Genomic DNA, 288,358 nt, shown 5'->3' with positions numbered 1-288,358 from the left:
TGTCCACCGCTAGTGTCCAAGGACGCAGATCAGGCCATTGTTGCCCGCGTCCTACCGCCGCCACAGGCCCGCTCCACAGGCCCGCCTCCACATCTCGTCTTGGGCCCACTAGCAGGGGCAAACAGCGGTGGTCTCTGGTATGCTGCAGATCGCGGCGGCTCACTTCCAACACGGTCTCATCAAAGCACCATGCCACATCCGACAGTGCAGGGACAGATCAGCGGATCATCCCCGGCATCAGCACCACTCCACCTGAGGCCCCGGCAGCGACCGTTAAACATGATCTCTATTAAGAACCAAATACTAAAGCATAATTATGATATAGTTACATTAAAATTTTAACCACCTCTATTACCTTGTGTAACTAGAAACTAGTAGGAATCTGCTAACACCAAATACAATTGGTTGTGAGCTATCTGATTTTAATATTCTCGAGGCCTCTGGATATTTCCTGGTATTCAAGTTCTGGCAGAGCGGCTTGATCCATTTTCTTCTGGGAGTTACAGATGCTGGGCAGAATAATAAAATCTGTGCAATGTTTTCATTTGGTAAACATAGGGTGCACTTGGGGTCCCCTCCCTTGGTGTGCGAAGTAACCTACTTAGCTGTAAAGGTGTTTATCAGGAGTATCTAATATCTTCATTTCAAAGAAAGTGACTTTTCTAATTGTGGTTCAATCTCCTCCAAAAATTGTTCAAAACTCGGGCTCATTTTGATGGACAAGAATTGTGTAATAAGTCTCCCTGATGTGCATCTTAAAGTGACTCTGTGCAAGATAAAATTGCATTAAATATTCTTGATCTCACTCTTTGATTCTGACGTCAGTAGGCTTGGGTTTATCCAAAACCTACTCAGACCCAAATCCATTTTCTTACCAAGGCAAAACAGGGGAAGGTTAAGTGGACATAAAGTTCCAATAATTCACATAATGTCTACCTGTATATTTTTAGTTCCTCTGTAGTCCAGATTCTTATCCAATAAGACAAAGGTCTCCATATAGCTAAGTGTTCCAATCTTTTAATCCCAATATCGTATGTTAACGGAATCACTGGGGTGTTTTTGGTGAGTGACGTAAGCAATCTAATTATTTTATTTTCCCCAGCTATTAATGGCTGTAGGATTTCACCACCCCATTGCTCTGATCCATAGAGGGCAGCAGTTTGAGCCCTGAATTTAAAGACCTCCAAGCCGGGGTGACATCCTTTGATACAGTAGATTGTTGCTTCTTTACTACAGGGATGGAATTTTGTAAAACAATTGTCCTGGCATTATTTATTTGTGGTTTCAATGATAATTTTGAATCACGAGTAACTCCCAAATATGTGAAGTTAGAAACCCACTCCAGAGGCACTTGATTCAAAAATATTTTCCCTCTGAAGCTCTTGGAATGCTCATGAGATGTCTTTTATGAGACCTCTTGTCCCCATACAGGGGCCTAGAGGCCACCCGTTGCTTACCATTGATTGGCTTCATTGTTACTCCCTCTTGCTTTCGTCTTATTCATCAGCTTTCCAATTCTTCCTTCCTTTTTGTGTGTTTGCCATTCACCAGAGCAGGGACACATTACTTGTGTCCTTGTACTGCATTTTGTTTCTCTTTGTTTAAGAACTCTAGAAGAGTGCACTTTCTTGAGCTTTCTCCCTAGTGTGTTTCTTCTGTGTACTTTCCTTGTGGTTGTCCCCACATCTCCCACCTACTCTCCATTGTCCATGTGGTCCCTTCTGCTCCTCCCACGCATTCTCAATTGTCTGTGTTGTTGCCTGCAGCCTATTTCGCCAACACTTTAAAGTTCATCTTTTTCACCCTCGCCCATCCTTCATTGACAATCTTAATCAGTCAATCAAACAGGCCTTATAATGTGTAGCTAATCACCTGTGAGGATTTCCAGGCTCTGAGAACTCCGCTGCTTAGTTAAACAGACAGGTTTTGAGTCCTTCATGAATTTCAGGAGAGAGTATGACGTCTGGAGGGGAAGGGAGAGCTCATTTCAGGACTCAACAGCGAGGTAGGAGAAGGAACAGCCTCCTTTGTTGTTTTAGTGGATGCAGTGGCTGTGAGCGAAGGAGACAGCGGGGGAGAACAGGAGTCTGGAGAGTTGGTGGAAGTTCAGGCAGTGGTTGATGTTTGCTGGTCCTTGGTTGTCTAGGGCTATGAAGATGTGGATCAGCATCTTGAATTGCCATCTCTTCTAAAGGGGGAACCAGTGGAGCTTCTTGAGGTGGGGGTGATGTGGGTCTGCTTTGGGAGCTCGAGGATGAGTCTGGCTGCGGAATTCTGTATGGTCGGCAGTTTCTTCAGGAGGTGCAAGGAGATTCCTATGTAGAGGGCATTGCTGTAGGGCAGCGAGCTGGTGACTAGGGCTTGAGTCACGGTTCTTCTGGTGTTGACAGGGAGCCATTTGAAGATCTTAGGCAGCATGGAAGAGTGAGGAAGCAGGAAGAGGAGACTGTAGATCTGGCTTTTCCTAGTGAGCTTGATGTCTATGATGATGCCAAGGTTGGAGCCATAGTCTGTTAAAGTGGGTGAGGGTCCTAGTTTGGAAGGCCACCTGGAGTCGATCCACGAGGAGGTGTTGTTCTCGAAGATCAGCACTTCTGTTTTGTCTGTGTTAAGTTTTAGGAAGCTGTCTATCACCCAGTCGGGGACTGGATGAGCCTGCAGAAGTTGGCTATCATGGGACTGCGGAAGTTGGCTATTGTAGTGAAGGGGTCTTCAGATAGTGAGAAGATGTGCTAGGTGTCTTTGGCATATAATATGAAGTTTTCTCCATGAGTTCTGACGATGTTGGCCAAGGGAATCATGTAGGTGTTGAATAGTGTAGTGTTGATGGATGAGCCTTGAGCGTTGCTGCAGACGATTCTCTTAGGTTCTGAAGAGAAAGGTGGTAAGTGGATTCTCTGGGTTCTTCTCATGAGGAAGGAGCCTGTCTATTTGAGGACGTCTCCTTGAATTCCAACGTGACAAAGCCTCTTGATAGGGGTGTCGTGGTATACTGTATTAAATGTGGCTGAGATGGTGGAGAGGATCAGCCATCATTTCCACCGGTCAAAGAGGGATCTTATGTCAGGGGCAGCAATCAGGCTGTTTTAGATGCTGTGACTGGTGCGGAATCCGGATTGGGAGATGTCCAGAAGTTTGTTATTCTTCAGGTGTTCTGTCAGTTGGCGGTTGATGGCATTTCAAGGACCGTGGAGGAAAAGGGAAGCAGGGAGAAGGGACAGTAGTAGTTGAGTTCACTGGGATCGGTGGATGGTTTGACTTCTGTGTGTTTCCATTGTTCTGGGGAGGTGGGTGTACTGATGGATGCATTGAAGATGGAGGTGAGCTTTTTTCTAATTGTCTTGCTGGGGGGTCTGTGTGTGCTTCTGAGTGCACAGAGCTCATGATGGCTGTGGTGTTCAGTGCAATGAGCTGGTCCTAGGTGGTGAGCAGGTGGTCTTAGTCTGCATCTATGGGAGCGAGGAGGCTGAGGATGTCAGCAACTGTGGTTTGGGGTTTGAAGTTTTTGTAGATGGTGGAGAATTGTCATGGAAGAAGTTCAACAGGGTGTTGCAGAGATTCTGGGAAGGGGTGATGATGGTTTTTGTGGCTGAAGGGCTGGAGAACTCTCTGATGATATTGAAGAGTTTTTTGACATGGTTAGATTTGGCTTTGATTTGATTGACAAGGGCGCTCCTTTTCGTCACTTTTTAGGAGTTGGGGTATTGGTTGAGGGAATTCTTGAATGTGGCTTGGTCTGTGGGCCCCTTGCTGATGTGCCCTTTCCTTCCAAGTCCCTTGCAATTGCATTTTGTGATACTCTGTTCAATGCTGTACCAGCTGGCCTGTTTGGACGATTTCTTGACTTTGGTGGGCTTAAACAGGGGTGACTCTGTCGACTCATTGAGTGATCCAGGTGGAGAATTTCTTGAGAGACTGTTTCATGTTGGTTGTGGTGTCAGGGTGGGAGGTGTTGAGTGTGTTAGTCCACTGGCTCTCTGATGCTTTGTTCCAGCAGTGGTGTAGGGTGCTGGGCAGCTTGGGGTCAGTGACAGGGTATCCTTTGACGGTGAAAGGGATGATCCTGTGGTCTGTCCTGGTGAGTTTGGAAACATGGCTGGACTTGACTCTGTCGCTGACCATGAAAATTGGTTTGAAAGTGTGTCCTGCGATGTATGTGGTGTTGGTGACTAGTTGGGTGAGGTCGATGTTCATGCTTTAGAGGAGGTTGGCAGTGTTTGTGTCATTAAGGTTGTCTAGGTGAAAATTGAGGTTCGATAAGATGTGTGTTTGGAATCAATAGTGAGAGGGGTGATGAACCTGAGGACAGTTTTGCAGAAGCTTGGGCAAGGTCCTGGAGGTCTGTAGGCAAGTGTGGCTCTGATGGTGGTTTGGCTATAGATTTGGAGTTGGAAGTTGAGTTGGTCAATGATTGGGTGGTGTCGTCTGCGGTGGTGGTTCAGAGGATGGCTTCTTTGAGGAAGGTGGTAATTCCACCTTCGTGTTTGTTGATGCGGTCTCAGTGTGCTATTTTGTAGCTGCTGCTGCGTGTTACTGAGGCAAATCCTGCTGAAAATGTGGGGTTGAGCCAGATCTTGGTGGCATGCTTGCAGAGTGATTGTGCGTTTAGCAGGAGGCATTAGAGTTGTTCTGAAATGGTCGTAGTCATGTGGTGGTGGTCTTTGTGCATGTTGGTGCTTCAGTGTTGGAAGAAAAGAGGCAGTGCTAGCAGGAAAAAGGTTCTACAGTAGAACGTGGAGAGGTGTGGCAGTAGTTGTTATTGTAGAGTCTGCAGCCCAGGCCTCGGAACCCAGTGGCATTCTATCTGCAAGCAGCGGTAGTGCCAAAGTTCCTGGTGGTGGGAGCGATCCCTCCACTGATAGGTACTGATGGGCGTGCATTTGGCGCACCAGTGGTTCACCTGCTGGGCACGTCTGCTGCTTGGATGCACTGCTGCCTCCATTAAGTATTAACAACGACAGAGGCTGTCCAATACCCCTGAACCAGGGTAATTATAATGTTTTGCCCATATCCTGCTAAAACCCCAAAGGCTACTCACCTGCTTACTCTCCAGATTTTCCATTTGTTTAGGAATGTAATTGGTACAACTCCCTTACATGCCTGGAGCAGGATAAAGAGTATATAAGACGTGAAGTAAGACCATTCTGGCAGACTGCCTCATTCAGTTGCTAAGGCTTCTGTGTGCCGTAGTCTCACTCATTTGAGGTTAATAAAAACTGTACTTTTATATTCCATCTTCTGTGTCAAGTTCTTCTTTGTGAGTTTAAAAGGACTAAGTATCAGTGGAACCCCTGAGAAGTGGATTTTTTATTTCTACAAATGGCGTGGCCAACGCGGGCCTCATCAGAGAAGTGGCTATCTCAGGGAGTGATCTTCTCAGAAGACAGAAATCTACTGAGGAGGACAGGACTCTACTAAGGAGGTACTCTGTGCACGGAGGTTCCGGGGATTCTTTGTCTCTGCAGTCCAATATATATTTCTGATCTTCCTGATTTTGTTCCTCCACATGATGTCACTCCTGACTGAGAACCTTTTTGGCGTGAGTATTTTTAAAAAAAAGATCGTTAGGTCATTTAGAACTTGGCAGTTAGAATTTGGACAACCATTTGTTTGGTATAGCTTTGGAATTTTGGAATTTGTGTTGGCCAATTTTGGATTTGTATAGGTTTGTATATGTGAATTGCAATTTGTGTAGGCAGGTAATGAGGAGACTTTCTCTGCTTTGTATAAAATTTGAATGGTGCACGTACGAAGAGTACTTTAAGCACTACATGGGGTATAATATTGTAGATACTGCAATATTTTTGGCATGCCTGTTTCAAGCTCACATCAAAGAATGTGTTGTTTTTTGGAAGGTACCATAGTGAGATGTGAATTAAATTAGCCGGCTCCCTTAGAGGAAATACCTAAATAGGTTTAGGCATAAAAACATATTTCTTCCTTGGTGATTTTGTATCCCCAGGGAATTAAAATATGGACATAATACAAACAAGGATCCTTTGTTCTGTGCAATTTTATGAATGGAGATATGCAGGGCAATTTTTGGTGTTTTGCCGGCCAAAGCTAGTGAATTGAGTGTATTTTGGCTTCTTGGACATACAGCAGTCTTTTGGACTGTTTTTGCAGTCTTTCGGAACACTATTGAGAAGCGTTTCTTGTAAATATGACTTACAACTAGTATTTACAAATGGTTTGGTTTAAGTACAGTCTGTGTGCTGTCCTTTGTTTCTGTTCTGTGTGTTGATCTGTGGGTTAAATGTGTGTTTAAATGTTTATGTGATTTTCCCATTAGTGCAACTGTACGTGAATAGCGATGGCGCTATTTATGAAATGTTGTTGTTAAGTGTGCTATATTGTGCGTCCTGAGTGTTTTCACCTTTCTGTATATGTCTGATAATGTGCTCAATATGTGTTTGTGGTCTTTCTTGTTGTCTTTAGTCTGTTATGCAAAATGTTAGTTAATTATTATTATTTAGAAATTAAATAAAATTCAGAAATGAACCATATTATATGCTACAATAGCTATATGTTGTTATTTCATTTATAGAGTAGCAATTGCGCACATGTATGAAACTGTTCAATGCTTAAAAAAAAAAGTTAGAATTTACATTCACTAGGAAAGAAAGGCCTCAAAAGAGAAATTGTGTGTTTTGTAGCTGTTTTAAATAAGACTGCCACCGTGCCCACGTTTTCAACACTAAGAAACAGCTGTTGCTGCCGCTAAGTAAGCAACATGAAGCAATTACGAATAGACAGGAATGTTTACTCAGTAAGGACTTTCCCAGTTAAACACGGGTGAACCTTTGCATTTCAGAATGCTGTTTTGAAAAAGGTTACAAAAATAAGGTTCATTATTTTGTATCACAGGAAGACATTTCAAGTGCGGTTTTCTTCTCTTTAAACATTTTCTGTAAGCATATTCTCGGTTTTAATGTTAAAATAATTGTCCTTTTAAAAAAAAAGTTGCGCAAACATTTGCCATGTTTTAAGTTAGGCTTCTGTGCTTAGGCTTGTGAATGAATGCGTCTAAAAATGATAGGCAAGGGATGCAGCTTGCTTTTCATGTGGAATTATCAAAAATGATTGGTTTTATTGAAGAAGAAGAAATTATTATTAATGATGAAAAAAATATATATTTTTTAAAATAATAAGTGCTTCTAAAATCGTTTTTTAATATTCATGAAGCTTACTACTCATACTATGACCTCCTAGCATTAAAATTTAATTTAAGTTGTGTTGAACAGCAAAAATGAGAACATTTGCACATGTAATTTCACTTGGGGCAGGCGTAAAAAACTAATTTTTCTAAGGATTTACATGAGAGATGTCCAATGTCCAATCTCTGCAATGTGTAAAGAACATTCTGAGGATGATTAATATGTAACACAGTCATAGGATATTAATGTTTAAGTGCCCCAAATACCAAAGTCAAAAGTGGGTAAAATAGACTATTTAAACAGTATTCCTGCCATTTAGAGTAGCTTTTAAGGTGCCTTAAGCTTCAGTAAATGCATACATTTAGGTATAATACAAGTTTCCAGGTTGTTCTTATTTGGGGTTGCTTTTAAGGACTTAGTGAGCCAATGTGCCCGGTGCAGAGGTTTGAGTTTGATATCAGGGTTGAAGGTTCTAACTCTAGCTGGACCTACTGAGACGTTCATCCATTTAAGGTTGATGAAATGAGTACCATTGCATGGGGTGGTAACAAGCATTTGTTCTAAAGCTGGTATGTTGTGTTGTTGTGCTCTGCGAATTCTTCACAGTAAATGTTTTAATAATCTAAGAATAAATAAATGGTGGCCCCTAAAAGGAGTAATATATATAACATGTGTTTTTAAATAGGGTTGATTATTGCAGGTTGGAAAGAGTTAGGAAGGTTTTTTGTCTTTGTCAACTTTAGAGTGAGGAAGAGAGAGGGGGTTGAGGAGCGTGGAGCTCGCAAGGCAGATTTGGACCTTAAGGTCTGTACGGTGGGGGTTTAGGAGTAAGTGGAAACAGATGTTCTGCTGAGGTGTTATTATTTGCTCTTGAAGGACTGTGTGAGGCTTTCACGTCGACATCTGCATCCTATTAAATTAGGGCTTTGTCTCCGAGAAGTGCATTCCTGACCGGCCTTCCAAGAAGAAAAAAAAAAAGCAGGGCCTCAATGGGGGTTGGCGCAAGGGACACGCAGAGTGTCTGTGAATGAGCTTTACTTTTGGAAAGTTAAAATTAAGGTGGTTTAGCATGTTTCAAAAGATGGTTGGTTACAGTTGAGATTTTGTGTATTATGTGCAGTGTCAGCAGTATGTTGAAAACAGATGAGTTTTTATTATGACTTCTTTGAAAAGAAATGTTTGTGAGTTTCTCATGTTTTTGCATTTTATCCTTTATGAATAGTTCCTGCTGGTCCTGTGTGTCAGAAGCGACACAGTAAGTTGTATTTGACAGCCGATCTCCACTAACTGGTGATCTGCTGTCAAAAGGAGGGAAAGTAAAAGAAAGTGTAATTTTGGTGCAATTTTGATTTTAAGCCTGACAAATTAAGCAGGCCCGAATATTGGGTTTTGGGCTGCAGGTTCACAGTGCATGAAGTGCGTGCGTCACCGCTCATTTACATGTGCTATTGTAATTTGTCTATGCTTTTTGTGCTTGGTATACAGCACGTATATCTGATGGCTTGATATGTGTGTTTTTTATTTTATGCATGTTTTTGTTTTATGTTGCTGCTTTTGATACTATTACAAGTTCACCTGTGTTGTGAAGGGTTCTACATGACGATGTATATCTCTGCACAACAGTTGGGTGAATTTGCTCAGAGACTAAATTTCACAGATATGATATTTTCATGCTATAAACAAGACAGACAACACTTCACCAGTGTATGTCAAATTTGGCCATAATAGTATTGAAGTAAAATAAAAGAGATATACAGGATCAAAGTGTGTCACCTGCAGTTAGTCACGTTACTGCCCCCTTCCCTTAAGGAACAGGCAGCCCTAGATTTATGTTTCCTTGATTGGACCTAAGGATGAAATTATAGATTTGTGACTCTTGTACAAGGTGACCTAATTTCTATATTGCATTAGTTAATCATGTTCGGCTTCCTAAATACTGTATGGCTTTGTTCCTCAAAGGGAACCAAGCTTCATTTTTTCCCTGAAAAAGGAACTGGAACATTAGCTGAGATTACCGTATATGGTGTAGGGGCCAGCGGTAGAGGTAAAATTTGTGTACTATTTTGACTTTTGTGCAACACCTATACTCTTGGTATTATGTCACAAACTTGACTATCACCCGAGTAATGTCTTGTTCTTCCTATAGTTTTTTATTTTGCCGCTTCTCCCCTTGATCAATGTCGCATTGTGTCTAGTTATTGGGGATTTTAGCTGTGTCCTAGTCCCATTTCCCTTTTTCCATATTCCTTTTACTAGTCAGCCCATTTATTATTATTATTGGTGTATTGTTCAGGTTCATACTTCCAGACTGCAGTGATGTACCAGGGACCCCCATATTATGTATAATTCCCTTTTGTATGACCAGACTGGTTTTCAAGAATTTTCTTTAGGCCTACTTCGATGTTTTCCAGTCTGACTGTCAGGGTAGTGATAGACTGGTTAACTGACTCAATACTATAGTAAGACAAGTTTTCCACCTCAATAGGAGACACCTTACGTTTTTTTGTTTTTTAAATATGACAAATTAAATGCCTATTCTAATTTGGTTTTTAGTTTATTTTTTCTGCTGCTTTAATTTTTGGTGGATCAGATGTGTTATAATCATGGAAATACTAGGACTCTCTAGTTCTTGTCTTTTGTTTCCACATTTTTGATCATTAGCGTTTGTATTGCATAGTCCACCTGATGCACAATTATTTAAGGGAGGTATCTACATGTCCCTGATCATCTTTATTATGTGATTTCTCTTTTGAGGTGTTCTAGATAAGGAATTTAGGAACACCTATATGTAATCATTTAGAGAAAAAAATGTGTTTACCCCATTAGACGATGCCACTATGTGCGAGGACATCCATTCAGATAGAAATCCCATGTAGCTATCTACCCTTAGATGGTAGAGGATATGCTCTCACATGGTACCCCCAATTGAAGAGGCTAGAGGCACTGTTTTGCCGACTGCCTTTGTCTTTGTATTCTATGAGAATGACAGTGTATTTTAGATCACAATAGTCCCATGGCGTATAGCCATTCCTTTGAAGATTGCAAGCCACTTGCTTGCAGTCCCCTTGTTAAAACACTGAACTGTTTTTGTACTGAATTGAAGGAAACTAACAACTGTGTTACATTTCCTATGTCACTAGGTTCTGCGGGATCGAGTCATGACCTGCAGAGCGCTGATAAGCCTAATTCCCATCAGTGACAGCTGCAGATGAATGGCAGACGTCTTGGCCCTACAGTCCCAGCTCCCAGAAAGTAGCAAGGCTGGACAGCGATCGCCAGCGTGCCATCAGTGGTATCTTCAAAGTATTGTGCTTGTTTCATCAGAAGGCGTTGAACATCAGAAAAGAAGGAGGAGCTAGTTTTGCCACAGAACCAGAGTTTCAGTGCAAAAGAGCGAAAGAATTGAGGCTTGAGTCTTCTACCTGTCATGTGCTGGTAACCTCTGACAGTGTGCGGTCCCTTGAGCCCCTTGGCCTGAGTTTTTGGCTACCACCTCTTTTTCTTTGCTCCAACGGAAGGGCAGTGCACCCGAGGATCTACGGCACTACATTATGGTGTCCATGAAAGAGCAGCTTGAGCGTCCTCTGACACTGAATAATGAGTGTTGGAGCCTGAAAGTGCTGCTGAACTTGAAAGTCTGTTGCTCTTTTCAAATTAATAGTACTTGGGTCTGCACGAGATGATCTGTGCCCATGATCAATGAAGAGCACACTATCTGTAGTGCCTGCCGCAGAGGAGAGATATTGGTGCTCTGCCTTGAGACATTGAGACTTTCGAGTGAGCTGTGAGTGTTTGCCAGGAGGGCACTCTAACTAAACAGTACTATTTTCATAAAGAGGCCTGAATCGAGAGGCCCAATGCGGAAGAAGACAATGGTAGCAGATTTGATGGACGATAGAAGCCTGCCAGAGAGTCTTTGAACGGACTTTGGGCACAGTTGCACAAGCGATTCCAGTGCAATTGTATAAAGTAAATGTTAATTAAGTTCTCATTTGACTGAATTGCCATGGAAGAGGAAGTGGCTCCGCCTCTAGCATCCAAAAATGATCCACCAGAAGTGAGTCTTTGTGCTACTATGTGTGTTCGGAGACCTGTCCCGAGAGAAGTAGAGAATAATAGGATGATGCTACAGCAACACTTAGATGACCTAATGAAGATTGATAGGGACCTAGATTCAGATTAACATGAGTGTAGGTTAATGCCTACGTAATGGCAAAAGGAGGGTCTGAGGTTCTGTAATTCTCGAGTCTGACTCCATTTTGTTCTGTGCCACCATTTTGTGTTGCCCTCACGTAGGTCTGTGAAGATAGCCTGGCGAATAAAGTGGCCTGGCCTTCTTAGTTCATGTATACATTAACTAAGGTTTCTTTTTGACTCTGAAATGAACTGTAAGAAACTGACCTCGCAAAGCCAATTTCCCTGATCGATCTTTGTCTGAGATTGCCAATCAATGTTCAGGACATCGTTAACTTTTAGTTTCCTTGCACATGCCTTATCTTGTTCATCATCTGTTACTGTTTCTTTTTATGTTTCTTCATTACATGGGTTATGCTTTCAATTCTAGGTTTGTCCGGCTTTTGGAGGTTGAATTTGGGACATTCTTAATGATTAACTTTTGGGTTAGGATACTGTACATGCCCTGCCGTGCCATCTAAATCAGATTAACCTTTGTGAACTATGTAATTATAATGTTTGGCCCATATCCTGCTAAAACCCCAAAGGCTATTCACCTGCTGACTCTCCAGATTTTCCATTTGTTTAGGAATGTAATTGGTACAACTCCCTTACATGCCTGGGGCAGGATAAAGAGTATATAAGACGTGAAGTAAGACCATTCTGGCAGACTGCCTCATTCAGTTGCTAAGGCTTCTGTGTGACGTAGTCTCACTCATTTGAGGTTAATAAAAATGTACTTGTGTCAAGTTCTTATTTGTGAGTTTAAAAGGACTAAGTATCAGTGGAGAAGTTGATTTTTGATTTCTACACCATTTAAAAGTTATTCCATGTGTAAAATTAAAGAAAAAAGAGGATGTGTGAAATACATTTGCCTAGAATCACATACTTTGGACAAGCAGGGAAGCTGATATTGATTCCAGGTTATCTGGTTTCACGTTTTGAATTTAGGCCACCTGATGAGTATCTGTCTCTGCTCTCTCTCCCGTTTTACATCAAATGCCCCTGTTTTTTCTACTCAACACATATTGAAAAACAGACACAGACATAGCAGACCCGACTCAGGGTCCATGGAGCTAACTAATAAACCAAAAATCATCCTTTGGTGTTGTACCCCCAACAACCCCTTTGAAGCCACGTCCATTATTAAATGGCTGGCAATGCCAGGACAATTGTTCTGGCAATGCTTGTTTGTATATTGGTTTGATAATACACTACAGACTAGTGGGCAACATTAATATTATTAGATGGATTTGCTGCACTGGACAAATAATCCACAATATATTGCATATTTTCAGACGTCACTGCAACGTTTTTGCTATAAGGTCCAATGGAGCAAAAGTTAACCTTTCAGTTGATGTACTTCGGTTTTAAGATTGTATTAATGAATTCACATTCAGTGATGAAGATTCCTTCAATCAGCATTAGACGAGGGACCTAACACTAGGCTGTATGTCCCAAAAAGAGAACTACATTTTGGTGTGGCATGGGCAGATAGGTACACACGAAGGGTGCAGGAATCTCACAAGCACCTTGCACCCTCGGCAGTTACACTCTCATGGAAGACAGAAAGTACATCTGTTCTTTGTGCTTTTCCTCAAGCAGTGTGGTCTGGTTTTGAACAAGACTGTTTTCCGGTTATTGGAGCAGCAAAGAAAAGATCATTTAGAATCAGTTCCTGCACCTCTTCCTCCTCTGGCTCTACATGCTTTATTTGCTTTTCTTTCATCTCATTCTCAAGAGAGGTGGTAAGCCCTGGGCTATTGGCCTCCTTTACACAAAAAGCAGCTGACATTGTTTGCATATGTAAGAGACAGTGATTGGTGACGTGCAGGTAAAAGTAGGTGCAACAACATGTGGATGTTGAGCGGATGTGTAGTCATGACTGCTTTCACACTCGGTGGTTTGCCATGTCACATTCTACTAAGCAAATCCTACCCATGTGCGTGTGACCAACTGTTGCTCGTAGCATTATAGCACTTTGGCACACATGTGCACTTTCAAGTCACTGTTTCAACTCCCATGTGACGTTACCTGTTTAAACATATAGCATTGCAAAGGTGATTTCTTATACATAGTTAGAATTTTGAAATGAGTGTCTCTGTGAAAATCTATATGACTAATTCGCAACTTGTAACAAAGAGGACTGTAGGATAACATCAGAATTAGATCTCAGCATGGGTGAAGAAGCTATAAACTAAACAATGGATAGTTGCTAGTCATAATTGAGGAGCAGAAATTCAGCTAGAGCAAAAGGTACACATGAGGCGCCAATAGAACTATAGCCAACAGGGATATTTGGTGTGTATTATTTAGTTGCCTCTCAGCCGCAATATTTGCCACCACAAGGTGCATTTTTAATGTGCTCTTTATTGAAGTCCAGGCTGTCAGCAAGTGCACTGAAATAGCCTGCTGGGTGAAGGATCTAAGAAACGCTCAATGTTCTTCCAGAAGAATCTTGTCCGTAAGTAGCTGGGCCCTTAATACTATCTCGTCTGGACTATGCTAACAGCGTCATTCTGGACTATGCTAACAGCGTCATCCTATGCCATATAGCGTCTCAGTTGGAAAAGGTTCAGCGAATGAAATAAGTGAGACTAATCTTCGATATTCTCAAATTAGTCCACATTTAGTCACACCGCAGAGGGCCATATATTCATATTTGTATTTTTTTTTTTATTGTGTCAGCTAAAAAAAGCTTTACAATCAATTAAAAAATATTATAAAATACACCTTCACAACAATTACTACACAGATGCACAAATAGAATATCCATAAAATGCTCTGTAATTCAAAATAGCTAATATGATCACCTTATTCTTTAATCATGTATATGCTAATAAAATATTACAATTTTAAAAGTCAAAAATACAACACTAACTGCGGTTAGCAGACTTAGGAGGGACAAGGACATAAAATGACTTCTAAGGTGAGCAAGTATCACCTAAATTACAAGTACAGCTAAGTGCCAAAGTTCTGGGAGTGATGAGTAATGTGTTTATAATTTAACTCGGATTACCACGCACCATCCAGAGCGCCACTTTGTATAAAGTGCTAATAGTTGTAAAGTTCAATGTATAATAGACAATAGAACTAGTTTAAATTGCAGTGCAATCATCAATGATTGAACTTTATGGGCCCGATCCATAGAATGAACTTAAGATTAAATCCTAAACTTACTACTATTTGGTATTCACAGAATGCACTTACTACTTTCGGGATTCACAGAATAAACGTACTACTTTCGGTATTCACAGAATAGATTTAAGACTACTAACTCTAAGTCCGAACTCGGGCTGTAAATTCCAGCCCGGAGGCGGAGCTTCCGGCTTCGGGGCGGACTTTGCAGCCCGGAGGCGGAGCTTCTGGCCCGGAGGCGGAGCTTGCACCTTGGAGGCGGAGCTTCCAAACTCGGGCTGTAAATTTCAGCCCGGAGGCAGAGCTTCCGGCTTGGGGGCGGACTTTGCAGCCCGGAGGCGGAGCTTCTGGCCCGGAGGCGGAGCTTGCACCTTGGAGGCAGAGCTTCCGGCTCGGAGGTGGGGATTTTAGCCATGGCTGAAATCTCCACCTCTGGGCCGCAAGCTCCACCTCTGGGCCGCAAGCTCCGACTCCGGGCCGCAAGCTCCGACTCCGGGCCGCAAGCTCCGACTCCGGGCCGGAAGCTCCGCCTCCGGGCCACAAGCTCCGCCCCCAAGCCGGAAGCTCCACCTCCGGGCCGGAATTTATGGCCCGAGTTCGGACTTAGAGTTAGTAGTCTTAAATCTATTCTGTGAATACCGAAAGTAGTAAGTTTATTCTGTGAATCCCGAAAGTAGTAAGTTCACTCTGTGAATCCCGAAAGTAGTAAGTGCATTTTGTGAATACCAAATAGTAGTAAGTTTAGGATTTCGTCTTAAGTTCATTCTGTGAATCGGGCCCTATAAGTATTGTTTTTCATCCAATCAATTATAGAGTCTTATACAAGTGCGCAACTTAAGGTTTATTCTTTAACAAAGTGATCAACTTGATTTCCTAGTTACCTCAATAGATATTAGTGGCATAGGTGCCCCCTACTTTTTAATTTTTATTTATAAAGTTTTGAATAGCACGAACATGACCCTTGCGGGTATCAGAGCTCTTCACAATTTTGGGTAAGAGGGATACAATATTGGGAAGCAAACATTTGTTACATAAATATGCAAGGCACGTGCAAGACCCCTGTAGAGGTAGCAGAATGCTACACATAAGGGTAGGGCGGATACAGTAATGGGTGAGGAACATTCGAACACATGTATGTATAACGCATGCTAACAATGTTATTCCCAGGTACATAACCATGTAAGTCATTCAAGACAACCGAATAGAGGGCAGCAATGAATTCTAGGAGCGAAGGCCTATAAGGGGCAGAAACTTGAGCATTAGGATTTTTTTCACTTCCTTTTTGAAACAAAGCAATGGGGGAGATTATACAGACTTCCGGAGGTAGAGAGTTCCAAATCTTCGGGGCAGTGCCTGAGAAGGCTCTGCTGCTCAAACTCTTTTTGTGGAAAATCTGTGGTTTCAGGAGCATTCAACTTGCAATTCATGATACTCTGCAACCCTCTTATAATACTAGTTGTGAGCAAGATAAATGGGGGTCTTGAAATAAAGGGCTTTGTGAGCCATGCAGGCAATTTTTAAATGTATTCCTGCCTCGCATGGTTACCAATTTAGGGATTTTAAGGCTGTGGATATGTGATCTTCTCTTTGTGTTCCAGTAATCAGTCTAGCTGCTGCATTATTGGAAGCCCTAAGTGGGGCCTAGCTCTGTTTGGGGAGACCACAGAGAATGTAACTACTGTAGTCTAGACTTGGCAAAACGAGTTCTTGTACCGCTAATCTGAAGTCTTTCTGAGGAAGGAATGGTTTGAGATTCCTTAGTATATTCAAGGCTGATACATTATAGAAGATGTCCTCCCTGTCTACTCTAACGTAATGCACCTGCTTCTGTCAGACTGGTAACCCCTTATACCTTATTACAAGGATAGAGACACTTAGGGGTTTATTTACAAACCCCTATTGACACCACAACGTCATTTTCAGTGACCTTGTGCTGGCGAAAGGGGCCTCGCCCTATTTTCAAGGCAGCGTTAAGACACTCAATGTGGCTTAACGCTGTCTTATAAATAAAGCACCCTTTCACGCTGTATTTAGCGTGAAATGGGAGGGCAATGGGTGTTGCGGTGGGTGTTCTACCGCAACACCCATCGAATTTACTGCTGCCTCCTATTTACAAGGGCAGCATAAATAGGAGGCAATGCCAAATTTAAGACCAGCTAAAACCTAGTCTTAAAAGGAAGAAATGAGGAGAAATGCTTTATTTCTAATCGTTTTTGTGCAGGAAGGGGGACCTTACTGCACATAAACAAACTTTCCCCGAACACAGGCACCCTTGCACTTAGGTGCAAGGGTGCCTGGGCCCGATTCACAGAATGAACTTAAGACTCAATCCTAAACTTACCGCTGTTTTGGTATTCACAGAATGCACTTACTACTTTTGGCATTCACAGAATGCACTTACTATTTTTGGTATTCACAGAATGAACTTACTACTTTTGGTATTCACAGAAGTTAGGATTTTGTCTTAAGTTTGTCTTAAGACAAACTTAAGACAGACTTAAGACAGACTTAAGACAAACTTAAGACAGACTTAAGACAGACTTAAGACAAAATCCTAACTTCTGTGAATACCAAAAGTAGTAAGTTCATTCTGTGAATACCAAAAGTAGTAAGTGCATTCTGTGAATGCCAAAAGTAGTAAGTGCATTCTGTGAATACCAAAATAGTAGTAAGTTTAGGATTGAGTCTTAAGTTCATTCTGTGAATCGGGCCCCCTGTGTTTAGCGCCAGTGCAGGGAGAAACTCAGGGCTGCACCATATTTTTGTACATATGGTGCATCCCTGTGCTTCTGAAGTGGTGGAGTGTGGCGTTAAGCCAGGAAGGCTAACACCACACTCCATCATTTCATTGTAAATAGGCCCCTTAGAAGTTACCAAACTGCATTTAAAGATTGTTTATGTGCAGGAAAGGTGACCTTCCTGCACATAAACAATCTTCCTCTCAAGAGAGGCGCCCTTGCACTATGGTGCAAGGGTGCCTGCGTTGGCGCTAAGCAGCTTGATTTAGCGCGAGCGCAGAGGGAAAAGCAGGGCAGCACCATATTTTTGTAAATATGGTGTAGCACTGAGTTTCTGAAGTGGCAGAGTGCGCCGTTAAGCCAGGAAGGCGAACGCCATACTCTGTCACTCCACTGTAAATATGCCCCTTAGTTCACTAAGCGCTAACTTTTGTGCAAAACAGTAGCAGGTGAGTTATAGTGCCCCCCACCTGCCCCTACAGTGCTGCTACATCTATTCTGCTACTTATTTGCTCTGTTGTCGGTTCACTCATTTGCTGTTTGTGTTTGTTCTCATTTCCTGCTTGTAGCAAGTGTCTCAATAATTAGGTGAAAGAGACACACGGAATTGTTCCAAATGAAAGAACATTTATTCCTGGAAGAAAGAGACCCATCACAGGTCCAGTAAACATATAGACAAAGAATGAATCATCCACAGCTAGGATTCTAGATTGCAGAGCATAGTGACCTAATGCATTCTAATTCCCACATTCAATAAATACAACTTTTTTTAATGAACAGTGAATACACAGTACTAAAGAATACAAATGTACAACTCTCTACACACACCCTTTCTATAGCAAAGAAAACAAAACAAACAAAACAAAACAAAACAAAATAAACAATTAATAATACACAAAGACATCAGGAAAGGACTGACTCTAATACGAGAACTGCATCTCACTTGTTTACTGTCCCCAGATACTCTGAAATATCAGGACAAGCATTATCATCTACGCAGCAGGGAACAGTGCTAGTATCCTCTTCCCCTCTGTTCCCTACAAAATTGGAAGAAGGAGCTGTACCATTCGAATTACCATGCTCCTGAGTAAGATCACCCAGATCAAACCAATTGGAATCGGTCTGAGTTTTAAACTTTTTTACATATTATTATTGCTTGTTCTTCTGTTCGTTTTATTACAACATTACAATTCCACCATCCGCGATTCTGTAACATAACCACCATTTTGGATATTTTAACAATTCTAACAGGTTCGGAAAACCCAGATTGACCTTTGATAACTTTCATAGGTTTTTGTAATGAGAACCCAAACACCAGGAGACAAAGGAGTTACTTTAACATTTCTCTTGTCATAATTCTCCTTGTACCGTCTTTGTCTTTCTTTCACATGTTGTCTGATCTTATGTAAATCAACAGAGTGAGCATTTGTACTTCCAACTTTGTTCTTCAACCACGATCGACTAAAAAGAGAAATAGGTTTCCTCCCTCTCAATAAAACATAAGGGGACACATCAGTGGTTGAATGGGGAGTAGGATTATAATTCCAAACTTTTTGACTTACATACTTAAACACATCTAGATTGTTTGCCAACGCAGTTTGAACTCCTTCTTTCAACATCTTGTTTGCTCTCTCAACCAGGCCATTTGCAGCTGGACTGTATAAAGGAACTAAAATATGCTTAACAGAAACATCCTCCATAAAATTTTCAAATTCCTTTGATGTACAATGAGTGCCATTATCTGACAAAATTTCTGCAGGAAAACCTTCTATTAAAAATAGGCGTTGTAAAAATTAAATAACTGACTTATAATCTGAATTGTTCTCAAAAGAAAAATATAACCACTTTGAAAAGTAATGTTATGTTATGTTAATATTTTATTAAGCGCAAACAGCTGCCCCAGCAACGAGGCGTCCCGGCGCTGAACCATAAACAGAACCTGAAGGGAAGGGGAGGAGGGAGAGGAAGCACAGGAAGATTATTTTAGGGAGAACAGAAATGTTTTAATCGCCTTGCGAAAGGCCAACAAGTTTGATATAAAATATATTCCAGGTGGTAAAAAGTCCTATTAGAAAAATGCTATCATTCCCTAGTAGGTGAAAAGGACCAGAACAATCCAATCCTACCTTCAGCTAAGGACCTTTTGGCCATTCTATTGGACACAAAGGAGCGGTGGATGTGTGTCAATGTGTATCTGAGCATAAACATTCAGGACAATTGTTTACAAATGACTTAACTTGACCAATAATACCTGGCCACCAGTATACATCTTTGATCTTGCGAACTGTGCTAGAAATTACTAAATGTCCCACATGGGCAAGAGAAACAATTTTGCTTCTTAAACCTTCAGGATGTCCAAATTTGTCTTCCCTAACTAAAACACCGTTAACAATAGGTAATTCCGCAACAACTTGCTCGAAACATTTGTCTTGAATAGACATGCTTCTATCACTAAGCCAACCATGGACTAGAAACTTCTTTACTCTTTGAAGGCAAAGATCTTTTCCCTCACATTCAATTAATTCATTTTCAGATAACAAACTATTTTGAGTCATATCATTTATGGTGAGAACAAGATCACAATCATCATTCTTCATCGGAACTTCCATATCAGTGCATTCAAGAGGAATTTGTGATAGACAGTCTGCCCTCACATTTTTACCACCTGGAATATATTTTATATCAAAGTTAAATTCTTGTAACCTAGATAAAAGTCTGATCAATCTAGATGAAGCTCTGTTTGAACAACTGTGCCCAAGCATATACATTAAATGTTTGTGGTCAGTAAATAGCTGGAATCTTGAGCCCCAAATGTACTTTTTAAATTTTTCCACAGCCAAAGAGCAAGCCCCCAAAGCCTCCCTCTCAATAGTGCTATAATTAGACTCAGCACTGCTTAATGTAATGGAGGCAAATGCTACCATATACTATTGACCATCAATCATCTGACTTAAGATGGCACCTAAACCTTTAGAGCTGGCATCCACAGTCACGATGCTAGTTTGACCATGGGTAAAAGCTCTAATAGCTGGTGCCTCTAAAATTAACTTTTTTGACAGATTGGAACGACTGTTGAGGTTTTTCAGACCAGGTGTACTTAGCATTTTTTTTTATAAATCCCTAAGAGGTTGCACAATAATAGCATAGCTCTATATGAATCGAGGATAGTATTCGCTAAGTCCTAAGAATGCTCCTAATGCGTCTTTATCCTGTGGTCTGGGGGCATCCTTAATTGCATTCATTAAAGACAGCTTAGGTTTTATACCATTGACAGAAATATTATGCCCTAAATAATCAACGTTTTGTGTAATACATTTGCACTTGTTCCTATTAACAGTCATGCCCACTGCTTCAAGTTTATGTAATACTTTTTCCAATAGTGTATAGTGTGACTCTAATGTAGCTGTATGAATTCAGATATCATCCTGGAAAGTTTAGATTTCTTTAATTTGTGAGAACAATTGGCCCATTAACCGTTAAAAACACTTGCAGCGGATGCTAAGCCGAAAGGCATTCGGTTGTTCATGAAAACTCCAAAGGGAGTAACAAATGTGGTTAAAGCTTGAGAGTCTTTAGCAAGAGGAATCTGATGGTAAGCTGACCTCAGATCAATTGTGGTAAAATACTTGTTACCACATTGATTAGCTAGCATTTCTTGACTTCTGGGTAAGGGATGGCAGACCACAACAATATTGCGGTTAAATACTCTTAAATCTGCACATAAACGAATCTCACCAGAACTTTTCCGTGCGCCAACTGCAGCGGAAACCCACTCAGAAGATTCAACAGGTGTTATAATATCTTGCATACATCAATCATCAAGCATTTTTTTTTAAATCGTCTCTAGCAGACAAGGGAACAGGTCTACATTTTTGAATAACTGGGACAGTGTCTTTTTTAAGTTTGATGGAGTGTTTGAAACCTTTGACCAAACCTACTTTGTCAGCAAATATTTTTGAATATTTTGAGAATAAATCTTCTAAAACAGAATCCCCACCGGATTGGACAACAATTGCAGGATCCTGTACAACAGATAACACAGGAAGGTCTCCTAAGGTAACGGGTTCCGAATGACCAGGTCTTAAAATAATTCATAAACACGCTTGTTCTCGCCACCTCAAAATGTCGCGACCATTGAGGGCAACATAGAATTTTTTTAAACATTTCTCTACCTTTGAATTTGATGGAATCTGAAAAATATCCATACATGGTGATATCAAATTCGCAGAATGCCTTGGGATTGACATCAGTTGGTTTGAGAACAAATTTAGACCAACATTTTTTGAATGTCTTCTCATCTAAAATTGTGATTGGGGAACCTGGATCAGCCATGACATTGATATCAATAGGTCCAATCAATACACTACATAAAGGACCCTTACATCTTTTGTTGATACCCTGTAAAGTATTAATCTCTATTGTAGACCAAGCATTACTCTACTCAAAGCTTGACACAGATCATCTTCTTCAACATTGATATAATTAACTTTCCTCTTACATTTAGCTGATCGACAAACTGTAATAAAGTGGCCAATTCTTTTTACATATATTACATCTTTTACCTTGTGCAGGACAATTAACATTGTTTCCTAAATGGTACTTAGATCCATATCTGTAACAAGACATTTTCTTTTCCAGATTAATGCTAATTTTAGATTTTGCAGACTCAACATTAATTTCAGGTTCTTTAGAATTTACGTTAGAAGCCACCTGTATCACTTCTGAACTAAAAGAAGCTTTACTCCCAGAATCTTGTGTTAACATTTTTGAAGAAACAACAGAATGCTCTATGCTTCTAGCGATATCCATTACTTCCTATAGAGAAGAATTCTTGCATGTCAAGATACGTTCTTGTATTTTTTTGTTATATCAATTAAAAACTATTTGGTCACGCAAAGATGTATCTAAATAAGAGCCAAATTGACATTTAGCTGCTAACACATGCAAGACAGCTAAATAATCTTCAATGGATTCATCTTGTGTTTGTTTACGTTTAAAGAACATGTGACGCTCAACCATAACTGATGGTTCGTCTTCGTAATGTTTACCTAATCTTGCTAAAGCTTCGGAAAAAACATCCCATGTATCATCACCAGATGGGGCTGAAATAACAGGTAAATTACCAAAAACATCTTGACCTGCGCTGCCTAAATGGTAGAACAAAAGTGCTCTTTTCCTTGATGCAGAATATTTGGTCACATCAATTGCTTCTAAATAATTGTCAAAAATGCTGTGCCATTGTGCCAAGAAGTGAGAGGTTTACCAGGGTTTTGTAAAAAAGGTGGTGGTTGCATAACATTATTAGTTGATGAAGACATAATATAAGAAGTAGTAAAGTAATAAGTAAAAGTGATTGAGTGAGAAAATAACCACCAGTAAAGTTGAAAAGAAAAGAATGTGCAGTAAATTGTAAATTCAAAATGCAACCCAAAAGAAATAAATATAAATTGTCACCAAAATGAATCAACAACAACAGCTCTGTTTACATGTGCAAATCATGGAAGACCAGCACTCGATAACAATTCCAGTTACATGTGCTAATCATGGAAGACAGCCATGTGTAGACATCATAAATAGTAACTTCCAGTAGGTTTTTCTGTCAATGATGATTGCAACCAATGAGTAGTTCCTGGCACTGAACAGTGAAAAACAATTCAGGTTTGTGTTTGTTTATACGTGAAGAAACTCTGAGTAAAATGGCCGCCAACATGATAAATGTAATTACACAATTACATACATCTTTAGAGTGAAGGTTACGCAACGTTGCTGATGTCCGATGAAAAGTTGAAGTCCCAGGAGACAGAGTGGTGAATACGAGCCAATGAATGAAGGAACGCTTTCAAAGAAATACAGTTGAAGTGAAAATGCGCCGATGTGGAATGCGGGAACAATGGCCAAGTTGGTAGAAGCGTTGTAATGCCAGGTATGCTCAAAGAAAAACAATCGCAGCAACCGTACAAAGAGACAATTGAGTATGAAAAATGCTATTCAACTCTTTTGCACCCACAACTGAAAAGTGCAGCCAAACGTTACATGTAAAATGTTCACATGAAAATCAAATGGCAAACAGAACCTAAAATCTCTCTGACATAAATGTACCTTAACCTTGTTGCACACCGTTGGGGTTGAAGAGGGATTGCAGTCAGGATATGTGTCGATGAAATCAGCTGTCGATAACGCATTAATACAATCTGTACATTCAGTCTGTGATGCAACGGGCAGTATGAACTATCGATATCCACCATGTTAAAAAGGTGAAAGTAAGCAATCCAAATTTCGGCAATGGAACAAAATAAATGGTCGGTGGGTCCTCTGGAAGTACTCCAAATCGTCGCCAATAAATGTAGCAAGTGTCTCAATACTTAGGTGAAAGAGACACAAGGATTTGTTCCAAATGAAAGAACATTTATTCCAGGAAGAAAGAGACCCATCTACAGCTAGTATTCTAGATTACAGATCATAGTGACCTAATGCAATCTAATTCCCCACATTCAATATATACAACTTTATTAATGGACAGTGAATACACAGTACTAAAGAATACAAATGTACCACTCTCGACACTGCTTCTGAGGTTCCCAGTGCTAGGATGTCCTCTGGCGACAGTGGCGCTTTATCTATGTATAAAGCGTGTTGAAAGAATCCACGTTCTCCCATTAAACTACATTAGAGTGACATTCTCATTGCTTAGCCTTTAATGGTGGGGTGCTCAATGTCAGCTTTTGTAACTTAAACACACAGCTTTTCTCCTAGGTGGGAAAACATCCTAACACTCAGCGCACACCTCAGAACACTTCACTTGTCCCACGGAACTCAGATGATTTTTGAAGCGCCCAATGGGAAAATCAAACAGTTTTATTTATTGAATAAAACTCTTTGCTATCGGATTTACATTTTTTCATTTAACCTTGTTAATATTGTCTCAAGACCCCCACCACACCCCCGTTTAGATGCTATGGATTCACTTTGATAGTGGTGTTTCTGTGTGCATAGTGTCATTCTTGAGTGCTGAGCTTCTCATTCTTTCTAAGCCTCGAGTTGGCAGTGACATCATTGCTTACTCCTGATAATCCCTATGTTTCAGGTCACAACGATTTGCAGCATTCGCCGTATGAACATGTTATCCCGCATCTCTGTTTTGCTTACCATATATTACCTTGAATTTACTTCGCAGAATTTTAAAGGCGTAACTGCAGCCATCATTTTGGAAATAAAAATTAAGTAGAAGCGATTTAGTTCATGATGAGTTATCCCAGCTGATCCCCTTGCATACTCTGTGATTTCGATTTTAAAAAAGTAAGGAAAGTGCATGCAGAGAGATCTCTTTCTCCACTTTTAGTGATTCACAAACATTACCAGGATCACGTCTGGAAGCCGCAGCAGGTGTAGACTCTCAGACATAATCCTGGGAAGGTCATATGACCATTCCAGCGTTATCCTTTTCCTGCCCTGTAGATTTCTATGCAATAGCCCGTTTACTTACTGGTAATCTTCAATACTCTTTGGGGCATATTCTCAAGGAGCTATCGCCGGGTTATCAGCACTTTATCGTAGCCAAAGTCGCGATAAATTTATCTCCCCATTCACAAGCTGTTGCTCACAGCCCATATCACAAGTTTAACTGCAATAGCAGCCGCATACAACATCGCCACAGATGACCCCGGCAACTATCGCAAAGGAGATGCAGAGTAGGTGTTCCGTGCCAAAAGCCGTGACAACACCACTCCTCAACATTCTCAAAGACCAGCGAGATCAGTGATAAGAACCCAAAACAGGCGATAAGGCACGTTAGCAGCAGGAAACTAACACCTGCTCGGACATGGTGAAAAGTCGGACAACAGCCTGCACCAGAAAAGTGTGCCCAGCTCAGAGCCACACCTGAAGAACAACAGATGCCATGAAGCCATTGATCATGCTCCTTGGAGCCCCAATAGGGCTATAACACCCACCGCCACCACTCCCAGGACCCCCCGGGCACACCCCCCCCAGCAAACCCCCACCAGGCAAAGACATGCCACATCAACTACACAAAATCATGTACCAAAGAATCCGCCTCATGTAGCACAATCACCTTTGGTGACATGTATGTGTCATCACATAAATGAGCATCACACATTCACCTTCGAATTACCAAACAAAAATGTATTCAAATAAATACAGAACAGAAATGAAGACACATGGCGTCTCTCCTCAGGACAATCTGTAGGCCACAGCCTGCAACACAAAAATCCAGATAAGAAGGTGTATCTTGTGCTCATCAAAGGACAGAGAGAGAGCGAAGGAGAGAGAAAGATACAGAGAGAGAAAGAGAGGGAGAGAGAAAGATGGAAAGAGAGGGGGAGAGAGAGAAAGACGGAAAGAGAGGGAGAGAGAGAGAAAGACGGAAAGAGAGGGGGAGAGAGAGAGAAAGACTGAAAGAGCGGGGAGAGAGAGACAGATGGAAAGAGAGGGGGAGAGAGAGAAAGACAGAAAGAGAGGGGGAGAGAGAGAAAGACGGAAAGAGAAGAAGAGAGAGAGAAAGACGGAAAGAGAGGGGGCCGGGGCTCGCGAACATGGCACCCTCCACATCATGCAGCCCCACTCTGCGGGCCACCAGGTCTCACATTTGATTCTGGGTCTTGATTTTGCTCTGGCAGTGGACAGACCAGGGCACAGGGCATCATCGCAGGCTGCACACCTGCTCAGCCCTTCAGGTGCCACTAACTCTGTGACCCGTGAGGCCACGCCACATGGCGGTGGGCACGCACTGCCCGCTGGCTCAGGACTACACTGCGATCTAGTAGCAGGGCTCACATCGATCTTCACCAGTCCAGACCGTCAGGACGGGGCATCATTACAAGCTGCACACCCGCTCAGCATTTAAGGTACCCCTACCTCAGTGCACCAAAAGTCACCATCCCGTGGCGGTGTGCCTGTGCCAGCCGCAGTGAATCCGGTGCCATCAAGTCTGTGCCCAAAAGTCATGGGCCCTCTATGACTATCGTGGTGCGGATGACAGCATGTCACCTCCGGTCATGGGGAATGTGATGTTGCAGGACATGACACATATGTGTGATTATGTATGTTTAATGCACATTCATTGGAGTGTTGCAGCTGGAGCAGTACAGGGCCATGCAACCCCCACTTTATAATGTTGGCCCGTGGAGGGCCAGCCCGCACCCTTTAGGGAATGACAAGTCCAAAGGAAGAGGAAGAGTTCAGTCCGCAGTCTGATTGCTGTGTTATATTGGTAACCAAACAGAATATGGCAGTCCATGTCGAGGTCCAAGGTGAGTGTCGCAGAGTGTATCGGGGGACAGTGGAAGGTGATGATGCAGAGGGCAAAACCAAGCAGAAACAGGCTCTAAGGCGGAGATGCTACTGCGTCCTTCTTACCACAATGGCAGATTCATGCGCGTCTTCGTCCTCTGCAGTTTCATGTGCCTCACGTGTGGGTGGTGGTGTTCTGTCTCCAGCACTGTGTGGCAGTGGCACATCAGTGGCTGGAGGTTGAATATCTGATGCACTGTGTGGCACTGACACTTCAGGGGGCGGAGATGTGGATGTAGTGGTAGCAGCATGCATCAGCACCAGGCCTTGTGACAGCAATGCCATGAGGATGGTCTTGAGGTCTTTGAGGAACGCAGCTACCTCTCGCTGGTGTGCAGGCATGGCAGACGCTCTTTCTGCCTGCGTCTGCTCCATGGTCTCCATTGACCTCCGCATGTGTTCCAATACCTGTGTGACATCACTAGTGCCACTCTGACTGGACAGTTGTTCTAGTCTCTGAGTCAGGGATTCAGCAATGTCAGCCATGGTCCATTGGAGAGCATGGAGCGGACTGTGGGTGTCCGTTAGGGACTGTGCGTGGTTCCTGATTGGACTTAGACACCCACGTATGGCATCTAGTTGGCTGCCATGCGGTCGATGCCCACCTGCACCTGTTTAGCCAGATAGTCCTGGCACCCCAACAGACGGTGTTGGAAGGCCATGTGTTATTCGTGGGGGTCCTGGGAGGCAGCCGTGGTGGTGGGAGCTGCCTGCTGTATTGTCTGTGCAGGGGGTGGGTTCTCCTCATAGCAGCAGGGTTGCCCTGGTCCTGGAGGTAGGGTGCGGAGGCTCTCCACGAGCTGTTGGAGGGCATCAGATTCGAAGCTGTGGTGGTACTCTTCGTCATCGGAGAAGAGAGGTCCGGGCTGCTCTTCAGGATGTGTTGATTGTCCCTCTGCAATGTGAAGGGGAGATGCAGTTTAACAATGTGTTCACATGTATGTTGTTGCATTGTACATTTTTTTCATTCAGACTGCATGACTGTGTACATTGTAGCTGTTTGGGGGGAGCTGCGTATTTGATGGGGGACAGTGGACATTTCAACAACATGACTGATGTGTGTTTGTTCTTGTACATTCTCTACTCACATTTCCCTGCAATGCCAAATGTGATTGGCCAGTTTCTACACACAAGCGGCACCTGTTGTGTCCTGTGTTCTAATGTGGACGTGTTGCGGTTTGTACCAAATTGTTTTAAATTTTGATGTGTTCTGCATGTTATGTGTGTGTGTGTGTGCTACATTTCAGGGGAGTCGCCCCTGTAGCTCTAGATTTGTTTACCCTTATCCCTTTCATATGGTGTGCCTTTGACTTCTGTGCTTATACAGTGCTGAGATGTTGCATACATGGGTACATTGGTCTCTTGGTGGGAGTTAGGGGTCCGGGGCATGGTTTTTCTGCAGATGTGCTCTACTTAATTGTGCATGTGTTGCATTGTGCCCTTCTACCCCAGTCCCTGGTCATTACTCACCCTGGTGCTATTGTGTCCAGTCATGTTGAGCAGTGTCCGGTCCCCCAACTCCTGCCACCGTCTCCCCACTGATGATTGTGGACACCATTTCCTCCATCTCATCCAGGAACACCAGCTCCAGTCTGCATTGCTGCCTACCGGTTGTTGGCGAGTTTCAGCTTGGTTTTGCGCTTGACATCATTCCAGTGCCTCTTGACCTCTTCCATTGTCCTCTTTAGCACTCTGACTGCATTCACCTTGTCCACAATAGACTGCCATAGTCCATTTCTTTTGCTCATTACACAGTGGAGGTGATTAGCCGTTGTTGATGGTGTTCTACCACCTCCGTTATCAGGATACTGTTTTCCTGCAGACTGAACCGCTTCTTCCTATTCTTCTTCTCCTTGCCCTTACCTGACCCCGAGGTCCCAGGCTGGTCCTCCGGGGGGCTTGTAGGGTTCTGGTTATCCTCTGTACTTGCTCTGGCAACATCCATTGTGCTTCGCAGTTGTTTGGTATTTGTTTGTCTGTTTTTTCTTCTTGTATGGTGATTTTTCCCGCCTGACGTGTGAGTTGCAGTCCTGTCGCTAGTTTTTGCAGTTTTTTGTATGGCGATTGGCCTCATCGCAACTTTTTTGTGCTCGTGTTTTAAATTTTTGTGGTGTTGCGTTGACTTTATCACGGACATTTGACGAGTTGTCATGGGCCTATCGCATGGTACCTCCGTGTTGTCTAAATACTTAGTTAACACAGCATTATTTCCCCATGATGGACTGCGATATGAAGAGTTGTGTTAAGCTAATTTTGCGGTAATTATCACACGTTCTTGAGAATATCCCCCTCAGTGTGGTCCTATTCAACACAGTACTAACCATTGAAGCCATCCTCCACCGAAAGGGATTGCATAAACAAGCCAATGAAAAATGAAAGCCAGTGCCTCATACATGCCGAGTGTTGTGTGTATCTGTATTGCTGCAGCATGAGCCAAATGCCTAGCCCTACTCACAGCACGAGTTCAGCCAGGCCTGAACTCTACATCTGTGTCTGCCCTATCCATAACATAGGCTTACACTCACACGGCCACCCACCTGCAACGGCCAACATCAGTGTGTTGTTGTCAGGCTTGTGGACATGCGCAGAAAGCCATGACAATGGTGTGCCGTAGGAGTGCAAGTGATGCAACTGCGCATCGCACACAAGTAAATAGGCTCAGAGGGAGGGTGGAGCAGCTGTGAGGCAACATAACACAGTGATGTCGCACATTTGCCACATGCAAGAAATGTCAAACATGAATCCCAAAGTCATACACATCCCAAACCCCATCCCCAACAAGCCACAGTACATTTTCTGAATAGAAGCAGATGACAAACTAACATTAGGGATGTAAGCTACTTTGTTTGAACAATCTTAAACTTACTTAAAATCTTTATTTCGGTAAAAAAAACATAAAAGCACAGGTTTGAAAAACATACAACATTAGTATAGTTAAGCAGTTAACGTTGTTGAAACATAGCAATTAATTATTACAATCACAGCGGGAGCACATCTACCTTGGAATTGCATGTGCCCAGCACCCCCTGACAGATACCATAGTGGCTGATAACGACAGCCCGTCAAAAGAACTAGTTATATTCCCTGGAATGGCCTTCACACTTACTCTCACAACGCATTGATCTGAGCCGTGGCATTACATCCACAGAACTGGCACAGGTTAGAACAGTGCCGCTTCATCCAGAGCCACTGATGCAATGGCGGAACATCCCGGACACATGCCCAACCCCTGTCCCGTGGAACTGTACGGTGCACGTATGCTGCATTTACTGGGGGCACTGCCATTGGCAGTGCTGCGGATCAGTTACAGGCTAAGCTTCTGCCTTGCCAAAATCTCTTGCATTCAGCCTGTGTTGCATTGTCGATTGTGCATATTTGAGTGGTACATGGATGTCTGCCTATACAACGGGACGGTAGATGAACTGAATTTTGACGTGTGTGCGCCCTCTGTTGTCACACAACCAGGATTGTCACTGTGATACCCGTTTATGGGATGCCTTGCTACTTGGCATACATGCTAAAAGCTGGAGCTGGGAGATTGCATAAATCCTCATGTGCAGTGACCTCATTGAACCGCTCCCCTATTGGGCTGTAGTGCTAATTGGTGAAAGGGGGTGGACATCTGTCTGGAGCTGCTAATCGATGGACTCGCCATCCTGTTGGATGAAGTCGACAACAACCTCATGTTGGAAATGATGGCCTACGAAACTGCAATCGCTTTCATGGACGAGTAACTACGTACCTGCAGCCACAACTGATTTGAGCCCATTGCACATGTCCCAACACCTTGCTGCATCTTGGAGATCTGGTCACATATCCCACGACTTATTTAACTGTATCTGTGACAAACATCGACTTCTGTGCCAAAGACAGGTCACCTGATGAAGGCTTCCAAGCCGAAACGCGCGTAGTGTGTTATCCACCGCTTTGCCTGTGTGTTACCTACCGCATTGCCTCCATCAATTTTGTCTTTCGCTCATCTATGTGTGTTTTATGTAATTTTTAAAGATTTGTATGAGATAATCCATAGAAATATCAATTCACTATGAAATATATTGGAATGTACCCATAAAATGTATACTTAATCTCTAAAAAAAGCAACAACAAAAAATATATATTTGAATAATAAAAATTGAGGAAAAATACACACTTATGTAGTTGGTCACAAGTCTGTATGTAGTGGGTAATAAGATATAGATATATTTATCCATTTAGGTTCATTTACTAGTTATAGACCTTTTCTAACTATATACACATATCCCACGACAACAGTGGACAGGGATGCATTCGCCTGGACTCCGACAACATGAGCGGACAACAATACGGGTTAACACACACCTGTGAAAGATGAGGCACTCTCCTGGAGTGGACAGCGGTGCTTGGCAACGTTCCTCATTCTGACATACTGCTGCATTGGTCTGCATGTTGTGGCACTTATCTTGGCCATACTGACATGCATATGCTAATAAAGTCTATGCGTCGCACCTTCATTGTATTCAACTGTGATGAGTGTTGATTTGAATGACAATGTGTGTCTCACTGCCTATCTGGGTCATGGCCATACATGCGCATTGATAACATTACCCATGGCGTACCCTTTTTTTGAATCACTGTCCCTACATTCATCCTTACTTGCATACTTAATTGATCATACCCGTGACACATCTGCGTGAAGTAGAATGTTTTATTCACATTCAGTGGTGTGTTGGAGCTGGAGCAGTGTAGGGCCATAAAAACCCCACTTTACATTGTTGACCTGTGGCGAGCCAGCCAGAGTCCTTTAGGGATTGACAAGTTCATCAGAAGTGGAGGTCTTCCGTTCGCAGTTTGATTGCTGTGTCATTGGTGACCAGTCAAAATATGGCAGTCCATGTCGAGGTCCAAGGTGAGTGTCACTGAGTGTATCGGGGCACAGTGTAAGATGTTATTCGGGGATTGATGCAGAGGGCAGGACCAAGCGGAAACCAGCCATATGGTGGAGATGAATGCTACCACTTCATTCTGACCACAGAGCCGGATTCATCATCATCTTCATCCTCGGATGTGTCATGTGCCTCACATGTTGGTGGTGGTGTTCTGTCTGTATCACTGTGTGGCAGTGACACATCAGGAAGCAGAGGTGGAATGTCTGCCGCGCTGTGTGGCACTGTCACTTCAGGGAGCAAAGATGTGGATGGAGTGGTAGCAGCAGTATTCATCTGTGCAAGGCCTTGTGGTGGCAATGCCATGAAGAGGATATGCAGGCATGGAAGATCCCAACTACATTTGGCTGGTGTGCAGCCATGGCAAACATTCTTTCCACCTGCATCCACTCCCAGATCTCCATCATTCTCCTTATGTGTCCCAACTCCTGGGTGACATCGCTGGAGCCACTCTGAATAGACAGTTGTTCTTGGCTCAGAGTCATGAGTCCAGAGAGGTCAGCCATGGATTGTTGGAGAGCATGGAGGGGACAGTGGGTGTCCGTTAGAGACTGTGTGTGGTCCCTGATGGGACTTAGACACCCACGTATGGCATCTAGTTTGGCTGCCATAAGGTCGAACATCCTACACCATCAGGGATGTGAGGTTGTACTTGTACGTTGTCATGTCACAGATTCATGCTATGCCAAATGCGAATGCCAATTTTCTTCACACAAGCGGCAGCACTTGTGTCTAATGTTCTGTTGTGAAAGTGTTGCAGTTTGTACCACATTGTTGACAATGTTGAGGTGCTCAGAGGTGCATGTTCAGTAGCTCCATCACATGTTGGTCTTTAGATGTGGCTGTGAGTTGGGTCTAATTCACCACGCAGTAGATAGTCGACCTCCTTACACCAGTTAAAAGTTGATGTTAATTTGTTACTGGTAAGTTGCCTTATCATCTGCTTTTTGGACCGTATTGCTGATTTGACTGGTTGTTGAAAATATGGGGAAGTGGTGTTTTCATGGTTTTTTTGTTCACGGGAACGCCTACTTTGCATATGATTAGCGTTAGTTGTGGCTCTGGTTTGTGGGGGTTTTGCTGGTGAAGGTATCGATGGAAGAGTGGTGAGATTTGCAGTTTTCACCAGGCTGAGAATGGGATGATAATTAAAAAACACAGACAAAAAGATATGTTTAATGAACATTATAATTAGAAATTAGCATTTAAAAGCCTGTGAAATGCACTGAAAAACCATAGGTTTCAAGCACCTTATAGTTAGAAATTAGCATTTAAAAAACCTTTGAAATTCACTGAAAAAATATAGGTTTTACAGACATTGTAGTTAGGAATTAACATTTAAAAACCCTTAGAATATCACTGAAATCATAGGTTTTAGCGACATTATAGTTAATTGGACATTTTCATCAGTGATGTCATTTGAGATGTCATCAGTAATGTCATCAGTGATGTCACTGACCATGTCATGAATGATGTAATATGTGATGTCATCAGCAGTGCATTGCAAGGACGGGAGTTATAGTTAGCTCAACTAACTATAACAGCGGAGTTTCTATTGTTTTGTATGAGTAAAATGTCCAACTAACTATAATGTCCCTAAAACATATGTTTTTTTCTGTGAATTTCTAAGGTTTTGTAAATGCTAATTCCTAACTATAATATATATAAAACCTATGGTTTTTTCAGTAAATATATATATATCATGTGATCAAGGCTTGGTGAAGCCAAAACGCGTCATGGCGGACTGGTGCTGGGTCTTTGAATAAAGAAATTCTGCACTATCTATGGGTCTTGCTTCGTCTATCTATCCAGTTGCTGGTTATTTGGACGTCACATACCGAATATATATATATATATTCACTAAAAAAAACATAGGTTTCACAATTGTTATAGTTAGGAATTAGCATTTAAAAAACCTTTGAAATTCACTTGCAAAAACCATGGGTTCACACCAGTTATAGTTAGCTGAACATTTTACGCATACAAAACCATTGAAATTCCCACGTTATAGTTAGTTGAACTCACTATAACTTGCGCGCCCGCAATCCACTGCTGATGATGTCACATATTACATCATTCATGACATGGTCAGTGACATCACTGATGACATCACTGATGACATCTCAAATGACATCACTGACCCCACAAACCCCACCCTTTTCCTTCACTTCTTCTTTCACTTTGGTGAGAGCAAGACCTCTTTTTTTCTGTGCTAACAATTTGTGGATAGAATGGCTGCCAGACCATCCAGCAGCAGTGAGGATTCAGATGGTTTCATTGATGAAGAGCCTCCTCAGCCAAAGGTGAAAAAACATTTTATTTGGAAAAAAAATTCTATACCTGAGGGACATAAAAAAGTAAATGCACCAAAAGTTGAATGCAAAATCTGCAAAACTGTACTTTCCCGAGGAGACCCCACAAGGAAGTACAGTCTCGGAAATTCAACTATGATTCGCCATGTTCAACGCCGGCATCCCCAGAACTATGCCCGGGAGAGTGTCAGGGCTCTGGCACGAGAGGCTCCAAGGGATGGTGCTTCTACTTTAACTGGAGGAGCAACTGTATCGGTGAGGGGGCGACCAGAACTGCTGATCCCAAATATTCAGCCTGTTTTTAATGAAGCCACAATCAAATGCAAACATTGTGATCAACTACTTTGTTATGGGGAACAAAGTGTTATGAACATTGTTCAAGCAATAGAGAAACACCACTGCCGTCCCCAGCCCTGATTTTGATTTTTTTTGTTGCTCCTGTTGAGCAGTTTGCCATTCCCTGTTTTTGTTTTTGTTGAAAAAAACGAAAAAAAAGAAAAAAACTACCTCCAATTCTCAAAAAAGAGCTGTATTCTTAAAAAAATGAAAAAGAGTAACTGAAGTGGAGTGCAGTGAGAGAGGAGAGGAGAGTAAAATGAGTGAGAAAGCAAAGAAAGGGATGAGAGGGGAAGGGAAGTGAAGTAGGGGCACTGAAAGAAGGTGAGTGTGGGGAAGGAGAGTGAGGAGAAGGAGAGTGAACATGGAGAATGAGGATAAGTGAAGAAAATGTAAAGGAACGGGGTGTGGAAGGGTAAGAAAAGAGTAGTGATGTTTAGGAAAGAGTGGAGATACAGACTGGATAAAGACAATTGAGTGTGAGACAAAATGAGTAAGGGAGTGAAGAGACAGAGAAAGTGAAAGAAAAAGTGAGAGTAGAAGCCTGAAGGCCTCATTTATGAGGCCATGCGTCACTTTTACGCCGCTGGTGCGTCACTATTTGTGACGCACCAGTGCTGTAAAAAATGCACCTTGTTGAGTCATATTTACAAAGTGACGCATCTAGGTAGATGCGTCACTTTGTAAACCCCTGCGCCACGTTATACCTGCGCCAGGTGTAATGTATGCAAAGGGGGCGTATTGACGCAAGGAAGGGTCGTAGAAGTGACGCAGTGAAATCTATGAGATTTCACTGCGTCACTTTTAGGACACCATTGCATCAAAATCTTGCGCCTGCCTCACAGCAGGCGTAAGAGTGACGCAGGCCCTTTCACATGGGGCTGGCCCCATGTGAAAGGATACATTGCTGGAGTTGCGTCACTTTTGTGACACACTCCAGCAATGCATCACTTTTGCGCTTACAGATACGTCAGAAAAACTGACGTATCTGTAACTCCTTGCGACATAACGCGTCATACATTAAATATGACGCATCAGGAATGTCGCAAGGAGAGCGCACTGAGAAGTGATGCATCGCTGCTTTCACGCAGCGATGCGTCATTTCTCATAAATGAGGCCCTGAGTGAGAGAGGAAAGAAACATACGTGAGGGAGTGTGGCTGTGTTATAGGGAGTGAGTGTGATAGAAGAGGAGTGACAGACTAAGGGGTCAGAGAGAATGAGGCTAACAGAGAGAGAATGAGGTAAGAGGAGTGTAGAAGTAAGAGGACAGAGGGAGTAAGAGAAGGAATTAGTGAAGTGGAGTAACGACAGTAAGGGAAGGGAAAACAGTGAAAGAGCAAAGGATGGGAAGAGAGAGGAAGAAAAGTAAACGAGAAGGTCTGAAAGAAGGTCTGGGAGTATGGCTCAGTTATAGGGAGTGAGCGTGATAGAAAAGGAGTGAGAGACTGAGAGGACGGAGAGAATGTGGGTAACAGAGAAAGAGTGAGAAAAGGGGAGTGAGTAAATTAGAGGACAGAGGATTTGAGAGAAGGAGTTACTAAAGTGGAGTAAGAAGAGTAAGGGAAGGCAAAAGAATGAAGGAGCAAAGGATGGGAAGAGAGAGGAAGGGCAGTAATGGAGAAGGTTTCAAAAAAGGTGAGGGTGGGAGTATGGCTGAGATATAGGGAGTGAGCGTGACAGAAGAGGAGTGAGAGACTAAAGGGACGGAGAGAATGTGGGTAACAGAGAGAGAGTGAGAGAAGGGGAGTGAGTAAGTTAGAGGACAGAGGGAGAAACAGAAGGAACTATTTTTTACACTGTTTTTCCCTGTGGTGCGATCAGGGTGCGCGTACCGGAGCGCGCACCTGGGAACGCACCCAGCGCTTACCCCGCGAAAATTTCAACAAAAAAAAACGTTTTTTGCCCTTCAGGGTCCTTCTAGACCCCCCTCAGAAAAACTAGGGGGTCAGGGGGGGGTCTACTCTGCCCCCTTTTAATTATTTCCCCCTTGCTTTTTCACCTCTTGTGTCTTGATTCTACCGAGACACAAGATGGCGGACTCTCCGGACTGTTTAGAATGTTGACATACATATATATATATAAATATTACCTACTGGCGGTCGCCAGTAGGTATATATAGTTAGGATTTTTTCCCTATGGGATTTTTGAAAATTCTATGTCTAATAACTTTGGCGTTTGTGGACGGAATTGACTGAAATTTTCAGGAAAATGGCACATTTTGTTTCTGAGCAGCCCTTGAAAATTTGGGGGGGGTTCGTCAAGGGGGGGCCGAGAAAAAAGGGGGGTCCCAAAACGTGTTTTTAACATTGAGTTTTCCATAGGGCGGTTGGCCTCACTTTTAGCCCGAACGGCTGAATGGATTTGCACGAAACTTGGCAAAATTGTAGGGACTGGTAGCCCGATGTGCCTTTTGTAGGTCTCAATATATGTGCTTCAGTGGATTTTGAGAAATTAACGTTCAAAAAAAGATATATATCTGTAACAGCGGACCGGGCAGCGCTCCAGTTCGCGTACTTTTCGCGCAACGGAGCTTTGTGAAGCGAAGCTGATTGGTTCTCCGGCGTCTGTAAACATTCCAAACAGTCCGTAGCGGCCGCCATCTTGTCTCTCGGTAGGATCGAGAGACAAGAGGAGGCCAAAGCGAAGGGGCAAATGACCATAAGGGGGCATAGTAGATCCTCGCTGACCCCCTAGGTTTGATGTGGAGGTTTTAAAAGGGCCCCGCGGGGCAAAAAAAAAATAATAATAATAATAATCGAACGGCTGATTGGATTTGCACGAAACTTGGTAAAATATTAGGGACTGGTAGCCCGATGTGCCTTTGCTAGGTCTCAATATATGTGCTCCAGTGGATTTTGAGAAATTAACGTTCAAAAAAAGATATATATCTGTAACAGCGCTCCGCTTCGCGTAACGGAGGTTTGCGAAGCTGATTGGTCATTCTGTCACGGGGCTATAGTTGGGCTACATCTGGCTGGTATTTGGGCTACATTTGTTTTTTTTGTCTCTGGCGGCCATCTTTGGGCTACATTGGGCTACATTGGGCTTCATTGGGCTTCATTGGGCTACATTGGGCTACATTTGGGCTCCAACATATATATAGGCCAATGTAGCCCAATATATATTTTTCAAAGTTAATTTTCGTAAAAACCACTGGAGCATATATCTTGAGACATAGCAAAGGCACATCGGGCTACCAGTCCCTACAATTTTGCCAAGTTTCGTGGAAATCCATTCAGCCGTTCGAGCTAAAAGTGAGTCCAACCGCCCTATGGAAATGAAGGAAATGAATGGGTAATTTGTAATTAGCAAATAGCTCATCGCAAACTAGGAATGGTAAAGAATCGCTATTTATTCCTTAAAGTTCGCTATTTAGGAAATGCAAAAAACTTTGATGATACATATGGCGGTTCATCTCTAACAAGATAAGAAGCATAGGGATAGATTTATGATGACTGGCGCATCACCAGGGATGTGTTAGTCATTCTGTGCCGCTGTTCCGTCACCTATGGTGTGCTGCATTTACAATGCGGCGCATCATGGGGCAAAAACAGCACAGATGCGTGATGTATCTGTGCCGTAAAGGTGGCGCATTGCTGGAGTTGTATCGCAAGTGTGATGAAGCTCCAGCAAGGGTCGGGGGTGCCCCTGTCGCAGGGTTTCTGTTCTCACACAGAACTGTGGACAGAGGATTGGAACCTCGGCGAATTAGGGTGCCCCAAAACTCACCTTAGTAATCAAAAACCCCTTAGCAAGCTAGGTACAGTGTCACATTGGATATAACAAACTCTCAATGTTTAGACAATCCAGAATATGAACTTATAGTACCTCAGGATACGTGGAACTCATGAACAGTCGGTCGTTATATATTTCTTAGAAACCAGAACATGGAGTTAAGAAGAACACATGTGTATTTGAAATGTTTATTTACTAATGCCGTCTTCTCAGGCGTAGTATCTTAGATAATACAAGTACACATATTATCAGTAGCAAAATTACCAGCATAGTTACTAGTACATAAAAAGCGAATGGTGACAGTATGTTAACATGCTGTAAATGAATAAGAGTTAGCAACACTTATAAGCAGCCACGGGCCGTGGAGGGAGTTACGGTGGGGCAGGGAGGCGGGGAGGGGGAGGGGCAGGGTGGAGAGGGCTCCACCCTGCCCCTCCCCCCCCCCGCCTCCCTGCCCCACCGTAACTCCCTCCACGGCCCGCGGCTGCTTATATCTCACCCTCCCTAATACACATATTATATTATTTGCTAAGAAGGTCTGTTTGTGTTGGTTTAGGGCGTGCCCATACTTTAGTGTCTTAGATTTGAAGGAATCACATCAGCATACACCAGCTCTCTCTTCATGTGAACCGCATCAACTGTTGTGTATGTGTGTTCGGCAAAGCAATATAAAACCCGCCTCATGCCCAGAATTGGCAGAAGCTGCACTTATGTTATGAGTATGAAGTCGTGGAGATCAGACCTCATAACAATTCTGTATCGTTTTGTTCTTGAAACTTCAGCACTCGCTGTACAGATATAGTTTAACAAGCAAAGCAGATAGTAGAGCAATAACATATTATTCTCATGTAAACCACGATGAACTACTAGGTTGAAAGCTAAAGCAACAACTAAGTGTCGTGTGCAGAAGTTGCAAAAAAGGAAAAATGGCGTTCAAACCGGTAATGAGCCCATGCTAACTTAACACGGTGTAAAGATATCCAGGACCTAGATGACACCTCCCCATGATCCGGAAACAAACTGAATAAGATAATAGAAGTGCCATCTCATGAGAGCAGATTGCAACTTTATATGTGGACAGTCCGCAAGGTAAAACATTAAAAACTAGGAAAATTTAATGCTAAAGAAAAATAAAACAGCCAAGTACTTTATCGAGTCTTAAGCCAATAGGCAAGCTAAATAATAAAAACTTGACAAATAAGTAAATGAATTGTCAATGAAATGCTAGTACTCAGCATATCAAACATGAAAAAGGTCTATGACATAACTGTGTATGCAAAATAAGCTGCAACAGCCTCCAATAGGAAGTCACCGTCTTCATCCGAAAAGAGTTCAGCCATCCAATTTAAAAGCGGAAAAGAACATACGTGCTCTCCCAGCACCGGATCCTCTATCACCATCAGAGGACAGCTCGGTGGGTTTTCAAGAAAGCTCTGTTCCAAGAAAGACTGTGTTGCCGCCAGTAAATTCCAGGGACCAATTAGTCAATGCATCAATGCCACAGCCATAATCCTTTCGCCAGGACAAACCAACTCGTGAGTAATGATAGGAGTCATCAGCTGATTAAAGTCGACGTCAGGAGAAACCGGTCCGCAGAGACACAAATCAATGGCCCAATCGAAATCACAGGTCAGGCAGTGAAATACAGGCTGGACACAGGTGAAGTAGGAGAATCGAAAAGATAATCCATATGCCGTGCTTAATATCGCCAACGGCATTGTGGCATAATATTCTAGCATGCGATTGCGGAACAGTGTCAGCAGCTGCAGGGCGGGAGCTTGCACAGGAGGGACATCCATATTTAAAAATGTAAAAAAGCACAAGAGCGTCCGCTGGTAATGCAAGTAAAAATGGGAATCCACGAAGCACAGTGGAAAAAATAGAATGAAAGAAAGCAGGGATGACTCCAAAGATTTTCTCAAATGAAGTCACGAGACCACTGGTAACAACTTTAAAACAGTGCGCCAGGGCCTTTGTGGAGGACGCGTTAAAGATAGTCCGAACCATCTTGCTGAAATGGAAAGGCGAATCAGTATTGAAAAGGGTCTGCACCTCTGTACGGGTGTTCGCTATGTGAAGCACGAAAGTTTCACGGGCCGAACTCAAGGCCACCTCTCTCTGAGACAAAAGAGCTCTTATTCTTGCCATGCCGTTGAAATCTGCTCCCAAGGTTGGTATTTGTGGCCAGATTGAAAACTCCCTATGTTCATGTGTAGGAGGAAATAGAACATTTCTGCAGCAAATAACCCGTTCACTTACTGTTACGATAAAAGGAATACTTTTAATTAACCCAGAACAATCTTCATTATTGAGCATCAAATAACTACCATTTTCCAACAACTTGAACGTGGGGATGATAGCAGGAACTGGCGTGCCTTGCAACACGCAAGCCATATTTGGTCGGTGTTTGTTGCATGAACCGTGTAACTGTATGTGCCTACACATTAGTGAATGATCTGGCGTCTCAGTGCATTCCTCTCCATTCAGATAAACTTCTTGATCATCTTTGAAACATCTGTATGTGTATGGAAGCGACCAGACCTCATGAAGAAAAGCACTACCTAAAGGTTCATAACGACCTATTGGTATATATTTCATACAATTTGAAAACTTATATAAAGCAAAAGGTAGCGTTATTAAACCGTGGATAAGGCACGTTGCCAAAAAACCCGCAATCCTCTGCTGATGATGTCACTGAGCATGTCATGAATGATGTAATATGTGATATCATCAGCAGTGGATTACGGGTAATAGTATCTCTAGTTTACTCCCCTATAGCTGTCTTTCTTTTAACATAAGTGTCTGTTTCCTTCCCTTATACTTACTGTTCTTTTTTTTAAAAAAAATTTTTGGTTCACTTCCGGTTCGCGTACCGGCGAGCGAACTGGGAAGCGAACTACGAGAAATAGAGGTTGGCACAGTTCCAAATATTGTACCAATTTTTTAATAACGGGGAGGTAGTTCTGAAAAGAACTTATTTTTTTATTGTTTTTGTTGTTTTATATTTTTTTTATTATTTTTCTGAACATTTTTTTACTTTTTTTGAATTTTTCTGAACAGTTTTATATTTTTTTGGGTTTTTCTTGGAGGGGGCAATGAAAACGATTCATTGTAAAGGGCTCAACAGGAGCAACAAAACAAAAAAAAAGTATTTATTATTTGGGGCGTTTCGTACAAACTTGCATATGATAGTCAATAGCTCTGTTGATCAGAGTGATGCTTCTTTCTCCGTAGCAAATGAATCCACTGCAATATACGCAGACTTGTTTTACTTCATGAAATCTCGTTTGTATATTTGGCACCATCTCCCTGCCCTCTGGTCCCGTTACTTCCGGTACAACAGATCTTCTGGCCATAATAGGGAGATTATCTAGGTCGTTACGAAACTGTGCAGCACTGTAGTTGTTAGGATGCCACCTAGTCATATGGCGATGCATTGTGTAGTTTCCGAAACTGTATTTTTTGTCGGTCCCTCTGGACAGTCTATCTTGACATATAAGGCAAGTTACGTATCTTGCATTTACTTTTTTCTGACCTTTGGGAATTTAAAATAATTGCCAAATGAAGTTTTCTTTCCGGTGAGACGTCCTGGGCTCCTCAGGCAAAAAGTGCCTCTCTTCGTGCTCGTCGTCCTGTTCCTCTTCTTCCTCTTCTTGCTGAATTATAACTTGAGCAGGTGGTCCACTCTTCCTTGGATGTGGTGGAGGTGGTGGGGAAGCACCAGCTGAAGCTACTAAAGAAGCCATTGCTCACTGGTAACAAAGGGTCTTTCTCTCACAATGATGAAAGTCAGAGTGAGGAAAGAAGGAGGGATTTTCATCATTTGGGAAAAACAATAGTTCTCAACCAATGAAAAGTGTTCATTTTAGATTATATGACCTAGTCTTACATCATTAGGAAACCAAAAGTGAAATGAACCAATGAAAAGTGTTATTACCAAGTCACATGACCTGCTGTGTTTACGTTAAGCGCTTTGCAGGGCCTCCCGGTTTGCTTCCAGAAACCTGTGCTTTGCGACTCGGTAAGCGTACCAGTTCGCTAACGTAGCACGTCATATGACGTATCACGCGACAACGCGAAACGTCATGCGGACGGGAGGCGTCACGATGTTGTTTTCTAACGCGGCAGTTGCGGTAAAGAAACGTTTACCGGCTCGCGGTCTATTTTGCGGCATCAAGGTCAGCTAACGGGAAGCTTCCCGATTCGCGAAGCGGGAACGAAGAAAAAAAAATATTTTAATTTTTTTTTATTAATAAACATATAAAATATATTTTTGGATTTAAAGAAGAATACATTTTACAGCTACAGATATTAGCTGTTAAAAAACCAATGATATTCACTGAAAAAACCATAGGTTATAGACCATATATAGTTAGGAATTAGCATTTACAAAACCTTGAAAATTCACTGAAAAAACCATAGGTTATAGACCATATATAGTTAGGAATTAGCATTTAGAAAACCTTATTTTACTCACACAAAACCATTGAAATTCCATATATAGTTAGTTGCACTAACTATATATCGCGCACCCGCAATCCACTGCTGATGATGTCACATATTACATCATTCATGACATGGTCAGTGACATCACTGATGACATCACTGATGACATCTCAAATGACATCACTGATGACATCACTGATGACATCTCAAATGACATCACTGATGACATCATGACACACCAATACCAGTTACTACATACGCACTCACTGATTCCTACGTCTACACACACATTCACTCATTCACCCATACAATCACTCATACATACAGTCACTCATTATTACAACACTATCATATGCACTCATACACCTATGCAGACAGTCACACACTGCCACTCATCCATGGAGTTACTCACACACCAAGTCAGTCCTGTAAAGAATCAATCACACTTCCATTTCTTCATCTATACAGTTAAACACAGAACACCATACTTCAGTGACATCACTGATGACATCACTAATGACATCTGAAATGACATCACTGATGACATCTCACATGACATCACTGATGACATCATGACACACCAATACCAGTTACTACATACGCACTCACTGATTCGTACGTCTACACACACATTCACTCATTCACCCATACAATTACTCATACATACAGTCAGTTATTATTAGAACACTATCATATGCACTCATACACCTAGTCAGTCCTGTGAAGAATCAATCACACTTCGATTTCCTCATCTATAGTTAAACACAGAACACCATACTTTTCACACATATACTAACACATACTTACTCTCTTATACAATCACTGATACAAGTACACATTGATATGCACAGCGTCACACACCTCCCAGCCAGCCACACACACACTCAGTCTTCCATCCATCCAGTCATTCTTCAATATGTAAAACGTATTTAAACTTTACAAAAACACACAGACACTAGATGATGTCATCAGTGATGTCATTTGAGATGTCATCAGTGATGTCATCAGTGATGTCATTTGAGATGTCATCAGTGATGTCATCAGTGATGTCACTGACCATGTCATGAATGATGTAATATGTGACATCATCAGCAGTGGGTTGCGGGTGCGCGATATATAGTTAGTGCAACTAACTATATATGGAATTTCAATGGTTTTGTGTGAGTAAAATAAGGTTTTCTAAATGCTAATTCCTAACTATATATGGTCTATAACCTATGGTTTTTTCAGTGAATTTTCAAGGTTTTGTAAATGCTAATTCCTAACTATATATGGTCTATAACCTATGGTTTTTTCAGTGAATATATATATAGTTAGTTGTACTAACTATATTTCGTGCACCCGCAATCCACTGCTGATGATGTCACATATTACATCATTCATGACATGGTCAGTGACATCACTGATGACATCTCAAATGAGAAACTTGTGCCTAGAGAACCAGAAGAGGTGTTATCTGATGGAGTTTTAGGGAGACGTACTAAGGGTCCAGTGTACACTTGGAAGTGTAGTAGTATTTGTAGTGTGCGACAGGAATCAATTGATTTGTTTTGTAATTTCTTACGTACAAATAGTAAAAAAAGTATAAAGCAGAAAGTGAAGTTGTTGCAAGACTTAGATCCTTGCAGAGTGAGAGGAATCACAGGTTTGCAAGGCCATTCACTGGCTTGTCTTTCTAGAAAAGTCTGTCAGAGTGTTTTTCATCATTTTAGGATGTTAGCAGTGCATCATACCAAAATGAGGAAATTAGTGAGAATGTTGTATTATGCAAAAAGTCCAGCACTTAAGCTTAAACAATTAAACAGTTCTCTTTTGCATGGAACTGAATTAGATGTGAAGAAGATTTGTGAAGAAATTGAGATTTGTTATTTTCGTGAACAAGAGGACAGTGTAGAAATTGAGACAGCAATTCAAGGTAATGTGGAAGACAATGTACAGATTTTGAATACAGAAAAGTTTGAGCAGGAAATTACCAGGTTTAAGGTGAAATCAAGTGAAAGGCCGAATTTTACTTGTGTGTGTTGTCGACGAAGTCATTATAAGATTCAGACTAGGTTAGTTGATTTTATGCAAAAAGTGAAAAGATGGATAATTATGAGTCGAAAGATTTAGCAACTTATTTGTGTGTGGAGAATTCTTTTGATTTGAGTTCTGATCAGCGTATTTGTAAATATTGTTATGACAAATTAAATCAAAACAGAATGCCTGCTAGAGCTGTTCATAATAATCTGGAGTTGATAGACATTCGCCGTGAATTGATGGATTTAAATACATATGAGTCTATTTTGATTCAATGCGTCCATCCTTTTCAGGCAATTGTTCGCATGGAGCCTAAGATAGGGAAATTGCCTCCTACAGATTTGCAGAGAGGATTAAAGGGAAGAGTTGTTTATTTGCTCCTAGATTTGAAAAAAAATATTGATACAATTGGTATAGAAAAAGTAGAAAAGGAACCTTTAGTTATTCTAGTTAATGGGGTTCCAACAAAGAGTAAAAAAATCTGGCAAGATTTAGTGGATGTTAGGAAAGTCAAAAAGGCAACGTTGTATTTAGTCAAAAACAATGAGTACTACAAAGATGTATGTGTTGCAGCAGAGGAAACAGCTGCAGATGAAGACAGTGATTGTTCAGGCGGCCAAATTGAAAAAGTTGATGTGTCTAGAAGTGAAGAAATATATGAACATTATACTGTTCATCCTTTGCATTCCAAAGAAGTAATGGGGAATGCAATTGAATTGTTTCAAATGAAAACAGCAAAAGGAAGTCCCATTAGTGTATGGGAAGAAAGTTTGGAAGCTCATTGTTTTCCACAGCTATTTCCAACAGGTCGAGGTGGACGATATGACGATCGACCACTTCAAATTCCTGCATCTGAATATCGAACTGTAAGATTATATGCTGAAGATGCAAGGTTTCGTCAATGCATTCCCTATTTGTTTCATCTACTGTATGAAAGTGACTTGTCTGGGCTTTCTTATGCAGTAAACCATATTCTGAAAAGTGGAGCACATCTACCAAATGTTTCGCCGAGGGACTTTATGGAGAAAGTGAATCTGCAAGATAATATTTTAGAATCTCATCTAATCAATCTCATGGCATGTCAGCGTGGTACAAATGAGTATTGGTACCGTCGCCATGGGGAATTGAAATGTATGCTAAGAAACTTAGGAACTCCTACATGGTTCCTCACTCTTAGATGTGCCGAGTATGCATGGGAGGACTTACTTCAATTTCTACGAGAGGCCAATGCTAATATACAAAATATAGAATTCAAAACACCTGGAGAACTGTGTTCTTTGGATCCAGTGAATGTATGCAGATATTTCAATCATAGATTTGAAGCTATGATGTCTTTTATTACCAACAAAAAAAATCCTCCCCTTGGAGAGGTTTTGGATTTCTTTTGGAGAAAGGAGTATCAAGCGAGAGGTGCTCCTCACATACATATGTTGTTATGGATTAAAGATGCACCCAAATTTGGAACAGATTCAGATGAGACAGTCATGAGTTTCATTGAAGAGTATTCAACATGTGCTGTTCCGAAAACTACGGAAGAAAACAGTTTAAGGCAACAAGTGCCACACTTTCAATCCCAATGTTGTGGAAAGTACTGTCGTTGAAAATTCAGAAACAAGGACAAGTTCTACACAAAATGTCGTTTCGCTTTTCCACGACCAGTTATTTCTAAAGGAAGAGTAAATAATTGAATGTCTTCTCTGCGACATACTGTGACGAGGAAATCACCAAAAAATACATACAATTTAAAAAGAGACCAAGAGTCCAAGTACATCAACAACTACAATCCAGTGATTTTGTCCATGTGGAATGCTATCATGGATATTCAATTCGTTGCTGACAACTCTATTGCTGTAGCTCGATATGTGACGTCTTACATCACAAAAAAAGAAAAGACAGAACTGAAGGAAATGTGGGAGGACATTTCACATGAAAAGAGTCTAAGCAAGAAATTGTACAGTTACAGTCTGAAGATGTTGTCGCATCGAGAAATTGGAGCATATGAATGTTCTGATCGATTGTCGTCAGCAAGTCTCTATGCCAAATCTAGAACCATCATTTGGGTGAGTCTAGGTCTTGCTGCAACACGAAATCGAGTTTTGAAATCTGTACAAGAGATAGAGTATTTGGCGGAGAAAGAACCAGAAAGTACAGATATTTTGAAGACAAACATGTTGGATACATGCTATCCAAATAGAAGTCATCACCTTGAGAACGCTTGTCTCTATGAAGTTCTGCAAAGATATATTTATAAGAGGAACATCAGAGAAGATATCAATAATGGAATATATGGAGTCATTGGATGTGAAGGAGGTCTAGTGAAACAGAAAAAAGGTCATTTGATTAATCATCGCAAATTGAGTTGTGATAATCCAGATAAAAGAGAATTTTATTATTTGGCTCTTTTGCAACTGTTTAAACCATGGCGTGAAGAAGAGGAACTTTTTGGAGATTTTCTCTGTTATGAAGACTCCTTTAATGCAACGAAGGATACCATAGAATGTCCTGTTTTTCCTAATTATCTGCAAATGTTGAATGAAGAAATAGAGCAAGAAGCCACAATTGCTGCAGAGATTGCGAGAGACAGTTCTCAAGGTAGTCAGAGTTCTGCTTCATTGAGTCAGGATCCACTAGGAGGACCAATTATCCAAAATGAAGCTGCTACTGCCATGGATGAGGTGGAAAGAGCTTTGGAACAAGCTCAAGATGATGAAGTTAACTTAGAACATTTGGTGAAACAACTAAACCTTGAGCAGAAACAGATATATGACGAAGTCACAGAACAGATTGAACATGGATTCACTCATGAGAAAAAAGAGTGCTCATGTACATCATTTAAACCAGTCCAACTGTACGTAAGTGGAGAAGCGGGAACTGGAAAAAGTTTTCTGATTAAAGCAATTGCAACTTATCTGCAGAAAAGGACTGAATCACCGCTATCTTGTGTTGTTACCGCTCCAACTGGGCTGGCAGCACATAACATTAAAGGGATTACTTTACATCGTTTACTGATGCTGCCAGTGATGTCATCAGTGATGTCACTGACCATGTCATGAATGATGTAATATGTGACGTCATCAGCAGTGGATTGCGGGTGCGCGAAATATATAGTTAGTGCAACTAACTATATATGCGAATTTCAATGGTTTTGTGTGAGTAAAATAAGGTTTTATAAATGCTAATTCCTAACTATATATGGTCTATAACCTATGGTTTTTTCAGTGAATTTTCAAGGTTTTGTAAATGCTAATTCCTACCTTTTTTGCCCCATATTTAAAAATTGACGCATGTAGGTAGATGCGTCACTTTTTAAACCTCTGCGCCACATTATACTCACAAATGTAAAAACCATTTATTTTCTCCAAAATCGTTTTTGACATTACATTTAGGAAACACAGCACAGATCCTATTTACAATCATCTGCCTCACAGCAGGGATAAGACTGAGGCAAAATCTTGCACCTGCCTCACAACAGGAATAAGAGTGAGGCAAACGCTTTCTCATGGAGCTTCACAATTTTACAAAATACAATTCCTCTATGCAAACAAACTCAATATGCTTCCTACACTGTTTTAAAACACAGCTAACATCATTGTAAAGAGTCAAATTGACACCTATGTCTAAGAATGCAGACAGGGATATGCTTCATGAAGCCTAGTCCACTGCACACTTAGATACAATCCTCACCACCTAGGCTCCCCAGGAAAGCCCAAACATGTACCTTTTTTCCCATATTTAAAAAGTGACGCATGTATGCGTCATTTTTTAAACCTTTGCGCCACATTATACTCAAAAATGTAAAATCCATTTATTTTCCCCAAAATCGTTTTTGACATCACATTTAGGAAACACAGCACTGATCATATTTACAACCATCTGCCTCACAGCAGGGATAAGACTGAGGCAAAATCTTGCACATGAAGCTTCACAATTTTACCAAATACAATTCCTCTATGCAAACAAACTCAATATGCTTCCTACACTGAGTTAACACAGGTAACATCATTGTAAAGAGTCAAATGTATTTCTATTAAACATGCACTCATTCTTTATTCCTTTTAAAAAATGTAAAAACTATTTATTTTCCCCAAAATCGTTTTTACATCACATTTACAAAACACAGCACAGGTCCTATGTAGAAGCATTCCATGTCACGACTAAAAATTCACAATTCTACAAAATACAATTAACGCTTTCACATGAAGCTTCACAATTTTACAAAATAGAATTCCTCTATGCAAACAAACTCAATATGCTTCCTACACTGAGTTAACACAGGTAACATCATTGTAAAGAGTCAAATATATTTCTTTAAACATGCACACATTCTTTATTCCTTTTAAAAAATGTAAAATCCATTCATTTTTCACAAAATCGTTTTTGACTTCACATTTAAAAAACACAGCACAGGTCCCAAATAAAAGCATTCCATATCACTACTAAAACTTCACAATTTTACAAAATACAATTCCTCTATGCAGTAAAAACTTTTTACCAAGCATTATCAAAAAGCATGACACAAAGCAACATTAAAAAACCACAATTTGCTTCCAAATGTTCTCCATAGAGTATACAAGTCTCTATGAATATTAAATGAATCATAACTCACCTTTACAAATGCTTTAGGAGATTCAGAACAGTGTCAGATACACACACCAATATTTCTTTAGCAGAGCAAAAGGTATGTTCTCCAGGCACTGCAAACCATAAAGGCACACAAAACCTCCAATTCTACACACATATTGCTCATGGTAACCAATCAAAACTCTTCCCTCTGTATTTTCAAACCAACACCCTTCCCCCCCTCAGCCTTTTCTACCTGTTACCATAGCAACTCCCTCCTCACTGAGCTGCCAGGGTTAAAAGTTTATTCTACAATGTTGCAAATCACCTCTGCAAGGATGTTTGACCTGCAAATACACCAGCTTATCTGGTGCCATGTTTCTTTAAATGACTTTTTTTTAACCATTCAAATTACTTCTTACACAGAACACAACCATGCACCCTAACTTTCAGTTTCAACTATCTCATTCTACCAATCATTGCTTGTGATTCAAGAGCACTGAAACTCCACAGGTTTTTTTTTGTAACCTCCTATTGTTCCAACTGCCATTTCTTTTCCACACTTCATCTGACTGCATCAGAATCTCCTCTCACCATGTATTCTGTCTGGATTATTGGACATAGCTATATCCACTGGGCTCAAAGGTATGCTAGTACCAGAAATTTTCACAACCTTGATTTATCAAACGTTAACATCAAATGGATTGGCCACAGAGGATTAAAATGTCACCAATTGATTCCATTGGTGAAAACCTTTTTGCATTTGCCACACCCTGACCTGTTAATTGTGCACTGTGGAGGAAATGACTTGGGCACTTTGACTGGTGTAGGTCTGGAAATGCTTTTAACCCCTTCGACGCTCATGACGAGCTGGGCTCGTCATGTCGTAGCCTCCTCGCACGCTCCTGACGAGCCCAGCTCTTCACGTAAAGTGCGGTTTCGCAAAACCCAGCGTACGGGTGGAATTCCGCCCGCACGCATGCGGTTAAAGGACACCTTTGATCAATTGATGGCACTTTTTCCACAAACTGCCTTGGTATATTCCAATATATGCCAAAGGCAGAAATGGAAGTGGTCCAACCATTTTGTCCACAATTTGAAAAAGCACGGAAACATGTGAATAAATCTGTTTCTGCTTACATGAGAGACTATGGAATGGGTTCAATATACAACAACAACTTGCGTTACAACATGCAAGATATTTACAGAGAAGATGGTGTGCACTTCTCAGATGAAGGGAATAGAATATTCCTCCTGAATTTAAGACTGTGCATTGGTGCCTACTTGTAGGTACCTAAATCAGCCACAGAACCCAAAAGCCCTTTTCAGGGCTACCCTATCTCTGATCACTCCAAATGATTATCTTTTTCTAACTTTTTTCACTATTTTTCACTATAGTACAATCCCCGGTACGCTTCCCGGTGCGCGTACCGGACGCTCCCCCCGCGAAAAATAAAACCTTTTTTTTTCTTGTTTGCCTATTTCGGCCTCCTAAGACCCCCTCAGAAAACCTAGAGGGTCAAGGAGTGCCTACGATGCCCCCTTATACCCATTCCCAACGTTGTTTGTCCTCCATTTTCTCTCTCAAATCTACCGAAACACAAAATGGAGGACTCCCGTAGCGCTGCCGGTACGCGTACCAGGGCGCGCACCGGGAAGCGCTCCCAAAAATGTTAAAAGTTAATTTACATAAAAACCACTGGAGACACTTTCACCAAATATAGAATAGCTCATACTACATACCAATCCCTACCATTTTCCCAAATTCGATGGAATTCCATTGAGCCATTTAGCCTGTAGACCTCTCTAAATACCCTGAGGTAAATTACTTCACAAAAACGCATCTAAAGTGTTAGAATTGACAACCAATTAAAATGTTACTTTCATTTTCTACTTTTTTTACCTGACATTTGATTGGTTATGTACCTGAATATATATAAAGAAAGAGAGGGAAACACAGCCATTTTGACTACTACTTCCTGGTGTACATTTCAAAAGGATTTTCACTAATAACTTCAACTTCTTTTTAAAGGTAAGTTGTTATTTTAAAAACTGAAGTATATTGTGCTCTTTAAGTTAATATGGAAAACATTTTTCTGATAGTTATATACTATCCCTCTGTAATAGTTATAGATTTAGATAGACTTCTCTGTTATAGTTATGGATGGATTTAGGCTTGTCTTGTATAATTATGAATTTACTTAGGTTTAATCACATAGACTTTTTAATATTTCTACTTCCAGCCTGATACCATACACTGCCCAAAGATAACTTCACTGTTAAAAAATCAAAACTACCTGTCTGAACTTAAACCTAACAGTGCCCTATTTCTACTGATATATTTGTTTTTTATGCAATTTACAGCAACATAATGGAAGGAGATCAAAATAAATGTAATATTTCATTCGAACTTGATCTTCAGGACAACCCAGAGGAAGAGAATAACGATTCAGATTTTTTGGATCAGTCTCTTGATGAAGAGTTTCTGAAATATGTGGAAGAAATGGAATCATGTAATCCAAATGAGGACATTCCCGACGACATAATGTTGGAAGTCTTATTAAATTTTGAAAAATCAGAGCAATAAATTGATATTTAATAATTAAAAATTGTTCCAGACATTATTCTTTTTTATATGTAATCAATGAAATAGTACCAAAATGAATATAATATAATGTGAGACTAATAGTATACTGTGCAACTTTTTTGTTTTACATAGTAAATTTGCTCATAGATACTTCCTTTCTCCCACTATATTATCTCCAAAGTGTATTTGACATCTCTTTTTCATCTCCTGCCTCCATGTTCTTTATGTTTTCCTGACAGACTATGGTATGCATTCCATATACCACAATAACTTCTATAACAACATGCAAATTATCTACATAGTAAACGGTGTACATTGAATTTGAGACTCTGCATTGGTACCTACATGTTGGTACTTAAATCACCCACACAACACAACAACTCTAATCAGAGATACCCTACCTCTAAGCACTTTAAATTATTATGTTAGTGTTTCACTGAGTTTTCCCCATGTGTGGGGGTGGGGGAGGAGTGTGTGGGGGATGTGCGCGGTGTGTCTGTGAGGTGTGTATGTGTGTGTGTGTGTGTCTGGGGGGGATGAGGTGTATATCTGTGTGGGGTATGTGGGTGTGGGTGGGGATGTGGGTGTGTAAAGTGTGTGTGTGGGTGTGTGGGGTGTTTCGGTGTAGGTGGAAGTGTGGGTGTGTGAGGTGTGTTTGGGGTGTGTGTGGGTATGGGGAGTATGTGTATAGGATGTGTGTGTATGTGTGGGATGTGTGGATGTGTCTGTGAGGTGTGCGTGTGTGTGTGGGGGGAGGTGTGTGGGATGTGTGAGGTGTGTCTGTGAGGTATCTGTGTGTGCGTGTGTGTGTGTTGTGGGGGGTGAGGTGTGTGTGTGTATCTGGGTGTGTGGGATGTGTGGTTGTGGGTGTTGATGTATAAGGTGTCGGTGTAGGGCTGTGGGGTGTTTGGGTGTGTGGGTGGGGATGTGGGTGTGTAAAGTGTGTGTGTGGGTGTGGGTGTGTGGGTGTTTCGGTGTAGGTGGAAGTGTGGGTGTGTGAGGTGTGTTTGGGGTGTGTGTGGGTGTGGGGAGTATGTGTATAGGATGTGTGTGTATGTGTGGGATGTGTGGATGTGTCTGTGAGGTGTGCGTGTGTGTGTGGGGGGGAGGTGTGTGGGATGTGTGAGGTGTGTCTGTGAGGTATCTGTGTGTGCGTGTGTGTGTGTTGGGGGGGTGAGGTGTGTGTGTGTGTGTCTGGGTGTGTGGGATGTGTGGTTGTGAGTGTTGATGTATAAGGTGTCGGTGTAGGGCTGTGGGGTGTTTGGGTGTGGGTGGAGGTGTGCATGTGTAAGGTGTGTGTGGGGAGTGTGTGACTGTGGGGGTGTAGGGTTGTGTGCGTGTGGGTGTGTGTGGGACGTACTTGTAGGTACCTAAAACAGCCACACAACCCAAAAGCTCTTTTCAGAGCTACCCTACCTGTAATCACTCAAAATGATTATTTTACATTAATATTTTCACTATTTTTCACCAAAGTACGCTCCCTGGTACGCTCCCCGGTGCGCGTACCGGGCGTTCCCCCCCGCGAAAATCGAAAAAAAGTATTTTTTTTTTTTTTACCCGAGGAACCCTTTTATGGCCCCCACATCAAACCTAGGGGGTCAGGGGGGTCTACCCTGCCCCCTTTTCATTATTTTCCCTTTTGTTTTTACCACCTCTTGTGTCGCGATCCTACCGAGACACAAGATGGCGGCCACTGCGGATTGTTTCGAATGTTTACAGACACCCGAAAGCCAATCAGCTTCCCGTGCGCAGGTCGCGTGGCGCGCCCGGAGCGCTCCCCGGTACGCGCACCGGGGCGCGCTTACAGATATATAAATTTTTTTGAACCTAAATTACTCTAAATCCTCTGGAGCACATATCTTGAGACATAGCAAAGGCACATCGGGCTACCAGTCCCTACAATTTTGCCAAGTTTGGTGAAAATCCATTCAGCCGTTCGAGCTAAAAGTGCGACGGACCGCCCTATGAAAATTAACATGGGGAAAACACGTTTTGGGACCCACCCTTTTATCTCGACCCCCGCTTGACGAATCCCTCCCAAACTTTCACGGAAGGAGCGGAGCGCCGCGAGGCAAAGTTGCTGAAAAATTCAGGCTGATTCCTCAACGGGCGCCAAAGTTATTCCAAATAGAATGTTGCGATTTCCCCATGGAAATCGATCCTAACTATATATACCTACTGGCGACCGCCAGTAGGTAATAAATATATATCTATACTAATATAATAAAGAGAGAGCACAAACCTTTGAGGAGGGTAATCTCAGGAACTACAGCACCAATCACAACACCCAATACAGCGTTGGAAAGGGCAGTTGCAGCAGAAGGACATAGGCTATGCAGACGCCCACCATATACATTTATAAGGTAAAAGAACAATGCCAGCAAAGTAGTCCCTTGTGGGCGTGTCTGCGTTGTGCTGTGGGTGTGTGCTGGGGGCGTGACAAACGCGGGGAGCGTGTGGTACATTCCGCCCTTCATGCCATGTCTCATATCATGTGCTGTGGGCGTGTGCTGGGCACGGGATTACGGGAAAAAAAGCGAGCGTTGTGCCCAATATTTCATTGTTTTTTCTTCCCAAGTTCTGTACATTCCAGCTCCGGTTGTCCACCCTGCTCCCTTTAAATACCCCTGCACCCCATAATCATAACCCACCCTTACTCCTTAAAATACCCCAATACCCTTAAAAACTAACCCATCTTAACCCTATAAATATAACCTGTACCCCAAAACCCAAACCTATCCCTAAACCCTAAAAACACCCCTGTACCCCAAAACCCAAACCTAGCCCTGAACTCTATAAATACCCCTGTACCTCAAAAACCAAACCTACCCCTGAACCCTAAAAATACCCCTGTACCCCAAAACCTAAACCTAGCCCTGAACCCTAAAAATACCCCTGTATCCCAAAGCCCAACCCTACCCCTGAACCCTAAATATACCCCTATACCCCAAAACCCAAACCTAGCCCTGAACCCTAAAAATATCCCTGTACCCCAAAACCCATACCCATCCCTAAACCCTAAAACTACCCCTGTACCCCATAACCCAAAACTATATCTGAACCCTTAAAATACCCAAACACCCCAAGACATATACCTCAGTACCCCAAAACATATACCCCTATACCCATACTTACCTTATCTAAACATTAAAAAAAACATGCTTTTACCATTCATGCATTTACAACGAATTTCGTTGTAAATGTATGCATGATAAAAGCATATAAAATGAAATGCCATGCGTTATAATGGCATTGCGGAGTCATGGTACTTTCGTAAATAAAGTATGCAGAGTGATGGTATGCGGAAAGAAAGTTGCGGAATAATGGGTGTTTACCCTCCTCCGGTAAGTACATTGGTGGCACGGCGGCCCACATCTCCAGCAACATACTCATATTTTTTCACCACCAATTTGAAAAATGTACAGGTCTCTCTCATTGATGGCCAGCACCTACATACACTTTTAGACACACCTCCCGCCACAAGTTCTAGAATTGCGAACTTTAGAGCTGGGGAGCTACGTTCAAATATCGGCAATCAGCTTAACATTCTGTGATTCCAGGCAAATCGCTTTGTCTCCCCGTGCCTACCACAAATGAATGTGTTCTTCTGTAATGTAAATTGTGTTTATGCCATGTTGTTGAGTACGCTCTATATAGTATTGCAAGGAAAAATAAAGTAGGGAAATTCGAGTTCACACACTACTGAACGCGCACTCTTAAGTGCATCAGCAGTGCACTGTGAATCGGAGCGTTTCACAGGCCTGTCACAGATAAGAAATGCTATCAAAACGAAATCCTACAAAACAATATACTACTGGCCGGCAGCAATTCATACCCGGACAACGTCGGGACGGGCTGCTAGTATATATATATATATATATATATAGCCACAATCCTGAAATGTCCGAAAATCTCCAAACAAACAGGTACCGACCACAGCGTGTCTTTAGCAATAAAGTGCAGTATTTATTGCTTTATAGAGTTCTCGTTGTCCAGCAAGTGCCCAGCATGACGCGTTTCGACAGTGGAACACTGTCCTGCTCACATGACGTGCCAAGGGCGAATCAGCAATATATAGTGTCATAACATTAAAAAAACTGGTGTCCAATTGCCCGTCTTTTTCGTATTCATAGAAATAGAAAACATATTCTATCCTTCCAATTTAAACACACTTATACTGGGTGCTCCCTTGTGTTATGACAAAGCTATACATCTCTGAAGAGCTCTAATTAGAGCGCAACACTGCATCAGGGGTTGCTTTTACTAATTTTAGGTTGGCTTGAGTTGGTATTTTACTAATTCAAAGCTGTAATACTGTGCCTGGAGCGATAAATGACTTTTGTCATTTTACAGCTCTGCAAGGACAGCACTGTTCTAGTCCTATGCTTAAAGACTTTGCTGTAGAAATGGCAAAAGACTTTGTCCTTTTCTATCTCGGCGTGGATAGCACTTTGCTAATCCAATGCTTAAAGACTTTGATAGAAAAATAGACATTTGAGGTGAGCAGATCTAGAGTGTCGCTAGTGTTGAGAGTGCTCTGGCAGGAGCTGCTTTCCACCTAAACTTGAGAACTACCCAGAGTTCTCTCCCTTTATTTTGCATATATACATATATATATATATATATATATATATATATATATATATATATATATATATATATATATATATATATATATATATATCCATACTAATATTATAAAGAGAGAGCCCAAACCTTTGAGGCGGGTAATCTCAGTAACCACAGCACCAATCCCAACACCCAATACAGCGTTGGAAAGGGCAGTTGCAGCAGAAGGACATAGGCTATGCAGACGGCCACCATATTTTTTATTTTTATTTTGCAGAGTTTTATATAGCGCCAAGTTGACCCGATCTGAATCAGGTATCAGAGCGCTATACATAGCACCAGTTATGTTACATGAGGACACACATTCATTTTGTTAGGCACGGGGAGATTAAGTGATTTGACCAGAATCACAGGAAGTTTGGCGTTGTTACCAAGACTCGAACCCAGATCCCCAGGTCCGAGGTTGAGCGCCTTAGCCGTTAGGCCAATTCCTCTATACATTTAAAAGGTAAAAAAACGTGCCAGCAAAGTAGTCCCTTGTAGGCGTGTCTGCGTTGTGCTGTGGGCGTGGGCTGGGGGCGTGACTAATGCTGGGGGCATGTGGTACGGCCATCACATCGTGGGCTGTGGGCGTGTGCTGGGGACGTGACAAACGCTGGAGGCGTGACAAACCCTGGGGGTGTGTGTCCGCCCTTCATGCCATGTGAGTCATACATACAAGCGCCAATTATGTTGCTGCGCAGCATCAAGGGGCACGCTGAGGGCGTGACACGCTGGGGGCGTGAGAAACGCTGGGGGCTTGAGTCCGGCCTTCATGCCATGTGAACGCAATTGCGCCGCATCAAGGGGCACGCTGGGGGCATGAGAAACGCTGGGGGCGTGTGCTACGTTCCGCCCTTCATGCCATGTGGGTCGTACATTAATTAGAAGATCGTCTGCTGTGGCCGTGTGCTGGGGGCGTGACAAACACGTTCACCTGGAGGCCTGGTAAGTAACGTCACTGCAGCCTCTCGGGCTCGCTGTTACTGAACTCTTTCATTCAACGAAATTACACACGCCTGCTACCATCAACCAGGGCTCTAGCCAGGCGGCGGATCAGTACACTAATTACACGTGCCTGATAACATCAACCAGGGCTTCAGCTGGGCCTCAAGCAGGGGAACACGCGCCTGCTAACATCAAACAGGCCTGCATCTGGGCCTCAAGCGGGGGAACACGCAAATGAGCGTGTCTGCGGGGACAATTACTGCAGCCTCTCCTACTCGCTGTCACTCAACTCTCTCATTTACCCGCGGCTGATAACTCTTTCATTCAACGACATTAAACGCACCTGCTAACATCAACCAAGGCTGCAGCTGGGCCTTCTCCGTCCCTATTCTAATGAAACAAAAAATGTTGTCTACCGCGAGATTTTAAAATAAATTGCCCTTGCCAAATACACACATTCCATTTCATACCCTGACAAGGTCGGGATGGGCTGCTAGTATATATATATATATATATATATTCACTGAAAAAACCATAGGTTTCACACCAGTTATAGTTAGGAATTAGCATTTAAAAAACCTATTAAATTCACTGACGTCATCAGCAGTGCTTTGCACGCGCAAGTTATAGTGAGTCCAACTAACTATAACGTGGAAATCTCAATGGTTTTATGCGAGTAAAACTTCCAGCTAACTATAACTGGTGAGAAACCTATGTTTTTTTCAGTGAATTTAATAGTTTTTTTAAATGCTAATTCCTAACAATAACTGGTGTGAAACCTATGGTTTTTTCAGTGAATTTCAATGGTTTTTTAATAGCAAATCTCTATAGGTATAAAAACGAAAAAATTGTATAATGAATTTTATATTGTATAATTATGTAATATTTTTTTTTTACATTTTTTTGCTCTGGAGCGCTCCCGGGGCGCGTACCGGTGAACGCACGGGTAAGCGCAATGTTGCGGCGCGTACCAGTGAGCGTCCCATTAGCGGTATTCTCGCGAACGAAAACAACATCGTGACGTTTCGCGTAAACGCGTGATGCGTCATATGACGCACTGCGTAAGCGCACCCGGAAGCATGCGAGCTCATATGATCATGTAACGTCCTGACGCGCTTACGCAACGCACCCCCGGGTGCGCCCCGAGGCACGACTACGGGCGCGCCCCGGAGCGCGCCCCGGGGCACGTAGCGTAAGCGCGTCGGGTCATGTGACCTGAAAATAAAACTTTTTATTGGTTCATTTTACTTTCGGTTTCCTAATGATGGAATCATGTTCATCATTTTGTATAATACTAATATCACTTACTATGAGAACCACTTACAGTACCTATATAACAAGTCAATTTTTTATATTACCTGGATCACTTTTACTCAGAATATATTTTTAAACAGCAAAATAACCTTTATTAACTGCTCCCGTCTTCATAGGCCAATTACCTTTACTTAAATTTTGGTAGTAAAAACACTAGGTATGAATTTTTTAAGCCAAAAGGCAAACGTTGTTTGAAAGTCAAATGAGTGTCATTACAGTGGGTCTAACCTTTACAACTTTTTAAATAGCATGTGTAATGCCCTGATGTTGTAGAAGGACCGTCATGAAAAATAATAGCTACAGTTGCAAAGGTTCTTCCTGATATTGATAACTGAGAAGCCACGAAATTTTTAATAGAAGTTGTCAATTTAGTTCCATCAGGTCTACATCGTTGGAACATTAAAATGACATACTGACCATAATTTTGTAGAAATAATGTGGACAGCATTGCAGACTTACATTGAGTACACACCATATTGTGATCCGCTGCTTTAACTAGATTATTAAAAGGCACTGATTTGCAGTCTGGTAAAGTCAAATATATAAATCTTTCAGTGTCTATTCTAATAGTACTTGATAAAGTACAGTTGTCGCAGTCATGCTGCCATTGATAAGAAAGGCTAAAAAAAATTTTTATATCTACACCTTCATCTTCCAATACATCAAACATATACATTAAAAATTCCTGACAATCCTGCTGAATATTCTGTGAAAATTGGTTTTGACCAGAACATATGTCTAGAAGATTTCGAATTTCTGAAACACTTTCTATTTTTGCTCTATCACTGCTACATTTCTCAAACACGGAATTCAACAAACAACAGAATCTTTGATCCCGATTTTCAACAATCTGTTCTTGTATATTTTGAAGAAAAAAACCAACATTAACCACTACATTAGCATAGCAGTTGACACCAGAACTGTTTTCAAACTGAAATCCAACAATATCTTCAACAGAATCCTTTTTCTTTCTCCTTACAATTAGATATAGCATACTCTCTTCTTAACCTATTGTATTCTTTAACACAATCTAGATCTGCACAAATCTTTGTTTCATCACACTCAATCAAGTACAATCCTGATAAAGTTCTGACTCGTGATAATGCCACATATGCCATACCCTCTTTAAACACAGAACTTCCAATGTTCACCAAAGCGCTATCTACACTTAAACCTTGAGATTTATGAATTGTCACCGCATATGCCAAACAAATAGGAAACTGTTTTCGGCGAACATATAAGTCTTTCACAAGCAAAAATCTAGCTGAACAACGACAAATTAGTTCTATTTCATCAATGCCATCAAATTTAATTTTTAAAATTTCAATTCCATCTCTATTTTTGTAATTCACAAAACCAACAACATGACCCATTGCTCCATTTACCAGACCTCTTTCAACATTTAAATTCCTTCTCCAAATGATACGACAATTTAAACACACATTCAGAGTCTTTTCAAAACCAGCAGTTTTAGATATAGTCTTCTCTAATGAATCCAATTTTGATTTCAAATTTTCAGACAAAATAATTGTTGCTCCCATATGTTCAATTTTATCTATAGCTTCCAGTTTCACTATCTCTTCATTTTCTAACTTTAACATTTTGTTGTTGAACATGGAACATTCTTTCAGAGTTGGCATCAAACATATGCCAGAATTCTTCTCGTTAATTTTCCTAAAAATATTCTCTGGAAGAATGTTTTCATTTGGGTACAAATCTGAAATTAATCTTCCATGTAAAGCTTCTTTCCCTTGCTGACTTACTGTTCCGATTCTTACATCTTGTAGAATATTTTTATAATCTTCATCCTTTGCCTGCCGCATATTTTGAAGCAGTTCTGCATATTTGAAGTTTAACCATATATTAACGTTTCCAATGCTTCCTAGGCACTTCCTGGTATCTTCATGCGTGAGCATTTTTAACACAGGTTGTCCTTTCACTGGAGTCAACTGCAGTAGATCTCCAAAAACAATTATATGTTTTCCTCCAAATAAGACATCATAGTCTGTTCTAAGAATTTCCTGCATTCTCAAATGCACAAAAGCAAGCATTATATTTGACACCATGCTTACTTCATCAATGATAAGAAGTTTCATTTTCTTCAGGACTCTCGAAAGTTCGGAACACGCATCTCCAGATAGCTTGTGATATTGCAATTTGTTATCATGCTCCACTGGCAGCATCAGTAAACGATGTAAAGTAATCCCTTTAATATTATGTGCTGCCAGCCCAGTTGGAGCGGTAACAACACAAGATAGCGGTGATTCAGTCCTTTTCTGCAGATAAGTTGCAATTGCTTTAATCAGAAAACTTTTTCCAGTTCCCGCTTCTCCACTTACGTACAGTTGGACTGGTTTAAATGATGTACATGAGCACTCTTTTTTCTCATGAGTGAATCAATGTTCAATCTGTTCTGTGACTTCGTCATATATCTGTTTCTGCACAAGGTTTAGTTGTTTCACCAAATCTTCTAAGTTAACTACATCATCTTGAGCTTGTTCCATAGCTCTTTCCACCTCATCCATGGCAGTGGCAGCTTCATTTTGAATAATTGGTCCTCCAAGTGGATCCTGACTCAATGAAGCAGAACTCTGACTGTCTTGAGAACTGTCTCTAGCCATCTCTGCAGCAATTGTGGCTTCTTGCTCTATTTCTTCGTTTAACATTTGCAGATAATTTGGAAAAACAGGACATTCTATGGTATCCTTGGTTGCATTAAAAGAATCTTCGTAACAGAGAAAATCACCAAGTAGTTCCTCTTCTGTATGCCATGGCTTAAAGAGTTGCAAAAGAGTAAATAGTAAAATTCCCTTTTCTCTGGATTTTCGCAACTCAATTTTCGATGATTAATCAAATGGCCTTTTTTCTGTCTCACTAGACATCCTTCACACCCAATGTTAGCATATATTCCATTGTTGATCTCTTCTCTGATGGTTCTCTTATAAATATAGTTTTGCAGAACTTCATACAAACAACTGTTCTCAAGATGACTACTTCTATTTGGATAGTATGTATCCAACATGTTTGTCTTCAAAATATCTGTACTTTCTGGTTCTTTCTCCGCCAAATACTCTATTTCTTGTACAGATTTCAAAACTCGATTTCGTGTTGCAGCAAGACCTAGACTCACCCAAATGATGGTTCTAGATTTGGCATAGAGACTTGCTAATGACAATCGATCAGAACATTCATATGCTCCAATTTCTCGATGCAACAACATCTTCAGACTGTAACTGTATTATTTCTTGCTTAGACTCTTTTCATGTGAAATGTCCTCCCACATTTCCTTCAGTTCTGTCTTTTCTTTTTTGTGATGTAAGACGTCACATATCGAGCCACAGCAATAGAGTTGTCAGCAACGAATTGAATATCCATGTTAGCATTCCACATGGACAAAATCACTGGGTTGTAGTCGTTGATGTACTTGGACTCTTCGTTTCTTTTTAAATTGTATGTATTTTTTGGTGATTTCCTCGTCACAGTATGTCACAGAGAAGACATCAAATTATTTACTCTTCCTTTAGAAATCACTCGTCGTGGAAAGCCGAAACGACATTTTGTGTAGAACTTGTCCTTGTTTCAGAATTTTCGACGACAGTACTTTCCACAACGATGGGATTGAAAGCGTAAAACTTGTTGCAGTAAACTGTTTTCTTCGGTAGTTTTCGGAACAGCACATGTTGAATACTCTTCAATGAAGCTCATCACTGTCTCATCCGAATCTGTTCAAAATGTGGGTGCATCTTTAATCCACAACAACATATGTATATGAGGAGCACCTCTCGCTTGATACTCCTTTCTCCAAAAGAAATCCAAAACCTCTCCAAGGGGGGGATTTTTTTTGTTGGTAATAAAAGACATCATAGCTTCAAATCTATGATTGAAATATCTGCACACATTCACTGGATCCAAAGAACACAGTTCTCCAGCAGTTTTGAATTCTATATTTTGAATATTTGCATTTGCCTCTCGTAGAAATTGAAGTAAGTCGTCCCATGCATACTCAGCACAGCTAAGAGTGAGGAACCATGTAGGAGTTCCTAAGTTTCTTAGCATACATTTCAATTCCCCATGACGACGGAACCAATACTCATTTGTACCACGCTGACATGCCATGAGATTGATTAAATGAGATTCCAAAATATTATCTTGCAGATTCACTTTCTCCATAAAGTCCCTAGCCGAAACATTTTGCAAATGTGCTCCACTTTTCAGTATATGGTTTACTGCATAAGAAAGCCCAGACAAGTCACTTTCATACAGTAGATGAAACAAATAGGGAATGCATTGACGAAACCTTGGATCTTCGGCATATAAACTTACAGTTCGATATTCAGATGCAGGAATTTGAAGTGGTCGATCGTCATATCGTCCACCTCGACCTGTTGGAAATAGCTGTGGAAAACAACGAGCTTCCAAACTTCCTTCCCATACACTAATGGGACTTCCTTTTGCTGCTTTCATTTGAAACAATTCAATTGCATTCCCCATTACGTCTTTGGAATGCAAAGGATGAACAGTATAATGTTCATATATTTCTTCACTTCTAGACACATCAACTTTTTCAATTTGGCCGCCTGAACAATCACTGTCTTCATCTGCAGCTGTTTCCTCTGCTGCAACACATACATCTTTGTAATACTCATTGTTTTTGACTAAATACAGCGTTGCCTTTTTGACTTTTCTAACATCCACTAAATCTTGCCAGATTTTCTTACTCTTTGTCGGAACCCCATTAACTAGAATAACTAAAGGTTCCTCTTCTACTTTTTCTATACCAATTGTATCAATATTTTTTTTTAATTCTAGAGGCAAATAAACAACTCTTCCCTTTAATCCTCTCTGCAAATCTGTAGGAGGCAATTTCCCTATCTTAGGCTCCATGCGAACAATTGCCTGAAAAGGATGGACACATTGAATCAAAATAGACTCAGATGTATTTAAATCCATCAACTCACCGGGAATGTCTACCAACTCCAGATTATTATGAACAGCTCTAGCAGGCATTCTGTTTTGATTTAATTTATCATAACAATATTTACAAATACGCTGATCAGAACTCAAATCAAAACAATTCTCCACCCACAAATAAGTTGCAAAATCCTCCCACTCATAATTATTTATCTTTTCACTTTTTACGTATAAATCAACTAATCTAGTTTGATGCTTATAATGACTACGTCGACAACACACACAAGTAAAATTCGGCCTTTCACTTGATTTCACCTTAAACCTGGTAATTTCCTGCTCAAACTTTTCTGTACTTGAAATCTGTACATTGTCTTCCACATTACCTTGAATTGCTGTGTCAATTTCTACACTGTCCTCTTTTTCACCAAAATAACAAATCTCAATTTCTTCACAAATCTTCTTCACATCTAATTCAGTTCCATGCAAAACAGCACTGTTTAATTGTTTAAGCTTAAGTGCTGGACTTTTTGCATAATACAACATTCTCACTAATTTCCTCATTTTGGTATGATGCACTGCTAACATCCTAAAATGATGAAAAACACTCTGACAGACTTTTCTAGAAAGACAAGCCATTGAATGCCCTTGCAAACCTGTGTTTTCTCTCACTCTGCAAGGATCTAAGTCTTGCAACAACTTTACTTTCTGCTTTAGACTTTTTTTACTATATGTACGTAAGAAATTACAAAACAAATCAATTGATTCCTGTCGCACACTACAAATACGACTACACTTCCAAGTGTACACTGGACCCTTAGTACGTCTCCCTAAAACTTCATCAGTTAACAACTCTTCTGGTTCTCTAGGCACAAGTTTCTCTTTTTCAATCGGACAACCGGCTTTCACTTCATACGCTCGACCACTGGTGTCAACTGCATGCACTAAATCATTCTCCTGGCAGTAACTCTCTTCATTAAAAAATGGCTCACAACTTGAACTGTGCATCCATTCTCCTGAAAAAACTTTACAAAAATTAGTCAGATTAATTACTCTTTTCCATCTACTGTTTGATTTGAAAACATCAATTGTCTTGTTAAGTGTCCTAATTCTATTAATTATTGAAATAAATCATTTTTTCCTAACTTCAAAAGCCTGATCAACAATCTTCTCTACACTTTTCTTTTTCTTATAAAAAGCAGCTCTCTGTTTACCTTTCCTAATGTTGTTTAACAAATTTAAAACCACCCTATTGCGAAACATTCGTTTACGAATGTCTCTAAACTGATTCTGCCTTCTATTCTTATACATATTATTCTCTCCTGCTCCAGTTGTAGGATTCTTTGAGGGTCTCTCCTTCCTTTTCAAATTTACTCTCTCATTCTCTTTTTCTACATGCTGTTCAACATTTTTTTTGATCTACATAGGTTCCGTAAGAAAGACTTAGTTGTCTTACCAGGTGCTTTGTTCCTGTTTTTTGAAGTATTTGTTGTGGAAGAGTGCTGTAATTCCGTTGCTGTTTTTGTTTTTTTGCGGTTATCATGTTTTCTTTCCTTTGCCTTGAGGGCATCTTTTCTTACTCTTGAAATCTTGATTTCAATCTGTGTTAAAGAAAAAAATAGCACATTATAGACCACTATTACCAAACAACAAAGCAATGACAAAAAGCAAACGGTCTATTCAGGGTTACAGATCAGGTGAGGATTCTCGAGGGGTGCAGAAGAGGTGAGGCCTGTATTGAAGAGTGTAGTGGAAGACAGCTCTGTCCACAGGTACAATGAAGATGAGACCTGTGTCCAAGAGTGCAGTAGGGGATAGGCTTCATGAAGTCTAGTCCACTGCACTCTTACACACAGCCTTCACCACCTATGCTTCCCAGGAAAGGCCTCTCTCCCACTACAGTCTTGAACATAGACCTCACCTTCTCTGTCCCTCTGGACATGCCTCACCTCATCTGCACAATCTACTTCCTAATCTGAAGTAACACAGGTGACATTATTGTGAAAGGATGAAATATATGTATTTAATCATGCAGACATTATTTATTCCTTCTCAAAAATCTAAAACTCATTGATTTGCACCAAAATCGTTTGTTAAATAACATTTTAGACACACACTGCAGGTCCTATGTACAAGCATTCAGTGTCCATGAGTACAGTGGCCTGTCTAAGGATACAGATTAGTTGAAGTCTATTCAGGGTTGCAGATGAGGTGAGGATTGTCTAGGGGTGCAGGAGAGGTGAGGTCTGTATTGAAGAGTGTAGTAGAAGAGAGGTCTGTCCACGGGTACAAAGAAGGTGAGACCTGTGTTTAAGAGTGCAGTGTGGGATAGGCTTCATAAAGTCTAGTCCACTGCACTCTTAAAGACAGGCCTCACCACCTATACTCCCCAGGAAAGGCCTCTCTCCCACTACAGTCTTGAACAGAGACCTCACCTCCTCTGTCCCTCTGGACATGCCTCACCCCAACTGCACAATCTACTTCCTAATCTGAGGTAACACAGGTGACATTATTGTGAAAGGTTGAAATATATTTATTTAATCATGCAGACACTATTTATTCCTTCTCAAAAATCTAAAAGCCATTCATTTTCCCCAAAATCGTTTTTGACATCACATTTAAGAAACACAGCACATCACCTATGTACAAGCATTCCATGTCACTACTAAAAGTTCACAATTTTACAAAATACAATTCCTCTATGCAAAGAAACTCAATGTGCTTCCTACACTGACTTAACACAGGTAACATCATTGTGAAAAGGTCAAATTTACTTCTTTCAGCATGCAGACACTATTTATTCCTACTCAAAAATGTAAAAGCCATTCATTTTCCCCAAAATCGTTTTTGACATCACATTTAAGAAACACAGCACAGGTCCTATGTACAAGCATTCCATGTCACTACTGAAACTTCACAATTTTACAAAATACAATTCCTCTATGCAAAGAAACTCAATGTGCTTCCTACACTGAGTTAACACAGGTAACATCATTGTAAAGAGTCAAATTTATTTCTTTAAACATGCACACATTATTTATTCCTTCTAAAAAATGTAAAAGCCATTCATTTTTCCCAAAATCGTTTTTGACATCACATTTAAGAAACACAGCACAGGTCCTATGTACAAGCATTCCATGTCACTACTCAAACTTCACAATTTTACAAAATACAATTCCTCTATGCAGTAAAAACTTTTTACCTAGCATTATCAAAAAGCATGACACAAAGCAACATTAAAAAACCACAATTTGCTTCCAAATCTTCTCCATAGAGTATACAAGTCTCTATGTATATCAAATGAATCATTACTCACCTTTACAAATGCTTTAGGAGATTGAGAACAGTGTCAGACACACACACCAATATTTCTTTAGCAGAGCAAAAGGTATGTACTCCAGGCACTGCAACCATGAATGGCACAGAGAACCTCTAATTCTACACACATATTGCACATGATAACCAATCAAAACTCTTCCCTCTCTATTTTCAAACCAACACCCGTCCCCCCCTCAGCCTTTTCTACCTGTTACCATAGCAACTCCCTCCTCACTAAGCTCTCAGGGTTAAAAGTTTATTCTACAATGTTGCAAATGAACTAAGCAAGGATGTTTGATCTCTCAATATACCAGCTTATCCGCTGCAATCTTTCTTTAAATGACTTTTTCTTAACCATTCAAATTGCTTCTTTCACAGAACAGAACCATGCACACTAACTTCCAGTTTTCAACTATCTGAATCCACCAATCATTGCTTGTGATTGAAGAGCACTGAAACTCCACAGTTTTTTTTTCCAAACTCATACTGTTCCAACTGCCATTTCATTCCCACACTTCATCTGACTGCACCAGAACCTCCTCTTACCATGTATTCTGTATGGATTATTGGACATAGCTACATCCACTGGGCTCAAAGGTATGCAGCTACCAGAAATTTTCACAACCTTGACTTACCAAATGTAGACATAAAATGGATTGGCCAAAGAGAATTGAGATGTCATCAATTGATACCATTGGTGAAAACCTTTTTGCATCTGCCACACCCTAACCTCATAATTCTGCACTGTGGTGGAAATGACTTAGGCACTTTGACTGGGGTAGGTCTGGAAATGCTTTTAAAGGACACCTTTGAGCAATTGATGGCACTTTTTCCTCAAACTGCCTTGGTATATTCAAATATATGCCAAAGACAGAAATGGAAGTGGTCCAACCAATTTTGTCCATAATTTGAGAAAGCACGGAAACATGTGAATAAATCTGTTTCTGCTTACATGAGAGACTATGGAATGGGTTCAATATACAACAACAACTTGCGTTACAACATGCAAGATATCTACAGAGGAGATGGTGTGCACTTCTCAGATGAGGGGAATAGAATATTCCTCCTGAATATAAGACTGTGCATTGGAACCTACTTGTAGGTACCTAAATCAGCCACAGAACCCAAAAGCTCTTTTCAGAGCTACCCTACCTCTGATCACTCCAAATGATTATCTTTTTCTAACTTTTTTCACTGTTTTTCACTAAAGTACGCTCCCCGGTACGCTTCCCGGTGCGCGTACCGGGCGCTCCCCCGCGAAAATTAGAAAAAAAAATGGGTTTTTTGGGCCGATATGGGCCTCCTAAGCCCCCCTCAAAAAACCTAGGGGGTCAGGGAGTGTCTACCGTGCCCCCATTTACCCATTCCCAATGTTGTTTGTCCTCCATCTTGTGTCTCAATTCTTCCAAAACACAAGATGGAGGACTCCCGTAGCGCTGCCGGTACGCGCACCGGGGCGCGCACCGGGAAGCACTCCCAAAAAATTTTAAAAGTTAATTTACATAAAAACCACTGGAGACACTTTCACCAAATGTAGAATAGGCCCTACTACATACCAATCCCTACCATTTTCCCAAATTTGGTGGAATTCCATTGAGCCATTTGAGCTGTAGCATTGTCTAAATATCCTGAGGTAAATTACATGACAAAAACACATCTGAAGTGTTAGAATTTACAACCAATTAAAATGTTACTTTCATTTTCTACTTTTTTTTCCTGACATTTGATTGGTTATGTACATAAATATAAATGAAAAATGAGAGGGAAACACGGCTATTTTGACTACAACTACCTGAGGTACATCTTGAAAGGATTTTCGCATTTTGTCTTCTTCACCTCTCTGTAAAGTAAGTTGATAATTTGTAAGGGGCACGTTAAGGTAATTTGTAAAAACGTTTTCTGATAGTTATTTACTGTCCCTCTGCTATAGTTATACATAGAGATAGGCTCCTATGTTATATTTATGGATTGACTTAGGCTTCTCTGCTATAATTATGAATTTACTTACACTTCTTCACAGGCACTTTTTTATATTTCTACTTCCTGCCTGTTACCATACACTGCCCAAAGTTAACTTCACTGTTAAAAAATCAGAACTACCTGTCTGAACTTAAACCCAACAGTGCCCTAACTCTACTGATATAGTTATTTTTTATGAAATTTACAGCAAAAAATGGAAGGGGAGCAAGAAAACATCAATCTTTCCTTCGAGATTACATATGAGGAGATTCTTAATGAAGATTTTGTTGAAGAAGATTTTATGGATCAATCATTGGATCAACAATTTATTGAATGTTTACAAGATATAGAAACATGCATTTTTGAGGAGATTCCAGATGATCTAATGCTGGAAGTTTTATTGAACTATGAAAATTCTAACCAATACATTTTTATTTAATAAATAAAAATTGTTTGAGACATTATTCATTTTTATATCTAATTCATGAAGTACTACCAAAATGATTATGTTTATATTATAGTATAAAGTGAAAATTACAGTATACTGTGTAATTTTAAAACATCATAAGGGAGCAGGGTAGACTAGACTACCCATGATCCCCTAGGTCTTCTCAGGGAGTACTTAAAGGATTTATATTTATATTATAGTATAAAGTGAAACTTACAGTATACTGTGCAATTTTAAAACATCATAAGGGAGCAGGGTAGACTACCCATGAGCCCCTAGGTCTTCCCAGGGAGTACTTAAAGGATCTGTTTCTGCTTTCCTGACAGACTATGGTATGGATTCCATATACCACAATAACTTCTGTAACAACATGCTAGATATCTACAGAAAAATGGTGTACATTGAATTTAAGACTCTGCATTGGTACCTACATGTTGGTACTTAAATCACCCACACAACACAACAACTCTATTCAGAGCTACCCTACCTCTAAGCACTTTAAATTATTATTTTACTGTTTCACTGAGTTTTCCCATGTGTAGGGGGGAGGTGTGTGTGGGTGATGGTGGGGTGTGTCTGTGAGGTGTGTGTGTGTGTGTGTCTGGGGGTGAGGTGTATAGGTGTGTGTAGGTGTGTGGGGTATGTGGGTGTGGGTGGGGGTGTGGGGGTGTAAGGTGTGTGTGTGGGTGTGGGTGTGTGGGGTGTTTGAGTGTAGGTGGAGGTGTGGGTGTGTGAGGTGTCTGTGGGAGGTGTGTGGGTGTGGGGGGTATGTGTGTAGGATGTGTGTGTATGTGTGGGATGTGTGGGTGTGTCTGTGAGGTGTGTGTGTATGTGGGGGGAGGGAGGTGTGTGTGTGGGATGTGTGGGGTGTGTCTGTGAGGTATCTGTGTGTGCGTGTGTGTGTGTGTTTTGGGGGGGTGAGGTGTGAGTGTGGGTGTGTGTGGGTGTGGGTGTGGATGTGTAAGGTGTCGGTGTGGGGGTGTGGGGTGTTTGGGTGTGGGTGGAGGTGTGCGTGTGTAAGGTATGTGTGGGGAGTGTGTGGCTGTGGGGGTGTGGGGTTGTGTGCGTGTGGGTGTGTATGGGACGTACTTGTAGGTACCTAAATCAACCACAGAACCCAAAAGCTATTTTCAGAGCTACCCTACCTCTAATCACTCAAAATGATTTTTTTACACTACTATTTTCACTATTTTTCACCAAAGTACGCTCCCCGGTACACTCCCCGGTGCGCGTACCGGGCGCTACCCCCGTTAAAAATTGAAAAAAAATTAAAAAAATGTTTTCACCCGCGGGACCCTTTTATGGCCCCCACATCAAACCTAGGGGGTCAGGAGGGGTCTACCCTGCCCCCTTTTGGTTATTTCCCCCTTTGTTTTTGCCACCTCTTGTGTCTCGATCCTACCGAGACACAAGATGGTGGCCACTCCGGACTGTTTGGAATGTTTACAGACACCCGAGAGCCAATCAGCTTTCCGTGCGCAAGTCGCGTGGCGCGCCCGGAGCGCGTACCGGGGCGCGGCTATAAATATATATATATTTTTTTAACCTAAATTACTCAAAATCCTCTGGAGCACATATCTTGAGACATAGCAAAGGCACATCGGGCTACCAGTCCCTACAATTTTGCCAAGTTTGGTGAAAATCCATTCAGCCGTTCGAGCCAAAAGTGAGTCCGACCGCCCTATGGAAATTAATATGGGGAAAACACATTTTGGGACCCCCCTTTTATCTCGGCCCCCGCTTGACGAATGCCCCCCAAACTTTCAGGGAAGGAGCGGAGAGCCGCGAGGCAAATTTGAGGACAATTTCAGGCAGATTCCTCAACCGGCGCCAAAGTTATTCCCAATAGAATGTTGCGATTTCCCTATGGAAAACAATCCTAACTATAACTACCTACTGGCGACCGCCAGTAGGTAATATATATATATATATATATATATATATATATATATATATATATATATATATATATTACATAAAGACCACATTATCACACCAACCAAATACAGGCAAAAAAAGACAATTAAGAACAAGGAGAGGAAAAACATCTCAATAATATCCAAAACACAACATATAAATAGACTACAAAACACAATAAATGTTATGACCTGACCAAGAAATAAGTTTGAGTTATTTCGCAGCAGAGATGGCCTGCATTAATTCTGTGAGTGCTAAAAAGTATGGGATGACACTTCGAGGTGTTTTAGATGGTGTAGAGACCGTAGAAATTGACCTAACCTATGTGCTTGCTGAATGTTAAGTATAGGCCCCTCAGGTAAATCTAGATGCTGAGATAAGACATTTTGAAAAAGTAAATCGGATTTCACTCTCCCGTCTCTTCAGGGAGGGCACAAATTCTTAGATTATTCCACCTGTTGTGGTTTTGAAGGTCTTCCACCTGTTTCTGTGGTGAAGTGACCTGAGTTTGAAGGATAGAAACTCTAGAGCAGGTTGCATTAGAATTGATTATTTTCTGCTCCGCATTAGAAACGTGTTCCTCCATGAATGACCATCTGTCACTGAGATTCTGTAGCCTGATGATTGTCTCTAATATAAAGCCCGAATTTCATCTAACAAAAGGTCCAGAGAAACAGGAGGTACATCTTCGTAGGATATGTAGGGTCTTTTTTTTCAGCCTCTTGGTCATCGTATCACCAGCAGTAGGGTGCACAGAAATGCCTGCTGTGAGGAGTTTTCATTCATTGCCCTTTGAGATAAAAGCCCGGGCAGATGCTTGAAGGATTTACATGAAGAGAACTTGAGAGGTTTTTAGGAGGACACAATTTGCCCATAGAGATTCTGAATAAAGCGATACAATACACTTGTGGAAAAAGACTGCACAAGCAAGCACTAGGTTCCAAAAATACTAGCCTGAGATCAGAAAATTAGCAAGAAATAAAATTAACTGTAATTAGGTGAGTCTCATGCTGAAGAATAAAGAAACCATTAACACAACAAATCCTTTCTCTCCAAATATAAGTTGGCTAGAGGCCAGCATGAGACATTATAGCGAGCCCTTAAGCCATTTAAGAAGAAACAGGGCAGCAAACAATCTCCTCAAATTGCGCTCGATATTTAAAATGGCGGCCACTTCCAGACAATAAAGAAAACACCACTCCTGGAGCTTACCAAATGCTGCTTCAACAGCTCTAAAAAGGGTGTATGCAGTCATCACTACATCTCACCTGTGAGGGACCAGCCTTGGCATGCAAAGAGAAGCTGGAAAGCCGCTATTACACCGCCGCAGCCTGAGTCGTCCCCAGGATCCTCACAGAGACGTCGCCATCTTAGTCCTGTGCAAGCCTGTAGTGTAGTTCCTATCTTCCCAATAGGCTCTGCGCATTGGAATAATACCTACAGCAGTAAAGGCCTAGACCAGACGTTAACTAGGTCTACTACTGTCGATACTAGACTTAATTTTTGGGTTTGCCAGCTAAGCTCAGAGTTCGCTAGAAACTTTCTCGAATGTTCAGGAAAGAATTACCTCCCCTGATTAGACAAGAAGGGATTTAGTTTCTGACAACCATAGAACATGACAACTTTGCTCTCCCCTAATCAAGAGTCAATCTCGAGAGTCGTGTGAGCACAAGGCAATTATTTTACTCAGTCAGTACGTGCATTCTTAGTCTCATCAGAATGTAGAGAAAAGGAAGAGACGGGCGTGTTCAATAAAAAGGTGTTATTTATTGATCAGTCTCTTTTCTCATACATGAGAAATGGATCGATATTATTGCAATACTTATAGTTAAGTAAAGTGCATACATTAAAAGCAATAGTATAAAATAATACTGTAAAAACATTGATATGGTTTCTGAGCCATATGATGTTTAAAATGATTAAACTATATTTACATACACATATACATTTGACTAAACGTACTCAACTGGTGTTTCTAAATACGCCTACCCCGTGTACCTGACCTAAGTCTAATGCGTGGGCGGGAATAGAAAGTTACAGTTTAAGTTAAGTTTGTTTTTGCCAAGTGAATAACTAAAGAATTCTCTGTGAGGGGTTATTCAGTTCTGTACCTGGAATTTAGGATGGATGAGGAATAGTATCTCTTTCTCTGCTCTCGATATTCCAGGCTGCCTGCGAGGGCTGCCCAGAAACGCCGGTGCTGGGTCTCTCGGCTTGAGATAGCAGCGCGTCTCTCAGCGCGTCAGGAAGGCGGGGCTGCTGCCAGCGGGGTCTGCTTCTGCTCTCGGCTTCGGCAAGTATGGCTGCTGCGTCTTGTCACCACGCGTGTGTTTGCATAGGGCAAGGTCGGCAATATTTATACCTTAAAGGTGCCGAGATTGACGTAAGGATGGACATAGGTACGTCAATAAAGATGTCATACGACTTGCTCGTTAGCACATTCTTTACTAAAGTTCTCTGTGAAATCAAAACAATGGCCGCACGGATTATCCAGGTTGTCATAGGTTTGATTTGTTATGAGAACGTCGTATGCCTTATCAGGGGCTGGAGGAATGTCGCTTGTCTAATTAGATCTCAAGCGTTATGACCTAATCAGATAACACGTTCCTGTGCCGTAGTGTGACTGCGTCAGATAACGGTATCTGCATCATGGGGGTTTTCTTGCCTCATGGGCTGACTGTTAGTTAACTTGCTAGTTAGTTTAACCAGAATAGGGTCAGGAATAGGGGGACTGATTCAGAACCTATAGAAATACACGACACCCACTCCACGCGAACTATGGTCATATCTACTAATCTATGCATAGTATAACATAGTACAACATACTATAGAGTATAGTGTATACCTTACCACCCCAAAATACATAAATGCATTTCGAAATTTTCAAATATACTGAAAAATTGCAGTCATATATATTGTATGCACTTGAGCTATGAATTAAATGCAAAAGTAAACACGCATTTTTATGCATTATTGCTTATTGGTATATGAGAAATACACATGAAATGGCTCTTAATATGGCTATACAGAAAGGAAGTCCGAGACCATTTCATCACATAATAAAATATTTGTGAACATACCAGAAGGGCAGCTAAAGTCTATAAAGTCTATAAAGTATCTAAAAATAGAAATTTTAGTTCTCTAGGAATAGTTCCTTACTTTAAGCAGAAGATCAGTGTCCCGGAAAAAAAATATATAGAAAAATATTTTAAGGGGCTTGCTGAAAAATATTGCTGTCCGTGAGCTGGAGTGAATTTGTTCATGTGACTTTATTTTTAAAGTTGAAGGCCGAATTCAGGGAACGCCGTGTGCGAGTTTACTCAAAAGTCTCTATTTCTGTTCTGGAGAGAACATCATATCATTCAGGCTTTCGAAAAAACTGTCAACAGCTTCATGGGAAAGTTCCACTAAGTCGGAAATAGGGGTAACCATGCATTCGTGCGCATGATTGTCTCCATTGACATTCTGATTCGCATTGCTGACAGAAGGTCGTACCTGTTCGATGCTGCTTTCATCTTGAACTTCACTACTCTTCAATCGCAGTGGTGAAGATTCCAGGAATGCCGTCATCAGGATTGGCAGCCTTTGAGGGCAGCACAAAGCGTGAACCTTGGTAGGAACCAACAGTGTATCTGCATCCACTGGCGCATCCGATTGTAGCGTCAGACAGGTGTCTAACACGCATTCTTCTCCGCATAGCAGACACCTTAGTGCAGGTAAAACACACCTTTGCCACATTGGTCGAAATGATAGAAACCAAGTCATGTTTAGGTCTCTAAGCCGGGAGAGTCCCAGGATTTTTGATATCCGGTCCCGGTATCCAATGGCTAGGATCGTATCTTCCATTGTCGCGAGAGTTTGATCTGTGACATGGGTTGCCATAACGAAAAATAAGGACTAGGAATAGGATTCCTGCAATTAGTCCCAGGATCAGGGGAAGTCCGCCAAAAATCGAATGGACGAAATCTGGAAAAATACCCAGTATGGCTTTGAATGGTGTTAATGCCATCGAAAATACTGTCTTAAATACCTTTGAGACCCCAGTGGTATCAGAAATATTTAAGATTTCGCTCAGGATTTCCGCGAAATGTACGGGGGAATTAGTTGATAATAATGTATGTATCTCTGCAGTCGTCCTTGCGACTTGTAGATCATACGTTTCTTTTGATGACGTGAGCCTTGTAGGCGTCTGAAGAAGCACTGTTTTCATTCTGCTTAAAGTATCTATTCGAATAGAAGTAATTTTCAAACTGGGCCATGCCCTTGCCTCCCTGTCTGGAAAGGAGCTGGGGAATAAAGAACGTTCACAGCACTTGACCTTCGCCGTTGTAGTTACTAGATAAGGAGTCCCGGGCATAAGACTACAACATCTGCGGTCTACAATAAGAATGTAACTCCCATTATAGAGTCTTTGAAAGAATGGTTCTATTTCAGTTGCAGGTGCGCCTTGCTGGTGACATGAAAGGTTGTATGAATTCCCTTTACAGGCTCCATGCAAACTAATTCCGTTACACAGAAGCGTGCCGCTTAGTGACATAGCACAATTGTTGCCACTAAGAAACACTTTCTGTCCTTTATTACTGACACATGCATGTGAATAGGGCAGGTTCCAAGTTGTTTTAAGGTACCCTTTTCCCAATTTCTCGTACATGCCAGCCTGTATATATTTTTGGCAGTATTGAAACCTGAAGGTTGAGATCGGAATATTTATGATTCCGTGGATTATCCATTCACTGACAGGTCGTTCTGACATTGTCATTGGTAATCTTTCTAGTTTTTCAATGCTCAAGATTGTATAATCAGCACCCTTTTGCGCCATACCGATTTGTCTATCAGTAAGGTTAAAGATTTGGAATAGTGACGTTGTGTTGATTAAACGGCAAGGCACATAGCCTGAACGCAGATTTTGTAACGTCCAGCCAAGCTGTACAATGGAACGCAATTGTGACTGACCATGTTGTAATAACAGTAAGTCTTGCGATAATATATCGATTGCTGAAGACACAATGCTGTCCAATGAAAAAATTCTGGAGGACAGAGTCATTAACCCATTGTCCACTACAGATAGTGATTTTTCCAAATTAATACGGTCAATTTCCCGTATTCTTTCTGCTGTTTCAATTTGAGTAACCTTCCAGGCCTCATTGTATGCTGCATATACAGAGGCTGCTATGAAACGCTTTTGACGCTGTTTGCGTGGTCCCATTATGAAATCACGCAAGTCAGCACCATCAGTAAGTAAAGTTAGGTGTTGCTTAATTTCAGGCAGTGTGGAAGTCTGTAGCCATTGAAGGCATAATTTGCCCACACTGTAGGTTGTTATTATCCCTGGGTGATGTCTTTGTGGATATCTAGGGTCTGGCCTGGTCATTTTGAAACCCTGTGTTTTATTCAGGAATCTATCTTGACAGTTATTTGTATCTGTGGGCCAGATTAACCATTGTTTCCAATCAGGATGTGTTCTGTTTTGGTTTAGTATATGGTTTACGTCTATCCCTTCATCTGTATCAGAGCTATTGCTAAACATTGTTGGCTTTGGAATAGACGGTTTAATTAAATCTTTGATTTTGGCTAAGCCAAGACAGGTGGTTTGTTGAATAGTGTCATTTAAAAATATCATTTGTTCTGGGATCATGCAGGCTCTAAACAAAGCTTCTATACCCTGTACTTGCCATTCTTTTGTACCCCAAACACTTTTCAAATCAACATTTTTGTCCCAATAATCAAATCCAAATGTATTCATTTTTTCAAAGAATGAATCTGAATATATCAATTTTGTGTTGGTTATCATGGTTTTCATCCCTGTCTTGTTTGACAATTTAAAATAAAATGTTTCAGCATTACTTATGTTAAAACCTGAAAAATATGAATATTTGTCATATACGGTTCTAGAGCTTCCTTTTGGAGGTGTAGCACAATGTTCCCATTGATTATAACTTAAAACATTTCTAGGTTGTGCAGATTTATGCAAAAAATGGTTACCATAATGGTTATAGCAATACATACTATCATAATTTGTAGAACCTTGCAAATAGTCATGTTTTGTAAATTTAGCAGACATTACTAGATCAGACATCATGTTGTTAATACTTTCGAAGTCCCAATCATCAGCAAATGAGTTTGGTTTTGCAAAGTCACTCAAGGAGATCTTGATTTGGTGTGGATATTTCAGGATCTCGACCGGACCATAAATTTCATAGTCAGTGTTGTCCCAGGCTACCCCACCAGGTATCGGATTGGCTGTGAAGTTGGCTGAAGAAAGTTCTCTTTTCTCGACGTGTGAAGATGTGTGTGGTTTGAGGACCAAGTTGATGTTCTGACTTGCTGTGTCCATTTTAGCATATTTTCCCTCAATGAAGCGTCCCAAAGTAAATACCATGATAAGCCAAAGTATGAGGATAAATGCACCAAAACCCACCCAAAATTCAATCCATGGAGAAACCAGATATGTTTCTTTCAGATGTTTCAAAAGTTCCTTCGCTTTGTCTTTAAAGGATTTTGATGATGGCTGTGTCTTTGATTCACAGAAGCCTTCAGAGGAATTATCGAAGTTAATGAAGTAACCGGATGCAGTTCTGTCAATTGTTCCAATTGGTTCAGGATTTTTGTTTTTTGCATTTTCACTTGGTACTTCAGTATAGATTGGTGTGTCTCTGCTAAATGTCTTTATTTGGGTTTTCAGAGGTCTGAGTTCTATTGCATTGTTGCATAGTCCTTCTTGTTCTTCTGCAGGCGTTTCAAATGTGATGAGCCTCTTTGTTAGGACCTCTGTACTGGTAGCAAACCTTGGTGTTCTGCTACTTATTGGGAGTCCACTTGGCCTACTGTTTGTTATCGGCCACATGTTGTGGTTTTACCAGGTCGATGGATACAACTCGGTTCTCCTTTTTTCCAGCAAGTGGCGGTAGTACAACTGATCTTGTCCCGTTGACAGACAAGACAGGAACTGCTTTTCTGTAAGAAGGCCCAAATTCCTTCTTTACCGCGATCTTCTCCCTGACTAGATCCCCGACTTTTGGAATCCAGACAGGTCTTGCTGGGACAGGTGGTGATTCTTCAGTGGTCGTTGGCTGTTGTTTCAACTGTATGTTGCTCAGGTCTTTTCTTGTTTTGTTTAAGTCCTGCAAAATAGCCAAACGGTCTTTGACATCAAAGGTTTTTTCTATTACCACTGAAGTCTGACTATCAAGGTCAGAGATCAACATCCTAGTTCCGAATAATAATTCGTACGGACTGAATCCCTTCAGAGAATTTCTTGGCAAGTTATTTAGACTACGTTGGACACTTATTAGATGTTTGACCCACCCAGCTCCCGAACCTAATATCCTTTCCATTATAGATTGCTTTCTGCCTTGGTTTTTTCTTTACACCATCCCGTACCCTCAGGAAGGAAGTGAGAAGATTCCCGCTGGGCTGTGCTCATTTGGCCATGTTTCCCCCCCAGGCTGGATTGCCTGAGTGAAACCAATGGTCGAACGTAGCATGCTCTTAGCGTATATGCCATTTAGACTCGCAAATCTTGTATAATAGTCCGGACGTCAGCCGAGTGCTGGTGATCTACATTATAAGTGGAAACTAGCCTGTATATGTTAATCGCAAGCCATTCTTTTTGCTGGTAATATTATCTGCCTTGATACGACGAGGTATTAAACTGCTTCTCTCCCCACTGCGATCTCTGTTGCAGTTTGGGCAGTTTTTTACAAACATGGTGTAGTGCAGGCTCATGCCTGGCCACCAGTACCGTGATTGTAATTCTTCCAGAGAATCTTTTAATTTAAGGTGTCTGAGACCCTCGCCCATGTGTGCGTCTGCGATTAACAAGTTTCTCCTGTCCATGTTTGGAATCACTCTATCCCCCACTCCAGGGATTCGAGCAAAAGGGACGGAGTTTGCATCGATTATGTATGTATAATTGAGTGGATAGTTGATCGGTAGTGCTGAGCAGTCACCGTTTGATGACGTTTTCACCGCCAGCATTGTTTCACCGTCAATGTATTTTAATGTACGCTTTTTTCGATCTACGGGAGCCAGTTTAGTGGCTGCCGCTGCGGCTGCTTCAGCCAATGAATTCCCCACAACGTGAACGCCATCACGTTGATGACTCAGTGAGTGAGTCACGTGAGTCTCTGGTAGTTCTTTTTTCAAAAGAGCTACTTGTTCCCAGAGCAGTTTCTGCTTTATTGGTGCATCTGTGTCATCTTTGTAACCGTTCTGAATCCATGTCTGCAAATCCTTGTTATATGCTTTGACGCAGTAATATGAATCTGACACTATAAGTGTCGGGAATTCGCGATCCGCATTATCTAGCGCCATTTTCAAAGCTATTATTTCAGTTTGTAGTTCTGAATTAGTTTCTACTGAGTGTGATTTTGTTAATAGAGGTCTTAGTTTACCTCCACGCCACACTTCTTTTGTAATCTCACATGTGGGATTGTATGCATGTTCTCCCCAAACGGAGGGTTGAGCATGTCCGTCTGTATAGATTACACAGGCGTAATGTCGTAGAGGAAGAATGTCGATTGGCAGAGGATACGTCTTTTCATATTTTAGATTTTTTAATTCTTCTAGTTCTGGATCAAAGTAGTAGTATACTTTGTCCGTTGTGATTGAATTCACCCATTGTATCCATTCCGGATTCAATGTTGTTGTTGGTAAATTACAAGGTGTTGTTAGTGCCTCAAAGGCTGATTCTGCTGTTCTGACTGTGATATGTCTACCGTCAGCTATGTCTTTTTCTCTAGCTATTGCGGTTTGAACTGCACGAATGATTTTTTCTGTATTACTGAATTTCTGTTCAGCTTCTGTGTACATGTGTGATTTGAATGCAATTGGTACCATTTCTCCCTCATTAGAGGTCAGGTATGTGAATCCGCATCTCCCTGGGATGACTCGGATCACAAGGTTGCGTGTATTATCATGTGTTTCTAATTTTGTTTTAATTAGCATGTCTGTTTGTAAGGATCTCAAAATTTCTGTGTGTGTTTGAGTCCAACTGGATCTTTTAAAGTCTGGTTTAATTAGATCATAAAGGGGTTTGACCCTTTCTGCGTAATTTGCAATGTATGTTCTTCCGAAATTTAGGAAACCTAGAATTGACTGTAGGTTTTTTAGTGTTTTAGGGGCTTGGATTACGGCACATTTCTCTAGGAAATTGTCTGCCAGGCTTTTGCCTTCACTTGATAACTCGTATCCTAAGAATAGGACTGTCAGATGGGCAATTCTGGACTTTTTGAAGTTGAATTTGTAACCCTCTGCAGCGAACCCAAGTATTATGGTGTTCACCCTTTTCAAGTGAGTCTCCAAGTCATCATCTGTTAAGTAAATGTCATCGACATAAGATAATGCTTCATCATCATATAGTTGTAGTAATTCTGTTACTCTCGCTGAGAATACCCCCGGGCTGTTCTTGTACCCCTGGGCTAACCGACAGAATTGCTTTTGAGTGCCATTTACTGAGAATGCAGTGAAATATCTGCTCTCTGGTGCTATGTTTTGACAAAAGAATCCATTGGAGATGTCCAAGGTTGTTTTGTATTTTTTGCGCACTATGTTATTCATTAGTGCAGCACTGTGTGAGTTTTGCACTGCAAAGGTTTTGCAACATGTGTTAAGGTGTCGGTAATCCAAAACTAGACGATATGAATTGTCCGGTTTGGAGACCGGAAACAAAGGATTGTTCATTTGTGAGGTGCAAGTTTCAATCACCCCCTGGTATTCTAGCTGATCTAGTATTTCATTTACTTGTTTTTTAGCTTCTTGTTTAATTGGGTACTGCCTTTGTGCAGTAGGTTGTGATTTTAACTGGATTTTGTGAGGAGGAGAATCCTCATCCCATCCTACGTGATTTTTATATAAAGCAGGTGCTAAGGCCACTGCCCACTTTCTAGCAAGTGTGTATTTTTTATGAATCGGTATTTGATTCGAGAAGGCAGGCATAATTACTTCTTCGCCATGAGGGCACTCCCTGACAAACTCTGGTGGCCAGTCTTTTTCAGCTAGAAGCATGTCATAACCCTTTGAGAGGTTATCCCAAAATAGTCCCCTTATTTTCCTAGTCTTATCTCCCTCTATACGTAATGTTATCTCGTATATCTTGTGGGGCTTGCTAACTCTGGTGTCTGCAGTTTCCACTTGAAGATATTCATTCGTGTCCACTGTCTCCAGATGATTCATAAGGACTTTGCGAGCTATGCTCACCTCTGCTGCGCTGTCTAGCATTGTCTGAGCCCACTCTCCGTTTTTCAGTTGTGTCCTCAGTATTCTCGGCATTGTTAACTACCTTGATACTGGCTACCTTCTTTTTTGGAAATTGTAATTTCTTTTTTAGCTGAGCAGGTTCCTTGTCTTTGGACTTGGCGTGCTCTTCTGATCGTCCTCTTCTTTCCGATTTCTGCGAGGAAGTCTGAAAAGATTGAGAGGGACGTGTATCAATGTCTTGATATCTATCAGGTTTTTTAATATTATCCCTATTTCTAAGGTTATATCTATTCCCAGAGGGGTCACTCTGTGGTGACCTCTGTCTTTGGTTTGGAGATTTCTCTCTTCGCCTAGGAGACCTCCCTCGGGACTGGAATTTCTTTTCTTTAGGATTGGATTGTTTGTTTCCATCCCAGTTCTTTTTTGGTGAATTATTATTAAAAAATATTTTTTCTGGACTTGTAGTCAGTTGCGGTTTTACTGGTATTCCACCTAGACTATCTCTGCCTAGTTCTTCATAGGATTTTTCTATGATTCTGGCAATTTCAGCTGGTTGGTCTGCTATATCTGTCTCTTTTAACCTCTGGCGGATCGCCACGTTTGCTGCTTCACTTTTTATGTTGGCTAGTAATATAGCCGAGACCTGCTTGAAGTCTTTTAGTAATTTCATACCAAGAGTTAAAGCAGGTTCTGGACCGTATTCATCTTGAATTTGTTTTAGCACATCTGGTATTACCGAAATGGATGGAACACCGTGCGTTTTTGTGTAGATGGAAGCAAAGACTGTACCCCAAGTGTCACAGTCCTCAATGTGTGGTGCGATTCCCATCGGGAGACATATAGTCAGAATCCTGTGTTTTTCTAATGGGGTGGTGTCAGGAAACACCGCCTCTATTTGGGTGATTTTCTGTGCCAACCAGAATGGTATCTGTTCCCGTTTAGCTGGAACCTTACCTAGGCAGGATTGGATGTTCTGTGGTGTAATTTTATTTGTGTTCCCCTGGTGAGGGGTCAGCTGTGGAAGTTTAATCGCTGGCTGAATTGTTGAAGTCCGCATTACATACTGAACTAATTGTCTATGAATTTTTAGTAGTTGTTTTAGCTGTATTAACAGCTCTGCTGCAGGCATTCTTTCAATGTCTGGATGTGGTGTGTATCCGGCTAAGACCGGCCACGTTGCTCCTGGTCTTCCTAAAGGACCGAGCCTTGTAATGTGATTGTTATGTTTTAGGGCGCCATCAAATAAGAGCAAATGCTCTTGGAATTTGAGTGGTACTTCCACCTCCTCGAAAGGAGTGTACGTTTCAGGAGGTTCCTCTACTTTGTAATAGTGGAAGTACTTTGTTACAGCATTTGCTGCTGGAAAATGTATCCATGAATAGTATACCTCTGTCTGCCGATATTTGTGTGCCTCAATTACGAATATGACTGTGCCACCTCTAGGTGTCAGTCCATTTTCTATAAGTTTTAAGGTTATAGATCTCCTTTTAATGACCAGAATGAGTATTATATCCGCGTCTGCTGCTTGCATGGTAGCATCAGCATCTGCGAGTTCAGTAGCTAATCTAACTGCCTCTCTTTCTTCATCACTGTCTCCCATTTTACAGACAGGATGGTATTATGTCTATTTGCAGATCAGGTTTCTTTGTGGAAACAGAGATTAGATGCACAATATTTTGGAACTGTTTATCCTTCAACGTTGACTAGACCAAGAACCATACATAGGAGTTCCCTCCTGCGAGGTTTTGGAGGATATAACCTTTCACCCACTCCAGACGTCTTTGGAGTATTTGGGAAAAGGGGTCTGAGTGAGAAAGCACGACTGAGTTACTCTAAATGTCTTACGTTAGTTTTATCGCCCTTTCCAAACGCGTTGGGCGCCATGTAGTGTAGTTCCTATCTTCCCAATAGGCTCTGCGCATTGGAATAATACCTACAGCAGTAAAGGCCTAGACCAGACGTTAACTAGGTCTACTACTGTCGATACTAGACTTAATTTTTGGGTTTGCCAGCTAAGCTCAGAGTTCGCTAGAAACTTTCTCGAATGTTCAGGAAAGAATTACCTCCCCTGATTAGACAAGAAGGGATTTAGTTTCTGACAACCATAGAACATGACAACTTTGCTCTCCCCTAATCAAGAGTCAATCTCGAGAGTCGTGTGAGCACAAGGCAATTATTTTACTCAGTCAGTACGTGCATTCTTAGTCTCATCAGAATGTAGAGAAAAGGAAGAGACGGGCGTGTTCAATAAAAAGGTGTTATTTATTGATCAGTCTCTTTTCTCATACATGAGAAATGGATCGATATTATTGCAATACTTATAGTTAAGTAAAGTGCATACATTAAAAGCAATAGTATAAAATAATACTGTAAAAACATTGATATGGTTTCTGAGCCATATGATGTTTAAAATGATTAAAATATATTTACATACACATATACATTTGACTAAACGTACTCAACTGGTGTTTCTAAATACGCCTACCCCGTGTACCTGACCTAAGTCTAATGCGTGGGCGGGAATAGAAAGTTACAGTTTAAGTTAAGTTTGTTTTTGCCAAGTGAATAACTAAAGAATTCTCTGTGAGGGGTTATTCAGTTCTGTACCTGGAATTTAGGATGGATGAGGAATAGTATCTCTTTCTCTGCTCTCGATATTCCAGGCTGCCTGCGAGGGCTGCCCAGAAACGCCGGTGCTGGGTCTCTCGGCTTGAGATAGCAGCGCGTCTCTCAGCGCGTCAGGAAGGCGGGGCTGCTGCCAGCGGGGTCTGCTTCTGCTCTCGGCTTCGGCAAGTATGGCTGCTCCGTCTTGTCACCACGCGTGTGTTTGCATAGGGCAAGGTCGGCAATATTTATACCTTAAAGGTGCCGAGATTGACGTAAGGATGGACATAGGTACGTCAATAAAGATGTCATACGACTTGCTCGTTAGCACATTCTTTACTAAAGTTCTCTGTGAAATCAAAACAATGGCCGCACGGATTATCCAGGTTGTCATAGGTTTGATTTGTTATGAGAACGTCGTATGCCTTATCAGGGGCTGGAGGAATGTCGCTTGTCTAATTAGATCTCAAGCGTTATGACCTAATCAGATAACACGTTCCTGTGCCGTAGTGTGACTGCGTCAGATAACGGTATCTGCATCATGGGGGTTTTCTTGCCTCATGGGCTGACTGTTAGTTAACTTGATAGTTAGTTTAACCAGAATAGGGTCAGGAATAGGGGGACTGATTCAGAACCTATAGAAATACACGACAAGCCATGCGTCCGCCGCCCGGCTCCATTGTAAAACCAGTGATTAGGCCAGATCCTTATCTCATTTTTATTAGATCTTACCATTTATAAGGATCTTTGGTCCACTGGACCTTTTTATCTGCTGAGAAGTGTAAAGGGGAGAAAACCAATACAATCACCTTCAATATAACTCATCAATTTAGACTCTGAAATATCACTGACTCGAACTTACATTTAAGGGTTTTATTACTGAGCCAAATATAATTAAACATACAAGCACCTCATAACGAGGATGAAAAATACATAGGCACTAACACGAAGTTCATTCAATGGATTAACCTAATTCGGTGCAACGTGAAAAGGATAAGCAATTCTAAAAAGATTAAACAAGCAACAATTGATCCAATCTAAAAAATTAGTCTTCATCAGTTCACATTAAAGACAATTAATCAGTTAATTCTGTCCCTACTCTATCACTACGGTGACATCCCTACATAACATCCTTTCGGCAAAGTCGAGGAATAAAGTTGTCAGCTTGTGAAAACTTCCTAAGAAGCACATTCACTTCAGAATGAGTCAGAAACAATCCAAGTCTTCATCCTAGAGTCGATCCCTTCTCTTACCCTCCTAGTGGCTCTCCGCTCTCATCAGCCCTTTCTGCTTCGCCTGCCTCGGGGCACTGTCCCTAATACAAAACAATCAATTTAAAAACACGCCCCAAAACACCTCCTCTGGATGGACATCTTCACAAGGCGATTTTCCACAACTTGTGCTTCGTCCAAGAACAATTGAGTTGTCCTTCAGTACCAGGCTTCTCCATAGAGTCTCCAATTATAACATTCCTCCGCTACTTTGTAACAGATCTCTTCCATATCTAACTCCTAAAACAAAGAGCATCAGTCTAACTAACGAGGAAAATGTCCTTGCAGCTTCAACGGAAGGCATTTGAACAAAGCAACCTTATACGCACACATCTGCTGACTACATTCAACTGAGAGCCTCCCCAAGGAAAATACATTTCAGGCCTACTCGATTTTGCTAACATAAGAAACCACAAACAGGCCTTCCATAACAAAACGTGAATTTTCACTTCAGGCCTTTACACATCAAACCTACCATTTAAAATGTTGCAATTATAAGCAGCACCCTTCTGTACTTTAAGGCACAATTAATTATGTCTACACATGCAGACTTTATAGTACGCGTTTAAATCTAATGCATCACATTACACAATAATGATTCCAGAAACTCTTGCAATGAGCAGTAATGTTTAAATGTCAATTTACATTTTCCTACTAACACAAACTAATTTTCTAACATTATACACACATTATTCATTATTACAGCCACATTTTCTACTGATTCATACTTAGTTCAACCCAGGATTACATATGGGTGCGGACTAACGGTGATTATAATGCACCCCTACTATTTTCGGAATAACATGACGCTCTATCAGTTCTCCACTTTGATGACTAGTGTCCTCAGCAAATTCACAATTCCTTGGAGAAAGAACTGATCTAAACAGAACTTGTAGCCACTCTTCCCTGTCGAAACTTTGCTAGATTCTTAATATTCTTATAATGACTGTCATACAGTCTAGCCATTCTTTTCTCTAGCTCTCTAAGGGATCTTTCAACTTAATTCACCCTGTACCACTGGTAAGGTCTGGCAAATCCAATGATACCTTTCCCCAAATTTGCAAACCAGCTTCCCACCTTTCCAAACCCTTTTCCAACCTTTTCCCAAAAACCTTCCTCAGTCAGGTCCTTAATCTCATGATGGATCACAGGGATGTTACTTTTTTCTCTCCAGATCTTTACTGTTATCTGGTATATAAGTGCAGCACTCTTGAACCTTCAACATTTTACAGACTGCGCTCTCTTTTGCTAACAGGACATCTAAAGCAAGATGGTTCTGCATCACCATCGTCCTTATCGAAAATATCTCTCCATCCACAAGTATCATTGACTTAGCTGTATTTTTTCGATAATCCATCTACAACATTCGCCAACTTTCTTATTTTCACGTCATTCAAAATCACTCCCAATCCTGGTATCACCGCACCAAAGATATCTCCAATCATTGCTTCTGCACTTGCAACCCTCCTTACTCTCGAGTGTTTCTCACCGTCCAACAGTTCCAAATCATCCGCGTGGTAGATCTTAGGAAAAATCATACCCAAATAACATGTACCATACCAATTAGCAGGCAGTCGTACATACGCATTCCTTCAACACACATAATATACCGTTGGCACCACTTGCACTGAACCTTGCAAATAATTCTTTGCAGATGTCTCCATGTTGAACACATGATCACACGAACTCTGTCCTACATAGATCTTATCATAATAGGTCTGCACATGCTTCAGACACAATTCCCCTTCTGCGGCATATCCAATGCTATAGGACCATTGCCTCCCTTCACTCTATGAGCTCTTTCCTCATCTGTCCAATACAATGGACTATCTCCGTTGTGACGTGCCGGTGTTAATTGTCTATATCTATCTTCTATTTTATCTACAAACTTCTTTACTACATCTGTTAGTGGTTAATGTCTGGGTGCTGGACAGCGTAACCCTCCTCAGCTCGGCTTGGTGAACAGCTAGCTCCCTCAGCAACCCTCACAGCTTGGCTTGTCCTCTCTTGTGGCCCTGTCACCACAGCAGGATTTTCATTCGGGAAAGGAGCTGTTTCTTCCAAGGCGGCTGAAACTCTGCGGGTGTGAGAAGCGTGTATCCAGTTTGGCAATCCTCCACACTTCACTGCCGTGTTTGTTACCAGTATCACCTGGTAAGGTACTCACTAAGCATGAGCGGATTTGGCGTATTTTTTGCGTGTTCGCACGGGTTTCTGCAAGTTCGCGAGGGTTGTATTGTACAAAACGCTCGCGAACGTGCAGAAACCCGTGCGAACACAATGTGCCTACTCATGGCCAAACGGACGGGGCTTCCATGCGAGTGCACATGCCTCTTGTGTGTATAAAAGGTCAGAGGCCGATCAGAGCAGCAGATGAAGATACAGAGACTCCTGGTCACAGGAACAGCACAGGGATTGTGCTGCACATGCCTCTTGTGTGTATAAAAGGTCAGAGGCCGATCAGAGCAGCAGATGAAGATACAGAGACTCCAGGTCACAGGAACAGCACAGGGATTGTGCTCGTGAAAGTCAAGGATGCAAAGGCCTCTATCCAGCATCACAGCTGACTTTCGACGGTAGATGTGGTAAAGAAGGCACATTGCCCAGCCTCGACGACGCACTCGATTGTTTCTGGGCTGATGAATGAGTCACTGCATTTGAGCTTCAACTAGTTCCAGCGACCATGTGTGTGTTTACAATGGCGCCAGCAAGCTGCCAGCGCCGTTGTAAAATAGTTACAAAGTTAGCTTGCACAGGAAGCACTTAGATAAAATAAAGCAGCACCTGCTTCGTTTTATCTAGTGGTTCCTCTGCAAGCTAACTGTGTAAATATTTTACAACGGCGCTGGCAGCTTGCTGGCGCCATTACATGAGTGGGTGGGGGTTCAACTTTTGAACCCGTTACATCCGCGGATTTTTTCGGATTTTTTGGAAAATACGTAAAATACACGGATTGCGTATTCACCAAAAATCCGAAAAATCCGCGGACGTAACGGATTTGCCGCCCATGCTTAGTACTCGCCACCGAGCATCCTCACTTGCTTACGAACAAGCACCCAATCCCCTGGACACAGGTTGTGGCAAAGGTCGCTTGTAGCCGGAACAGCAGCAGCCTGCAGCTGCTGAGACACAGAATGGACCACATCAGCTAGTCCTTTGCAGCAATCAAGGATTAAGTCATCAGTGATGTTTATCAACACTGTGGCTGGCACCGATGGCAATTGCATCACCCTCCTCATTAAGATCTGATGTGGGTAAAGACCAGCCCTCCTATCTGGTACACTATGAACACTCATAAGCAGCAGCGGCAACCCATCAGGCCATTTCAGGGACGTAGACAAACACACTTTTGCCATACGTGCTTTCAAAGTTCCATTGATCTGCTCCACTATCCCAGAAGCCTCTGGTCGATAACTACAATGAAGTCTCTGATCAACGCTCAAGGCAGTGCAAAGCAACTTCATGATCTTGCTGTAGAAGTGTGTTCCTCTGTCCAACTCCAAAGAGGTTGGAAAATCGAACCTAGGAATCAGTTCTCTCAATAACAGTTTTACTACAGTGAGGGTGTCACATCTTCGTGTTGGGTAAGCCACCACCCACAGTGAAAACACACACACTACCACTAAAATGTACCTCAACCCATTGCACTTCGGCATCTCAATAAAATCCAACTGCATCCTATTAAAGGGTCCTCCAGGCCTCCCAATGTGACTTAAAGGGACTACAATCTTTTCCCCAGCATTCATTTGTTGACAGGTGACACACCTCTGACAAACAGCCTCAGCAACCGCACTAAATCATGGATTGTCCCATGTCTGTCGAAACACTTGTACCATTGCATCTCTCCCAAGGTGTACCGTACCATGAATATGCCTTGCCATCGGGCTCAAAAAATTCATCTGGTAACACTGCTCGTCCATCATTTGAGACCCAAATGTCAACATCCCCTTTCTCACATTCAGTTTTGATCCATACATTCCTTTCCTACTCTGAAACCTCGTCCTGCAAGCACCTGAGTTCGTCTCAAGTGTCTGCCATGGCTAACATCATGTTGAGTTTGGCTCTCTCCTGTGTATTCTCCAGTGAATATGCACCCTTGCTCGGCACAAAAGTGTACAATCTAATCAGCGTACTTATTACAGAGAAAAACAAAATCTGTTCCCCTCCCATGTGCCGTACACTTCAAAACAGCTATTTCCTTAGGACAATGCAAAGCCTCTAACAGTTGTCTAACATATTCTCTGTTCTTGATTGGAGAACCAAATTAGGTCCTATTGCCTCTCTGAAACCATAGCTGTCTGAAGTCATGAACCACGCCGGAACCCATACTGGCTGTCGGTGTAGATGGTGATTCGGATCTGATCATCTACCAAGCAGGTGCGAGTCAAGGCAATAATTTCAGCCACCTGTGCAGAGTGTACTCCTTCTAGGCAAGCAGCTTCAACCACTCCTGAAATGGTACATACAGCAAACGCTGCTCTCAACTGACCAACATTGTCCCTTAGGCATGAACCATCGACAAAGAAGACTTGATCGGTGTCAGGCAGAGGTTCATCGACAATGTCAGGTCTTGGTTTGGTGCAAAGTTCAGTCACATCGAGGCAGTCATGGACTTCAAAATCTTCATCATCAACACTTGGCAAAGGCATTAATGGAGCGGGGTTTAAGACAGAACATCTTCTCAGAGTCACGTTCTCCGCAGCAAATATGACCTGCTCGTAACGCGTGAGTTGGTTATTGGTCAGATGCTGTGTCTTAGTTCTCTTCATCAACAGTTCAACAGAATGCGGAACATTCACAATCAGCGGATGACCCATAACAATACTTTCACATCTCTCAATGCTGACACCTGTTGCAGCAACGGATTTGAGACATCCGGGCAACGCTGAAGCTGCTGAATCTAAAGTAGCTGAGAAATAGGCAACTGGTCTACGGACACCTCCATGATTTTGAGTCAGGACTGACCATGCGCAACCTTCCCTCTCACAACAGAACAATAAAAAAGACTTGTTGTAATCAGGCATTCCCAGAGCCGGAGCATGACACAAGCTCTCTCTCAAGTCTAAGAAAGCCCTCAAACACTCGTTGTCCCATGGTACTGGATTGCTCACTTCCTTGTATGTCAGCCTCTGCAAAGGATTCGCCTTCAGGGAGAAAGTAGGAATCCATTGGCGACAGTAGCAAACCATCCCTAGGAACATTCTTACCTCCTTCTGAGTGGTAGGCACAGCCATGCTCGTGATTGCCTCAATACGATCTGGTGACACCTTTCTCTTGCCTTTCTCAATTCGGTGACCCAAGTATTGTACCTCACTCAAACAGACTGCAATTTGTTCGGGGATACCTTGTGTCCATTTTCTGCTAAATAATTCAATAAGGCAATTGTTTCATTCCTGCAAACATCCTCCATCTCGGACGCAACCAAGAGGTCGTCAATGTATTGCACGAGAACAGAATTTTGTGGCAAAACGAGACTCTCAAGGCTCTTCTTCAAAATCTGGTTGAAAACCGATGGACTCTCTGTATATCCTTGAGGGATACAACACCATTTTAACACACGGTCTCCCAGCTGGAAAGCAAATAAAAATTGGCTCTCCTTATTCAGAGGTATCGAAAAGAATGCGTGACACAGATCAATTGCAGTAAACCAATCAGCTTCGCATGGAATCTGGAATAGTATCACTGACGGATTCAGTACCACTGGACAACATGGAACAACAATCGTGTTGACCTTTGGAAGGTTTTGCACGAACCTGAACTTCCCACTCGGTTTCTGCAATCCCATGATAGGCGAGTTGCATAGACTGCCCATTATCTCCTTTAAAATCCTTTGTCTGATCATGGACTCGATTCCTGGTTTAATCCCTGCATGTGTCTCTGGTGCCAAGTTATATTGGGGTGTTTTTGGGAACTAAGGGGCATATTATCAAGAACAGGCAATAAAATTATCGCCGCTTTATCGGCAGGAAACTGCCGCTAAAGCGGCGATAATGGGCTTGATAATAGGCCCTTGTGAATTCCCATAGCAGTCCAGGTTCTGGTGTTAACCTGGGCTGCTACGGGAATTCACAAGAACCTATTATCAAGCCCATTATCGCCGCTTTAGCGGCAGTGTCCTGCCGATAAAGCGGCAACAATTGTATCACCTGTTCCTGATAATATGCCCCTAAATATTTTGCTTAACCTGGATCTTAACTAACTCTACACCCTTGACAATCCAATCTCTTCTCTTGTAAAATCCCACACGTCCAGTGAGACAGAGTCTTTCAAGTCGATTGGAAACTCTTCCACTGTCAGTACAGGATACATCTCTATGCACAAGTGTTCGGTTGCAAGCTTAAAGCTGACATCATCATCATTGGTCTGCGATTCAACTCCCTTAGGGGTGCAATAGATGGTACAATTTAACTTTCACAAGAGGTCTCACCCTAGCAAACATACTGGACTTGAGTCGCACACCACAAACTGGTGTCAATCTCAAAAGGTCCATATCCTCACAGGGATCGGCTCAGTCAGTGGGTTAGTCATCTTCCTATTTGCCACTCCTACAACTAGGATTAATTGTCCCAAGAGGGGTAGGTTGGGAACTACTGCACATGTAACAGTAGAACAGGTAGCACCAGTATCGCCTCTACAAACGGTCCCCTCTGGTCTACCTCTAAGACTGCCCCAAGAGTGCAGTCTTCCTCCCCCCTCAGGCACCGGCATTGCAACGGAATTGAACTGTACTCATTAAGATCTTCAAACAGGGGCATCTGTCTGTACATTCTAGCTCCCTGTTGAATCCTCGGAGGTTGCGGAATTACACCTGTGGTGCCAGTGCACCCTCTTGCATGGACCTGGGTCTCATCACGGTATTCACAACCTCAGGTACATGTACCCCCTCCTCTTCTTCCTGTTGAACCTGATTTGCTGGATTCAATCTACACTTCTGCTTCCAATGCCCGATTTTGTGACAGAGATGACATGCAGTAGACGTTTTCAGTGTTGCCACATCCACTCCTGTCTTGGGGTCTAAAGGCTTTCCCTTTCCTAGGCCCTGGGCATTTTGAGTACCTCCCTGATTTTTCCCCTCTCTTCTTACTAGCGTTCCTCCATTTGGCTGTATCTGGAGTTCCCTGTCAGCTGTTTGCATTTGGACTAACATCAGCTTATCTTTAAGCTTTCTGTGCTTTGAGTCCACTTCGTCACTGCAATATCTGGCATAACGCAATATTTCATCCACAGACTTATTCTGTCAACAGATCAATGATGCTGAATCATGAAGCTAATTTTTGGTCTCAAACCTAAGAAGAACCTGGAAACAAACGGTCCCATGTCCTTTGGTCTAAGGTGTCTAGCCCACTGTACTGCTTAAAGGCTTTCAAGAGCATCTCATAATACTCATGTACTGTTTCCTTTGATTCCTGAATAGTTCGATCTATCTTAACCCAATCGATATCCTGTGGCGATATCTTGGATTTCAGCCATGTGATTACTTGCTCAAACCTTTTCATGACAGTAGGTGAAGGACAATTTATAATGGGATCCCTATCTGGTTCAGAGGTAGGCCAAACAACTGCAACCTTACAATCTGCTCACGAGTCGCCTAGTACTAAAATGTCAAACAATGTGTTCAAATCAATCCACAACACCTTTGAAATCTTAACAAACCAATCAACCTGTTTGTACCATTCAAAAAGTTTCTCCCTCAGCCGAGGAAACTCATTTGTAAATGCAGCCAAGTCGCCTCTACTCCAAGGCACAGACATGTAACTTCCATTGGATACCTCTCGCAAAGGGTAATTCTCTACTCCTACCATTCCCCCTCCTGGCGGTGGTGTCTCTCCTACGCTCTTTTTGGAACTCTTCTTTTTGGATCATCTTTCTTCCTACTTGTCAAGCATACTCCATGCATGTATCCCTATGATCAGTTCACAAATGTGAGCCTTCAGCCCTATAACTTTTTTCTCTTCCAATTCCTGGTCACTGTACTGCAATATATGACTTCCTTGCAGCATCTTGGTTTTTGACAAATCCACCTCGTATCTTTTTGCCAAATCGGTCCGTTTCTCACTTGCTGACCTTGCCTTGCGAGTCACATCTTTTGCTGCAAACAGTAACTCATCAGGTTCGTAAAGATCCACCCTCTCCAAAGGCAAGTTCCCATGTATGATCTCATCTACCTCTGCTTTCAACCTCACTGCATCCAACAGCTTTGCTCTCATGGCAACTTTCAGAGTTCCTCGAATAGATGCTCCACTTGTTTCTTCATTGTCATTACTCTGATCTTCACATCGGTTCCATTCCGTAATATCCCTAAGAGCTTGTCTATTCCCTGCATTTCCGTGGTCCCAACCTCCTGTCATCCTGTCATTCTGATTTCTCACAGGTGGTTCCCACATCCTTAAATCAGATCTTGAATCAGCAAGAGATCTTGGCCTCACTGTCCTTCCATCCACTTGTCCCCTTGAGGAGTCTGCAGAGGCTGGCAATGGAGTACTTGATTCTGTAGGTCTCGATAAGTTAGCTATTCCACTTACTGTGCCATTTCCTCCCGAGTCATTTCCTTCTCCTGCTACTGACTGCACTAGACTCCCATTCTTCACCTGGTCCATATCATTCACTGACACTATGGGGCCTATGGTAACCGGCACTATAAGAGTATCCGGTAACCTCGTAACTCCTGTAACTCCATTGGTCTCTGATCTTGCGGGGGTCTGTGTTCCCATCCCTTCAGTACCTGTTAAAGTTCTCCCAACCACTGTCACACTAGGTTGAGTCTGTGATCCTCCATTTCCCTGTGTTGTTCCTGCCTTTCCGTCTACTGAATCTGGAGGCAGTCTTTCTGATAATAGTCTCTCTATCAGGCTGTCATCTATGTCACTATCATCCTCCTTTGCACACTTTTTTTGGGCGTCTCCTACCTTCGCCGACAATGAGAACAGCCTATCTCCCTCAATAGTTTCTACTCTCCATCTTTTCTCCAATGCATCCCATCTTGTATCTTGAAATGCCCTGATCGACGTATTCACTCTTTCCTGACTTCGCTCTCTCTTGCTATCATGGGCTGCTCTAATCCCCGCATGTAGTGCCTCAAACTGTGTTGGTCTGGGTGGGGGTAGCAAGGAAGACATCACTGTTTTCAATTGATACAACATCTCCAACCTAAAAGTATCATAGTGGAGAAAAGTCAATTCTTCATTTCCTTCAGTCATCTTATGCTAATTCTAAGTATGGTATACAAACCCACGTTCGTGGCCATGTAATGGGCCGGGGTATCCTCGGGTGGAGATTATTCTCCTCCTCGAGTAACCACCCTTCTATCTCCTCTACACATATCTCGTAAAACTTTAAAACAATTCATGATGAAATCACTTTTCCTCTTTTTGCAGTGCTTCTGTTCCCTCCTGACGACAACCCACCAATACCAGCGCGGCTTCACACCAACCGACCTATCACAGCGTGACACTCTCTGACTTCACTCTTCCTCCGCCGTTTTCAGCAGTTCCCCTCCTTTACAATTTCTCTTTCACACACTCATGTCTCTGTCATACAATGAAATAACTGTTTGTCCGCGAAACAACCGAACAGTCACTTCTATGACTGTCGGTCCACCAAACGAGGGACAGTCTCTCACAATTGTCGACCTCAACACTGACAGCTGTCTGTCCGCGAAACGAACGGACAGCTGCCACAGACTATCTGCCCATGAACAGCCAGACAGTCCTGTACTTAATCAATAGGATCCAATCACTCTGGTTTCCACATACAGTAACCCATGACCTGTGTTGGTTACTCACACACTCACACACACATTTCCCAATCACCGGTGGGTTAGTCAACGATGTCTCATGACTCCCACAACCTCTGGTCAGACAATTTCAACTCTGGGTGTCTTCTAGACCACAATCTCTTATCCTGAGATATCAAAATCAAATCTCATGGACCGCACGCTTTCGGCCCGATACCACAATCACTCAACTCTCGTATCAATCCCACACAACCAAAACAACACCGCAATCTAACAGACACACAACCCTGTTCATACTCACTCTCCCATGAACTGCTGCTTCTGCAGCACCGTCACTCTTCGTTGATTCCCATCCGTCGTCCTCTGCTCGCGATCCGCCGGACAACCATCACCTTGGGCTCTTTGACTATGGGGACTCAATGACTACCTTCCCATAGATCTCCCCTTACTCCAGAGATAACCATCCTACTCTGCTCCCAACTGATTACACCAGATCCTTATCTCATTTTTATCAGATCATAGCATTTATAAGGATCTTCGGTCGACTGGACCTTTTTATCTGTTGAGAAGTGTAAAGGGGAGAAAACCAATACAATCACCTTCATCATTAAAATTCATCAATTTAGACTCTGAAGGATCACTGACTCCAACTTACAATTTAAGGGTTTTATTACAGAGCCAAAAATAAATGAACATACAAGCACCTCATAACGAGGTTGAAAAAATACATAGGCACTAACACGAATTTCATTCTACGGATTACCCTAATTCGGTGCAACGTGAAAAGGATAAGCAATTTAAAAAATATTAAACAAGCAAATTAGTCTTCATCAGTTTACAAAAAAGAAAATTAATCGGTTAATTCTGTCCCTGCTCTATCACTAAGGTAACATCCCTACATAACATCTTTCAGGCAAAGTCGAGGAATAAAAGTGTCAGCTTGTGAAAACTTCCTAAGAAGTACATTAATTTCAGAATGAGTAAGAAACTAAATCTTCATCCTAGAGTCGATCCCTTCTCTTACCCTCCTAGTGGCTCTCTGCTCTCATCAGCCCTTCTGCCTCGCCTGCCTCTCTTGCCTCATCTGCCTCTCCTCCCTCGGGGAACTGTTCCTATTATAAAACAGTCAATTCAAGAACACACCTGAGACACCTCTTCTGGATGGACATCTTTGGCAGGTGATTTTCCACAACTTGTGCTTCGTCAAAGAACAGTTGAGTTGTCCTTGGGTCCCGGGCTTCTCCAGCGAGTCTCCAATTATCACATTCCACTGCTACTTTGTAAAAGGTCGCCTCCATACCTAACTCTTAAAAAAAAGGGCATCAGTCTACCTAACAAGGAAAATGTCTTTGCACCTGCAATGGAAAGCATGTGAACAAATCAACCTTGTACGCACAAATCTGCGGACTACATTCAACTGAGAGCCTTCCCAAGGAAAATACATTTCAGACCTACTCGATTTTGCTAACATAGGAAACCACAAACAGGCCTTCCATGACAAAACGTGAATTTTCACTTCAGGCCTTTACACATTAAAACTACCATTTAACATGTTGTAATTATAAGCATTACATTTCTCTACTTTAAGGCACAATTAATTATGTCTAAACATGCAGACTTTATTGTGCGTAGTTAAATTTAATGCATCACATTACAAACAAATGATTCACGAAACTCTTGCAAGGAGCAGGAACGTTTAAATGTCATTTAAAATGTTCCTACTAACACAAATTAATTTTCTAACATTATACACACATTATTCGTTATTACAGCCACATTTTCTAATGATTAATACATAGTTTAACCCAGGATTCCTTAGGGGTGTGGACTAACGGTGATTAATGCACCCCTACAATTTTCAGAATAACATGGCACTCTATCACCAGTGAAGACACACTAAAAGCAGCAAAATCCTATTTTTAATGTTACCTAAAGGCTCCAATCTCATGAAACACAAGATCGAGGAAGCTAAAGTGACTTGTGCTGCTTGCCTGCTGCTTCCGATCGCACACTGAGCTATAGTGGTGTACACTGATCTCCCAGACCAGTATATGGCTCGAATCACCTCCACTAGAGCTCCTCACCCCAGCTATGGTCCCTGGACGGGGAGTACAGATCAATTCAAGAAGACACAGTGAATGGGGTCCCTATAGTTGGCTGCAAGAGAGAACTCACCTGCATCCCATATTTCTCCCTAAAAGTGAACGTGAGACACAGCATCAGGGTCAGGGACTGAAAACAGGAAGTGAGTAGTTTTCATTTTTTTAATTGTTTTATTTATGGGATCCTGTTGGAGGCGAGGTGCTCAATGTTTACTACTGTGATGAGGAGTACCACACATGGGGTTAATGAAGAAGTGCGCACAGGGTAATAGGATCCTCTCTAAAATTGCACATTTAGGGGCATATTACCAAGGAATAGCGATATTTATTGCTAAATGCGCTTAGCGCATTTATTTTCTCGCTGCCTATCGCTGGATATGTTAGCGGAGAAAACATGCTATTAGCAACGTTTTTCTCCATTGTTCTAAAATATCCAGCGATAGCGGCGAAATGCGTGAATATCGCTGAATATACAGCGATATTCACGCATTAGCGACAAAATGCTCTTAGCCATGTTATCCACCTCCCATTGGATAACATGGCTAAGAAGTGGTCTGAGCAGGCGTTAGATTTTGGAGATATTTGTGCTTAGCGCAAATTTTTCCAATGCTACGCCCACATTGTTAATAGGCGATAGCGATGTTATCGACTGCTTTCAGTCGCTAACGGGTTGGGTACGCCCACTTTGCATGTCATGCAAAGCGGGCCACAAACCGTTCGCTATCGCCTAAAAGCTGTCGCTAACATCAGTTAGTGACAGCTTGCTAATAGGGCGATAGAATTATCACTAAATCGGCGATAATTGCCTATCGACCCCCTTGGTAATATGCCCCTTTGTTTCTCTGGTAGGAAAAAAAATGTTTGGAGAAAGCACTTCCTCGCAAGCAGATCTGGGGGTGAGCGATTCCCCTTCCACCTTGGAATGGCATTTATTTCAGTCTTGTCCTGGAGCAAATGTCACACCCTTTCAAAAGCGAAAAGAGGAAAGCATGTTTTGTAATTTGGAAGGCCCTCAAACATAAGAGTTTGCGGGTGTTTTCAAATTGCCAAAACAAACCACACTTTTTAACTCCTACTTTCCCACCCCTTGAACTGAATTTACATCTGTGGAAATCTCTGTTCCTGTAAACACACATACACCTGCCATAAATCACCTCTTTCCTAGCACTGTAAAATGGTAAATTCAGTCAAAAACATATATGTACAAACAGATTTTCCTTTTGGAATATGTCCTGTATGTCTAGGTAAATCCTTTTTTCCCTGGACCTCTGTTTGTTCATCAGCAAACTTGAATGCACTTAAAATCTAGTAACAAAATTACATGGTTGAAAACTGCCAGGCCCAGTGACTCATGAGTGAGATATAAGGGCTGACGGAAGATAAGTGGAGGTGCTTAGGGAAGGTCGGTGGAGACAAAAAAACATGGAAGGCTGCGTTTGGGGTTTGATAAAAGGCAGCTGTGAAGGAAGAACAGAAACAAAGGCAGTTGAGATTCATAGGCGCACAGGAGAGAATGATAATGTGGTTCGAGAAGAAGGACATGGTGGAGGGAGGAGAGGCATGGCGTGAAGGCATGAAGCAGATGAGAGGCAATGGGTGGACAGGAGAGATGAATAACAGGAGCAACTAGTGCATTCTCCATTTTGATAGAACCTTCTTCAAAAGGACAGATAGTAAAAGGATCATAGGTTTTGGCAACCAATACAGATGCATGCACAGAGAAACAAATCTGTGTCAGATGAACAAGTATGGGAGTGTTAGAGATGAATATCAGTCAGTGAAGAGAACAGAAGAGAGACTCCGAAAGCAGGTGATTTCCACAGTTTCTTTCTACTATTTTGCATCCTCAGACTTCATGCTACCCCAAAGGGCTTCCTCGCACTCCTCCCATATTTATTCACTTAAACGAAGTTGGTCCAACTTTCTTTTGAAGTGCTACCACTTTAACTAAATTAGTCTTTCCTTTCTTAAATTAGGCCATTAATATAGAATATGTTGAGATTGCTGTATGTATTACGTCTGAACTTAATAGCACTACCGTTTTCGAGTCTTAATCTAATCGTTTATACCCATCTGCTCCATGGTGTAATACAATCTTGAAAGAAAGAGACCAAATTGGCCTGCAGCTATGCCCATAAAGCCAAAATAAATTTGAAGCCTGCTCCTTAAGACTATAAAAAGAAAGCAAGTATGTATGGTAAAGGCTAGTTATTTTGCTAAGGAGTTTCTAAGAGCTCACAATGAGAGACAAGATTTTTTTTAAACAGTAAGCTCTTTTTCTAACTCGGTTTGTTCCACTGCAAGCACATAACACTCTCATGAGCTCTGTATGAACAGGAGGTCTACCCATGGAGATGGAAGTACCCTTAACTCATTCTGATCATACTTTTCTTATTGAGTTTGATTTGTTAACGTAGAAGCAGGCTCTGCCCAGCCCACTATTGAAAAAGCAATCGGCTGATACATCAATCCCAAGTAACTCGGCATATTTTATAGCTATCTTTTCCAGTTAGAATATTAGAAAAATCAGTCAATAAGCAACTGATTTGATTTCTGAAAGACAAATACATCTTGGATGCTGTTCAGTCGTGTTCAGTCAATCACATAGCACCAAATTCCCTTTGACCACGATTCTCGATGCTCTTTGCATACTAGCAGACCAGGGCCCTCCATCTGGCATATGCTGCTAGAGTTGGTGGAAGCAGTCAATACTATCTCCCATGAACGTCTGTTGTTATGTCTTAAGGAACTTGGAGTCAAGGGCCAGGCTCTGGCCTGGATCAAATCCTACTTGGAGCACAAGCAGTTATTGGTCTCCCAATTGCACCAAATGTAAAACTCTTGTTAATGAGGTACCAGATTGAGCCCCTCCTAGTTAAGATTTAATAGGGGCCCGAATGGCACATCACTTGGTGAAAGAGTCTTAAATTCTAATCTTAATGGATGACTACTCTTCCAAATTTTTCAGTACCTTTTCAAATTTTCATAAAATGTATACATTCTGTTTCTGATATAATGACGAACAATGCTCTCAAGCTGAACTCTGACAAAACAGGTATCCTAATAGTCTTGGGTACAGAGGTAGCCAGGGTACTCCCTGAGATATTGGGTCAAACACCCCCCTCCAGTGCCAGTTGTTAGATCCTTGGATCAGAACCTCTCTCGCTTTCCATGCAGGTCATTAAGTTACCTTCCACTTGTTTTGTTTTTTAATTAAACTTTTGTCTTTAAGATTTTACCTTGTCTTCTGCAGGTACATCAGGCCTCGCTAGGTCTAACTAAACAATTTAAATGATGATAAGTAGGCCAAGGACCTGATTAGTAGTGCTCCAGAGTTGTAGACTCTATGCTGAAAGCCTTCTTCTCCGTCAACCTGTCAGAGTCTTCTAAAATCTTGAAATCCATGAAATCCGGGTAGGCATCGGACACGTGCGTGGCTAGGTTCCTGGCCTCTGTTGCAGAATTGGTCAACCTTGAGGTTAATACCCGTTAATCTTTCCCTCCAAGAGACAGTTGTGGTGTGGGAACAAGCGAAGGTCCTCCTGCTTTTTAAAAAAACATTGCTTGACCCTGGGGACCCAGGGAATTATCGCCCTTTTTCTCTGCTACCTTGTGTGGCGAAAATCTGTGAGAAGCCAGTTAACAAACAGCTCACTAATTTTGTGGAAGGTGTTGGCCTACTCCATCCAGCGCAATCTGGTTTTAGAGCTGCCTACTGTACTGAGTCTGCCTCAGTCGAAGTCTCTGAAGCTATTCGAGACTGTGATGGAAGTGCAGGCCTCATAATGCTGGACCAGTAGGCGTCATTTGATACCCTTCCCCATTCGCTGCTTTTGGCCCGGCTGGTGGACATAGGTATCTCTGGGCTGGCTTGGAGGTGGCTGAAATCCTTCCTCGAGGGGCGTTCACAACAGGTCTGGCTCCCGCCTTTTTCGTCTCCACCTCAATCTGAGACCACTGCAGTGCTTGCAGGGGTCCTCTTTGAGCCCCCTGCACTTTAATATCTACGTCACTCCTCTGGTCCAGTTATCGGAAGAGCAGGGTGTCAAGATCGTTGCTTACGCCGATGATACCCAACTTCTGTTCACCTTGGGTAAATCGGAGTTCTTCACTTTGAAGGCGTGTGTATGACAGCTGTTTTCCAATGGCTCTGTGCTGCTTAGCTCAAATGTAATGAGGATAAGTCTGAAATCCTTCTTTACAGACAGTTTTCAGGGAATCTCTCTGGCCGTCCGACTATCATATACTGTCTTCTTTTGGACTACCAGTAAAAAATCTGGGCATTTGGTTCGACGAGCACTTGTCCTTCTCGACCCAAATTGAAAAATTGGTTGGCAGCTGCTTTGGGATATTAAAGTCGCTTAAGAAATTCCTTCCACTGTTGCCAATGACAGTGAAGGAAACAGTGACTCAGGCACTGATCCTCTCTCAAGTAGACTATGCCAATGGGTTGTATCTGGGCCTTCCTGATTACACTCTTAAAATACTGCAGGTGGTCCAGAATGCAGCAGTTAGGCTGTTGCTCAACATTCCCATTAATAAGAGCGTCAAGCAACATCTGCATGTGCTGCCTAGGCTACCTGTTATGAAACGCGTCAATTTCAAGGCCCTGGTCAAAGCACATCGTGCTTTGTATGCTGGAGGACCTTCATACCTCAGGAAGCATTTTGCTTGCTACACGCCTGTCAGACATCTGAGGTCGGCATCTCAGCTGCTTGCACAGATACCCCGTGCGGGCCTTCAAAGAATGGGGGGGCAGAGCTCTTGCTGTTAGGGCAGCCACAGCCTGGAATTCCTTGCCCTTTTCTTTGCGCAGCATCCTGGATATTGGGCAATTTAAGAAACAAGCAACTTATAGGCTCGCGCCGGGACACTCCCAGGAGTAGCTGCGTGCATTCTAAAAATCCAATAACATAACACATAGCCAGATTTAACCCCACTTAATGAAATCCAATACATATTGTAAAGTTTGTCAGTGCCTACCATGAGGGATAACAATCCGATGTCCCCTATATTTGCAGTATTAGACTTATATATATTGTGTTAACATGATGTATTTATATATTCTGTACATTTGATATACATAATGCCTACCCTTTATCTGTTTTAGTTAGTTGATAAGGGTTTATTCTGTTTGTTTGTAAAGTTTACCTCGTGTAGGCCGAGAACCACACAGACACCATCTTTTCTCTGCCTGTGATCATGTGTTACTCTCCAATAGTTGTCAGGCCCCAGTTTGTTTGAGTTACTGAGAGCAGCTGAATGCACATCATTCTTCCTCTGTCCTGGGACTCAAGGTTGCGTCTGGTTTTGGGTGCGATAAGCACATTCCTGAAGGTGCCGTGCCTACACTCCCGTGCACCGGGACGAAAGGGAGTCACCCCACCTGACCTCCTCAATAATAACTGAGCAGAGCTTTGAACCAATCATGTGTGCCATATATGGTCCTTCCTTGAGACCCCAGAGGCCAAGTGTTTTTTTTTTCCATTTACGGTGACTTCATGTACTACGCTGAAAGTATATATGTGCAGTTTTGAATGTAAGCCAGCAGTCTTTTCCGCACACCAGATGAGTGAGGGTTGGAGAGGCTCCTCTATAGAGTATTTTGCATAATAAACAATTGAACTTTCTTCACTACCAAATGACTGGTTATTTGGTAATTGGTATTGGGGCTATTGGTAGGCATAGCTCCTTTTGTTATTTTTAATGGTACATCAGTTGGCGACTCTGGTGGGACTCCGCGTTGGGGTCGTCCTTCCGTAATCGGGTAGAAAGGACAAAGAAAGGGGAGCTCTGGTCGAGTGGGTGGACTGACCAGAGATTCTGACTTACTCCGCTCTCACCATCAGGGAGCCCCAGCTGCTAGTGACCCTTCACCAGAGCCCTTCGGGCGTAACCCAGGAGCTGACCGTGTTGGTCTTCAGGAGTTGGCAGTGAAGAATACGCAATTGTACCTGCGTGCACCAGGTGAGTGAATTGTTTTTGTGTCTTTTGGAATGCACTGTTGAGCAGCGCTTTGAAGCAGTTAACTGTATTGGATTTGGTGGTCGGTGTACCACGGAGGACTTTGGGGGTCTGACGGGGCAGCAGTGTGGCTCCACGGGCAGATGCTCCATGGACTTGTTTGGTGAATAGTAGAGATGTTGATCGAACACCCTGGTGTGGCACGTGTGGTGCGCTCCTGGCCTGTGGTTGTACCTGGGTAGCCTTTGGGACACATCTGAAACGACGCTAAGGCAGCGGGCTGAGTCAGAATAGTCCTGAGGGTGAACCAGGAAGTTCGCAGGATGGTCTGTAGGACGGTCCGTGGTTAATTCCTGTCCGACGGTCTCTTGGTAGTCTCTGGACTGCCTGATTTTGGTATCTGTTGGTCTGGAAATCTGAATTGATTAGTTCTCCATGAACGGGAGTCGATGGGCTCTGTTCTTCTGTTCGGAAAAGACATTTAGTTTTGACATTTCTTTTTGAGTGCATTTATGTATGTATTGTCTTGTCTGTATTTCTGATTTGGAACGGTGAATGGAATGTTGAGAATGTATGAACATGGCCATGTTTGAAAGATTGTTTTTCTGAATGAAATTGAACTGTCAGTGAATAAGGATGCCGTGTTTTAGCAAATTATGTTTTGGATGTTGTTGTCGCTGAAGAGGCACACGATTGGATGAAAGTCAGACTGCCCCGCCAGAGGGTAGCCCAAGTTATGATATGTATGTTAAACATGGTATTTCACCCATTCTGTTTAATGCGTTATGGCATAAGTATACCAAGGACAACGTGGAACTACAATGGCCTTTGACTGGATCTTTCGATGAGAAAAAGATACATTTCTTGCAGGATCGGTTATTCTCCAAACGCAGTCGGCAGGCAATGTTTGATTCTTTGAACATGTGGCAGAAAGAAGCAAAGCGTAGACGCATTAGGGAGGAAAAGTTAAGTAAAATGAAAGGAGGTCAGACGCTTACCCAGAAAGCTATAGCTTATGATACGGATCAGACTGAGAAAAGCATTGATTGTACGAATAGACAATTCAGGTTGCAGGTGGATAAAAGCTATGTAACTAGGACTGAGCCAGAGGATGAGATAGAGGATTTATTAGATGCGCGTCCACCTCCCCCTTATGCCACCCAAAGCATATATCCTGCAGTCCCTTTGACTCCAGCCTCGGCTCCAACCTCTCCGATGCCCGTTGTATCCTCTTCCCCGCCCCTTTGGGAACTTCGTCTGTTTTGTCTCCCTCAGCATTTGGAACAGCTACTCTAATGCCCGATGCGTTGTCCTCTCCCACTATGTCCACAATTGTTTTGTCCTCCCCTTTTGTACTCCAGCTTGGGCTTCTCAGTCTTCGAGCGCGACCCCCACCCTAGCTGACCCAACTCCCTCTCGTGTTCCGGGGTTTCTTGGCACGCGGCGGTTGTTTACTCAATCAGCAGTGGGGCTGGTTGAGAAACAGACGGTTGCGAATCAGGCATTTCAATGGATGCAGAACGCCATTTATACTATAACTGATATATGGAGTACCCTTAGAAACTATGATCCTGTTATGCAGCAGCACCCCCTGGAACATATGGCCACACGTCTTAGTTCCTTAGGGGATCAGTGTTTCCCGGACGGAAGAGCCCCTCAAGTGATGTATGATATTCGGGACCGGGCTCATAAATCCAAATTAGTATTGGAGAATGTGTACAGGAATGTCGAGATTTTATTGAAATATCGAGGGCGGCTGCACTTGAAATGTCCAAATTGGGATTCCCAGCATCCTATGCGGGAACTTCATCCTATTTACCATCCTGAAATACCAGAATTGAGAAATGATCAGGATCAAGTAACTAGGCCTCGTGTGGAGGCACGATTTCAGGAGCAATGGGTCTATATCCCTCGGAAAAGGAGTGAAGTTCTTTCCCTGAAATCACAACTCCATGACCCCCGTAAAAATCCTACTGCTTGCTATAAAGAGCTTACCGAGGCTGCCTCTTCGGCTGTTATGACCCTGGCTGACATAGAGTTACTTTTCGGCTTGCTAGTCCCCGTTGATGTATGGCGTCAGGTGCATGATCAGGATCATGCTGCAGAGTTAGGAGGGACATGGGATCAGATTAAAGAATGGGACAAGGATCGAAAGCCTGGTGACAAACCTAAACCTGAAATATTGGCTTTGCCGGGTCGGATTATTACCTACATGCATTCTTTCATTCCTCCCCGTAAGGTAGATTGGGACAAATTGACAGCGTGTAAGCAGAAAAAGGACCAGAGTGTTTCGGATTTCTTTACCAGATTTGAAGGCGTGTTTATTGATTTTAGTGGACAGGACTTGTCAGTGGAAGGTGGCATATGATTATTTGTTAATAGTTTTGTGACACATCTGTTACCCGAGATCTCTAAGCGGCTACAAGCTGCTGAAAGTACTTGGACCACTTCCACACCTTCGGTTATACTAAGCATGGCTCAGTATTATGAACATAGGGAAAATGAGAGCAAGGATAAGTCAGAAAGAAGGCAAAGGATCTCAAGACACAAGTATTGTTACAGCAAGTCATCAGGGGACGAGGTAGAGAGAGAGGCGGTAGAGGGTCTGTCCCGAGGGGGGCGGGATCTGGATGAGGCGGAGGTCCAGCTGTTGCTTTGGGAATAAACCAATGCGCTTTCTGTAAACAGGAAGGGCATTGGTGAGCTCAGTGTCCATTGTTGTTGGCTCAGAATGGGGCAGTAAGAGGAAGAGGGAGAGGTCGAGGTGGTGTGGATCGAAGTGAAATGCGAAGAGAGGAAGCAACACACGGTGAGCCTGAGAAGAATTACTTTGATAATCCGAGAGGCAGGCAGTATTACAATGAAGACTGTGTGATTGAGGGGATTGATGGGTATGCTTACACATAGGACAGCAACGGACCGAGTGGGGGCCAAGTGTCAGTCCCCATTGATCAGCAAGGTCCTTATGTGAGAGGGCGGTTGATGGGGACTTCTGAAAACTTTCTAGTTGATACGGGTGCAATGAATAGTTCTATTGCTCGTTTGCTGGTCCCAGTGGCTGCTCTGTCCGGGCAGAATAATGTTTTGGTAGGATTTTCTTGAATTCCGGTAGTGAGCCCCATTTCTAAACCTATCCCGTTTACAATTTGTCCGGTCACAGTGGACTCTCAGTTTTTGTTAACTTTGAAATGCGGAGAAAATCTATTAGGGTTGGATTTGCTAAAGAAACTGCATGCAAAGATACATTGTTCCCCTGACGGTGTTTATCTGACCATACAATCCCCTGGCATGCATACACTGCAATGTTTTGCTAAAAATTAACCCCTCCCTCCGGAGCTCACTTCTATCCCATCGACCCTGTGGGCGACCGGTGATACAGATGTAGCTCTATTGAAGATTCCGCCTGTTTCTAATACTCTGAAACCAAATGCTCGTTTACCACGTATACCTCAGTACAAAATTTCACTGGCTGGTCAAAGGGCTCTACTTGCTATTATCCAGGACCTGATTGCTAAGGGTGTAGTGGAGGAAACGGCTGCCAATGTATGTATTAGTCCTATATTGCCGATTTTGAAAAAGGCCCCTGTTGGGAGTGATCCTGACCATGTTGATACTTACCGTTTTGTAATTGACCTGGGAGAAATTAATAAGATAGTGGTGCCGCAGTACCCTGTAGTTTCTGAGATCACTACTATTCTCACTATGATTCCTCCCACTGCTAAGTATTTTTCAGTTTTCGATCTAAAGAATGCTTTATTTAGCATTCCGATCCATCTTCATTGCTGTCATATTTTCAGCTTCTCTTTATCTGGGCCCAGCTTCAGGTTTTGTCGTGCTCCCCAGGGGTACACTGAGAGTCCTAGCATTTATAGTCAGGCTTTGAAAGCACTATTAGATGATTTGACCCTGCCCCCTGGTAATGTGCTCCTCCAGTATGTAGACGATCTGTTGGTGGCTTCTGATACTGAGGAAGGTTGCAAGGAAGCCACTGTTAAATTATTGTCTCACCTGGCAGCCAATGGTAATAAGGTATCCCTCTCCAAATTCCAATATTGTCAACATGAGGTGACTCACCTTGGTCATCTTCTGTCGAAAGAGGGGAGGAGACTAACTCCTGAACGTGTGACTACCATTTCTAATATGTCTGTACCTCGTACTCAGCGTGATGTACGTGCATTTCTTGGCATAACCTCTTACTGTCACCAATGGATCCCTAATTTTCTCTTCTGACTAAACCTCTCTTGTATTTAACCACTAAAGATGTGCATGAACATCTACCTTGGACCGATGAGTGTCAGAAAGCTTTTGACTCTTTGAAATCTGCGCTTTGTTCAGCACCCGTCCTGGGTACTCCTGACTACCGAAAAGCTTTTGTGCTTTATGTACACGAGGAGGAGAGTTGTTCGCTTTCTGTTTTACCACAAGGATTTGGTGTTAAGCAGAGACCTTGTGCTTATTTCTCGGCAGTGTTGGATAACGTCACCAGAGTGCTTCTTAGCTGTTTAAGGGCTACTTCTGCAGTCGCGGTGGCCATTCGACAGTTGGAAGGGCTCATTCTCAATACTGACCTCACAGTCATGGTACTGCATGCTGTGGATACATTATTGAACAAAACAAAGACCCAGCACCTCACAAGTACGCGTATTACTGGATATGAATTGACTTTGTTTGCTCCTCACATTACAACTAAGCGGTGTGCCACTCTGAATCCTGCCACGTTGCTGCCCCTCCCTTCGGACGAGAAAAATAATGATGTACATGATTGTATATTTCGGACCGAAGAAGAAACTAAGGGAATGGTAGATCTCACAGACATTCCCCAACCTCACTCCCAAGAGGAATTGTTTGTGGAAGGCTCTTGTTTCAAGTTACTAGAAGGCATGACAACAGCTCCATATGCGATTACGACCCTCCTCACTGTAGTTGAGGCTTCTTGAGTACCCTATCAGTCAGCGCAGGCAGCCGAGTTAGTGGCGTTTCTCCGGGCCTGTGAGTTAAGTGAAGGATTGAGAGTAAACATTTACACAGATAGCCAATACACGTGGCTCATAGTTTTGGCCGGCTGTGGGCGGAGAGAGGTTTTCTCACTTCCCATGGTCAAAGAATACAACATAGCCCTTTGATTTTACGATTACTAACAGCATTGACATTACCAGAGAAGGTGGCTGTAGTTAAAAGCAGTGCACATAAGACAGTAGTAGATGCAGCAGGTGAGGGAAATGCTTTTGCCGATCAAGTAGCGAAAGAAACTACCAAATCTAAAATGTCTTCGATGTTTGTAACTACATCTGCTAGGTGGGTTGCGGAAACAGAGATGTTTGACAACACTATGGAGAGTGTCAGAGACCTACAGAAAGTAGCTACTTCCGCTGAACTGGGACACTGGGAAAAGGAAGTGGGGAGATTAGATGAAAACGATTGTTGGGTTGATCTGACGGAAAAACAGAGGTGGTTGTTACCCAATGCACTGGTTAATGCTGTAGTAACTATGGCACATGGTTCAGCACATTTCGGGGCGAAGGACATTTGTGCACTTTTGGATCCTGTGTGGAATAATCCTAATATCCCAAAGACTGCTGCACATTTGGTTCAATATTGCATGGTTTGCTTACAACACAATCCTGGAGGCAGGGATCCTGTTCTCAGTGGGAACTTTGCACCACCATCTTTGCCTTTTGAGGTGCTCCAAATGGATTATATCCAACTGGAGCATGTGAATAATCTAAAGTATGTCATGGTGTGTGCCTTTAGTAAATGGGTGGAGGCCTACCCGACCAAAGAAAACACTGCTCTGGCAACAGAAAAAGCATTGATAAAGGAGTACTTCCCACGTTATGGATTGCCTCGGGTGATCTGGACAGATAACGGGGGACAATTTAATGCAGATCTTATCAGTCATGTTTGTAATGGGTTGCAAATTAAGCAGAAGTTCCATGTAGCACAACACCCACAGTCTGCGGGACTGGTTGAGAAGTATAATGGAATACTGAAATTGAAATTGGCAAACATTCAAGAGGGTACTGGACTGAAGTGGCCCATGCCCTACCATTAGCATTGATGTCATTACGAGATACCCCACATTCCTGATCTGGCTTGTCACCATATGAGGTCATCTTTGGACGACCAGCCAATGTTTGGGGTGTCCCTAGACCCAGAACGTTTTGTGATATTGACTATACTATGATGACAGATTATCTGTATGCTTTGACTAAAGATCTCCGTTCCATTCATCAACAGGTGTCAGCAGTGTTGCAGCCTCTGCCGGAAAATCCAGCCTGGACACTCGGTGGTCCAAGCCTCACCAGATTCTTTTGGCCACGCGGACGGCAGTGAAGGTGGACATTGGATTCACGCTTCACATATTAAAGAATTGCCTTTTCTGCTTCCTCATGATCAGCGAAGCCAGGGAGGAATTTTTACCCAGGAGAGTGAGCGAGCCCCTCGCTTTGTCTCTTTTTCTGGCGCCCTGGAAGTTGGAGAAGGGCAAGGAGAAGGAGTATCGGGCTCGGAAGGGGTTTTGTCATCTGCTCCAGTGATTTCCCCGGATTCTGTTGCCATTGCAGTTGAGCGAAAGGCTCATAATATTCCTGTTGCAATGGATGCACCCTCTGCTGTTTTGTTCTCCAATCAGGAAACGCATGGCCATGTCCGATACAATCTGCAGCCCAGAAAACAACATGGTACCCCAGGCGAAGATGGTAGGAGATAGGGAAAGACTTGAGTAATAGGGTTTGTCAGAAACTTTCCTGGGGTACTGAGCGAGACACTGTACTGAACACGCTGAGAGCCGGGAACATTTCGTTTGCTCTGTTCAGAAAGAAAGACTGAATTTCCTGTCAAAAGGGCCCAGGTTGTGTTTTCTTTAAGGGTTGTGTGAAAACTTAACTCCAACACGAGGATCTGTCTTGGTTTTTCTTTGTGATGAATGATAGGAGCCTGCCTGTGAGGCTCTAGACGGACACAGGAAAGAAGCACCCTCTGGCAGATTGGACTGCATTGCCTGAGTTTAGTTTTGGACTTTTAGCTAGCAGGTACCCTTTTGCCCATTTTGTTCCCGTAGAGGAACGTCCTCTTGCACCCCGTTATTACCCTACATATATGCCTGTTTTCTCCAGTTGGAAAATGCATGAAAAAGTAGCTTTTGTGGTTACAATAGCGATTTTGTTGATAATATTAATGCGTGTGTTTGTATATTTGGAATTTCGTCATCCTATGCATACTGTCTTAGGAACCACTACCCCACCTCCAGAACATCTAATTTATAACTTAGCCTCACATGAAGAAAGGCACCGTCAGACTTATACGAAAAATGTATTTGTTGAAATGCTTCATCAAACGCATAGTGCTACAAATACAACAAACTGTTGGGTTTGCGGCCTTCAGCCCTCTCTGATGCACAAACATGATTTATTTATCTCTTTGCCACTGTCATATTTAGGGAGTTGTGAAGCTTGGTTCAAGTTATTATCTATGATGTTCATGCATTATACTGTAGATACTAAATGATATTCAGAAAAAGATTATGAGATGATCCTAGCATATATAGAAGTGCATCAAGGTTTTGACCCGCAGGGAAATTAAGGGGAAGGGTCTTTAGATCCAAATGCCTGTATGAATTTGTATACCAAACATGAAAATGTCACCTGGTTGAAAAACGAAATATTAGATTTCGCAGAGTTTAATTTCACCCAGTACTTCCAACAATTTCAGGAAAGAAACGTTACAGATGGCAAAGCAATCCCAGTGCCCATATTAAACAGTACCTCAGCATTCTGTGTTCAGGGAGCAGGATACATTTCAGTAGGAGAAAGTTGATGCAATTATACTTATCGGCTGCGCACTTTAAGTAGCCCTCCATTGTTGACCCCCCCCAATGTATATTTCGTCTGTGGAGAAAATGCATATACAGGTGCATATACCTGGCTTCCCTTGGTTGGGCTGGCCGTTGTTAATTGTTCTTTTTGTATCCTCCAGTGTACATAGCCCCCTCTACTTATCATAAGGATCATTGATTGGATAAACGGAGTCTGCCACTTGTCAGGGATAAGAGAGAGATTGATACCATCGACATAGATCAGACAGATACTCCTGGGCAGCACTTTATTGACATTGCAAAGGGAGTATTTCCTATTTGGGGTCCCATCATTACCAGCAAGGAAGTAAGGCGTCTGTCTAGAGTAGTTAAAAGAGTGATCAATACCACTGCAGGTATATTGACCAATTTAACTGTAGAGCTTCTAGAAACGAGACTCGTTTTGCTTCAGAACTGAATGGTTTTAGATGTCATTCTGGCCGACCGAGGATGAGCATGGCGCGTGATCGGCAGTTCCTGTTGTGTATATATCCCTGACTCTGACCCCTCTGTTCACCTGGCCATTTAAAAGTTGCATCGCTTGGCCTCTGAAGTGCATGCAGAAACTGATCCCTGGTCTTTATCTGGTTGGTTTTGGGGTGTGTTGTCTACCTGGGGATAGAAAATGTTAATGGTACTGGCGGGTATAGCTAATATCATATTTACCTGTTGCCTCTGCATACATTGTGGGCCTGCTTGCTGCTCTTACTGTGCTGCTAAACTTGCCTCCTCTGTGACTAGTCCTTCTCCAGCAGCGGTAAAAGCTCAATTAGTTCAGCAGGAAATAAAGGACATCATGCGGATTGATGAAGGGATTTTTGAAGACTGAATTCACCTTTAGTTAGCTACATCATGCTAAAAGGGCGGTTCTGTGGGATAAAAATCTGATTTCCCCTATAATAGCAGTATTAGACATTTATATATATATATATCGTGTTAGCATGATGTATCTGTATATTCTGTACGTTTTATATACATAATGCCTACCCTATATCTGTTGTTGTTAGTAGATAAGGGTTTATTCTGTTTGTTTGTTCTGTTTACCTCGAGTAGGTCAAGAACCACACAGACACCATCTTTTCTCTGCCTGTGTTAGACACGAGCTGTGATCACATGTTACTCTCCAATAGTTGGTACAAAAGGGGGTGGTGATGGACGGAGCATCAGAACCAATCAAACACTCACACCCAGTCAAAAGATCTGGGTTTGATCCATGACCGTTCTTTAGTCCACTCTGCCACCCCAGTTGAGACATGGCTATATGCTGTAGCAGGGTTTCTGTTCTCCCACAGAACTGTGCACAGAGGATTGGAACCTCAGCGAATTAGGGTGACCCAAAACTCACCTTAGTACCCAACAAACCCCTTACCGAGCTAGCTACAGTGTCTCATTGGTCATAACCAACTCCCAATGTTTAGACAAACCAGAACATGAACTCACCAACCTCAGGTTACGTGGAACACATGAGCACTCTTTCGTTATACAATCATTACAAACCAGAACATGGAGTAAAGAAGAACACCTGAGCATTTGAAATGTTTATTTACTAATGCCGTCTTCTCAGGCGCAGTATCTTAGATAATACAAGTAAACATATTATCAACAACAAAGCTACAAGCATAGTTACTAGTCCATAGAAAGCGAACGGTGACAGCATGTTACCATGCTGTAAATTAATAAGGGTTAACAACACTTATTTCTCACCCTCCCTAACTCGCATATTATATTCATAGCTAAGAAGGTCTCTTTGGGTTGAATTAGGGCGGGCCCATACCTCAGTGTCCTAGTATGAAGGGATCACACCAGCATACACCAGCTCTCTCTGCATGCGAACAGCATCAAGTGTCTTTGTGCCTCCAGCAAAGCAATATAAAAACCCGCCTCAAGCCCAAAGTTGGCAGAAGCTGCACTTATGTTATGTCTATAAAGGCGCGAAGATCAGACCTCATAACAATTCTGTATCATGTTGTTCCTGAGGCTTCAGCACTCTATGTGCAGACATAGTTTATTAAGCAAAGCTGATATCAGAGTAATAACATATTATTCTCATGTAAACCACAACGAACTACTAGGTTGAAAGCTAAATCAACAATTAAGTGTCGTGTGCAGAAGCAGCAAAAGGAAAAATGGCGTTTAAACATTTAATGAGCCTATGCTAACTTAACACATTATAAAGATATACAGTAGCTATATGACACCCCCCCATGATCCGACGACGGATAAGATAAGATAAGATAAGGGCAACTTCATGAAAGCAGAGTTCAAGAACTGTGAGCCATGAATGTACAGTAAAAAATTTCAAAAATTCGCTCAAGTCAATAGGACTGGGAAATTGATCGATGTACGAAAAATCGCAAAAAATGCAAGCTGAAAGTCAAATATCCGGAAAGAAATTATGGAAAAGTATTTAGGACAAGACCGTATAAGCAAAATATGCAGCAACAGCCTCCAGCATGAAATCACCGTCTTCATCAGAAAACAGTTCAGCCATCGAATTCAAAAGTTGAAAAGAACAGACGTGCTCCCCAAGTATCGGAGTCTCTATTACCATCAGAGGACAACTCGGTGGGTTCTCCAGAAAGCTCAGTTCCAAGAAATCCTGCGCTGCCGTGAATATATCCCAGGGACCCATTAGTCCATGCACCGCTGCTATGGCCATAATCCTTTCGTCAGAACAAACCAACTCGTGAGTAGTGATAGGACTCATCAGCTGATTAAAATCGACGCCAGGAGAAACCGGTCCGCAGAGACACAAATCAATGGCCCAATCAAAATCACAGCTCAGGCAGTGAAACACAGGCTGGACACAGGTGAAGTAGGAAAATCGAAACGATAATCCATATGCCGTGCTTAAAATCGCAAGCGGCAGCGTGCCAAAATATTCAAGCATTCGGTTGCGAAACAGCGGCAGCAGAGGCTGGGCTACTTCTTCCACATGTGGGGCATCCATATTTAAGGAAGCAGAGAACAACTAGGACGCCTGCCGCTAGTGCCAGTAAAACCGGGAATCCACCAAACAGACTCGAGAAAATGGAATGAAAGAAACTAGGGATTACTCCAAATATTTTTTCAAATGAAGTCACAAGGCCGCTGCTAACTGTTTTAAAAAAATGTGCTAGTCCAGATGTCGAGGACGCGTTAAAGATAGAATGTATCATCTCGCCGAAATGCAACGGTAAATCAGTATTTAAAAGGGCCTGAACCTCGGTCCTGGTGTTAGCTATGTGAAGCACGAAAGTTTCTCGAGCCGAACTCAAGGCCACTTCTTTCTGGGACAATAGAGCCCTCAGTCTAGTCATGCCGTTGAACTCTGCCTTCAAGGTTGGTATGTGTGGCCAAATGGAAACCTCCCCATTTTCATGTGTGGGTGGGTACAGGACATTTCTGCAGCAAACTACACGTTCACTTACTGTTACCACATAAGCTACACCTTTAATTAACCCGCAACAATCTTCATTATTCAAAAGTAAATAACTCCCGTTCCCCAACAAATTAAAAGTCGGGATGATTGCTGGTACAGGAGAGCCCTTCAAAACACAGGCTAAGTTTGGTCGGGCCTGGTTGCAAGAAGCATGTAATTTTATGTGTCTACACATTAATGAATGATCTGGAGTTTCTGTACATTCTTCCCCATTTAGATAAACTTCCTGGCCGTCCTTTAAACATCTATAAGTGAAAGGAAGTGACCATACTTCATGGAGAAAACCACTACCTAAAGGCTCATAGCGACCTATGGCAACATATTTCATACAGTTAGTAAATTTATACAAAGCAAAAGGTAATGTTATCAGACCGTGGATAAGCCACGTTGCAGCTGAGGCTTCTGCCACAGAAAAAGGCAAGGACTCTAATTTCTCAATATGCAACATAGAAAAAGAAGCATCTCGCATAGAAAGCAAGCGTTGTTTGTCAGTCAAATTAAAGGGTGCAAAGAGAGAGGAAACGTTCATGTAGCCCCATGGCACTTTGCCATTTTTAAGCGTTTGCAGGGTCCATGCAAATTGCATTATAGAACGTAATTGATTCTGACCATGGTATAACACAGACACTTCATCATGCACAATATCCACAACAGAAGACACAATGTTATCTAAAGTGTAAATGCGTGAAGAAAGCATGTTAATACTATTGTCCACCACGGCAAGGACTTTCTCTAGATTTGCTTGATCTATAGCCCTAAGTCGTGTCGCAGCTTCAATCTGCGATGTTTTCCAAATTTCATTGTATACAGCATATATCCATCTTTTTGACCTACCACTAGCTGGGCCTTTTATGAAATCATTTAAATCTACATCATCACTCAGTTTTGCAAGATGTAATTTAACTGCAGATAATTTGGAATGTTTCAGCCAGGTTTGACATAACTTACCCACAGAGTAAGTTGTGACAGAATGCTCAGTCTCAAAACGTGAATCAGGTTTAACCTGAGTAAAGCCGTCGGACAAACCCAGAAAACGGCGCTGGCAAGAATCAGCACTCTTGTGCCACACTAGCCAACCTTTAGTGTCTATACTGGATATGTTAAAGGAAGAATTCAGCAATAGGGTCTGTAACTCTCTAATCGAAAATTGAGTATAATTACTCCAGCCTGAATATTCCTCTAACTCGGGGATAGAAGGATAATTTAGTTTTTTAGCAGTAGCCAATCCAAAGCATGTTGTTTGCGAAATAGTAGAATTCAAAAACAAAATCAGATTAGGGATGAGACATGCACGGTGCAATGCCTCAGCGCCTTGTACCTGCCAGGCCTTAGAATCCCAAACTGATTTTAGGTCAATTATTCCCTTCCATACTTCATAACCGCCAATAGCCAGCTGATCTAGAAAGGACTTTGAATACAATAGTTTGGTATCGGTAAGTCTAACTTTGGACATAGGCTTCTGTGTCATTTTAAAATAAAAGGACTCGGGATTAGACTGATTGAAGTCAGTAAAATAAGTGTACTTTTTCTAGAACTGCCTTGTATAGGACCTGGGCAATGCTCCCATTGTGTATAATTCACAGTATTCCTTCTGGATGTTGTTTTATGTACGAAGTGATTGCCAAAATGTTGAAAGCAAAACAAATCACCATAATTAGCAGATTCTAAATATAAATCTTCAGCATCAAAGGCAGCATAGTATTTCAAATCAGAACGTGTGTTGTGTTTCACCACAACCCCCATGTTAACTCTAAGCACGTTAGGCACATTAACAACTTCCGTAGGGCCATGAATTTGAAATCGAACGGCATCCCACACGATCCCATCAAGGACAGGCCAAGCAGTGATGTTAACAAATGTCAAGTCTCTTTTCAGTCTGTGTGCTGAATGTGATGAGGAAAGGGGAGCCAAAAGTTCCATTGAGATGGCGAATGCATGTTCTTTCCTCGACATAGTGTCCATTCATCAAGCGGAAAAAATAAAACACAAAACCAATTGACATAAAAAGATATATCAAAAAAAGCACCAGCCAGATATATGTCCAAGGGGGAACCAAAAAATGTTTTTTAAATAAGGTAGCATAAACTGCAAAACGAGAGGGTTTCTTCGAGGCAAGGGAAACAGAGTCAAATGAAAATCTGGATTCCGTGGCTAAACGTGCTTGCAGGTCAGGCATGGACAAATCAGTGGGATATGCATAGTCTATTTCATTTTGATCGGCACCTGGCAAAGTACTCAATAAAGGACTGGAAATTGCAGGCAATTCAATGGCCACTTCTGATTCATGATTAAAAGCAGTGGGCACAACCGAATGTCTCACAATGGAAGGACAGAAAACAGCTGGTGTCATACTAAGAAGAATCGGCCACTCTGTGTATCTTGACATTGTCAATTGAAATAAACCTGTTTTCCTTACGACCAGGAAGCGGTGGTAAAATGACTGTTCTTGTGCCCTTCACACCAAGGACTGGAACTGGAGCTCGATAGGACGGACCAAATTCTTTCTTGTTTTCGATCTTCTCACAAACTAGTTCACCAACTTGGGGCAGCCAGCCGACTACCGGGATCTGCAATGCAACATCAGACGTGGAGGGCAAGTGTTCTCTTGCAAGAATGTCTCTGGACTTTTGTAGATTCCGTAAAACATTGCAATGTTCATCTGCGTCAAAGGAAGTGGCGCGAACCACACAGTCTAGACCGTCAAGGTCAGGGACGTACATCTTGATGCCAAAGAGCATTTCGTATGGGGTCCGCCCACCCAGAGACCTTCTAGGGAGATTATTAAGAGCACGCTGCACGCCATAGAGGTGGGCTAGCCAGTTTCTGCCAGTGCCTATAACTCGAGCTGTCAAAGATTGCTTTAAATCACGGTTCATTCATTCCACTACACTGTTACCCTCAGGTCTGTAGGGAGACGAAAACTTGACTTGGACCCCCAACGAAGTCATGGCATCCTTATACGCCTTAGAGGCGAAAGCCGGACCCTGATCCGAATGGAAGGTACCACAGGCAAAAATCCCTACAAAGACACTCAAATCTTTAATGACAGTCCGAGAATCAGCGCTGCGATGGGGCCATACCCACACAAAGCGTGTGCATGAGTCAACTGCTACTAAGATGTACCTATACGCAGTATCAGATGAAAAAGGACCGCAGTGATCTAAATAAACACAACCTAGTGGTTTATTAGAAATGTACAACTGTGTCTGTGGCGGACGCGTGGCAGTTGAAGGTTTAATCTGCTGGCAAATGTCACAAAGAAGGACATAATCACGCGTCTGTTTGTACAGTCCCCGCCACCAGAAGCGTTGTTGTAATTGAGTTACAGTGGCCGAGACGCCCGCATGTGCAGACGCCACACCTTCATGTGCCGCTGTAATCAAGTCAGCCCTGCGATCCGAGTTGGGAAACAAACGTTCTCCAACATCAGGAATTTTCACAAAAGGAACCTTTTCGGGACTTAAGTGGTATGTGTACTTCGAAGGGAACCCCGAAGGATGTTTACCTCCCTTCTCAGTGGCAGCAACAGCTGCCAAGATGTCACTATCAATCTTACTTTTGCACCGTGTAACTGCTGCAACTAAGTATGTAGACACTGCTGATTTCGCTGCTTCATCAGCAAGCGAGTTACCGACAGCGTGGACTCCCACCCGCTGATGGCCAAGAGTATGAATTACAAAAACGAGCGGCAACGAAGCCTTAAGCTCTGCCACTCGAACCCAGATCAATTTATGTTTTATTGTGCTACCCTTGGAATCACGAAAGTCATTATGAATCCAAAAGAACAAGTTTCCATTGTAAGACTGGACACAGTAGAAAGAATCACTTACAATAAGAGTAGTAACACTAGGGTCTGCGTACTCCAACGCTAGTAAAAGAGCACGAAGCTCTGCCAATTGTGCGGTGCAATCTCCAAGCGGCAACGTGTGCACTTCCCTGGATATGAACTCATCGTTCAACATAGCACCGACCACAATGGCGCATGCGGAAACGTAGGCATGTTTAGAGCCATGCGCAACCTGCGCCGAACCATCAGTGTAAATGATGCAATGGAAGTCCTCCAAAGGTCGCATGGCTAGAGGAGCAGGGTGAACAAACTCATACTGCAAGTACTCCTGCGACCGCAACGAGGCGTCAAAAATAAACGTGACATCCGTGGACGTCAAGGACGCAGCCCACTGAATCCACCGAGGGTGCAAAGCTTTTGAATTTGGTACACTGGCTTTCGTGACTGCCTCCAAGTGAGGACAGGGTGTTACAACCAACATGCGTTTCCCTTGTGACAGAGCCCGTTCTTTAAGAATAGCCATCTGTACAGCTGTTAAAACCTTTTCCACAGTGGGAAACCGCATCTCAGCCGAAGTGTACAAGTGTGACTTGTAAGCAATAGGTACTGTGTCTCCTTCATTAAAAGTGAGGTACGTGAAACCCACTGTCCCCGGAATTATTCTTATCACCAGGTTGGTGTGGTTATCACGAGTCAGTAAGAATTTAGAAGCGAGCAGATCAGCCTGCAAGGATTGCAAGATGGCTGAGTGCTCAGGCAGCCAGCATGATTTGGAAAAATTTGGTTGGCATATTCCGGAGTGTATGTTCTTCCGAAATTTAAGAAACCCAGCAAGGACCGTAATTTTTTCAGTGTAGTAGGAGCGCGCAACTGTGCGCACTTCTCTAAGAAGTGAGGAGCCAAACCTCTACCTTCATTGTTGAGCTCATAGCCCAAAAACAACACTGTGTGTTCAGCAATGTGCGATTCTGCAAAGTTAAATTTGTAACCCATGTCAGCAAAGTTACAAATAACAGAATTTACACGACACAGATGCTCCCAAATATCGTCGTCTGTGAGATATATGTCATCCACATACGAGCAAGCATCTGGGTCGAGTGCCTCCAGAATAGAGACAATGCGAGCGGTAAATATACCAGGACTATTCTTATAGCCCATTGGGAGACGCCGGAATTGTTTTAGGACCCCAGCGCACGTAAAACTGGTCCATTGGGAGCCAAAGCTGTCCAATCGGTGGGCATAAAAACCGTTGGATATGTCAAGCGGTGTCTTGGATCGCTTTCGCACGAGACTATCCACAAGGGCAGAGCCGTGAGTATTCTGTACTGCACAGTTACGGCAATGCGAGTTCAAATGCCGGTAATCCAATACCAAATGATATGATCCATCAGGCTTGGTCACAGTAAAAAGAGGATTATTCATTGGTGACACACAAGTTTCTATAACTCCCTGATATTCTAATTGTTCAAGGATTTCCGCCACGAAAGTTTTGGCTTCACGCCGAATGGGATATTGAGGTTGAGGCTGCGGCTGAGACCGCAACGGAATTTCGTGGCAAGGCGACAATTTATCCCAACCACATTGGTTACGGTACAGAGCCGGTGCGAGAGCCCGAGCCCACTCTTCTGCAAAATGCTGGGCATGCTCTTTCGAGACAGTGTTCGCGAAACTGGGGAGGATTACCTCCTCCCCTCGCGGCGCCGCGAGCACAAAAGGTGGGGGCCAGTCAGCCTCCGAAAGCAAAATATCATAAGTAGAAGACAGATTTTCCCAAAATACCCCTTTAACGGTACGCTGTATGTCACCTTCAATTAACAGGACAATTCCATAAAGTCTTTCAGGGGGAGCAAGTCTCGTATCTGCTGTTTCAATTACAACGTAGACATCAGTCGCTGTCACCCTCAGTAGTGGACGCAGCGCCTCTCTGACTATGGTAATCTCCGCCGCGCTGACCAGCAAGGTCAGAGCCCACGTCAGATTCCGAAGCCGCGTTCTCACTATCTGTGGCATATCTATGCGCTGTTAAGGCCGCGACTTTCTTTTTTGCAAACTGTGGTCTTTTAGGCGTAGAATCCTCCTGCTTCGCCGCGCCGTCTGTCTGGCGGGACTGGCCACGTCCCTGTTGGCCACCACGTCCCCTACCGCCTCCTCCTCCACCGGTTTTCGGGGCCGATGAGTCCTGAAAGGAACGAGGAGAGCGTTGATCAGAAACCTGAAAATGATCAGGCGATTTAATCATGACGCGATCGCGCAAATCATAAACTTTTTCAGTCGGCGCAGGAACCTGTGTTGCAGGAAAAGAATCCTGAATCTGCTTTTGTTGCTTCCCCTGTATCTGTTTTTTAGGCCAATTTTGTTTTTTGGACTTGGGTTGGACATCCGCCGCAGCAGACTGTCCTTGTGGTTGTTTTTTCTCCTTGACTGGAAAATATTTCAGACCTCTACTTGTGCGGCCAATAGTTTTATATGCAGCCACAACTATCTTCGCTAACTGTCTGGGTTTATCGGCATCGGGCAGAGCAGCCAAAGCATTCGACACCTGAAAGTTCACTGCATCTCCTTTAAAATTGGAGAGAATGAGATCGCTTACAATCTCAAAAGAACCGCACAGGCGCATACCCAATTCAACCGCTGCCTCCGGTCCGTGATCATCCTGAACACGCTTAACGACCTCAGGCAGTGCGGACATAGACGGTGTGCCGAAACACCTCGTATAAACGGCCGCAAAAGTCTTTCCCCAGCTTTCACAGTCAACGAGCTCAGGAGTTAAATCCTTCGGTAGAGTGATCGTCAACATTCTATGTTTATCAGCAGGAGTAGAATTCGGAAACACAGCCTCCAGTTGGTCAAATTTATCGGGAAGCCAGAAAGGGAAGTCATCGTTATCAACAGGACACTGACCAAAAACTGAATTGACCATAACTGGATTGAGCCTTAAACCGCCACGTTCCGTTTGAACGGCCGCACCCCCCTGGGGACCTCCCGGGAGATGTCGACCTATGTATTGCACTAAGGCACGAATCACGTCAATTGAGACTACGTGTAGCCTTCCAACTTCCGCAAGGGTACAAGCCCCGTGATTCGGGTGCGGGGTAAAGCCACCCAAAGCAGGCCAATTCGTACCTGGAATGGATAAAGGACCTAACCTCGCAGCAGATAAAGAGTGGGGGAGGGCGCCATCAAACCAAACGCGATGCTGCCAATGATCAATAGGTATCTCCAGTGCCCTGTACGGTGTATTTTCAGCCGGTACAGGGGATGGTGTGTAGGAGTGGAACACACCAGAATTTGCGTCCACCGCCGGAAACGTTACCCATGAATGAAACAGTTCAAACGGGTACGCCGGATCTGCACACACCACTAAAATCACAGCCATGCCCTCCAACGGGACCTGGTATGTCTGTAGATGGGTGCGCACCGCAATGCGACTATGCTGCGCAATGGCCACAGCCACAGCCATGATTCCACCGGAACCACTGAAAAACAAAGTCAACTTTGTAGCACAACTGGGTAGTAATTCAAGGAAACCGTTTAGAAAGAATCAAGCTTGAATAAAGACCTATTTCAAAAAACAGGTAGGTTTCACCGACACCACCGTTTACCGGAAACGTCAGTGAAGGGGTTAAGGTAGGAATGAAATACTACTCGAGTGTCATGATATAAGACCACCAATAACGTTGGGCGCCATGTAGCAGGGTTTCTGTTCTCCCACAGAACTGTGCATAGAGGATTGGAACCTCAGCGAATTAGGGTGACCCAAAACTCACCTTAGTACCCAACAAACCCCTTACGGAGCTAGCTACAGTGTCTCATTGGTCATAACCAACTCCCAATGTTTAGACAAACCAGAACATGAACTCACCAACCTCAGGTTACGTGGAACACATGAGCACTCTTTTGTTATACAATCATTACAAACCAGAACATGGAGTAAAGAAGAACACGTGAGCATTTGAAATGTTTATTTACTAATGCCGTCTTCTCAGGCGCAGTATCTTAGATAATACAAGTAAACATATTATCAACAACAAAGCTACAAGCATAGTTACTAGTCCATAGAAAGCGAACGGTGACAGCATGTTACCATGCTGTAAATTAATAAGGGTTAACAACACTTATTTCTCACCCTCCCTAACTCGCATATTATATTAATAGCTAAGAAGGTCTCTTTGGGTTGAATTAGGGCGGGCCCATACCTCAGTGTCCTAGTATGAAGGGATCACATCAGCATACACCAGCTCTCTCTGCATGCGAACAGCATCAAGTGTCTTTGTGCCTCCAGCAAAGCAATATAAAAACCCGCCTCAAGCCCAAAGTTGGCAGAAGCTGCACTTATGTTATGTCTATAAAGGCGCGAAGATCAGACCTCATAACAATTCTGTATCATGTTGTTCCTGAGGCTTCAGCACTCTATGTGCAGACATAGTTTATTAAGCAAAGCTGATATCAGAGTAATAACATATTATTCTCATGTAAACCACAACGAACTATTAGGTTGAAAGCTAAATCAACAATTAAGTGTCATGTGCAGAAGCAGCAAAAGGAAAAATGGCGTTTAAACATTTAATGAGCCTATGCTAACTTAACACATTATAAAGATATACAGTAGCTATATGACAATGCAAATCAGTCTGACCCTGTGCCTCATGGGAACAGTCCAGCCCGTACTGCCAAGCCATGCCTTCCCTGGACCGGAAACAATCTTCCGAGGACCGGTTTCTGGCATTCCAGCCGTCTTCAGCCCGGCTTGATTGAATCCAGTGGCAAAGTGAGCAAGGGACTCACGTCTGAGCATACCCTGCCACACTTATGGCGGCCAAAAGCGGTACAAAAGGGGGTGGTGATGGACGGAGCATCAGAACCAATCAAACACTCACACCCAGTCAAAAGATCTGGGTTTGATCCATCACCGTTCTTTAGCCCACTCTGCCACCCCAGTTGAGACATGGCTGTATGCAAATCAGTCTGACCCTGTGCCTCATGGGAACAGTCCAGCCCGAACTGCCAAGCCATGCCTTCCCTGGACCGGAAACAAGCTTCCGAGGACCGGTTTCTGGCATTCCAGCCGTCTTTAGCCCGGTTGCTTGAAGCCAGTGGCAAAGTGAGCAAGGGACTCACGTCTGAGCATACCCTGCCACACTTATGGCGGCCAAAAGCAGTACAAAAGGGGGTGGTGATGGACGGAGCATCAGAACCAATCAAACACTCACACCCAGTCAAAAGATCTGGGTTTGATCCATCACCGTTCTTTAGCCCACTCTGCCATCCCAGTTGAGACATGGCTATATGAAAATCAGTCTGACCCTGTGCCTCATGTTAACAGTCCAGCCCGAACTGCCAAGCCATGCCTTCCCTGGACCGAAACAAGTTTCCGAGGACCGGTTTCTGGCATTCCAGCCGTCTTCAGCCCGGCTTGCTTGAATCCAGTGGCAAAGTGAGCAAGGGACTCACGTCTGAGCATACCCTGCCACCCTTATGGCGGCCAAAAGCGGTACAAAAGGGGGTGGTAATGGACGGAGCATCAGAACCAATCAAACACTCACACCCAGTCAAAAGATCTGGGTTTGATCCATCACCGTTCTTTAGCCCACTCTGCCACCCCAGTTGAGACATGGCTATATGCAAATCAGTCTGACCCTGTGCCTCATGGGAACAGTCCAGCCTGAACTGGAAAGCCATGCCTTCCCTGGACCGGAAACAAAGCTTCCGAGCACCGGTTTCTGGCATTCCAGCCATCTTCAGCCCGGCTTGCTTGAATCCAGTGGCAAAGTGAGCAAGGGACTCACGTCTGAGCATACCCTGCCACACTTATGGCGGCCAAAAGCGGTACAAAAGGGGGTGGTGATGGACGGAGCATCAGAACCAATCAATCCCTCACACCCAGTCAAAAGATCTGGGTTTGATCCATCACCGTTCTTTAGCCCACTCTGCCACCCCAGTTGAGACATGGCTATATGCAAATCAGTCTGACCCTGTGCCTCATGGGAACAGTCCAGCCCGAACTGCCAAGCCATGCCTTACCTGGACCGGAAACAAGCTTCCGAGGACCGGTTTCTGGCATTCCAGCCGTCTTCAGCCCGGCTTGCTTGAATCCAGGGGCAAAGTGAGCAAGGGACTCACGTCTGAGCATACCCTGCCACACTTATGGCGGCCAAAAGCAGTACAAAAGTGGGTGGTGATGGACGGAGAATCAGAACCAATCAAATACTCACACCCAGTCAAAAGATCTGGATTTGATCCATCACCGTTCTTTAGCCCACTCTGCCACCCCAGTTGAGACATGGCTATATGCAAATCAGTCTGACCAGGTGCCTCATGGGAACAGTCCAGCCCGAACTGCCAAGCCATGCCTTCAATGGACCGGAAACAAGCTTCCGAGGACCGGTTTCTGGCATTCCAGCCGTCTTCAGCCCGGCTTGATTGAATCTAGTGGCAAAGTGAGCAAGGGACTCACGTCTGAGCATACCCTGCCACACTTATGGCGGCCAAAAGCGGTACAAAAGGGGGTGGTGATGGACGGAGCATCAGAACCAATCAAACACTCACACCCAGTCAAAGATCTGGGTTTGATCCATCACCGTTCTTTAGCTCACTCTGCCACCCCAGTTGAGACATGGCTATATGCAAATCAGTCTGACCCTGTGCCTCATGGAAACAGTCCAGCCCGAACTGCCAACCCATGCCTTCCCTGGACCGGAAACAGGCTTCCGAGGACCGGTTTCTGGCATTCCAGCCATCTTCAGCCCGGCTTGCTTGAATCCAGTGGCAAAGTGAGCAAGGCACTCACGTCTGAGAATACCCTGCCACACTTATGGCGGCCAAAAGCGGTACAAAAGGGGGTGGTGATGGACGGAGCATCAGAACTAATCAAACACTCACACCCAGTCAAAAGATCTGGGTTTGATCCATCACCGTTCTTTAGCCCAATCTGCCACCCCAGTTGAGACATGGCTATATGCAAATCAGTCTGACCCTGTGCCTCATGGGAACAGTCCAGCCCGAACTGCAAAGCCATGCCTTCGCTGGACCGGAAACAAGCTTCCGAGGACCGTTTTCTGGCATTCCAGCCGTCTTCAGCCCGGCTTGCTTGAATCCAGTGCCAAAGTGAGCAAGGGACTCACGTCTGAGCATACCCTGCCACACTTATGGTGGCCAAAAGCGGTACAAATGGGGGTGGTGATGGACGGAGCATCAGAACCAATCAAACACTCACACCCAGTCAAAAGATCTGGGTTTGATCCATCACCGTTCTTTAGCCCACTCTGCCACCCCAGTTGAGACATGGCTATATGCAAATCAGTCTGACCCTGTGCCTCATGGGAACAGTCCAGCCCGAACTGCCAAGCCATGCCTTCCCTGGACCGGAAACAAGCTTCCGAGGACCGGTTTCTGGCATTCCAGCCGTCTTCAGCCCGGCTTGCTTGAATCCAGTGGCAAAGTGAGCAAGGGACTCACGTCTGAGCATACCCTGCCACATTTATGGCGGCCAAAAGTGGTACAAAAGGGGGTGGTGATGGACGGAGCATCAGAACCAATCAAACACTCACACCCAGTCAAAAGATCTGGGTTTGATCCATCACCGTTCTTTAGCCCACTCTGCCACCCCAGTTGAGACATGGCTATATGCACATCAGTCTGACCCTGTGCCTCGTGGGAACAGTCCAGCCCGAACTGCCAAGCCATGCCTTCCCTGGACCGGAAACAAGCTTCCGAGGACCGGTTTCTGGCATTCCAGCCGTCTTCAGCCCGGCTTGCTTGAAGCCAGTGGCAAAGTGAGCAAGGGACTCACGTCTGAGCATACCCTGCCACACTAATGGCGGCCAAAAGCGGTACAAAAGGGGGTGGTGATGGACGGAGCATCAGAACCAATCAAACACTCACACCCCGTCAAAAGATCTGGGTTTGATCCATCACCGTTCTTTAGCCCACTCTGCCACCCCAGTTGAGACATGGCTATATGCAAATCAGTCTGACCCTGTGCCTCATGGGAACAGTCCATCCCGAACTGCCAAGCCATGCCTTCCCTGGACCGGAAGGTATAAAAACAGGGTTGAACCCAATGAGTCGCTGGGACCTGGGTAAATGTATGATATGGACAGATTGGTCCCGGACAAGAAAGGAAAGAATAAAAGGAATTGTTAAGGCAATCAAACGTATATATATAGAGACAGAGAATGGAGTACAGAGTTTTTATTCACAATGTACTATGAGCCACGATCAATGACTATACATTTGAATACATTCAAGTAGAATTAGTTATAAAGTCATGCCCAAAAATACAAGGGAAAGGGGAGGAAAGGGAACAAAGGAAGAAGAAGTCGAATTATACACACAATCTTATAATCTCCACTTAAACAAAAGGAAGAAAGTAATTCATACGCTTTTTTATATTTCCAACAATAGTAAAGTGATCTCCAAGGTCACAGATGTGGTATAAATCAATGTAGTGTACTTTTAAAACACCATGCTCCTATAACAGCTGTAGAAATCTCGCTAGCGGTGGAGACTTGTGGGGTGAGGTGGTAGTCTACGTTTCGACCCAAAAATGTAGTGCAGGAGGATACACCTTGCTGGGCGGGTCTTCTTCAAGGACCAGGGGGGGGAGAAGGAACGGGGAAGGGCAATACACCTAGGGGTAAGGTAAAGAAATCTTTTAGTCAAAAGACATGGAGGTCTCAACAGAGAGCACTCAAAATGGAGAATATATCTACGAATGACTAGTCTATTGGGGGAGAAAACTTACATCACAGAGGGAAAAATAACAGAGTGGACCCTGGTCACATTGGACATGTCAGTCTAAGGATAGACTATGTCAATGACATACCGGTAATGGCCAAGGAGTTAGGATAAAAATTCAAAAATTCAGCTGTGTTGGAGTGGACAATGGGAGAAAACCTGGTAATGGACTGCTTCCTAGGCTAAAAAGAGTTGACGGAAGCTGCATCTTACCTACCCGTCCGTGATTCCAAAGACGGGATTGGTAGGTGAGGATAACAAAAACGTAACGTCTTAGGCCAGTATTCCTAAAAAGATGGTTAGGGGAACAATTAATTGAAGTGCTATGAGGATTGAATGTATAATCAAGATATGGAATGGTAATTGAGGCTCACCTGCCTGAAAGCTGACACAAGTACACATTTGCAGTCGTCAGGGATACCAATAATGAAAAGGGGAAAATTGACTCAGCTGTCCAGAGAGTCTGAAAAAAGGAAAGATAAGACCACATGGGTCACTGGCTGGAAACATATGATTGTGAGTTATATCGTCTGACATACTCCAGGATGAAGTCTTACCTCGATCCATTGTGGAGGTACTAAAAGATTTGAGACGATTGACTGAGCGCCGCTTGGTCTTGAGGTGTATTCTATAATGAAAAGGGGACTGAATCAGATACTAGATTGAGATAGATCCCAGCGTGCTGCCAACGCAAAATATTTTATATCACGAGTGGTCTCACCTGTCACAATGTCGGGTAGTGGGAGACCAATACGGAACACAGGCTGTACTGAGTGAGACAATTCGAATGTGCTTGAGAGCGGTGCGTGTATCGGAAGAACAAAAAAACGTAAAATGCACCTAATGTAGATAGAATAAGCACTAATTCAAATCGCAATGGAGCCGTGGGTCTTACCTATCGCCGCACCATGTGGCTGACGGAAGACTGCTGGTCGGACATGTGGCTACAGTAATATCGTCACCTCTGCCGGGTGGGGACTGATACGAATTAATCAAGCTGGACCGGTTTAAGATTAGAACAACCGTTTTAAAATATCGTCTAGGTCTATGCAACCGCATCGTAATACCACCAAGGAGGAGGGACACGGGAGTTCTCTTACCTAGATTGTGATCTCCGTGAGGCACAACCGGTGTCGGCAGCAAAGTCAGAGAGAAAACAACATACTAATACGGCAACGAGCTATTGGAGCTTGGCCAAAAGGGGGAGCTACCAAAGAGGCGTTGGAACAGCTGAGTGTGACAAAAACAAACAAGGGACCAACGAGTGAAACCCTCAATTGGCAACAACTTGAGGGAGGGAGGCATTCAAAGGGGGATCGGAGCTGTCCGTGTAAACAAATGAATATAGAGATGATGTTGTGTGCCCATGTGAGAATAAATGAGTGAATACAGAAACTGTGCCAGGTAGTCAGGAGACATTCATACTAACAACATATATGAATTCATGAAAGGGACACCGAATTACATTGTAAAACCATGATTCACTGATGACCAAAATATTTGATTACACTTATCCAAAGCTAGAATAACTAGGCATTGCATTAAGAAGATATACAGGACATATTTGAAATGCACGTACCTACCTACACGGTGGTAAAGGTGCTGGGTCAAAATAATAATGAACGTAGGGCGATGTATGGAGTGCCCTGACCTAATGATAACAGGTACTGAATAACGGATGGTTACAATAGCCCAATCTGTGAACAGTTAATAAACAGCACAATCTTCCACAATAGCCCACAAAGATGGCAAATGTTCATGTATCACATTGTAATTGCATAGTGAACAGTGCACGCACCTACCAACACGGTGGTAAAAGTGCAAGTACGAATTCATTGGCAAATTGGGGGGATGACTGTCACAATCACACTATAAATATATGCAAAGGAGATAGTCGCATGTACCTAATAAACGATGAAAAAAGTACAAGTGACAGTTGTTGAATATAGGCGCATGTACCTACCAACATGGTGGTAAAAATGCAGACTGAAGATGTTTAGTGTGAAAGGGCAGAGATAAAGATTTTTAAAGGTTAGAGGTTAGAGATTTTTTAGAGATTGGCCATTTGTGCAAAACTGCTCTCTGACTCATTGAGACCATGGATAACCGAGTCAAAACAATTTATCCATTTCAGTTCTCTCAAATTGAGGATAGGAGCTACACTGCCTCCTCTGGGACCAAGCACACAATCCATTTCAAAGCTTCTGGGGCGTGCTTCTCTTTTTTACAATGTTCCACCATCGGGGCTCCCAAAAACTCGCACCTGATGCGGCTACAATGTTGTAGAAAACGTGCCTTGGCTTTTTGTTTTGTCTGCCCCACGTATATTAGATCGCAGGGGCAGGTACCACAGTATATCACATCCGTGGTGTTGCAATTGGTGTGTGATTTCAGTGTGACCCGATGATGTTTGAAGCAGAATTCCTTTGATTGAATTGTTTGTGGGCTGGCTTTGCAAGAGCCACAACGGAAATGGCCTGTAATGGGTGGTAGGTGCCACATAGTTGATATAGTTGGAGTAACTGGCAGTGTCAAAAAATAAGACACCACATGGTCCCGTATATTCTTGGCCTTTTTAAAGGAGTGCATTGGAGTATTTGGAATTCCTAGATCTTCTGAAATTAGATTCCAATGTTTGTTGATTGTGCGTTTGATAGCATTACTTTTAGTGGAAAAAGTGGTAACATATATCAACCGATGTTCAATATTTTTATCGCGTTCAGATGGTTCCAGGAGAGACTCTCTATGGTTGAACCATGCTCGCTTCCTGGCTTTTTTGACGAGTCGTTTGGGATATCCGCGTTCAGTTAAACGTATCATGAGAATGTCTGATTGAGCCATATAATCCTCCTTTTTACTACAATTGCGGTGAATCCTTAGAAATTGGCCAAAAGGAAGATTGTTCCTGAGGCCTCTGGGATGTTGGCTTGAATATTGAAGCAAAGAGTTTCTTTCGGATGGTTTTCTGTAGAGTGTCGTATACAGTTTGTCATCCTCCGCCACAATAGACAGGTCCAGGAAATCTATTCTTTTGTTGTCGGATTGAATGGTGAATTGAATGTCCGGTGATCTACCATTCAGCCAACAATGGAAAGCCCCAATTTCCAATTCAGTTCCTGACCAGATAAGCAGGATATCGTCGATGTAACGCATCCACAATTGTATACTGGCCCTGAAAGGGTTAGCATCGTTCAGTACAAAGGTGTCTTCAAAAGTGGCCATAAAAAGAATTGCCAAGTCTGGGGCAAAAGAAGCGCCCATGGCGACTCCTTTTGTCTGGAGATAGAAACAGTTTTGGAACACAAAGAAATTTCTCATCATAGCGATCTTAAGTAGTAGTATGATGAAAGATGTAGGAGCACGTGATGGCATCACCCGTCGATTGAGAGCAGCAGCAGCAACTTCTAGTGCCTCATCTTGCGGAATGCTTGTATAAAGTGACACAATGTCACAGGATGCCAAAAGTTGTTCACTGGGATTGTAGGGGCGGCCATCTACAATATTAATGGTATGAGTCGTGTCCCGTAGATAGGTTGTAGTTTGTTCTGCTAGAGGCTTTAGGAAAAAATCTACATAGATACACAAAGGTTCCAAGATCGAACCACAGCCTGAAACTATCGGACGGCCCGAAGGTCTTTGCTTATCCTTGTGTACCTTCGGGAGTGTGTATATTGTCGGTAGGCGGGGGTCTTTTTTGTTCAAAAAATGATATTCCTGTTCGGATAGGAAACCCTGATCCAAACCATCCTTGGTTATCAGTTGGATTTCGATTGCCAAATCAGCTGATGGACCCTTAGCAAGTTGTTTGTAGCTGGTTCCATCATTCAGTTGTCTCAGGATTTCGGCTTTGTAATCAGATACATCCTGTATGATTATGGCACCGCCCTTATTAGCTGGTTTCACAGTGATAAGCTTATTATCTTTCAATGAAGCAAGAGCCATCTTTTCGTTTCTGCTGACATTGAATTTAATGTATTTACGTTCTTTGAGGATGTTTTTGACGTCATGTGTTACTATACTTTCGTAGGCCAGTATTCTCTGTGTCATGGCATATGTGGGAGGGACAAAAGTCGACGGTGGTCGCAGGCCTGTGGCAGATGTATTGTTATGGGATGGTGTATTTCTGAAGAAATAACGCAACCTGATTTTTCGAAAGAATCTGTATAATTCGGCAAGAGTATTGAACTCATTAGGCAGTGCCGTTGGAACATATGACAGACCCCTGCTCAATATCTTCATTTCATCATCACTCATCTCATAAGAAGAGATGTTTATCACAGGTGTGGTTGGTTGTTTCACCATCTGTAATTCTTGCGTCAAGTCGATCTCTCGCCATGTTCCTCCTGGGGGAACCTGACTTGTTTCGCCCCTCTTCCTTGCGCATTGTCCCAATCCTGTGCCATGTTCTGTGGACCTCCACTGGTACCTCTGTTCCACTGGTTCCCACGTCCTCGTGGAGGTCTCCATCCTCCTTGTCCTAAAAAAGGAACCTGTTGGTATGGTGGACCGTATGGTTGTTGGTGCCCGTAAGGGGCACTAGGGCCAGCTTGTTCGGCCTCTTCTCCAGAGCTGTAGGATGAATCGGAGAAAGTTGTATAATTGCGTCTACCTCGCCACCCTCCACGGCCTCGGTTGGAAAAACGGCCCTGTGAGTCCTGGCGGTAATAGTCCTCCTGGAGGTATGGATAAGTTTTCTTTTTGTTGTAAAAACGTACGTCACGTGCTAGCTTCTCCAATTTCTTTTGTATCGTAGTAGTTTCAAAGTCTTGGAGTGTGGATACCAGTTTGGATATGGCATTCTTAGAATTAGTAAGAGTGGCGTCCCCAGTGATCTCTGCCTTGACTGGGTGTGAGTGTTTGATTGATTCAGATGCTTCGTCCATCACCACCCCCTTTTGTACCACTTTTGGCCGCCATAAGTGTGGCAGGGTATGCTCAGACGTGAGTCCCTTGCTCACTTTGCCACTGGATTCAAGCAAGCCGGGCTGAAGACAGCTGGAATGCCAGAAACCGGTCCTCGGAAGCTTGTTTCTGGTCCAGGGAAGACATGGCTTGGCAGTTCGGGCTGGACTGTTCCCATGAGGCACAGGGTCAGACTGATTTGCATATAGCCATGTCTGAACTGGGGTGGCAGAGTGGGCTAAAGAACGGTGATGGATTAAACCCAGATCTTTTGACTGGGTGTGAGTGTTTGATTGATTCAGATGCTCCGTCCATCACCACCCCCTTTTGTACCGCTTTTGGCCGCCATAAGTATGGCAGGGTATGCTCAGAAGTGAGTCCCTTGCTCACTTTGCCACTGGATTCAAGCATGCCGGGCTGAAGACGGCTGGAATGCCAGAAACCGGTGCTCGGAAGCTTGTTTCCGGTCCAGGGAAGACATGGCTTGGCAGTTCAGGCTGGACTGTTCCCATGAGGCACAGGGTCAGACTGATTTGCATATAGCCATGTCTGAACTGGGGTGGCAGAGTGGGCTAAAGAACGGTGATGGATTAAACCCAGATCTTTTGACTGGGTGTGAGTGTTTGATTGATTCAGATGCTCCGTCCATCACCACCCCCCTTTTGTACCGCGTTTGTCCGCCATAAGTGTGGAAGGGTATGCTCAGACGTGAGTCCCTTGCTCACTTTGCCACTGGATTCAAGCAAGCCGGGCTGAAGACGACTGGAATGCCAGAAACCGGTCCTCGGAAGCTTGTTTCTGGTCCAGGGAAGACATGGCTTGGCAGTTTAGGCTGGACTGTTCCCATGAGGCACTGGGTCAGACTGATTTGCATATAGCCATGTCTGAACTGGGGTGGCAGAGTGAGCTAAAGAACGGTGATGGATTAAACCCAGATCTTTTGACTGGGTGTGTTTGATTGATTCAGATGCTCCGTCCATCACCACCCCCTTTTGTACCGCTTTTGGCCGCCATAAGTGTGGCAGGGTATGCTCAGACGTGAGTCGCTTGCTCACTTTGCCACTGGATTCCAGCAAGCTGGGCTGAAGACGGCTGGAATGCCAGAAACCGGTCCTCGGAAGCTTGTTTCCGGTCCAGGGAAGACATGTCTTGGCAGTTCGGGCTGGACTGTTCCCATGAGGCACAGGGTCAGACTGATTTGCATATAGCCATGTCTGAACTGGGGTGGCAGAGTGGGCTAAAGACGGTGATGGATTAAACCCAGATCTTTTGATTCAGATGCTCCGTCCATCACCACCCCCTTTTGTACCACTCTCCAATAGTTGTCAGGCCCCAGTTCGTTTGAGTTACTGAGAGCAGCCGAATGCACACCATTCTTCCTCTGTCCTGGGACTCAAAGTCGCATCTGGCTTTGGGTGCGATAAGCGCATTCCTGAAGGTGCCGTGCCTACAGTCCCGGGCACCGAGATGAAAGGGAGTCACCCCTCCCGACCTCCCCAATAATAACTGAGCAGAGCTTTGAACCAATCATGTGTGCCATATATGGTCCTTCCTTGAGGCCCCTGAGGCCAAGTGGGTTTTTTCCATTTACGGTAACTACACTGGAAGTATATATGTGCAGTTTTGAATGTAAGCCAGTATTCTTCTCTGTGCACCTGATGGGTGAGGGTTGGAGAGGCTCCTCTATAGAGTATTTTGCACAATAAACGATTGAACTTTCTTCACTGCCAACTGACTGGTTATTTGGCAATTGGTATTGGGGCTATTGGTAGGTATAGCTCCTTATGTTATTTTTTATGGTACGTCAACCAGACCTCCCTTGTCATGATTCGCAGGTCTGAATATTAAACATAACGTTTCCCAGATTTGTGGCAATTTTTTTCTCAAAAGGTGGTAATTCCCTTCACACTTATTTAAGCAGTTGGGGTAGCTTCCATAAGGATGTGAATCATTTTAATGTGTAGTCAGTATTCACCTAATTGAAACGTATCAACTCAAAACATTTCTAAAATATAAAGACCCAGAGAAAGTCTGGGTGATGTTGCTTGTATGAATCCCATCATGTTTTATTACCCAGCTGTGTAAAAGCCAAAGAATGGACAACAAAATCACAATTTCTTCAGTTTTCTGAGACCTAAAATTCCAGAATCGTTGGTGAACAGCAAAAGTCATACGATCCACAGTTCCCCTTTGCATGTATGGGTGGCCTATTGCTTTGGGCAGCAAAAGGTAAAAACATACACAGTGTGAAAAGCGTATTAACAGTATAGTGAGAGGACACAGTCAAAATTACGGCCTGTTCTTGTCCATTATGACAGGCCAACCAACACTTAGAAAGTACTGATTTTTTCAGTGAGAGTGTGGCAACACTAGGGTTCCCCGAGAGGCATCAGCTGAATCTAGGCTAAAATGCTACAACTATTCTACTTAAAAAAAATTAAAAAAATAAAAATAAAAATAAAAATTCTATACCTATTTTTTGCACTTTCCAAGGTCACGTCCTTGTGCCTTGCCGGTTCGAAGCAATATATCAAGACACACTTATTTGCTACTGTTGTAATCAGGAGGAGTGAGGATTCAAAGGATGGGATGACATCTACTTTTTGTCTAATGCATTTCTATATATTTTTGGTGTCCTATTATTAGCCTTTTTTTTTTTTAAATGTACCTGTCATTTCTGGACAATCCAGACTTTTGAATTAATCAAATGATTCTCCATCCCTAAACTCAGATTCTTGAGGACAGAACATTAATATATAGTTTTTATTCACCCTGAATTCTTATTCCTTTGATTTCACGTTGATGAAACACAGCTGGGTTGTTGCAGTTGGGTATTATGGGCTTCTGAACAAACGACAACGTGCCTTCATAGCTGAAGGAACCAGATGCTTATGTTTTCTTAGACGAAGAAAACATTCTAAACAGCATGTGACTCTTTGCTGAAGCACGGATGTGTCGGTCTGTGTCAACAATAAGAGCCGGAGGCTGTTTGAAGCCTAATCTATACAAACAGCTTCTGGCTCCTTGATAGAGTATGCTTTCCTACCCCCGTTTCATCTCCCTCCAGAAAAAAAGGTGGCTCTTGTTGGTGGGCACAGCTGTGAAGGAGCTAGGGGCAGTAATTGATGCCCCTAACCCTGCCCAGTCTACCAGCTCAGTCCTTGGATGGACATAATAATAATAATAAGGAATTTATTAAGCGCACAGCTACCCCAACAGGGTGTCCCGGCGCTATAGCAGACAGAGAGCGAGGCAAATGCAAGTGTCACCTACTAATCATGGCGACTAAATAGCCAGGTTTTGAGAGACTTGCGGAACTCAAGTTCTGACTGAATCAAGCATAAATGAAGGGGTAGTTTGTCCTAACATTGAGTGGGGCCCACCTCGATGGATTTACCTCCTGATCTGGCTTTTAGGAACTGGGGGGTAGCAAGCAGATGTTTATTGTTGGACTGTAGAGATCTGGATTGACAATAAGGACCTGCCCTAATCATTTGCCTGCCCGAAAAGCAAATGTCAGAGCCTTGAATTCCATTCGCTTTGCAATAGGTAGCCAGTGCAGTTGTCGTGTTGAAGCAGAACGCCACAGACTAATCGGGCCGCATTGTTTTGTACAGTCTGAAGTCTGCAGAGTAAGCCTAATGAAAGACCCAAATATAATCCATTCGCGTGATCTAAATGAGAAGTTATCAGCGCATGGACCCCGGTTTTTCGGGTTACATTGGGCAAATAGTTAATGAATTTTCTGATAATTTTAATTTTGCCAAAGCAGGTGGCAGACACCTTTTGAACCTGCGTGGAGAGGGACAGGTGTGTGTCCCATCTAACACCCAAATTCTTAACTGAGTCCTTGGGTACTGGAGTGATGCCTAGTTCCTCAAGCCACCACAGATTAAAAGAGAGAAGAGAGGATTGGTTGAAAAATAAGACCTCGGTCTTGTCTGCATTGCGTTTTAAGAAATTGCGGCCCATCCAGTCTGTAGTGTTTTTAAGACACTCTTTTAGTGGTTCAAAGGTGGCGGCTGATACAGCATTAAAGGTGAACAGTAGCTGGGTATCATTAGCATATGATATAATTTTGATCCCAGTTTTGGAGATCAACTCTGCCAAAGGGGCTAAGTAAACATAAAAAATAAGCGGGCTCAAGGCAGAGCCCTGCGGCAAACCCCATTTAAGTGGTTCAACAGGAGAGATGAAAGGGTGGGTCTGGATCTGTTGTTTGTGGTCTGGTAAAAAAGATGATAGCCAGTTCAGTACTGTACCCTGAACGCCAATGGTCTTTAGTCGATTCAAGAGGATGGAATGGGAAACGGTGTCAAATGCTGCAGACAAATCTAACAGCACTAACACCGCCTTAGAACCTCCATCGACTGCCCAGTGTATTGAGTCCACCATTTCAATTACGGCTGATTCCGTACTATAATCGGAACGAAAGCCGGATTGAGAGTCGTGGAGAAGGCCGTTAGTCTCAATAAATCCAGCCAGTTGCTGATAAACTAATTTCTCTAAGACCTTTGCAGGAGCGGGTAGTAGAGAAATAGGTCTAAAGTTGCTAGGGGATTCTGGATCTGCATTGGCTCTTTTAGAATGGGAAAGAGAAAGGCATGTTTCCAAGCTGCCGGGTAAATACCCAGTCTAAGCGATAGGTTCCAGATGGGATTTAAGTTGGGATTGAAGAATTCAGGAAGGGCGTTATATTGTTTGGTTGGCCAAGGATCACTCGGAGAACCAGATTTGCACTACTGCAATTCGAGGAGTGAAGCTTCATCCGATATTTCAACAAAATCTGAGAGCACAGTACTTGGAGCCTGCTCCAAGTACTGGGATACTTCATGTGGCTCGGGGAAGGAGGCGTAAATAGATGCGATTTTGTCCTCAAATAAGAGTTTATTGCATAGGTTCTGTGAGGGCGGTGGGTGTGAGTAAGTGCTAGTGGGTCAGTAAATCAATCAATCAATCAGGAGTTTGTTAAAGCGCGACTACTCACCCGTAAGGGTCTCAAGGCGCTAGGGGTGGGGGGGGGGGGTTGGGGGGGGTGCAGGTTCCATTCCATCAAGGAGGGGGTCTGTCGAAGAGCCAGGTTTTGAGGTTTCTTGCGAAGATGGGGAGCGATGTTGTCTGTCTGAGGTGGAGCGGAAGGGCGTTCCATGCTTTGGCCGCGAGGAAGGAGAAGGAGCGGCCTCCCGATCTGGTCTTTCTGGTGCGGGGGACCAGAGCGTAGGAAAGCTGGGCTGATCGTAGGGTCCTTTGGGGTGCGTGGAATTTGAGTCGACTGTTCAGGTATGCTGGTCCGGTGCCGTGGAGGGCCTTGTGTGCGTGGGTGAGCATCTTAAAGGTGATTCTCGCCTCGACGGGGAGCCAGTGGAGTGTGCGCAGGTGCTGGGAGATGTGGCAGTGTTTTGGCAGGTTGAGGACCAGTCTTGCGGCGGCGTTCTGGATGTTCTGTAGCTTGCGGATGAGGTTTTTGTTTATTCCGGCGTAGAGTGCGTTGCCGTAGTCGAGTCTGCTGGTGACCAGGGCGTGAGTGACTGTCTTTCGGTGTTCGAGGGGGATCCATTTGAAGGTCTTACGAAGGAGGCGGAGGGTGTGGAAGCAGGAAGATGAGACAGAGTTGATCTGGCGGTCCATTTTGAGCTCGGAGTCCAGGATGATTCCCAGGTTGCGTGCGTGGTCTGTGGGGGTTGGCGGGTTTCCGAGGGCGGTGGGCCACCAGGTGTCACTCCAGGCGTCGGGGTTTGGGCCCATGATGAGTACTTCTGTTTTGTTGGTGTTTAGTTGTAGGCAGCTGATTTTCATCCATTTGGCGACGGCTTCCATGCCTTCTCGAAAGTTGCGTCTGGCGGTGTTGGGCTCGTTGGATAGGGAGAGGATGAGCTGGGTGTCGTCTGCATATGACAGGATGTTGAGTCCGTAGGTTCTGACGATGGGGGCAAGTGGAGCCATGTAGACGTTGAAGAGCGTCGGGCTGAGGGAGGAGCCCTGGGGGACTCCGCAGGTGATAGCTGTGGGGTCCGAGAGGAAAGGGGGGAGTCTGACACGCTGTGTCCTGCTGGAGAGGAAGGAGCAGATCCAGTCGAGGGCCTTGTCCTGGATTCCTGCATCGTAGAGTCTGCATATTAGGGTGCGGTGGGAGACTGTGTCGAACGCCGCTGATAGGTCGAGGAGGATGAGGGCTACTGTTTCTCCTTTGTCCAGTAAGGTGCGGATGTCGTCTGTTGCGGCGAGGAGGGCGGTTTCCGTACTGTGGTTTTTTCTGAAGCCGGATTGGGAGGAGTCGAGGATGTTGTGTTCTTCAATGAATGTGGCGAGTTGGCTGTTGATGGCTTTCTCGATGACTTTCGCTGGGAACGGGAGCAGGGAGATGGGTCTGTAGTTTTTGAGGTCGGTGGGGTCCGCTGAGGGTTTCTTTAGGAGGGGGTTGACCTCGGCGTGTTTCCAGTTGTCGGGGAATGAGGCGGTCGCCAGGGAGCAGTTGATGGTTTGGCGGAGCATGGGTGCGATGGTGTTGCCGGCTCTGTTGAAGATGTGGTGGGGGCAGGGGTCCGTGGGGGCCCCTGAGTGGATTGACTTCATTGTCTTCAGTGTGTCTTCGGTGGTGAGGGCTGTCCAGTCATCAATCACTGGTTTCCTGGTGTCGGGGGTGGTTGGCGAGGGTTCAGTGTGTTGGTTGTCTTCGTCGAAGTTGTCGTAGATGCTCTTGATTTTGCGGTGGAAAAAGATGCTGAGTTTGTCGCAGAGGTCTTGTGAGGGAGGGATGTCGGTAGACTCGCTGGTGGGTTGGGCGAACTCCTTGATGATGCTGAAGAGTTCCTTGCTGTTGTGTGCGTGGGTGGAGATTCTGTCTTCAATCGCTTTTTTCCTCGTTTCTCTGATGAGTTGATGGTGGGCGTTGGTGGCGGCTCTGAAGTTGTTGTGGGCTTCTGTAGATTTGGTGTTTCTCCAGGCCTTTTCGAGGCGGCGGCATGTGCGCCTGGACTCTCGAAGTTCGGTGGTAAACCATCTGGCTTTCTTGGCACGGGTATTGTTGTTTTTCTTGAGGGGGGCTATGGTGTTGGTGCTGTCCGAGATCCATCTATGCAGGGTTCGGGCTGCGGTGTTAGGGTCGTCGTTTTCCGCGATGGTTGGGGTGGAGTTGTTGAGTGAGGAGGTGAGCTGGTCATTGGTGATTTTGGTCCAGTTTCTTTGTGGAAGCAGGTGCTGGTGTCTGTGGATGGTGGGTGTTCTGAAGGTGAAGTGGACGCAACGATGGTCGGTCCATGGGAGTTCGGTGGTGTGGCTGAAGGTGATGGAGTTTCCTGTAGTGAAGAGGGGGTCGAGGGTGTGTCCTGCTGAGTGCGTGGGCTCGGTCACGATCTGGCAGAGTCCAATGTTGTGGAGGTTGTCCAGGAGGGATGTGGTGTTGGGGTCCAGTTGATTGTCGAGGTGGAAGTTGAGGTCTCCCAGCATGGTGTAGTTGGTGGATGCGATGGCCTGCGGGGAGATAATGTCCGTAATGGAGTTGGCGAAGGGTCCGCGGGGTCCAGGGGGTCGGTAGATGAGGGTTCCTCGGAGGGCGGCGGTGGGGCTGGCCAGTATCTTGAAGTGAAGGTGTTCCATCAGTTCTGTGGACTCGTCAGGGAGTGTGCTCAGGCGGAGGCTGGATTTGTGGACGATGGCGATTCCTCCTCCTGGGTGGATGGGGCGGTCCTTCCTGGAGATCTTGTTTCCTTGGGGGATGGCGATGGCGATGTCCGGTCCTGAGGTGGTGTTGGTCCAGGTTTCGGTGAAGAATGCTACGTCTGGGGTTGTGCTGTCGAGGAGGTCCCAGATTTCTGTGGCGTGTTTGTGGAGGGATCGGACGTTGAGGAGGATGCATTGTAGGGTCTTCGGTTCGGTTGTGTTCTTGTGGGCGGGCTGTGCTGGATCCGTGTTCTTGGCGGTGCTGCAGGTGTGCCGGCAGCGGTGACAGCTGAAGGGTCCATGGGTGTCGGCTGGTGATGCTAGCTTGCAGTTGTTGTTGCAGCCTGGGTTGAGTGCGTGGAGTGCTGCTGGGTCGTAGCGTTGGCGGGGCGGAGGTCCAAGGTTCCTGGTGCTGGTCGCGGACGGGTCGCAGACGGGCGCAGACGTGCTTGCCTTTGACGCGCCTTCGGTGCACCAGCGGCGCGCCCGCGGCCGCTGTGCGGCCGCGCAGTGGCCGCCATTAAGTAGGGGTCGGGGAGGGCTGGACAGCTGGGAGGCGGGAGCGGGGAGGGGAGCTGGATTGGGCCGGTCGTGCTGGGGGGGGAGGGGCCGCGGGGGCAGCAGCGGCGGGGAAAGGTAAAGGGAGGAAAGAAGGGATAAAGAAAAAAGGGAAAATAAGCAGAAATAAGGCACAAAAGAGCAGAGATGCAGAAAAGAGCAGAAAGGAGAAAGATAGAAAGGGTAAAAAAACGAGTGAAAACGTGTGAAGGAGCAGAGGGAGAGAAAGGGAAAATGGGCAAAAATAAGGCACAGAAGAGCAGAGGTGCAGGAAGGTGAAAGATAGAAAGGGAAAAAAACGAGTGAAAACGAGTGAAGGAGCAGAGGGAGAGAAAGGGAAATGGGCAGAAATAAGGCGCAAAAGAGCAGAGGTGCAGAAAGGTGAAAGATAGAAAGGGGAGAAAAAGGAGCGAAGGAGCAGAAAGAAAGAAAGGAGACAGAGGTCCACTGGACCACCAGGGATGAGGCGCAGGGAAACCTGCGGGTGGAGGAGGGCCTCGATCACCAACACTCAAGAGTGCAGGGGCAGGGGCACCTCACTTAATGGTGGAGCTGCGAGGGTGGGAGAGCAATTTCACTGACAATGAGTCAGTGGTCTTGCTCGCCTGTCCCCGCAGTGGCCGCCATTAAGTAGGGGTCGGGGAGGGCTGGACAGCTGGGAGGCGGGAGCGGGGAGTGGAGCTGGATTGGGCCGGTCGTGCTGGGGGGGAGGGGCCGCGGGGGCAGCAGCGGCGGGGAAAGGTAAAGGGAGGAAAGAAGGGATAAAGAAAAAAGGGAAAATAAGCAGAAATAAGGCACAAAAGAGCAGAGATGCAGAAAAGAGCAGAAAGGAGAAAGATAGAAAGGGTAAAAAAACGAGTGAAAACGTGTGAAGGAGCAGAGGGAGAGAAAGGGAAAATGGGCAAAAATAAGGCACAGAAGAGCAGAGGTGCAGGAAGGTGAAAGATAGAAAGAGAAAAAAACGAGTGAAAACGAGTGAAGGAGCAGAGGGAGAGAAAGGGAAATGGGCAGAAATAAGGCGCAAAAGAGCAGAGGTGCAGAAAGGTGAAAGATAGAAAGGGGAGAAAAAGGAGTGAAGGAGCAGAAAGAAAGAAAGGAGACAGAGGTCCACTGGACCACCAGGTAAAAGATTTAACAATTTAGAAAATCTCTCTGGAAGAGTTTTTAGCATTATTAATTCTGTCAGCTAGAAAATCTCTTTTATTTTCAATAAGAAGTCTGCGGTATTCTTTAAGAGCTGCATGATAACCTAACTTACTTTCTGCAGAATAAGTAAGTCTCCAGCGACGCTCTAGTTTTTTGCATTCCAAATTTTTTTGTATAAGCTCCTCCGAATAACAAGGTGCGGAAGGGGATGATAAAGGAGACTTTATTGCTTTCAGAGGAGCCAGGGAATCAAGCGTGCGCCGATCCACTTATTTAAGTTTGAAATGCTGACCTCAAGATCGTTGGAGGGAGTGGGCTTCGAGTCCTTCAGATGTTGCGTTAGAGAATCCAAAGTGACTTTCCTCCAATTCCTTCTAAATTCTTCAGGGATAGAAGTGGCTTTATCTGAACTAGTCAGCTGAAATTCAGGGATCAAGAAGTGATCTGATCATGTCACTGGCAGTGGAGCTTGGACTAGTATATCGGGATGGTTAGAAAATCAGGTCCAAAGTGTGGCTTGCCTTGTGAGTTGGATGGGAAACATATTGAGTTAGGTTGCAACCAGCTTATGCGGAAATAAAGTTAGAGCTGTGCGGACAGGAGTTATCATCCACATGTAAATTCAAATCACTTAACATTGTGAAATTAGAGTAGCATATGCTAGCTTGGGAGATGTAGTCAGCATGAGTGGAGATGTGATTAAGACAGGTCGGAGGTCTGTGGAGCAGTAGACCAGAGCAGGAGGAAGACGCTGAGAGCCTGATACAAAAGGACAGACCCTCGATGGAATCCACCCGCTCAAAGTTGGATGCTGCAATCTCCCATCTCGTTTTATAAATATTAGCCACTCCACCTCCCTGTTTCCCATTCTGCCTATTAGCACATACTATGCCATAGTGTTCCAGGATAGCTGAAGTCAGAGCGGGATTAGTGTCATCTCGAAGCCACGTCTCAGTCAAAAACAGTGTTGTCTGCGATGGACTGAAAAATATCTAAGGCATATTTGGACAAGGATCTGCAATTTATCAGACCGGCTTTTAGTTTCACTGTCAAAGGTGATGGATGCTTAGGAAAAACCCACAGTGCAAGCATAAGTATTCAACCTTGGTATTTCCAAGTGTCTAGATGGGCAGGTGCGGACAAGGTGGGGTCCTAAGAGAGTTCAAATCTGAGTGGCTCAAATTTAAAACACAAGAATTACAGCCAGAGCGCTTGTGCAGCTCAGCAAGTTGTACAAGTCTCAGGCTTTCGGTCCGCAAGGGGGGTAGATTTCCTCGAAAATCCATCTGATAGTTCTGTGATATTATTCAGGATGTCACATGCACATTATTAATGTATCCTGAAAGTGAGCAGTTTGTCGATGAGCAGAAGGGTTCAGCACCCGCAAACATGTTTTTTATGTACCCCCATCATCAGCCCAAGTTTAAAAAAAAAAATAATCTGCCAGCCGGAGGAGGGGGTATTGTTAACATAATGATGACTTATAGATGCATCATAGGGGAGTCCTAGTGGCACCTTTTTATAATGTTTAAATACATCATTAGTGAGTCAAAGCTGAAAGCCGGAAACCGGTCTTAGGATGCTTGTTTTCAGTCCAGGGAGGACCTGGCTTGGCAGTTCGGGCTGGACTGTTCCCATGGAGCACAGGGTGAAGACTGATTTGCATATGGCTAGGTTCAAACTGGAATGGCATGGTGAGCAAAAAAACGATGGGTTTAGGCCCAGATATCTGTACTGGGGTGAATGTATGACATTGTTCTGCATTCTGTCCATCAACTGTTGTTTTTGCATTTGTCACCCCGAGTGGGACGGGTATGCTCAGATGTGAATCACATACTCTCCATGCCACTGAAATCAAGCTATCTTGGCTGAAGAGGGCTGAAAGCCCGAAACCGGTCCTAGGATGCTTGTTTCCAATCCAGGGAGGACCTGGCTTGGCAGTTCGGACTGTACTGTTCCCATGGGGCACAGGGTCAAGACTGATTTGCATATGGCTAGGTTCAAACTGGGACGGCATAGTGAGCAAAAAAAATGGGTTTAGGCCCAGATCTCTGTATGTCTGACATTTTTCTGCATTCTGTCCATCAACTGTTGTTTTTGTATTTGTCACCCCGAGTGGGATGGGTATGGTCAGACGTGAGTCCAGTACTCTCCATGCCACTGGAATCAAGCTATCTAGGCTGATGAGGGCTGAACGCCTGAAACTGGTCCTAGGATGCTTGTTTCCAGTCCAGGGAGGACCTGGCTTGGCAGTTCGGGCTGGACTGTTCCCATGGGGCACAGGGTCAAGACTGATTTGCATACGGCTAGGTTCAAACTGGAATGGCATGGTGAGCAAAACAACAATGGATTTAGGCCCAGATCTCTGTACTGGGGTATGCCATTGTTCTGCATTCTCTCCATCAACTGTTGTTTTTGCATTTGTCACCCCAAGAGGGAGGGTATGCTCAGACGTGAGTCCTGTGCACTCCATGCCACTGGAATCAAGCTATCCTGGCTGATGAGGGCTGAAAGCCCGAAACTGGTTTAGGATGCTTGTTTCCATTCCAGGGATGACCTGGCTTGGCAGTTCGGGCTGAACTGTTCCCATGGGGCACAGGGTCAAGACTGATTTGCATATGGCTAGGTTCAAACTGTGACGGCATAGTGAGCAAAAAAAGATGGATTTTAGCCCAGATCTCCATATGTATGACATTGTTCTGCATTCTGTCCATCAACTGTTGTTTTTGCATTTGTCACCCTGATTGGGATGGGTATGCTCAGACTTGAATCCCGTGCTCTCGATGCCACTGGAATCAAGCTATCCTGGCTGATGAGGGCTGAAACCCGAAAGCGGTCCTTGGATGCTTGTTTCCAGTCCAGGGAGAACCTGGCTTGGCAGTTCAGGCTGGACTGTTCCCATGGGGTACAGGGTCAAGACTGATTTGCATATGGCTAGGTTCAAACTGGGACGGCATGGTGAGCAAAAAACAATTGATTTAGGCCCAGATCTCTGTACTGGGGTGAATGTATGACATTGTTCTGCATTCTGCCCATCAACTGTTGTTTTTGCAAAGTGCAATCTGTGGCAGACTTTCTTTCCTCGGAAGAGGAGAATTCGTGAAAGATTTTCAAGACTTTCTCCTGAAAATAAGGGCTATGTCGTTATAAAAGTCTTGTGTAGGATTCAGGAGTGGAGCTCCTGAGGGTTCAGTAATTTCTCTAATGACTTTGAAGAGCATGCTAGACGAGTTATCGGCTGACCTAATTTTGTCATTAAAAAATTGAGATTTTTCCTGGAAGTTTGTAGTGTAGTTCCTATATTCCCAATAGGCTCTGCGCATTGGAATAATATATCCTATAGATTTGACGTAGGACTAAAGTCGACTAGGAAATCTATCAAATATACTAGACTTAATTGTGTGTGTGCCAGCTAGCTCAGAGATCACTAAAAACGTTCTTGAATACACAAGAAGGGATTAGTTTCTGATAACCGCATAAACATGACAACTTTGTTTCCCAAGAATAAGAAATCTATCTCTAGAGTCCCAGAAACAATAGATAATTATTTCACTCAGTCAATTGTGCATGCTTTGTTTCACCAGAGGTGCAGAGAAATAGAGAGATGGGCGTTTTCAATAAAAGAGTATTTATTGAACAGTCTTCTTTCTCATGCAGAGGAAATCAACTGCTACAATTGTTTTACTGGTTGCAAAGTACAATGCGTACAGTACGAAGAGTATTATAAAATAATACTGTAAAAGCATGATATGGTTTCTAAGCCATACAATACATAGAATACATACATTAATAAATAAAGACTAAAAGTACTCAACTGGTGCTTCTAAAATACGACTACCCCGGTGTACCTAACCTAGGTCTAGGACAAGGGAAGAAGTAAGTGAGGTGTAGCTTAGTTTCAGTATTCTTTTGCCAAGAATCTATCCAAGAATTCTCTAAGGGTCTAAATAGCTCCGTACCTTGGTTTTAGAATAAAGGAGGTCTGATATCTCTCTCTCGGGACTCGATTTCCCAACAACTCGGAAGGGTGGGTTAGAAACACTGGAGCTGGATTTCTCGGCAAGAGAAAAGACAGCGTCTCTCTCAGTGCGTCTGCTGGAGGGTCGGCTTCCTTCGGCACTTGCTGTAGAAGGGCGTCGGGCAAGTAGATAGTCGAACTGCTCCAAACCACTGTGTGTTTGCTTGGGCAAATGTGGGCATATTTATACCTTGAATGTGCTGAGTTTGACGTAAGGTTGGACATAAGCACGTCATCAAAGACTCAGTTCTTTGTAAACTTTATGAGTTCTTGGACAAATCAATATTCATGCAGGGGGTAGTCCCTGACTGCTGAAGGCGGGTTTTTCCAAGAAATCGTTGTAGATTTTCAGAACTAGTGGAAGTATCCAAGCCGTATTAGGACTCCTTAAGCTATGTCTCCATATGGTTATGATTTCTATGCCTATATAAGGATAGGGTAATTTATACCTATATATGGGCATGAATCGGGAAAATTACACTAGGGTCCTAAATTCGTATGCAACACCCACTCCATGTATTATGTCTAATATTACTAAATCCGTAAGCATCTAAAACATAACATAAGCATGTGTTCACAATCCTACCCAACAATACACAAAAATGCATTTCAGAAGGTTGCACACGAAAAATGAGCAATTGTATAGTACGCATTTAAAAGCAATAGGCGTTATTCAAAACATGAAGTATGATGTTGGCACAGCTAACTGAATGAATCATGTAATGACATTTATGAAAAATGGCTCTAAGTTTACAGAAAAAAATCGAGACCATTCCTTAGCAGAATATATATATACTGTTATTGTTATTTTCAGAGGACGAGGTCAAATACTGTCTCTAGGAATTGTTGAATCTCTTGTTCTCTAAGAATAGTTCTACTTTAAGCAGATTGCTTTGTGCCAAAACAAAAATTACATTTTTCATTTAAGTTCTTTGGGAAAATGTCAAAATTAGCCGTAGAAAAATAGAGGTCCAAAGTTTTTGGGGAAAGATTGTTATGAAAAGTGAAGGCCAAATTTAGAGTTCATGGAACGCTGTGTGCAGATTTCAAAAGTTATTCTCGGTGTCAGGAGAAAACATTAAATCGTCTAGGCTGGCAATGAAATCATCTACCACAGTAGGTGAAAGTGGAACTACTTCATCGAGCAAATCTATTGTGCACAGAAGAGAAGCATCGCCGTCAGCGTCGGTTGCCGCGTTAGCAATGTTCTTATCAGATGGTACCTGTGTGCCTGTTGTTCCTCGTATCTCACTTCCAGTTGGATTTGCTGGTGAGATCTCAATGAATGCCGTAATCAGAATTGGTAGCCGTTGGGGGCAACACAACACGTGAGCCGTTACCGGACCCAGTAATGCGTCTGCATCTGTTGGCGCAACCGATGGTAGTGTTAGACAAACATCTAACACGCATTCTTCTCAACAAAGCAGGCATCGTAGAACAGGTAAGATGCAATCTTGCCAGATTGGTCTGAACGAAAGAAACCAAGTGGTATTCAGATCTCTCAAACGAGCCAAGCCAAGAATCTGTGTAATCCTGTCACAATACCGCATGGCCAGGAGAGCTTGTTCCATGGTTGTCTGGGTATTCTTGGTGACTTGACTTGCCATATCAACATACTCCTGGGCAGATCTTCACCTCCTGAAAAGCCCATCAATCACACTGGATAATTGTCTTAAATCTGAAGGGCTACTGAGGCCTTCGATTCGGAGGGCTGCTGGCAAGCCACTGAGAGCCGCCGGCCCCCGAAAACCCCCGACCCTCACTTTTGCTTCACTAAACACCCGCTCACTACAAAAACACCACCTGGAGGTATTTACATTACTGCAAGAAGAAACAATCGATATGATAGGTATCACAGAGACCTGGCTCGAGGACTCATCTACCCCTGACCTTGTAGCATCCATTCCCCCCAATTACGCGGCCCTCTATCACAACAGGCCAGGCTGCACACGAGGAGGAGGGGTGGCCAAGCTCCACAAATACTCCCTGAAGGCTGAGACCTTCCTCACTGAAAGCATTGAAGGGGTGGATGTACTAGGGGCTAAACTCCACTCTTCCTCAGCGTGTGTCACCGTCTTGGTCGTGTACCGTCCCCCAAAAACACCACCCAAATTCATCAAGTGGTTGACGGAACTGGCACACGATCTATGCACACGCTATCAATGCCTCCTTATACTGGGAGATTTTAACTTCCATTGTGAAGGACCCCCCAAAGAGAGCCAAGCCAACCAATTAGATGAGGCTTTGACCGCCTTGGGACTGTGTCAACACGTCACCGGTCAACCCATGCAAAAGGTCATACACTGTACCTAGTGTGGTCCTCACTGCCCCTCATCGGCCCCCCAGCTATCAGACCATGCTCTTGGTCCGATCACCTAATCATCTATGGCACCATCCAACCCCCCAAGCCGGGTCCCCCACTACCCCCCAGCTGGAGAACAATCAGAAGCTGGAACAAAATTAGGGCGGACGACCTCGTGTCTACCCTCAGAAAATCCCGTCCGCCTGACCACCCAGCTGGGGACACCGATGTACAATATAGCGCCCTTACGAATAGATTAAACAGTGCTATCGACACGCTTGCACCCGCTCGTAGGGAAACGATCAGAGACAAGGGGAAGGGGGCCCTTTGGTTCACTGAAAACCTGCGCAGTCTAAAACAACAGCTGCGCCAAGGTGAAAGAGCCTGGCGAAAAACATACGACCCAACTGCCCTCTCAAAGTATCTGGAAGCTTTTGCCACTTATAAAAACGCTCTTCAAACTGAGAAAGCAGTTTTCTATGAAAATAAAATCTCATCTGCTCATAACACGCAAAAAGAAACGTTTAAAGTAATGAAAGAACTCAGACAGGTCAAAGAGCAGAAGCCTTCCTTTGGCATAGAAGACTGCGATAATTTCCAAACCTTCTTTACCACCAAAGTGGAGGACCTCCTGACCACAATCAAGAACACCCCCAGGCTTCCATGCCCATTAAATCCACTACCAATCTATCCTCCTGTGGAGCAAGCCCTAACCTCATTCCCCCCGCTCTCGCACGAAGCCCTGACCCCACTTCTACGGCGCGTGAAGTCTGGCTCTCCAGCAGACCCCTGTCCACCCAGGACCTATAAGATGGCCCTCCCTGGGATTGAAGACGAGATCTCTTCCCTCGAAACGGGAGTGGTCCCGAGAGACTTCAAGGAGGCGCGTGTGATCCTCCTCTTGAAAAAACCCAGGGCCGATCTAAAAAACCTGAAGAATTTTAGGCCAATATCCCAGCTCCCTTTCCTTTCCAAGGTACTTGAACAGCACGTACTCGCCTCACTCGCACACCATCTAGAGGCCAACCACCTCCTACAATTCAATCAGGCAGGTTTTCGGGCGCACCACAGTACAGAACTAGTGATGCTGACAGTACTAGATGGACTGAGATTACTGGCCGACGCTAAGGACCCCTGCGCCCTGATCCTTTTAGACTTGTCCGCGGCGTTCGACACCGTAAACCACAAGCTGCTCATGTCGCGGCTGTCTAATTTTGGGGTGCAGGGCATAGCCTTGACATGGCTTACATCATTTCTGAAAGATCGCTCTCAGAGAGTGCAGCTGGGTGATGTGGTGTCTAGGCCGGGTACTCTACCATGTGGAGTCCCACAGGGATCGGCATTGTCCCCCCTCATGTTCAATGCATACCTCCAACCCCTGATAGCCGCACTCAACCAGCTGGAGTGCCAAATATACAACTACGCAGATAACACCCAGATCATCATACAGATCGACAACTCCACATCTGCCCACTACAGAGTGCAGAACATCCTTAAACTCACAATTAACTGGATGGCGGCCAATAGCCTCAAAATCAATCCAGATAAGACTGAGATACTGGCTATCACCACTGACACCAACCCTTGGAACAGCCTCTTCTGGCCACCAGAGTTGGGCAAATACCTCGAGCCTGCTCCGGCAGTTAAAAGCCTGGGCATCAAGATCGATAATAAACTAACTGTGGCCATATAGGTATCTACAACAGTAGGGGTCTGCTCAAATATTTTAAGGCAGTTGCGGAAACTGGCCCCTCTCCTCTCTTTCGAAACCCTTAAACCAGTAGTAGTTGCACTGATTATATCCAGACTGGACTACGGAAATTTGCTCTACCTCGGACTCCCAGACTACCAATTGTCTAGACTCCAGATCATTATGAACGACGCGGCCCGTCTAGTGTTCAAGGTTCCGCGTCGCACTCATGCCTCCCCCCTCCTGCGCCAACTTCACTGGCTTCCCATCAGGCAAAGGATAAAATTCAAGGGACTTTGCTTTGCTCATAAAGCCGTTTACGGCAAGGCACCGGAATACATCAAAAAGGGCTTAACCAACTATGCCCCAACGAGAGCACTCGATACTCGGAAGCCAGGATGTTATTCTGCCCCCGCCCTCACCTGGTATCCCTTGGAGGCAGAGCTTTCTCTACCATCATCCCACAGATCTGGAACAAACTCCTTGACAACCTCGGAAAGGAACACTCCCTGCTTCCTTTCAGGAAACTACTCAAAACCATTCTCTTCATGGAAGCCTGGGGCACACAGTAAAGTACTGCCTCCCCACCAGTAATCCAAAGCAGGTTCCTCTCTCTCAGCGCTTAGAGACCATTGGTGATAACGTGCTATATAAATGCAAATGACAAATTACAAATATCAGAGCAGAATAAACAAAAATAGAATTCCTGCTATGAGTCCCAAAATGAGAGATAGGCCGCCGAACACAGAGTGCGCGAAATTTGGAAAAATGCCGAGGACTGCTTCAAAGGGTGCTAACAGTCCAGAAAAAATCATCTTAAATACATGTGCGATGCCATTGTAGTCAGACATGTTTAAGATTTGACCTAACATTTCTGCAAAATGTACTGGGCAATTGGATGATAATAATGCATGTATCTCTGCAGAAGTCCTGGCAATTTGCAGATCATACGTTTCTTTAGACGAGGTCAGTGGCACAGTTGTTTGTAAAAGAATGGCTTTCATTCTGCCTAAAGTATCAATTCGTATAGAAGAGCTATTCAGTGAAGGCCATAACGCCGACTCCCTGTCTGTCTTGCTTTTTGGATACAATACTTGCATACAACAAGTGACCGTGGCTGACACACTAACTAGAGATCAGGTCGATTACCCCTTTCAAGGTTTGCCCGGCGTCAGCCGCTTCTCACCCAACTCACGATTATCAAATAAAGAGGCAGGCGCTGGAGACTGGAAGTCAGGAAACAGGAGTTTATTTCCGACGGAGCAGAACACATCAGATCAGACAACGAGGTATCGTTTCGAGGTGCTCTCACCGCATCTCTGAGGCCTCGCCTCTTATACACAGTTTTATGGCTTTATTACATTTGTGACATCCGTGGTATTGCTTTGAAGTACGGATAAGGCATCTTTGGAATCCCCGGTTCAAGCCCGTTCCCACACATATCTACAGTAGGAGTCCCCACCCCTAATCTCAGCATGATGGCTATCGCGCAGCTGGACATTCCGCTGGGAACAGAAATGCGGGTAATCGATCGGATCTGGGGTGTGAGGCCATTGATTAATCCCCGCTCCTTTGAAGTGAGGCCAGGTCCTACTGTAGGGGTAATAAACTGCATCTGCTGGGCTAAGCGATGGCCTGGGATCAGGCCGAACAATCGGGCAAGGAGGAAGAGATTGTCAAAGGGCCTGTTTTATGAATGAGATGAAAGGGTGTGGGGGTTCAGCACGGGATGTGGCTCGGAGGCAGGGTCGCGCTGGAGGTGTGTTTAGGGCCCAAGCAGGAGAGACCGGGGGCTGTCAAAAAGGGGGGGGTGCTTGCGAGGCCGGGGAGTGAGGGGGTGAGACGCGCTGGCTATCGGCAGTAGGCAGAGAGGCCATGGCACCTAAAATGGCTGCTGTGCATATTTGTGCGTGTGTCTGAGGAAATGGACAAGATGGCGCAGATGATGTTCAGCTCACAAACTAGATTTCAACAGTCCTCCCTTTTAACATGTCTCGCCAACTTGTCAATTCGGATCTATCCCCATAAGGCCACATATTTCTACTTCATAGAGGGGACTCATATGTTCAGTTCCAAAGTCCAAAGTCTTAGGGCACATGCAGTTGGCAATGAGTGAACACAAAGGTGGCAAGCATTGAATACCTAGGCAACACCCACACAGTACCACGACCGATATCAAGATAAATGTAAACAACTTCCATCCCCAGTCCTTCAAAGTACCCCAGAACCAGCTCCCAAGCGACCATCCTTCCTGCTCCTGGTGAACCTCTGAGGAAAGTCTGTGGAGGTGCTCGATTGCTTTGTAGACTGAGGGCGAGTTATCTGGCACGTAGGTGCAACAGCTAGACCCGATGATGCGGCATGCTCCTCCACGGTCGGCTAGAACCACATCTAGAACAAGGCGGTTCTGAAGAGCCACCAGGCGGACTGTCTGAAGCTCGGCCGTATTGTTAGTGAGGATGCCAGCCGTGATGTTCATGGTCGTTTCTACTGCCTGGGTCAAGTGTAGGATGGCGCGGCTGTTTGCCATTGGGCCCCACAGAGGGACAAGTCCCTTCACTGCATCCAGGAACTGTGCTCCAGTGGAGTCGGCTTGTTCAATGTCTCTTGCACGCTTCTGCCGGTGATGGTTTGCTGGGGCCACGTACGTTACAGGGAGAATGAAGGCAATGTAGCAAGTACCCCCCCAACCTTTTGGAAGCCAAGTGTAAGCTTTGGTGCCACAAACAAAGTACATATTCGGAGAAGCAACAAAGGAGGGGGGATCAATCGAGTCCAATGTTCTGGTGATGCGGCAGGAACTGTGGCCCACCAGCTGTGTTCCCAGGCCTTCGAGGCATACGAGGCCCGTGACGTTGATAACAGACAGGGCCACAGTCAGTGTGGCAGCAGTACATTTCCGTAGGTAGGAGAAGGTGGGTCTGGCTGGATTATGGAACACCTGCATTTCGACTCGTTCTTTGGCAGGGATGTCCATCTGGAAGGAGGGACCAGAGGTCAAAGGACAGAAGGGAGCAGATGTTCTTCCGGTTTTGTTCAGCCAGAACCCATGGTAGAAGTGTGACACTGTTTGCCCTGAAGTGGCGTTGTCCTTGTAGCTCTCTTGCAAGAGAATCAACCAGGCAAGGCAGGAGCCGTGAACTGAGAAAGGGGAAGGGATGAAAGGGATGGAGTGTCCGGTGGCATGCGGGAGCAACCCGCAGATCCAGCAGTTGGTGGCGTTGGCGGCAAGGTTGTGTTGGTGCAACAGTTGCACGAAGGAATTGTTCCAGAACTCCTTACGCCTTTCTCGGAGCTGAGGCGAAAGGAAGATCAGGTGATGCTCTTTCATAGTGGTTGGCTGTGCAGTGGTCAGCAACATCTGATGAGCGGGTGCGCTCTCTTCCATGATCCAGAAGGAAGTCATGAGGAGGAGGCAAAAGAGGAGGACAATGAAAAGGGCAATTGTCTTCGATTTGTGTATACTGTCAGTCTTTGGGTTCCGGTGGTGGGTATGTCTGGTTGCTTCCATCATCTTCTTATCTGGCGCTTCCATCATCTTCGAGGTGCTCGGTAGTGGGCAGAACCGCAGACTTCGTTTAGCTTCTCTCCGGGTAACCCTTGGTTGCGTTTAGGCTACCGTTCTGAGATTCAACTTAGTCTGTGGTCTACTTAGCCGAAGCTCCCTCCTTTCGACGCAGGAAATACCCTTCCCTGGATGGCACAGTGGGATCAGAGATTTTTGCAAGTTCAAGTGCCTCGGTATCAGGATAACAGTTCAGTGATGGCCGGTCTTTGTTCAGGAGCTCTTCTTGGGTGCTGACATTTTCTGTCGTGGCCAGGGTCGAGGAGACCTTCTTACAGTGGTGTGCATGCAGCCAGTGTCGTTTCCCCTCCACTCGAAGAGCCGTCCGGGTGGTGATCAGTACTTGCCAGGGGCCCGTCCACCGGGGTTCCAGACTCTTTGCCCGTTGGAAATTTCGGATCAGCACATAATCCCCCGGTTGGATATCGTGACCCGGATCCCTGGAAGCATCGGGGATGGCCTGCTGCACCTGCTGATGAATGACAGACAATGTTTTAGTCAATTTGCACAAGTAATCAGACAGTAGGACGTCCGGGACGTCGTGAATGGAGGTCGGTGTAGGGGCAGTCCAGAGGTTCATCGGTCGCCCAAATACAACCTCGTAGGGGGTCAAATGGTGCTTAGTGGGAGTGGAGCGCATCGATAGCAATGCCAGTGGGAGGGCATCTGGCCATTTAAGTCCTGTGGTGGCCACTATCTTCGACAGTTTTAGTTTCAGAGTGGCGTTGTGTCGCTCAACTAAGCCAGCAGATTGGGGGTGAAAGACTGCATGAAACCTCTGTTTTACACCCAACCCTTTCAAGATTAGTTGGATAACTTCAGCGATGAAGTGGGGGCCGTTGTCGCTCCATAGAATTCGACAAAGACCGTAGCGAGGGAAAAACTCTTTCAGCAGTACCTTGGCAGTGGTCATGGCAGTGTTATCACGGGTTGGATAGGCTTCTACCCATTTGCTGAAAGCACACACAATGACTAATACATACTTCAGGCTCTGGCATCTTTCTAGTTGGATGTAGTCCATCTGGAGGACCTCAAAAGGATGGTCGGGGACCCCAAACCCTCCCCGGGGTACCACAGTTCCTTTCCCAGGGTTATATTGCAGGCAGATAAGGCATTGCTGGACCAGGCGCCTGGCTGAGTCAGGGATTTTGTCGTTGTGCCAGACCTTGGAGACGAGTTTGGTCATGGGGGTAGATCCTATGTGTGCAGGGGAGTGAGCCATAGTCAGTATGGGGATCAGGTATGAATTGGGTAACAACCATTTGTTAGTGTCCTTTGTCCGCCAGCAGCCTTCATCGTCTTTCATTCCCACCCGTGCCCATTCAGTCAATTTGTGTGGTGAGCTGGCCATCTGGATGTCCCTAATCGTTTCCCTAGCGTCAGTCCATTTTTCTGCTTGTGACCTGGTCACATACATGCGTGTCGTCGTCCTATTCTCAGCTGTGGTTCGGGCGGTGATGTCGGCCAGTGCGTTTCCCTGTCCGACTAAGTCTGTCACCTTCCTGTGTGCCTGGCATTTGATTACAGCTAATCGTTTGGGGAGGAGAACTGCTTCAATCAGGGCGGAGACTAGATCTCCGTGGAGGATGGGCGTGCCGTGGGACGTCAGGAATACCCTTTCTCTCCACAAGAGTCCAAAATGGTGAACCACTCCGAAGGCGTACTGCTGTCCGTGTAAATGTTTGCCGTAGTCCCTGACGCTATAATACATGCTCGTGTGAGGGCAATCAGTTCTGCCGCCTGTGCGGATCGTTGCGTGATGCGGGCGGTTTCAACTACAGTTCGGGCTGTGGTAACTGCATAGGCAGCTGAGGTGGTGCCGTCGGGGAGTTTTATGCAAGAGCCGTCTACCCATAGCTCTCCGTCGGGGTCTGTGAAGGCGGTGTCTCGGAGGTCAACTCTACTCCTAGTCTGTTCGTCTGTGAGGGTCACACAGTCATGTATGGGGGGGACATTTGGGTCGTTTTCGGGCAGGGGCAACAAGGTGGCTGGGTTCAGTGTGGTGCATCTTTTCAGCGTGATGTGGGGTGCAAGCAGAGTCAGTTCGTATCCGGTCAGTCGTGCGCTAGTCAGGTGTTGCGTCTTAGTCTGGTTTAGGAGGGTGTCAACAGCATGGGGCACTAATACCGTGAGGGAATTCGAGAGTACGATCCCCTCACTTTGTCGGATAAAGACAGCAGCGGCAGCTACAGCTCGAAGGCAGGCAGGCAAGGCTCTCGCTACGGGGTCAAGGGTGGCAGAGAAATAGGCACATGGTCGTTGCTTGGGGCCAATAGTTTGAGTTAGGACAGACAAAGCGCACCCCTCCCTTTCGTGAGTGTAGAGAGAGAAGGGCTTGGTGTAATCGGGGGTTCCTAGGACTGGCGCAGAACAAAGGGCGTCTCGAAGTTCTTTGAAGGAGGATTGGCATTCGGGGGTCCAAAGGAGTGGGAAGGGGACATCTTTGGCTAGTAGGGAAAGTAGTGGCTTTACAATGAGGCTGAAATTTGGCAACCACTGCCGGCAGAAGGAGGTGAGGCCTACCAGGGAGCGGACTTGTTTCTGGGTCTTTGGGACAGGGGTTTCTAGAATGGCCTGAATTCGATCGGGTGTAAGCTTTCTCCCGTCTTTGGACAAGAGGTGGCCTAGGTAGGTGACCTGGGGTTGGCAGAATTGCAACTTCTTCTTGGAGACCTTGTGGCCATTTTCCGCGAGGAAGTGCAGGAGTTGGATGGTGGCTGTGACTGCAAGGGGAGTGGTGTCGGCCGCCAAAAGGATGTCATCGACGTACTGTTTCAACACCACTCCCTCCGGTAGCTGAACGGCGTCCAGCTGTCTCTTGAGGGCCTGGCTATAGATGCTGGGACTTTCAGTGTAACCTTGGGGAGCTCTACAAAATCTATATGAGCGGGATTTTAACGTGAAGCCGAAAAGGTAGCGGCTGTCTGGGTGGATGGGGATGGAGAAGAAAGCGTTCTTGAGGTCTATTACAGTGAAGGTGGTGGCTGTGGAAGGAATCAGGGTCAGAATGGTGGCGATATCTGTGACTACGGGGTACTGAGGTACAACTACCTTGTTGACCTCTCGAAGGTCGATGATGAAGCGGTACGCTTTCTCATCTCCCTCGCCCTGCTTCTTCACAATGGGAAGGATAGGGCTGTTGCAAATATTGCTGACTACTTCCTCTACCACTCCTGCCTCTACCAGGGACTGGATTATCATTACCAATGCCTTCTCACCTTTGGGCGATATCCGATACTGTGGGAGTTTTGGGAGTATCGCATCTTGGCGAACAGTTATGCGCACGGGGTCGATCATCATTCGTCCTACATCAGCGTCAGTTTTAGCCCACAGATACAGAGGTAGAGAGTCAAGTAAGGATGCGTCAGTGTCAGAGATGGAGAACATGTGTCGTGCGGGATGAGGTCTGAGCAGAGTTGGGTTATCGTACAGAATGACTCGAACTCCGTCTTGTGAACACCTGATAGTAGCTCGGAAATGTTTCAGTAAGTCAAGTCCCATAATGGCATCGGGGGTATTGGAGGAAAGCAGAAACGTCGTGTCAGTGGGGTTACTGTCCAAGTCGAAGGAGACCGGTGCGGATAAGGGGTTAGTGGAGGGCGTTCCATCAAAGCCTATTGATGTTATGTGTGAGCCAGACAAGGGTGCCCTTGGAATCAGTCGTTTAGATAACGCACTACGTGTCGCGCCAGTGTCTACCAGAAATGGAGACTTTGTACCTAGGACCTTAGCGGTGACATAAGGACCTTGCTGGTCAACATAGAGCTCGACTGGATCCCTTCCTTGCCCTTGGCAGTCCTATGCAAAGTCGCGGGCATTGTCGCAGTCAGACTGTTGGCACTGATTCTGTCGGGGACGGTCAAACGTGTTCAGTCTGCCAGGTCTGTCATTGTTGGTGTCGTGGGTGTGCCCTCGTCCCTGCCCTCTAGTCCTGGGGCCATTCGTCATGTCCCTCGTCTCTTTATTTTTAATCATTTCCAGGAGAACCGGACATTGAGACTTCCAATGGCCAAATCCTTTGCAAAACACACACTGGTTCTCATCGAGGTCTGTTCGTGGAGCCCCGGGTGTGGGTGTGCGGTCTCTAGGGGGTGGATTTCTAGGGGCATTCGACTGGTAGTTTCCTCTATACTGTTCCCTTCCTGTCGTCACTCCTTGCAATTGAGCAATCATCACTCGTTCTTTCACGTCCTTTTTCTTTTTCTCTGTCGCCCTATCGTTCTCGTTCTTTTGGTGTTCGTAGTACTGAGCCATCTGAAGGATAGCTGCAGGTTTGGAGGCCCCCCAACTACTCTCGCTCGTCTGTAATTTCTGGGAGATCTCTTGCGATAGACCCTTTACGTAGTTTTGCACGAATAGGTGTTGTACGGTTGCAGTGGTCATGTCTTGGCCACTTTAGTCGGATAACACTGTTTCAAATCGGGAGAAGTATTCTGATATGTCTTCCTGGGGTTTCTGATGGCTAGCCGTGACTATCGACCAGTCTACCTTCTTCTCTGGGATCAATGTCTTTAGCTTCTGAACTATTTTGTCCGGGAGTTCCAGTATGTCTTTTACAGGTTTCTTTCCGGGCTCTCGCTGTCTATCTAGTTCACTGAGTTGATTCCAGGTATGTCCGAACAGATCTGTGTGGTTGGTTTTCCGGATTTGCTTCCACACGTCAGCCGGCAGACATAGCCCGAAAAACAAGTCAATGTCCGCTAGAGTCATTATTGTTGAACCCAAGGCTGTACCTAGTTCGGTATAAAATGCTGTCGGGTTCTTTCTTAAATCGGGCAGGGTTTGTCTAAAAGTTAAAATATCTTGCCGATCCCATGGTTGATAAACCCAGTTGTACACAACCCTCCCCTTTGCATCTGCGTGGTTGATATCGTCGTTTGTTCCCTGACCTCGCGGGGGAATCCAGTAGGGGGCGGCTTCTCTGATAGGCATCATAGTGGTGGCTACTTCTGATGTGGACCCAGTCGTGTCAGGGACTGTAATCTTAACTTCTGGTTTCTGTTCCGTGAGGTGGCGGAAGACCTCAAGCGTTTGCATGAAGAGGTCTGTCTCCAACATTGACTTTTCTATATAAAGCTGTCAGCTTAGCAGGACCCTGATTCTGATACCTATCCTCATATGCGTTCAGAGTGTGGTAGCTAAACCGTAAAACGAAATGCCGCCTGTGACTACCGGCATGTGAATTGTGCATATCTATTGTGTATTCTTCGCTCTCCTTCCGTTCTACCAGTGTCTTTACTATCTTGTCAATTCCATCCCGCTCATCTTTGCTCAATCTACTCAGTCTGGCTGGTGGCGGCTTGCTAGTCTCAAGCTCATCTGATGTCGTTACTAATGCGGTCGGTGCGGAGGCCGTGAGGGCTGGGGTACCAGCTCCAAGGTCATTCTCATTTGCACTCGGAGCTGGCAGGTGCTGTACTAGAGGTTGGGAGGGGGCATATGGGGGGGGCATGTAGATGATCGGAGGACCTAGCAGTAACTCATCGTTTGCCCGTTGTTTGGAGGGTAGCTCAGGGTAGAGCGTAGAGGGGGTCCTAACAGGGCATTGGCCTGCCGACTCAGATTCCTGCTTTTGTCTGGCCTCCTTTCTTTCTTTTATTTTTTCTTCTAGTTTCTTAGCGGTCAGGTGGGCTGCCTTTCGTAACTCTTTTCCTATTCTTGCTTCTTCTCTTTTCTTACGTTGTTCTGTTTCTTTGCGCCACATGCCGAAACTATCAAGCATAGTGGGCGTTGTTTTATTGTTACAAAGGGCTGTTTCCAGCACGCTTATTTTTGCGTCATCGAAGGATCCTATCAGTGGCCACTGACTTTCCTGATCCTTTTTAGTATATTTATGCCATAACTTACTATAAGCTACGGCGACTAGTCCATACTTTAAAAACATGTCCTTATTAGGGGTGCCCTCCAGAGGAGCCGGATGATCCACCTCTAATAAGCGGTCCGGGCTGAACCAACTACTGAACAATGGGGAGAAGATAGGCATGACGGGTTACAATGGGGACAAAAGTCTGCACTACCTATCCTTCACTACTTTGCGAAGACTAGACAGAATATCTCTATTCTACAGTATTCGCAAATAGGGAATACCCAGAGAGAGAGAACCAATTCCAAACAGTCAATGTTCGGACAAACAATCAATCAATCAAATGAGGAATAAAATAGGCGCGACAGGTTACAACGGGGGCAAAAGCCTGCGCTACCTACCCTTTCACTGTTTACAAAGACTAGACAGAATATCTCTATTCCACGTTATTTGTAAGCAGAGAATACCTCCACAGAACCAATATCGAACAATCAATGTCCGTTCAATCAAACAATCAGTGGCGAGAAAGAAATAGGCACGACGGGTTACAACGGGGGCAAAAGCCTGCGTTACCTATTCTTCACTATCTGCAAAGGAGGACAGGATACTTTTATCCTTCCCCGTTTGTAGACAGAGAATTCTCGAGAAAGCAATCCTCGAACAAACAATGTTCGGGCAACCAATCAATCAGTGGGGGAGAAAGATAGGCACGACGGATTACAACGGGGGCAAAAGCCTGCGTTACCTACCCTTCACTACCTGCAAAGGAAGAGGGAATACTTTCTATTCCTCTCCGTTTGCAGACAGAGAATCTCCAAGAGAACCAACAATTCGGAGAGTAATACTAGTATTTTCCAATCAATCAATCAAATATTTCACAGTTTGTCGTGTTACACGACCTTACCCGGACCGCATGGACAGTTTCTCGTCTTCCGTTTCCAGCGCCCGATCGTCCTCTATTCTCCGTAATTGCTGTGGCACTCCTGATGGTTCCCAGTCAGGACCGCAGATCACTCGAGAGAGGTCTGTTCGGAACCAGTGAAGTTCGGATGATCGGCTGCCAGACGAGGGTCTATCGGGCAGGTGCACTTCCTGATCGTTGCAATCGTTCACTCCGTCGTCAGGACCTCTCCCTCTGGATCCACATGTCGCTGATGGGCCCCACGTTTGGGACGCCAATTGTTAAACAAAAGGGTTCAGGCAGATCAGGTCGATTACCCCTTTCAAGGTTTGCCCGGCGTCAGCCGCTTCTCACCCAACTCACGATTATCAAATAAAGAGGCAGGCGCTGGAGACTGGAAGGCAGGAAACAGGAGTTTATTTCCGACGGAGCAGAACACATCAGATCAGACAACGAGGTATCGTTTCGAGGTGCTCTCACCGCATCTCTGAGGCCTCGCCTCTTATACACAGTTTTATGGCTTTATTACATTTGTGACATCCGTGCTATTGCTTTGAAGTACAGAAAAGGCATCTTTGGAATCCCCGGTTCAAGCCCGTTCCCACACATATCTACAGTAGGAGACCCCACCACTAATCTCAGCATGATGGCTATCGCGCAGCTGGACATTCCGCTGGGAACAGAAATGCGGGTAATCGATCGGATCTGGGGTGTGAGGGCATTGATTAATCCCCGCTCCTTTGAAGTGAGGCGAGGTCCTACTGTAGGGGTAATAAACTGCATCTGCTGGGCTAAGCGATGGCCTGGGATCAGGCCGAACAATCGGGCAAGGAGGAAGAGGTTGTCAAAGGGCCTGTTTTATGAATGAGATGAAAGGGTGTGGGGGTTCAGCACGGGATGTGGCTCGGAGGCAGGGTCGCGCTGGAGGTGTGTTTAGGGCCCAAGCAGGAGAGACCGGGGGCTGTCAAAAAGGGGGGGGGGGGTGTGCTTGCGAGGCCGGGGAGTGAGGGGGTGAGACGCGCTGGCTATCGGCAGTAGGCAGAGAGGCCATGGCACCTAAAATGGCTGCTGTGCATATTTGTGCGTGTGTCTGAGGAAATGGACAAGATGGCGCAGATGATGTTCAGCTCACAAACTAGATTTCAACAATGCCACAACAGTTGTGATCATTGAGCATAACGTAGCTGTCATTGGAAAGCTGCCTGAAAACTGATTCTATCACCGCTGCTGGTGAACCGTGTAGGTGGCAGGAAAGGTTATTTGAAGAACCCTCGCAGGCTCTGTGTAAATTAATACTTTCGCATAAAAGTGTACCGCTTAGTGAGTTTTTACAATTTTTAGTACTAAGAAATACCTCTTTACCCCCACTCCAACATTTGTGTTTGTATGGTAAATTCCAGGTTGACTTAATGTATCCTTTACCCAACCTTTCATGCAGACCTGCTGGTATATGCCGTAGACAATACTGAAATTGGAAAATCGTCACTGGTATCGTGATTAGACCGGGGCAGCAAATTCCGTTCCGCTCGTGGAATTTGCAGAATTTGGGTAATTTTGCGTTCCGCGGAGAACGCGAAATTGGCCAAAATTCTGCTTTCCGCGACTTTGCGAAATTTTTTGCTTGTTTGCGTTCTCAAAATGCGTGTTCAAGAGATATTTCCCACCGAGCACGCAAACAGCAATTGCGAACAGGAAAAAAGCATTGCGAACAAGCAATTCCGCGTCTTTGCGGAACTTTTGCGTGTTTGCTGAGATTTTTTACCGTTTCGCGGAGATTTGCGTAACGCGATTACGCAAATTCCGCCCACCCCTAATGCCATGTATTATCCATTCCAAGACAGGTTTCTCAGACACGGTTAATGGTAATCTTTCCAGTTTTTCAATGCTCAGCACAGTATCGTCTGCTCCTCTTTGTGCAAAAAAGATTTGTTTATCTGTAAGGTTAAAGACAGAAAACAATGACGTGGTATTGATTAGACGCCATGGCACGTAGCCTGAACAGAGGTTTTGTAATGTCCAGCCTAGCAGCATTATAGAACGTAATTGAGACTGGCCATGTTGTAACATTAGCAAGTCCTGCTATATTATGTCAATGGCAGATGATACAATGCTGTCCAAAGAATAAATTCTGGTGGACAGAGTTGTTAACCCATTGTCCACTACAGAGAGAGCTTTCCCTAAATTAATATGATCAATTTCTCATATTTTTTCTGCAGTTTCCATTTGCATGATTTCCCATGCTTCGTTGTAAGCAGAGTTTATACCGGCATATATGAAACGTTTTTGACGTGGTTTACGAGGCCCTGGTAAGAAGTTTCGTAAGTCAACGCCTTCTTTAAGTAAAGTTAAGTGTTGTTTCATTTCCGGAAGTGTGGGTTTCTGTAGCCACTCAAGGCATAGTTTTCCTACACTGTATGTTGTAACTATCCCTGGTTGTTGTCTCTGGGAATATCTTGGGTCTGGCCCGTTCATTTTGAACCCTTGTGTTTTGTTCAGGAATCAATCGTGACAGTTATTCGTGTCTGTGGACCAGATTAACCATTTTTTCCAATCAGGATTAGTTCTGTTCCATTGTAAAATCTGTTTTACGTCTACCTCCTCATCTGCAGTGCCATTACTGTCAGGTGTGGCTTTAGGTATGGACGGTTTTCTTAAATCTTTTTATCTTAGCTAAGCCAGGACAAAATGTCAGTATAGTGTCATTTAAAAACATTATTTTTTATTGGATAATGCAGGCTCTGAATAAGGCTTCTAAACCTTGTACCTGCCAGTCTTTGGTGCCCCAAACAGTTTTTGTCTCAATGTTGTCTTTCCAAAAGTTAAAACCTAATGTAGACAGCTGAGCATAAAAGTTTGCAGAATAAATTTGTTTAGTATTGGTCAGCATGGTTTTCCTTCCTGTCTTATTCACATTTTTTAAATAAAAAGTTTCTGGATTTGTGACATTAAAACCTGAGAAGTATGGAAACTTTTCATAAAATGTTTTTGAGCTGCCCTTTGGCGGCATTGGACAATGTTCCCATTGATTATAATTAAAAACATTTCTAGGGTTTGCAGATTTGTGCAAGTAATGGTGACCATAATGATTAAAACAATACATGTGTTCATAATCTGATGAACCTTCTAAGTATTCATGTTTAATGAATTTAGCTGACATTTCTAAATCTGTCATCATATTATTAACAGTTTCAAAGTCCCAATCATCAGAAAATGTGCTTGGTGAGACAAAGTCACTCAAAGAAACCTTAAAGTGGTGTGGAATCTTCAACAGTTCCACCGGGCCATAAATGTCATAATCAGTTGTATCCCATGCTATACCACCAGGTATAGGAACCGCTGTGATGTTTACTGATGACAGGTCTCTTCGTTCACAATGAGATGATTTGTAAGGTTGCAGGAGCAAGTTGATGTTCCTACTTGATGTGTCCAGTGTACTGTATTTCCCATCTATCATCTTTCCCAAACTTAAAAGTACACCTAACACAATCCAAAAGTCAACCCATGGCGAAACCAGATCTGTATTTTCAAGTAGATGAAAGAGTTCTGTTATTTTTTCTTTGAAAGTTTTATTTGCTGGTGTTGTTTCGGGTTCACTGGGATCCTCAGAAAATGTATCAAAGTTGATGAAATAGCCAGAGGCATTTCTGTCAATTGTTGGGATTGAATCCGTATTTTTCGGAATCGCTGGAGCTGTTTCTTCCTTTGACATGTTTGTATAGTCAGATGCTACATCATTGTAGACGGGGGTTTCTTGACGAACTGTGATTTTGGTTTCAAGAGGCACAAGTTCCATGGCTTTGTTACAAAGTCCTTCTTTTCTTACTGCAGGTTTATCAAATGTGACAAGTTTTTCAGTTTGAACCTCTTGGATAGTAGCAAGATTTGGTTGTCTGCTACATCTTGGGAGTTCACTAGGCCTACTACTTATTATCGGCCACGTGGTGTGGTTTTACCAGGTCGATGGATGCCGTTCTGTTCCCCCTTTTACCAGCAAGGCGCCAGTTACACTGATCTTGTTCCAAGGATTGCTAAGACAGGTACTGCTTTTCTGTAAGAAGGCCCAAATTCCTTCTTCACCGCGATCTTTTCCCTGTCCAGATCCCCAATCTTTGGAATCCAGACAGGCCTTGCTGGGACAGGTGGCTTTTCTTCAGTGGTCGTTGGCTTTTGTGTTGTGTTACTCAGACTTCTTCTTGTTTCATTTAAGTCTTGTAAAATAGCCAAACGGTCTTTGAAATCAAAGGGTTTTTGTTCCACCACTGAAGTTTGACAATCAAGATCCTGGATGAGCATTCTAGTACCAAATAGTAGTTCATATGGAGTGATACCCCCCAGAGAATTTCTTGGCAGATTATTAAGACTAGGTTGGACACTTATTAGATGTTTGACCCACCCGTCACCCGAGCCTAATACCCTAGCTGTTATAGATTGCTTTATGTCACGTTTTTTTCGTTCAACTACCGCATTTCCATCAGGATGGAATGGACTTGAGTACCGCAATGCAACACCCAAGCTGGTCATGGCCTCTTTGTAAGCTTAGTAGCTAAACGCAGGACCCTAGTCAGAATGTAGCGTGCCAATTGCATATGTGCTGATAACCACTTGCAAATCTTTTATAACAGTTCGGGCGTCAGCCAAGCGCTGAAGCCACATCCAAATGAATCTTGTCCTAATAGTTGTGGGAGTGCATCCGTCCATGGTGATGTCTGCGTGTAGAAAGTCTAATGCTGTCTAACAGTAGTGTCTGTACTGGGCTGGCTACACTGTAGTCAGATACCTGGTGGCTTTCAAAGCTATGATCTCTGTAAGAGTTACCACAGTTAATTCCGAATTTGTAAACTTCGACGCTCATTCCCGGCCACCAGTACATCTCTTCTGATTCTATTAGAGATTTTAAGATCCCTTGATGTGTCAGACCCTCTCCCATAAGTGCTTCGTGAACCAAAGCACCTCTCTGGTTCCTGTTTGGAATTACTCTATCCCCCACTCCAGGCATTCGAGCAACAGGAACGGAATTTGCATCAATTATGTATGTATATCCGAGTGGATAATTTAGACGTAACGCTGCACAGCTGCCTTTCATTGAGGCATTCACTGCTAGCATTGTTTCACCGTCTATTTTTGTTTTTGAATGAGTGATTGCAGCTACGGAAGCCGTTTGCACAGCTGCCTTCGCGGCCTCATCCGCCAATGAATTCCCTGCAACGTGAACGCCATCACGCTGATGACTCAGTGTATGGATCACGTGAGTCTTTTGTAGTTCTTTTTGCAATAGAACTACTTGTTCCCAAAGCATTTGTGCTTAATTGTGCCACCTTTTGCATCTTTGAACCGTTTTGAACCCAGTTCTGCAGATATTCATTGCAAGACTGGACGCAGTAATACAAATCGCACTCTATGAGTGTGGGGAATTCGCGATTGGTATTTTCAAGCGCCATCTTGAAAGCCTGTAGTTCAGCTCGCTGAGCTGTACAGTCTCCGAGTGATTGAGTTTTAGTGACCATAGGTCGAAATTTACCTTCGCGCCAGTGACCTTTAACAATCACGCACGCAGCACTATAGGCTTGTTTACCCCCAATTGCGGGCTGTGCTGATCCGTCTGTATAGATTATACATCCGTAATGTTCTAGAGGTAGAATTTCAGTCGGCAGAGGACATTCTAGTTCGTATTGAAGAAAGTCTTGTGTTTTTAAATAGGGGTCAAAAATGTATTCAACGTCTGTTGCAGCAAGAGAATTAACCCATTGTATCCATCTTGGAGGTAGTGCTTTTGCATTTGGAATGCCAGCTTTTGTTACTGCCTCTAAGGCAGGTACAGGTGTAACGATTTTGATGCGCTTACTCTATGCTAGAGCTCTCTCTTTTGCTACTGCAGTTTGAACCGCTGTCAGAATCTTTTATGTAGAAGTGAATTTCATTTCAGCTTGTGTGTACAAATGTGATTTGTATGCTATTGGTACCTTTTCACCTTCATTAAAGGTTAGGTATGTGAATCCGCATCCCCCTTGGATGATTCGGATTACAAGATTGCGCACGTTGTCGCGTGTCTGTAATTGTGGGGCATATTATCAAGGGGGTTTATCTCCGCTTTTTTGGCTTTAAAAGCCAAGTAGGCGGAGATAAAATTATCTCCCTATTACCAAGCTGTCGCTAACACCAGTTAGCGACAGCTAATAGGAGATAGCGACCATCTTGGGCCCCGCTTTGCATGTCAGTGATATTTATCACTAATGACATGCAAAGTGGGCGTGCCAAGATGTTAGCGACTGGAAACAGTCGCTAACATCGCTATCTCCTATTACCAACTTTTGGAGATATTCGCGCTAAGCGCGAATATCTCCAAAAGCTAACACCTGCCCTGAGCAGTTCTTAGCCATGTTATCCAATGGGAGGTGGATAACATGGCTAAGAGCATTTGCTCGATAATGCATGAATATCGCTGACTTTTCAGCGATATTCATGCATTGCGGCCGTTTTTTCTCGCATTTGCGATAAACCTTGCTAATAGCAAGGTTTATCTGCGATAAAAATCGCCGATTTGCGGCGATAATTTTTGTCTCTAAACAAGTTAGAGACAAAAATTATCTCTATTGGTTGGTAATATGCCCCTGTGTTTTTGCTTACATGTCTGTTTGCACTGAACGCAAAATTTCTGTGTGTTCTTGAGTCCAATTAGTTGGTTTGAAATCAGGTTTTATCAGTTCGTAGAGCGGTCTAACCCTTTCTGCGTAATTTAGAACATAAGTTCTTCCAAAATTCAGGAAACCTAGAATTGACTGTACGTTTTTCAGCGTTTTTGGAGGTTGAAGCAGCGCACATTTCTCTAGAAAGTTGGCTGCCAGGCTTTTGCCTTCACTTGATAACTCGAATCCTAAGAATAGGACGTTGAGGTGGGCAATTTGTGATTTCTTAAAATTGAATTTGTACCCTTCAGAAGCCAACCCAAGTATTATGGTGTTCGCTCTTTTCAAGTGTCCATCCAAATCATCGTCTGTAAGATAGATGTCATCGACATATGATAATGCCTCATCATCATACGTTTGTAGTAACTCTGTTACTCTCGCTGAAAATAATCCTGGACTACTCTTGAGTGCCTGGGGGAGACGGCAAAATTGTCGCTGTGTCCCCATTATTGAGAAAGCGGTCAAGTACCTACTTTCTGGTGCAATGTTTTGACAGAAGAAACCGTTAGAAATATCTAATATGGTTTTATATTTTTTGCGCACAATATTATTCATCAGTGCTGTACTGTGTGCATTTTGTACTGCAAAAGTTTTGCAACAAGAGTTTTAGTGTCGGTAGTCCAAAACTAGATGATATGTATTGTCTGGTTTGGAGACAGGAAACAAAGGATTGTTCATAGATGAGGTGCATGTTTCAATCACCCCCTGGTATTCAAATTGATCTTTGTGCAGTAGGTTGATTTTTTAACAAGATCTTGCGAGCTATGGTGACTGCTGCTGTGCTGTCTAGCATTGTCTGGGCCCACTCCCCGTTCTTGAGTTGTGTCCTCAAGATCCTCGGCATGTCTGATCTTTACACTTGCTACCTTCTTGGTGAATTGAGTTTGCTTATTTTTTTGGAACGTGAGTTTGTCTTTGAACTTCACGCATTCTTCTTTTTTGTTCTGATCGTCCTCTTCTTTCGGATTTATGCAAGGAAGTCTGAAATGTACGAGAGGAACGTGTATCAATATCTTGATATCTATCAGGTTTTCTCAAATTATCCCTATTTCTAAGGGTATATCTCTTTTCAGAGTGCTCCTGTTGAGGAGACCTTCCTATGGACTGGGAACACTTCTGTAGGAAGTGTCTGGTGTTTTCCCACTTGTTTTTAGGAGTAGTGAGATTATTTTTAATAAAAGCTTTTTCAGGATTTTTAGTTAGTTGGGGTTTTACTGGTTTCCCACTCAAACTATCTCTACCTAGTTCTTCATAGGATTTTTCAATAATTCTGGCAAGCTCATACGGTTGCTCAGTAATGTCTGTTTCTTTTAGTTTTTGGCAGATCGCCACAGATGCTGCTTAACCTTTGATGTTAGCTAATAATATAGCCGAGACCTGTTTGAAATCTTTTAGTAACTTAATACCAAGATTTAAGGCCGGTTCTGGTCCGTATTCATGTTGAATCTGTCTTAGGACGTCTGGTTTTACTGCCATGGACGGAACACCATGTGTTTTTGTGTAGATTGAAGCAAAGACTGTACCCCAAGCGTCACAGTCCTCCACGTGTGGTGCAATCCCCATTGGTAAACAGATTGTCAGAATCCTGTGTTTCTCATGAGGTGTACTATCAGGAAATACTGCCTCTATTTGAGTAATTTTCTGGGCTAACCAGAAAGAAATTTGTTCTCGTTTTGCTGGTAATTTACCAATTACTGACTGTATAGTTTGTGGTGTAATTTTGTTTGTGTTCCCCTGGTGAGGAGTGTGTTGTGGAATCCTTATAGTAGGTTGGACTGTTAACGTCCGCATGACATATTGAACCAATTGTCTGTGTATTTTGATTAGCTGTTTTAGCTGAGCTAATAGTTCTGGACCTGTCTTTCTTTCAATGTCAGGATATGGTGTATAGCTGGCTAGTACCGGCCATGTTGCTCCTGGTCTACCTAGTGGACTGAGCCTGGTAATGTGATTTTGATGCTGTAGGGCGCCATTAAACCAGAGCTGATGCTCTTGGTAAGTTAGTGGAATTTCAACATCCTCAAAAGGAACGTATTCCGCTGGAGGTTCCTCTACTTTGTAGTAGTGGAACTCGTGTGTTACTGGATTTGCTGCAGGGAACAGAATCCATGAATAGAATACCTCTGTCTGCGATATTCATGTTTTACAAAGATTAGTTTACCACCTCGCGATGATACTCCATTTCCTATAAGTTTTATAGTGATTGTTTTTTACCGGGATGAGTATAGCATCCAGGTTATTTTGTTGGAGATTTGTGCCATCTAAGACTGCCTGAGCTGCTAGTGCAGCTCTCTCCCTTTCATCGTCACTCTCCGTCATTTTGTTGACCGAAAGTTTGCAGAGCAAGTTTCAAGGAAACAAAGATGAGGTGCACAATATTTTGGAACACTGTATCCTTCAACTTTGAACAAACCAAAAACTAATATATAGGATTTTCGTCCGTCTCAGTTATGGCGGATATTATATCCTTTGTACACACTCTAGACGTCTTTTGGAGTATTTTAATGTGAATAAAAGGGGTCTGTGTGAAAAGCACGACTTAGTTACTCTAGCTTCTAGCGTTAAATTATCGGATCACTGACATAATATCGACGACACAAATATCGAGATACACAAATATCGAGTCAAAAATATCGATTGACAAAATATCGACTCCCTATCTTCAAACAGGTAAGTACCAAAATATCGACTCCAAAATATCGACTTACAAAAATATAGACTGTCAAAATATCGATTTTTTAAAATGTCTTAAAAGTAAGTTAAAACTAATATAGTAATAAATATATTTAATATAAACTTAGAAATAATTATTAAAAAAATATAATTTTAATAAATAATTTATATAATTAAAAAAATTATATCACCAAAAATTACACACACACATATATATATATATATATATATATATATATATATATATATATATATATATATATATATATATATATATATATATATATATATATATATATTTAAACATATTATTAAATAAACATATATAACATTTTAGAAAATGTTTAAAATTTATTGTTACAACTATAGTGAGTTCAACATTAGCAAAAGTGTTGGATAGCGTAGAGGTAAAATTTACTACTCCCACTCCAGTGGGTGCAACAGTAGGGAAAGCGCTGGATAGCGTAGAGGTTAAAATTACTATTCCCACTCCAGGGATGTATGACGTTACAACGCATACTTTTACAACGCCTACCATTACAACAAAACTTTTACAACGCAAAAACTTTTACAACGCATACATTTACAACGCAAGATTTTACAACGCATATACCTTTACAACGCATACCATTACAACATAAGTATTGGTAAGTATATAATAATTTTTTGAATATAAATTAATAAAAAATATTATAATATAATTTAATATAATTTAATTTTATTAAATAAATGTAATTTAAATGTAATTTTACTTTATTTTTACAAAGTACCCCTGTACCCCAAAAACCCAAAACTGACCCTGAACCCTAAAAATACCCCTTTACCCATAAACTGAAAACTGACCCTGAACCCTAAAAATACCCCTTTACCCGAAAACTGAAAACTGACCCTGAACCCTAAAAATACCCCTTTACCCAAAAACTGAAAACTGACCCTGAACCCTAAAAATACCCCTTTACCTACAAACTGAAAACTGACCCTGAACCCTAAAAATACCCCTTTACCCCAAAAACTGAAAACTGACCCTGAACCCTAAAAATACCCCTTTACCCAAAAACTGAAAACTGACCCTGAACCCTAAAAATACCCCTTTACCTACAAACTGAAAACTGACCCTGAACCCTAAAAATACCCCTTTACCCCAAAAACTGAAAACTGACCCTGAACCCTAAAAATACCCCTTTACCCAAAAACTGAAAACTGACCCTGAACCCTAAAAATACCCCTTTACCCAAAAACTGAAAACTGACCCTGAACCCTAAAAATACCCCTTTACCCAAAAACTGAAAACTGACCCTGAACCCTAAAAATACCCCTTTACCTACAAACTGAAAACTGACCCTGAACCCTAAAAATACCCCTTTACCCCAAAAACTGAAAACTGACCCTGAACCCTAAAAATACCCCTTTACCCAAAAACTGAAAACTGACCCTGAACCCTAAAAATACCCCTTTACCCAAAAACTGACAACTGACCCTGAACCCTAAAATTAAAATATTTATCAATTAATCAATTATAATTAATTACCAATAATATTTTAATTAATTACCAATTAATAATTAATTAACAATTAATTTTTAAAAAATATCAATAAATAAATTAACATATTTAATTAATTATAATTAAATTACTTCCCACCCTATTCCCCTATAAACCCACAACCCGCTACAGAAAATAAATTACTAAAATTAAAATATTTATCAATTAATCAATTATAATTAATTACCAATTATATTTTAATTAATTACCAATTAATAATTAATTAACAATTAATTCTAAATATATATCAATAAATAAATTAACATATTTAATTAATTAGAATTAAATTACTTCCCACCCTATTCCCCTATAAACCCACAACCCGCTACAGACTTATATTACACAAAAAATAAAAATTATTATTAACTTACCTTAAATTCGATATTTTTGTTGTCTATATTATGTCTAGTCGATATTATGTCCATTCTATATTTTTGATTCGATATTATGTCCATTCTATTCGATATTAATTTTCTCTAGTCGATATTTTTGTTGTCTATATTATGTCTAGTCGATATTATGTCCATTCTATATTTTTTACTCGATATTCTGTCCAGTCGAAATAATTGACTCGATATTATGACTGTACACCAAATTATCGCCTTACCAAATGTTGGGCACCATGTAGTGTGGTTCCCATATTCCCAATAGGCTCTGCACATTGAAATAATATATCCTCTAGATTTGACGTAAGACTGAGGTCGACTAGGTCTTCTATCGAATATACTAGACTTAATTGTGTGTGTGCCAGCTAGCTCAGAGATCCCTAGAAACTTTCTCGAATACACAAGAAGGGATTAGTTTCTGATAACTGTATAAACATGACAACTTTGTTTCCCAAGAATACGAAATCTATCTCTAGAGTCGCGGAAACAATAGATAGTTATTTCACTCAGTCAATCGTGCATGCTTCGTTTCACCAGAGGTATAGAGAAATAGAGAGACGGGTGTTTTCGATAAAAGAGTATTTATTGAACAGTCTTCTTTCTCATGCAGAGGAAATGAACTGCTACAATCGTAATACTGGTTGCAAAGTACAATGCGTACAGTATGAAGAGTATTATAAAATAATACTGTAAAAGCATGATATGGTTTCTAAGCCATACAATACATAGAATACATACATTAATAAATAAAGACTAAAAGTACTCAACTGGTGCTTCTAAAATACGCCTAACCTAGGTCTAGTACAAGGGAAGAAGTAAGTGGGGTGTATCTTAGTTTCAGTATTCTTTTGCCAAGAATCTATCCAAGAATTCTCTACGAGTCTAATCAGCTCCGTACCTTGGTTTTAGAATGAAGGAGGTCTGGTATCTATCTCTCAGGACTCGATTTCCCAACAACCCGCAAGGGTTGGTTGGAAACACTGGAGCTGGATTTCTCGGCAAGAGAAAAGACAGTGTCCCTCTCAGTGCGTCTGCTTGAGGGTCGGCTTCCTTCGGCACTTGATGTAGCAGGGCTTCGGGCAAGTAGATAGTTGACCTGCTCCAAACCACTGTGTGTTTGCTTGGGCAAATGTGGGCATATTTATACCTTGAAGGCGCCGAGTTTGACGTAAGGTTGGACACAAGCACGTCATCAAAGACTCAGTTCTTTGAAAACTTCATGAGTTCTTGGACAAATCAATATTCATGCAGGGGGAAGTCCCTGACTGCTGAAGGCGGGTGTTTCCAAGAAATCGTTGTAGATTTTTGGAACTAGTGGAAGTATCCAAGCCGTATTAGGACTACTTAAGCTATGTCTCAATATGGTTATGATTTCTATGCCTAAATAAGGATAGAATGATTTATACCTATATATGGGCATGAATCGGGAAAATTACACTAGGTTCCTAAATTCGCATACAAGAAGTCCTTCAGCAAGGATCTCTGTATCACTTTTTCCTGTAGGCAGAGGGCTGCCCACCATTTCCGTTCTTGCTTGTGACAGAGCTGTATAAGAGTCCTAAGTTCATCGGAGAACCACAGGGCTGAGGGTTTGGCTCTCTTAGTAATTCGGTACAAAAGGGGGTGGTGATGGGCGGAGCATCTGAACCAATCAAACACTCACACCCAGTCAAAAGATCTGGGTATAATCCATCACCGTTCTTTAGCCCACTCTGCCACCCCAGTTCAGACATGGCCATATGCAAATCAGTCTGACCCTGTGCCTCATGGGAACAGTCCAGCCCGAACTGCCAAGCCATGCCTTCCCTGGACCGGAAACAAACTTCCTAGGACCGGTTTCTGGCATTTCAGCAGTCTTCAGCCAGGCTTGCTTGAATCCAGTGGCAAAGTGAGCAAGGGACTCACGTCTGAGCATACCCTGCCAACTTATGGCAAACAAAGCGGTACCTCTGTGAGTAATTCAGCATTTAACAGGAGCGACAGTGTCCAATAAGTTAGTAATCCAGTTACGGAAACCCTCTGCCGTTGTAGGATAAGCAGTAGGGCTACTGGTCTAGGTTAAGGTCAGAGCCTCCTTCCAGTACGTGGCCGTACCTTATGCATTCTTCTACTGAATATATTTTTGGGAGGAAAGTTAGAAGTGACCTCAGTAAAAGAGGGAAAGGTGATATCAAACTCAACCAGCCCATGGTCATCCCAGCTAAGAGGCAGAACGGTGGGCCTATGCCACCCAAGGGTAGCTAAAAAACGTTTGCAATGAAGTTTCCCCATTTTTCAAGGTTCAACATATCCAATCCAGAAACGTTTTATTTAAAAAATTTGAATAAAACAGGAATAAAAAATATGTTAACAATACAAAACAGATTTATTCTGCAGCCTTAATTATCGAACTGTCTAGATAGGGTTTCGACTTTTAGAAAGACACAATTGACACAAAATCTGTCTGGGGTACAAAAGATTGGCAAGTGCAGGGGATAGAAGCTTTGTTTAGAGCCTGTGTAATCCCACAGCAAATAATGTATTTGAATGACACTGTCCACAATTGTCTTGCCTTTGGTTGACCAAGATCAAAGACATGAGCACTTTGTCTATACCTGCACCCGCAAGTAATAGTACTACACAGGGGGAGGTCGACATACATACTATTTTACATCACAACAGATCAGATCCTGAATGGGAAAAATGGTGGCTCTGGCCCACAGACACAAACGTCTGTTAAGAACGATTCCTGAACAAAATACAAGGTTTTATTTTCAATAGGCCAGACCCACGCTATGTTCAAAGACAGCATCCAGGGTTAGTAACAACATACAGTGTAGGAAAATTGTGCCTTGATTGGTTCCAGAAATCTACACTAAAGGATGTGAAACAACACTTATCTTTACTTAAAGAAGGTGCAGACCTTGGGGATTTCTTGCAAGGGCTGAGAAACCGCGTCAAAAATGTTTCATATATTCCGGTATCTATGCTGCAAATAATGAAATATGGAAGGTTACCCAAGCAGATGCTGCAGAAAAAATATGAGAAATTGATTGTATTAATTTAGGGAAATCTCTTGCTGTAGTCGAAAATGGGTTAACGACTCTGTCATCCAGGATATATTCATTGGGAAACTTTGTATCCTCTGCCATGTTATGTTATGTTATGTTACATACATTTGTATCGCGCACAGCTGCCCCAACTAAGGGGCGTTCTGGCGCATAATAGACATTATGGAACAAGATTTGGTCATGTTGCGACAAGGCCAGTGTCAATTATGTTCTATTTTGCTATTAGGCTGGCGCTACACAACTTGCGTGCAGGCTATGTACCATGGCGTTTTATCAACACAACATCTCTGTTTTCTGAATACAATCGCACTGATATGCAGATTGAACTGGCAGAAAGGGAAGTAAAGTATACAGTGCTGAGCATTGAAAAACTGGAAAAATTGCCATTTATAGTAGCAGAAAAACGAGCTACTGAGTGCATCATTTATGGCAAAATAACTCTGCCTGTTACAACTCTCCATTTTCAGTATTGCCTCAAAAGTATACCAGCAGGCAAATATGAAAGGTTGGGTAAAGAATACAACAAGACCTCCTGGGATTTACCTTACACACACAGATGTTGGAGTGGGGGGCGTGAAGTGTTTCTTAGTGGTACACACTGTAAAATTGCACTAAGCGGTACTCTCCTATGTCAGGGTAAATTTACACTGGGATTGTAACGATTCCACTTTAAATTTGTCCTGTCACCTGCAAGGTTCACCAGCCGCAGTGATTAATCCAACTTTTAGACTACTTTCAAATGGAAGTTACCTGCTGTTGAATGATCACAGCTGCTGTGGCATTTTGCCAGGCATCCCGTATCTAGTAACGGTTAATTCCAGGGTCACTTGTTGTATGCAAGTCTTGTTCCTCCAAATAGACACAGTCAGGGAGTCGCCTTTATGGCCTTCACTGAACATCTCTTCTATACGAATTGATACTTTCAGCAGAATGAAAGCCGTTCTTTTGCAACAAACCATGCCTTTGACCTCGGCCAATGAAACCTATGATCTACAAATTGCAAGGATTTCGGCTGGGATACAGGCTCTATTATGTACAAACTGCCCTGCCCATTTCACAGAAATGTTGGGACGTATCTTAAACATGTCTGATATGAGCGGTATTGTGCATGTATTTAAGAACGTATGTTCAGGACTGTTAACACCTTTTCAAGCAGTCCTCAGAATCATTCCAATCTTCGTGCACTCAGTATTTGGTGGTCTGCCGCTACTTCCAGCACACGTTGCAGGAATTCTGTTTTTATTCCTACTGCTAAGCTATGGAAAGCCAATCCACCGGCATCACTCCCAGCATCGTGGAGAAAGCTCTCCTGGAAAGGAAGTGTTATGAGCGTATGGTACAACTTTTGGGTTTACTTCATCTACGAGAATCAAATACCACATGTTTTCTGTCATTCAGACCAATCTTGCAAGATTGGATCTTACCTGTTCTACGCTGCCTGGTTTACGGTGAAGAAGGCGTGCTAGACATCTGTCTAACACTCCCATCAGTCATGCCAACGGATATCGATACTCTGCTGGACCCAGTAACAGCACATGGTCTGTGTTGTCCCCAGAGGCTACCAATCCTGATGATGGCATTCATTGAGATCTCACAGTTGCAAATTGCTACGGCCGAGGTAAGAGAGGAATCAACAGGCACGCAGGTAACATCGTAAATTAACATTGCTGATGAATGAACCCCTAAGGAATAGTTGTTCATGCATAATAAATGAGTTCTTGGAGAAATCAATAATCCAGGCAAGGAAAGTCCCATTGGCTTAAGGGTCTGTAACCTTACAAGAAAGCAAGGAAATGTATGTCAAGTGTCAGGGTTCAAGAAAAGATGTTAACTTTATACTTGAACATGCAAAATGGTGGTGATCTTTCCCAGGCCTAATGTGACCACATAATTGGAATTCCTTAGTATTCTTTTAAGCCTTAATTCCTGATCAAAGAGGAGTAGTTTTTTTCACGTTTCATATGTTTGGAATGGTAATGATAAATCCTTCTTACTGGTGAAGCTGGAAATAACATTTCTGCTTAAGAAATGCCACTTTTAAAAAGTGGACATGTCTCTCTACTTACTGCTCTTTTTCGATGACAGCCTGTCTCCAACACTCATCTGGGATGGGTGACAGCTACAGTTGTGCATTCCCGCTAGACAGCCACAAACACAGGAAGGTGAGATTCATCTAGATTCTGAGCACTCATCTGCATGCATTTGCATCTGATGGGTTTTCATGGCACGGAGTAATGGGAGGGGCTGGCACTCACACTCCAATGGGTGGTTACCTGTCCACACAAAGTACTGATTTATCACCCACAGGTAGATGGCAAGCAGAACTCGGTTGAAAGGGTTCCTTTTGCACTTCACAGAGTTGCTTTGAAATCACCCCCTACATCAGAGTAACTTTTGGGAATAACTACTGTACCCCTGAATTCAGACACTTCTGGATCTTGAACTGAACCTCTGTCAGAAGGACTGCTGTGCTACTTAAAGGACTCAACTGGACTACTTTTTGGGAAGGACTTGATATTCTGGTTGTTGCCCTGCTGCCTGTTGCTCCCTGACTCTGCTGGGGGAGCGCTGTACTCTGCCTTTTCTCCAAGTGATCTCCAAGGTCTTGCTGGCTAGCCTCCCGTTTTCTGAAGTCTCAGGGACACAAAAGACTTACTGCAATTCTGCTGGTGCTGCTGGACTCTAACTTCTGTATGTCTGAGGTGCCGTCTCCAAGTGCTGCCCCTCAGAATTGGGTTCTGCAGCTGCTTTCTGATGCATTAACCTTCGATCCTCAGACAGAGGCTATTTGATGACAGTGGCTCTGCAGCCTGGATGGCTCGACGAAAAAGTTCTGTGTGGCTCGACAACAACACATTGCCTTTACTTCAGCGAAGTTCAGCATCCATGCAGCTACATGACTGCATGGAAAAGATCTATGCCTTGAGCACACAGCGTTTACGCTTTGCTCCATCCAAGGTACTTTCTCAGTGGGCCCTGCCTGGTTCTGGACCTGGACTGTTCCCATGAGGCACAGGGTCAGACTGATTTGCATATGGCCATGTCTGAACTGGGGTGGCAGAGTGGGCTAAAGAACGGTGATGGATTAAACCCATATCTGTTGACTGGGTGTGAGTGTTTGATTGGTTCAGATGCTCCGTCCATCACCACCCCCTTTTGTACCGCTTTGTTCGCCATAAGTTGGCAGGGTATGCTCAGACGTGAGTCCCTTGCTCACTTTGCCACTGGATTCAAGCAAGCCTGACTGAAGACGGCTGAAATGCCAGAAACCGGTCCTAGGAAGCTTGTTTCCGGTCCAGAGAAGGCATGGCTTGGCAGTTCGGGCTGGACTGTTCCCATGAGGCACAGGGTCAGACTGATTTGCATATGGCCATATCTGAACAGGGGTGGCAGAGTGGGCTAAAGAACAGTGATGGATTAAACCCAGATCTGTTGACTGGGTGTGAGTGTTTGATTGGTTCAGATGCTCCGTCCATCACCACCCCCTTTTGTACCGCTTTGTTCGCCATAAGTTGGCAGGGTATGCTAAGACGTGAGTCCCTTGCTCAGTTTGCCACTGGATTCAAGCAAGCCTGGCTGAAGATGGCTGAAATGCCAGAAACCGGTCCTAGGAAGCTTGTTTCCGGTCCAGGGAAGGCATGGCTTGGCAGTTCGGGCTGGACTGTTCCCATGAGGCACAGGGTCAGACTGATTTGCATATGGCCATGTCTGAACTGGGGTGGCAGAGTGGGCTACAGAACGGTGATGGATTAACCCCAGATCTGTTGACTGGGTGTGAGTGTTTGATTGGTTCAGATGCTCGGTCCATCACCACCCCCTTTTGTACCGCTTTGTTCGCCACAAGTTGGCCGGGTATGCTCAGACGTGAGTCCCTTGCTCACTTTGCCACTGGATTCAAGCAAGCCTGGCTGAAGACGGCTGAAATGCCAGAAACCGGTCCTAGGAAGCTTGTTTCCGGTCCAGGGAAGGCATGGCTTGGCAGTTCGGGCTGGTCTGTTCCCATGAGGCACAGGGTCCGACTGATTTGCCTATGGCCATGTCTGAACTCGGGTGGCAGATTGGGCTAAAGAACGGTGATGGATTAAACCCAGATCTGTTGACTGGGTGTGAGTGTTTGATTGGTTCAAATGCTCCGTCCATCACCACCCCCTTTTGTACCGCTTTGTTCGCCATAATTTGGCAGGGTATGCTCAGATGTGAGTCCCTTGCTCACTTTGCCACTGGATTCAAGCAAGCCTGGCTGAAGATGGCTGAAATGCCAGAAACCGGTCCTAGGAAGTTTGTTTCCAGTCCAGGGAAGGCATGGCTTGGCAGTTCGGGCTGGTCTGTTCCCATGAGGCACAGGGTCAGACTGATTTGCATATGGCCATGTCTGAACTGGGGTGGCAGAGTGGGCTAAAGAACGGTGATGGATTAAACTCGGATCTGTTGACTGGGTGTGAGTGTTTGATTGGTTCAGATGCTCCGTCCATCACCACCCCCTTTTGTACCGCTTTGTTTGCCATAAGTTGGCAGGGTATGCTCAGAGGTGGGTGCCTTGCTCACTTTGCCACTGGATTCAAGCAATCCTGGCTGAAGACGGCTGAATTGCCAGAAACCGGTCCTAGGAAGCTTGTTTCCGGTCCAGGGAAGGCATGGCTTGGCAGTTCGGGCTGGTCTGTTCCCATGAGGCACAGGGTCAGACTGATTTGCATATGGCCATTTCTGAAGTGGGGTGGCAGAGTGGGCTAAAGAACGGTGATGGATTAAACCCTGATCTGTTGACTGGGTGTGAGTGTTTGATTGGTTCAGATGCTCCGTCCATCACCACCCCCTTTTGTACTGCTTTGTACGCCATAAGTTGGCAGGGTATGCTCAGATGTGAGTCCCTTTCTCACTTTGCCTTTGGATTCAAGCAAGCCTGGCTGAAGATGACTAAAATGCCAGAAACCGGTCCTAGGAAGCTTGTCTCCGGTTCAGGGAAGGCATGGCTTGGCAGTTCGGGCTGGACTGTTCCCATGAGGCACAAGGTCAGACTGATTTGCATATGGCCATGTCTGAACTGGGGTGGCAGAGTGGGCTAAAGAACGGTGATGGATTAAACCAAGATCTGTTGACTGGGTGTGAGTGTTTGATTGGTTCAGATGCTCCGTCCATCACCACCCCCTTTTGTACCGCTTTGTTCGCTATAAGTTGGCAGGGTATGCTCAGACGTGAGTCCCTTGCTCACTTTGCCACTGGATTCAAGCAAGCCTGGCTGAAGATGGCTGAAATGCCAGAAACCGGTCCTAGGAATCTTGTTTCCGGTCCAGGGAAGGCATGGCTTGGCAGTTCGGGCTGGACTGTTCCCATGAGGCACAGGGTCGGACTGATTTGCATATGGCCATGTCTGAACTGGGGTGGCAGAGTGGGCTAAAGAACGGCGATGGATTAAACCCAGATCTGTTGACTGGGTGTGAGTGTTTGATTGTTTCAGATGGTCCGTCCATCACCACCCCCTTTTGTACCGCTTTGTTCGCCATAAGTTGGCAGGGTATGCTAAGATGTGAGTCCCTTGCTCACTTTGCCACTGGATTCAAGCAAGCCTGGCTGAAGACGGCTGAAATGCCAGAAACCGGTCCTAGGAAGCTTGTTTCCGGTCCAGGGAAGGCATGGCTTGGCAGTTCGGGCTGGACTGATCCCATGAGGCACAGGGTCAGACTGATTTGCATATGGCCATGTCTGACCTGATTGGGCAGAGTGGGCTAAAGAACGGTGATGGATTAAACCCAGATCTGTTGACTGGGTGTGAGTGTTTGATTGGTTCAGATGCTCCGTCCATCACCACCCCCTTTTGTACCGCTTTGTTCGCCATAAGTTGGCAGGGTATGCTCAGACGTGAGTCCCTTGCTCACTTTGCCACTGGATTCAAGCAATCCTGCCTGAAGACGGCTGAATTGCCAGAAACTGGTCCTAGGAAGCTTGTTTCGGTCCAGGGAAGGCATGGCTTTGCAGTTCGGGCTGGTCTGTTCCCATGAGGCACAGGGTCAGACTGATTTGCATATGGCCATGTCTGAACTGGGGTGGCAGAGTGGGCTAAAGAACGGTGATGGATTAAACCAAGATCTGTTGACTAGGTGTGAGTGTTTGATTGGTTCAGATGCTCCGTCCATCACCACCCCCTTTTGTACCGCTTTGTTCGCCATAAGTTGGCAGGGTATGCTCAGACGTGAGTCCCTTGCTCACTTTGCCTCTGGATTCAAGCAAGCCTGGCTGAAGATGGCTGAAATGCCAGAAACCGGTCCTAGGAAGCTTGTTTCCGGTTCAGGGAAGGCATGGCTTGGCAGTTCGGGCTGGACTGTTCCCATGAGGCACAGGGTCGGACTGATTTGCATATGGCCATGTCTGAACTGGGGTGGCAGAGTGGGCTAAAGAACGGTGATGGATTAAACCAAGATCTGTTGACTGGGTGTGAGTATTTGATTGGTTCAGATGCTCCGTCTATCACCACCCCCTTTTGTACCGCTTTGTTCGCCATAAGTTGGCAGGGTATGCTCAGACGTGAGTCCCTTGCTCACTTTGCCACTGGATTCAAGCAAGCCTGGCTGAAGACGGCTGAAATGCCAGAAACCGGTCCTAGGAAGCTTGTTTCCGGTCCAGGGAAGGCATGGCTTGGCAGTTCGGGCCGGACTGTTCCCATGAGGCACAGGGTCAGACTGATTAGCATATGGCCATGTCTGAACTGGGGTGGCAGAGTGGGCTAAAGAACCGTGATGGATTAAACCCAGATCTGTTGACTGGGTGTGAGCGTTTGATTGGTTCAGATGCTCCGTCCATCACCACCCCCTTTTGTACCGCTTTGTTTGCCATAAGTTGGCAGGGTATTCTCAGACGTGAGTCCCTTGCTCACTTTGCCAGTGGATTCAAGCAAGCCTGGCTGAAGACGGCTGAAATGCCAGAAACTGGTCCTAGGAAGCTTGTTTCCGGTCCAGGGAAGGCATGGCTTGGCAGTTCGGGCTGGACTGTTCCCATGAGGCACAGGGTCAGACTGATTTGCATATGGCCATGTCTGACCTGTGGTTGCAGAGTGGGCTAAAGAACGGTGATGGATTAAACCCAGATCTGTTGACTGGGTGTGAGTGGTTGATTGGTTCAGATACTCCGTCCATCACCACCCCCTTTTTTACCGCTTGGTTCTGGAATATGGCCTGCCCTTCATCGCAGTCAGCCTGAACTTTGGGTTTGCAATGGTCCCTTGCAACATCAAGTAACCTTTCGACCTCTAGTGACTTCTGAGCCCTTTTTTACTTTTAATCTTTAAAAATTAATTTCTTAACTACTACTGAGTGGAGTTTGGTCATTTTGGTCTCATGTTGCTCAAATAAATATTCTCTATTTTTGTTAACCTGTGAGAAGTATTTTTGTGTTGTATTCATTGTGTTACTGTGTTTGTGTTGCACAAATACTTTATACATTTCCTCTTTAGATAAGCCTGACCTCTTTGTGTCAAGCTACCAAAGGATGAGCACAGGTTATTTTTTAATGCGTATCTAGCTTACTATGATTAGAGTGATGGTCCCTGTCTGGCCTGGGTGCATAACTCAGTCAACTAGGAATCACATTTCTAACAATTCCTCAAAATAAATCCTATAAAATCCCATGGTATATGCAGCAGGGATTGCAGATTAAGAAAAGAATGATTCTGTCTTCTCAATATCCAAATGAAAAGTGAGAAAGGGATGGACAAAGCACCGGGAGAAGTCATCTGGAGAGGAAAAGGAAGCTGGACTCCTCTAGCCTGTAAAATAAAATAAATAAATGCATTTAGTGCTAAAAAAACTACTTGAAACATCTATTGAAGTAGATTATGTACTTGAAAATCCAATTTTTATTTTATTGTGCTGCTTCTTGAGTAGAAAATCTAATTGAGAAGCAGCCCTCTGAACAATACAACTTGTGACCACCCACATCTGAAAATGGTGACGGAAGGCTCCCTAGCGACCCTAATTCAAGCTAGGGAACACCAAATCTCACTTGTGCTTGCCAGCTAATTTGCTGGAGCCTTGAATTGTCCCTTTGTGATTGCGTTGCTCGAATGGGGAAAAGATGCGGCCAGGTGGCAATTGGTCAAATTTGGCCCAAACTCTATGTTAGAAAGTAATGTGCAGGAATGAAAATGTAACCAATTCAATGAGCCTGGGGGCGTGGCCTACTGAGCAGCGGAATGGCCACTCCTTGTGTGTGCTCCACCGGCCGGGACCTGATCCTAGATTAATCCTGCATATCGGAGGAGCGCCGACCTGCCCTGAGCTTGCCCACTAAATGCTGAACAGCTGCGTACCCGATTGAGCCTGCTCCGGTGATCCTAGACCGCCCTGAGGCTGAGTTATGGGAACTTCGGCTTGGATGCGGGCGATCGGCGAAACCGAAACTGCGCAGTGAGGAGGAGCAGCGAAAATAGAGACCGCGGCTTCTGGCATGCTGAGGGCCGCACATTGCAGCGGAGGTGTGGGCGCAGAGGATTGCGCTAAAGATTGGGCTTGACTACACGGACTGTTGCCGTTGGCCGCATTGAATGCCCCGAGATAGAGTTTGGCGTGTCCTGACCCCATTTTGAGGCAGGAGACATAATTGAATTACCCAAGTGGAATACTGTCTAAGACCAAACGACTGGACGTCATTTATGGGCATTTGCAGTCCCTTTTAGTACCCATGTCCTGATGAAGCCTTAAGGACATCTGGCTGAAACGCGACCGCGGCTGCGTCGACACCTTGTTCATAAGGAGTCCCCACAAACTTATAAGCTAGTCTAAGTTTCGTTTTTTGCGCCCTGATAAATATATTTTGTGTAGAGAAGTGATAGCTCTGGCGCACATTTTTGGGACTTCTACTTTGGAATGTATATCACTCGAAGTTAGGAGTGGATACTGTGATAAGTTTTGTATATTTTCTTAGGGTACACTTATGTATAGATAGATTGTAGTACTTGTAATGTACAGTTTGTATATGTGATTTGTATATATTGTGTATGCTGTATTGTTATATATATATATTTTTCATATGTGTTTGTTCTTTTGTACCACTCCTTCTGTTGACTCGTGTATATGTCTATATGAAATTTTGAATATGAATGTATTTAAATATTTGTAATCAACAGAATAATTAATTATTTCTTGTTTGCGATGAAATGTTTGATTGAACCCTCAGTATCTTTTTCTTCTACTTTTTCATCTTTTGATGTCTCTTGCTCAGGTATGGGAGGATGATTTGGGCAGAACCCCTATCAAATTTTCTAGTAAAGATTGGGCTTGAGGCTCGATTGTGCCTGAAGGAGAGCAGAGTGAGCCCAATTGCCACAGAACACCGGCAGACAAAGTGAGGCAGAGGGTGAGGCTGAGCCACGGGATACCCAGATTCTGACCTTGCGGGACCGCCATTTTGCGATCGCCTCTGGTGGTGCAGTGAGGGTGAGTGCTGCTGCGGGGGCCCTGCTGAGACCGCTGTGGATGCCGAGATGTGGAGCAGCACTGGCGGAGTGTGCTGCTCCAAAAACGCAGTGCTGCGGTGCCTGTGACCCGCCAACTGCTGGGAGGCCGCCGTGCAGTGTGTGCCTGCAGATGCTGCAGAAGCCTGCGGGAAGTGCGGACACCGAGGGTGTGCTCACGAGTGCAATCCTCGGGGATTCAGGCCTGATATCCTTGGGACGACCATTCCTCTGTGGCCTGGTGCGACGCTGTAGAGGAGTGACACCTTGCCCTGCCCGGTCTAGAAATTGCATTGGAGTGGAGGTGCTGCAGGGTGTGTGTATGTGTAGCCCTCTAACACTCAAAAGAACTACTGGTCTGAAGTTGTGTTGATGACACCTGGAGGCACATTTGCGGGGATAGAGCACTGCTGAGGTTTACCCCGTGAGGAGCGTGGGAAGAGGCTGAGTGCATCCTGGGCACCTGCTTGCTAGCGGTGCATTGAAATTGCGGTTCCCTTATTTCAATGAGATTACTTCTGAGTGTGTAGGGCAGTTGGACCGTTTGGTGCTGGAAGACTGCGCAGCGGAAGTACACTGTTTGCTTGAGGCTATCGAGGCATCCAGATCCTGTGGTCTTGTTCACTTGGTGCTTTTTCAGGCCCCCCCGTTGCTAGGTGTGGGTCCAGAGATCCTGTCACCAAGGGCAAGCCAGATGCCAAGCAACCAAAGATAACATTTGAGAACAAGCGCTCAACGCGCCACACGGAGTCGGAGGCTGATGGCCAGGCAAGTGGTCACCAAGACCTGCAGGCGGAGGACCAGGGCGAAGACTTTAGGTCTCTCATGCTGGGAATGTGTTATAGCCTTCGGAATATAGATACCAAGCTGGACACCCTGACGTCACAACTGGATTCAGTTAAATTGCAGGTGCTGATGCATGAGACTCACCTTGACGCCCTTGAAAATCATCACACTGAATTTCACAAATTCCAGGTGGAAACCAAAGAGCAACTGCTCCACATGGACAAGCTCCTGGGTATTATTAGAGCCAAGAATGAAGATTTGGAGGCGAGATCGAGATGTAATAATCTCCGCATCGCGGGAATTCCAGAGACAACGGCAATATCCAAAATGGAGTCCTTCGTCATCGACTTGCTCCACGAGCTCTTTGACCCTGACTTATCCTTTGTATTGAAGTGGGAAGAGCCCACCTGTCGCTGGGACCAAGACCTCCTGTAGGTGCGCCGCCCAGGCCGATTATTGCCAAGCTCATAAACTATCAAGACAGGTACCGCATTCTTCCACTGGCCAGGGAGAGGGGTCAAATTCAGAATAAAGGTAACTCTGTCTCCTTCTATCCCAATTTCACCCCTGTGGTCCAGACAGCGCATCGGGAATTCCTTTCGGCTAAGCGGATTCTTTTGCTCGCACAAATCCCTTACTCCTTGCTCTACCCAGCCAAGCTGAAAGTGTCATACGACGGAACTGCTCACTTTTTCACGGACTCGAAATACACACTGAAATTTGCCAAACACGTAGGAGGCAAGAACGCAAAGGACCATTGTGCAGCGGCGAAAACTACAGCAGGCCACCCAAGTGACAATGACTAATATGGGTATCGCATTGTCTGGCAAAGCCTTAACAGTTGTATTGCTGCGGCTGCCGGGGGTGGGTTCGGCTGTGTCCTTGGGGTCTTTAATGCTTTGTTATGATGGCTCTTTTTGAAGTGTCTGACTGGACTCTTGAGCGGGTCCGGACCTCCACAGAACTCCAGGCCACCTTGTGCGAGCAAGGTAGCTTGCCGGCATTACAGCGCCCCCATGGGAAGATTCCTGTTTTTTGGTATGAATAGCTGTGTTTATGCTTTTCTCTTTCTAGGGTGGGTACTCTGCAACCTGATTGGGGGGTTGGAGTGGGTGGTGAGGGGGTGGGGTTGTTTTCCTTGTTCGAAGCAAGTACGAGTGTGGATTGTTGACTTATATGTACCGTCCGTAAGTGGAAGTCATCCAGTGGTTGCCACACGTATAGCTCTTCTCAGGGCACCCTACACATGTTGTCACTAAGGTCTCAAGCTGTGTTACATGGAACATTCGGGGGCAGAATGATGGCATGAGGTCTAGGCTTGTTCATGTGTACTTGTCCAGGCACAACGTCGACATTTATATGTTACAGGAGACGCACTTGAATGTTACACCCTCACCGAGGCTTCGACATAGTAGGTTTGGCAATGTTTACTCCTCCGTCTACTCTAACTATGATCGTCGGCAGGCTGTGTTGATCAAACCGGGGTTGGATTGGAGGGAGGGGTAGGTGCAGATTGATACCGAAGGAAGATATGCCCTATACAAGGGGTTCTGTGTGGTGTCTTTATTGCCATTGTCCCAGTTCATGGGCCTAATGTGGACTTCCCAGAGTTTTTTACTAATGTCTGGATGAAAGTCAGAGCACCAGGTTGTGATACAGTATTGTTGGGGGGCGATTTTAATGCCATTCTGGGCGAGAACTTGGACAGGCAGGGGGCATCCCGCGCATTGTACGCAGCTGCTAGTGCTGTTTTGGGTGCTATAATCACTGACAGGGACTTGGTAGATATATGGCGCGCCAGGCATCCTCAGATTAGGGAGGGCACCTGCATCTCTGACCACCACAGTGCGTGGTCCCGCTTGGACTTCTGGCTGGTGTCTCGTGATGTAGCTGCCTGGACTTCAGATGTTACACACCTGCGGCGCTCACTGTCAGATCATCCACCCTGTTTGTTGAAACTGGCTATTCGGGGTTGCCGCAGCACGCCTTAACCTGGTGGCCCCCACCAAGTGCCTTGCTTGATGAAGCATTCAAGGAGGAGATAAAGACGGATGCCACTGACTATTTTGCTTTAAACACGGGATCGGTGGCCACTGAGGCTTCACTTTGGGAGGCATTTAAAGTTGTGATAAGGGGCCAGTGTATGGCCAGACAGGCGGGGGTGTTAAAAGTAAGCGTGGGCGTAAAATCCGTTCCGCTCGCGGATTTTGCGGATTTTCGGCAAATTCGCAATCCACGAACTCTCGCGAATTTCCCAAAAATGTGCAAGTTCGCACGAAACGGATTTTTTAGCTTGGTCGCACTTGCCAAATAGAATACTATACAATTTTGCGGCGCGCGGCGTTCACTTACCGTCATTCAGCGTTTGAAGAGTTGTTTTTCTCCATGTTTCCGTGTGCTGCGCCATTTTGGAGCTTGCTGTGGGATCCCGCGGGAGTTTGTCGACCGTGATTACGTCATCGCGGCTTGCCACCTTGCACAGCGAGAGTTTGTCAACGCGAGTACGTCATAAAAGCCCATGATCATGCATCGCGGGAGTAAACACATGCGAACACGTAGATGCGGCGGGCAGCGACAATCTCGCAATTGCAAGATTGCAAAATTTGCAATTTCGCACAAGAAATCCACCAGCAGGCAGCATAAACCTTCTGAAAATGATTTTTTATCAGAATAACTCCTCAGGTTGACATTTGCCTGCACTTTTTTTTGCAAGGAGTCCATTTTGGGGGGGGGGGTGGGAGGAAGGAAGTGCCCCACAGTCTCCAACTTCCTGTTCCTGTCCAGCAGGCTCCTCCCAGTGCTTTGTTCATGTCCTGGTCACTTTGATTTGGATCTTGACCTGGAAGGATTACTTTTTGTGGATGCTGCTGGATATTTGGATTTGAGGCCTTTTTGACTTTCTTTGGATCACTTTTGGATTAGAAATTTCACAAGTAAGTTTGTTTGGGGCATTACAGTTGCTGCAACTACAATTTTTGAACTTTTTCAGAACATTAAATAAAATATATTGTGGGTAGCCACAGTATCCAGTAGGACCAAGGTTAGTTATGGGTGCATGATACAACTGTTTTGTTGAATTTCAACATCATTTAGAGCATGATGGCATTGGATTGTGGTGATTTTTGTGTGTTTTTCGATTTTTTGGCTGTTGTTGGGGTCTTTTGCCCAGGGGTACTCAGTGGTGCATGGACTGAGTCTTTCTGTGGGGTCTCTTTAATGTAAACATCAAGGAGGGCATGGATGGCATTGGATTGTGGTGATTTTTGTGTGTTTTTCGAATTTTGGGCTGTTGTTGGGGCCTTTTGCCCAGGGGTACTCAGTGGTGCCTGATTTTTGTGTGTTTTCGATTTTTTGGAGGTGTTGGTGGGGCATGGCCATGTGGGTGGGGGCCATTTTGAAGACTGGTACAGGCAGGGCCTGGCTATGTGGTGGGGGTCTAGGGGCCATTTTGAATCCAGGCAGTGTGCTTTGTGCCATAGGCCTGCATCCAATGTGCCTTGCTTTCATCCACTATGCCCAGGGTTACTCAGGGGTGCATGGGCCTAGTCTTTCTGTGGGGTGCCTTGAATGTAAACATCATTGAGGGCATGGATGGCATGGGATTGTGGTGATTTTTGTGTGTTTTTCGAATTTTGGGCTGTTGTTGGGGCCTTTTGCCCAGAGGTACTCAGTGGTGCATGGGCTGAGTCTTTCTGTGGGGTCTCTTTAATGTAAACATCATGGAGGGCATGGATGGCATTGGATTGTAGTGATTTTTGTGTGTTTTTCGATTTTTTGGGGTGTTGGTGGTGCATGGGCATGTGGGTGGGGTCCATTTTGAGGACTGGTACAGGCAGGGCCTGGCCATGTGGTGGGGGTCTAGGGGCATTTTTGAATCCAGGCAGTGTGCTTTGTGCCATGGGCCTGCATCCAATGTGCCTTGCTTTCATCCATTATGCCCAGGGTTACTCAGGGGTGCACAGGCCTAGTCTTTCTGTGGGGTGTCTTGAATGTAAACATCATTGAGGGCATGGATGGCATAGGATTGTGGTGATTTTTGTGTGTTTTTCGAATTTTTAGCTGTTGTTGGGGCCTTTTGCCCAGAGGTACTCAGTGGTGCATGGACTGAGTCTTTCTGTGGGGTCTCTTTAATGTAAACATCATGGAGGGCATGGATGGCATTGGATTGTGGTGATTTTTGTGTGTTTTTCGAATTTTGGGCTGTTGTTGGGGCCTTTTGCCCAGAGGTACTCAGTGGTGCATGGGCTGAGTCTTTCTGTGGGGTCTCTTTAATGTAAACATCATGGAGGGCATGGATGGCATTGGATTGTAGTGATTTTTGTGTGTTTTTCGATTTTTTGGGGTGTTGGTGGGGCATGGCCATGTGGGTGGGGGCCATTTTGAGGACTGGTACATGCAGGGCCTGGTCATGTGGTGGGGGTCTAGGGGCCATTTTGAATCCAGGCAGTGTGCTTTGTGCCATAGGCCTGCATCCAATGTGCCTTGCTTTCATCCACTATGCCCAGGGTTACTCAGGGGTGCATGCGCCTAGTCTTTCTGTGGGGTGTCTAGAATTTAAACATCATTGAGGGCATGGATGACATTGGATTGTGGTGATTTTTATGTGTTTTTTTTATTTATTTGGGTGTTGGTGGGGCATGGCCATGTGGGTGGGGGCCACTTTGAGGACTGGTACAGGCAGGGCATAGCCATGTGGTGGGGGTCTATGGGCCATTTTGAAGCCAGGCAGTATGCTTTGTTGTGCCATAGGCCTGCACCCAGTCTGACATGCTTTCATCCATTATGCCCAGGGGTACTCTGTCACTGGTGCATTTTATTGGTCTTTCCATTTTGAGGGTGTGGGTATAATAAAAATGCTTACTTGCAAACTATTAATTGAAGCGCTACATATGCAACATTTATTTAACTGATGTTCTTCTGGCTTTGTTTGCTTTTAGGTGCAGAAAGACGAATCATCAGCCTCATCGTTCCTCATCAGTGCGAGGAAGAAGTCCTGCTGCGGTGTGTGCAGCACAACGTCATGTGTGGCCACAGACAACTCTGCAACTTGTGCAACTGCGTCCTGCTGTTCTAACATCTGAAGAAGATGGCCCCAAAAAAAGTTGCCCGTAGGTCCTCTAGCAAGAAAGTTGCCAGTAAGGAGCAGAAGAAGCAAGTGGCGCCACTTACTAAGGAGACTGGTGTGCCGACCACCGCATTTTTTGGGGAAAAAAAAGTACGCCTGCAGCAGCAGAGGGATCTGCTGGGGACCAAGCTGGGAGCAGCACCTCCGCTCCGTTGGCCTCAGTGCCACCACCACCACGCCAACTTAGGTCCAAGCCCTTGAGTGCTGCAGAGTCAGCCAGTATAGTTGTTCAATCACCATCGAGCAGTGATGTTGGCTCATCGCAAGAAAGTAGCAGCATCCCTCAATCAACACAGGTTGTTGTAACTCATCTGACGAGTGTTCAACAACCACAGCCGCAACAACAACCACATGTGCAAGTACAAGCCCAATTACATGTGGAAGGAGAAGCGGAGCAAGGAGAGGCGCAAGCAGAGGTGCATGGAGCGGCACAAGTGCCCACAATAGTTGTTCCCCCCGAAGTAGGGGCACATCAAGAAATCGACATTCAAGCCGAGGTATCACATGAGGAAGCCACTCCTCCTGATGATTCATTGTCTTCCAGATCCCCAGCAAGGAAAAGATCAAGGATGGTGTCTACTTCTTCTTCAAGCCCCCTTGCTTCTGATGATATGGATGACAATTGGGAACCACCAGTGCTGCCTGAGAGTGAGGCACACCATGATCTGACAAAGGTAGCTAAGCGTAAAAGGAAGGTCCCCGAAAGTCTCAGAGTTATGGAGTGTGATGATGACGCTGAACAAGACGTGGCGTATACTCCTGCTGATGAAGACTCTCACGACGACGAAGTAGTCATCATACACGTCACTCCAGCCTCAGCAGGCATGCAGCAAACAGACATTTATACCCTATCCCGAAATGCTGCTGAGCGTGATGATGGCGACGTGGGAATGGGACCACCACGAATGCAGTTAACTAGTACACCACCGCCTACAGCTTCCATATTTTCTCGCCACAAGGTACCTCCATCCACCTCGACCTCCATTTCCTCAATTAGTGGTGCTGTAAGTGCACAACGTACTAAATTTCGGCAACACACATCCTCCAGTTCATCTGGCATTAGCAGCATTCCCAGTATCGCCTCTTCCGCCCCCCACAGACATTTGAAGTCCGCAGTTTGGGACTTCTTTAATGTTAGCCCAACAAGGGAAAACATAGCCATTTGTACCATTTGTAAGCTTCAAGTTAGTCGTGGTAAGCTTGGTACCAACTATGGCACCGGAGGCCAGAGAGGTCATCTTGAGAGACAGCAAACTGGCAAATGGCATGCGCACCTAAGGGAGATCAAGGATGCCCAAATTACAAGTCAACAAATTGTATCCTTTGATGTTTCATCTGCTGATGACGAGGAGGAAGAAGCGTCAAACATTTCTTCAGTTACACCCAGTACCCCTGTCAGCAGCACACCCCCTGCAAGATATATGAGCCAAACTAAGAGTGTGGGAGAGAGTGAGACACCAATGCGAAAAAGTTCATCATCACTGAGCGTAACTGGGTCAAAGAAGTCATCATCATCCATTACAATGGTCCAGCCCACCATTAGAAGCATGTTGTTTTCAGATGCGCCATTTGAACGCAACCACCCACCGGCGCGTCTGTATAACACTAAGCTGGCTAAAATGCTAGCGCTGGACCTTCTCCCTTTTTCTTTTGTGGAAGGGGTGGGTTTTCTTGAAATGGTGGCAATGCTCTGCCCTAAATGGAAGGTTCCTAGCCGGTTCTATTTTGCCAGAGTTGCGGTTCCAGCACTACATGAAGATGTGCTGGAGGGGATTGGGGCAGCTTTGCAGAAGAGTGCTGTTCACACTATACATCTGACAACAGACATGTGGACCAGTTGCGCAGCCACTGATTACATGTACATCAATGCACACTGGGTCTCTTTTTCAGGGGTTAAAGATAAGATAAACCCAGGTGTTGACTCGGACAAAGTTTATAAAGCTGCTCGGAAACATGCAACAATGGCCATGTTTGCCATGGAGAAAAGTCATACAGGAGAAACCATTTTGCATGAGTTTAACACAAAGGTCTTTGAATGGCTGTCCCCAAGAAAACGCACGATTGGTTATGTTTCCACGGATAATGGCACCAATGTAGTTAAGGCCATGGATATGGGTAACTATTTCAGAGTGCCGTGTTTCGCGCACTGTATAAACCTGGTTGTTAAATAATTCTTGAGTGAAGTAAGTCCAGTCTCCGAGTTACTGACCACCTGCCGAAGAATGTGCACACATTTCAACCATTCTTTTAAGGCCCGGAAGCAGCTGAGGTGCCTGCAACATGAACGTAAATTGCCAGTGAAAGCACTCATCCAGGAGGTGGCAACACGTTGGAACTCAACCTTCTACATGCTTGAGCGTGTGTATGAGCAGTATGCGGGAGTTGATCAGTATTTCTTTAAACTGGGTACACCTATGATAGACATGAGGATACAGGTGGAGCAATGGGAGCTAGTTAAAAGCCTGACAGACATGCTTCATCCTTTTGAGGTCTTCACGCGTGCAGTCAGCAGGGAGGACTGTAATTTGGGAAAAGCTATCCCATTGTTGCGCATGCAACAGCACCGACTGAAGGCGGTGTGTTCTAAGTTTGGAAAAGAGGGAAAGGAAGAAGCATTTGAGTTGGCGGACAAGTTATTACACCGCCTACTTCGCGATGATCGTCTTGAAAAGATCCACACAGAACAGCATTACATTTGTGCTACTATTCTGGATCCACGGTACAAAAAGGCAGTGGCAGGCAGAGTATTCTTTCCTTTTGATGACGCAGATGTTACAAAGTACAAACATTGGCTAGCTGTGTCAGCCACTTGGTTTGAAAGAGAACGGCAGGAAATTGAAGGAAAAGGCAGTACATCAGCATCAGCAGGCCATCCGCAGTCAAAAAAATCCACTTCTGCAGCTGTGGCTGTGGCAGAAGTGAGTGATTTTCCCTCTCAGCCGTTAACGACAAAAGCAACCGTATCATCTGCACCAGACACAACAGTAATATTGTGTGAAGAAGAGGATTGGCTAACTGAGCTTGGTTTTGCTTCTCAAATGGTCTCAGAAAAAAGTAAGCAAAGTGGAGGAACCCTGGAGAACCTTGAGTCGATGGTGCAGGCCTATCTGAATGAATCAACAGAGGTCCATGTTTCTCATGACCCATTGGAGTATTGGCATGGGAAAAGAGATGTGTGGCCAGAGATCACCAACCTGGCTATAAATTACTTGTCTTGCCCACTCACAAGCGTGTCTTCTGAATGTGTTTTCAGTGCTGCTGGTTGCATTGTAACTTCCAAAAGGACCCGCCTCTCGCCCAAAAATGTGGAGAGGTTAACAATGATCAAGATGAATCAGCACTTCATACCACCAAATTACAAAATAAGAGAATGCACGCAGGAAGAAGACGAGGAGGACGCCAACTTAGATGAGGGAAGTTCTTCCCTGTTAACTGACCTACTCCCGTCTGAATTAGCAGAGTTTGAGGACGAGCTCTTCTTCCCTGACACAAAGCCCTGAAAATGAGTCAATGAATTACTAACTTTCTTTTTCGTCCTTATTCACTTTTATTCCTGTGTGTCTGTCTTTCTTTGTTTTGCAAAATCTATATAAAAAAAACTTTAATCCCCTAATCACAAAAACAAGCCCATCAGCAGAACTGTCTTCCTCAGGTTCACAAGTTCACAAGAACATGCTCCTCTATCCTCCTCCAGACTCCTATTTCCCTCAAAGCAGATCGCTGAATTACGCCCAATGAAGAAGCACTTGTGGGGGTGTTCTACTTCTTTGCGAGTGAGTTGACGGGTCTGGGACATTGCTGTGAAGGTCTAATACCGGATAAAAGTGGTTTGGAGAAAATCGGAGCAGAAAAAGATTTTGCGCTTTTGATCACTTGCCTGTCTTTGGGGTGCTTTTTGGCGGGCTTTTAGGTTGTTGTGGGTGAGTTTTGTGGTCTGGGATCACTGCTGGCACAGTCTAATGTTGATTTCATTTGTTTTTAAGGAAATCCATGGTGGAAAAGGGGAGTTAGGGCCTAGCTGCACAGCGTATTTGGACAGAATTGAAGGTAGTAGGCCCATTTTTGCTTTTTGCCTGTTTGGGGGTGTTCTGCTTTTTTGTGGGTGGCTGCAGGGGTCTGGGGCCATTGCTGGGAATGCCTAATACCGGATAAAAGTGGTTTGGACGAAATCGGAGGTGAAATTGTTTTTGTGTTTTTGCTGACTTGCTTGTCTTTGAGGTGCTGTTTGGGGGGTCCGGGTGTTTGTGGGTGGGTTTTGGGGTCTGGGAGCACTGCTGGGTATGGATACTTTTGATTGCAAGAGGTTTGAAGCAAATCCATGGTGGCAAAGGGGAGTTAGGGCCTAGCTGCAGAGCGCTCGCGGAGTGATTTTGGAAATTTGCCTGAAAATGTCTAAGTCCCCATTTTTGTACTTTTGCTTTTTGGCTGTTTGGGGATCTTCTACTTCTTTCTGCCTGGGTTGACGGGTCTGGGGCCATTGCTGGGAATGTCTAATACCGAATAAAAGTGGTTTGGACAAAATCGGAGGTGAAAATTATTTTGCGATTTTGCTGACTTGCTTGTCTTTGAGGTGCTGTTTGGGGGGGTTCCGGGTGTTTTTGGGTGTGTTTTGGGGTCTGGGAGAACTGCTGGCACAGTCTAATGTTGATTGCATTTGTTTTTCAGGAAATCCATGGTGGAAAAGGGGAGTTGGGGCCTAGCTTCAAGGTAGGCCCAAAGTTTTTTAAGTGTGGCTTTTACCGGGTTTCACCTTTTGGCTTGTTGGCGGGGTTAAACTTGTTTTCGCCCGGGTTGACAGTTCTGGGGGCATTGCTGGGAAGGTCTAATACCCGAAAGAAAGTGTTTTGGAGACAATCCCTGGGGAAAAAGTTTTTGCATTTTCTGAGATTTTGGTCACTCTACCGTTTTCAGGGGGCTGTTTGTGGGGGTTCCTGGTGTTTGCGGGGATTTTACGAGTCTTGGAGCAATGCTGGGCATGGATACTTTTGCTTGCTTGCAAGAGGTTTGAATACAATCTATGGTGGCTAAGGGGGGATTTGGGCCTACTTTACTTTCAAAGTACGTTTTGTCACCATTTTCTACTAGGCCTCGTGTTTGGAGATCTGATTGGGGGTCTTCTACATTTTTGCGACTGGGTTTAGTAAGGTTCTGGGAGCACTGCTGGGAAGGTCTAATTTTGTTCTAAAACACAGTTTACAATACACCTAGCTTGCGGGGAAAGATACGCTAAATTAATTCGCCCATACTTATTTATCCTTCAAAAGGAGACTGAGACAGAGTAGGCACTTTCAAAAATATTGTACTGTCTATTAGGAAACTCAAAGTGTGACTTTTTGCACTACACAGCGTACATACCTTATATTTATTTGTGAGTGGTGTTGTAATATCACTTCCTGTTTTTCCATCAATAATTACAGGCCGGATTTCAGCCTGTGCAATGGGAAAAAAAAAAGGATTTAAATTTGAATTTAAAAGCATTTATTTAGCGCGCTTATACCCAGCGGTTTCATGGCGCTATTGGAGCTACTACTAGCAACAGCAGCAAGAGGGGCAGGTTAGGCAGCAAAAGCTCTGGAAAAAAGGAAGGTTTTTAGATTCTTCCGGAACTCCAAATAGGAGGTTGCGGATCTGAGTGTCATGGGGAGGGAGTTCCAGAAGACAGGTGCAAGGACCGCAAATTTCGCCCCACCTGCTTTCTTTTTCTTAAAGCGAGGTGTGACCAGGAGTGCCATGTGGGTAGAGCGGAGTTCTCTGCCCGGCAGGTAGGGTTTGATGGCTGAGCATATAAACTCGGGGGCAGTGCCCATCCTAGCCTGGAAGGTGAGGCAACCTAGTTTAAATAAGGCCCGCTCCCTCACAGGTAGCCAGTGCAATGATTTCAGCAGTGAGGTTGCTCGATGGAATTTGGGCAGCCCATGGATCAGGCGGGCAGCCTGATTTTGCACTAGCTGCAATTGGTGTATGGCATAGGCCGGTGCGCCGTTATAGATTATGTTCCCATAATCAAGGCGCGAGAGCACCATTGCCATCACAATTATTTTCAGTGCCGGGAGGGAGAAGAAGCGAGATATCTTCCTAATTATCCGGAGGGAAAAAAAGCAAGAGGAAACCACCGAACTGACCTGGGGGTTTACAGATAGTTGGGAATTGAGAAAGATCCCAAGGGTTTTAACTTTAGGAACCGGGAGGGGGGGGACACCAAGTGAAGGGGGCCAAAACGAGGGGGACCAGGGGCTGCAACCACCTCCTGTCAAGTCCAGCTCTGTCTTGTCAGGGTTGAGTTTAAGGTGGTTGCAGTTCATCCAATCTTGGATGAATAACATAACGGTTTGAAAATTCTGAACAGAGGAGGGGGAGTGAGAGAGATTAAAGATAAGCTGGAGGTCATCGGTGTAATTAAACACCGTGACCTCGAGCTGCTGCAATGAAAAAATGAGGGGATAGATGTATAAATTAAACAAAAGAGGGGATAAGGAAGAGCCCTGAGGGACGCGCACTCCACCTTTCGTGAGGAGGCAGTAAAACCAGCGAGATGAACAGCCTGTGCCCTGTCACACAGGAAGGAATTGAGCCAGGAGAGGACAGAGCCCTCTATGCCCGCCGCCCTGACACGAGTGAGAAGAATTGAATGATCCACCGTGTCAAAAGCGGCGGACAGGTCCAAGAGAACAAGGGCTTGCGGGATGTTGATGTCAATACCCTCGCGGAGTCCGTCCATCACTGAGATCACTACCTTCTCTGTGGAGTGTAGAGGTCGGAAGCCCGCCTGGCAAAGTATGAAGTCAGGCTTCACATTAGCGAGCCGCAATTCAGCATCCGCCAGGCAGGCAGTGGACAAGGTGTCTTCTTGTCACCAACATTGATGGACGGAGCGTCAGATGGAATGGAGGAGTCCCGCTAATAAGAGGAATGGTTGGATGCATGCAACTTACCAAATTCAACAGGACAACTACAACAACATACAGATACAGTATCCGTTCTTTTCTAATTATCTTTTAAGTAATGTTATTGCTGTGAACTTCTATGAGTGTGACTCTGCATTTCTTTGATCTCTGCTTCTAAATTCAGCCCTACAGCCATTCTATAGGTTTTACTTCTGCTATTTTTTAAACCTGATTTAATGTAAGAAGTGTTTCTCTGAGTGCAGAGATAGGCAAGTGAAAACACATAATTATTACTGCAGCCCTGTACTGTCGCATTCTTTCATTCACGGTTGTCGAAAGTACTTTTCAGTAACCATGCATGCAGTAGTGCATGCACTTCCTTTATGCCACTTAAAAGATTTATGGATAGCTTTGTACCCAATGATTTGTTTATCTTCAATTATTGTTTGTCCATGCTGTGCTTTTTTTTTCTTCTCTCAACAAAACTTTCCCAAAAAACCCCATTCCCATCCATTTTCCAAACCCTAACCCTCTTCCCCCGGGCTGTGTGGTTTTGATTGATGTGTGACTAAATGACAGCAATAATTCCACACACTTGCTGGGGAGGATATGGTCATAGCAACAGGCTGGTGAAGGAATCCGAGGATATATTCTTACTCAGCTTGACACTGAGTCACTATTGGTAAATGAAAGCAGATTTTCAAGTGCGCCATCAACTTGATTGGTCATCAAGAACATCCTCCTCCTAGACGTGGCAAATTATTACGCTGCTGTGTCCTTCACCTTCAGTACTATTTCTTGTAGTAGTAGCCAATGTCAAAGAAATTCAACGCAAGTACTAGTTATACTTTCAATACTTTACCATTTGTTCGGCTACATTGTGGCACTGTTCTAGTGTACTGTCACCTGCTATATTCTCTATCGTACTGTTCTAATGCTACGGTACGGACAAACAAGGTTTCATTTTCTTTTTTTCAGATGCTGCAACTGCCACTGTGTAACACCACAAGTACCACCGCAATGATGACATTTCATCCGCCCAGGATTGCCAACCTTAATCGCCATTTCCCGTGCAGCCAGCCCTGTGCCTAGCCCTATTTCCAAACACAAATTACAGGTAAGATAAGTGTTTGGGGGGGGATAGTATAATGGAGTATTAGGAGAGACGAGAGACTGACGGTCCTAGGACTATTGAATTGACTTACTCTGTGACAGGCACTTAGTTTTGAAAACATTTGGGCAATTACTAGTACTTACACAACTTGAAGCAAGATGCCATTAAAGTTTCAGGAATACAAACTTACTGTTAAACCCCCACCACCAGCCTCAAAAGCAGTAAAAAACACGTATGCTAAGATAAAGTTTAAAGTATGTTTATATATCCCTAACATAAATAATCTCCGCAATACCCAATCCACCCCCCCTCCCGAACCCCAACGAAAGTCCAAAAAAGTAGAAAACCCAGGTCCCAATTCCCACCCCCAAGAAGTCTTTAAATAAGGGGCAAGGGACAGTCTCCTCCTACTGCTCGCTGCTGTTGACTTTTCGGGCCAAGTCGGCATGCTCCTTGCGGAGGGTCTCGAGCAGGGTTTTGGTGTTGAGGAGCTCCTGCTCGAGGTAGGACACCCTAAGTGAAAGGCGGTGCACGCGTGCCTTGCACCTGCTGTGGGGGGCAGCTGATTTCTTTGCTGCTCGGCGGTGGCGGGTGGCTGCGGTACCCCGGCTCCGTACCGCTGGAGACCTGCTGCACTGACTGGCTGACCCAGGGAGCGCGGAGGAGGATGCAGGTGTCGCCGTGGATGTTGTCGACCTATTCTGCGTGTCCCCCTCCTCCTTGGCCACCAGCCGCCGATATTCAGCGGCAGTGGCCTCCAGCCTCCGTTGCCGGTCCCTTTTAGCCAGCTCCTTCCATGTTGGTTTGGAAGGAGCATCTATATGAAGAAAGAAAGACATAGTCTGTAACCAATGCTCTTTAAGATTAACACAAAATGATTCAGCAGAAAGTTGTGTCACAGTAGAACTAGCAACTTGCAAGCGCAGTACATAACTATTGTGGCCATTATCTATATAACCTCCCACTTCTTCATCCTTGCTCTAACATTAGTGGGAGTTTAAGGAATCAATTCTACGAGCACTATGGACTCACTCCATTAGAGTCGACTATGACAGTACACCAGTCTTATTCTTCTTCTTCTCTCTTGTTTAGCAAAATTGGTACATTAACTTCTGCAAGCCGGCATAATGCCAGCGCAGTCAACTTGCACCCGAGAAAAACAGACCCCCGCCATGATGAGTGAGACAGACTTGCGTTACTGTACCAGTCCAGTACATGCAGGTGGTGATGCTCTTACTTTTCTATTATGGGTGGCACTGAGAAAACTCTGTTACAAGGGCTACTGCTTAATTAATTTAACTTTCACCCTACAGTGCCAATGAATACTAGAAAAGGAAAATGAAGAAGATAAATAATCTGATTATCTATCACTGCACATGGTATGTATTTGCTTACATATGGGATGACTTTAGGTGCTTTCCTTTTTATTGAGTGAACAGTGACACATCCACACATGAATGACCGAGTTCTACTAAACTTATTAACAGAGGTAGTGACTGGCCATCGTAATAGCCGGATATATGCTGTGCTTGCAATACAAACTACTGCTACTATTCATGGTAGTATTCGGACAAAATTACAACTTCTTTTCCTTGCCTTTCCTACACTGGGACAGACGTGCGGGTGCGGTGTTACATGCTCTTCAAATTAACACTTAGTTCATCCAGTGACCGTCTACTCTCTCTAGATACACATATGCTATCTAAGAGTCAGATAGTACCATGATCCAGGCATCCATCCATTCAAACTATATGTCAATCATTCTTCTTCATGTCTCTCATCTGTACAAACCTTACGTTTTCTCACGGGAAAACAACCTTTTCATTTTATTTGGGAAACCGCAAGCCATACATCCGTGCTTGACTTGCATTTAAATTTCAACCAAAGCATATATTGCGCACACATACAGTTTCTGTTTCACCCACCCAGGCAGTTCTCCTTCCACCCATTCTTGCTTCATCCTTCACCCAGCCATGCATCGTATTCCTTCCCAGCCCCCTCGGGCACCAATCAAACACGTATCATTCTTCTTTGTCAGTCATCATTACTTTTAACTTGCTCGTCCTTCCACACTTACTTACACCCTTCTTTCGCTTTGCGTTCATCCCATCCATCAAGTTCATCTCAGATCTGATTTGGATTCTTGAAACAAAATTCACCGCTGAGTTGAAGTAAATTTAGAGGAGGCTACTACCTGGTTGATAAAAACTTTGTTCTAAATTTGAAAGTCTGCTTAACAGTATAGTAACTTAACTGTAGAACATATATACTACACCCGTGTAGAGAGCACACTATGCAGTCTGCAATCTCAATAAGTAAGGAATGTAAGAGCTTACCACTGCACGCCACTACCGTGGCAACCCGCACAGCAGTTTCGTCCGGCACTTGCACCGCCTCCTCCCCAGAAGTGTCCTCCACCACCTCCGCGCTGGGCCCAGCACCAGATGTTCCACCTACAAAGTACATTTAAGAATGTTAGATGTCATAGACATACACCACTCACTAGTATTTTGTCTAGGAATGAAGAAATGTGAATACAGAAACCAATCTAATAATTTGTGACTGTCTACTCTAAAGTAAAAATGTCCCTTTTTCCAGGGAAGGGTGTTGTCTTGCTGCACTTTTTGGCACAACTGATGAATGCTTGCTTTTTAACACACACCATTTTTCTCATAACAGACAGAAGCTTCACTTCTAAGAACAAATCATCATCACTAGGACGGAGTGACCAACGATTCAGCACCAAAAAGAAAAATTTAAGTTCAAACCAGGTGAGGGCTCGGCTCGCCCACAATAAATGTGTGAAATAAATCACTAAGCACTTTTCCATTTTTAATCAACCGTTTCTGTTTTATGACAAGCTTGATTTTAATAAATATTTTTACTTTTAATAAAGCTTTAAAACTTAAATAGACTCTGTGGTTTTTGGTCAGTATAATTGATAAACAATGCATTATTTAGTGTCCATAGTTCTGTTTGTGCAGATTTGTCCCTGCAACAGTAGTAGTATGGATTGTCCTCCTATCCAAACCAAAAGTAAAGTAGTATCTTATTCTTTCTTGGTGGTCATTCACCTTTTTATTGTTGGTAATTGTCAAAGCATAAACATTTAGAAGACTTGAAAAGGCATTATGGACAATCCCAGAGGACTGCACTCAGTGCATAGAGCTATTGCTGACTAGAATGGGAGTTTCGTTTAACACCTTTTGCCAAATGTGCAATCTTAGTTAGCTACACAGACAGACTAATAAGAATAATCTAGTAATACCACAGGGAGTCATAGTAGAGGCAGGATAAGAATTTAGATACAGTCTACAAGAAGATCAAAGACGATTTAGAAAAAATCGAATGAGGAACGCTAGGACAAAATTGGTACTCTATATTAAAATTAAAACTTACCAGGGCCAGCAAAGGAGCCCTCGCCTGACCAATCCTGGCCTTGAACAGCAGCAGCAGCCGATAACCCCTCCTCCTCTGTCCTCTTGCCCCTGGGGGGAGCTGATGTACAACATGAAAGAAAGAAAGACCCGAAAACATGGATGATTGTTGTCAACCAAATCAAACATTTCAAAAGAACAATAACAAAATATTTTGGCGAAATAGCAAATAGACACCTATTCCACGGGATATATTGACCTATCTCATGTGGTCTACTACGATATTAGCATTGCTTGATTTGCACTTGGAAAGTTATGTAACTCACTAAACAAACTACTAAAAAGGTTCGCCTAGGACTGGCAGGCAGCAGTCCGCAGCACGCAAAGTGACAGACAAACTCCATTGTGATTGCAGATCAGCGACAACACTAAAAAGTTTCCAACTACATTAACCAGTCATTAAAATACTCAAACTATCAATCCACCACCACTATTTCTTCTTATTGCCAGGTGTACAAAGGAAGGACTGGACTTGAGTCTGTAGGGGCAGATTTACAAGCCCCTTGCGGCTCCTTTGCTCCATTGTTGCGTGACTTTTGTGACGCAGCGGCAGAACAAAAGAGGCGCCATGGTGCGGCGTATATTAACAACGTGACGCATATGGGAGATGCATCACGTTGTAAAGCCCTGCGCCATCGGGGGGCGTTTCGGCGCAAGGGAAGGCGTTCCTGCCCAGGAACGCATCCTAAAAGTGGCTGAGGGAAATCTACAAGATTTCAATCAGTCACTTTTAGGACAATGATGCGTGACTCAAACCCTGTGCCTGCTTGAAGCAGACGTACGGTTTGACGCAGCATTGGGGAGATAGGGCACCCCAGAGCAATGCTGGAGCTGCGCCATCGTTGCGACGCAACTCCAGCAATGCGCCGCCTTTACGGCACAGATGCTTACCGCTTCGGTGATGTTTTGGGCCCATGGTGCGCCGCATTGTACATGCGGTGCACTATGGGTGGTGGTGGCGTGGCGCACAATTACTGGCGCATCCCTGCTACTTTGCAGGGATGCGCTGGTAATTGAAAATCTGACCCTTAGTGTATGCCATTACGCAGTTCTTTAAACTACACTCATACATAATTTCTCAGGCCAATAACATGAACACAAAATCGAAAACAAATAAGCATAGTAGCAACGCTACTGAGAAGGAGAGCAGTGCACCTGAAATGCACAGAAGATTTTGAAATATAATTTACCTACAATGTAATCGGCAGCATTATTGCTCTTGGTAAAAAACAAAAATTTGCAATATAATAACACACAGAGCAGGAGAAAACAGAGTAGTGATGAAATAGCTACTACTACTCACCAAGCCCGGGGATCTCGATGCCGAGCAGGTCGAGCAAGTCGCGTTCCCGGTCCAGGAGATCCGTCCAACGGTGGGTGGCCTGGTTGTACCTGCGCCGGACCTGAGAGTGTTGATACATGGCCCGGCACACCTTCTCCCACCGCTTCCGGCGCTCCCGGAGCCCGTAGCCGCTAGCGATCTTGCCGCCTGCCATGATGGTCCTGGGGAGGTGGTGCTGGACATAAAACACTAGTGCGGCCTCCTCCTCTGCGCTAAAGATCTCCCGTGGCATCACTAGCTCCCCCCTCAAACGCCCGTAAGGGAGCCGGGCACAGGGTGCGGGACCCTTCCCCTTCTCGGGCTGCTTCCCGGCTCCCTTTACCATGGTCGGGGCAGAAAGAAAGGTAAATAATAAATAATAAATATAATAGGGAAGAAGAAAAGAAAAGAGCTTAAAAAAGTAGTTTAAAATTAACCAAAAGAAGCAGAAAACACAAAAATATAGAGCTAGAAAAATAGAGGGATAGATAATAAGTAAAATAGATAAAAAAATACTTCAAACAAGCAAAGGATGGCAGAGATTGACAGAAGATACAGAAAGCATGCCCAGAACCATAGCAATGAATGAAAAACAAGATGACCGCGCCCGTTCACAACCGCGTGGGAAAGTTAGCGCGAGATTTCCCTCGCGATCACATGTGAACTTGTACTAGCGAGCCGCACACTTTGCGAGATTACACATAGCGCCCGGAAACAGAAATACGTCACGCAAACAAGATGGCCGTGCCCATGTACGACCGCTAGGGTAACTTCGCAACGTTGCGCTATAAGCGGCTTGCGAAAACGCAAAAAATCACACGAACTAACACGCCGCAAAAAAAACAAATCGTATAGTCGCATGAATTTGCAGCTACCGAATTCGATCTCGCGCGGATTTGCGCCCCGCGAATCGCGCGAAATTGCAGAAAAACGTTTTTTGCAAAACTGAAAGCACTCAGCAGGTGCAAAAGTTCAAGCTCATCATTAGTAACCATTCACTGTAGTGCTTCCTGAGGGTCCCCTCCAGATTTCAGTTGCCTACTTGCAACTATTCTATGACCCTGCTCTGACCCTTACAGCAGGCTCAGAGAATAGCTATAAGTATGCCACAAAGGTCCTGTTAAAAAAAATTACACTGCAACAGAAAGCAATTACAGATAAGGAAGCAGGTGCCAGTCTGGAAGTTCAAATTCAGTGACACATTAATCAGCCCCAAATTAATTAATGTCAGTTGAGGCAGGGCAGGTGTGCTTTTCCCCCCATAATCTACAGTGATGAACCAGAGGGTGGCATGGGTGAGCCAGAGGGTGGCAGTGGTGAAACAGAGGGTGGCAGTGGTGAAACAGAGGGTGCTGTGATGAACCAGACGTAGAAACAAAATGGTCGCCACCGTTGCTACCCGACAAGTAAGTTCGCGTTTACGAACTGGTAAAAAACCCTTGCAAAATGGCAGAAACACTTGCGAACCCAAAAAAAATCCGCAAAATTTGCGAGAGTTCACGAATTTTGCGGATTGCGAATCCATAAATACGCAATTTCGTGGATTGCGAATTCGCAAAATTCGCCCATACTTAGTTAAAAGCGATCACCTGCCTTGGACCCCCGCCCGCGCCCAAGGACATAATCAAGAGTCTTGGCATCTGGCTGGACAAGTCCCTCAATTTCAGCCACCAAGCAGCAAAATGATACGCCACCTGCTTTGGTCTACTCAGACTCACCCGAAAAATCACTCCCCTCCTACCCTTTAAATGCCTGGCGGATCATGATCCAAGGTTTAATCCTGTCACGTTTGGATTTTGGAAATGCCCTCTACCTAGGGGCCACACAGTCCACCTTAAACAAGCTGCAGGTTATTCAGAACTGTGCGGCACGTACCCTGCTCCAGATGTCACGTCGTACCCCAGTCAAAACAGAACTCAGGAAGCTCCATTGGCTCCCCGTTAGGGACAGAATCGCATTTAAGGTCCTGCGCATTGCACATCGAGCCTTCTGGAAATCAGGCGCCACTATTAATCACACATTGGTCACTCTATACCAACCAAACAGACAGCTTAGATCTACCTTCTCATACCATCTCACAGTACCCAGAATCAAGAAGGTCAGATGTGGTGGACGCTCCTTCTCCCACAACGCGGCCAAACTCTGGAACTCCTTACCCCTCCACCTGCGTGCCAAACCCAACTTGCTGTCCTTCAGGAAAAAGCTTAAAACTCAGCTGTTTAACAACTAGAATAGGCTCCCTCTGCCTTCTCACACGCGTTAGTCCGCAGCGCTAGGACGCCTCTGGGTAGCTATCGCGCTTTACAAATGCTCTTTTCATTTCATTCATTCATTTCAGGGGCACGATTGCATCGTTGGAGGCTCAAATAAAAGACCTAGAGAGGAGATTTTACAATACCGATGACCCAGCCATACTTGGCCTCTTAAAGGCTCAGGGGCATATTACCAAGCCCGCGATAAATGCGTTAGCGACTTTATAAAGTCACTAACGCATTTTTTTATCGCACTATTACCAATACGTCTCTAACCTGAGTTATAGACGTATTCTTGACGTCATCTATCGCCCCGCGCTGGGGGCGATAGATAACGCTAATGGGATGCAGGGTAGGCTTTCCCATGTCCAACCACATGTAAAATGTGGTTGGAGGTGTGAACACCCTATTATCAAGGCAGGCGTTGGGAGAAGGAGACCTGCGATAAACTCGTTTATCGCAGGTCTCCCAACGCCTGCTTTGATCAGGTGATAACATGGGGGTGTGGATGATAAAGCTGAATCTACCCCCCCATATTATCAAGGCACACATTAGCGCGTGAAAACAACGCTTGTTTTCATGCGCTAATGTTCCCTATTGCCGACTATTGCCGGATTTAATTTCGCCTACGTGTTGCTCGTTGATAATTACGCGATATCACGGCGATTAAATCCGGTGATTAAATCCGGCGATAGCCGGCGATATGGAAATGTGCGATGTGCTTTTATTATCGCACATCTTGTTAATGTGCCCCTAAGTTACTGGATTATTCCGAAGAGGTGCAGCGGGAGCTTAAGTTCTTGGGCCAGTATGCAGAGGACAGGCGATATGGGGAGGGCGACAGACCGGGGCCCCCCTAACTGGCATGATCTGACCACCTAGATCTACGATGTGTATATATGAAATACGCACTGCACGGACACTGTTGTCAGAGGGCAGGTCGAAATCCTGAATTTCTTCTCCACTTTTTACTCTCACCTCTATACTGCCACCCAGGACAATTGCCCCAAGGGGCTACAGTTGTTTCTCGATTCGATTGCATTGGTCGGGTTCAATAACACCCACAGAGTATATATGGACCTCCCTTTCACTGTTGAGGATGTTGCCCAAGTCATTAAAAGTCTGCCGCTGTACAAGGCCCCCGGACCGGACGGTCTGATTACATCCTTTTATAAGACCTATGTTGAGGAACTAGCGCCCCGATTGCTGGCGGTTTATGAGGAGGCCCTCGAGTGAGGAGTGTTGCCCGACTCTATGCGGGAAGCTGTGATTATCACTCTGCTTAAGCCCGGTATGCCAGAATTGGAGGTTGACTCATATAGACCATTGTCAATGATCAACGTGGATGTTAAAATCCTCGCCAAATTGATTGCCAATCGGCTGCAGCCTCTTCTTCCTATGATTGCACTCCCTGATTAATCGGGGTTCATCCCAGGAAGATCTACGTCTCACAATTTACGTACTATTTTTTCGGCCCTTCATTATTTGCACCCAGACGTCCGTGTTGCGGTGGTGTTTCTGGACGCCACCAAAGCCTTCGACGAATGGCCATACCTCTTTGTTATGCTTGGCCGGATGGGATTTAGTCTGCTTTTTATTAACCGTAGAAGGCTACTATACACCCTAGAAAAACCAAAGGTGGTGATGGACGGAGCGTTGACAATACGAACACTCACCCCCAGTCAACTGATCTGGGTTTAATCCATCACCGTTCTTTAGCTCACTCTGCCACCCCAGTTCAGACATGGCCATATGCAAATCAGTCTGACCCTGTGCCTCATGGGAACAGTCCAGCCCGAACTGCCAAGCCATGTCTTCCCTGGACCGGAATCAAGCTTCCCAGGACCGGTTTCTGGCATTACAACCGTCTTCAGCCGGGCTTGCTTGACTCCAGTGGCAAAGTGAGCAAGGGACTCACGTCTGAGCATACCCTGCCAACTTAGGGCGAACAAAGAAAAACCAAAGGTGGTGATGGACGGAGCGTTGACAATACAAACACTCACCCCCAGTCAACTGATCTGGGTTTAATCCATCACCGTTCTTTAGCTCACTCCGCCACCCCAGTTCAGACATGGCCATATGCAAATCAGTCTGACCCTGTGCCTCATGGGAACAGTCCAGCCCGAACTGCCAAGCCATGTCTTCCCTGGACCGGAATCAAGCTTCCCAGGACCGGTTTCTGGCATTACAGCCGTCTTCAGCCGGGCTTGCTTGACTCCAGTGGCAAAGTGAGCAAGGGACTCAAGTCTGAGCATTCCCTGCCAACTTAGGGCGAACAAAGAAAAACCAAAGGTGGTGATGGACGGAGCGTTGACAATACAAACATTCACCCCCTGTCAACTGATCCTCAGAAGCTTGTTTCCGGTCCAGGGAAGGCATGGCTTGGCAGTTCGGGCTGGACTGTTCCCATGAGGCACAGGGTCAGACTGATTTGTATATAGCCATGTCTGAACTGGGGTGGCAGAGTGGGCTAAAGAACGGTGATGGATCAAACCCAGATCTTTTGACTGGGTGTGAGTGTTTGATTGGTTCTGATGCTCCGTCCATCACCACCCCCTTTTGTACTACTATACACCCTACCCAGAGCTCGGATCAGGGTGAATGGCCTGCTGTCCGATTATTTTCCCATATCGCGCGGCACAAGACAGGGGTGCCCTCTTTCACCACTCCTGTTCGCAATTGTAATAGAACCCTTGGCCGCCCGGATTCAGCAGCACCACACAGCGAGAGGCATAGGATTTAGCACCAGAAGCTTGCTCATCTCACTATACACTGATGACATCCCTCCCTATCTGGTAAACCCTGAGGAAAACTTAGATCCAGTCCTGAGGGAATTTATATGGCTCACAGGTGTTGTGGTCAATTGGGCGAAGTCAGTGATATTTCCCTTGACAGATAGAACATCTCAAGTGAATTCTAAATACCCTTTAAAATGTGAAGCTGGGGAGGTTAAATACTTGGGTATATGGATCAGTCGGGACACGCAAGAGGTGTGGAATCTTAATTATGGGCGGGCAATTGTGTGGCTTGAAGACAAAGTTAAAATAAGGTCAAAATTGCTGTTGTCTCTGGCTGGAAGGATAGCATTAGCTAAAATGGTCATCCTGCGCAAATTATTATATTGGTTCCGATTCCACTCATGTTGCAGTTTTTTTGACACTCTCAGGGTGCAGCTCATTAGCATGGGCGGGTGGACAGGCCAGAGCATCCTGGGACATGTTCACACTTCCGTTAAGCCAGGGGGGATTGGGTGCTCCGGATATGCGTCTTTATGCACTTTTGCGCGCAGGCCCATTTTCTGCACTTCTGGATGCATCCAACGCCATTCCAGCCGCACGTAGCTGTGGAACTGCTCAGAGTGGCGCGACGCCCACACGGAACGCTGTGTTGGGCTTGGGAGGAACTGTGTAGGAGGGCTGAGGTCCAGGTGTTGTTCCGCTGGCTCACAATCTGATAATGCCTTGCATGGGGGATGGGATTAGTAATACGTTAGCTCTGAAGATGCAGCTTCACACCTTTGCTGATTTGTCCCTGATGGCAAATTCAGACCTCCTCTGCTTGTGGATGAGGGCCGGGAGGTGCCCTTCTCCGAGCTATTCCTATACCATACGTTGCGAGCGGCCTGACGAGCCTTATGTGAGAGCTTCCCTACTGCCCCTCCGACTTTCACGGCGTTAGAAAACCTGCTGAAGTCCCCCTCCCCCCGCAAACTTGTTACGCGTCTTTATACTCACATGCAGGACACTGCCTATGTGGTACGACCTCAGTCCCTTCAATATTGGAATGAGGAACTGCCTACCCCTCTAACTGAGGCACAATGGGAATATTGCTGCGGGCAGTTACGTGAGCTATCTCCCAACTATAAACTCAGATTGATCCATTTCAAATATCTCCACAGGTTTTATAGAACGCCTATAAGTCTGCATTGCATGGGACTTTGGGAAGATGAAAGCTGTTGGCGTTGCAGATACGCCCCTGCCTCCTTCTTACACATAGCATGGGAGTGTCCACAGATAGCGGATAATTGGAGCAATGTATTTGTCACAGTGAGTCAGATAATCAGTGGTTCGTGTGTTCCATCTCCGGTCCTGGGCCTATTGGGATATGTTAAGGACACACCACCAAAATTGTGTAAGCTGCATGCTTTGCTTTTATTGCATGTTAAACGTCAGGTTCCGGCGCATTGGGGTAGGAGGGAAGTACCATCTCTCAAGGATTGGTTAGCGGATGTTACTGTTACCTACGGGCACACACAACTGTCTTTTTTCTGGGAGGTTGCCCCCCCTTCTTCCAGTCCTCGAGATATTTGGGAACCATTCGGGGACGCACTGAGGATACTGATGGGGAGGATTCTGGACACTCGCAGTCCGAGGCCTAGTGCAATGCGGCTCTGGAATTTGTCAATGGATGTTTGTTCAAGTCGATTTATATGCACAGTTTGATTTATGTACTAAATATTGATCTTTTTCTTCTGAATCAAAGGTGTGAGCGAGACGGCTCCAAAGATTGTAACAATAAGAAATGTATGTACTGTAACTATGCCACGTTTGGATTCGCTGTAAGAACAACCTGGCTTGTTGAGTGGTTGTACTGTTTTGTACTTGTATAAAACGTCAATTAAAAAAAAAAAATGCAAAAAAGAAAAAAAGAAAGAAGACATAAAAAGTAAGAAAGATGGAGGGAAAGAAAAAAGAAGGCAAAAAGGACAGAAATAAGGAAAAAATAGAAAAGGCAAAAAGAAAGAAAGAAGGAAAAAAGGAAAGAAGGAAAAAAGAAAGAACAAAGGAAAGTAAAAAGGAACTCAAAAAGGAAAGGACAAAAAAAGAAAGAAGATGGAAAGAAGGAAAGAAGGCTCACAGTGTAAAATAATTTGTACTAAAATCCAAATTATACTCAGCATATGTTTAAATAAAACTGTTACAAGTGTGCTGCAAATTAAACACAAAAAAAAGAAATTTCATGAGCGGAATGACATTTTCCCTTGCTTTTTAATGCATGTAAGACATCCCTAGGGGAGGCCATGGATAGCCAAGAGTGCAGTATGTTTGAAGAGTTTTACATGTCCTGGTTGTGAAAAACTCCCCCATGGGGTAACTTTAGATTTACCTAATCACATTTGCTGATGACAAAGGTCAGTGCTATGTATTAACTATATGTCCAGCATAATGAATTGGTTGCAAAGGAATTACCTACAGCTCAGTGCGTGCAAGACCGAAGTGATTTCATTTAGTAAAGCACAAGCACATTGGTCAACTGACTGGTGGCTGATCAGTTTGGGCCCATGCCATGCTTCGACATTCACAGTGTGGAACATAGGAATAATAATAGATGACAAGCTATCCATTAAGGACCATGTAAACCATACCCTGGCCACATGCTACGGCATCATGCAAGCGCTATGAAAACTCTTCCAATGGATACCTCTGGAAGCCAGGAAATCGCTGGTTAAGGGTTTACAAATGTTTCGTTTAGGCTATGGCAATGCACTCATGGCCTCCATTAACGAAGGTCTATAAAGTGGACTCCAGATGTTGCACAACACTCCTGCCAGGCTAGTGCTCAATCTTCCATCTCAGTCCTCATCCATACCCATCTTGAGATCATTTCACTGGCTCCCAATTAGGAAGCATACTCATTTCAAACCTATTTGAATTGCACATAAATCCCTCTAAGGTGTTGGACCAAGTTAGTTACGTAGCTAAGAAACTCAAGTGGTATTTATCAAGAAAGAACCTCAGGTCAGGAGGAAACACCTTCTGACCCCTCTGAGAGTTCAATCTGCCAGAAATTGTGATAGATCTTTCTCCGACCTGTCCCCTTAACAATAGTAGAAGCTTCCAACACATATCTGTACCAGTTCAAATCATAAACAGTTTAAAAAGTAGCTGAACATCTGGTTATTCTAGTCCATCTTCCTATGGCTGGGACTCATCCCTAATTGGCCCGCTACAGTGCCATGAGACACCTCGGGGTGATATGTGCACTTAATAAATGGTCCCAACATAACATTTATAAAGCTGTACCATCCTGACAGGTCAAGGTTGTTGTCTAAAGAATTGGAATTAAGAGCCCTCTTTAATGATCAAGTTGGGCTTGTCATCACAATTCTGAAAATGCGATTTTTAGGAAGTTGGCATTTTCTTGACCTGACCATTTGGTGTTAGCAGCCTGGTAGTGGGGCACATGATTAGGTGTAACTGTCAGTTGGTGTTTGTGCATTGCTCCCTGAAATTGGAGAAAAAGGGGAGATTGGTGTTGTCATTCTGGACCACTCTGAGTTAACAAGGGGGAGGAACTGTCTGCTACCACACTTGCACACCACAAAGTCTCTGCCTGAGCACTTTCACAAATGATTTGTCACTAGTCTATTGCAATGCCAGACAAGTTAGGGCCAGGGCAGGGAGGACAGCGATGCCTTACACCTAGGGGGGAGGGGTCTCTAGAAGCTTCACCCCCTTCCAGAGGAAGAGCACCAAGTATACATTTTGGACCCAAAGTATAAATATTGGACCTCAGACACCACCTCTTCAGTACATATTTGGACCTGTGGATATGCTACCAGGAAGGATGGCTATTCTGCTGAAAGGACTGTCACTCTGCTGTACTACTGCTCTGAAGGAACTGCTGTCCTGCTGTACTAACCTGCTGCCCTCTTACCTGGGTGGGAAGGACTGGACCTGCATCTGTTGAACCCAGAACCCCAAAGTGACTCCAAGGGCTAGTTGACTGGTCTTCTGGTTTGAGCATCAGAGACAGAAGTCTTCAACAAACTTGAACCCTGTACCTGGACTCTGCAACCTGTGAGTACCACCTTGCCAAATAGTGTCATCCCAGTCCTGGACACTTGGAAGTGGGCCTGAAAGTGCCCTGCCACTTCAGCAGTGGATCCAACAGAACAGATACATCTCCCCTGCTGCGCTGTGCATCTCCAGGAGAACTATTGCATCACCTCTGCTGTTCAATAGATTACCATCAGAACCAAGGAATCACTTCTGCTGTGAGGGTTCTCCCAAAGCAAAGTACTCTGTATCAACCCCACTGCTGCATCAGAGCTACCACCTGTGCAATCTTTTCCCGATGCAGGCTAGACGACAATGCAGGCTCTTGCACCACAGCCTCACATCTCCTGTGAACTGACGCATCACCTGGACTGTGCAATGCATCTTCAATGCCAGAATTTCCATTGCAAGCTCTTGTCGACGGGATCCTCAACGTAACCCATGCATCGTCTTAGCTGCATGACCCATCCTCGACAGCGGACGTTACAACGCCCTGAAAACTAGAATTAAAAGTACTCTTCTATAACAGCCCTGGATTAGTTCCTGTAGCCAGCCTGCGCTCCAGCATAGTTGGCCTGGTTGGCCTGAACTTTCACTTGTCCTGGTCTGGCGCAACCAGATATCCACAGTTGGCGGTTTGTGCTTGTGGCACATACCTCCAGAATGGATTTTTGTCATTTTTGTCTTGTTTTTTAATAATTAAATATTTTTCTATTTTTCTTACCTTGTGTGGGATCCTTTCGTGGTGTGTTTTCACTTGGTAGTGTTTGAAGTGCTGCACAAATACTTCCCAGCAACAATGCTCAACATCCTGTTATTTTGGGCAAATCACGTAATCTCCCCGTGCCCAACAAAAATGAATGTGTCCTTGTTTAAAGCAACTGGTGCTCATGTAAAGCTCTCTGAAACCTTCGGGTCAAGTTCACGATATATAAAACTCAGGGAAAAAAAATAGGGTTTGCTTGTGAACTAACCATGACAAAGACTGTGGTTCCTGTTTGAGGAGGGGTTCACCCCCTCTACCAGTAACTCAATTTCTTACAAAAGTCCTACCCCAATATTATTGAAAGGTGCTCCCGTGTTTAAAATGAATAACGAAAATTCAGAAATTCCCCAGAGAACACAATACCTCTGTTAAGATTACATTTGGTTTACAAATATGCTGTACTCATTTTAAATGGGTAGTTGGAATGAAAATCACCCATTGAGTAACTTACAAGATGTGACATGTCACATGTTCAAGTTCTTCCCTTGTTTTGTTTTTTTATAAGTATGATATAGGAAAGTGCCTCTTTTTTTCATAATCATCTTCATTTTGTTTGTACTAATGCTGGTGTTTTTTTGACTGTGCAGTGGGACTCTCCTAATCAGGCACAAATGCATGTACTCTGACCCCTAAAAATGTTGTCCATACTCCTAATTGACATACTTAACTTATGTATTAGTTTACAAATATGCTGTACTCACATTAAATGGGTAGTTGGAATGAAAAAACAGCCATTGATTAACTTATGCCATGTGACATGTGACATGTTCAAGTTCTTCCCTTGTTTTGCTTTTTATAAGTATGATGTAGGAAAATGCCTCTTTTTGCATAATCGTCTCCATGTTTTTGGGCTGATGCTGGTGTTTTTTTGACTTTGTGCACTGGGACTCTCCTAATCAGGCACAAATGCATGTGCTATGACCCCTAAAATTTCCATACTTAACCTACCTATAAGCCCCTAGATAGGTGTGTTTCTCTCTTGGCCCACTGTAATTTTCCCTGTTAGCCTAATCATGCATGTTGTAGCCTGTTTTTGTTTTGCACACGTTGCTAAATATCTCACTTGTTTTGTTCAGCCTTGTATTTTCGTACAGAACCAGAACATGTTTTCCCATTTTATACTTTTCCTAGGATTTAGTCAGAACAGCCTATGTAAGGTCAAACAACATTATGGTGTGAGGAGCTAGGGTTTTAGTATACAGGAGGTGATGGCGCTCTGCAAGGTTTACGGTAGTCAGTCCTACACAGTTCTTAATCCTAATCCTCTACTCTTTTAATGTGTGTTGGCGGAGAGAACAGCCAGCGGACACGTGTTTCGTCTGAGAAACAAGAATCTCCGACTCTTCAGGGCTCAGGTCCTAGTCATAGGCAAAATTCAACAGGCATCAATATAGGCAGGATAATTGGAGAGTACGATAAGGTCATCAATGTGTCAGTGTACGGCGTCGACCCCGCGTCTGGGCAAAGTCAAGTAATCCGGATTACTCGACTTTGCCGATGATTGTTTATCACTCTCCATTGAATTTGCTTTAAACCCAACCGGTTTGGAACTATCACCGGTTCAGGGATTATACACACCGTCCATTTAGACCTGAAGGAAGGGACTACTTGGCCAGCAATAGCTGGATACCCTCAATTGAGCACTTTAAATCTTGAACAAACTCAAGCTTTGTACAATGTTGTCTGCATCTTTTACAGGTGCCTAAATCAATTGATTTGAAGTACATTGTTAGCTGGTTAAGCTACACTTAGACCTCAAGGGCAAGCTCAGTTGCCTGCAGTATCTGTTGCCAGTCCTGTAATTGTTTTTTGAGTTGTGGACAAAAGACAGACTAATCATGTGGAAATTTATCAAAATTTGATCAACTTGAAGCTGTGTTTTTCCTTATGGAACCACAAGACAAGCACATATTTTAACTATGTGCTTACCTGCTGGGATGGTTCCCACTCTAGAAGACTATAACACCTGGGGGACAATTTTTGCCACCGTCTACACCGTGCCATGACAGATAGTCATGGCACTCCCTCGATGTCCATTTTACCTAAAAATGTTAAACGAATACAAAATGAGCTTCGGGGATGAAGAAAATGGGTAATTGTCCCGCAGTCTACAAACTTATTCTTTCTAATGTTAAAGGTGAAGCAGCATCTCTGGCTATATGCCAGTGACATAGTGATGTGGCGGTAGCAAAACGTGCACGTTAGTCGCCTATTATTATTGCTAATGTATACACATCCTTGGGATGCAATATTTGGGAACCAGACCTTAAGTTCCACCACTTGAAATCCCTAGCATTGACAAGGATACTAGACCAGCCCATGAGTTTGCTGAAAACCATGGGATAAATCTAAACAACAACAAAAAGGCAAACCTTACAGAGGTTCTCTGCCCCCGAAGTCGTCCGAGAGTCGGTACAATTTTTGTGTCTGACTCCACGACAGGTATCATGTTCCTGAATCACATTCTCCTCATTTCTTAGAGGAATCCTCTGATCAGCTGCACAACAGAGGAAAAAGATCTAAACACAGTACCTGAAACCAAAAAAGGAGTCACAATGCTGGTCTGACGTGAATGTAACGAAAGAGGATAAAGACTCCTTAATATGGAGCCCCATTTCAGAAACATAAAGTTGTGGCTTTGACTGCTAAATATGCCACAGACAGTGAAAACCCTTATCCTGAACAGGAGATGGTTGGTGATTCTTCTCGGCAGCATGACAAAAGTCACCATGGTGCACTGGAATCTCCAGGAGTTTTGGGTAGTGAAAGCAACTGATACCTTTCTTACAGTTGAAACCATGGATACACATGTGGCTCCTCTAGACTGAGAATATCATTTAGATATTCAAACTTAAGGTGTTGTTAGATGCACCATTAAAGCAATTTTGTGGGAAAATTTGTTTGGGCGTATGACATCTTATTAACAGAGTTTGATTGGTCCCCACCATTTGTACTCACTTCCTCCCAAGAAGAGGGTGTGATTCTTCCTTCCTTCCTTTTCTGCCCTTGTCCCTGACGAAGTCAAAAAAAGGTTATGCAGCTAAATGGGCACTGACCTTAGCCCCTGCACTTAACAAAGGTGAAACAGTGCCTATAGTATATAAATCGCATTTACATTCTGGAGAGGAAACTGCTTTCACTGAGAAAATAATGACGGGCTTGCAGATGGCTACTCTTAAAGAATGGCCAATTGCTCAAGGGAAACACATTATTGTCATTACTCTGGTGCCAGCCTTACAGGCTGTCACCAAAGCTGGCATTCCAAATGATAAAGCTCTCCATCCTAGATGGATACAATGGGCTACACCCATATCTTGGCTGTCATGAATGCAATTAAAAACTGAACCCTTTTACCAAAGTGTATTCCTTCTAATCATTTAAATTACCAGAATGTTTTTTTGTAACAGTTCCTGGGAATGGCGATCATTTGATTTCCAACCTAGACCGCAGACATGCTTTAGTTGTAGCGGCACTTGAAGGTGTTACAGATCTGATTGTCTTTATCAGGACATTTGCATGCCATGCATTTCACTCAGACCAGGGTCCGGCTTTCACGTCCAAAGAGTACTGGGATTCAATGATGTTCCCTGGTGACCAGGTGCATTATTCTTCTCCATAAAGTTCAGATGACAATTCTGTTATGGAAAGAATGAACCATTTCTTAAAGCAGCCCTTAACAGCTACAGTATTAGGTGCTGGATGTAGTTGGGTCAACCACCTCTGCTGGGTTTAACAGGCTCTCAATAACCTCCTTAAAAGATCTCTGAGTGGGCAGACCCCAGACAAAGTTCACTTTGGCATCAAGATGTATGTTACAGACTATGATAGTCCAGATGTTGTGGTGGCTGCCACAACCTTTGACGTTGATAACTCTGTGCTGTTTTACAGGACCTACAAAAGTTCAGAGATGTACAATCAAGCAAACACTTTCATCTGTCTCTCTCACCAAGTGCAGACGTAAAGCCTCAGGTTTCTGCCTGTATTAAAAAAATTGAAGAGCTTGTTTGAGAGAAGATGGTGATTAAAAAGAAATTCATCCCATCCTACCATGCTCCAGTGTCTGTCCATGGATTTCAAGATACAAGAACTGTAATCTTTGTTTCAATTGAACATGTGAAATTACAACATGCGTCCAATACTCAATAGTAAGTCATGGGATGTCTGTGCTACTCTACAGGACATTCCTATGCAGCCCATGAGTGCAACCGTTGCTGATTCTCCCCGGATGGAGGGGAAAGGGGGGACTGAGTTCTCAACCATCAACAGGACTGAAGTGAGAGGAGTCTCTACTACTGCATCTTCTACAGCTGAAGTTATTTATACTGATTCACTCTTGGTGGCTCTTCCTCTTTTGGTCTTTTCAAGACCTGTTATTGAATCTGAGCCTTCGGTTTTTCAACTAAGCACCTCTGGGTATTATATGGATCAAGATCATTTTTCTTCAGAAAGTTCTTCTGATCGAGACACTCCTGCAGCACACATCTTATTTGTAATTTCATGGCTGACACACACTTATCATGTGTTCATGTCGATTAGTTTGTAACAGTTGTTTTCCTGTTAATCAATGGCCAATACCTCCCAGAATGTTCTATTGTGTCGGTCCCCCATTCTTCTTTGCATAAACTGAAAAGAGACTTGTCCCTATTCAAAATTTCAACTATTCCAGTGACTGATGGAATTGTTTGGGACAAAGTTCCTTTCAATATATTCGCCCTACGAAGATCCTGCCAATACTTTATGCGTTTAAAATTTCTATGGGTGGTGTAATAGTACATGGGTTACATTCAGATGTTTGGGATGTTGAAACCGTAATTTCTATGCTTTCAGGGACAGAATATTATACGGTTTCTGAATCAAAGGGCCTATACCTCAATTCTGCTAACTAATCTATGTTATATGTTATGTTATGTTATTGGTTTATAAAGCGCTCAACTCACCCTGGGGCATCTCGGCGCTGTCCTGATGAAATTAAAGCACAGAAGAGGCAGATTAAAATAAAAAGGCTTTCAACTGTTTTCTAAAAATACAATAACTGGAGATTGCTCGCAAAGCCTGGGGGAGCTGATTCCAATAACTTGGTGCAAGATATGAGAAGGCTCTGCCACAGGTCCGGGTAAGCCGAATTCGAGGAACCTGAAGAAGACCCAATGTGCTGGATCTAAGCCTCCTGGAGGGACAGTATTTTAGAAGTTTTCTTTGTAAATAAGGAGGACCTCTGTCATTTAGAGCATTGTGGGTTAAACAACAGATTTTGAAAAAGGATCTCTTTTTCACAGATACCCAGTGTAGTTCTCTGAGTAGCGGAATCGAAGGGGATCCAGAGGGATAATTTAGGATCATTCTCACGGCTGTGTTCTGTACCACTTGTAGTTTAGCCAGGAGGGTCTCTTCCACCTCTGCCAGCAAAGCATTGCCATAGTCCAAACGACAAGTTACCATGGCCTGTACTAAAGTCCTACGATGAGGGGTAGGCATGAATAGGAGTATGTTTTGAAGTAGTCGTAGACTATAATAGCAAGAGCTGGTTGTGGCCGCAATGTGGTCCTTCATGGTCAATGTCCGGTTCAGTTTTATACCAGGCTTTTTACTGAGTATTTGGGGGTAGGAGCTTTGCCTAATTAGATAGGCCACCAATCGTCTGACCAGTTGTCCGAGGCTTTTCCCATTAGCATGATCTCTGTTTTTTCCAGATTTAATTGGAGGCAGTTTCCTGTCATCCAATTGGAGATCGCCTGCATTCCCATGGCAAAACAGATTTCTCTAGCTCTGGGTTTGGTTTGATGGTGAACATAAGCTGTGTATCATCTGCATATGAGATGATCTCAAAACCCAGCTGCTCGACTATCCTTGCCAGGGGGCCATGTATATATTAAAGAGAGTAGGACTCAAACAAGAGCCTTGTGGAACGTCCTTCTCTCGAAGCATTTTAGCAGAAGTATAAGGTCCTAACATGACAGTTTGAGTTCTCTCAGACAGAAAATGTTGTAGCCACTTAAGGGCTGCCCCTTGGATACCACAAGAGGATAGTTTCTCCGTCAGCTTTACATGGGAGATGGTATCAAAAGCTGCAGAGAGATCAAGGAGAATCAGTATCACTGAGCCCCCTAAATCTATTGTCTGCCTGAGAGAATCTGTCACTGCCAGATTAGAGGTTTCAGTGCTGAATGGTTTGAATTACTATGTTGCACATTTTCTGCTTACTACATGGTGTAATTAGTAGTAAAAAAAACTGTAGATTAAGAGTTAAACCTTTAGTTAGCAAGGCATTAGAAGATGTGGACATATTTACATGTATCTATATGATGTGCTGTTCTCAAATTCTGGGTGTTGTAGTGCTGTTACAATGCTTTGTCAGACAGCTACAGGGGCACATACACTATTCCGAAACTTACTCAGGAACTATTTGTGCATTCAGCAGATTCAAACATAGTTGTAGTCACATCTTTATTGCTCTCTTTTTTGTAACACAGGTAAGATTTGCTTAAATCAGTCATTGGGTATCTCCAGGGGGATCGTATGAAAGTCTACAATAGTTAATCATTTTGATTAAGTTACACCTCCCCATAATTGACAGCTTCAAATCGTCCCATCGACTGAGATCATTCTTAATGTTCCCCATTATAGGGGAAAGGTTTAGATCTACTATAGCTTCAAACATCGCTGTAATATGTATTCCTAGGTAGACTGCTTCTTCAACAATCCTACAATCGAAGGCAGCCCATTCAGTCAAAAACCTGATTGAGTCCCCAAAGATCAGCTATGGTTTCCACTTTACACAATGTTCTGTCAGGAGCTGTATTAATTATAGCCACGTCATCAGCATAAGCCAATAGCTTAGTGTCCAAACCCTACAAGCTAACAGGGATAATGTCAGTGGAGGCTTCCAACCATCTAAGGAAGAGACGTATAATTAGTGCAAATAGCAAAGGAGAGGAAGGACACCACTGATGTGTTCCCCACCAATTGAAAATGGCTCAGATTTGTCCCCCATTATTCGTAATCATGCAGTAGGGTTAGTATACAAAACCCATACTGCCTTGATAAAAGTTACCCCAAGGCCATTAGCCTCCAAAATCCTCCAGAGATATCTCCATGACACAATGTCAAAAGCCTTCTCGGTGTTTAATAAAGCGACCCCATCAGCTATGCTATTCCACACCAGCTAGTGGTCGTAGGTGGGTGTTGTGTTTACTGCTTGACACAAAAAACTCAATAAAACAATTTAAACCATAAAAAATGACCCCCATGGGCTTTGCCATGACCTCTGTGGCATCAAATAATGAGATGACATGCCTAATGTGGTCTACCATGCCCCTCCCCTGTTGGGCTGCAAAGATTTTAGAATTTAATTTGGCATTGCTGTTTAAAACTGTGATATGTCTATAGCACCCCAGGCTGATAGGGTCTTTGCCTTTCTGTAAAGAATTACCCTGTTGGCGGTGTCCCAAGATCCTGGTGGTGCAGCCCCATCCCTAACTTCCCTAAATAGTCCATGCATTTCCTGACAAATCTCTCTATAAAAGACTTTGTAGAACTCTAAAGGTATACAGTCTGTCCCTGTAGGTTTACCTGATGGGAGGTCTTGGAGAGCCATCTGAAACTCTTCCTGAGAAATATCCGACCCCAGTAAAAGACCCTCTTCCTGTGAGACTCTCACCCTAGGCTACAAAATCCACCTGTTCAAAATGCACTTGGGGATCCCCTACAGGCAGAGCCTTACATAAATCCTTAGAAAAATTCCCTGAAGGCCTACCTGATCTCAGCAGGATCTGAGACTACTCTTCCTTGCATATTCCTGACCTACTCTATATGCCCTGCTGCCACATGTTGTCTTGCCCTGACTTCCAGATATCGACCTACACTTTCACTATATTCATAGCATTCCTGCCTCATGGCAAGATACCTCCCTGCAGTCTTCTTGACATTGAAATCATTCAGATGAAGATTTTTCAAAGACCTCAAAGATCATAATTTACCTGCCCCCCCCCCACCATTGAAAGCAGCCAGACCCACCAGGTCTGTATGATAGAGAAAGCAGGAAACACTGCAATACCCACCCCTAAACCCCCCTCACACCCACTGAACCCACTGTGAAAGACAAAGCCGTCCAAAGATAAGGTAAAAAGAGCCAGCCAAAATAGTGCATGTATTATATAAAAAAGAGAAAATGAGAAAAAGGAAAGAAGGGGTTAAAGTGAGGTATACCATCTGTATTAGAGAAACCCCACTCGTATAAAGTCTATCCCAGATCCTTTTAGCTGGTAAACCTTAAATATCTATATGCTTATTTTCTCAGCCAGAGCCTGATCCAAATACTCTCTGGCTAGTATTTCAGAGATAAAAAACTTAACAGACCTTCTGACTATTGATTTCAGTCTAGCTGGGGTGAGCAAAACGCCTCAAATCGGGCTTCTTGATAAGGCTTGATTATCTGCCATTGTCGCCATCTATGTTCCACTGTTATATGACAAAAATCAGGGTGGACGAAAAAAGAAGACTCCTTATATTGTCTTCTAGCCTCAGGGCAGCTTTCTCAAATATAGCCTGCCATAGCATTACAACCAATCCAACCCTGTAAGCTCTGGAAAAGCTTCTTTGAGAAGGTCTAGAATACAAAATTGTATGTCATTCCCTACCAAGCCTTCTTTGATTCTGAGGAAGCGGAGGTTATTTGTACACTGACGATTCTCCAGATCCTCCAGTTTCCACATGGCATCAGTTAGTTGAGCATCATGATATTTTGTCTGTTCTCTCGCAGCAGTCAGTTCAGTTATAACAGCTGAAGTTCTCTCTTCCACGGTGTTAAGCCGCTCGCCAATCTCCACACAAGTTTTCCCTACTTTCTGTACTGCTCCTTCCAATTTCGTTGTAGCCTGCCTTGCATTTTTTCCATCAGCCCGAGTCTCTGCTCGATGTTCTATAATTGACTCTCCGATCAAGCCCAAGGCAGGGCTTGTATTAGCTCCTTCTTTTTATTATGAATTTAATGAAAACTCTGAACTATTTAATTTCAACTTACAAAATACAAAAAATTCACAAAACAATTAACAAAACTAAACTTGTGCAACATTTTTCTAGGAACCTGGGGACATAACTCAAGCACTGAACCATGCTTTCATGAAGAGACCATAAAAAGAATAATTGTTTCTTTTCTGTCACATCTAAAGGTTGGTTTTATTAAGTTTTATATAGAAATGTATATAAAAATAAATAAATTACAAAGAAAGTACCATGTCTATTGACAACTTGCAGGAGCAAAGAAAAAAACCTGTATGTGAATGGAATGGACTTCTATGTGTAATACTGGAGATGAATCCATTCATAAGCTAAGGACATTTCTAATGACTTATACATTGTCTTCACTACTTAAAAATCAAATCCAGCCCAAGTCATCTTTATTACTTACTACATCAAACTAAATACTTTGAGCCACTCTCTGGCAACAATATCGTTTTCACTCAGAATAATAGATAGATAGATAGATAGATAGATAGATAGATAGATAGATAGATAGATAGATAGATAGATAGATAGATAGATAGATAGATAGATAGATAGATAGATAGATAGATAGATAGATAGATAGATAGATAGATAGATAGATAGATAGATAGATAGATACAATGAATAAGAAAATACATTAATGGATTGACCAATTATAACATGAATATTCTTCAATATCAAGAGAGAATTTCAGAAATATGTAATCAGATTTGCATTTGCTGCCACATATTACATTATAAGAAGCAAATACAAATTTGTAATATCCTTGACGAAACGGAAATCGAAGATAAATTAGCATGGAGAAATCTTACTCTCTTTCTATAGCTCATGAAAAATACCATATGTGTGATTATAATTAGGCTTTCCTGTTTTCAGTTTCTGTTTTTGGTAAATAAATTCTGGTTTTTTTTTTTCAGTGTTTTCAATATCTTAAAAAACAGTTGTTATCAGTGGTTACACATTTTCGCACCACAAAAACAACAGAAAAAGTGTTTTTCCGGTGTTTATGGAACGTTTTGCTTTTGTTATTGCTTGCTTTCTGCACTGAAGAACATGGTATATAGACAGTGTACTTATAGTGTATATGAGGCCAAATAGATTTTTGCAAATTAATATTATTGTAGTACACCATACAATACTTCTTCAGTGAGTCTTTGGGTCAGGTGTGCTCGCTCTTACCTTCCCATGTAAACTTCTGTGAAAAGGACCGCTCAGCATTCTTAGCCCATTGACTCTTTCTTTGATGCCACATAAAGCACGAAATGATAAATATTTGCGTTTTAGTTCCTGTCCATTAGAAACCAGTGCACCAGAATGGACTAAAAAGTCAATAGCACCCCTCATTAACTCTTAAGATTGTAAAGATGCTTTCAGCAAACCATCTAACAAGTGGCAAGGATCTACTACAGGGAATCACTTCAGCTCGGGTATCAATTTTGACAGGTTGTCACACAACTTTTTTATATACGTAGCTGAATCACTTCAAAAACAAACAATATCACTCCAATCTTTGTTGAACTAGGAAAGAACCTTTTTTGCAGAGCATTACAAGTGACACTGTGTTCCATGTTTTCCAAAAGTCTCGTGTCATGTTTTCACCACTATCCCAGATGCTTGGTGACATATATACTTGTCACTATACCTTGCATTGAATGTTTAAAGCCTGAGGTGTTGGCAATTCACCTACTATCAATACTGACCCACTAGAAACTATGGTCTGATGTATTAAAGGTTTTTACCCATTCTCTGTGAGTAAATGTGATGACACATATTAAGAAAGATTTTTATTAAACCAGCCATTTTACCTATCGGTGAAAGAATCAAATGCAACCAAAATGTCAAATATGAGTTTGATATTTCCTGATTCTCTATAGTGTATAAAATAATTAAACTAGACCTAAAACATGAAACTAAACCCTGCATCTTTAGACCAAAGGCCACAAAACTGAAAAAGTAAAAGGAAGAAGAAACACTATTTTAGTGGCATCCCTAAAGAACAAAACTCAAGCAGAATAATGTTAGCCAGTCTTTCTTACTGCTACTTGTATAACAGAGTTACATTGTATTGACCCCTTCAGGAAGAAAAAAAATGACTCTTTCACTTTCTTTTTCCTTTCTTTGAATGGCATTTGGTTTGTGGTTGTCCAGGTGTTTTTTCAGTGTTTATATGTTTTCACTGGTGAGGGCTATTTTTCTTTCAGTGGGGTTTTATCAGTTATTATAACTTTAAACCTAAAACCCCACAGCCTAATTATAATGTAATATGTAATTTTGTCTTGCAAAACTAGACGATAGTTTCACGCCTTGATGTGGAATTCATAATAATTGGAAAATGTATCCAATACCGTTGGAACTACAGCAACTTATTGTATATGAAAGCATTTTAATAGAAACATTCCATCCTATTCAACCCTCTGGTCGAATGCAACCAAAATCTGGAAAGTTTCAGCCATATGAATAAATGTGTGCACTGAAAGGTAAAGTTGTTTTGCTACCTTTATATTTCACCAACACATACCTACTCTTGGCATACAACACAAAATAGAGTAACCATCTTTGGTTTGTCAATAGAATACCTACAAAAGACAAAAACTATTGGCAAGAATTAGTAAGTGTATAGGAAGCTCAGAAAGCAATACAGTGCCTTCAGAGAAATAAACATTTACTCAAAAAATATGGACATTGCTAACCTCATCTCTACATACCTCTCATGTGGAAAAGAAAGTCAAAACTGTCATTCTGAGTTTATTACTGAGGAACAAGCAGAATAAATATTTCAGTATACACCGACTGCATTCCATCGAAATGATGAGTGATGCTTTAGAACTGCATTAGATTAAGGAAGCTAGAGGAGAGCATATTAGGGTGTGAAAAAAACACTAGAAGCAAGATGCTATCCAAATGTATTCCCCACAGAAAAAGGTGGAGGATTTAATGATTGTCCAATCCGAATTTCTGCATCTGAGTATCGAGCTACAGGATCATAGTCAGAGGATCCACAGTCGTGGCAAGATATTCCTTATACTTTCACACTGCTATATGAAAGTGAACTTTCACTCACTCACTTCTTATGCTGTTGCATATGATGTGAAATGAAACTGGCTTTACTGATATCATAGCACAGGATTTAGTTCAACACATGCACAACAAAGATGATAATCTAGAATCTAATGTGATCCAATATTATGACATGCCAATGAGGCACCCATTAATACTAATTTTGAGGAGACCAAGAACTGAAATCTATGCTCAGAAATTTAGAACCACCTACTTGGTTTATTACTTTAGACTGTGCTGAGTACAGATAGGATGACTTGTACACATTCCTCTTGACTCAAATGCTAATGATGTTATTTGAATCCTGCCAAAGTTTGCAGATATTCCAGCCACACATTTCAAGCTATGCTCCACTACTTAACCAACAAAAATAAAAATCCCATTGGTGAAGAACCTGATTTATTTTGATCTATTTTGGTGAAAAGAGTATCACGCAAGAGTTGCACCAAACATTCATATGTTTTCCAGATCAAAGACGCATCAAAATCTGGATACAACTCTGATGAAGCTCTTCTACATTTTATTGATTGCTGTGTCACTTGCAACATTTCAAAGAAAGAGCAAAACAACAAACTAGTTGAATAACTATTACACTTTTGGTCACATAAGAGTGGTAAATACTGCTTAGAAAATTATAAAACAAATCTAAATATTACTCAAAATGTTGCTTATGAATTCCCAAGACCAATTCTACAGAAAGGAAGAGTAAACAATGTAATGTTATTTGTGAGACATGCAGGTACTGGCAATCACCAAAAATCCCTCCTTGCACAAGCCTCACCTGGACTCGTTGAAGAACTCGGCTCCCTGTTTTCTGCTGCCGCTGTTGCCGCTGCGACTGGCCGGACCCGCTCCGCGGGTCCCGCTGCGCGGCTGACAGCCTTGCTGTGCTCCATCTCTCTGCGGGGGTTTGGGTGTCCCTCTGACCGGCAGGGCTGCGAGCTTCCAGCGGGGGACTCCAAGGACCAGGAGCCCCCGCGCGCCCGTTACCACCTGGGCTGCTCTCCCTGCCGGCTCCACCCCCATCCTTGTTAAAACCGGCGGCCGAATACTGGACAAGTGGATCCCTCCTTGCACAAGCCTCACCTGGACTCGTTGAAGAACTCGGCTCCCTGTTTTCTGCTGCCGCTGTTGCCGCTGCGACTGGCCGGACCCGCTCCGCGGGTCCCGCTGCGCGGCTGACAGCCTTGCTGTGCTCCATCTCTCTGCGGGGGTTTGGGTGTCCCTCTGACCGGCAGGGCTGCGAGCTTCCAGCGGGGGACTCCAAGGACCAGGAGCCCCCGCGCGCCCGTTACCACCTGGGCTGCTCTCCCTGCCGGCTCCACCCCCATCCTTGTTAAAACCGGCGGCCGAATACTGGACAAGTGGATCCCTCCTTGCACAAGCCTCACCTGGACTCGTTGAAGAACTCGGCTCCCTGTTTTCTGCTGCCGCTGTTGCCGCTGCGACTGGCCGGACCCGCTCCGCGGGTCCCGCTGCGCGGCTGACAGCCTTGCTGTGCTCCATCTCTCTGCGGGGGTTTGGGTGTCCCTCTGACCGGCAGGGCTGCGAGCTTCCAGCGGGGGACTCCAAGGACCAGGAGCCCCCGCGCGCCCGTTACCACCTGGGCTGCTCTCCCTGCCGGCTCCACCCCCATCCTTGTTAAAACCGGCGGCCGAATACTGGACAAGTGGATCCCTCCTTGCACAAGCCTCACCTGGACTCGTTGAAGAACTCGGCTCCCTGTTTTCTGCTGCCGCTGTTGCCGCTGCGACTGGCCGGACCCGCTCCGCGGGTCCCGCTGCGCGGCTGACAGCCTTGCTGTGCTCCATCTCTCTGCGGGGGTTTGGGTGTCCCTCTGACCGGCAGGGCTGCGAGCTTCCAGCGGGGGACTCCAAGGACCAGGAGCCCCCGCGCGCCCGTTACCACCTGGGCTGCTCTCCCTGCCGGCTCCACCCCCATCCTTGTTAAAACCGGCGGCCGAATACTGGACAAGTGGATCCCTCCTTGCACAAGCCTCACCTGGACTCGTTGAAGAACTCGGCTCCCTGTTTTCTGCTGCCGCTGTTGCCGCTGCGACTGGCCGGACCCGCTCCGCGGGTCCCGCTGCGCGGCTGACAGCCTTGCTGTGCTCCATCTCTCTGCGGGGGTTTGGGTGTCCCTCTGACCGGCAGGGCTGCGAGCTTCCAGCGGGGGACTCCAAGGACCAGGAGCCCCCGCGCGCCCGTTACCACCTGGGCTGCTCTCCCTGCCGGCTCCACCCCCTCATCTCTCAATCCCCCAGTTATAAAAACCAAGTAACTTTCCCGCTGCGCGGGAGCGTCCCGGGAGAAGCCCGGGACAAGGGCGGGACCGTCTGTGGCCGTCCGGGGCCGAAGGAGGCCGGGCAGGGCCTGACCGCTTTCATTTGGTGACCGGAGGTCAGTGTTCGTTATACAATGGATAGGGCAACAGAAGCAGAAACCCCGGGGAAAAAATCTAGATTACGTAATGGATCCCTGGAGAATTACTTTCCCAAGAGGAGCGAGGGAGATAAGGATTCCATCCTAGCAGAGCGTAGGGCAGAGCGGCGCCGCTCTGTAGAGAATATGAAACACAGATCCCTCACTGATAGTCTACTTGAATTGAACCGGGAAGGTGATTCGAATGGCCTAAGCGAGGAAAATGTAAGTCAAGATGGTATCCCCCTATTGTTTCGTGACTTCGTAGCCACTCCTTGTTTGCCTGAGGATAATATTATAATTGTTTCACCCACCCCTAGTGTTAGTCGTGTGGCCGACAAATCCAAATCTAGGAAGCAGAAAGTTAACATTTACCCTGTTGCCCAGATCCATCGCCCGCCCCCTAGTAAAAAAAGAAGGAAACAAAGGGTGGTAACAGGTAAAGCAAAAACATCGCACGCTGATTTTGGTAAAGGGATTAAAACTTCGATCACAACTGAGACCCCTACAGCAGTTGAGCAGGAACACACTCCACAGGTAGTTGCTTCTCCGGGTCCTTGTCCATCTTTAGCAACCAGACAAGAGGAGGTCCCTGATAATAATATTAGAGTCACCCCACCTATCACTTCACCACCACTTCCTTCCTCAGTATCAGGGAATCTGGAATTTTTGTTAAGATCTCTCCTTCTACCCATTAATGAGTCTATTAAAAAGGTGGAAATTAGATTAACTATATTGGAAGCCGCCATTACTAGTATGGCTTCCCATACCAAAAATAAAGGAAGTGTGGTGGTACAGCCGATACCCCCTCCAACCACACCTCAAAGCAAATCTAGAATTCCTCCCACTCCTGCTCCGGCTAAGCAAACTTGTCAGCCCTCGGGGGGAGCTGTGCCCCCAACTCATAATATACTGCCATCTAAACAACCTAAAACATCAGCTACTGACTTGGGAGCAGGCCCCTCAAAACCACCCCTAAAGGCCCCGACGAGTAACAATCAAAGTGCACATGGGGATGATGGAAAAAGCAGAATGCCTCATAAAAGGATCCCACAAGTAGAGATCCCCCCAGAAGCAGTGCCCTACGTGGTGATCCTAACGGGGGTTCCGCAGCTATCTGAGAACAAGAAGGAGGGATTTTCTGACCTTAAAAACAAAATTATCCATTGGCTAAGGTTGCATAGGCCGATAGCACCAAACATAGATGGGGACATAGTTCATGTAAGACGGATCAATTGGCTGGGGAGTAGAACTAAAGATACTGAGGGAGATCTAGTGGTGGTCAATTTTAGAGACCCTCGGGCAGTTGATTACATCTTAAACTGGCCACCTGGGACTAGCGAAACCAGTGTTATCCCACGGGCCTTAACATATTTTTATCCCAGGTCAAAAGTTACTAACTCTAAACATTCAAACAGACCACAAGGTTATAGGCCGCCCTTTATTCCACCCTACATTAATAATCAACCTCAGTATGGCCATCAGCTGACTAGGGTGCCAGATCTACACTCCGCCTGGTCCATGGTCCCCCATAGACATATGCTGAACCAGGGTCCTAGTATGAACCATCTGATGCCCTTTACCCCGTTGGATACCTACAATCGGTTTTCCCAGCTGTCAGGACTGGAAGACTGCGATTGAAGGTGGGGGCAAGGGGGGGGGGAAATGATAATGAACCTCCAGGGGCTAAGGATTCTCGTCCTCCCAGGGGTAGCATCGGTAAAGAAGAAGATAGTCTATCTACTGACCACATGGTGACCACCATTGTAATAACAGAGGATTCTAGGCCAACTGGGCCCGTGATGAGCACGGCTGGTTGTTCTGCAACCCTCACTACACCAACCCAGGAGGGGGGGCGCCCCCCGACCAGGGTGGTTAATGAGAGGTTGCCCAAGGTGGGCTACACTTCTAGGCCAAGTGGAAGGAGGGAAATAAACCTCCTCTCCTGGAACATTGCTGGGCTAAAGAGGAAGTTAGATATCCCGGAGTGGCACACACAAATTGAGCAGTTCGATGTCTGCCTGTTTCAGGAGACATGGAGTTTTGTGCCGCTACATAAATCAGGGTATACCACCCACTGCGTGCCCGCTGTAAGTAAGGGAAAGGGCAGACCTTCGGGCGGTCTAATAGTCTGGATAAAAATAGATTTGGACTGGGTGGTTACAAGACATAGTGTGGAGTGTAATGATATACTCCACCTTTCGGCAAAAGGAGGGGAGGATGTTGCCAGGCTAGACCTTTTTAATGTTTATGCAAGAGGGACACAGGGTGACTCTCCCTCTTTGACCCTAACATCCTTGGACTTGACCTTAGCCAATTGCCCCTGCTCAGCTAAAATTCTGGTGGGGGGCGATTTTAATTGTACATTTGAACCCCTTCTCGGAGACGACCCTTTAGGAATCGAAGAGGAGGATTCAAAATGGTCTATTCCATCTCTCTCTCTGCCCCCTGTTAGGAAGTGGTCGCCTAGAGCCATACAAATTAATGCACTGACAAGGGACCATAAATTAAGAGCCCTGAATGGTAGGACTATATCCGACCAGTCGGGGGCATGGACCTTTAATAGACTTTCGGGCCCGTCCAGAATCGATTACATCCTAATGGATGTTGGATTCTGGCCGGACCTGATTGATATGGAGGTCGTCCCAAGCCAGGATAGTGACCACAATCCCCTGTGTTGCAAGTTTCACTGGGGTGTGCTGAATGACAGGCGAGGGGTGGTCACCCTAAAAACAACTAAAGAAGTTATCCCATTTAATAACAATCGTAGGCTGAAATGGGATAAGGCCAAGCTCAATGAGGGCGATATAGGAAGTATTAAAGCAATGGTTGAGGACTTGTCTTCTACCTTAGATATATGGGTTGGTGAAAATCGGACCGTCAATCCCCAATACCCCTCCCTTGACTCTGCCTATAAAACCACAATAGATCAAGTTGGCCAATTCTTTATCACTAAGAGGAAAGGTAATAGGGCTCCTGCTATACCCTCTACTCTTAGCAAAGTATGGTATAATGACCTTTGTAAAAGCAAAAGGAAAAAACTGACAGAAGCTCTGCTTTCAGGGGACCCTCCACTGGTTAGAGCGGCCAGGAAGGATTACCTGAAAGCATTATCATTGGCCAAACGGGAGTGGGAGGAACAGCATTGGCTGGATCTTTCCAATGCAGTGAGTGGCAGGAACCCAAACCTCTTTTGGGAACTGGTCAATAGAACAAGGCAGAGAAGATCGCAACCATTGGCTGATCACATAACTTGCCAGCAATGGTTTACACATTTTTCATCTCTTTATGGAGACTCGGAAGAAATAACTAGTCCAGGGGTGAATAGCCAGGGTGAAGGGGACCCTGGGGATAAAAACGACCTTTTGTTCTCAACGGGTGAGGTAGTTTTGGCGATTAGACACCTAACCCCAAAAAAAGCCGCTGGGCAGGATGGGATCCCTGGGGATCTATTGTTGGCGGATCCGGAGGCCTGGGCTAAACTAATAGCGATTATAATGAATCTGATCACGAGGGGACACCAGGTTCCAGACTCCTGGAAAGGGGCTGAGGTAGTCACTGTATACAAGAAGGGGGCTAGAGATGACCCTGCAAACTACAGACCCATTAGTCTGATAGACATAATTCAGAAAGTGGTCGGCAGGGTCATCATTTCAAGAGTAGGCGACTGGATAGAGGAGGCTAGTATCCTCTCCCATTTACAAGCGGGGTTCAGAAGGAGGGTAGGTACGATGGATCAGGTCTTTCGACTATTCGCCATATATTGGAAGGCGGTTACTATTATGAAGGGTAGTTTGTATATGGCGTTTATCGATCTTAAAACCGCATTCGACCTGGTCCCTCGCACAAAACTATGGGGAATTCTAAGAGAGATGGGTATTCCCAGTGGTCTTCTGAGCCTAATCGTTAAGCTACACGAGGGGAACTATGCAAGGGTGAGATGGGGATCCCAGGGTCAACTTACAGATAGGATCCCCGTGCGTAGAGGAGTGCGTCAGGGATGTGTCATGGCTCCGACCCTCTTCTCCCTATTCGTAAACGGAGTGGTGGATCATCTAATGGGGGAGGAGTCGGATGCTCCATCCCTGGTGGGGGAGAGAATCCCCACACTTCTCTTCGCTGACGACACCCTATTAATTTCTAAATCCCCGATGGGCTTGCAAAAACTTTTGAATCGGTTTAGCTCCTTCTGCACCAACAGAGGCTTAACCATCAACACATCGAAAACCAAACTGATGGCCTTTGCTCCCTCGAAAAGATTTAAAAATAATTTTGTGCTCAACAACGCCCCCCTTGAACTGGTCGAGTCTTTTGACTATCTTGGTGTCCGAATTAACAGCCACATGACCTGGAAGGATCATTTGTCAAAAATGCTATTAAACCATCAAAGAGTATCCGGGGTGACGCTGAAGGAGATCCGTGAGTCAACCAGCAAACCGGTCTCCCCAGCTATGACCATCTATGAGGGCCAGATCCTACCCGCAGCACTTTACGGCTCTGAGCTGTGGGGGTTTGAAGGGATTTCTGACTTGATGAGAGCGGAAAACAACTTTTTTAGGAAAGTGGTAGCTCTTCCCACTTCCACCCCAATGATCCCCTTAAGATTAGATCTGGGTAGAAAATCAGTTAAGGACTTGGTGAGGCTTCGCCCGTTGTTATTCTGGTCCCGATTACGAAGAACTGAAGAGCTGGCAAAGTATGCAGAAGGGCTAGATGAACTGCTATTACTGGACACCTGTAAAAAAATAGCATGGCTAAATAACCTGAAGGAATTGGTTTTCACGCTGGGTCTCAGAGAGGCATGGGAGTTGCAGTCACCACCACCGAAAGATGTCATAAAAAAACTATACTGGGACTGGGTACAGAATAATGTTATGAGGTCTAGGAAATTGGGTTCACTCACTGACCAATTTTTGTCTATTAAGTGTATGCGTAAAATGGAACCCTCTCTAGATTTAATAACCAAACCATTGGATCGAGCACTGTACCTAAAATTGCGATATGGGACGCTCCCGGTGTGTGAGTTTACGGGTAGATGGAAGAATACAGATGCTTGCTCGCGTGGTTGCCCGGGTTGTGCGGCCCCTAAGGAATCGGTGGCCCACTTGTTCTTCGCCTGCCCAGCTTACAAAGGGGCTAGGAAATTCTGGTTGAAACCCGTCTGTAGGGAACTTGGGCTGAGGTGCCATAGCCAGGCATTACGTGTCCTTTCTTCAGACTCTTCATCTGCCAGTATGATCTGTGGGGTGGCCAAGTTTTTAGGAAGTGCGTGGATGACACGTTGCCGTTTGCTGAAACTTCAAATTGGAAGTCCCATTAGCTAAGGGCGATTTTACTGCCAGTAAACTGTTGAATGATGTGTCATTGTTTTTACTGTATTTTATAATCTTTTACTGAAGTGAAATGTTTTATGTATTTGTATTCTTTTATGGTGAAAAATTGCCGAATAAAGATATTACAACTTAAAATCTTAGGAGACCACACACATCACAATGGATAAATGACTACCACTCTTTAACCTCTTTGATATGTGTCGGCCAATGGTTGGCACAAACACTACTTCCCCAGTGTTTGGAACACCCATTGGCTGACATTGAGGAGAGTTAATTAGGATCCTCCAGTGCTTGCATAAGAGGATTTTTTTTAAGGAAAGGGTGAGGAGATGTGGAATTCACCGTCCACTCTCCCGCTTATTCTGTGACCTCAGCATGCCCGAGGAGTGCTGACATCATCAGCCCCCACTAAAGTGGAAAGACAAGCAGCACTTAAGAGCTGCTCCCATGTCTGATGGAGTTTTTGGCATATGGGATGCAGACCCATTTTTGTCTCTCTTTCCAGAGATGCCTCTCACAAACAGATTCCTGCTCGTTGATTGGGGTGTGCAGCGACCCATGAACAGGAATCCCACTAGTCCCAACTAGGTGACAAGGAAGAATGAACGGTGGGGTTGACCCTTGTGGAATGAGGCCGACCCATGGGGCAATATTTTTAAATACATTTGTGGTTTTTTTCTCTTGTAGGAGCAATCATACCCATCAGGGGGCTATAAAATAAATTGAAAAGATAAATGAAATTGACAGGGGGTTGTCATTCACACAGAATAGCCGACCCCCTGTAGGGGATAATTCTTTTTGCACATGTATGGTTTCCTTTGGGGCTGTGATCGGCCCCAGGGAAAATCCCACATACATAAAAAAAGTATCCATATGGAGAGAGAGGGAGAGATACTCCCTTTCTCTCTCTCTTTCTCTCTCTTTCTCTCTCTCTCTCTCTCTCTCTCTCTCTTTCTCTCCCTCTGGATGGATGGATAGATAGATAGATAGATAGATAGATAGATAGATAGATAGGTAGATAGATAGATAGATAGATAGATAGATAGATAGATAGATAGATAGATAGATAGATAGATAGATAGATAGATAGATAGATAGATAGATAGATAGATAGATAGATAGATAGATAGATTTTTAGGGCAGTTCACAGGCACCACGATATTTGTTAGCCAGCCACATACTCCCATGAGATTTTGCGGTCACCAATATGTAATTCGGGCATGCCAGCAACTTCCAGGGAATGTTTTCTGCTGTACACGATCCTGAACGTTCAGAATCGACCATGGTAGCAATCAGGGGGAGATCCTTCAGCAGCTTCAAAATCTTCCTGAACTGACGATTTGGAGTTAGAAATTTCCTTAAAATGACATTTGGCTGTAGTTTGTTTTGCAAGGAGTCTTTTTTTATTTGTTTTGCTTTTTTTCAACTGGAAGGAAGTGCCCTAGAGTCTTTAACTTCCTGTTCCTGTCCAGCAGGTTCCTCCCATTGCTTTGTCAATCTCTGTTCACTTTTCATTTGGATATGGAGCTAGAAGGATCACTCTTTGTGTCTGCTGCATACCCCATTGGATTTAAGGACTTTGATTCTGAGATTTTGCTATTAAGTTGAAAAGCTGGTGCAGTTTGTTTGATTGGGGCCATGCTCCTGGATGATTTATTTGTACTGTTAGTGGATTTCTAACATGTGTTGTGGTGGTTGGGCTGCTGTTTAATTTGTCTTCTTTTGTGAAGGAAAATGTTTCATAGTTTACTACATTTTCTGTATGTTATTTGAATACATTTGAAATATTGATTGCATTCACTATGTGGCCTAGTCTGCCAATTGGCCTTCCAGCCAGCAGCTCCAGTGCTAGTCATGGGTGCATGACACAACAGTTTCTGTAGTGTTTGTAGCATTTAGGCCATGGAAGGATTTGGATTGCAATACAAAATGTGCTTTTCTGTGGTATTTCATTTTTTTTCTTGTAAACATTGTACAGGAGCCAGGACTAGGTGGGGTAATACCTTTGAAGGATGTGTGTAAACATTTTTTTAGCCCAATAATTTTCGGTTTTGGCATTGCTGAATTATTTACATTTTCTCTGTTTTACCATGCCTCATTTGCCTGGCCAGTGTATGTGCTTATGTGTTTGCCATAGATCAGCAGTTGCCTTTGTACCAGATGCCATGTGATCACTGGCCAGGGGGCATTTTGCATAGTCAGTGCACTGCCCTTACTAGTCCTGCAGGTGCTTTTTGTTTTACAGGCTGCCTGCCTCTTGTTGTTGTGGCTTGTGAATGACCATGTGGCTGGTGGCCATTTTGTGTAAGCAGCCAGTGTGCTTTGCCATAGGCCTACATTCGTTCTTTGTTCTAGGCCTCCAGCTTCTTGTTGTGACCATGTGGCTTGCAGCCATTTTGTGTAGGCAGCCAGTTTGCTTTTGCCATAGGCCTGCATGCATTTTTGCTTCTATGCCTCCAGCTTCTTACTGTGACCATGTGGCTGGTGGCCTTTTTGTGTAGGCAGTCAGTGTGCTTTTGCCATAGGCCTGCATGTGTTCTTTGTTCTAGGCCTCCTGCTTCTTGTTGTGACCATGTGGCTGGTGGACAGTCTGTGTAGGAAGCCAGTGTGCTTTTGCCCTAGGACTGGCTGGTTCTTTGTTCTAGGCCTCCAGCTTCTTGTTGGGACCATGTGGCTGATGGCTATTTTGTGTAGGCAGCCAGAGGGCTTTTTCCATAGGCTTGCATGCGTTCTTTGTTCTAGGCCTCCAGCTTCTTGTTGCGACCAGGTGGGTGGCAGCCATTTTGTGGATCAAGCCAGTGTGCTTTCCCCATAGCCCTGCATGTCTTCTTCTTTTCCCAATGAATACCTTCCTGTTTATGTTGTTGTTGACAATGTGGCACTGGTTGGCAGCCATTTTGCGCATCCAACCAAATTCAGCCCTTTTGCCATAGGCTGCATGGATGGTTGAGCACTGAGATAGCAGTTTAATAATAACTTATCATATATTTGAGGGTAACTTAACTTATGTTTAAATATTTAAATTTTCCAATTTTTTAAAGCAATTGGTAAATAATTTGTTACATTTCTAAAAAATGGGTTTTGTATAATTAAAAAAACAAGTATATTTTGTTTAGAACATTTCCCAATACTCATATTCAATCCTTTTCCACAATAGGCTATCCCTGCCTTTTCATATTTGAAGAAATGCCTCGAGATAAAGCCTTGGAATGATTAATCCATGACGTACTCATTGATAATCTTTGGTAAGACGTGGTTATGTGTCTATTTCCTGTTAAGATCAAACTGCAGACTTAGTTTAAAAAAATGATTTTTTCTCCTTTACTTAACCACAAGTTTCATGTCCAACTTAAACATGAAATCCCATGAAAAATCATTAGTTTGGATATTATTATCATGTTTCATGCCCTCCTTTAAATAGACTGTGTGGTTATTTTCTTTTGTAAGAGAAGATGAATCAGTAAATTCTGTCAGTAGGCTAATCTTGTTTATAAACTGTGTAGTAGGCATATCATGTCTTTGTACTTATGATCTATGTAATATTCTGTTTTTAATTGTAATATAGTTTTGTATAATATGTATATTTTGTATATTTGTTTGTTGTAGCCCTGAAGAAGTCTACGGACGAAACACGTTGGCTACTTGGCTACTTGTTTGTGAAGATTTTTGGGAATAAAGCAAGAAAAGAAAACTATATGGCCTACTGATATCATTAATTTGATCAAAACTGTTATTGTTACTGTATATTGTATGGTGTGCTGAACCACTGTGTTGTATTGCCTTTGGGCACTAACTTTGGAAGCCATGGGGTATATGGCTTCAGGTTCTTGGCACCCACAGCGATAACCAGACTAGGAGATAGTGGATGTAGTGCAGTCATTTTGTTTGCCCTATACCCTTGTTGTAAGATTGAGCTTTATGCTGAGGACGTAGAGAAATTCGCTTCCAGATCGCCAGCTAGAAAAAGGTGGGTTAGAGGTCCATCTTTTCTTCTTCAAGTTCCCCTTCTGATGATCTAGAAGTCACTTGGATCTCACCTCAGCCAGTCATCATGGATGTTAGCCCAGCCACAGTGGAGGCCAATGTTACCCCTTCCAACCTCCGAGCGGCAAAGGCACCACAGAGCCAAACACCGCCAGCTGCCATATTTGCAAAATCTTGCCAGCGACCTACAACCACAACCACATCAGTAGAAGTAGGTACTGCAGAGAGTCAGATATCAAAATTCCCACCAGTTCATCCAACGGTGGGCGAGGTGCGCGGAGTCCCACTATCTGGAATTCTGCTGAGTTGCTAAAAAACTCTGCAGCACTATGCGAAGATCCTTGTTCGGATGGAGTTGCGTTGGGAACATGGACTGCATCTAAAAGCTCCAAAATTGCGTGGGAACTGCGCTACGTGGTACTGAAGTGTGGTCGCATTCTAAATCACATGCAAACACCACCACGTGGTCCGCATGGGCACGACCATCCTGTTTTTCTGCTCTCTAATATGGTGCTGGGCATAATTTATAATCTCTTGTTAATCTTTGTGATCCTCCTATTTTTAACTTTTTACAATAGTGTGTGTCTTTGTGTATTTTATGTTTTTGCTTACATTTTTGCGTTTTTGTGACTTTTTAACGTAGTTTATTACCCCTACTTCTTTCCTTATTTATTTCTTCTTTACTTTTCCTTCTTTTTCCCGTCTTAGTTTATTTGATTTCCCCACTCAGTTTCATGGCAGTGGGGTAGCTCCCAGCGGGCCGCGCCGCTGCCCATGTGTCTAGCCCCAGGCGATCTTTGAAGAGGAGGAGGTGGCACCACTAGCTTTAGTGGAACAGTGCCACCTCCCCTCTATGCTGGTAGCAGGCCCCTTAGCGGCTACTCCCTGCAAGGGTGTCAGTGGCGCTGGGGGACAGTGTACTGGTGCGTGCAGCTCCACAGCAAGGTTTGTTGCATCGCCCAGCAGAAGGCATTCTCGACAGAGAGAAGGACTTGCTCGACCTGCTAGGCATCGAGATTCCAGGGTTCTGTGAGTATTAATTATTTGTTGTGTTTGTGTTGTACAATGCTAAAAAAAATCTGAATAGCAAGCTGCTCACACTCAGAGGAAAATTATGTGTTTAGTAGAGTTTACTCTGGTATATTATTATTATTGTTATTGTTATTAATATTATTAGTATTATTATTATTATTGTGTGGTCCAGTTTCTAGTTTCTGCTAGGCAGGTGCCGCTACCTAATCGCATTCATCAGGCGATACCTTTGGCTGATTAATAAGGAAGCCATTGCAAACTATAGAAAATCACTGATTAGTGCATTCTCTCTGTGACTTTGTTTACATAGTTCCTAGTTATTTATTTAATTGAATTCACAGTGATGATGTGAAGTATACAGCCATCTATGCATTGCAAAAAAAGTAACCCTGGGCGTAGTTCGCGGAGCCGCAGTCCGCGGAGCTACGCGAAGATGCACTTGCACTCCGCGAGCTACGCGTAGCTCCGCGGACATGCGTAGTTGCTTGCTAGACCCGTTCGCGCGCCGTTTTTCGTCTTCGGGAGCGCGGTGCGCGTGTTCGGGGCGCTGTCTGCATGCTCGAGATAGCTAGCGCGCTAAGTTACCCAAGAGGTTTGTCCCGCCCGCTTGCGTTCCCTTATTTCCTGTTCCGGGTCACAAGTAACGTGTTCGCGTTGTGTAAGACATGTTCGGGAACTCATCTTCTCGTTCACACTACAAAAGTGCGTGATCGCGTCAAATATCGCGCGAACCTACCCAGGCGGTCGCGACGGGCTGAGTCATCTTGGATTTCACACTCTGGCTATGGTTTTGGGCCTACTTTAGCATCTAACTCCTATCTCTTCAATCCTGGTCTTTTCACTCACTTTTTCAAACTTTCTTTAGTTATTACCTATCTCTCTCTGTGCCTAGGTTTATATTTTTCATTTTATTTCTACTTTTACAACTTTTTTGCAACTTTTCTCTTGTTTTATATTACTTCCTTCTTTTACCTTGCTTCTTCCTTCCCCTACCTTTTTGTCTTCAACTTTTCTTCTCCCCTCCACCCAGAACCATGGTGAAGGGTGCCAGCAGCATCAGCGGCTCAAAGGGCAAGGCGGCTGTGCCCAAAAAAACCTGGCTGCCTTGCGGTAGAATGCGCCCCGCAGGAGTGACCGCCCGCCAACTTTTTGGGGAGGAGGAGGTGGCTGCCCTTGTCTTTTTTATCCAGCGCCACCTCCCCTTGACCTTGGCAGCAGGCGGCAGGCCCGGCTCCGGCTACCGGCGTATTGAAGAGCGTCTCCGGCGGTGGGCGAAGGTGCGCCGGGCAGTCTTCCGCTGCTCCGGTATCCGGCGTACCCACCATCAGCTGTCCCACCGCTGGGCCGACATTTTGGACCGGGAGCAGGACCTGTTGGACCTGCTTGGTGTCGAGGTTGTGGGTCTTGGTGAGTGGCTACCCAAAAAAAAAAGTGTGTGTGTATATATATATATAGTTATATATATATATATATATAGTAGTATAAATATTGTTATTGTATCTTTGTAAATATTGGCTGAATAAGTAACGCGATGACTGTTGCTCCTAGTTACATTTCCGATGTATTCCGGTATATCTACTGTAATTGTATGACACTGTTCTTCTTCACTGACTCTTGCGTGTTGTGTTGTTTCAACTTGGCGCTAGCTGTTGCTGTTTATTGATGTGAGATTTTCTTTATTGTAGAGAACTGAAGTTAGTTAATGCTATTAATAGAGTCTTGTCCTTCCTTTGTCCGTCAGTGAAATAGCGGTGGATGGATATTTGTACGTAGTTTGCATATTGTAGCATTTTTTTCACGGCCTTCTCTTCTGCATGAATCCTCCTCTGGCAATGAATGCTGAAGTTACTTTGTTCTTCTTACCTCAGCCAGGGCCGGCTTTAGGCATGTGCAAGCTGTGCAACTGCACAGGGCCACCAAACTTCAGGGGCCACCGCACCAATATATATCCTTAATTTAATAATCCTCTGAGGATGGATACATATTTGCGTGGCGGCCCCTGGCAGGGATTTGTTGCCTCCGGCTCTGTACCACTTCCAAACACCCTGACTCCCCCTCTTCACTGTCCTCCGTCCTCCGCCCCGACCTCCTCTTCCGGGGCCCCCTACCTACGCTCCCTGCCCAGGAGGACCACCATGAGCCTAGAGCCACCCCTGCCTCAGCCCTCCATAGAACTGATGTAGTTTGTTTAATGAGTGGTAGGCTTGGCAGCAGTAGCATTCAGTCAGTAGCAGAACAAAATATGATGCAACGAATGTACAATTTCGTGTATGCACAAAATGTCTGCATGTCTCCTCCTTGTGATCTATGCATTTTGCTGGCAAAAATGAAAAAGAAATGACTACTCACAGATAATTGATTACCCCATTCTTGAATCTCTTGAATCGGTGGTGTTGTTCAGGTGTTACTGCCTCTGTGTTACTTAGTAATCTGCAATCAGAATGTTTATGGAACATTTGATTTGTTTTCTACAAGTATACAGTCAGTGAATCCTGCAAGGCAGTAGTCATTTGGTAGATCAATGTTTGTTTCTTTTAATGTTCTAGCAGTGGTTTTTGAAATGATGTCTATGTTTCACAGCACTCAATGTTTTTCTCTTTGTTTATTATTTCTTACATGAACCACAGAACCCAGGGGCAAGCAGAATGCTGGGACCGAGTCGGCGGGTGAACCACCACAGGCACAGAGCTCCTCTACTGAGGATCCTGCTGCTGTCCCCAGTAAGTCCAACAGTGCTTTCTTTTGGAACAATGATATTTCCCTAACTTTGTAAGGGAGCTTTTTTTTTTCAACCGATTAATTACATTTACTTCCTAAAGAAATTTTGACTCTTTAGTAAAGGTATTAATCTTTTCCATAAATATGTGATAAAAAAAAATTAGAATAGCTGTAGGCACAGGGTCCACTCCTGTCTTAGGTTTTTTCCTCTGTAATGTCTCTGCTTTGGCAATTGACACCAACCAAGTATGCATCCAGATGTTTGTCTAGTATTTTGTAAACGTTAGTATACCACTACTAGTCTTGTGTGTATTCTATCTTCTATGGAGTCATATACATATTACATAACTATGTATGCACCAGAAAATTGGATGTTGGTGCTGATAGGCAGGTTGGACCTTACTTACACCTCAGTCACAGAACTCTGAGGAACCCACAATTCACTGAACGACAACCTATATGGGCTCAGTCATTGGTCAATTATTCAATTATCACACTCCTGAACCCCAATACCAAGATGCCCAATGCTTTTATTACACAAACCATAACCTAAGAAACCCCCTTTTGCTCACTCACTCGTGTGAGTCTACAAGACAACAGACACTGAAAATAAACTTCAGTTCAGAGTCAAAGTGGTACTTCAAAAGCTTTATTTTGTTAGAAGTAAGTAAGTAACATCAATGTTTTTAAGTTGTTCCGTGAAATACGTCGAGGGGCCCACCAGAAAAAATCCAGAGTTAAAAAAGGCAGAATAAAGTAATCAACATTTGTACAGCTACTAGTGCACGATAGGGAAATGTGGGAAATGTCGGAGACCCCTCACCCTTCTACGTATACTGGTTACATATGCCTCTTTTTGGTAAGCTCTGGAAATGTCAGCTTCGTAGAAGGAAATCTTCTCATCTGCCGAAAATGAATGACAAAAGTGGTGCACGTTAGACAGTATGAAATACATTTAGGCCAGTTTTATGCAGCCATGCTAAAAAGAAGTTGTAACCTGTAAGCAAACTCTATTCCACAATCCACATAGAAAACTTAAATACGGGCCCTTTTATTTTCCAACCTCTTCAGGTGTATGCATTGAACAATCATGTTGCCTCAAAGGCGTCTTCTCGTACTGCGCAACAAGCTGCGAGGTAGCATGCGCAAAACTGGATACATTGATGTACAAAGGTTACATAGTTCACTTCAAATTTCCAAGGACTAGAGTAGCAGTACAGATGAGATGAGCTTGGGTACCATACCATAACAATGAATGCTAATATGTGTAGTGACTCTGCTGTACTATGCAATGTGGACTCCTACTGATTACGTACGTTGTACTTAACTGTTTTGAAGAACTCCATTCTTGGTGAACAAGTACAATGGGGGCTGTGTATCCATCTAAAAAGGTGTACTTATTTTTATAGGTGCAGAACCCGTACCATCCACCAGTGCCGACGGGGACAGCGGCGCAGCGTCAGCGATCCCGGCGGGGACAGGAGGATCAGAGGCACCTACACCAGCACCAGCAGCAGTGGGGGGGAGCCAACAGCGGTGGGCGATGGTAAGTTACATTCAATAGTGATCCGCATTACTTGGTGGGAGGGGAAAACTTCCTCACTGTACTCTACTGGACAATATATGATGTTACTTGTCATTACCATGCTTAGCATTACCACTACAGTAATGCAGGTGGCTGCTGATAGCAGTCGGATGCATGGGTTGTTGTTGAAACATGGAAAGGGGAAAACACAGCTGCCAGCGTGGTTGGGAGACACACCCAATATCGGTGGTTAGTGGATAGTCTCAGCAGCAGCGGTGTTTTGGTCAAACCCAAAGGCAAGGGAAGGAGGGGACGACTGGATGCATGGGTCGTTGCTGGTGAAACACAAACCAAATAAGGTTTGTTGCGCGATATAAAGAATGATAGTCTCTACTAGACATGTACTACTAGCTGCCCCCTGTTAATTAATGTTAGTTTGAGACTGTTCCCGCCTTCCCGGAATCAGAGTATATAATATAAAACGAGATATGAAAAAGACAGGTGTTCCTTCTAATGTGTGTGACCGTTGAAGTACACCCATGCTACTAGGGCAGGCATAATGCCGTGCCAAAAAGTCCAACAAATTAATTATATAGGCCGTAGAATGTTCAAGATAGATGCAACACAATTTTTTGTACTCAGCTTGCTTGCTAGTGCTACTGTGCCACTATGTGTTGAATCAATTTTGTGTTCTTGATTTGCGGGAATTTTGCGGGGATTTTGGATTACAACAATTCTGTTTCTTTCTTTATAGTTACTCCTTCAAAACCAACAAGGAAGGAGTTGGCAGTCCGGGCCCGGCAGCGGAAACTGCAGGCCATCGTAGAGGCCTACCGCCGGCTGGTGGATCAGGCCGAGGAGGAGGAGGAGGAGGAGGCGGCAGCAGCTGCTGCCTCTTCCAATGCCCCGGCCCCCAAGCCTGCAGGACTATGTCGCCGTGGTCAGGCAGCCGCCCGCCGCCGAATTGTTACATCATCGGCGGCCCCCCCACAACATGCGTGCAAATGTAGGTGCCGGGAATTTCAAGAAAAGTTTCTCCGCCGGGTAGCGAGGCTTGAGGAGGAGCGGAAGAAGCTTGAGGATGGAATAGAGGAGCGTGTCAAGGTCATTTGTGGACAAACACCTGAAAGCCCGCCGGCTTTGAGATGGACCCTGTTGTTTGCCCCTTTTTAAATCCTTTTGTTGGTGGGTGGGATTTGGGTGTTGGGGTTTACATTTAACTTTGAAATTTGGTTGGGGTTAGGGGAGGGTAGGGACAGCTGTGGGGTAAGATTTGATATATATTTTATTTTTCTATCATCTTTCTTTATGTTATGTTAAAATAAAAATGAGACAAAGTTATTTTCAAAAGAAAACATTTGAAGTTAATTTGTGTTTGTTGGGGGGGGTGGAGGGGGGACTGTTTCACCAAATAATGTACGTTGTGCAACATCACAACGTTTAATTGGCCATGCAGGTCAGGGGACAGTGCTTTCGAATTAAAAAATATATTGGCCACATCTTTAACATGCAGACAGATAGATGCGGTAAACCCTCACCGAGTTATATTTGTAGTATTAGAAGAACTACCAGTCTGTCTTGCGTTATACCTCACAGCAAACTTATCTTACCTGTGATTGCTGATGATGAAGTGGGCTGCATTTGTTTCCCAAGACAATGGATAAGAATCTGTTGTTCTGAACTTCTGTGATAGTAGTAGTAGACAGACCCTGCCAGTAGCATTTTGAGACAAAAAGAAAGAGGCAGTCATTTTCGTGATAGACAATGTGGGGGTAGTATAAGTATTAAGTACAGTACATTACACGACTGACCCAATAATATTTTGCAACTGCTAAACTGAAACAAAACAATGGTTTTGGGGACTGGAAAGTAAGTGCAAGAGAAGATAAGAAGTTCAACTGTAGTTGTAGTACTCACGTCAACGTCAAACTTTTCTAAATCATAATGCTGTAAACTTAAACACAAACAATGACGCCAATTCATTACGTATTCGTTGTTTGATGGTAATGGTAAATTAATTGGCATTATACACAGAGCTTGAGTTGGGAAGCAGAAGAAGATCCCGGCCATGCCTTGTTGAAATGACACTATTGTTGCTTTCACCACATCTGCCCCAGCAAGCGCGTGATCAAATTGTTGGTGTATATTTAATGTAACAAACATCGCACCTCAATGAAATCACGCAGCCCGGGGGAAGAGGGTTAGGGTTTGTTGAATGGATGGGTACGGGGGTTTTCGGAAAGGTTTGAGAAATAAAAACAGTACGCATGTAGACAACAAAAGCAAAACAATGAAGACGATGATTTATGATGTTGAATTTGATCCACTAGCCAATGAATGTAAGGAATAAATGTAGAAACAGGATACGCTGAATATCATTCTTTGTTTCCCGCCATCCAATTGCTTGATGATGATGATTAGTGGTAATGGTGAGTAGACGCTCATAGTATAATAGCAGTGGGTGAAAAACGTCCAGCCTGTGTGGATTGAAAAAGAAAAGGCAAATACAAAAGAATGTGAATGACCTAAACAAAGTGTATTTGAAATACAGTGAAGATCAAAAAAATAATACAAGCGGAGTAGTCGTAAAGAGAGGACTTTCAGACTGAGGAGGCTTCGATACAATATGTTATGTATAAGTCTACTAGTTGCACATCATTATTAATCTAGAAGTACAAGAAAAGATAGGAGCCAGCACAGAACAGAGTCACAGACCCACGACACAGGGTCGCCAGTAACACAAACTGCATTTACCTCACAATTTGACTGAGCCAGAGAAAGGGGCATAAAAATTAAAAAAGCAACCTAGCGCTTTCAAAATTAATCAACAAAATCAATGCGTCATTCTCAGTCAGCAATCATACCACTATTGTACTGTACCACTGCACAGTGCAAACACATGAAGTAGCCTGGGTCTACTGTGCTGTGCCTCTTATTTGTATTTACCTTGTATTCCACTCCAAGAAACATCGTACATCAATCAGCTCAGACAGCGTGCAATGATATGTGTGGTGTCACCATCATTATCAGGTGTGGCACGTCTAGTCCAACAGCACCAGCAACTCAGTCTACTCTGTAGTGAGTGACTACGAACGATAAATTAAGTCCAGATTGCACCTGTAGTAGTAGGAGCACAAGTGCGTAAATAATTTATATTATTAAATAACATGGAAAAATTGCCCATCACGTGAGTCTGAACTTACTAGTATACTTCAATTCCATGAACATTTGCTCAGAGTCAGCTAAACATCCTATGCAATGCATTGCATCATTCATTTAATATACCTGTCTTGCTCTTGTCTTTCACTATCAGATGATTGATCACAGATGCTGCCGAGCCTTTTAAAAATAATGCCGAGTCACAACAAGTTGACTTCTGTTGTGGATGCCTGCTCAAGTATTGACACTGAAGAGTCGTCTATGAATGCCTGCAGACAGAGGTGGTAGCCTTAAGAGTAAGACAGTGATGAGTTGCAGATTTCAAATGATATAGAGGATGGCTGTAGTCACGACTGTACGGTTCACTTGTTATGGAGGGACTGTTAGAGGCTACATTATTGTACTATAGTCCATCTACATACAACATCCAATGTATGGCTGGCAAGATGGAATTGTTTTGACTTGAGTGGGAGGCAAGAAGATGGAGCAAGACTCTGAGTAGTGCTGCAGTCAACAAATGCACAGGCGTGCAACTCCAGTAGGTAAATAAAAAGTTACAGTGAAAATAAATGCACAGGCGTGCAACTCTAGTAGGTACATAAAAAGAATCAGTGGTGGGGATGGATTTGGTTGTGGTTTTTATTTGCATTTTAGCACCAGAAAGCCATTGTTAATAAGAAAATAACACAAATAAAGGAAGGGAGAAAGTAACAATTTAAAAGCCTAGTTGTCAGGGAAGAGGAGCTCGTCCTCAAACTCTGTGCGTTCGGACAGAAGTAGGTCATGTAACCCAGTAGTGAGGAGGTCTTCGGACTCGCTTTCTTCATCCTGCTCTGATTCACGTACTTTATAGTCTGGTGGTATGAAGCGTTGATTCATTTTTATCATTGTCAGCCTCTCCACGCTTTTGGGGGAGAGACTAGTCCTTTTCGATGTCACAATGGCACCAGCAGCACTGAAAACCTGTTCAGAAGAGACACTGGCTACAGGACAAGCCAGATACTTTATTGCCAGCCTGCTCAGCACTGGCCACTGTCTCCTTCTTTCATACCAATAGACCAATGGGCTTTGCTCCATGAACACCTCTGTTGTGTCATCCAGATAGGCCTGAACCATCCGCTCAGTGTTCATTGGGGCTCAGCTTTGCTGGTCCTCTTTCCCCTTTGCAACAGCAACGGACTTACCCATCCCTTTCTGTAGAAAAAAAGCAGTTATGCTTTTGGTTGGGTCTGCTGAATCAGATCGTGTAGGTGCTGCTTTTGGTACTGTTGGTGCCTGCTGGAAAGCAGACGCACTGCTCTCATGCTGTGAAGAACTTGCGTCAGGAGTACTTGGACTGGCCTGGGCTGGCACTGGCAGGCCTTTAAGTAACAGCCGTTCAGTTTCTAAATCATTAGCTTCCGCAGCTATGGAAATTTTGTACTTGGCAACATCCTCATCTGAAAAAGGAATTACTGCGCTACTGCTGACAAATAATTTGTACCGTGGATCCAACATTGTTGCAGTTATGTAATGTTCACCTGACACAATCATTTGAAGTCTTGCGTTTAGAGATAAGCGGTTGGCTAAGCCCTTGGCCAAGGTATATGCATCAACTTTTTGTTCGTCACCTTCGTATGTTTGACAGACCTCCTTCACCTGTTGCTCAAGCATGTACAACAATGGGATGGCTTGGCCCATAGTACAGTCCTTCCTGCTAACTGCACGTGTGAAGACCTCAAAGGGTAGTAGCATCTCTGTGATGCATTTAATGAGGTCCCACTGCCACATCTCAATGGTCAGGGCTTTAAGATTAACAGTAGGATCCCCTAATCTTCTTGACATGACATAAGCATTCAGTGGTATGTACTGCTCAAAGAGACGCTCAAGCATGAAATAAGTAGAGTTCCAACGTGTTGGGACCTCCTGGATCAGTGCTTTGACTGGCAATTTATGCTCACGCTGAATGACCCGTAGCAGCTTCCGTCCTTTAAAAGAATGGTTAAAGTGCGTGCATATTCTTCTGCAGATGGTCAGTATGTTGCTGACTTTGGCTTCAGTTTTCAGAAAGTCTTGCACGACTAAGTTAATGCAGTGTGCCAAACAGGGTACCCTGAAATAATGTCCTTCTCTCATTGCCTTCACTACATTACTGCCATTGTCGGTGGCAACAAAACCAATCTTAAGGCCTCTTGGTTTCAGCCATTCAAAGACCTTGGTGTTAAACTCAGACAAAATGTTTTCAGCAGTATGACTTTTCTCCATAGCAAACATGGCTATAGTTGCATGTCTGCGCGTATCATTAAAAATCCCAGCAACGTCAAGGAGGCCTGAAGTTAACTTGTCTTTAACACCTGCAAAAGAGATCCAGTGTGTGGTGATGCACATGAAATCTGTAGCATCGCAACTGCTCCACATGTCTGTTGTCAGGTGGATACAATGGACAACACTCTGTTGTAAGGCTTTCCCAATCAATTCCAGCACGTCGTGGTGTAGTGCTGGAACAGCAACTCGGGCAAAATAGTAGCGACTGGGAACGTTCCATTTTGGGCAGAGGGTTGCCACTAATTCCAGAAATCCAACAGCCTCAACAAATGAAAATGGGAGAAGGTCCAGTGCCAACATTTTCGCAAGTTTCGCATTGTACAAACGTGCTATTGGGTGGTTCCGCTCATACTTTCCCTCCTGCCTAAACATGCTAGGAATGGTACGCTGCTTTGTATTTCTTTCAGTTATGCTAGACTGACCACCTTGCATCGCAGACTTTGCACTCCTTGGTGTCTCCAGCTGACTCTGGTGCCACTGAGAAGTTGCTGATGCGGAGGATGTGGACTTTACCACTCCAGTGCTGGCGACAGGGCTCATTTGTGTACCACTCCTAGATAGAAGGTCATCGTCTCCCTCTTCTTCTACCTCCTGGTCAACCATGAGTGGACCTTGTAGCACTGTATCCCCACCAACACCAGTGCTCACATTTTTTAAGCTTGCAAGGTGGTTCTCCCACCTGATTAAGTGTGTTTTTTTCAAATGGGTCGTTTGGCCTCCAGTACCATAGTTTGTACCAATCTTACCACGACTAACATTGACATGGCAAATGGTGCATACAGCAATGTTCTCCTGAACTGGGTGAACCGTAAAGAAGTCCCACACTGGGGAGGTAAACTTTTGTCTCCTGCCATAGGAAGAGGAGGACCCACTCCCAATGCCGGATGGACTGGAGGATTGTTGAATTTCACTATGTGACAGCTCAGTCCTAGTACTGCCACTACCTCCTTCTGTTGAAGTGGCGCTTCTGCTGGATGTCGGATGCTGCCGGGCCTTCGCTGATGAAAAAATGGGAGCTGGTGTTACTTTGGGTGTTGAGTGTGTAGGAGTTATGCGTGCTACCTGCTCATCACTAATCGCAGCATTTCTGGATAGGGTGAAAATGTTGGTCTCTACATCCTCTGCACCAGGAATAACGCTCGTGATGATGACAGTGTCAGACCCGTCTTTATCACCAGCAGTATCCTGCTCACCTTCATCGGCCTCCATAAGTTCAAGCCTTGCTGTAAACTTCCTTTTTCCTAGCCTGGTCTTCTTGGGATGTCTCTCCTTTGAATGCTCAGATAGTTGTGGCTGCCAATCCGTATCAAGGTCATCGGAAGGGATGCTTGGCGAAGAACTCGATGCACTAACCCTCCTTTCCCTTGGTGAATTCAAAGACAATAGATCACCTCCAGAAGTGGCTTCCTCTTCTTCTTGCTCGGAATGAGGCTCTACTTCCTGAACTGCCCCGACTTCGGGAGGAACAACTACTACTATTGCGTGCGGAGATGGTGGTTGTTGTTCTTGAGGAAGTACTATTGCGGGCTGTGGTTCTTCAACAACTACTATTGTGGGATTTGGTTGTTGTTGTTGAACAACTCCAAATGCGGGCGGTGGTTGTGGTTGTTCAACAACTGTTGCGGGCGGTGGTTGTGGTTGTTCAACAACTGTTGCGAGAAGTGGTTGTGGGTGAACAACTCCTATTGCGGGCGGTGGTTGTGGTTGTTGAACATCTACTGCTGGCGGTGGTTGTTGAGCACTTCCATCTTGCGTGGATTGTGTACTACTTTGAGACAGCGATAAGTTTAGTTCAGGCTCAGTATCACTGCTCGCAAACATTAGGCTGGCTACCTCTTCGACCCTCATCATGTGCTTGGCCCTGGGTTGGTGGCTTGGCGCCACTAATGCGGATGTGCTGGTCCCAGCTTGCACCCCAGACACCGCTGCTGCAGGCGTACCTTTTGGGGTCCCAAAAAAGGTTTTGGGGTCCATACCAGACTTAAGTGACACTTCCTTCTTCTGTTCCTTCTTCTCAGCAACTTTCTTGGTGGTGGAGGACCTGGTAGCTTTCTTAGGGCCCATCTTCTTCTGATTTCAGCTCACAGCAGCACAAATTGCAGAGATGTCTGGTCAGATGAGTCACACACCACACGTGGCGTACAACTGAAGGACGTCCGTCTGGCAGTAGAACGGGCGATGGATGAAAAAACAACCAGCACCTCCTCAGTCTTTTTTTGTGCACCTACAAGCAAAGAAGGCAGAACAACATCAGTCAAACAAGCAGTAAGGCAACATGAACAATTGAAAGACACACAGGCCAATGTATAAAAGACAAAACAGAAGACTAATACTACCAGTCCAGCACCACAGCTCCAAGCCACATGAAGTCCAGAAAGAACCAATAAAGTCAAACAGGCCTATATATACCAATATGGACAGAAAAAGGAGGATGCCTGCTGCACATGACAGGTTAATGCAAGGAATAAAATACCCCATGGCTAAGACAGAGGTTGTAAACCTAACACCGCAAAAACACATACAAAACCCCTGCCCAGACAACACATTTTGGAATGCAATGCCATACACACATGCCCTAATGATGTTAATTGCATACACCGAATGAAAACAGCTACATAAAGGCAGCACCCCCGCTAACTACTACCTCTGGGACTCTGGCCTACTGTCAGATCAGACCAAAAGCTGGGAGACCAATGATAAATGCACAAAGGAAGTACCTACAAAATGGCCGCCACCACATGGCCTGGCCACCCCCAGCAACATGAAAAGAAAGAGAAAAGAGAAGACAGACAATAAATGCCTATGGGAAAGGGACAATGCTTTGTTTTGCTTCACAAAGTAGCCGCACCGCTGCCCACGTGGTCAGCCCACCCACAAACCAGAAGACAGACACAGGAATTGTTCCAGGCTCCAAAAACTACAACCAAATGACAACTTCAGTTTTTTTGGGTGCACAAGAAACACATGCAACATTTTCGAGAAACTTTTATGCAACTCGGGACATATTGTTCGCGAGAATGCAAAATCGGCGTGTTCGTCAGCGCGAATGGAATAAAACGTCGTTATCGCGTTCCCGAGCAAGTACATTGAGCGCGCGAACAAGACAAAAAATGTAATGTCGCGTGTCAAGAGTTGATTAACTTTAATGCACCTATGGCTATGAGTAGTAGTAACTCTGCCCTACTGCCAGAATAGTCAAAAACCTTGGATGCCTATGGCAAAAGCACAAAGGAATGGCACACAAAATGGCCGCCACCATAGGGCCTGGCCACCAACAACAACATGGAAAATTTTAATGTATACACAAAATGGCCTCCACCACATGGCCTGGCCACCAACAACAACATGGCAAAATCACAAAGGAAGCATACACAAAATGGCCGCCACCACATGGCCTGGCCTCCAACAACAACATGAAAAGAAAGAGAAGACAGACAACAATGCCTATGGCAAAGGGACAATGCTTTGCTTCACAAAATGGACACACCACCACCGCCCAAATTGGTCACCCCACCCATAAATCCTTACATAGAGGACAGAAAATGGAAGTGGTCCATGCTCCAAAAAGAGAAAACTACAACCAAATGACAACATAAATGAGGACTTTTTGTAGCACAAGAAACACATTAAACATTTTCGGCGTGTTCGGCAGCGCGAATGGAATAAAATGTCGTTTTCGCGTTCCCGAGCAAGTACATTGAGTGCGCGAACAAGACAAAAAATGTAAGGTCACGTTCTCACACTGTGCGAAGTTACCAAAACTACCCAAGCTGTATTCCTAGGGTTACCTAAGTGCAGAAATTGACAGAGTATTTAAACACACCCAAAACCTGAAATACCCCACACATAAAAATCAGATTTTCTACATCAATCCAACCCATCCATGATTTTCAAATTAAGGGTACACCACAAAAACAGTTGATTAACTTTCATGACCCTATGAGAAGTACCTCTGGCCTACTGGCAGAGTAGGCCACAAGGTTGGAGGCCTATGGCAAGAGCAAAGTGGCTGGAAACATAAAATGGCCGCCAACACATGGCCAGGCCAACCACAGAAAGTTAATACAATGAACTCAAGCATGCCTACACACTAACTACATGGAGTACTAGGGTCAGCTATTGGCTTAAAAAATAAAAACATTTTAAATTCCACAAACAGAAATTCCACAACAGACATTGCTATTGCATAATGAACATAATCCAATGCCATCCATGATGTTTGTTTACAAACTGGAATAAAAATTTAAACACAGACTACAGAAACATGACCCATGGGTACCTCTCTATGTAGCCTGGATGAAATAAAAAAAAAAAAATACAAGTTGGGACCTCATAAAAGTACAGGCCTCCATCAATAATTTAATTCCAGGATTGAATACTGTAGTTAAAAAAACCTCAAATCAAACAAACACAAGTCTACATCATACTCACTCATACATTACACAAACTTACTTGAAAAAGAGAATTCCAAATCCAAAAGTCCTCAATAAATCCAAGAAAAATCAGTAATGCAGCCAACACACACAGAAAGTGATCCTTCCAGCTCAAAATCCAAAGGAAAGTGAGCCCCACATGGACAAAGCACTGGGAGGAGCCTGGTGGACAGGAACAGGAAGTTGTAAACTCACGGGCCCTTCCTCCTTCCTCCTTACTCTTCAAAAGAAGAGTAGAAACAAAAAGAGGGCTCCTTCCCCCCCAAAAATACAGCCAAAGGTACAACTTTAAGGTTTTTTTTCATTTCTTTGCTAACCAAAATGGTAATTTATTATGGTTTTAACATGCTCGCAAGTTATTCTGTGCAAGAATGCAGTTTCTGCGTGTTCGGCAACTCGATCTTACCAACAAGCATCCTCGCGCATCCTTATGACGCTATCGCGCATCCTTATGACGCTATCGCGCATCCAAATGACGTTATCGCGTTCGTACAGTCGCACGGGATTGTGCGAGAGTGTTTCCAAACATGGTGGCACACGCGACCAGGAAAAAGCGAACGCAGAACCAAGGTAAGCCATTGCCGCGCACGCGATAATGTTATTCAGCGCGCGAGAACTACGCTACGCACCGGATCGCGGAGTAATCGACAGCTTCGCGTTCTCCGTAGAACGCGGAGTTACCGAAACTCTGCAAGCTCCGCGAACGGAGCGTAGTTCTTCGCCCAGGGTTAGGAGAGAGAGTTGGCTCATTAAGGGTGTTGAGAAATGGGAATAGAATAAAACAATCAAAATGCATTAACAGAAGTATGTAGTTTTTGTTAATGAGATGTGGAATATGGATTTAACAACAGTTGAAAACACAGTTTGAAAGAAACTAGTAGTAATGTAGGTGATCCGTTTTAGTGACTGCGTTTGCTTTTCATAAAACAGTTTGTTGAGATAATTATCAGAATCACTAATCTATGTATTTTTCTCTTCTTTATTTCTTTCATCAGGAAGAAGAGGGATGATATGGAGTGTAGGGGGCACGGGGCAGGCTGGTTAGCTGGCTCTGACCTCCAGCGCCGCTGCATGAGGGCTCTGCAGATCTTAGTAAGTCCTTTGATGATAGTTGTGGACTTCTTAGGGTAGAACGGACCATAGAATCTTGTGGTATATTTTGTCTATTGGAATGTTGGTGCTATCTATCGTGATTCATAAATATTCAGAAAGCAGGCCCAAGTAAGCTAGTATTTTTAAATTAAAAAAATCACCATGTATGTTTATTCAGAACTTGGGCTTTCCTTTTCCTGCTTATGCCTAGCTCTAACACAGTTCACTAGACAGTGGCTATGATCATCACACCCCGCCCCCTTCATTGTAGTGTGCTGCAGACCTGTTCAGTTATTGTTACAGTATACCAGCAGTTTCCAATGACAGTGCAGCAAGGCTGGGAAAAAAAGTATGAGGTCCCATTTGCATTGCATTTGCCACTGAACCCAATAGGGTTTTCATTGAATGTGTTTCCATGCCAGGTTTGTCTAACTTTGTGAAATGCCCTGAGTGATATTTGGAAGATATGTTCTAACTGAGCTGTAGTGCTGCGTTGCTTGATTGCTGTTGTATTTGGGGTGGCGTATCTGGGATCTAAAGAAAACGGTGTGTTATGTTTTATATTTTAGCTACACAGAACATTGGTGATGCTGGCTCCAGTGCTGCTGCAGGAGGAGACAGCGACTATCTATGGCGGCTTGAGCGGGGGTGGGGAGACACTGGGCACAGGCACCAAATCTTTTCCACTTTTTTTTCCTGTTCACAGGCCGAGGCATAGGATTCGGAATGCCTACATTCCACGATGTTGGACTCATGTCCTCTGGAACTTTGCCTTAAGGGTTTTATTGCTGGGCTTTCTGACCGACTCGTGCTCCAGGGCTCCGAGCGCCTGAGTACGATGCGAACAAGCGCTGATGGGCACGGGTCCCTCGGAGCCCCATTGAAGTAAATGGGAGTCTGTTGTACGACATGTACACAGGCTCCCATTGATGAAAAAGGTACATTGCGCACAAGGCTGCCCCCCTGTAGTGGAGACGAGTCTGTGCCACCTGCACCGTACATGCATGTGTAGGGGGGACCCTTGGGTCCCTTCCTGTGATCGACTAATATGGCTACGGGTGAAGGGGGTCCGTCGCGGACCCGCGATTTTCACTTCCTGGAGCGTTTACGTGTCGGAGGTTCTGACTCAATCCAGCTGTCCGAATTATGCATCGTGCTAGCTCAGTAGGAAATCACCTCCATTGCACTGCACAGTTTGCTTACGTACGAGATGTATGGAGTGGTTCAGACCAGGAAACCATTCGGTTGGCAGTTTTGCGTTTCTTGCATCGTACTTGCTCGCTCGTACAGCTGTACGAGTCGCTCTGAAAACATGCGCATGGCTCGTACTTTTTCTGCCCGGATTGCGTTCGGAGTCCTTCTGAGCGAGAATGGAATTGGCCCCTGAATGCGAAGGGAATGAACATCCCAATCAAGAGAAGTGATGTCCTGTCCTACCTAAAGCACTCAGCAGCCTAAATATGCCTGCTACAGGAGATACGCACCGACTTGGGTCACAGGCCTTCCTGCAGCAATATTTTTCCCCACATGCCCCTAAAAAGGCAGGAATGGCTATCCTTTTCTCACCTTCCTTCAAGGGAGACTTCTGGACCTCACAATCACCATTAATGCATGCGATTACACCTATGGCTTCATCTACGTGCCTAATGAGGGTCGGGAGGCATTGCTGCGACAGGCAGTGATGGATATCACTGCTTCATCCGATCAGAAACTCCTGCTCGGTGGCGATATCAATATAAATTCCAGAAATTCTCACAACACTAGGCGATGGTGCCTACTTCCCCCACTACTCTTTACACTCTACATGAAGCCGATAGCTCAGAGAGTGCGGGAGGACCCGCAGACTTCTGGTGTGCACTTCGGGGGTTAGGGCCCTAACAAAACAGTTTGGGTCCCACAGCCGACATTTTAACCTGCGTACATGATTATAAGCTTAAAGAACGAATCCTGCGAGCTGCCAGAAATGGTCCCGCTTTCAAATACAAGGATCATTAATCCGCTCTAGATAAGGACCTAGCGGCTTTGACTCTGCTAAAAAGGAAGGCGGTCCGGCCCATCACTGCAAAACTAAGATCAATTGGCATTTATCACTCCTGGGATGACCCATTTTCACTGATCTTTTCCCTCAATGGGGAACTTCGCCAGCTAAGCTTGGTCACAGAGGCCAGTAAGCTTCTGGGCATTGCGGTCCCCACGGAACATGAATCGCCACCACACAGACCAAACAGAAACCGTAGAAGCGGCCATGGATGGATCTGCATTAAATCTTCACCAGGCACACTGAAACCAGACTGGACACCATGACCAGAGAACGGCAGGACATCCTGGCGTCCCTTGCTGTGGAACCCTCAGATGATTGATACCTGGAGTGAAAAGGTGGGGACAAGCGGATGCTATGCAGCCACCTCTGCGTAATCAAGGGCGGCTTGAGCGGGGGTGGGGGAGACACTGGGCACAAGCACCAAATCTTTTCCACTTTTTTTTCCTGTTCACAGGCCGAGGCATAGGATTCGGAATTCCTACATTCCACGATGTTGGACTCATGTCCTCTGGAACTTTGCCTTTAGGGTTTTATTACTGGAGTTTGTTATTTACCTTTTGTTAAAATTGTTTCCTTTCCTTGGTCTCTTGCTTCCTTGGCCTTACTTATGGCTGTAGCCACTGGGTTGGTGGGCACACTGGATGGCTGGGGGGTTGGGGGTAGGGGTAACTGGGGAAATATTAGCTCAATATGTCAAACCTGTTGGGATCCCACTGGCGCGTTTGCCGAGATAAAATTCTCACTCTGAGGAGCCAATTTCGATCTCGCTGGGAGACGGCTCCATCCGAATCGGCTCCGGAGGGCTTTCTGACCGACTCATGCTCCAGGGCTCCGAGCGCCCGAGTATGATGCGAACAAGCGCTGATGGGCACGGGTCCCTCGGAACCCCATTGAAGTCAATGGGAGTCTGATTTACCACATGTACACAGGCTTCCATTGATGAAAAAGGTACATTGCGGACAAGGGTGCCCCCCTGTAGTGGAGACGAGTCTGTGCCACCTGCACCGTACATGCATGTGTAGGGGGACCCTTGGGTCCCTTCCTGTGATCGACTAATATGACTACGGGTGAAGGGAGGTCCGGCGCGGACCCTTGATGTTCACTTCCTGGAGCATTTACGCGTCGGAGGTTCTGACTCGATCCGGCTGTCCGAATTATGCATCATACTAGCTCAGTCGGTAATCACCTCCATTGCACTGCACGGTTTGCTTACGTACGAGATGTACGGAGTGGTTCAGACCAGGAAACCATTCGGTTGGCGGTTTTGCGTTTCTTGCATCGTACTTGCTCGCTCGTACGGCTGTACGAGTCGCTCTGAAAACATGCGCACTGGTCGTACTTTTTATGCCCGGATTGCATTCGGAGTCCTTCTGAGCGAGATTGGAATTGGCCCCTGAATGCGAAGGGACTGAACAGCCGATCAAGAGAAGTGCTGTCCTGTCCTACCTAAAGCACTCAGCAGCCTAAATATGCCTGCTACAGGAGCCGATCACCGACTTAGGTCACAGGCCTTCCTGCATCAATATTTATCCCCACATGCCACTAAAAGGGCAGGAATGGCTATCCATTTCTCACATTCCTTCAAGGGTAAGGTGGGGATGGAGCAGGCAGAGATCAAGTGGAGACTTCTGGACCTCACAATCACCATTAATGCATGTGATTACACCCATGGCTTCATCTACGTGCCTAATGAGGGTCGGGAGGCATTGCTGCGACAGGCAGTGATGAATATCACTGCTTCATCCGATCAGCAACTCCTGCTCGGTGGCGATATCAATATAAATTCCAGATTTCTCATGGCACTAGGCAAGGGTGCCTAATTCCCCCACTACTCTTTGCACTCTACATGAAGCCGATAGCTCACAGAGTGGGGGAGGACCCGCAGACTTCTGGTGTGCACTTCGGGGCGTAGGGCCCTAACAGAACAGTTTGGGTCCCACAGTCGACATTTTAACCTGCGTACATGATTATAAGCTTAAAGAACGAATCCTGCGAGCTGCCAGAGATGGTCCCGCTTTCAAAAACAAGGATCATTAATCCGCTCTGGATAAGGACCTAGCGGCTTTGACTCTGCTGAAAAGGAAGGCGGTCCGGCCCATCACCGCACAACTAAGATCAATTGGCATTTCCCACTCCTGGGATGACCCATTTTCACTGATCTTTTCCCTCACTGGGGAACTTCGCCAGCTACGCTTGGTCACTGAAGCCAGTAAGCTTCTTGGCATAGCGGTCCCCACGGAAGAAGAATCTCCACCACACAGACCAAACAGAAACCGTAGAAGCGACCATGGATTCACCTGCATTAAATCTTCACCAGGCACACTGAAACCAGACTGGCCACCATGACCAGAGAGCGCCAGGACATCCTGGTGTATCTTGCTGTGGAACCCTCAGATGATTGATACCTGGAGTGAAAAGGTGGGGACAAGCGGATGCTATGCAACCACCTCTGCGTAATCTAGGGCGGCTTGAGCGGCAGTGGGGAGACACTGGGCACAGGCACCGAATCTTTTCCATTTTTTTTTTCCTGTTCACAGGCCGAGGCATAGGATTCGGAATGCCTACATTCTACGATTTTGGACTCCTGTCCTCTGGAACTTTGCCTTAAGGGTTTTATTGCTGGGGTTTCTTATTTACCTTTTGTTAAAATTGTTTCCTTTCCTTGGTCTCTTGCTTCCTTGGCCTTACTTATGGCTGTAGCCACTGGGTTAGTGGGCACACTGGATGGCTGGGGGGTGGGGGTAGGGGTAACTGGGGAATATTAGCTTAATATGTCAAACCTGTTGGGATCCCACTGGCGCGTTAGCCGAGATAAAATTCTCACTCTGAGGAGCCAATTTCGATCTCGCTGGAAGACGGCTCCATCCGAATCGGCTCCGGAGGGCTTTCTGAACGACTCGTGCTCCAGGGCTCCGAGCGCCCGAGTATGATGCGAAGAAGCGCTGAGGGGCACGGGTCCCTCGGAACCCCATTGAAGTCAATGGGAGTCTGTTGTACGACATGTACACAGGCTTCCATTGATGAAAAAGGTACATTGCGGACAAGGGTGCCCCCCTGTAGTGGAGACGAGTCTGTGCCACCTGCACCATACATACATGTGTAGGGGGACCCTTGGGTCCCTTCCTGTGATCGACTAATACGACTACGGATGTAGGGGGGTCCGGCGCGGACCCGCGATGTTCACTTCCTGGAGCGTTTACGTGTCGGAGGTACTGACTTGATCCTGGAGTTCTGGACTTTTTGGTTCTGTCCAGAGGTGTCAGGGATACCACCCGAAGACCCCGGAGTTCTACCTGTCTTGGTGCACAAACAAACAGAAACACGGGCTTCTCGATGGTGGCGTCAAAGACCAAAGGTTTATTACTGCAGGGACACAGAAGTCACAGAAACTGCACAGGGGCAGTGTCCAGGAGCCTGTTCCATTTGTACAAAGAGGGTTACTCCTTAAATACTAAATATTCTGCTCGGGGCAAATTCTTTACATGTTACCACAGTTCTAACATTCGTGTCTTGAACAATAAATATTTGGCGTTGCACAGGAATCGTCAACAGTATCTGATGTCAAAACATTACGAATGAGGGGTTCCCACTATTCCATCATAATCCCATGTCAATTTCTCATTCAAGACCCGGACCGCCTCATCGTAAATTTCGTTACCTCCCCCTAATAAAGGCCCAGAAGGAAAGGAGCAGAGCCAGGTGCAGAAGATAGAAAGACAGGATAAGAGATGTTTGTGGGTCGTAAATGGGCACGGTTACCAGCTTCGGCCGCCTAATCATGATCAGGCCAACGAACACAAGAACCAGTATAGCAGGACTGGCCTCAGGCTGGGGAGGCAGCTCTTGCCGAGTCATGCTGCCACAGCGTTGCTGGCCTAAGGTGCACGTGTCCCTCGCAAGGTGAACCGCCGGCTAAAGCCTACGTGTCCTTAAATGAAAAGAGGTCATTGCGCGTCCATTGACTATGTGAGGGCAAGGAATACAAAATGGCTTCCGTGTTCTAAGATGGATGCCATGGGTAGAACAGAAATGTGTTTGTAACTGGAGTGCTCTTGCTCGTAGCATAGCGAAAACACCAGGATATACTAAATGGATCATTTGCGGTTCACTGATACCAAAATTATGTATTTACGACAATGTTACAAACACGAGTAAAATCGTCACGGAACCTCAGACCCTCCTTTTGCCCTTACATAGGCAATTACTCAGTCTATGTCAGAGTCAGAGTCTAATTCTATGCTCATTAGGTCAGTGACATGTTGTTGCACCATCATCTTGTCTCGTACCTTTTCTCCAAATGCAGGTGGTTTTCTGAGACAGGTTGCAGCACAGAGACTACACAAAGCGGGACCACATTGGATAATAAGGCAGCACGAGAACAGAAATACTAGGATGGCACCAATGACCATCAGAACCTTCCATCCCCACGCTGATACCAGAGTCCAAAACCACTCCATGAAGGACCAGTTTCCCTTATCTACGTGTATAGAGTCGGAAATCTTGTGTAGCTTAGAGATCGCTTCATAGACTGTTGGAGCATTATTTGGAATAAAGACACAGCAGCTCGATTGGATCATTCTGCATACCCCACCTCGATCTGCAAGTATTACGTCTAGAACCATTCGGTTCTGCAACGTCATGAGACGATCCGCCTGAAGCTCAGCTGTTAAGTTACTAAGGGCACCAACAGTTTCTGTAATAGTAGATTCAACCACCCGTGTTAGTTGACGTAGATTTCTACTATTGGCCATAGGCCCCCAAAACGGAAGGAAACCTTTGAAGAAGTCTCCAGCTTCCTGACCAGCGATATCTTCCTTGCTGAAGACACCTCTTGCTACTCTGGTCTTGTGATAATCTGAAGAAGCAGTGTATGTCGGAGGTAACAATCGAGCAATATAACATGAACCTGAGAAGTCAGCAGGCAGCCATGTATACGCTCTGTCTTGACAGATGAAGTAAGTACCCCTAGCAGTAAGAAAGGCAGGGGAGGAGTTAGACGGAAATACGTAAGTCTCAACGCACTCACTCCTCCCTAGCTGAGCTCTCAGATTTCTCCCATTTCCTTGCAAACAGACCTGACCTCGGTGAGGCACGACCCAAACTGAAGTGGAGCTTTTACGCTTGCTTTCTCCCAAACTAAGGCGATACTCTGTAGAGTTCCAACTCAAATACACCCGTAATTCATCTCTAGGGTAAGATGGAGTATTGTTGACGTCTTTAATCATGTCAATAATTCCCTGGACTAAAGCTTTGTTGGCTGAGTTGTATTTAGTGGACCGTGGTGGACGCGGAGGATAGGTCTCAAGGGCATATGAAAAAATGGTCTGAAAGGCCTGAAATGATCCATTGTAGCTAAAGGCAAGACTAGATAGGGAATGCCTTTATCCATAGTGTGAGGTATCAAGCCGCACACCCAGCAGTCTGTAGTGTTAACTACCAGTTGGTGTTGATGCAAGAGCTGTACAAATGTATTGTTAATAAATTCTGAGCGTCGAGCTTGTTCGTGTTCAGGAAATGAGTGAAAAGAATGCATAGAAGAAACCGTAGAAGTAGTAGGATCAAGGGGAGGTACTGTAGTTACCGGCATGAAAATCAAATGCACACCAAAGATGATTCCACCCACCAACGTTATCAAAACGATTAAAAACGTAACTGCACATTGCATTAGAAAGCATTTGCTGTGAAGTATTCGGTACAGTCTATTTCTGCGAACATAAATTACATTCTTTCTTTGCAGCTCAGGAAGCTCCATCTTCTACGACCGTTCGCGACCACTGATGATGTGTACGTAGATGAAAATGCCTCTATCAGCCCTGGGAGTTCCCAGAACTAACAGAAAGATCGACCTTGTGTCTGACCCCCGCAGATTCAACTAGGCACACAGCCACGACCCTACGGCTACCCAGACGGCAAGGCAAAATTTAAAACAACAAAATAATAGTAAACTTCCTGGCTGGAGGCAGTGTATCAGAAAATTTAAATGTGAAAATTGGCAGTTGCCTGCTTTATTTGTCCATATTGCGAGGTCGCAAGTTGTATCTCAGTTTTGCAGGAACTGTCTGATCTGGAAACAATGTATTTTCAGCTGACGTTACAATGTTCACGTTCGCAGATGGCAAATGTTCAGGGTTCAAAAGAGCAGTTTCAGGAGGAGAGTCAGAGTTTGATGTATCTGTGATCAGTTCTGCATCACTGAAAGGTATGAACCTGGGGACTTGTTCTGTTTCAGAGGCACCGATTCCTTTCTTTACCCAGTTGTCGTAAGGAAGTGGCAGAGGCACACGTTTGACATGTGTCGTATGGATCCAGTTCTTCCTTCCGGCCACACGAATAGCAGTTCTCGTTGCTAGTAAGACTTGAAAAGGGCCAATGAATCTGGGCTGAAGATTTTTCGTTCTTGCAAAATTTCTAATGACCACCTGGTCACCCGGTTTCAGCTGATGGCCTGGACTCTCCGGTGGCTTTGGCAATGCATCGAAAACCTGTTGGTGAATAAGACTCAATTTAGCAGTCAAGTCGAAAAGGTAATCAATTAACATTGGGTATTCCAGCTGCTTGAATTCTTTTGGTCTAGGTACCCCCCAAACATTTGCAGGACGACCAAAAACTATTTCATATGGACTAAGCCCTACTCTAGAATGTACAGTTGCTCTTGTTGATAGCAAAGCCAACGGCAATGCGTCTGGCCAGGACAAACCCGTGGATGCTTGTATCTTAGCAAGTTTCAGTTTAAGGGTGCCATTGTAACCCTCGACTAAACCCGCGGACTGGGGATGATTCGCACTATGAAACTTCTGTCTAATCCCTAGGCCGGCACACACACTCTGCATAACTTTCCCTACGAACTCACTTCCGTTATCTGACCATAGAATCCGTGGCATTCCGTATCTGGGGAAGTATTCTTTAAGAAGAATTTTGGCAGTGGATAAGGCAGTATTGTCTTTTAGCGGGTATGCTTCGATCCATCTGGAGAAAGCACAAACTACCACTAGGACGTATTTCAGATTATTACAACGATCCATGTGAATGAAGTCTAGCTGGATCACTTCGAAGGGGCAGGAGGGAGGAGCGAAATGACCTGCAGGTGTGGGGATTCCCTTGCCAGGATTATGCATCAAGCATACCATACAATTCCTCACCACTCTCTCTGCGCACTTACTAATCCCATCATTCTTCCAAACTGGAGCCAACATCTTACAAATCCCTTTAGAACTGATGTGCGCTGCTCCATGTGCCATCGTCACTACTGCAAGCACATACGCATCAGGCAACATCCAACGCTGTTGTTCCGACAAGTCAATCCAACACCCACTCGAGTCCAATTTACCCGTGCTCTCTTTCCATGCAAGCTTTTCCTCCTCAGTCGCCTCTTTCTGAATTTCTTTCACGCTTTCCACTGTGTCTTCACACATTCCAGACTCAGAAATCCATCTTGCAGACGTTGCAACATACATTCTACTCATCATATTTCTAGCTGTCTGTTTTGCAGTCTCATCGGCAAAAGCATTCCCACGACCAACATCATCCGTGATTGCTTTATGAGCACTGCATTTCACAATCGCAACTTCAGTCGGCAAGGTTAGAGATTCCAACAAGTCATTAACTAGCTGGCCATGTTGAATCTTAGTCCCATGGGACGTAATGAAACCTCTCTCTTTCCACAAGCGGCCAAAACTATGGGCCACGCCGAACGCGTATTGACTATCTGTGAACACATTTACTCTCTTTCCCTTAGCTAAAACGCACGCTCTTGTTAGCGCGATCAATTCTGCAGCCTGGGCAGAATTCTGACTCACTCTTGCAGTCTCCACAATCGTACTCAAAGTCGTTACTGCATAAGCAGCAGTCACATCACCATTCTCTAATTTGAAGCAAGACCCATCAACATACAACGTTCCATCCGGATCTGATAACGGAGTGTCTTTTAGATCAATTCGTCCTTTTGTTTCTTCCTCAGTTTTGAAACAACAGTCGTGTGGTTCGGAATCACTCGACTCTTGGCTAGTCGGCAACAATGTTGCTGGATTCAATACATTGCATCTTTTGATCTGAATATGGCTCGCTAACAGTGTCAGTTCATAACCTGATAATCTAGCACTGGTAAGGTGCTGCGTCTTGGTTCGGTTCATGAGTGTATCTACAGCATGAGGAACCATAACTACTAGCATGTTGTTCATTACTAAACCAGCAGATTGTCGAATGGAGGCTGCAGCTGCGGCTGTAGCTCTCAAGCAACTAGGCAACGCTCTAGCTACTGGATCTAATGTTGATGAAAAATACGCACAAGGGCGTTGTTTATCACCAAATTTCTGTGTCAACACACTCAACGCGCAACCTTCTCTCTCATGGACATAGAGCGTGAAAGGCTTACTGTAATCGGGTGTACCCAATACAGGAGCTGAACACAGTGCATTTCGTAACTCAGAAAAACTCTGCTGACATTCAGCAGACCATGGTACCGGACTCGGAACACCTTTCCCAGTCAAGGCTACCAATGGTTTTGCCAAAAGAGAAAAATTTGGGATCCATTGCCTACAATATGAGGTAATACCTAAAAAGGCACGTACTTCTCTCTGCGTGCTAGGAACATTCATCTGTGTAATTGCCTTTATTCTCTCTGGGGTCAACTTCCTTCCCTCCTTTGACAAGAGATGACCTAGGTAGGTCACTTCTTGGCAGCAGTATTGCATTTTTGAAGGTGACACCTTGTGATTCAAATTTGACAAATGATGCAATAAAGAAATCGTAGCTGTTTTGCAAGTTTCCTTGTCATCAGCAGCTACTAGAAGATCATCAACATATTGTATTAAAGCAGAACCAGGAGGAAGTACGAAGGAATCTAACTGGCTTTTTAATGCTTGACTGTAAATGGATGGGCTTTCACAATAGCCTTGTGGAGCGCGTTTAAACCTGAAGCTTCGTCCTCCTAGAGAGAAACCGAAGATATCTCTGCTTTCTTCGGCTATCGGAATGCTGAAAAAGGCATTTTTCAAGTCGACAACCGAAAACCATGCTGCTGTAGCAGGAATCAACGTTAACAATGCAGTAATGTCTGGAACCACAGGAAACTGTGGAATCACAATTTTATTAACTTCTCTAAGATCAATTACAAACCTATATACTGGAGGTTTTGTTGGGTCAGTTCGTTTCAAAATAGGCAGTACAGGACTATTACAGACATTACCTCTAGTTTCTTCTATAACGTCTTTCTCAATCAGATCATGCACTATCAGTAGGAGCGCACGCTCACCTTCACTAGAGATTCTGTATTGTGGAATTCGTGGAAGTTTGACATTTGCTTTCAAAGTTACTATATTTACCACTAAGTTCTGGCAACAGATTGTGCACAAATTTATCAACAAATAATCTCTGGCCTCCTTCTGTGCTCATATCCTGACCACTATGATCCACGAAAGTCTCCTCGAATCTTGTGAAAAAGTCGGAGACGCTTTCGTCTTTCTTCTGTTTGCACGCGGACAATTTGTCCCAGTTAACGCGCAATGCTGGCATCAAGGTTTTCATTAAATCGATTATTCTACCGGGCAAATTAGCAATTAAGGGTTCAGGTTTAGAACCACCGACTTGTTGACCATCCGCTGCAATTATAGCTGCCCAATCACCACCTAGGGCAACTGGATGATTCTCTTTACGAATTTTAGCCCAAATTGGTTGTGGTACTACATTACCAAATAGCAGATCTATGTCAGCAAGATTTAATACACAAGCGTCAACTGTTTGAGCCAACTCTTTGTAGTACCCTGCAGGATTTTTACGCGGATCTGGCAAGGCCTGTTTCACTGCTAATACTTCAGCTCGCTTCCATGGAATATGTATCCATACTCTCTGGAATTGGGCCGGAGCGGCTGCGATACCAAGCGGTGCATTAGCTTGCACAGCTTCACGCCAAATTGGTGGAACCTCTCTCATTGGGTATTGACGATTTTGTTTCGTACTACGTTTCCCTAACTCTCTTGGTGAACGAAGGGATGAGTCGGTCCTATAACTTAGAACCAGTTCCATCGCTTCTTTTATATTTTGACCGACTATCATACCTGCAGCAAACTCTTTCTGAACATTAATTAATTCTCCTAGATTTGATTCAGGGTCATCCTCTTCCAATTCCTCACGTAGAAGGAAACACATTTCATCGAACACATATCGTTGTGTCGGTTCATTCCATTGCATAAATGTATCTAATACATCTTGTACATTATATCTTCCAACTTTTGAAACCCATCTAAGAGCAGTGGAATCTAATATTCCTCTTTCTTCAGTACTGGGAAGCTGGCTACGCCTCTGCACAGAGTCAGAGGTAGGAGTCTTAATCAGAGTTTTATAGAAGGGAGACAGAATATTAGAGACAGAATCAGTGATTCTCCGACGAACAGAAAGTGGAGTCATAATATTAGCAGAGGCAGTAAATAGAGTAGCAGTTGGAACAGATAGATTAGGAACAGTAGGAGTAGCAGGCAAAATAGCTTGTGAACTAGCAGGTGTGAGCGATACAGGTATAGGTAAAGAAGCCGGCAACCCTGGAAGAGGGGCTGTCAAAGGAACATTAATATTGACCACAGGAGGTACAGGAACTTGATTCAGAGGAGCGGGAACACCAGGTTGTCCAGCAACCGGTAATTGAACATTCGGTATAGGTGGAGCCGTAGCACCCTGTGCATACGGTGGGGGTGATCGTAACAAGTAAGACAACAGGGGATCCTTTTCAGGGTCCTCTACTGTCTTAGCTGTACTCGATGGCAAAGCAGGATAGCACTTGTCTATCGCTAAATTACGCTCTCTATTGGCCACCTCCATCGCTTTTTCAGACTCGTTGAGTTACAGCTGCTTAGCAGACTGTTCTAAAGTCAACTCTTGCTCTTTCTGTTCTTTCTTCAACTTTTTAATTTCTCTCTGTTTAGATTCTTTTCGCCAATAACGGAAAGAATCAAACATTGCCGGCCGGGCTTTCTTCTTAAACAACCTTCTTTCTAGATTATCGAGAACTTCAGGTTCAAAACTACCATGTAGTGGCCAACTAAGGACACCATCTTTCTCTGTATAGTGGATCCATACCTCGTTATAAGAGATAGGGCCCACACCAAATTTGCAATATAGATCATAAAGAGGAGTTCCAATCGGAGGAACCAAACACGAGTCCTCCAACTGGGAATCACTGTTGCAACTAAAACAAGACAACATACAATTTTTCCGACTTACCATTTTATAATCCGGAACACAGAACAGACAAAATACAAACAAAAGGGTGCGCACTTGAACCAAGAACTTAGGCCTACCAGAACTGATAAATGTATCGATACCTGAACTGAACCGAATGATTATCGTAACCAGAATAACCAGTGATAATCTTACAGAACTGAACTGAACTGAGAACTAAAAGGATTATCCAAACAGGAGCAACCCTCACAAAATACTTAACTGAGGTACTGAAGACGTCACCAAGGAGAAACCCGTCACGTCTCGCCGTACTGAGGACTGCACCTCGGGTCCAAGACAGGGCGACGGTCAAGGCAACGGACCACTGCAGCCGTCTGAACGGGAACCCTCGTGGAAGAGAATGTCGGGCCACTTTTGCGATATGCCGGGATCGATGAAGTGGGGCGCCTCCCTCTGAAATCTTCACACGAAGCTCCTCGAACTCTTCAGGCTTTTGGACCGGTACCGAATGACGTCGCCCCACGTTGGGCGCCAATTGGAGTTCTGGACTTTTTGGTTCTGTCCAGAGGTGTCAGGGATAACACCCGAAGACCCCGGAGTTCTACCTGTCTTGGTGCACAAACAAACAGAAACACGGGCTTCTCGATGGTGGCGTCAAAGACCAAAGGTTTATTACTGCAGGGACACAGAAGTCACAGAAACTGCACAGGGGCAGTGTCCAGGAGCCTGTTCCATTTGTACAAAGAGGGTTACTCCTTAAATACTAAATATTCTGCTCGGGGCAAATTCTTTACATGTTACCACAGTTCTAACATTCGTGTCTTGAACAATAAATATTTGGCGTTGCACAGGAATCGTCAACAGTATCTGATGTCAAAACATTATGAATGAGGGGTTCCCACTATTCCATCATAATCCCATGTCAATTTCTCATTCAAGACCCGGACCGCCTCATCGTAAATTTCGTTACCTCCCCCTAATAAAGGCCCAGAAGGAAAGGAGCAGAGCCAGGTGCAGAAGATAGAAAGACAGGATAAGAGATGTTTGTGGGTCGTAAATGGGCACGGTTACCAGCTTCGGCCGCCTAATCATGATCAGGCCAACGAACACAAGAACCAGTATAGCAGGACTGGCCTCAGGCTGGGGAGGCAGCTCTTGCCGAGTCATGCTGCCACAGCGTTGCTGGCCTAAGGTGCACGTGTCCCTCGCAAGGTGAACCGCCGGCTAAAGCCTACGTGTCCTTAAATGAAAAGAGGTCATTGCGCGTCCATTGACTATGTGAGGGCAAGGAATACAAAATGGCTTCCGTGTTCTAAGATGGATGCCATGGGTAGAACAGAAATGTGTTTGTAACTGGAGTGCTCTTGCTCGTAGCATAGCGAAAACACCAGGATATACTAAATGGATCATTTGCGGTTCACTGATACCAAAATTATGTATTTACGACAATGTTACAAACACGAGTAAAATCGTCACGGAACCTCAATCCGGCTGCCCGAATTATGCATAATACTAGCTCAGTCGGAAATCACCTCCATTGCACTGCACGGTTTGCTTACGTACGAGATGTACGGAGTGGTTCAGACCAGGAAACCATTCGGTTGGCAGTTTTTCGTTTCTTGCATCGTACTTGCTCGCTCGTACAGCTGTACGAGTCACTCTGAAAACATGCGCACGGCTCGTACTTTTTCTGCCCGGATTTCGTTCGGAGTCCTTCTGAGCGAGATTGGAATTGGCCCCTGAATGCGAAGGGACTGAACAGCCCGATCAAGAGACGTGCTGTCCTGTCCTACCTAAAGCATTCAGCAGCCCAAATATGCCTGCTACAGGAGACACGCACCCACTTAGGTCACAGGCCTTCCTGCATCAATATTTTTCCCCACATGCCACTAAAAGGGCAGGAATGGCTATCCTTTTCTCACATTCCTTCAAGGGTAATGTGGGGATGAAGCAGGCGGGGATCAAGTGGAGACTTCTGGACCTCACAATCACCATTAATGCATGCGATTCCACCCATGGCTTCATCTACGTGCCTAATGAGGGTCGGGAGGCATTGCTATGACATGCAGTGATGAATATCACTGCTTCATCCGATCAGCAACTCCTGCTCGGTGGCGATATCAATATAAATTCCAGATTTCTCAGGGCACTAGGCAAGGGTGCCTACTTCCCCCACTACTCTTTGCACTCTACATGAAGCCGATAGCTCAGAGAGTGCGGGAGGACCCACAGACTTCTGGTGTGCACTTCGGGGGGTAGGGCCCTAACAAAACAGTTTGGGTCCCACAGCCGACATTTTAACCTGCGTGAATGATTATAAGCTTAAAGAATGAATCCTGCGAGCTGCCAGAGATGGTCCCGCTTTCAAATACAAGGATCAATAATCCGCTCTGGATAAGGACCTAGAGGCTTTGACTGCTGAAAAGGAAGGCGGTCCGGCTCATCACCGCACAACTAAGATCAATTGGCATTTCCCACTCCTGGGATGACCCATTTTCACTGATATTTTCCCTCAATGGGGAACTTCGCCAGCTACGCTTGGTCACTGAGGCCAGTAAGCTTCTTGGCATTGCCGTCCCCACGAAAGAAGAATCTCCACCACGCAGACCAAACAGAAACCGTAGAAGCGGCCATGGATCCACCTGCATTAAATCTTCACCAGGCACACTGAAACCAGACTGGCCACCATGACCAGAGAGCGCCAGGACATCCTGGCGTCTCTTGCTGTGGAACCCTCAGATGATTGATACCTGGAGTGAAAAGCTGGGGACAAGCGGATGCTATGCAGCCACCTCTGCGTAATCTAGGGCGGCTTGAGCGGCGGTGGGGAGACACTGGGCACAGGCACCAAATCTTTTCCACTTTTTTTTCCTGTTCACAGGCCGAGGCATAGGATTCGGAATGCCTACATTCTACGATGTTGGACTCCTGTCCTCTGGAACTTTGCCTTAAGGGTTTTATTGCTGGGGTTTCTTATTTACCTATTGTTAAAATTCTTTCCTTTCCTTGGTCTCTTGCTTCCTTGGCCTTACTTATGGCTGTAGCCACTGGGTTGGTGGGCACATTGGATGGCTGGGGGGTGGGGGTAGGGGTAACTGGGGGAATATTAGCTCAATATGTTAAACCTGTTGGGATCCCACTGGCGCCTTAGCCGAGATAAAATTCTCACTCTGAGGAGCCAATTTCGATCTCGCTGGGAGACGGCTCCATCCGAATCGGCTCTGGAGGGCTTTCTGAACGACTCGTGCTCCAGGGCTCCGAGCGCCCGAGTACGATGCAAAGAAGCGCTGAGGGGCACGGGTCCCTCGGAACCCCATTGAAGTCAATGGGAGTCTGTTGTACGACATGTACACAGGCTTCCATTGATGAAAAAGGTACATTGCGGACAAGGGTGCCCCCCTGTAGTGGAGACAAGTCTGTGCCACCTGCACCATACATGCATGTGTAGGGGGACCCTTGGGTCCCTTCCTGTGATTGACTAATACGACTACAGGTGAAGGGGGGTCCGGCGCGGACCCGCGATGTTCACTTCCCGGAGCGTTTACGTGTCGGAGGTTCTGACTCGATCCGGCTGTCCGAATTATGCATCATACTAGCTCAGTCGGTAATCACCTCCATTGAACTGCACGGTTTGCTTACGTACGAGATGTACGGAGTGGTTCAGACCAGGAAACCATTCGGTTGGCGGTTTTGCGTTTCTTGCATCGTACCTGCTCGCTCGTACAGCTGTAAGAGTCACTCTGAAAACATGCGCACGCCTCATACTTTTTCTGCCCGGATTGCATTCTGAGTCCTTCTGAGCGAGATTGGAATTGGCCCCTGAATGCGAAGGGACTGAACAGCCCGATCAAGAGAAGTGCTGTTCTGTTCTCCCTAAAGCACTCAGCAGCCTAAATATGCCTGCTACAGGAGACGAGCAACGACTTAGGTCACAGGCCTTCCTGCATCAATATTTTTCCCCACATGCCACTAAAAGGGCAGGAATGGCTATCCATTTCTCACATTCCTTCAAGGGTAAGGTGGGGATGCAGCAGGCGGAGATCAAGTGGAGACTTCTGGACCTCACAATCACCATTAATGCATGTGATTACACCCATGGCTTCATCTACGTGCCTAATGAGGGTCAGGAGGCATTGCTGCGACAGGCAGTGATGAATATCACTGCATCATCCGATCAGCAACTCCTGCTCGGTGGCGATATCAATATAAATTCCAGATTTCTCATGGCACTAGGCAAGGGTGCCTAATTCCCCCACTACTCTTTGCACTCTACATGAAGCCGATAGCTCAGAGAGTGGGGGAGGACCCGCAGACTTCTGGTGTGCACTTCGGGGCGTAGGGCCCTAACAGAACAGTTTGGGTCCCACAGTCGACATTTTAACCTGCGTACATGATTATAAGCTTAAAGAACAAATCCTGCGAGCTGCCAGAGATGGTCCCGCTTCCAAATACAAGGATCATTAATCCGCTCGGGATAAGGACCTAGTGGCTTTGACTCTGCTGAAAAGGAAGGCGGTCCGGCCCATCACCGCACAACTAAGATCAATTGGCATTTCCCACTCCTGGGATGACCCAATTTCACTGATCTTTTCCCTCAATGGGAAACTTCGCCAGCTACGCTTGGTCACTGAGGCCAGTAAGCTTCTGGGCATTGCGGTCCCCATGGAAGATGAATCGCCACCACACAGACCAAACAGAAACCGTAGAAGCGGCCATGGATGGACCTGCATTAAATCTTCACCAGGCACACTGAAACCAGACTGGCCACCATGACCAGAGAGCACCAGGACATCCTGGCGTCCCTTGCTGTGGAACCCTCAGATGATTGATACCTGGAGGGAAAAGGTAGGGACAAGCGGATGCTATGCAGCCACCTCTACGTAATCTAGGGCGGCTTGGGCGGGGTTGGGGAGACACTGGGCACAGGCACCAAATCTTTTCCACTTTTTTTTTCCTGTTCACAGGCCGAGGCATATGATTCTGAATGCCTACACTCCACGATGTTGGACTCATGTCTTCTGGAACTTTGCCTTAAGGGTTTTATTGCTGGGGTTTCTTATTTACCTTTTGTTAAAATTGTTTCCTTTGGTCTCTTGCTTCCTTGGCCTTACTTATGGCTGTAGCCACTGGGTTGGTGGGCACATTGGATGGCTGGGGGGGTGGGGGTAGGGGTAACTGGGGGAATATTAGCTCAATATGTCAAACCTGTTGGGATCCCACTGGCGCGTTAGCCGAGATAAAATTCTCACTCTGAGGAGCCAATTTCGATCTCGCTGGGAGACGGCTCCATCCGAATCGGCTCTGGAGGGCTTTCTGAACGACTCGTGCTCCAGGGCTCCGAGCGCCCGAGTACGATGCAAAGAAGCGCTGAGGGGCACGGGTCCCTCGGAACCCCATTGAAGTCAATGGGAGTCTGTTGTACGACATGTACACAGGCTTCCATTGATGAAAAAGGTACATTGCGGACAAGGGTGCTCCCCTGTAGTGGAGACGAGTCTGTGCCACCTGCACCATACATGCATGTGTAGGGGGACCCTTGGGTCCCTTTCTGCGATCGACTAATATGACTAGGGGTGAAGGGGGGTCCGGCGCGGACCCGCGACGTTCACTTCCTGGAGCGTTTACGTGTCGGAGGTTCTGACTCGATCCGGCTGTCCGAATTATACATCGTACTAGCTTAGTCAGAAATCACCTCCATTGAACTGCACAGTTTGCTTACGTACGAGATGTACGGAGTGGTTCAGACCAGAAAACCATTCGGTTGGCGGTTTTGCGTTTCTTGCATCGTACTTGCTCGCTCGTACGGCTGTACGAGTCGCTCTGAAAACATGCGCACGGGTCGTACTTTTTCTGCCCGGATTGCATTCGGAGTCCTTCTGAGCGAGATTGGAATTGGCCCCTGAATGCGAAGGGACTGAACAGCCGATCAAGAGAAGTGCTGTCCTGTCCTACCTAAAGCACTCAGCAGCCTAAATATGCCTGCTACAGGAGGCGAGCACCGACTTAGGTCACAGTCCTTCCTGCATCAATATTTATCCCCACATGCCACTAAGAAGGCATGAATGGCTATCCTTTTCTCACATTCCTTCAAGGGTAAGGTGGGGATGAAGCAGGCGGGGATCAAGTGGAGACTTCTGGACCTCACAATCACCATTAATGCATGCGATTACACCCATGGCTTCATCTACGTGCCTAATGAGGGTCGGGAGGCATTGCTGTGACAGGCAGTGATGAATATCACTGCTTCATCCGATCAGTACCTCCTACTCGGTGGCGATATCAATATAAATTCCAGATATCTCACGGCACTAGGCAAGGGTGCCTACTTCCCCCACTACTCTTTGCACTCTACATGAAGCCGATAGCTCAGAGAGTGCGGGAGGACCCGCAGACTTCTGGTGTGCACTTCGGGGGATAGGGCCCTAACAAAACAGTTTGGGTCCCACAGCTGACATTTTAACCTGCGTACATGATCATAAGCTTAAAGAATGAATCCTGCGAGCTGCCAGAGATGGTCCCGCTTTCAAAAACAAGGATCATTAATCCGCTCTGGATAAGGACCTAGCGGCTTTGACTCTGCTGAAAAGGAAGGCGGTCCGGCCCATCACCGCACAACTAAGATCAAATGGCATTTCCCACTCCTGGGATGACCCATTTTCACTGATCTTTTCCCTCAATGGGGAACTTCGCCAGCTACGCTTGGTCACTGAAGCCAGTAAGCTTCTTGGCATTGCGGTCCCCACGGAAGAAGAATCTCCACCACACAGACCAAACAGAAACCGTAGAAGCGGCCATGGATTCACCTGCATTACATTTTCACCAGGCACACTGAAACCAGACTGGCCACCATGACCAGAGAGCGCCAGGACATCCTGGCGTCTCTTGCTGTGGAACCCTCAGATGATTGATACCTGGAGTGAAAAGGTGGGGACAAGCGGATGCTATGCAGCCACCTCTGAGTAATCTAGGGCGGCTTGAGCGGCAGTGGGGAGACACTAGGCACATGCACCAAATCTTTTCCATTTTTTTTTTCCTGTTCACAGGCCGAGGCATAGGATTCGGAATGCCTACATTCTACGATTTTGGACTCCTGTCCTCTGGAACTTTGCCTTAAGGGTTTTATTGCTGGGGTTTCTTATTTACCTTTTGTTAAAATTGTTTCCTTTCCTTGGTCTCTTGCTTCCTTGGCCTTACTTATTGGCTGTAGCCACTGGGTTGGTGGGCACACTGGATGGCTGGGGGGGTGGGAGTAGGGGTAACTTGGGAATATTAGCTCAATATGTCAAACCTGTTGGGATCCCACTGGCGCGTTAGCCGAGATAAAATTCTCACTCTGAGGAGCCAATTTCGATCTCGCTGGAAGACGGCTCCATCCGAATCGGCTCCAGAGGGCTTTCTGAACGACTCGTGCTCCAGGGCTCCGAGCGCCCGAGTACGATGCGAAGAAGCGCTGAGGGGCCCGGGTCCCTCGGAACCCCATTGAAGTCAATGGGAGTCTGTTGTACGACATGTACAGAGGCTTCCATTGATGAAAAAGGTACATTGCGGACAAGGGTGCCCCCCTGTAGTGGAGACGAGTCTGTGCCATGTGTAGGGGGACCCTTGGGTCCCTTCCTGTGAACGACTAATATGACTATGGGTGAAGGGGGGTCCGGCGCGGACCTGCGATGTTCACTTCCTGGAGCGTTTACGTGTCGAAGGTACTGACTTGATCCGGCTGTCCGAATTATGCATCATACTAGCTCAGTCGGTAATCACCTCCATTGTACTGCACGGTTTGCTTACGTACGAGATGTACGGAGTGGTTCAGACCAGGAAACCATTTGGTTGGCAGTTTTGCGTTTCTTGCATCGTACTTGCTCGCTCGTACAGCTGTACGAGTCGCTCTGAAAACATGCGCACGGCTCGTACTTTTTCTGCCCGGATTTCGTTCTGAGTCCTTCTGAGCGAGATAGGAATTGGCCCCTGAATGCGAAGGGACTGAACAGCCCGATCAAGAGAAGTGCTGTCCTGTTCTACCTAAAGCACTCAGCAGCCCAAATATGCCTGCTACAGGAGACACGCACCCACTTAGGTCACAGGCCTTCCTGCATCAATAGTTTTCCCCACATGCCACTAAAAGGGCAGGAATGGCTATCCTTTTCTCACATTCCTTCAAGGGTAAGGTGGGGATGAGCAGGCGAGGATCAAGTGGAGACTTCTGGACCTCACAATCACCATTAATGCATGCGATTACACCCATGGCTTCATCTACGTGCCTAATGAGGGTCGGGAGGTTTTGCTGTGACAGGCAGTGATGAATATCACTGCTTCATCCGATCAGCAACTCCTGCTCGGTGGCGATATCAATATAAATTCCAGATTTCTCACGGCACTAGGCAAGGGTGCCTACTTCCCCCACTACTCTTTGCACTCTACATGAAGCCGATAGCTCAGAGAGTGCCGGAGGACCGGCAGACTTCTGGTGTGCACTTCGAGGGGTAGGGCCCTAACAAAACAGTTTGGGTGCCACAGCCGACATTTTAACCTGCGTAAATGATTATAAGCTTAAAGAATGAATCCTGCGAGCTGCCAGAGATGGTCCCGCTTTCAAATACAAGGATCATTAATCCGCTCTGGATAAGGACCTAGCGGCTTTGACTGCTGAAAAGGAAGGCGGTCCGGCCCATCACAGCACAACTAAGATCAATTGGCATTTCCCACTCCTGGGATGACCCATTTTCACTGATATTTTCCCTCAATGGGGAACTTCGCCAGCTACGCTTGGTCACTGAGGCCAGTAAGCTTCTTGGCATTGCGGTCCCCACGGAAGAAGAATCTCCACCACACAGACCAAACAGAAACCGTAGAAGCGGCCATGGATCCACCTGCATTAAATCTTCACCAGGCACACTGAAACCAGACTGGCCACCATGACCAGAGAGCGCCAGGACATCCTGGCGTCTCTTGCTGTGGAACCCTCAGATGATTGATACCTGGAGTGAAAAGGTGGGGACAAGCGGATGCTATGCAGCCACCTCTGCGTAATTTAGGACGGCTTGAGCGGCGGTGGGGAGACACTGGGCACAGGCACCAAATCTTTTCCACTTTTTTTTTCCTGTTCACAGGCCGAGGCATAGGATACGGAATGCCTGCATTCTACGATGTTGGACTCCTGTCCTCTGGAACTTTGCCTTAAGGGTTTTATTGCTGGGGTTTCTTATTTACCTTTTGTTAAAATTGTTTCCTTTCCTTGGTCTCTTGCTTCCTTGGCCTTACTTATGGCTGTAGCCACTGGGTTGGTGGGCACACTGGATGGCTGAGGGGGTGGGGGTAGGGGTAACTGGGGGAATATTAGCTCAATATATCAAACCTGTTGGGATCCCACTGGCGCGTTAGCCGAGATAAAATTCTCACTCTGAGGAGCCAATTTCGATCTCGCTGGGAGACGGCTCCATCCGAATCGGCTCCGGAGGGCTTTCTGAACGACTCGTGCTCCAGGGCTCCGAGCGCCCGAGTACGATGCAAAGAAGCGCTGAGGGGCACGGGTCCCTCGGAACCCCATTGAAGTCAATGGGAGTCTGTTGTACGACATGTACACAGGCTTCCATTGATGAAAAAGGTACATTGCGGACAAGGGTGCCCCCCTGTAGTGGAGACGAGTCTGTGCCACCTGCACCATACATGCATGTGTAGGGGGACCCTTGGGTCCCTTCCTGTGATCGACTAATACGACTACGGGTGAAGGGGGGCCCGGCGCGGACCCGCGATGTTCACTTCCAGGAGCGTTTACGTGTTGGAGGTTCTGACTCGATCCGGCTGTCCGAATTATGCATCATACTAGCTCAGTCGGTAATCACCTCCATTGAACTGCACGGTTTGCTTACGTACGAGATGTACGGAGTGGTTCAGACCAGGAAACCATGTGGTTGGCGGTTTTGCGTTTCTTGCATCGTACCTGCTCGCTCGTACAGCTGTACGAGTCGCTCTGAAAACATGCGCACGGCTCGTACTTTTTCTGCCCGGATTGCATTCGGAGTCCTTCTGAGCGAGATTGGAATTGGCCCCTGAATGCGAAGGGACTGAACAGCCCGATCAAGAGAAGTGCTGCCTGTCCTACCTAAAGCACTCAGCAGCCTAAATATGCCTGCTACAGGAGACGAGCAACGACTTAGGTCACAGGCCTTCCTGCATCAATATTTTTCCCCACATGCCACTAAAAGGGCAGGAATGGCTATCCATTTCTCACATTCCTTCAAGGGTAAGGTGGGGATGAAGCAGGCGGATATCAAGTGGAGACTTCTGGACCTCACAATCACCATTAATGCATGTGATTACACCCATGGCTTCATCTACGTGCCTAATGAGGGCCGGGAGGCATTGCTGCGACAGGCAGTGATGAATGTCACTGCATCATCCGATCAGCAACTCCTGCTCGGTGGCGATATCAATATAAATTCCAGATTTCTCACGGCACTAGGCAAGGGTGCCTACTTCCCCCACTACTCTTTGCACTCTAAATGAAGCCGATAGGTCAGAGAGTGCGGGAGGACCCGCAGACTTCTGGTGCGCACTTCGGGGCGTAAGGCCCTAACAGAACAGTTTGGGTCCCACAGTCGACATTTTAACCTGCATACATGATTATAAGCTTAAAGAACGAATCCTGCGAGCTGCCAGAGATGGTCCCGCTTCCAAATACAAGGATCATTTATCCGCTCTGGATAAGGACCTAGTGGCTTCGACTTTGCTGAAAAGGAAGGCGGTCCGGCGCATCACCGCACAACTAAGATCAATTGGCATTTCCCACTCCTGGGATGACCAAATTTCACTGATCTTTTCCCTGAATGGGGATCTTCGCCCGCCAGCTACGCTTGGTCACTGAGGCCAGTAAGCTTCTGGGCATTGCGGTCCCCACGGAAGAAGAATCACCACCACACAGACCGAACAGAAACCGTAGAAGCGGCCATGGATGGACCTGCATTAAATCGTCACCAGGCACACTGAAACCAGACTGGCCACCATGACCAGAGAGCACCAGGACGTCCTGGCGTCCCTTGCTGTAGAACCCTCAGATGATTGATACCTGGGGGGAAAAGGTGGGGACAAGCGGATGCTATGCAGCCACCTCTGCGTAATCTAGGGCGGCTTGAGCGGGAGTGGGGAGACACTGGGCACAGGCACCAAATCTTTTCCACTTTTTTTTTCCTGTTCACAGGCCGAGGCATATGATTCGGATTGCCTGCACTCCACGATGTTGGACTCATGTCCTCTGGAACTTTGCCTTAAGGGTTTTATTGCTGGGGTTTCTTATTTACCTTTTGTTAAAATTGTTTCCTTTCCTTGGTCTCTGGCTTCCTTTGCCTTACTTATGGCTGTAGCCACTGGGTTGGTGGGCACAATGGATGGCTGGGGGGTTGGGGGTAGGGGTAACTGGGGGAATATTAGCTCAATATGTCAAACCTGTTGGGATCCCACTGGCGCGTTAGCCGAGATAAAATTCTCACTCTGACAAGCCAATTTTGATCTCGCTGTGAGACGATTCCATCCGAATCGGCTCCGGAGGGCTTTCTGACTGACTCGTGCTCCAGGGCTCCGAGCCCCCGAGTACGATGCGAACAAGCGTTGATGGCACGGGTCCCTCGGAGCCCCATTGAAGTCAATGGGAGTCTGTTGTACGATATGTACACAGGCTTCCATTGTTGAAAAAGGTACATTGCGCACAAGGGTGACCCCTGTAGTGGAGATGAGTCTGTGCCACCTGCACCGTACATGCATGTGTAGGGGGGACCCTTGGGTCCCTTCCTGTGATCGACTAATATGACTACGGGTGAAGGGGGGTCCAGCGCGGACCCACGATGTTCACTTCCTGTGTCGGAGGTTCTGACTCGATCCGGCTGTCCGAATTATGCATCGTACTAGCTCAGTCGGAAATCACCTCCATTGCACTGCACGGTTTGCTTACGTACGAGATGTAAGGAGTGGTTCAGACCAGGAAACCATTCGGTTGGCGGTTTTGCGTTTCTTGCATCGTACTTGCTCGCTCGTACAGCTGTACGAGTCGCTCTGAAAACATGCGCACGGCTCGTACTTTTTCTGCCCGGATTTCGTTCGGAGTCCTTCTGAGCGAGATTGGAATTGGCCCCTGAATGCGAAGGGACTGAACAGCCCGATCAAGAGAAGTGCTGTCCTGTCCTACCTAAAGCACTCAGCAGCCCAAATATGCCTGCTACAGGAGACACACACCGACTTAGGTTACAGGTCTTCCTGCAGCAATACTTTTCCCCACATGCCACTAAAAGGGCAGGAATGGCTATCCTTTTCTCACATTCCTTCAAGCGTAAGGTGGGGATGAAGCAGGCGGGAATCAAGTGGAGACTTCTGGACCTCACAATCACCATTAATGCATGCGATTACACCCATGGCTTCATCTACGCGCCTAATGAGGGTCGGGAGGCATTTCTGCGACAGGCAGTGATGGATATCGCTGCTTCCTCCGATCAGCAACTCCTGCTCGGTGGCGATATCAATATAAATTCCAGATTTCTCACGGCATTAGGCAAGGGTGCCTACTTCCCCCACTACTCTTTGCACTCTACATGAAGCCGATAGCTCAGAGAGTGCGGGAGGACCGGCAGACTTCTGGTGTGCACTTCGGGGGGTAGGGCCCTAACAAAGCAGTTTGGGTCCCACAGCCGACATTTTAACCTGCGTACATGATTATAAGCTTAAAGAATGAATCCTGCGAGCTGCCGGAGATGGTCCCGCTTTCAAATACAAGGATCATTAATCCGCTCTGGATAAGGACCTAGCGGCTTTGACTCTGTTGAAAAGGAAGGTGGTCCGGCCCATCACCGCACAACTAAGATCAATTGGCATTACCCACTCCTGGGATGACCCATTTTCACTGCTCTTTTCCCTCAATGGGGAACTTCGCCAGCTACGCTTGGTCACTGAGGCCAGTAAGCTTCTGGGCATTGCGGTCCCCACGGAAGAAGAATCACCACCACACAGACCGAACAGAAACCGTAGAAGCGGCCATGGATGGACCTGCATTAAATCGTCACCAGGCACACTGAAACCAGACTGGCCACCATGACCAGAGAGCACCAGGACGTCCTGGCGTCCCTTGCTGTAGAACCCTCAGATGATTGATACCTGGGGGGAAAAGGTGGGGACAAGCGGATGCTATGCAGCCACCTCTGCGTAATCTAGGGCGGCTTGAGCGGGAGTGGGGAGACACTGGGCACAGGCACCAAATCTTTTCCACTTTTTTTTTCCTGTTCACAGGCCGAGGCATATGATTCGGATTGCCTGCACTCCACGATGTTGGACTCATGTCCTCTGGAACTTTGCCTTAAGGGTTTTATTGCTGGGGTTTCTTATTTACCTTTTGTTAAAATTGTTTCCTTTCCTTGGTCTCTGGCTTCCTTTGCCTTACTTATGGCTGTAGCCACTGGGTTGGTGGGCACAATGGATGGCTGGGGGGTTGGGGGTAGGGGTAACTGGGGGAATATTAGCTCAATATGTCAAACCTGTTGGGATCCCACTGGCGCGTTAGCCGAGATAAAATTCTCACTCTGACAAGCCAATTTTGATCTCGCTGTGAGACGATTCCATCCGAATCGGCTCCGGAGGGCTTTCTGACTGACTCGTGCTCCAGGGCTCCGAGCCCCCGAGTACGATGCGAACAAGCGTTGATGGCACGGGTCCCTCGGAGCCCCATTGAAGTCAATGGGAGTCTGTTGTACGATATGTACACAGGCTTCCATTGTTGAAAAAGGTACATTGCGCACAAGGGTGACCCCTGTAGTGGAGATGAGTCTGTGCCACCTGCACCGTACATGCATGTGTAGGGGGGACCCTTGGGTCCCTTCCTGTGATCGACTAATATGACTACGGGTGAAGGGGGGTCCAGCGCGGACCCACGATGTTCACTTCCTGTGTCGGAGGTTCTGACTCGATCCGGCTGTCCGAATTATGCATCGTACTAGCTCAGTCGGAAATCACCTCCATTGCACTGCACGGTTTGCTTACGTACGAGATGTAAGGAGTGGTTCAGACCAGGAAACCATTCGGTTGGCGGTTTTGCGTTTCTTGCATCGTACTTGCTCGCTCGTACAGCTGTACGAGTCGCTCTGAAAACATGCGCACGGCTCGTACTTTTTCTGCCCGGATTTCGTTCGGAGTCCTTCTGAGCGAGATTGGAATTGGCCCCTGAATGCGAAGGGACTGAACAGCCCGATCAAGAGAAGTGCTGTCCTGTCCTACCTAAAGCACTCAGCAGCCCAAATATGCCTGCTACAGGAGACACACACCGACTTAGGTTACAGGTCTTCCTGCAGCAATATTTTTCCCCACATGCCACTAAAAGGGCAGGAATGGCTATCCTTTTCTCACATTCCTTCAAGCGTAAGGTGGGGATGAAGCAGGCGGGAATCAAGTGGAGATTTCTGGACCTCACAATCACCATTAATGCATGCGATTACACCCATGGCTTCATCTACGCGCCTAATGAGGGTCGGGAGGCATTTCTGCGACAGGCAGTGATGGATATCGCTGCTTCCTCCGATCAGCAACTCCTGCTCGGTGGCGATATCAATATAAATTCCAGATTTCTCACGGCATTAGGCAAGGGTGCCTACTTCCCCCACTACTCTTTGCACTCTACATGAAGCCGATAGCTCAGAGAGTGCGGGAGGACCGGCAGACTTCTGGTGTGCACTTCGGGGGGTAGGGCCCTAACAAAGCAGTTTGGGTCCCACAGCCGACATTTTAACCTGCGTACATGATTATAAGCTTAAAGAATGAATCCTGCGAGCTGCCGGAGATGGTCCCGCTTTCAAATACAAGGATCATTAATCCGCTCTGGATAAGGACCTAGCGGCTTTGACTCTGTTGAAAAGGAAGGTGGTCCGGCCCATCACCGCACAACTAAGATCAATTGGCATTACCCACTCCTGGGATGACCCATTTTCACTGCTCTTTTCCCTCAATGGGGAACTTCGCCAGCTACGCTTGGTCACTGAGGCCAGTAAGCTTCTGGGCATTGCGGTCCCCACGGAAGAAGAATCACCACCACACAGACCGAACAGAAACCGTAGAAGCGGCCATGGATGGACCTGCATTAAATCGTCACCAGGCACACTGAAACCAGACTGGCCACCATGACCAGAGAGCACCAGGACGTCCTGGCGTCCCTTGCTGTAGAACCCTCAGATGATTGATACCTGGGGGGAAAAGGTGGGGACAAGCGGATGCTATGCAGCCACCTCTGCGTAATCTAGGGCGGCTTGAGCGGGAGTGGGGAGACACTGGGCACAGGCACCAAATCTTTTCCACTTTTTTTTTCCTGTTCACAGGCCGAGGCATATGATTCGGATTGCCTGCACTCCACGATGTTGGACTCATGTCCTCTGGAACTTTGCCTTAAGGGTTTTATTGCTGGGGTTTCTTATTTACCTTTTGTTAAAATTGTTTCCTTTCCTTGGTCTCTGGCTTCCTTTGCCTTACTTATGGCTGTAGCCACTGGGTTGGTGGGCACAATGGATGGCTGGGGGGTTGGGGGTAGGGGTAACTGGGGGAATATTAGCTCAATATGTCAAACCTGTTGGGATCCCACTGGCGCGTTAGCCGAGATAAAATTCTCACTCTGACAAGCCAATTTTGATCTCGCTGTGAGACGATTCCATCCGAATCGGCTCCGGAGGGCTTTCTGACTGACTCGTGCTCCAGGGCTCCGAGCCCCCGAGTACGATGCGAACAAGCGTTGATGGCACGGGTCCCTCGGAGCCCCATTGAAGTCAATGGGAGTCTGTTGTACGATATGTACACAGGCTTCCATTGTTGAAAAAGGTACATTGCGCACAAGGGTGACCCCTGTAGTGGAGATGAGTCTGTGCCACCTGCACCGTACATGCATGTGTAGGGGGGACCCTTGGGTCCCTTCCTGTGATCGACTAATATGACTACGGGTGAAGGGGGGTCCAGCGCGGACCCACGATGTTCACTTCCTGTGTCGGAGGTTCTGACTCGATCCGGCTGTCCGAATTATGCATCGTACTAGCTCAGTCGGAAATCACCTCCATTGCACTGCACGGTTTGCTTACGTACGAGATGTAAGGAGTGGTTCAGACCAGGAAACCATTCGGTTGGCGGTTTTGCGTTTCTTGCATCGTACTTGCTCGCTCGTACAGCTGTACGAGTCGCTCTGAAAACATGCGCACGGCTCGTACTTTTTCTGCCCGGATTTCGTTCGGAGTCCTTCTGAGCGAGATTGGAATTGGCCCCTGAATGCGAAGGGACTGAACAGCCCGATCAAGAGAAGTGCTGTCCTGTCCTACCTAAAGCACTCAGCAGCCCAAATATGCCTGCTACAGGAGACACACACCGACTTAGGTTACAGGCCTTCCTGCAGCAATATTTTTCCCCACATGCCACTAAAAGGGCAGGAATGGCTATCCTTTTCTCACATTCCTTCAAGCGTAAGGTGGGGATGAAGCAGGCGGGGATCAAGTGGAGACTTCTAGACCTCACAATCACCATTAATGCATGCGATTACACCCATGGCTTCATCTACGCGCCTAATGAGGGTCGGGAGGCATTTCTGCGACAGGCAGTGATGGATATCGCTGCTTCCTCCGATCAGCAACTCCTGCTCGGTGGCGATATCAATATAAATTCCAGATTTCTCACGGCATTAGGCAAGGGTGCCTACTTCCCCCACTACTCTTTGCACTCTACATGAAGCCGATAGCTCAGAGAGTGCGGGAGGACCGGCAGACTTCTGGTGTGCACTTCGGGGGGTAGGGCCCTAACAAAACAGTTTGGGTCCAACAGCCGACGTTTTAACCTGCGTACATGATTATAAGCTTAAAGAATGAATCCTGCGAGCTGCCGGAGATGGTCCCGCTTTCAAATTCAAGGATCATTAATCCGCTCTGGATAAGGACCTAGCGGCTTTGACTCTGTTGAAAAGGAAGGTGGTCCGGCCCATCACCGCACAACTAAGATCAATTGGCATTACCCACTCCTGGGATGACCCATTTTCACTGCTCTTTTCCCTCAATGGGGAACTTCGCCAGCTACGCTTGGTCACTGAGGCCAGTAAGCTTCTGGGCATTGCGGTCCCCACAGAAGAAGAATCTCCACCACACAGACCAAACAGAAACCGTAGAAGCGGCCATGGATTCACCTGCATTAAATCTTCACCAGGCACACTGAAACCAGACTGGCCACCATGACCGAGAGTGCCAGGACATCCTGGCGTCCCTTGCTGTGGAACCCTCAGATGATTGATACCTGGAGTGAAAAGGTGGGGACAAGCGGATGCTATTCAGCCACCTCTGCGTAATCTAGGGCGGCTAGAGCGGCGGTGGGGAGACACTCGGCACAGGCACCAAATCTTTTCCACTTTGTTTTTTTCTGTTCACAGGCCGAGGCATAGGATTCGGAATGCCTACATTCTACGATGTTGGACTCCTGTCCTCTGGAACTTTGCCTTAAGGGTTTTATTGCTGGGGTTTCTTATTTACCTTTTGTTAAAATTGTTTCCTTTCCTTGGTCTCTTGCTTCCTTGGCCTTACTTATGGCTGTAGCCACTGGGTTGGTGGGCACACTGGATGGCTGGGGGGGTGGGGGTAGGGGTAACTGGGGGAATATTAGTACAATATGTCAAACCTGTTGGGATGCCACTGGCGCGTTAGACGAGATAAAATTCTCACTCTGAGGAGCCAATTTCGATCTCGCTGGGAGACGGCTCCATCCGAATCGGCTCCGGAGGGCTTTCTGACCGACTCGTGCTCCAGGGCTCCGAGCGCCCGAGTACGATGCGAAGAAGCGTTGAGGGGCACGGGTCCCTCGGAACCCCATTGAAGTCAATGGGAGTCTGTTGTACGACATGTACACAGGCTTCCATTGATGAAAAAGGTACATTGCGGAAAAGGGTGCCCCCCTGTAGTGGAGACGAGTCTGTGCCACCTGCACCGTACATGCATGTGTAGGGGGACCCTTGGGTCCCTTCCTGTGATCGACTAATACGACTACGGATGAAGGGGGATCTGGCGCGGACCCGCGATGTCCACTTCCTGGAGCGTTTACGTGTCGGAGGTTCTGACTCGATACGGCTGTCCGAATTATGCATCATACTAGCTCAGTCTGTAATCACCTCCATTGCACTGCACGGTTTGCTTACGTACGAGATGTACGGAGTGGTTCAGACCAGGAAACCATTCGGTTGGCGGTTTTGCGTTTCTTGCATCGTACTTGCTCGCTCGTACAGCTGTACGAGTCGCTCTGAAAACATGCGCACGGCTCGTACTTTTTCTGCCCGGATTGCATTCGGAGCCCCTCTGAGCGAGTTCGGAATGGGCCTCTGAATGCGAAGGAACTGAACAGCCTTATCAGGAGAAGTGCTGTCCTGTCCTACCTTAAGCTCTCAGCAGCCCAAATATGCCTGCTACAAGAGCCACGCACCGACGTAGGTCACAGGCCTTCCTGCAGCAATATTTTCCCCACATGCCAATAAAAGGACAGGAATATCCTTTTCTCACATTCCTTCAAGGGTAAGGTGGGGATGAAGCAGGCGGAGATCAAGTGGAGACTTCTGGACCTCAAAATCACCATTAATGAATGCGATTACACCCTTGGCTTCATCTATGTGCCTAATGAGGGTCGGGAGGCATTGCTGCGACAGGCAGTGATGGATATCGCTGCTTCATCCGATCAGCAACTCCTGCTCGGTGGCGATATCAATATAAATTCCAGATTTCTCATGCCACTAGGCAAGGGTGCCTACTTCCCCCACTACTCTTTGCACTCTACATGGAGCCGATAGCTCAGAGAGTGCGGGAGGACCCGCAGGCTTCTGGTGTGCACTTCGGGGGGGGGGGGAATCACATGCAAATAGTTTGTCTGCTGATGATATGGTTGCCACATTAGAAGAGCCACTGACCTCTATTCCTGCTTTCTTTGCTGAGCTGGACAGGTTCACAGAAGCTTCTGGCTTCTGGAGTTAACTTTGCAAAATCAAAGGCCATGGGGATCTCACTCAGACAATCCACCATGGAGAACCTTGCATGCTCAGTCCAACTTCAATGGAGGGTAGAGTCCATCCAATACTTATGGATTCAACTCACGAAATCTACCCATAACACAGCGGCTCTGAATTACAAACAGCTCTTTGCCCAGGTACGTAGAGATCTAAGTAGATGGGGACCCTTTGGCTTCTCCTGGTTGGGGTGGTTGGCGACAATCAAAATGAATATACTACACAAAATCTTATATATTCTCCAAACACTTCCTGTAGAGCCACGCGGGGTCTTTAAACAGCTGCATAAGGTACTCTGCGTGCTCTAATGGACCAATAAGAAGCCCTGAATGAGTAGGGAAGTGAGTTATAGATCCCTTCAAGAGGAAGGACTAGGGGTTTCCAACATAACCCGTTACTTTCAAGCCACCCAATTGAGTGCCCTGTTGGAGTAGTCCCATAGCGAGTCAGAGAAGCACTTTCTCTTTATGGAAAGGGCACTTGTGGGTCGAGCACTGTGGGGGGTCCCCTTTTCACATAGAGTGCAGTGCCCAGTGGGCTTATACAACTCACCAATTATCTGCACAACTTTGAAAGCATGGGATTCCACAGCAGCCATACATGGCCTAACTTCATTTCCATCACCCCTTGCGCCCATATTTGTGAACAAGGATTTCTCTCCAGGGCTGGAGCGTAGGTTTTCTGCCAATAGGACGCCCAGGGATGTCAGACCATTGGACATATACTTGACATAAAGGGTCCCCTGACCTTTGAGGATCTTCAATCTGCATTTGCTTTGCCCGAGTCTGAACAATATCACTTTCATCAAGTGAGACAGTGGGTGATGCATCCTTCAGTGCGTCCAGGGGCCCAGAGACAGCTAACACCATATGAAAAGTGGCTCCGCACAAAGACGACAAGCACACACCTTATCACCAAACTTTACTTTATGTTGAGACCTCCAGTATACGTGGTCTCTACACCCGGGCAGTGGCACTGGGAGGCTGAGCTGGGCCGAACACACTCACAGGAGGAATGGGAGGACATCTTTTACTGCACACGCCACACTACACGGAATGTTTCTAGTACTGAAACCACGGCTAAGATAGACGCATATTGGTAACTTACTCCCCCTGGATTGCACAGATATAACCCCAACCGCCCGTCACACTGCTGGAGACACTGTTGAGCAGAGGGCACGCTGACCCATTTACTGTGGGAATGTCTGCATCTCTCTGCATACTGGGAAGAAGTTTTAACAGATATCGATAATCATTTCAACACTAAAATTCCACGCTTCTCACCATACATTGTCTTAGGCTTACCAACAAGTTTACCTTTCCTCTTAAATCTCAAAGAGGCAGACAAATGGAAATGGCTCTGGGAGCAGCATAACGAAATATATTGTCCAACTGGGGCACAGACAGAATGCCCAAGCACCAGAACTGGTAATGTAGGCTATGGAATGTGCTGGTTATGGAACGTATAACACTTACACTACAGGGAGAGAGGGCCTTGTTTGCGGATCTCTAGTGCCCATTCTTGTCTATACTGAGCACTGATGTGAGAGAGTTAACCTGTCCCAAGTATCTGCACCTGCTACGGCTTACTGTGACGTGAAAACTCCCCCAGCTTTACCAGCCACAGCGTAGGTTGAGTTATTAAGGACTATTCTATCAGCAAATACATCAAAATCTCGCATAATGCGCTTTGATGGCTTGAGGGAGACAGGAAAGAATAGAAGGCAACTTAAAAGAAATGGTATATGAGTGAAAGGGTGGGTGGGCCATTCTTTCTATTTGCCACATTTAATCATGCGATACCCATGTGAAGTGATTCCAGAACACATAGCATGGTTTCCCATAACAGATTAATTTACACTTGTTCAGATTTTTCCGTTGTGAATTGAACCGCGAGTGAATAAGCGAAAGATCAGTGTAGTGGCCCCTCTATTATATAGAAAAAAAGCCCAACACTACCTGTCTAATCCCTCTACCCTCCCCCCTGCAGTAGAGAAAATCAAGTTCCCTTTCCTTGGTTCTTTCCCAGCTCATACATTTGTTGGAAAACGTGGTGGTGGGCGCGGCCAAAGAGTAAAGGGGAGCAAGTGCATGATTTGATATCAAGTTTGGGATACGGGATACAAAGTGATGTGTAGTGCATTAGATTAATTTCTCTCAACTTCTAATTACGGCAGACCCGATAAAATTTTAAATTCTGCATTTCATGTATAAAGTGTGTGACTGACATAGTGTCTTATTTATTATTCATCAGCCACTTTGGAGATAGGGTAGAAAGAGAAAGGCATTTGGAAAAGAGCATGGCCATTGGAATTAGATAATTATCAACTACAGCTGCAGCCAGTAGCAAACTAGCAGTAAGCATGGCTTTATTATTTTACAACCACACACAACTTCTACTCCATAAAAGTGCCTAATGCAGTCCTCATCAATTAGAAGTCATTTATTTTTCAACTGAAAGTGTCTCACTGTTTTTTATAGTTACTTGAAAAGCATTTAGAAGAAGTAAATGATCCAATCACTGTTTTTTAATCCTGTGATATTGTTCTCTGCTTGTCTGCCAGTTACGTTCCTACCCCACAGTCACTGCTTTTTTATGTTTGGCAATATGTGTGGGTAAAAGAAAACATAAAATTGGCTTGTGATTCTCCCAATTATAATCATCACATCAAATAAATTCCAGTGGCCCTAGGGCACCAGCAAGGTACTGCTACTGTCCCACACTGTTATGTTATTTAAAACTATCGTTTGCAAAGAGCATTATTTAGTATTTGTATTTTTTGTTTTTTTCAAAATAGCTGCACCTGCTGGTCCATCCGGACTACCCGACAGGCAGTAGAGAGTGGCCCAATTGCGGCGGAATAGGCTGGAGTGTATCCAACTTAAATACTGGTGGCTGGTGGTCCTGGAAGAGGACAAGGAGGAGATCAATGCTCAGCTCCTGGGTCCCACAGCAACCCATCCCCTTAGTATCCAGCCTCTCCGAACATCCCATCTCCAGCACTGCCACCAGCCAACTGCTGCCACCCCCCACCAGAATGGCAATAGGCCATTGCTGCGCAACATCCTGCCAGTTTTGTTAGAGAGAGGGGTGGCCATGCTGTTTGGGTGGAGAGGTTGGGTTGCTTTGTAAAAAAAATAGAGGGGGAAATAATTTTTATGATCTAAATTTATGCTCAAAGTAGGTTATTTAACTTTTACTTTGATTGATGCCCTCAAGTAGTTTTACGCAGCCTGTTTATGTGCTTGTAACTTAAGACTAGAGATAAAGTAGCACTTATTTAAAGAGCCCAGGCTTATACTTCTCTAACTACTGTGACCAATATGAGGAATGCTGCCATGATGAGATGACCTAAGCTATACTGTGTCGAGGATCTGAACTATCTAGATAAAAAACAGTAGCAGTTAATTTAGTTCTTACTAAGTTAAATTACAGCCATACTAAATGTCCTACCTGAATATACATGCAGCAATAACAGGGGAGGCATCACAACTTCCCAAGCGAGGTCCCACTTCCAGTTCCACCCAGGTGTGTTCCAACTGTAGGATTGTACTGAATGATTGATTGATGATTATCCATCGTAGGCAACTAAATGAAAGTAGAAAGGCTGAGTAAGTGGGTTATATATATTGCAAAGATTTACAAACAATTGATACCACCTGAGTAGTACGTGATGGTGATATCACAATGAGTATGCCTGATTGTGCTAAAATAAAAACAATAGCAAGACTAGTACGTTTTGGCTAATGTGAAGCTAGTAGTAATATTTATGAAATCTACAAGTTATAAAAAATGGACTCAAAATCTGGAGTCAGTCGACAAGCTTAGGTTAAGCATTTATGGTTAATGATGATAATGCTGGTGACTGATGTTCTTCATTCTATATCCCAAAAACTACTGCTTTGAAGATTCTACAGTAAGTTGGTGTTGCTAACATCACATCCACACGAACAAGTTTGTTAAGCATTGATGTTGTAATTTTAAGCTACAACTCAGTATGTTACACAGCTCGGGGGAAAAGGGTTAGTGGTTTGATGAATGGATGGGTAATGGGATTTGGGGTAAGGTTTTTCAAAGACAAACACTACAACAAAAGGCCAACAGTCATCTGTTTTTAGAAGGAAACAAAGAAATGAGTATCACAGAGTACAGATACATGCATTGAAAACAGTCCTTCTCCCCCGGCCTGAGACCCAATTTGCCATAGATCCAAATATTCTGTCTTCTAGGTTAGGGAGTGAAGCCACCCACCCACTTCTTTTCTTAGTTAATATGATTGGTAATAGAAAATTGATACTGTATGCAAAATTAGGTGGCGCATCTGCATTCTCCTCTGCAATGTCCACTCTTTGTGGCCTCTCTGCGCTGGTCCGGTAGATAGGCAAGAGTGTTGTTGAGCTCATCTAGCTTTCGCTCTTTTGTTCATGAAAGACTAGAAGAAGTCCTGGGGATTATAAAATAGAAGAGTATTTTAGAGGTGAGGAGAAGGGCAGAAGGAAGGTAAGCTTCATGAGGAGTGTACCAAGATAAGAGGGGGAGCTCAGACTTTCACTTTTGCCCAAGTCCAACACACACAGCAGTATTTCATAAACACACCTCTCTGTTGTCTAACTAGCTGAGTAGTACTAGGCGTCAGACTCTTGGTTCACCTTTGAACTGAAGTCAAAACTTGATAACTTCCTGCTTCATGCTGTATGTTGATAAGGTAGTCCTGCAGCCTCCGGTCCTGCATTAAGTTATTCTTCCATGATATTCCTCCAG

The 288,358-nt window shown here is 44.6% G+C and overlaps 1 protein-coding gene across 1 annotated transcript; it reads right to left on the bottom strand.

Moving 5' to 3' along the window:
- Nucleotides 1-113,459: 113,459 nt before the first annotated feature.
- Nucleotides 113,460-114,584, bottom strand: LOC144802681 (uncharacterized). Its single transcript, XM_078671826.1, has one exon. The coding sequence runs from the start codon at nt 114,582-114,584 to the stop codon at nt 113,460-113,462; it is 1,125 nt and encodes a 374-aa protein (XP_078527952.1).
- Nucleotides 114,585-288,358: the final 173,774 nt, after the last annotated feature.

This window comes from Lissotriton helveticus, chromosome 1_2, assembly GCF_964261635.1.
Source record: "Lissotriton helveticus chromosome 1_2, aLisHel1.1, whole genome shotgun sequence".
NCBI lineage: Eukaryota > Metazoa > Chordata > Amphibia > Caudata > Salamandridae > Lissotriton > Lissotriton helveticus.
Note: the sequence above shows the minus strand (reverse complement) of the source record. Positions and strands in the feature narration are given on the sequence as shown.

Bases quoted from the DNA above. Each gene is read 5' to 3' on its own strand.
- LOC144802681 (XM_078671826.1), bottom strand. From the start codon at position 114,584: ATGCAATTTGCATGGACCCTGCAAACGCTTAAAAATGGCAAAGTGCCA.